Source organism: Ranitomeya imitator, chromosome 4 (assembly GCF_032444005.1).
Source record: "Ranitomeya imitator isolate aRanImi1 chromosome 4, aRanImi1.pri, whole genome shotgun sequence".
NCBI classification, from domain to species: domain Eukaryota; kingdom Metazoa; phylum Chordata; class Amphibia; order Anura; family Dendrobatidae; genus Ranitomeya; species Ranitomeya imitator.
In genome coordinates, this window is record NC_091285.1 from 682,457,613 (window position 1) to 682,730,143 (window position 272,531).

The following is a 272,531-nucleotide window of genomic DNA, read 5'->3' on the forward strand; positions in this document are numbered from 1 at the left end:
CTGGCTATTTTCCTACTACCTGACACTGCCTCTTATTAACCTGTTGTTTGCCACCACCTGACCCACGCCACTCTTGCTGTAAGTTGCATGCAATGTATACGGAATTTGTACTTCACTTGCGGCAGGTGCGGCACATGTGGTTTCTGCTGTTTTCGCCACAAAATCTCCACTTACCAGTGTTTTTGTTGTGGCTGCATTTAATGCAATTGCCGAAGCCGCGTTTGCTGCATTTACTGCAAGTTAACTCCAAGCTTCATCTACATTGCATGGCACTTGCTGAAAGTGTGTTGTAGGTCAGTTCTTTGGTGCCAAGTGTGGAAGTTGTATTGTTTTTATCATTACTTCTGCAAATATCAGAAACATGCAGATGTGAAAGAGGTCTGAGTATTAAGAAATAGGAATCAGTTAGTTAGGACCCATCAGTTCAAAGGCTACCGTGATGTGGTTGATGGGCATGCTTATATTAGCCCATCGGTGTACTATGAACGTTGATTTCTTAAATTTTACACTTCTGTAAAAATAAACACAAAAAATTTGGGTACACAAAAAGGCTTTTATTTCTGTTGTACCTATTAGAATTATTTAAAATGAAGGCTTAGCTAAGCCCAAGAGATGATTAAAAACGTTTCATACCAACCCATCAGATGTAAAATTACTGTGAAAATACCTGATGGGCACACAAGTATGCGCCAGTATGGGTACTAAGAGCCTTTCCACATAATAATGAAATATTTTAAAATGTCATAGAACATACCAATATACATAGTTATTGATACATATTATTTATTATTTACATTATTGTTCTTAAGCAAAGAACCGTTGTTGTGGCATTTGCCACAACCCGCAAAGTTGTCGTCTGATGTCTTTCATCCCTCCCCTCATAAGCATGTTCATGGATCCTGTGTAACTGTACCTTAAATAACAAGAATTGTCAAGAGCTGGTGAGTGCAGCCATTTTTTGTTCTTTCTTACTATTATTTATTAATTGTATTATTCTTACATTTGAATAAATAAAGTATATATGGATTCTAGACTCCCGATTCTTTAGAATCGGGCTGCCATCTAGTCTAATAATAAACTCTCTTTTCTTACAAATTCAAAGATGGCAATGGCATGAACAAAGTGTTAGCTGTTCCCGGCAAGGATTATTTTTTTTATGTTTTGAACTCAATTCCCAAATGACATTTTTCATCACAGTATTGTTGATAAGATGTTAATCTACATAACTTAAATAAAACACATTTTTAAACACTTTGCCTACAGGTGGCAACAAAGTCGAATTTTTCTATTGTCAGTTGAATTACTCAGTTTCCGTTTTCAATCTTAACACAAGCATCGATGAAGTTATGAAAAGATGAAAGAGCTTCTCGACCCTGATGTGATATCAACACGCAGCGTTCTTTAATGGAGTCAGAGGCGCTACCATTGTGCACAAGGTCAGTTGAAAAGCATGTTTGCTCCAATACTTCACATGAAAAGTGCATGAGATAATATATGGACCCCATCTGGAAATTTGCTACTTTTAATCACAGTTTAGAAAAGACATAAACAGGGCTGAATTAAAATCATCACATTCGGATTCATTGATTTCCAGTTTAAAATTAAATATCTAGTAATAAGCCCTCTTCTCTAAGAAATTCAAAGAAGACAATGGCATGAACAAAGTATTGGCTGTTCCCGGCATGGATTTTTTTATGTTTTGATCTCAATTCCCAAATGATATTTCTCATCAAAGTATTGTTGATAAGATATTAATCTATATCATTTAAATAAAACACTTTTGAAACACTGCGCTGACACATGACAACAACGTTGAGCTATTCTATTGTCAGTAGGATTACGCTGTTTCCGTTTCAATCTTTACCCAAGCATCGATTAAGTTATGAAAAGATGATAGAGTTACTTGACCCCGACGTGATTTGAACACGCAACCTTCTGATCTGGAGTCAGACGCGCTTCCGTTGCACCACAAGGTCAGTTGAAAAGCATGTATGCTGCAATACTTCTCATGAAAGTGCATGAGATAATATGTGGAAGCCATCAGGAAACTTGCAACTTTTACTCCCATTTTGGAAAAGATATAAACAAGGATGAATTAAGATCATGACATTCTGATTCAGGGATTTCCAGTTTAAAATTTAAAATCTAATAATAAACTCTCTTTTCTTACAAATTCAAAGATGACAATGGCATGAACAAAGTGTTAGCTGTTCCCGGAAAGGATTATTTTTTTATGTTTTGAACTCAATTCCCAAATGATATTTTTCATCACAGTATTGTTGATAAGATGTTAATCTACATAACTTAAATACAACACATTTTTAAACACTTTGCCTACAGGTGGCAACAAAGTCGAATTTTCCTATTGTCAGGAGAATTACGCAGTTTCCTTTTTCAATCTTAGCACAAGCATCGATTAAGTTATGAAAAGATGATAGAGTTACTTGACCCCGACGTGATTTGAACACGCAATCTTCTGATCCGGAGTCAGACGCGCTACCGTTGTGCCACGAGGTCAGTTGAAAAGCATGTACGCCCAATACTTCTCATGAAAAGTGCACGAGATAATATGTAGAAGCCATCAGGAAACTTGCAACTTTTAATCACAGTTTAGAAAAGACATAAACAGGGCTGAATTAAAATCATCACATTCGGATTCATTGATTTCCACTTTAAAATGAAATATCTAGTAATAAGCCCTCTTCTCTAAGAAATTCAAAGAAGACAATGGCATGAACAAAGTATTGGCTGTTCCCGGCATCAATTTTTTTATGTTTTGAACTCAATTCCTAAATGATATTTCTCATCAAAGTATTGCTGATAAGATATTAATCTATATCATTTAAATAAAACACTTTTCAAACACTGCGCTGACACATGACAACAACATTGAGCTATTCTATTGTTAGTAGGATTATGCAGTTTCCGTTTCAATCTTTACCCAAGCATCAATTAAGTTATGAAAAGATGATAGAGTTACTTGACCCCGACGTGATTTGAACATGCAACCTTCTGATCTGGAGTCAGACGCGCTACCGTTGCGCCACGAGGTCAGTTGAAAAGCAAGTGTGCCCAATACTTCTCATGAAAAGTGCACGAGATAACATCTGGAAGCCATCAGGAAACTTGCAACATTTACTCCCATTTTGGAAAAGATATAAACAAGGATGATTTAAGATCATGACATTCTGATTCAGGGATTTCCAGTTTAAAATTTAAAATCTAATAATAAACTCTCTTTTCCTACAAATTCAAAGATGACAATGGCATGAACAAAGTGTTAGCTGTTCCCGGCAAGGATTATTTTTTTTATGTTTTGAACTCAATTCCCAAATGATATTTTTCATCACAGTATTGTTGATAAGTAGGGTTGAGCGAAACGGGTTGTTCATTTTCAAAAGTCGCCGACTTTTGGCAAAGTCGGGTTTCATGAAACCCGATCCGACCCCTGTGTGGGGTCGGCCATGCTGTACGCGACATTCGCGCCAAAGTCGCGTTTCAATGACGCTAAAAGCGCCATTTCTCAGCCAATGAAGGTGAACGCAGAGTGTGGGCAGCGTGATGACATAGGTCCTGGTCCCCACCATCTTAGAGAAGGGCATTGCAGTGATTGGCTTGCTGTCTGCAGCGTCACAGGGGCTATAAAGAGGCGTTCCCGCCGACCGCCATCTTACTGCTGCTGATCTGAGCTTAGGGAGAGGTTGCTGCCGCTTCGTCAGAAGCAGGGATAGCGTTAGGCAGGGTCCATTAACCACCAAACCGCTTGTGCTGTAGCGATTTCCACTGTCCAACACCACCTTCGGTTTGCAGGGACAGTGGAGGCTACATTTTTTTTTTCTCAGCACTGTAGCTCATTGGGCTGCCCTAGAAGGCTCCCTGATAGCTGCATTGCTGTGTGTACGCCGCTGTGCAAACCAACTGTTTTTTTCAAAGCACAAATCCTCTTGTTCCTTCCTTTCTGCACAGCTATCTTTTTTGTTTGTCCACACTTTTTATTTCATTTGTGCATCAGTCCACTCCTTATTGCTGCCTGCCATACCTGGCTGAGATTACTGCAGGGAAATAGTAATTGTAGGACAGTCCCAGTTTTTTTTTTGTGAGAGATTAAGATAGGCATTTCTGGTAGAGTGCCATCCCTGTGTGTGCCATCTCTCACATAGTGGGCCATAGAAAGCCTATTTTTTTTTGTTGATTTGGTTTCTAAATTCTACCTGTAAAAATCAATAAACCAATCAGTGGGAGATAAATATTGGCCTCTGGGCTTGTGTGCCACTCCTGACTCCTGTGTGTGCCATCTCTCTTTCAGTGGGCCATAGAAAGCCTATTTATTTTTTTGGTTGATTTGGTTTCTAAATTCTACCTGTAAAAATCAATAAATCAATCAGTGGGAGATAAATATTGGCCTCTGGGCTTGTGTGCCACTCTGTTATGTTTGCTAATGACAGGTGTTATGAAGGCAATCCAGAAACACAGTGTGCTTAGCGATCAGAGCGCACACAGTGATCTGACAAATACCCAAAAATACAAGAACGAGCTCTGAGACGTGGAAACTCTGTAGACTGCACACCTGATCCTATCCTAAACACAACTAAAAGCGGCTGTGGATTGCGCCTAACAACTACCTAGGCAACTCGGCACAGCCTAAGAAACTAGCTAGCCTGAAGATAGAAAAATAGGCCTGACTTGCCCCAGAGAAATTCCCCAAAGGAAAAGGCAGCCCCCCACATATAATGACTGTGAGTAAGATGAAAAGACAAAACGTAGGGATGAAATAGATTCAGCAAAGTGGGGCCCGATATTCTAGGACAGAGCGAGGACAGTAAAGCGAACTTTGCAGTCTACCAAAAACCCTAAAGCAAAACCACGCAAAGGGGGCAAAAAAAAACCCACCGTGCCGAACTAACGGCACGGCGGTACACCCTTTGCGTCTCAGAGCTTCCAGCAAAACAAAAGACAAGCTGGACAGAAAAAAAGCAACAAAAAAGCAAAAAGCACTTAGCTATACAGAGCAGCAGGTCACAGGAACACTCAGGAGAAGCTCAGATCCAACACTGAAACATTGACAAGGAGCAAGGATAGCAGCATCAGGCTGAGTTAAGTAATGAAGCAGTTAACGAGCTCACCAGAACACCTGAGGGAGGAAGCTCAGAAGCTGCAGTACCACTTGTGACCACAGGAGTGAATTCAGCCACAGAATTCACAACAGTACCCCCCCCTTGAGGAGGGGTCACCGAACCCTCACCAGAGCCCCCAGGCCGACCAGGATGAGCCGCATGAAAGGCACGAACAAGATCGGAAGCATGAACATCAGAGGCAAAAACCCAGGAATTATCTTCCTGAGCATAACCCTTCCATTTAACCAGATACTGGAGTTTCCGTCTAGAAACACGAGAATCCAAAATCTTCTCCACAATATACTCCAATTCCCCCTCCACCAAAACCGGGGCAGGAGGCTCAACAGATGGAACCATAGGTGCCACGTATCTCCGCAACAACGACCTATGGAATACATTATGTATGGAAAAGGAGTCTGGGAGGGTCAAACGAAAAGACACAGGATTGAGAACCTCAGAAATCCTATACGGACCAATAAAACGAGGTTTAAATTTAGGAGAGGAAACCTTCATAGGAATATGACGAGAAGATAACCAAACCAGATCCCCAACACGAAGTCGGGGACCCACACGGCGTCTGCGATTAGCGAAAAGTTGAGCTTTCTCCTGGGACAAGATCAAATTGTCCACTACCTGAGTCCAGATCTGCTGCAACCTATCCACCACAGAATCCACACCAGGACAGTCCGAAGACTCAACCTGTCCTGAAGAGAAACGAGGATGGAACCCAGAATTGCAAAAAAAAGGAGAAACCAAGGTAGCCAAGCTGGCCCGATTATTAAGGGCAAACTCAGCCAACGGCAAAAAGGACACCCAATCATCCTGGTCTGCAGAAACAAAACATCTCAGATATGTTTCCAAGGTCTGATTGGTTCGTTCGGTCTGGCCATTAGTCTGAGGATGGAAAGCCGAGGAAAAGGATAGGTCAATGCCCATCCTACCACAAAAGGCTCGCCAGAACCTTGAAACAAACTGGGAACCTCTGTCAGAAACAATATTCTCAGGAATGCCATGCAACCGAACCACATGCTGAAAGAACAAAGGTACCAAATCAGAGGAGGAAGGCAATTTAGCAAAGGGCACCAGATGGACCATTTTAGAAAAGCGATCACAGACCACCCAAATGACTGACATCTTTTGAGAAACGGGAAGGTCAGAAATGAAATCCATCGAAATATGTGTCCAAGGCCTCTTTGGGACCGGCAAGGGCAAAAGCAACCCACTGGCACGAGAACAGCAGGGCTTAGCCCTAGCACAAATCCCACAGGACTGCACAAAAGTACGTACATCCCGTGACAGAGATGGCCACCAGAAGGATCTAGCCACTAACTCTCTGGTACCAAAGATTCCAGGATGACCAGCCAACACCGAACAATGAAGTTCAGAGATAAGTTTATTAGTCCACCTATCAGGGACGAACAGTTTCTCTGCTGGACAACGATCATGTTTATTCGCCTGAAATTTTTGCAGCACCCGCCGCAAATCAGGGGAGATGGCAGACACAATGACTCCTTCCTTGAGGATACCCGCTGGCTCAGATAAACCCGGAGAGTCGGGCACAAAACTCCTAGACAGAGCATCCGCCTTCACATTTTTAGAGCCCGGAAGGTACGAAATCACAAAGTCGAAGCGGGCAAAAATAACGACCAACGGGCCTGTCTAGGATTCAAGCGCTTGGCAGACTCGAGATAAGTCAAGTTCTTATGATCAGTCAATACCACCACGCGATGCTTAGCTCCTTCAAGCCAATGACGCCACTCCTCGAATGCCCACTTCATGGCCAGCAACTCTCGATTGCCCACATCATAATTACGCTCAGCGGGCGAAAACTTCCTGGAAAAGAAAGCACATGGTTTCATCACTGAGCAATCAGAACCTCTCTGTGACAAAACCGCCCCTGCTCCAATCTCAGAAGCATCAACCTCGACCTGGAACGGAAGAGAAACATCTGGCTGACACAACACAGGGGCATAACAAAAACGACGCTTCAACTCCTGAAAAGCTTCCACAGCAGCAGAAGACCAATTAACCAAATCAGCACCCTTCTTGGTCAAATCGGTCAATGGTTTGGCAATGCTAGAAAAATTACAGATGAAGCGACGATAAAAATTAGCAAAGCCCAGGAACTTTTGCAGACTTTTCAGAGATGTCGGCTGAATCCAATCCTGGATGGCTTGGACCTTAACTGGATCCATCTCGATAGTAGAAGGGGTAAAGATGAACCCCAAAAATGAAACTTTCTGCACACCGAAGAGACACTTTGATCCCTTCACAAACAAAGAGTTAGCACGCAGGACCTGAAAAACCATTCTGACCTGCTTCACATGAGACTCCCAATCATCTGAGAAGATCAAAATGTCATCCAAGTAAACAATCAGGAATTTATCCAGATACTCACGGAAGATGTCATGCATAAAAGACTGAAACACAGATGGAGCATTGGCAAGTCCGAACGGCATCACTAGATACTCAAAATGACCCTCGGGCGTATTGAATGCAGTTTTCCATTCATCTCCTTGCCTGATTCTCACCAGATTATACGCACCACGAAGATCTATCTTAGTGAACCAACTAGCCCCCTTAATCCGAGCAAACAAGTCAGATAACAATGGCAAGGGATACTGAAATTTAACAGTGATCTTATTAAGAAGGCGGTAATCAATACACGGTCTCAGCGAACCATCCTTCTTGGCTACAAAGAAGAACCCTGCTCCCAGTGGTGATGACGATGGGCGAATATGTCCCTTCTCCAGGGATTCCTTCACATAACTGCGCATAGCGGCGTGTTCGGGCACGGATAAATTAAATAATCGACCTTTAGGGAATTTACTACCAGGAATCAAATTGATAGCACAATCACAATCCCTATGCGGAGGTAGAGCATCGGACTTGGGCTCTTCAAATACATCCTGATAATCAGACAAGAACTCTGGGACCTCAGAAGGGGTGGATGACGAAATCGACAAAAATGGAACATCACCATGTACCCCCTGACAACCCCAGCTGGATACCGACATGGAATTCCAATCCAATACTGGATTATGGGTTTGTAGCCATGGCAACCCCAACACGACCACATCATGCAGATTATGCAACACCAGAAAGCGAATAACTTCCTGATGTGCAGGAGCCATGCACATGGTCAGCTGGGCCCAGTATTGAGGTTTATTCTTGGCCAAAGGTGTAGCATCAATTCCTCTCAATGGAATAGGACACCGCAAAGGCTCCAAGAAAAACTCACAACGTTTAGCATAATCCAAATCCATCAGATTCAGGGCAGCGCCCGAATCCACAAACGCCATGACAGAAAACGACGACAAAGAGCATATCAAGGTAATGGACAGAAGGAATTTGGACTGTACAGTACCAATGACGGCAGACCTAGCGGACCGCTTAGTGTGCTTAGGACAATCAGAAATAGCATGAGTGGAATCACCACAGTAGAAACACAGACCATTCAGACGTCTGTATTCCTGCCGTTCAACTCTAGTCATAGTCCTATCGCACTGCATAGGCTCAGGTTTAACCTCAGGCAGTACCGCCAAATGGTGCACAGATTTACGCTCGCGCAAGCGTCGACCGATCTGAATGGCCAAAGACAAAGACTCATTCAAACCAGCAGGCATAGGAAATCCCACCATGACATCCTTAAGAGCCTCAGAGAGACCCTTTCTGAACAAAGCTGCCAGCGCAGATTCATTCCACTGAGTGAGTACTGACCATTTCCTAAATTTCTGACAATATACTTCTATATCATCCTGACCCTGGCACAAAGCCAGCAAATTTTTCTCAGCCTGATCCACTGAATTAGGCTCATTGTACAGCAATCCGAGCGCCAGGAAAAACGCATCGACACTACTCAATGCAGGGTCTCCTGGCGCAAGAGAAAATGCCCAGTCTTGAGGGTCGCCGCGCAAAAAAGAAATAATAATCAAAACCTGTTGAATAGGATTACCAGAAGAATGAGGTTTCAAGGCCAGAAATAGCTTACAATTATTTTTGAAACTTAGAAACTTAGTTCTATCTCCAAAAAACAAATCAGGAATAAGAATTCTTGGTTCTAACATAGATTTCTGATCAATAGTATCTTGAATTTTTTGTACATTTATAACGAGATTATCCATTGAAGAGCACAGACCCTGAATATCCATGTCCACACCTGTGTCCAGAATCACCCAAATGTCTAGGGGAAAAAAAAAAAGTGAACACAGAGCAGAAAAAAAAAAAAAAAAAAAATGATGTCAGAACTTTTTCTTTCCCTCTATTGAGAATCATTAGTTTGGCTCCTTGTACTGTTATGTTTGCTAATGACAGGTGTTATGAAGGCAATCCAGAAACACAGTGTGCTTAGCGATCAGAGCGCACACAGTGATCTGACAAATACCCAAAAATACAAGAACGAGCTCTGAGACGTGGAAACTCTGTAGACTGCACACCTGATCCTATCCTAAACACAACTAAAAGCGGCTGTGGATTGCGCCTAACAACTACCTAGGCAACTCGGCACAGCCTAAGAAACTAGCTAGCCTGAAGATAGAAAAATAGGCCTGACTTGCCCCAGAGAAATTCCCCAAAGGAAATGGCAGCCCCCACATATAATGACTGTGAGTAAGATGAAAAGACAAAACGTAGGGATGAAATAGATTCAGCAAAGTGGGGCCCGATATTCTAGGACAGAGCGAGGACAGTAAAGCGAACTTTGCAGTCTACCAAAAACCCTAAAGCAAAACCACACAAAGGGGGCAAATAAAAACCCACCGTGCCGAACTAACGGCACGGCGGTACACCCTTTGCGTCTCAGAGCTTCCAGCAAAACAAAAGACAAGCTGGACAGAAAAAAAGCAACAAAAAAGCAAAAAGCACTTAGCTATACAGAGCAGCAGGTCACAGGAACAATCAGGAGAAGCTCAGATCCAACACTGAAACATTGACAAGGAGCAAGGATAGCAGCATCAGGCGGAGTTAAGTAATGAAGCAGTTAACGAGCTCACCAGAACACCTGAGGGAGGAAGCTCAGAAGCTGCAGTACCACTTGTGACCACAGGAGTGAATTCAGCCACAGAATTCACAACACCACTCCTGACTCCTGTGTGTGCCATCTCTCTTTCAGTGGGCCATAGAAAGCCTATTTATTTTTTTGGTTTCTAAATTCTACCTGAAAAAATTAAAAAATCAATCAGTGGGAGATAAATATTGGCCTCTGGGCTTGTGTGCCACTCCTGACCCCTGTGTGTGCCATCTCTCACACAGTGGGCCATAGAAAGCCTATTTTTTTTTTGTTGATTTGATTTCTAAATTCTACCTGTAAAAATCAATAAATCAATCAGTGGGAGATAAATATTGGCCTCTGGGCTTGTGTGCCACTCCTGACTCCTGTGTGTGCCATCTCTCACTCAGTGGGCCATAGAAAGCCTATTTATTTTTTTGGTTTCTAAATTCTACCTGAAAAAATCAAAAAATCAATCAGTGGGAGATAAATATTGGCCTCTGGGCTTGTGTGCCACTCCTGACTCCTGTGTGTGCCATCTCTCACTCAGTGGGCCATAGAAAGCCTATTTATTTTTTTTTTGTTGATTTGGTTTCTAAATTCTACCTGAAAAAATCAAAAAATCAATCAGTGGGAGATAAATTTTGGCCTCTGGGCTTGTGTGCCACTCCTGACTCCTGTGTGTGCCATCTCTCACTCAGTGGGCCATAGAAAGCCTATTTATTTTTTTGTTGATTTGGTTTCTAAATTCTACCTGTAAAAATCAATAAATCAATCAGTGGGAGATAAATATTTGCCTCTGGGCTTGTGTGCCACTCCTGACTCCTGTGTGTGCCATCTCTCACTCAGTGGGCCATAGAAAGCCTATTTATTTTTTTTGGTTGATTTGGTTTCTAAATTCTACCTGTAAAAATCAATAAGTCAATCAGTGGGAGATAAATATTGGCCTCTGGGCTTGTGTGCCACTCCTGACTCCTGTGTGTGCCATCTCTCACTCTGTGGGCCATAGAAAGCCTATTTATTTTTTTGGTTGATTTGGTTTCTAAATTCTACCTGAAAAAATCAATAAATCAATCAGTGGGAGATAAATATTGGCCTCTGGGCTTGTGTACCACTCCTAACTCCTGTGTGTGCCATCTCTCACTCAGTGGGCCATAGAAAGCCTATTTATTTTTTTGGTTGATTTGGTTTCTAAATTCTACCTGAAAAAATCAATAAATCAATCAGTGGGAGATAAATATTGGCCTTTGGGCTTGTGTACCACTCCTGACTCCTGTGTGTGCCATCTCTCACTCAGTGGGCCATAGAAAGCCTATTTATTTTTTTGGTTGATTTGGTTTCTAAATTCTACCTGAAAAAATCAATAAATCAATCAGTGGGAGATAAATATTGGCCTCTGGGCTTGTGTGCCACCCCTGACTCCTGTGTGTGCCATCTCTCACTCAGTGGGCCATAGAAAGCCTATTTATTTTTTTGGTTGATTTGGTTTCTAAATTCTACCTGTAAAAATCAATAAATCAATCAGTGGGAGATAAATATTGGCCTCTGGGCTTGTGTGCCACTCCTGACTCCTGTGTGTGCCATCTCTCACTCAGTGGGCCATAGAAAGCCTATTTATTTTTTTGGTTGATTTGGTTTCTAAATTCTACCTGAAAAAATCAATAAATCAATCAGTGGGAGATAAATATTGGCCTCTGGGCTTGTGTGCCACTCCTGACTCCTGTGTGTGCCATCTCTCACTCAGTGGGCCATAGAAAGCCTATTTATTTTTTTGGTTGATTTGGTTTCTAAATTCTACCTGTAAAAATCAATAAATCAATCAGTGGGAGATAAATATTGGCCTCTGGGCTTGTGTGCCACTCCTGACTCCTGTGTGTGCTATCTCTCACTCAGTGGGCCATAGAACGCCTATTTATTTTTTTGGTTGATTTGGTTTCTAAATTCTACCTGAAAAAATTAATAAATCAATCAGTGGGAGATAAATATTGGCCTCTGGGCTTGTGTGCCACTCCTGACTCCTGTGTGTGCCATCTCTCACTCAGTGGGCCATAGAAAGCCTATTTATTTTTTTTGGTTTCTAAATTCTACCTGGAAAAATCATTTTATTTTACTTGGTTTCCCAATTCTTCCTGAAAAAATCATTTTATTTTATTTTGTTTCTAAAGTCTCCCTGAAAAAAAAAATCAGTGGGAGATTAATATTGCCCTTTCTGCTTGTGTGCCAGTCTTGACTCCTGGGTGTGCAATCTCTCTCTCTCAAATAGTGGGCAATGGGCCATAGAAAGGTTATTTTTTTTTATTTGGTTTATAAATTCTCCCGGAAAAAATAATTTTATTTTATTTGGTTTCTAAATTCTTCCTGAAAAAATCATTTTATTTTATTTTGTTTCTAAAGTCTCCCTGAAAAAAAAAATCATTGGGAGATTAATATTGCCCTTTCTGCTTGTGTGCCAGTCTTGACTCCTGGGTGTGCCATCTCTCTCTCTCAAATAGTGGGCACTGGGCCATAGAAAGGGTATTTTTTTTTATTTGGTTTCTAAATTCTCCCGGAAAAAATCATTTTATTTTATTTGGTTTCTAAATTCTTCCTGAAAAAATCATTTTATTTTATTTTGTTTCTAAAGTCTCCCTGAAAAAAAAATCAGTGGGAGATTAATATTGCCCTTTCTGCTTGTGTGCCAGTCTTGACTCCTGGGTGTGCCATCTCTCTCTCTCAAATAGTGGGCACTGGGCCATAGAAAGGGTATTTTTTTTATTTGGTTTCTAAATTCTCCCGGAAAAAATCATTTTATTTTATTTGGTTTCTAAATTCTTCCTGAAAAAATCATTTTATTTTATTTTGTTTCTAAAGTCTCCCTGAAAAAAAAAAAATCAGTGGGAGATTAATATTGCCCTTTCTGCTTGTGTGCCAGTCTTGACTCCTGGGTGTGCCATCTCTCTCTCTCAAATAGTGGGCACTGGGCCATAGAAAGGGTATTTTTTTTATTTGGTTTCTAAATTCTCCCGGAAAAAATCATTTTATTTTATTTGGTTTCTAAATTCTTCCTGAAAAAATCATTTTATTTTATTTTGTTTCTAAAGTCTCCCTGAAAAAAAAAATCAGTGGGAGATTAATATTGCCCTTTCTGCTTGTGTGACAGTCTTGACTCCTGGGTGTGCCATCTCTCTCTCTCAAATAGTGGGCCATAGAAAGCCTATTTTTTTTTGTTGATTTGCTTTCTAAATTCTACCTGAAAAAATCAAAAAATCAATCAGTGGCAGATAAATATTGGCCTTTGGGCTTGCGTGCCACTCCTAACTCCTGTGTGTGCCATCTCTCACTCAGTGGGCCATAGAAAACCTTTTTTTTTTGGGGTGATTTGGTTTCTAAATTCTACCTGAAAAAATCAAAAAATCAATTAGTGGGAAATAAATATTGGCCTTTGGGCTTGTGTGCCACTCCTGACTCCTGTGTGTGCGCCATCTCTCACTCAGTGGGCCATAGAAAGGCATTTTTTTTTTATTTGGTTTCTAAATTCTCCCAGAAAAAATCATTTTATTTTATTTGTTTTCTAAATTCTTCCTGAAAAAATCATTTTATTTTATTTTGTTTCTAAATTCTCCCTGAAAAAAAAATACTGTGGGAGATTAATATTGACATTTGTGTTTGAGTGACAGTCCTGCGTGTGTGGCATCTCTCTGATTTGGTGCCACAGAAAACAGAGTGTGTAACATTGTGCCTGATTTTCCTTGCGGTCTCACCAACCTGTAAAGGGATATCGAAATCATACTGAAGTTATAGCTCACCGTGTAAGTTGTTTGACAGCAACAAATAAAGTTACTTTGGTTAAGTTTTTAAAACAATGAGGAAGTCTGGTGGAAGAGGTCGTGGCCGTGGGCGTTCATTGTCAGCTGGTAATGATGGTGGTGGTAGTGGAGCATCAGGTGGTCGTGGGAAAAAAATATTCTACCTAAGTCTGGAGCTGTGGAGCCAGGTTCGTCATCTGGCTACACAAGACCTCGAACGCTCTCTTTTCTGGGAGTAGGAAAACCGCTTTTAAAGCCGGAGCAGCAACAGCACGTTTTGGCTTACCTTGCTGACTCAGCCTCTAGCTCTTTTGCCTCCTCTTCTGAAACTGGTAAATGTAAAAGCAGCGCGTCTTTTGTGGATGTTCACAGTCAGGGACAAGTCGCTTCCTTGTCCTCTTCAGCAAAAACAACAACAAGAGAGAAGGATACAGCAGGCGACACAACGGGTTACTCCATGGAGCTCTTTACACATACCGTCCCTGGCTTAGAAAGTGAAACAGTTAACAGGCCATGCCCATTACAAGTAGATTCTGACATGGAGTGCACTGATGCACAGCCACAGCCAGACTACTATGCTGGTCCTTTGACTCAGACCACAACATTGCCCTCTCAGGGTACTGATCCACAATAAGACCCTGATGAGACTATGTTGCCCCGTCACGAACGCTATACCACCGACCTACACGGTTACACAGACGAAGTTGCACACGAGCTAGAAGAGGAGGTTATAGATGACCCAGTTGTTGACCCCGATTGGCAGCCATTGGGGGAACAGGGTGCAGGCGGCTGTAGTTCTGAAGCGGAGGTGGAGGAGGGGCCGCAGCAGGCATCAACATCGTAACAGGTTCCATCTGCCGGGCCCGTATCTGGCCCAAAACGCGTGGCAATGCCAAAAACTGTTGGAGGACAGCGTGGCCATCCGGTTAAAGCTCAGTCTGCAATTCCTGAAAAGGGATCCGATGCTAGGAAGAGTGCAGTCTGGCATTTTTTTAAACAACATCCAATTGATCAGCGCAAAGTCATCTGTCAAAAATGTTCAACTAGCTTAAGCAGAGTTCAGAATCTGAAAAGTCTCAATACAAGTTGCATGCATAGACATTTAACCACCATGCATTTGCAAGCCTGGACTAACTACCAAACGTCCCTTAAGGTTGTAGCACCCTCGGCCAATGAAGCTAGTCAGCAACGCAACATCCCTTCCGTCACTGTAAGGCCACCATTTTCCGCACCACCGGCAGTATCTGTGCAGGTTTCTTTGCCAGCCCAAAGCAGTCAGGGTCAGGGAATCACCAGTTTTGTAGGAGTAAATACTGCATCTAGGGCACCGGCGGAAACAACACCGTCTCCAACCGTCTCTCAGTCTGCCATGTCCACCGGCACACCCGCTAGTTCCACAATCTCAAGCTCTCCAGTCCAGCTCACCCTACATGAGACTCTGGTCAGAAAAAGGAAGTACTTATCCTCGCATCCGCGTACACAGGGTTTTAACGCCCACATAGCTAGACTAATCTCGTTAGAGATGATGCCCTACCGGTTAGTTGAAAGCAAAGCTTTCAAAGCCCTGATGGAGTACGCTGAACCACACTACGAGCTACCCAGTTGACACTTTTTTTCGAGAAAAGCCATCCCAGCCCTGCACCAGCATGTTAAACAGTGCATCGTCCATGCACTCAGGCAATCTGTGAGTACAAAGGTGCACCTGATTACAGATGCATGGAGCAGTAGGCATGGCCAGGGACGTTACGTGTCCATCACGGCACACTGGGTGAATGTGGTGGATGCAGGGTCCACAGGGGACATCAATTTCGGGACAGTTGTGCCTAGCCCACGGTCTAGGAAACAGTTGGCTGTAGGCGTTCGCACCCCCTCCTCCTCCTCGTCCTCCTGCAGAAGCGAGAGCTCTTCCACAGACCGCAGTCGCCAAACCACTCCATCGGCAGCTGTCACTGTTGCACACCAGTTGTCCCATTATGGCCCAGCTACTGGCAAGCGTCAGCAGGCTGTATTGGCTATGAAGTGTTTGGGCGACAACAGACACACCGCGGAAGTTCTGTCTGAGTTCTTGCAGCAAGAAACGCAGTCGTGGCTGGGCACAGTAGATCTTGAGGCAGGCAAGGTAGTGAGTGATAACGGAAGGAATTTCATGGCTGCCATCTCCCTTTCCCAACTGAAACACATTCCTTGCCTGGCTCACACCTTAAACCTGGTGGTGCAGTGCTTATTGAAAACTTATCCTGGGTTATCCGACCTGCTCCTCAAAGTGCGTGGACTTTGCTCACATATCCGCCGATCGCCTGTACACTCCAGCCGTATGCAGACCTATCAGCGGTCTTTGAACCTTCCCCAGCATCGCCTAATCATAGACGTTGCAACAAGGTGGAACTCAACACTGCACATGCTTCAGAGACTGTGTGAACAGAGGCGGGCTGTTATGTTTTTGTGGGAGGATACACATACACGGGCAGGCAGTAGGATGGCAGACATGGAGTTGTCAGGTGTGCAGTGGTCGAAGATACAAGACATGTGTCAAGTCCTTCAGTGTTTTGAGGAATGCACATGGCTGGTTAGTGCAGACAACACCATAATATGCATGAGCATCCCCCTAATGTGTCTGCTGATGCAAAGTTTGATGCACATAAAGGATCAGGCGTCTGCACCAGAGGAAGAGGAAAGCCTTGATGACAGTCAGCCATTGTCTGGTCAGGGCAGTGTACAGGACGAGGTAGCGGGCGAAGAGGAGGTGGAGGACGAGGAGGATAATGGGGATGAGTATATTTTTAATGAGGAAGCTTTCCCGGGGGCACTGGAAATTGGTGGCGTGGCAAGGCCGGGTTCTGGTTTTTTGAGGGACACAAGTGACGTAGATTTGCCTGAAACTGCCCCTCAACCAATCACAAACGCAGATTTGACAACTGGAACGTTGGCCCACATGGCTGATTATGCCTTACGTATCCTCAAAAGGGACACACGCATTACAAAAATGATGAACGATGACGATTACTGGTTGGCCTGCCTCCTTGATCCTCGCTATAAAGGCAAATTGCAAAATATTATGCCACATGAGAACTTGGAACTAATATTAGCAACCAAGCAATCAACTCTTGTTGACCGTTTGCTTCAGGCATTCCCAGCACACAGCGCCCGTGATCGTTCTCACACGAGCTCCAGGGGGCAGCAGACCAGGAGTGTTAGGGGTGCACACATCAGAAGTGGTGTTGGACAGAGGGGTTTTCTGACCAGGTTGTGGAGTGATTTTGCTATGACCGCAGACAGGACAGGTACTGCTGCATCAATTGAAAGTGACAGGAGACAACATTTGTCCAGTATGGTTACAAACTATTTTTCATCCCTTATCGATGTTCTCCCTCAACCATCATTCCCATTTGATTACTGGGCATCCAAATTAGACATCTGGCCAGAATTGGCAGAATATGCATTGCAGGAGCTTGCTTGCCCGGCAGCTAGTGTCCTATCAGAAAGAGTATTCAGTGCTGCAGGTTCAATATTAACCGAAAAAAGGACTCGTCTGGCTACCCAAAATGTTGATGATCTAACAATCATTAAAATGAACCACAACTGGATTTCGAATTCTTTTGCCCCACCTTGCCCGGCCGACACCTACCTTTCCTATGAAAAGCTCTTGCCTGTGGACTACTGTGAATTACTTTTCTAATGTATTTCTTTGCTGCAGCTGATTGTCCAGCATACGACATGTTTACACCTCCCTAAATGGCCAAACTCCCCACACGGGGCCGTGGTATCGCGACTTGGCGCAAGCATCCGTGAGAGTGCTGTTTGTCTGAAGAGGTGGGTGTGCCCGCTTTTGGTCGACAGCACTGCCACTGGGTTCCTCATAGTACAATAAAGTGTCTCTGGTGGTGGTGGTGCGCACCCAACGTCAGACACACTGTTGTAACATGAGGGGCCCTGGGCCTGTACCGCCAGCCACAAGAGAGTTCACCCACCCCCAGGTCAAACATTGCTCTACCACTTCCACAGTTATCTCTCATACTTCCACCAATGTTTAGTCTATGCGTTGACATCCTTCCATTCCTGCCACTGACAATACCATTGTGTTGACATGTATGATGGTACTTAACATAGTCAGGGGTAGTGTCCTCTATTTACCAAAGTAAATACTTTGCGCCAAATTAGTAGGTCTGAAACTACGCAGAGGATCCCACCCCTGTACCTAATGATTGCACCCTTTAGTGTTTTTGTTTTGTTTTAATGCGAGACATTCACATTTATTTATTGTTTTGGACTACTAACTGGCAGACACTCATTACAATCGGCCTCCGCTGACCAGACCACTGCTGCCCGTGTACCCCTGTAAAAAATTTTAAATTGCCTACAGCTAGTCCAATTTTATTATGTTAGGCCTTCGAAGCCTGTCTGCGGTCCCTCCTTCCACTAGGCCTCCACTGACCTGTCTACTGCTGCCTGTGTACCCCTGGAACCAATTATAAAGTGCCTACAGCCAGTCCAATTTTATTATGTTAGGCCTTCGAAGCCTGTCTGCGGTCCCTCCTTCCACTAGGCCTCCACTGACCTGTCTACTGCTGCCCGTGTACCCCTGGAACCAATTTTAAATTGCCTATAGCCAGCCCAATTTTATTATGTTAGGCCTTTGAAGCCTGTCTGCGGTCCCTCCTTCCACTAGGCCTCCACCGACCTGTCTACTTCTGCCTGTGTACCCCTGGAACCAATTATAAAGTGCCTACAGCCAGTCCAATTTTATTATGTTAGGCCTTTGAAGCCTGTCTGCGGTCCCTCCTTCCACTAGGCCTCCACTGACCTGTCTACTGCTGCCCGTGTACCACTGGAACCAATTATAAAGTACCTACAGCCAGTCCAATTTTATTATGTTAGGCCTTCGAAGCCTGACTGCGGTCCCTCCTTCCACTAGGCCTCCACTGACCTGTCTACTGCTGCCCGTGTACCCCTGGAACCAATTACAAAGTGCCTACAGCCATATGTTATTATGTTAAGCCTTAGAAGCCTGTCTGCGGCCCGTTCGTTCTACTACTCCTACACTGACCAGACCACTGCTGCCCGTGTACCCCTGGAACCTATTTGAAAGTGCCTACAGTCCAATTTTATTATGTTAGGCCTTCGAAGCCTGTCTGCGGTCCCTCCTTCCACGAGGCCTCCACTGACCTGTCTACTGCTGCCCGTGTACCCCTGGAACCAATTTTAAATAGCCTACAGCCAGCCCAATTTTATTACGTTAGGCCTTCGAAGCCTGTCTGCGGTCCCTCCTTCCACTAGGCCTCCACTGACCTGTCTACTGCTGCCCGTGTACCCCTGGAACCAATTATAAAGTGCCTATAGCCATATGTTATTATGTTAGGCCTTAGAAGCCTGTCTGCGGCCCGTTCTTTCTACTACTCCTACACTGACCAGACCACTGCTGCCCGTGTACCCCTGGAACCTATTTAAAAGTGCCTACAGTCCAATTTTATTATGTTAGGCATTCGAAGCCTGTCTGCGGTCCCTCCTTCCACTAGGCCTCCACTGACCTGTCTACTGCTGCCCGTGTACCCCTGGAACCAATTTTAAATTGCCTACAGCCAGCCCAATTTTATTATGTTAGGCCTTCGAAGCCTGTTTGCGGTCCCTCCTTCCACTAGGCCTCCACTGACCTGTCTACTGCTGCCCGTGTACCCCTGGAACCAATTATAAAGTGCCTACAGCCATATGTTATTTTGTTAGGCCTTTGAAGCCTGTCTGCGGTCTCTCCTTCCACTAGGCCTCCACCGACCTGTCTACTGCTGCCCGTGTACCCCTGGAACCAATTATAAAGTGCCTACAGCCAGTTCAATTTTATTATGTTAGGCCTTCGAAGCCTGTCTGCGGTCCCTCCTTCCACTAGGCCTCCACTGACCTGTCTACTGCTGCCCGTGTACCACTGGAACCAATTATAAAGTGCCTACAGCCAGTCCAATTTTATTATGTTAGGCCTTCGAAGCCTGACTACAGTCCCTCCTTCCAATAGGCCTCCACTGACCTGTCTACTGCTGCCCGTGTACCCCTGGAACCAATTACAAAGTGCCTACAGCCATATGTTATTATGTTAAGCCTTAGAAGCCTGTCTGCGGCCCATTCTTTCTACTACTCCTACACTGACCAGACCACTGCTGCCCGTGTACCCCTGGAACCTATTTAAAAGTGCCTACAGTCCAATTTTATTATGTTAGGCCTTCGAAGCCTGTCTGCGGTCCCTCCTTCCACTAGGCCTCCACTGACCTGTCTACTGCTGCCCGTGTACCCCTGGAACCAATTTTAAATAGCCTACAGCCAGCCCAATTTTATTACGTTAGGCCTTCGAAGCCTGTCTGCGGTCCCTCCTTCCACTAGGCCTCCACTGACCTGTCTACTGCTGCCCGTGTACCCCTGGAACCAATTATAAAGTGCCTATAGCCATATGTTATTATGTTAGGCCTTAGAAGCCTGTCTGCAGCCCGTTCTTTCTACTACTCCTACACTGACCAGACCACTGCTGCCCGTGTACCCCTGGAACCTATTTAAAAGTGCCTACAGTCCAATTTTATTATGTTAGGCCTTCGAAGCCTGTCTGCGGTCCCTCCTTCCACTAGGCCTCCACTGACCTGTCTACTGCTGCCCGTGTACCCCTGGAACCAATTATAAAGTGCCTACAGCCATATGTTATTTTGTTAGGCCTTCGAAGCCTGTCTGTGGCCCGTTCTTTCTACTACTCCTACACTGACCAGACCACTGCTGCCCGTGTACCCCTGGAACCTATTTAAAAGTGCCTTCAGTCCAATTTTATTATGTTAGGCCTTCGAAGCCTGTCTGCGGTCTCTCCTTCCACTAGGCCTACACTGACCAGACCACTGCTGCCCGTGTACCCCTGGAACCAATTTTAAATTGCCTACAGTCCAATTTTTTTATGTTAGGCCTTCGAAGCCTGTCTGCGGTCCCTCCTTCCACTAGGCCTCCACTGACCAGACCACTGCTGCCCGTGTACCCCTGGAACCAATTATAAAGTGTCTACAGCCATATGTTATTATGTTAGGCCTTGGAAGCCTGTCTGCGACCCGTTCTTTCTACTACTCCTACACTGACCAGACCACTGCTGCCCGTGTACCCCTGGAACCTATTTAAAAGTGCCTACAGCCAAATTTTATTATGTTAGGCCTTAGAAGCCTGTCTGCGGCCCGTTCTTTCTACTACTCCTACACTGACCAGATCACTGCTGCCCGTGTACCCCTGGAACCTATTTAAAAGTGCCTACAGTCCAATTTTATTATGTTAGGCCTTCAAAGCCGGTCTGCGGTCCCTCCTTCCACTAGGCCTCCACTGGCCTGTCTTCTGCTGCCCGTGTACCCCTGGAACCAATTATAAAGTGCCTACAGCCAGTCCAATTTTATTATGTTAGGCCTTCGAAGCCTGTCTGCGGTCCCTCCTTCCACTAGGCCTCCACTGACCTGTCTACTGCTGCCCGTGTACCCCTGGAACCAATCATAAAGTGCCTACAGCCAGTCCAATTTTATTATGTTAGGCCTTTGAAGCCTGTCTGTGGTCCCTCCTTCCACTAGGCCTCCACTGACCTGTCTACTGCTGCCCGTGTACCCCTGGAACCAATTATAAAGTGCCTACAGCCATATGTTATTATGTTAGGCCTTAGAAGCCTGTCTGCGGCCCGTTCTTTCTACTACTCCTACACTGACCAGACCACTGCTGCCCGTGTACCCCTGGAACCTATTTAAAAGTGCCTACAGTCCAATTTTATTATGCTAGGCCTTCGAAGCCTGTCTGCGGTCCCTCCTTCCACTAGGCCTCCACTGACCTGTCTACTGCTGCCCGTGTACCCCTGGAACCAATTTTAAATAGCCTACAGCCAGCACAATTTTATTATGTTAGGCCTTCGAAGTCTGTCTGCGGTCCCTCCTTCCACTAGGCCTCCACTGACCTGTCTACTGCTGCCCGTGTACCCCTGGAACCAATTATAAAGTGCCTACAGCCAGTCCAATTCTTTTATGTTAGGCCTTCGAAGCCGGTCTGCGGTCCCTCCTTCCACTAGGCCTCCACTGGCCTGTCTTCTGCTGCCCGTGTACCCCTGGAACCAATTATAAAGTGCCTACAGCCAGTCCAATTTTATTATGTTAGGCCTTCGAAGCCTGTCTGCGGTCCCTCCTTCCACTAGGCCTCCACTGACCTGTCTACTGCTGCCCGTGTACCCCTGCAACCTATTTAAAAGTGCCTACAGTCCAATTTTATTATGCTAGGCCTTCGCAGCCTGTCTGCGGTCCCTCCTTCCACTAGGCCTCCACTGACCTGTCTACTGCTGCCCGTGTACCCCTGGAACCAATTATAAAGTGCCTACAGCCAGTCCAATTCTTTTATGTTAGGCCTTCGAAGCCTGTCTGCGGTCCCTCCTTCCACTAGGCCTCCACTGACCTGTCTACTGCTACCCGTGTACCCCTGGAACCAATTATAAACTGCCTACAGCCATATGTTATTATGTTAGGCCTTAGAAGCCTGTCTGCGGCCCGTTCTTTCTACTACTCCTACACTGACCAGACCACTGCTGCCCGTGTACCCCTGGAACCTATTTAAAAGTGCCTACAGTCCAATTTTATTATGTTAGGCCTTCGAAGCCTGTCTGCGGTCCCTCCTTCCACTAGGCCTCCACTGACCTGTCTACTGCTGCCCGTGTACCCCTGGAACCAATTTTAAATTGCCTACAGCCAGCCCAATTTTATTATGTTAGGCCTTCGAAGCCTGTCTGCGGTCCCTCCTTCCACTAGGCCTCCACTGACCTGTCTACTGCTGCCCGTGTACCCCTGGAACCAATTATAAAGTGCCTACAGCCATATGTTATTTTGTTAGGCCTTCGAAGCCTGTCTGCGGCCCGTTCTTTCTACTACTCCTACACTGACCAGACCACTGCTGCCCGTGTACCCCTGGAACCTATTTAAAAGTGCCTTCAGTCCAATTTTATTATGTTAGGCCTTCGAAGCCTGTCTGCGGTCCCTCCTTCCACTAGGCCTACACTGACCAGACCACTGCTGCCCGTGTACCCCTGGAACCAATTTTAAATTGCCTACAGTCCAATTTTATTATGTTAGGCCTTCGAAGCCTGTCTGCGGTCCCTCCTTCCACTAGGCCTCCACTGACCAGACCACTGCTGCCCGTGTACCCCTGGAACCAATTATAAAGTGCCTACAGCCATATGTTATTATGTTAGGCCTTCGAAGCCTGTCTGCGACCCGTTCTTTGTACTACTCCTACACTGACCAGACCACTGCTGCCCGTGTACCCCTGGAACCTATTTAAAAGTGCCTACAGCCCAATTTTATTATGTTAGGCCTTAGAAGCCTGTCTGCGGCCCGTTCTTTCTACTACTCCTACACTGACCAGACCACTGCTGCCCGTGTACCCCTGGAACCTATTTAAAAGTGCCTACAGTCCAATTTTATTATGTTAGGCCTTCGAAGCCGGTCTGCGGTCCCTCCTTCCACTAGGCCTCCGCTGACCTGTCTTCTGCTGCCCGTGTACCCCTGGAACCAATTATAAAGTGCCTACAGCCAGTCCAATTTTATTATGTTAGGCCTTCGAAGCCTGTCTGCGGTCCCTCCTTCCACTAGGCCTCCACTGACCTGTCTACTGCTGCCCGTGTACCCCTGGAACCAATCATAAAGTGCCTACAGCCAGTCCAATTTTATTATGTTAGGCCTTCGAAGCCTGTCTGTGGTCCCTCCTTCCACTAGGCCTCCACTGACCTGTCTACTGCTGCCCGTGTACCCCTGGAACCAATTATAAAGTGCCTACAGCCATATGTTATTATGTTAGGCCTTAGAAGCCTGTCTGCGGCCCGTTCTTTCTACTACTCCAACACTGACCAGACCACTGCTGCCTGTGTACCCCTGGAACCTATTTAAAAGTGCCTACAGTCCAATTTTATTATGTTAGGCCTTCGAAGCCTGTCTGCGGTCCCTCCTTCCACTAGGCCTCCACTGACCTGTCTACTGCTGCCCGTGTACCCCTGGAACCAATTTTAAATAGCCTACAGCCAGCCCAATTTTATTATGTTAGGCCTTCGAAGCCTGTCTGCGGTCCCTCCTTCCACTAGGCCTCCACTGACCTGTCTACTGCTGCCCGTGTACCCCTTGAACCAATTATAAAGTGCCTACAGCCATATGTTATTATGTTAGGCCTTAGAAGCCTGTCTGCGGCCCGTTCTTTCTACTACTCCTACACTGACCAGACCACTGCTGCCCGTGTACCCCTGCAACCTATTTAAAAGTGCCTACAGTCCAATTTTATTATGTTAGGCCTTCGCAGCCTGTCTGCGGTCCCTCCTTCCACTAGGCCTCCACTGACCTGTCTACTGCTGCCCGTGTACCCCTGGAACCAATTATAAAGTGCCTACAGCCAGTCCAATTCTATTATGTTAGGCCTTCGAAGCCTGTCTGCGGTCCCTCCTTCCACTAGGCCTCCACTGACCAGTCCACTGCTGCCCGTGTACCCCTGGAACCTATTTTTAATTGCATAGAGCATCCTTTTTTTAATAGTAGGCGTACAAAGTCTGCCTGCGGTCCACTATTGAAAAATAAAAATAAAGATTATTATTGTCCTCCACTGCCCAGAGCAATGCTGCCTGTGTACCCCTGTAACCTTTTTTAAACTGCAATGAGCCACATTTTTGGTTTAAGGCCTACTACCTGTGTCTGTCTGCGCCACTCAATACAGCTGTCTTCCTTTGAAAAAAGCAGAGCGTCAATAGTCTTGTTTTCAGCCTCTAGGAATTTGAAAACTGCATTGGGGCTACAACTTTGGTAGGTCCTACTAACAGTGTCTGCCGCCCCAAGGTGTTCCCCATGTTTCGTCCACATTGCTTCGATCTTCCTACTCTCGTTTAGTAGTTGGTGAAAACTACACTGCATTAGGCCTACAAATTTAGTATGGGGTGTAGAGAGACGGTGTGTTACACTCCAAGGTGTTCCCCATGTTTCGTCCACATTGCTTCGATCTTCCTACTCTCGTTTAGTAGTTGGTGAAAACTACACTGCATTAGGCCTACAAATTGGGTATGGGGTGTAGAGACGGTGTCTTCCGCTCCAAGGTGTTCTCCAGGTTGCCTTTCCTAAGCTTCTATCTTCAGGCTCTTGTTAAATAGTGCTTAAATGGAACAACTGCATTTGGTGTACTAGTTGGTTTGGGGCCTACTAACAGTGTCTGCCGCTCCTTGCTGTTCTCCTGGTTTCCTGTCCTGAAATTCCATTTTCAGGCTCTCGTTAAGTAGTTGTTAATGTTAGACTGCATTTGGCCTACTAGTTGGGTTGGGGCCTACTATCGGTGTCTGCCACTCCTTGCTGTTCTCCTCCACTGAACAAAGCTGTGCCGCCTGTTTACTGCTCTTGCCAATTTTGAACTGCATTTAGACTACTTACAGATTTGGGCCTACTCTCTGTGTCAGCCTCTCATTCCAGTTGTCTTCCACTGAACAAAACAATGCCCCCTGGTTAGTCCTGTTAACAATTTTGAACTGCATTTAGCCCACTTTATTCTTTGGGCCCATATCTGTTTCCCCCTCATCCTGCCCATTGCCCAGCCAGTGATAGATAAGTCTGCTGGTACATTGACCCATAATGCAACATTCCCCGTGTACGCTACACTGCAAGATTGTGACCCTGCTGAAAGTCAGGTCCCCCTTCCCGCATACCATGCCAACTTACACGGGGACAAAGAGGAAGGTGCAGATGAAGGTGCAGGTTCCTTCATCAGGTGGGGGGAGGAATACTCATTGGCGACGTCACTGGCACAGGGCCTCTCATAGTACGCAAAAGTGTTGCTGCAGGTGGGAGGCGCCCCCGCCGTGCAAACACACTGCTGTACTTTGAGGGGCCCTGTGCCAGTGCCAATGCCAACGAGTGGGCCCCCCCTGCTTGCTCAAGATCACAGCACTTGCAAAGTTGAAATACTTACCTCTCCCTGCTCCACTGCCGTGACGTGGTCCAGATTTACTGGGCCCACTAATTACTTGAACCAGCCCTACCCCCCACAACTTTAGCCAAATGACCCCCAATTTCAAATGCCTTCCAATTATTATAAGCTAAATTACGATTGACAAGCTTCTGTAACAAGAATGGATGTTTTTGCCTTTAAAATGGGCAGTGTAGGTGTTTTCCTGGCCTCCACTCACTGCCGACTATGCTCCCCCATTGACTTGCATTGGGTTTCGTGTTTCGGTCGATACCCGACTTTTCGCGATAATCGGCCGATTCCACTCGACTCGACTTTTAAGATAGTCGGGTTTTGCGACACACGGCTCGACTCCAAAAAGGTCAAGGTCGCTCAACCCTATTGATCAGATGTTAATCTACATAACTTAAATAAAACACATTTTTAAACACTTTGCCTACAGGTGGCAACAAAGTTGAATTTTTCTATTGTCAGTGGAATTACTCAGTTTCCGTTTTCAATCTTAACACAAGCATCGATGAAGTTATGAAAAAGCTTCTTAACCCTGATGTGATATCAACACGTAGCCTTCTTTACTGGAGTCAGAAGCGCTACTATTGTGCACAAGGTCAGTTGAAAAGCATGTTTGCTCCAATACAGTGAAACAGTTATTTGACCGCGACGTGATTTGAACACGCAACCTTCTGATCTGGAGTCAGACGCGCTACCGTTGCGCCACGAGGTCAGTTGAAAGCATATACGCCCAATACTTCTCATGAAAAGTGCACGAGATAATATCTGGAAGCCATCAGGAAACTTGCAACTTTTACTCCCATTTTGGAAAAGATATAAACAAGGATGAATTAAGATCATGACATTCTGATTCAGGGATTTCCAGTTTAAAATTTAAAATCTAATAATAAACTCTCTTTTCTTACAAATTCAAAGATGACAATGGCATGAACAAAGTGTTAGCTGTTCCCGGCAAGGATTATTTTTTTTATGTTTTGGACTCAATTCTCAAATGATATTTTTCATCACAGTATTGTTGATAAGATGTTAATCTACATAACTTAAATAAAACACATTTTTAAACACTTTGCCTACAGGTGGCAACAAAGTTGAATTTTTCTATTGTCAGTGGAATTACTCAGTTTCCGTTTTAAATTTTAACACAAGCATCGATGAAGTTATGAAAATATGAAAGAGCTTCTTGACCCTGATGTGATATCAACACGCAGCTTTCTTTACTGGAGTCAGAAGCGCTACCATTGTGCACAAGGTCAGTTGAAAAGCATGTTTGCTCCAATACTTCACATGAAAAGTGCATGAGATAATATATGGACCCCATCTGGAAATTTGTTACTTTTAATCACAGTTTATAAAAGACATAAACAGGGCTGAATTAAAATCATCACATTCGGATTCATTGATTTCCAGTTTAAAATTAAATATCTAGTAATAAGCCCTCTTCTCTTAGAAATTCAAAGAAGACAATGGCATGAAAAAAGTATTGGCTGTTCCCGGCATGGATTTTTTTATGTTTTGAACTCAATTTCCAAATTATATTTCTCAACAAAGTATTGTTGATAAGATATTAATCTATATCATTTAAATAAAACACTTATCAAACACTGCGCTGACACATGACAACAACGTTGAGCTATTCTATTGTCAGTTGGATTACGCAGTTTCTGTTTCAATCTTTACCCAAGCATCGATTAAGTTATGAAAAGTTGATAGAGTTACTTGACCTCGACGTGATTTGAACATGCAACCTTCTGATCCGGAGTCAGACGCGCTACCGTTGCGCCACGAGGTCAGTTGATAAGCATGTACGCCCAATACTTCTCATGAAAAGTGCTCGAGATAATATCTGGCAGCCATCAGGAAACTTGCAACTTTTAATCCCATTTTGGAAAAGATATAAACAAGGATGAATTAAGATCATGACATTCTGATTCAGGGATTTCCAGTTTAAAATTTAAAATCTAATAATAAACTCTCTATTCTGACAAATTCAAAGATGACAATGGCATGAACAAAGTGTTAGCTGTTCCCGGCAAGGATTATTTTTTTTATGTTTTGAGCTCAATTCCCAAATGATATTTTGCATCAAAGTATTGTTGATAAGATATTAATCTACATAACTTAAATAAAACACATTTTTAAACACTTTGCCTACAGGTGGCAACAAAGTCGAATTTTTCTTTTGTCAGTGGAATTTCTCAGTTTCCGTTTTCAATCTTAACACAAGCATCGATGAAGTTATGAAAAGATGAAAGAGCTTCTCGACCCTGATGTGATATCAACACGCAGCCTTCTTTAATGGAGTCAGAAGCACTACCATTGTGCACAAGGTCAGTTGAAAAGCATGTTTGCTCCAATACTTCACATGAAAAGTGCATGAGATAATATATGGACCCCATCTGGAAATTTGCTACTTTTAATCACAGTTTAGAAAAGACATAAACAGGGCTGAATTAAAATCATCACATTCGGATTCATTGATTTCAAGTTTAAAATTAAATATCTAGTAATAAGCCCTCTTCTCTAAGAAATTCAAAGAAGACAATGGCATGAACAAAGTATTGGCTGTTCCCGGCATGGATTTTTTTATGTTTTGAACTCAATTCCCAAATGATATTTCTCATCAAAGTATTGTTGATAAGATATTAATCTATATCATTTAAATAAAACACTTTTCAAACACTGCGCTGACACATGACAACAAAGTTGAGCTATTCTATTGTCAGTAGGATTATGCAGTTTCCGTCTCAATCTTTACCAAGCATCGATTTAAGTTATGAAAAGATGATAGAGTTACTTGACCTGACGTGATTTGAACACGCAACCTTCTGATCTGGAGTCAGACGCACTACCGTTGCGCCACGAGGTCAGTTGAAAAGCTTGTACTCCCAATACTTCTAATGAAAAGTGCACGAGATAATATCTGGAAGCCATCAGGAAACTTGCAACTTTTACTCCCATTTTGGAAAAGATATAAACAAGGATGAATTAAGATCATGACATTCTGAATCAGGGATTTCCAGTTTAAAATTTAAAATCTAATAATAAACTCTCTTTTCTTACAAATTCAAAGATGACAATGGCATGAACAAAGTGTTAGCTGTTCCCGGCAAGGATTATTTTTTATGTTTTGAACTCAATTCCAAAATGATATTTTTCATCACAGTATTGTTGATAAGATATTAATCTACATAACTTAAATAAAACACATTTTTAAACACTTTGCCTACAGGTGGCAACAAAGTCGAATTTTTCTATTATCAGTGGAATTACTCAGTTTCCGTTTTCAATCTTAACACAAGCATCGATGAAGTTATGAAAAGATGAAAGAGCTTCTCGACCCTGATGTGATATCAACACGCAGCCTTCTTTAATGGAGTCAGAAGCGCTACCATTGTGCACAAGGTCAGTTGAAAAGCATGTTTGCTCCAATACTTCACATGAAAAGTGCATGAGATAATATATGGACCCCATCTGGAAATTTGCTTCTTTTAATCACAGTTTAGAAAAGACATAAACAAGGCTGAATTAAAATCATCACATTCGGATTCATTGATTTCCAGTTTAAAATTAAATATCTAGTAATAAGCCCTCTTCTCTAAGAAATTCAAAGAAGACAATGGCATGAACAAAGTATTGGCTGTTCCCGGCATGGATTTTTTTATGTTTTTAACTCAATTCCCAAATGATATTTCTCATCAAAGTATTGTTGATAAGATATTAATCTATATCATTTATATAAAACAGTTTTCAAACACTGCACTGCCACATGACAACAACGTTGAGCTATTCTATTGTCAGTAGGATTACGCAGTTTCCGTTTCAATCTTTACCCAAGCATCAATTAAGTTATGAAAATATGATAGAGTTACTTGAGACCGACGTGATTTGAACACGCAACCTTCTGATATGGAGTCAGATGCGCTACCAATGGGCCATGAGGTCAATACAAAAGCATGTACGCCCAATACTTCCCATGAAAAGTGCACGAGATAATATCTGGAAGCCATCAGGAAACTTGCAACTTTTACTCCCATTTTGGAAAAGATATAAACAAGGATGAATTAAGATCATGACATTCTGAATCAGGGATTTCCAGTTTAAAATTTAAAATCTAATAATAAACTCTCTTTTCTTACAAATTCAAAGATGACAATGGCATGAACAAAGTGTTAGCTGTTCCCGGCAAGGATTATTTTTTTTATGTTTTGAACTTAATTCCCAAATGATATTTTTCATCACAGTATTGTTGATAAGATGTTAATCTACATAACTTAAATAAAACACATTTTTAAACACTTTGCCTACAGGTGGCAACAAAGTCGAATTTTTCTATTGTCAGTTGAATTACTCAGTTTCCGTTTTCAATCTTAACACAAGCATCGATGAAGTTATGAAAAGATGAAAGAGCTTCTCGACCCTGATGTGATATCAACACGCAGCCTTCTTTAATGGAGTCAGAAGCGCTACCATTGTGCACAAGGTCAGTTGAAAAGCATGTTTGCTCCAATACTTCACATGAAAAGTGCATGAGATAATATATGGACCCCATCTGGAAATTTGCTACTTTTAATCACAGTTTAGAAAAGACATAAACAGGGCTGAATTAAAATCATCACATTCGGATTCATTGATTTCCAGTTTAAAATTAAATATCTAGTAATAAGCCCTCTTCTCTAAGAAATTCAAAGAAGACAATGGCATGAACAAAGTATTGGCTGTTCCCGGCATGGATTTTTTTATGTTTTGAACTAAATTCCCAAATGATATTTCTCATCAAAGTATTGTTGATAAGATATTAATCTATATCATTTAAATAAAACACTTTTCAAACACCGCGCTGACACATGACAACAATGTTGAGCTATTCTATTGTCAGTTGGATTACGCAGTTTCCGTCTCAATCTTTACCCAAGCATCGATTAAGTTATGAAAAGATGATAGAGTTACTTGACCTGACATGATTTGAACACGCAACCTTCTGATCTGGAGTCAGACGCGATACCAATGCACCACGAGGTCAGTTGAAAAGCATGTACGCCTAATACTTCTCATGAAAAGTGCACGAGATAATATGTGGAAGCCATAAGGAAACTTGCAACTTTTACTCCCATTTTGGAAAAGATATAAACAAAGATAAATTAGGATCATGACATTCTGATTCAGGGATTTCCAGTTTAAAATTTAAAATCTAACAATAAACTCACTTTTCTTACAAATTCAAAGATGACAATGGCATGAACAAAGTGTTAGCTGTTCCCGGCAAGGATTATTTTTTTATGTTTTGAACTCAATTCCCAAATGATATTTTTCATCAAAGTATTGTTGATAAGATGTTACTCTACATAACTTAAATAAAACACATTTTTAAACACTTTGCCTACAGGTGGCAACAAAGTCGAATTTTTCTATTGTCAGTTGAATTACTCAGTTTCCGTTTTCAATCTTAACACAAGCATCGATGAAGTTATGAAAAGATGAAAGAGCTTCTCGACCCTGATGTGATATCAACACGCAGCCTTCTTTAATGGAGTCAGAAGCACTACCATTGTGCACAAGGTCAGTTGAAAAGCATGTTTGCTCCAATACTTCACATGAAAAGTGCATGAGATAATATATGGACCCCATCTGGAAATTTGCTACTGTTAATCACAGTTTAGAAAAGACATAAACAGGGCTGAATTAAAATCATCACATTCGGATTCATTGATTTCCAGTTTAAAATTAAATATCTAGTAATAAGCCCTCTTCTCTAAGAAATTCAAAGAAGACAATGGCATGAACAAAGTATTGGCTGTTCCCGGCATGGATTTTTTTATGTTTTGAACTCAATTCCCAAATGATATTTCTCATCAAAGTATTGTTGATAAGATATTAATCTATATCATTTAATTAAAACACTTTTCAAGCACTGCGCTGACACATGACAACAACGTTGAGCTATTCTATTGTCAGTAGGATTACGCAGTTTCCGTTTCAATCTTTACCCAAGCATCGATTAAGTTATGAAAAGATGATAGAGTTACTTGACCCCGACGTGATTTGAACACGCAACCTTCTGATCTGGAGTCAGACGCGCTACCGTTGCACCACGAGGTCAGTTGAAAAGCATGTACGCCCAATACTTTTCATGAAAAGTGCACGAGATAATATCTGGAAGCCATCAGGAAACTTGCAACTTTTACTCCCATTTTGGAAAAGATATAAACAAGGATGAATTAAGATCATGACATTCTGATTCAGGGATTTCCAGTTTAAAATTTAAAATCTAATAATAAACTCTCTTTTCTTACAAATTCAAAGATGACAATGACATGAACAAAGTGTTAGCTGTTCCCGGCAAGGATTATTTTTTTTATGTTTTGAATTCAATTCCCACATGATATTTTTCATCACAGTATTGTTGATAAGATGTTAATCTACATAACTTAAATAAAACACATTTTTAAACACTTTGCCTACAGGTGGCACAAAGTCGAATTTTTCTATTGTCAGTTGAATTACTCAGTTTCCGTTTTCAATCTTAACACAAGCATCGATGAAGTTATGAAAAGATGAAAGAGCTTCTTGACCCTGATGTGATATCAACACGCAGCTTTCTTTAATGGAGTCAGAAGCGCTACCATTGTGCACAAGGTCAGTTGAAAAGCATGTTTGCTCCAATACTTCACATGAAAAGTGCATGAGATAATATATGGACCCCATCTGGAAATTTGCTACTTTTAATCACAGTTTAGAAAAGACATAAACAGGGCTGAATTAAAATCATCACATTCGGATTCATTGATTTCCAGTTTAAAATTAAATATCTAGTAATAAGCCCTCTTCTCTAAGAAATTCAAAGAAGACAATGGCATGAACAAAGTATTGGCTGTTCCCGGCATGGATTTTTTTATGTTTTGAACTCAATTCCCAAATGATATTTCTCATCAAAGTATTGTTGATAAGATATTAATCTATATCATTTAAATAAAACACTTTTCAAACACTCCGCTGACACATGACAACAACGTTGAGCTATTCTATTGTCAGTAGGATTACGCAGTTTCCGTTTCAATCTTTACCCAAGCATCGATTAAGTTATGAAAAGATGATAGAGTTACTTGATCCCGACGTGATTTGAACACGCAACCTTCTGATCTGGAGTCAGACGCGCTACCGTTGCGCCACGAGGTCACTTGAAAAGCATGTACGCCCAATACTTCTCATGAAAAGTGCACAAGATAATATCTGGAAGCCATCAGGAAACTTGCAACTTTTATTCCCATTTTGGAAAAGATATAAACAAGGATGAATTAAGATCATGACATTCTGAATCAGGGATTTCCAGTTTAAAATTTAAAATCTAATAATAAACTCTCTTTTCTTACAAATTCAAAGATGACAATGACATGAACAAAGTGTTAGCTGTTCCCGGCAAGGATTATTTTTTTTATGTTTTGAACTCAATTCCCAAATGATATTTTTCATCACGGTATTGTTGATAAGATGTTAATCTACATAACTTAAATAAAACACATTTTTAAACACTTTGCCTACAGGTGGCGACAAAGTCGAATTTTTCTATTGTCATTTGAATTACTCAGTTTCCGTTTTCAATCTTAACACAAGCATCAATGAAGTTATGAAAAGATGAAAGAGCTTCTCGACCCTGATGTGATATCAACACGCAGCCTTCTTTAATGGAGTCAGAAGCGCTACCATTGTGCACAAGGTCAGTTGAAAAGCATGTTTGCTCCAATACTTCACATGAAAAGTGCATGAGATAATATATGGACCCCATCTGGAAATTTGCTACTTTTAATCACAGTTTAGAAAAGACATAAACAGGGCTGAATTAAAATCATAACATTTGGATTCATTGATTTCCAGTTTAAAATTAAATATCTAGTAATAAGCCCTCTTCTCTAAGAAATTCAAAGAAGACAATGGCATGAACAAAGTATTGGCTGTTCCCGGCATGGATTGTTTTATGTTTTGAACTCAATTCCCAAATGATATTTCTCATCAAAGTATTGTTGATAAGATATTTACATCTACATAAGATAAGATATTTCATTTACATAAAACACTGCACTGCCACATGACAACAACGTTGAGCTATTCTATTGTCAGTAGGATTACGCAGTTTCCGTTTCAATCTTTACCCAAGCATCGATTACGTTATGAAAAGATGATAGAGTTACTTGTCCCCAACGTGATTTGAACACGCAACCTTCTGATCTGGAGTCAGACGCGCTACCGTTGCGCCACGAGGTCAGTTGAAAAGCATGTAGGCCCAATACTTCTCATGAAAAGTGCACAAGACAATATCTGGAAGCCATCAGGAAACTTGCAACTTTTACTCCCATTTTGGAAAAGATATAAACAAGGATGAATTAAGATCATGACATTCTGATTCAGGGATTTCCAGTTTAAAATTTAAAATCTAATAATAAACTCTCTTTTCTTACAAATTCAAAGATGACAAAGGCATGAACAAAGTGTTAGCTGTTCCCGGCAAGAATTATTTTTTTATGTTTTGAACTTAATTCCCAAATGATATTTTTCATCACAGTATTGTTGATAAGATGTTAATCTACATAACTTAAATAAAACACATTTTTAAACACTTTGCCTACAGGTGGCAACAAAGTTGAATTTTTCTATTGTCAGTGGAATTACTCAGTTTCCGTTTTCAATCATAACACAAGCATCGATGAAGTTATGAAAAGATGAAAGAGCTTCTCGACCCTGATGTGATATCAACACGCAGCCTTCTTTAATGGAGTCAGAAGCGCTACCATTGTGCACAAGGTCAGTTGAAAAGCATGTTTGCTCCAATACTTCACATGAAAAGTGCATGAGATAATATATGGACCCCATCTGGAAATTTGCTACTTTTAATCACAGTTTAGAAAAGACATAAACAGGGCTGAATTAAAATCATCACATTCGGATTCATTGATTTCCAGTTTAAAATTAAATATCTAGTAATAAGCTCTCTTCTCTAAGAAATTCAAAGAAGACAATGGCATGAACAAAGTATTGGCTGTTCCCGGCATGGATTTTTTTATGTTTTGAACTCAATTCCTAAATGATATTTCTCATCAAAGTATTGTTGATAAGATATTTACATCTACATAAGATAAGATATTTCATTTACATAAAACACTGCACTGCCACATGACAACAACGTTGAGCTATTCTATTGTCAGTAGGATTACGCAGTTTCCGTTTCAATCTTTACCAAAGCATCGATTAAGTTATGAAAAGATGATAGAGTTACTTGACCCCGACGTGATTTGAACACACAACCTTCTGATCTGGAGTCAGACGCGCTACCGTTGCGCCACAAGGTCATTTGAAAAGCATGTACGTCCAATACTTCTCATGAAAAGTGCACGAGATAATATCTGGAAGCCATCAGGAAACTTGCAACTTTTACTCCCATTTTGGAAAAGATATAAACAAGGATGAATTAAGATCATGACATTCTGATTCAGGGATTTCCAGTTTAAAATTTAAAATCTAATAATAAACTCTCTTTTCTTACAAATTCAAAGATGACAATGGCATGAACAAAGTGTTAGCTGTTCTCGGCAAGGATTATTTTTATTATGTTTTGAACTCAATTCCCAAATGATATTTTTCATCACAGTATTGTTGATAAGATGTTAATCTACATAACTTAAATAAAACACATTTTTAAACACTTTGCCTACAGGTGGCAACAAAGTCGAATTTTTCTATTGTCAGTGGAATTACTCAGTTTCCGTTTTCAATCATAACACAAGCATCGATGAAGTTATGAAAAGATGAAAGAGCTTCTCGACCCTGATGTGATATCAACACGCAGCCTTCTTTAATGGAGTCAGAAGCGCTACCATTGTGCACAAGGTCAGTTGAAAAGCATGTTTGCTCCAATACTTCACATGAAAAGTGCATGAGATAATATATGGACCCCATCTGGAAATTTGCTTCTTTTAATCACAGTTTAGAAAAGACATAAACAGGGCTGAATTAAAATCATCACATTCGGATTCATTGATTTCCAGTTTAAAATTAAATATCTAGTAATAAGCCCTCTTCTCTAAGAAATTCAAAGAAGACAATGGCATGAACAAAGTATTGGCTGTTCCCGGCATGGATTTTCTTATGTTTTGAACTCAATTCCTAAATGATATTTCTCATCAAAGTATTGTTGATAAGATATTAATCTATATCATTTAAATAAAACACTTTTCAAACACTGTGCTGACACATGACAACAACGTTGAGCTATTCTATTGTCAGTAGGATTACGCAGTTTCCGTGTCAATCTTTACCCAAGCATCGATTAAGTAATGAAAAGATGATAGAGTTACTTGACCCCGACGTGATTTGAACACGCAACCTTCGGATCTGGAGTCAGACGCGCTACCTGTTATGATTTGGTAATTCAGTACCACAATGGACATAGAAGTCAGAGCACATACAGTGACCTGACTATAACCCAAAAACATAGAACGAGCTCTGAGACGTGGAAACTCTGCTGACCGCAATCCCTAATCCTCTCCAACACACTAGAGGTAGCCGTGGATTGCACCTAATGCTCCCTATGCAACTCGGCACAGCCTGAGAAACTAGCTAGCCTGAATATAGAAAATAAGCCTACCTTGCCTCAGAGAAATACCCCCAAAGGAAAAGGCAGCCCCCACATATAATGACTGTGAGTAAGATGAAAAGACAAACGTAGAGATTAAATAGATTTAGCAAAGTGAGGCCCGACTTTCTAAACAGAGCGAGGATAGGAAAGGTAACTTTGCGGTCAACACAAAACCCTACAAACAACCACGCAAAGGGGGCAAAAAGACCCTCCGTACCGAACTAACGGCACAGAGGTACACCCTCTGCGTCCCAGAGCTTCCAGCAAGCAAGAAAAAACAAATAAGCAAGCTGGACAGAAAAAAGCAGCAAACAAAATAACAAAAGCGGAACTTAGCTATGCAGAGCAGCAGGCCACAGGAACGATCCAGGAGGAAACAGGTCCAATACTAGAACATTGACTGGAGGCCAGGCACTAGGTGGAGTTAAATAGAGCAGCACCTAACGACTTCACCACATCACCTGAGGAAGGAAACTCAGAAGCCGCAGTACCACTCTCCTCCACCAACGGAAGCTCATAGAGAGAATCAGCCGAAGTACCACTTGTGACCACAGGAGGGAGCTCTGCCACAGAATTCACAACAGTACCCCCCCTTTGAGGAGGGGTCACCGAACCCTCACCAGAGCCCCCAGGACGACCAGGATGAGCCATATGAAAGGCACGAACAAGATCGGGAGCATGGACATCAGAGGCCAAGACCCAGGAATTATCTTCCTGAGCATAACCCTTCCACTTAACCAGATACTGGAATTTCCGTCTTGAAACACAAGAATCCAAAATCTTCTCCACAATATACTCCAACTCCCCCTCCACCAAAATCGGGGCAGGAGGATCAACAGATGGATCCATAGGTGCCACGTATCTCCGCAACAATGACCTATGGAATACGTTATGAATGGAAAAAGAATCTGGAAGGGTCAGACGAAAAGACACAGGATTAAGAACCTCAGAAATCCTATACGGACCAATGAAACGAGGTTTAAACTTAGGAGAGGAAACCTTCATAGGAATATGACGAGAAGACAACCAAACCAAATCCCCAACACGAAGTCGGGGACCCACACAGCGTCTGCGATTAGTGAAACGTTGAGCCTTCTCCAGGGACAAGGTCAAATTGTCCACTACATGAGTCCAAATCTGCTGCAACCTGTCCACCACAGTATCCACACCAGGACAGTCCGAAGACTCAACCTGCCCTGAAGAGAAACGAGGATGGAACCCAGAGTTGCAGAAAAACGGCGAAACCAAGGTAGCCGAGCTGGCCCGATTATTAAGGGCGAACTCAGCCAAAGGCAAAAAGGACACCCAGTCATCCTGATCAGCAGAAACAAAGCATCTCAGATATGTTTCCAAGGTCTGATTGGTTCGTTCGGTCTGGCCATTAGTCTGAGGATGGAAAGCCGAGGAAAAAGACAAGTCAATGCCCATCCTAGCACAAAAGGCTCGCCAAAACCTCGAAACAAACTGGGAACCTCTGTCAGAAACGATATTCTCTGGAATGCCATGTAAACGAACCACATGCTGGAAGAACAATGGCACCAAATCAGAGGAGGAAGGTAATTTAGACAAGGGTACCAAATGGACCATCTTAGAGAAGCGATCACAAACCACCCAAATGACTGATATTTTTTGAGAGACGGGAAGATCTGAAATAAAATCCATAGAGATATGTGTCCAAGGCCTCTTCGGGACCGGCAAGGGCAAAAGCAACCCACTGGCACGAGAACGGCAGGGCTTAGCCCGAGCACAAATCCCACAGGACTGCACAAAAGAACGCACATCCCGCGACAGAGATGGCAGCCAAAAGGATCTAGCCACTAACTCTCTGGTACTAAAGATTCCAGGATGACCAGCCAACACCGAACAATGAACCTCAGAGATAACCTTATTCGTCCACCTATCAGGGACAAACAGTCTCTCCGCTGGGCAACGATCAGGTTTATTAGCCTGAAATTTTTGCAGCACCCGCCGCAAATCAGGGGAGATGGCAGACACAATTACTCCCTCTTTGAGAATACCCACCGGCTCAGATAAACCCGGAGAGTCGGGCACAAAACTCCTAGACATGGCATCCGCCTTCACATTTTTAGAGCCCGGAAGGTACGAAATCACAAAGTCAAAACGGGCAAAAACAGCGACCAACGAGCCTGTCTAGGATTCAACCGCTTGGCAGACTCGAAATAAGTCAAGTTCTTATGATCAGTCAAGACCACCACGCGATGCTTAGCTCCTTCAAGCCAATGACGCCACTCCTCGAATGCCCACTTCATGGCCAGCAACTCTCGATTGCCAACATCATAATTTCACTCAGCAGGCGAAAACTTCCTGGAAAAGAAGGCGCATGGTTTCATCACCGAGCAATCAGAACTTCTCTGCGACAAAACAGCCCCTGCTCCAATCTCAGAAGCATCAACCTCGACCTGGAATGGAAGCGAAACATCTGGTTGACACAACACAGGAGCAGAAGAAAAATGACGCTTCAACTCTTGAAAAGCTTCTACAGCAGCAGAAGACCAATTGACCACATCAGCACCCTTCTTGGTCAAATCGGTCAATGGTTTAGCAATACTAGAAAAATTGCAGATGAAGCGACGATAAAAATTAGCAAAGCCCAGGAACTTTTGCAGACTTTTCAGAGATGTCGGCTGAGTCCAATCATGGATGGCTTGGACCTTAACAGGGTCCATCTCGATAGTAGAAGGGGAAAAAATGAACCCCAAAAATGAAACCTTCTGAACACCAAAGAGACACTTTGATCCCTTCTGTTGTGATAGGCAATTCAGTAACACAATGTACATAGCGATCAGAGCACATACAGTGATCTGACAATACCCCAAAATAATAGAACGAGCTCTGAGACGTGGGAACTCTGTAGACCGCAATTCCTGATCCTCTCCAAACACAACTAGAGGCAGCTGTGGATTGCGCCTAACGCTCCCTATGCAACTCGGCACAGCCTGAGAAACTAACTAGCCTGAAGATAGAAAAATAAGCCTACCTTGCCTCAGAGAAATACCCCAAAGGAAAAGGCAGCCCCCCACATATAATGACTGTGAGTAAGATGAAAAGACAAACGTAGGGATGAAATAGATTCAGCAAAGTGAGGCCCGATATTCTAGACAGAACGAGGATAGGAAAGATAACTTTGCGGTCTACACAAAACCCTAAAGAAAACCACGCAAAGGGGGCAAAAAGACCCTCCGTACCGAATTAACGGCACGGAGGTACACCCCTTGCGTCCCAGAGCTTCCAGCAAAACAAATAGACAAGCTGGACAGAAAAAATAGCAACAAATAGCAAAGAAGCACTTAGCTATGCAGAGCAGCAGGCCACAGGAATGATCCAGAGATACACAAGTAAAACACTGGAACATTGACAGGAAGCATGGATCAAAGCATTAGGTGGAGTTAAGTAGAGAAGCAGCTAACGAGCTCACCAGATCACCTGAGGGAGGAAACTCAGAAGCTGCAGTACCACTTTCCTCCACAAACGGAAGCTCCCAGAGAGAATCAGCCGAAGTACCACTTGTGACCACAGGAGTGAACTCTGCCACAGAATTCACAACAGTACCCCCCCCTTGAGGAGGTGTCAGCGAACCCTCACCAGAGCCCCCAGGCCGACCAGGATGAGCCACATGAAAGGCACGAACAAGATCGGGAGCATGGACATCAGAAGCAAAAACCCAGGAATTATCTTCCTGAGCATAACCCTTCCATTTAACCAGATACTGGAGTTTCCGTCTTGAAACACGAGAATCCAAAATCTTCTCCACAATATACTCCAATTCCCCCTCCACCAAAACCGGGGCAGGAGGCTCAACAGATGGAACCATAGGTGCCACGTATCTCCGCAACAATGACCTATGGAATACGTTATGTATGGAAAAAGAATCTGGGAGGGTCAGACGAAAAGACACAGGATTAAGAACCTCAGAAATCCTATACAGACCAATAAAACGAGGTTTAAACTTAGGAGAGGAAACCTTCATAGTAATATGATGAGAAGATAACCAAACCAGATCCCCAACACGAAGTCGGGGACCCACACGGCGTCTGCGATTAGCGAAAAGTTGAGCCTTCTCCTGGGACAAGGTCAAATTGTCCACTACCTGAGTCCAAATCTGCTGCAACCTGTCCACCACAGTATCCACACCAGGACAGTCCGAAGACTCAACCTGTCCTGAAGAGAAACGAGGATGGAACCCAGAATTGCAGAAAAACGGCGAAACCAAGGTAGCCGAGCTGGCCCGATTATTAAGGGCGAACTCAGCCAAAGGCAAAAAGGACACCCAGTCATCCTGATCAGCAGAAACAAAGCATCTCAGATATGTTTCCAAGGTCTGATTGGTTCGTTCAGTCTGGCCATTAGTCTGAGGATGGAAAGCCGAGGAAAAAGACAAGTCAATGCCCATCCTACCACAAAAGGCTCGCCAAAACCTTGAAACAAACTGGGAACCTCTGTCAGAAACAATATTCTCTGGAATGCCATGCAAACGAACCACATGCTGGAAGAACAAAGGCACCAAATCAGAGGAGGAAGGCAATTTAGACAAGGGTACCAGATGGACCATCTTAGAGAAGCGATCACAGACCACCCAAATGACTGACATCTTTTGAGAAACGGGAAGGTCAGAAATAAAATCCATAGAGATATGTGTCCAAGGCCTCTTCGGGACCGGCAAGGGCAAAAGCAACCCACTGGCACGAGAACAGCAGGGCTTAGCCCGAGCACAAATCCCACAGGACTGCACAAAAGTACACACATCCCGCGACAGAGACGGCCACCAAAAGGATCTAGCCACTAACTCTCTGGTACCAAAGATTCCAGGATGACCAGCCAACACCGAACAATGAAGTTCAGAGATAACTCTATTCGTCCACCTATCAGGGACAAACAGTTTCTCCGCTGGGCAACGATCAGGTTTATTAGCCTGAAATTTTTGCAGCACCCGCCGCAAATCAGGGGAGATGGCAGACACAATTACTCCTTCCTTGAGGATACCCGCCGGCTCAGATAAACCCGGAGAGTCGGGCACAAAACTCCTAGACAGAGCATCCGCCTTCACATTTTTAAAGCCCGGAAGGTACGAAATCACAAAGTCAAAACGGGCAATAAACAAAGACCAACGAGCTTGTCTAGGATTCAAGCGCTTGGCAGACTCGAGATAAGTCAAGTTCTTATGATCAGTCAATACCACCACGCGATGCTTAGCTCCTTCAAGCCAATGACACCACTCCTCGAATGCCCACTTCATGGCCAGCAACTCTCGGTTGCCCACATCATAATTTCGCTCAGCAGGTGAAAACTTCCTGGAAAAGAAAGCGCATGGTTTCATCACTGAGCAACCAGGACCTCTCTGTGACAAAACAGCCCCTGCTCCAATCTCAGAAGCATCAACCTCGACCTGGAATGGAAGAGAAACATCTGGTTGACACAACACAGGGGCAGAAGAAAAACGATGCTTCAACTCTTGAAAAGCCTCCACCGCAGCAGAAGACCAATTGACCACATCAGCACCCTTCTTGGTCAAATCGGTCAATGGTTTGGCAACACTAGAAAAATTGCAGATGAAGTGACGATAAAAATTAGCAAAGCCCAGGAACTTTTGCAGACTTTTCAGAGATGTCGGCTGAGTCCAATCATGGATGGCTTGGACCTTAACCGGATCCATCTCGATAGTAGAAGGGGAAAAGATGAACCCCAAAAATGAAACCTTCTGCACACCAAAGAGACACTTTGATCCCTTCACAAACAAAGAATTAGCACGCAGGACCTGAAAAACCGTTCTGACCTGCTTCACATGAGACTCCCAATCATCCGAGAAGATTAAAATGTCATCCAAGTACACAATCAGGAATTTATCCAGGTACTCACGGAAGATGTCATGCATAAAGGATTGAAACACTGATGGAGCATTGGCAAGTCCGAACGGCATCACTAGATACTCAAAATGACCCTCGGGCGTATTAAATGCAGTTTTCCATTCATCACCTTGCCTGATTCTCACCAGATTATACGCACCACGAAGATCTATCCTAGTGAACCAACTAGCCCCCTTAATCCGAGCAAACAAATCAGATAACAATGGCAAGGGGTACTGAAATTTAACAGTGATCTTATTAAGAAGGCGATAATCTATACACGGTCTCAGCGAACCATCCTTCTTGGCTACAAAAAAGAACCCTGCTCCTAATGGCGACAATGACGGGCGAATATGCCCCTTCTCCAGGGATTCCTTCACATAACTGCGCATAGCGGTGTGCTCAGGCACGGATAAATTAAACAGTCGACCTTTTGGGAATTTACTACCAGGAATCAAATTGATAGCACAATCACAATCCCTATGCGGAGGTAGGGCATCGGACTTGGGCTCATCAAATACATGCCGTTAATCATACAAGAACTCTGGAACCTCAGAAGGGGTGGATGACGAAATTGACAGAAATGGAACATCACCATGTACCCCCTGACAACCCCAGCTGGACACCAACATGGAATTCCAATCCAATACAGGATTATGGGCTTGTAGCCATGGCAACCCCAACACGACCACATCATGCAGATTATGCAACACCAGAAAGCGAATAACCTCCTGATGTGCAGGAGCCATGCACATGGTCAGCTGGGTCCAGTAGTGAGGCTTATTCTTGGCCAAAGGCATAGCATCAATTCCTCTCAATGGAATAGGACACTGCAAGGGCTCCAAGAAAAACCCACAACGCCTAGCATACTCCAAGTCCATCAAATTCAGGGCAGCGCCTGAATCCACAAATGCCATGACAGAATAAGATGACAAAGAGCAGATCAAGGTAATGGACAAAAGAAATTTTGACTGTACCGTACCAATGGTGCCAGACCTAGCTAACGACTTAGTGCGCTTAGGACAATCAGAGATAGCATGAGTGGAATCACCACAGTAGAAACACAGCCCATTCTGACGTTTGTGTTCTTGCCGTTCAACTCTGGTCAAAGTCCTATCGCACTGCATAGGCTCAGGTTTATGCTCAGATAATACCGCCAAATGGTGCACAGATTTACACTCACGCAAGCGTCGACCGATCTGAATGGCCAAAGACATAGACTCATTCAGACCAGCAGGCATAGGAAATCCCACCATGACATCCTTAAGGGCTTCAGAGAGACCCTTTCTGAAAATAGCTGCGAGCGCACCTTCATTCCACTGAGTGAGTACGGACCACTTTCTAAATTTCTGACAATATACCTCTATCTCATCCTGAGCCTGACGCAGAGCCAGCAAATTTCTCTCTGCCTGATCCACTGAATTAGGTTCATCGTACAGCAATCCGAGCGCCAGGAAAAACGCATCGATATTACTTAATGCAGGATCTCTGTTGTGAGTTCTGTTTTTGGGCTCTCTCTGGTGGTTACTGATGGTACTGGGTGACTTGTGTTCTCTGCAGTCTCTGGTGTCCACCTGTTCCATCAGGTTATGGGTGTTTCCTATTTAACCTGGCTTTTTTGTCATTTCCTCGCCGGCTATCAATGTAATCAGCGTGTCTGTTTACCTCTGCTCCCTGCGTCTGTGATCTTCTGGACAAGCTAAGTTTTGATTTTCCGGTTCTATGTTTTGTTTTCATTTTGTCTTAGTCCAGCTTGCAGTTATGTGATTCTTTTCTGCTGGTTGCTCTAGTGGGCTGAAATTACTCCTCATGTTCCATGAGTTGGCACATGAGTCCAAGTAATTTCAGGATGGTTTTTTGAAGGGTTTTTCGCTGACCGCGCAGTTCACTTTTGTATCCTCTGCTATCTAGCTTTAGCGGGCCTCATTTTTGCTGATTCTGTTTTCATCTCTACGTTTGTGATTTCCTCTCATTTCACCGTTATTACATGTGGGGGGCTGCTATTTCTGTGGGGTGCATCTCTGGAGGCAAGTGAGGTCTGTGTTTCTTCTTATAGGGGAAGTTAGTCCTTCGGCTGGAGCGAGACGTCTAGGATCATCGTAGGCACGTTCCCCGGCTACTGTTAGTTGTGTGGTTAAGTTCAGGAGCGCGGTCAGCTCAGTTTCCATCACCCTAGAGCTTGTTTTGTTTTTGAGCTTGTCCTTTTGTGATCCCCTGCCATTGGGATCATGACAGTATAGCCGGCCAAAAAAATATAAATTGGTCTTCGTTTTGGCTGAAGTAGGAGGAAAAGTAGTCTGAGGATATTTATTTATTTATTTATTTATTTTTTTCCTCCTTCTTTTAATCTTTGAATGGCTCTGACTTCAGCTGTTTATCATGGACGTCCAGAGTTTGGCTTCTAGCCTGAATAATCTTGCTGCTAAGGTTCAAAATATACAAGATTTTGTTGTACATACGCCTATCTCTGAACCTAGAATTCCTGTCCCAGAGTTTTTTTCTGGAGATAGATCTAGTTTTTTGAATTTTAGGAATAATTGCAAGTTGTTTCTTTCCTTGAAATCTCGCTCTTCTGAAGACCCTGCTCAGCAGGTCAAGATTGTTATATCTTTCCTGCGGGGGGATCCTCAGAATTGGGCATTTGCATTGGCACCAGTGGATCCTGCGTTGCTCAATGTGGATGCGTTTTTTCTGGCATTGGGTTTGCTCTATGAGGAACCTAACCTTGAGATTCAGGCTGAAAAAGCTTTATTAGCTCTCTCTCAGGGGCAAGATGAAGCAGAAATATATTGTCAGAAATTTCGGAAATGGTCGGTGCTTACTCAGTGGAATGAGTGCGCTCTGGCTGCAAAATTCAGAGATGGTCTTTCTGAAGCCATTAAAGATGTTATGGTGGGGTTCCCGGCGCCTACAGGTCTGAATGAGTCCATGACTATGGCTATTCAGATTGATCGGCGTTTACGGGAGCGCAAACCTGTGCACCATTTGGCGGTGTCTTTTGAACAGGCACCTGAGATAATGCAATGTGATAGAATTCAGTCCAGAAGTGAACGGCAAAATTATAGGCGGAAAAATGGATTGTGTTTTTATTGTGGTGATTCAGCTCATGTTATATCAGCATGCTCTAAACGCACAAAAAAGGTTGATAAGTCTGTTGCCATTGGTACTTTACAGTCTAAGTTCATTCTGTCTGTGACGCTGATTTGTTCATTATCATCCATTTCCGTCGATGCCTATGTGGATTCAGGCGCTGCCCTGAGTCTTATGGATTGGTCATTCGCCAAACGCTGTGGGTTTAGTCTAGAACCTCTGGAAGTTCCTATTCCTTTGAAAGGAATTGATTCTACACCTTTGGCTATGAATAAACCTCAGTACTGGACACAAGTGACCATGCGTATGACTCCCGCTCATCAGGAGGTGATTCGCTTTCTGGTACTGTATAATTTACATGATGTCTTAGTGCTTGGTCTGCCATGGTTACAAACTCATAACCCAGTCCTGGACTGGAAAACAATGTCTGTGTTAAGCTGGGGATGTCAGGGGGTTCATGATGATGCATCTCCGATTTCTATCGCTTCATCTACTCCTTCTGAGGTTCCGGTATTTTTGTCTGATTATCGGGAGCTTTTTGAGGAGCCTAAGCTCAGTTCGCTTCCTCCTCACAGGGATTGCGATTGTGCTATAGATTTGATTCCTGGCAGTAAGTTCCCTAAAGGTCATTTGTTCAATCTGTCAGTGCCAGAGCATGCTGCTATGCGGAATTATATTAAGGAGTCCTTGGAAAAGGGGCATATCCATCCATTTTCATCCCCTTTGGGAGCAGGTTTCTTTTTTGTGGCTAAGAAAGATGGTTCCTTGAGGCCTTGCATAGATTATCGTCTTTTAAATAAGATTACAGTCAAATATCAGTATCCTTTGCCATTGTTGACTGATTTGTTTGCTCGCATTAAGGGGGCTAAATGGTTCACTAAGATTGATCTTAGGGGTGCGTATAATCTTGTGCGGATAAGGCAGGGTGATGAGTGGAAAACCGCATTTAATACGCCTGAGGGCCATTTCGAGTATTTGGTGATGCCTTTTGGACTTTCTAATGCTCCTTCTGTCTTCCAGTCTTTTATGCATGATATTTTCCGTGAATATCTGGATAAATTTATTATCGTGTATTTGGATGATGTTTTGTTTTTTTCTGATGACTGGGAGACTCATGTTCAGCAGGTCAGGAAGGTGTTTCAGGTCCTGCGGGCCAATTCTTTGTTTGTAAAGGGTTCTAAATGTATCTTTGGAGTCCAGAAGATTTCTTTTTTGGGGTATATTTTTTCCCCCTCCACTATTGAGATGGATCCCGTCAAGGTTCAGGCTATTTGTGACTGGACGCAGCCTAAATCTCTTAAGAGTCTGCAGAAGTTCTTGGGCTTTGCTAATTTTTATCGTCGCTTCATAACTAATTTTTCTAGTGTGGTTAAGCCTTTGACGGATTTGACTAAAAAGGGTGCTGATGTTACTGATTGGTCTCCTATGGCTGTGGAGGCCTTTCAGGAACTTAAGCGCCGGTTTTCTTCTGCTCCTGTGTTGCGTCAGCCAGATACGTCGCTTCCTTTTAAGGTTGAGGTTGATGCTTCCGAGATCGGAGCGGGGGCGGTTTTGTCGCAGAGAAGTCCCGATGGCTCAGTGATGAAGCCATGTGCGTTCTTTTCTAGAAAATTTTCGCCCGCTGAACGAAATTATGATGTTGGTAATCGGGAGCTTTTGGCCATGAAATGGGCATTTGAGGAGTGGCGTCATTGGCTTGAGGGTGCTAGACATCGTGTGGTGGTCTTGACTGATCACAAAAATCTGATGTACCTTGAGTACGCCAAGAGTCTGAATCCTAGACAGGCTCGTTGGTCACTGTTTTTCTCTCGTTTCAATTTTGTGGTTTCATACCTGCCAGGTTCAAAGAATGTGAAGGCGGATGCTTTGTCTAGGAGTTTTGTGCCTGACTCCCCTGGAAATTCTGAGCCTACTGGTATCCTTAGGGATGGAGTGATTTTGTCGGCGGTCTCCCCAGACTTGTGACGTGCTTTGCAGGAGTTTCAGGCGGATAAACCTGATCGTTGTCCGCCGGAAAGACTGTTTGTTCCGGATAATTGGACCAGTAGAGTCATCTCCGAGGTCCATTCTTCTGTGTTGGCAGGTCATCCTGGAATATTTGGTACTAGAGACTTGGTGGCCAGGTCTTTTTGGTGGCCTTCCTTGTCGAGGGATGTGCGTTCTTTCGTGCAGTCTTGTGGAGTTTGCGCTCGGGCTAAGCCTTGCTGTTCTCGGGCCAGTGGATTGTTGTCTCCTTTGCCTATTCCAAAGATTCCTTGGACGCACATTTCCATGGACTTTATTTCGGATCTCCCTGTCTCTCAAAAAATGTCCGTCATTTGGGTTGTGTGTGACCGTTTCTCTAAGATGGTTCATCTGGTACCCTTGCCTAAGTTACCTTCCTCCTCTGAGTTGGTCCCTCTGTTTTTTCAAAACGTGGTTCGTTTGCATGGCATTCCGGAGAACATCGTTTCTGACAGGGGATCCCAGTTTGTGTCTAGATTTTGGCGTACGTTTTGTGCTAAGATGGGCATTGATTTGTCCTTTTCGTCTGCATTTCATCCCCAGACGAATGGCCAGACGGAACGAACTAATCAGACTTTAGAAACTTATTTATGGTGTTTTGTTTCTGCTGATCAGGATGACTGGGTTTCCTTTTTGCCGCTTGCTGAGTTTGCCCTTAATAATCGGGCTAGTTCTGCTACCTTGGTATCTCCTTTCTTTTGTAATTCGGGGTTTCATCCTCGTTTTTCCTCTGGTCAGGTTGAGCCTTCTGATTGTCCTGGAGTGGACATGGTGGTGGATAGGTTGCATCAGATTTGGAGTCATGTGGTGGACAATTTGAAGTTGTCCCAGGAGAAGGCTCAGCAGTTTGCTAATCGCCGTCGCCGCGTGGGTCCTTGACTTCTTGTTGGGGACTTGGTGTGGTTGTCTTCTCGTTTTGTTGCTATGAAGGTCTCTTCTCCTAAGTTCAAGCCTCGGTTCATCGGTCCCTATAAGATCTTGGAAATTCTTAACCCTGTGTTGTTTCGTTTGGATCTCCCAGCATCGTTTGCTATTTATAATGTGTCCCATCGGTCGTTGTTGCGGAAGTATGAGGTACCTGTCGTTCCTTCTCTTGAGCCTCCTGATCCGGTGCTGGTGGAGGGTGAATTGGAGTATGTTGTGGAGAAGATCTTGGATTCTCGTGTTTCCAGACGGAAACTCCAGTATTTGGTCAAGTGGAAGGGTTATGGTCAGGAGGATAATTCTTGGGTGATTGCCTCTGATGTTCATGCTGCCGATTTGGTCCGTGCTTTTCATAGGACTCATCCTGGTCGCCCTGGTGGTTCTCGTGAGGGTTCGGTGACCCCTCCTCAAGGGGGGGGTACTGTTGTGAGTTCTGTTTTTGGGCTCCCTCTGGTGGTTACTGATGGTACTGGGTGACTTGTGTTCTCTGCAGTCTCTGGTGTCCACCTGTTCCATCAGGTTATGGGTGTTTCCTATTTACCTGGCTTTTTTGTCATTTCCTCGCCGGCTATCAATGTAATCAGCGTGTCTGTTTACCTCTGCTCCCTGCGTCTGTGATCTTCTGGACAAGCTAAGTTTTGATTTTCTGGTTCTATGTTTTGTTTTCATTTTGTCTTAGTCCAGCTTGCAGTTATGTGATTCTTTTCTGCTGGTTGCTCTAGTGGGCTGAAATTACTCCTCATGTTCCATGAGTTGGCACATGAGTTCAAGTAATTTCAGGATGGTTTTTTGAAGGGTTTTTCGCTGACCGCGCAGTTCACTTTTGTATCCTCTGCTATCTAGCTTTAGCGGGCCTCATTTTTGATGATTCTGTTTTCATCTCTACGTTTGTGATTTCCTCTCATTTCACCGTTATTACATGTGGGGGGCTGCTATTTCTGTGGGGTGCATCTCTGGAGGCAAGTGAGGTCTGTGTTTCTTCTTATAGGGGAAGTTAGTCCTTCGGCTGGAGCGAGACGTCTAGGATCATCGTAGGCACGTTCCCCGGCTACTGTTAGTTGTGTGGTTAAGTTCAGGAGCGCGGTCAGCTCAGTTTCCATCACCATAGAGCTTGTTTTGTTTTTGAGCTTGTCCTTTTGTGATCCCCTGCCATTGGGATCATGACAGATCTCCTGGCACAAGAGAAAATGCCCAGTCCTGAGGGTCGCCACGTAAAAAAGAAATAATGATCCTAACTTGTTGAAATGGGTCACCAGAGGAGCGAGGTTTCAAAGCCAGAAATAGTTTACAAATATTTTTGAAACTCAGAAATTTAGTTCTATCTCCAAAAAACAAATCAGGAATAGGAATTCTTGGTCCTAACATAGAATTCTGAACCACAAAGTCTTGAATATTTTGTACTCCTGTCGTGAGCTGATCCACACATGAAGACAGACCTTTAATGTCCATCGCTACACCTGTGTCCTGAACCACCCAAATGTCTAGGGAAAAACAAGGCAAAGCACAGTGCAGAGAAAAAAAAATGGTCTCAGAACTTCTTTTTTCCCTCTATTGAGAATCATTAGTACTTTTGGCCTCCAGTACTGTTCTGATTTGGTAATTCAGTACCACAATGGACATAGAAGTCAGAGCACATACAGTGACCTGACAATAACCCAAAAACATAGAACGAGCTCTGAGACGTGGGAACTCTGCTGACCGCAATCCCTAATCCTCTCCAACACACTAGAGGTAGCCGTGGATTGCGCCTAACGCTCCCTATGCAACTCGGCACAGCCTGAGAAACTAGCTAGCCTGAAGATAGAAAATAAGCCTACCTTGCCTCAGAGAAATACCCCCAAAGGAACAGGCAGCCCCCACATATAATGACTGTGTGTAAGATGAAAAGACAAACGTAGAGATTAAATAGATTTAGCAAAGTGAGGCCCGACTTTCTAAACAGAGCGAGGATAGGAAAGGTAACTTTGCGGTCAACACAAAACCCTACAAACAAGCACGCAAAGGGGGCAAAAAGACCCTCTGTACCGAACTAACGGCACGGAGGTACACCCTCTGCGTCCCAGAGCTTCCAGCAAGCAAGAAAAAACAAATAAGCAAGCTGGACAGAAAAAAGCAGCAAACAAAATAACAAAAGCGGAACTTAGCTATGCAGAGCAGCAGGCCACAGGAACGATCCAGGAGGAAACAGGTCCAATACTAGAACATTGACTGGAGGCCAGGATCAAAGCACTAGGTGGAGTTAAATAGAGCAGCACCTAACGACTTCACCACATCACCTGAGGAAGGAAACTCAGAAGCCGCAGTACCACTCTCCTCCACCAACGGAAGCTCATAGAGAGAATCAGCCGAAGTACCACTTGTGACCACAGGAGGGAGCTCTGCCACAGAATTCACAACAGCTACCGTTGCGCCACAAGGTCAGTTGAAAAGCATGTTCGCCCAATACTTCTCACGAAAAGTGCACGAGATAATATCTGGAAGCCATCAGGAAACTTGCAACTTTTACTCCCATTTTGGAAAAGATATAAACAAGGATGAATTAAGATCATGACATTCTGATTCAGGGATTTCCAGTTTAAAATTTAAAATCTAATAATAAACTCTCTTTTCTTACAAATTCAACAAAGTCGAATTTTTCTATTGTCAGTGGAATTACTCAGTTTCCGTTTTCAATCTTAACACAAGCATCGATGAAGTTATGAAAAGATGAAAGAGCTTCTCGACCCTGATGTGATATCAACACGCAGCCTTCTTTACTGGAGTCAGAAGCGCTACCATTGTGCACAAGGTCAGTTGAAAAGCATGTTTGCTCCAATACTTCACATGAAAAGTGCATGAGATAATATATGGACCCCATCTGGAAATTTGCTACTCTTAATCACAGTTTAGAAAATACATAAACAGGGCTGAATTAAAATCATCACATTCGGATTCATTGATTTCCAGTTTAAAATTAAATATCTAGTAATAAGCCCTCTTCTCTAAGAAATTCAAAGAAGACAATGGCATGAACAAAGTATTGGCTGTTCCCGGCATGGATTTTTTTATGTTTTGAACTCAATTCTCAAATGATATTTCTCATCAAAGTATTGTTGATAAGATATTAATCTATATCATTTAAATAAAACACTTTTCAAACACTGCGCTGACACATGACAACAACGTTGAGCTATTCTATTGTCAGTAGGATTACGCAGTTTCCGTTTCAATCTTTACCCAAGCATCGATTAAGTTATGAAAAGATGATAGAGTTACTTGACCCCGACGTGATTTGAACACGCAACCTTCTCATCAGGAGTCAGACGCGCTACCATTGCGCCACGAGGTCAGTTGAAAAGCATGTACGCCCAATACTTCTCATGAAAAGTGCACGAGACAATATCTGGAAGCCATCAGGAAACTTGCAACTTTTACTCCCATTTTGGAAAAGATATAAACAAGGATGAATTAAGATCATGACATTCTGATTCAGGGATTTCCAGTTTAAAATTTAAAATCTAATAATAAACTCTCTTTTCTTACAAATTCAAAGATGACAATGGCATGAACAAAGTGTTAGCTGTTCCCGGCAAGGGTTATTTTTTTTATGTTTTGAACTCAATTCCCAAATGATACTTTTCATCAAAGTATTGTTGATAAGATATTAATCTACTTAACCTAAATAAAACACATTTTTAAACACTTTGCTTACAGGTGGCAACAAAGTCGAATTTTTCTATTGTCAGGAGAATTACGCAGTTTCCTTTTTCAATCTTAACACAAGCATCGATTAAGTTATGAAAAGATTAAACAGTTACTTGACCCCGACGTGATTTGAACACGCAACCTTCTGATCTGGAGTCAGACATGCTACCGTTGCACCACAAGTAGTGTTGATGATACCTTCCGATATCGGAAAGTATCGGTATCGGATATGATCGGCCGATATTCAAAAAATATCGGATATCGCCGATACCGATACCCGTTCCCAATGCAAGTCAATGGGACCAAAATATCGGAATTAAAATAAACCCTTTATTGCCTTGTAGGTTCATTCTACATGAAGGAAAACAACTAAGAATAATGCCGGATGTATTTGGGGAGGTGGCGGAGACATTAAAGTCATAGAGGTTTATCCCAATCAAATAGAATAGCATGTTTTTTGTTTTTTTTTAAGACGTTCGGAGTGACAAAGATATTGACTATGTAAATTTTTTTTTTTATTTTGTCAGATATTGATGTTTCACTATTCCACGCCCTTCCCCTTCTTTTTTTTCTTTTTTTTTTTTACTTTTCCCACACTTTCATCTTCATCATCATCAGTATCTTTGACATCAACTTCTTCTTCACCTTATTCATCTTCTTCTTCATCCTTTACCTTTTTTTTTTTTATTACATTCTTCATATTCATTTTATTCAACTATTATTATTATTCCTATTCTACATATTCTTTTTATTCCACTGTTATTATTCTTCCTATTCTACTTCTTCATCATATTCTCATTTGTGACAGGCATTCCCGTAGTTGTTATCTATAAAAGTTTGAAGATTACACCTTCCGTTCTGCCAGTCACAAAAGTTACATTTGTCCGCGTTCAGTTTGGCCTGCAGCATCAGGCTTTATCCAGGGGCACCACGAGGAAGAACGGACTCACCCCCATACACTGCTTAGTCTTCTTCTGCATATAATTTAGATAATATCTTTTGCTCTGATATTAAGTCTTATGCTTAATGTTCTTCTGCTCTTTGTTCTGCAGCCTCTTGTTCTTCTGCTTCTCGGTCTTCCATGTCGTCGTCTCCAGGGTCGTCGTCTCCAGTGTCGTCATCTCCGCCGTCGTCGTCTCAGCCGTCGTCGTCTCCGCCGTCGTCGTCTCCGCCGTCGTCGTCTCCGCCGTCGTCGTCGTCGTCGTCATCGGGGTGGTCTTCTGGGTCGTCGTCGTCGTCAACGGGGTGGTCTTCCGGGTCGTCGACTTTAGGGTCTTCAACTTGGAAATGTAGCAGAAGGTACAAGAAGGCTGAGAAAATGCCAAGAACCAGCTGATGGAACTGGAACTCGGATGGCTACCCGAAGGTTCAAGAGCCTATGGAACTACCGAGGACCAGCTGACGTTACTGGAACCCGGTTACTAAGCAGGAGGTACCCGTGTTAAAAAGCACTACCAAGGACCGCCTGACGTTGGCGGAACTCGGATACCCAGAAGGAGGCACCTAAGCCAAAGGCTCTGCCCGAACCAGCTGACGGTACTGGAACCAGGATGGGGAGCAGAAGGTACAAGAGCAAAAGACACTGCCGAGAACCAGCTGACGGTACTGGAACCCGGATGGGTAGCCGAAGGTCCAAGAGCCAATGGAACTACCGAGGACCAGCTGACGTTACTGGAACCTGGTTACTAAGCAGGAGGTACCCGTGCCTGAAAGCACTACCAAGGACCACCTGACGCTGGTGGAACTTGGATACCCAGAAGGAGGCACCTAAGCCAAAGGCTCTGCCCGGAACCAGCTGACGGTACTGGAACCAGGATGGGGAGCAGAAGGTACAAGAGCAAAAGACACTGCCGAGAACCAGCTGACGGTGCTGGAACCAGGTGGTGGACCTGAAGGCCCACAGGAGAGGAGAGAACAGCTAGGCCGCGAGGCAGCCGCAGTTACCGAACCCCAACAGTCCTACAGGGGGAGCTGGGCCTACTGGCACTACAGAACCAGCCTTGACTACCAGTTCACGCAGCCCACATAGGAAGCTCCTAAACTGGAGGCACCCTGGAGTTGGCTAACCCGACCGCACCACGACGGGGCAAGCATAGGCGTCTCAGTGAGTTTGACACAACCCGGAAACAGCTGACAGTGCTGAAACCAGGCTTGGCACGAGGGAGTACCTGTGTCAAAAACATTGCCGAGAACCAGCTGGCGTTGCTGGAACCCAGATGCGTTGCCCCAGTGTGCAAGAGCCAATGGCACGACCGAAGACCAGCTGACGGTGCTGGAACCCGGTTACTAAGCTGTAGGTGCCCGCGCTTAAAAGCACTACCAAGGACCGCCTGGCGTTGTTGGAACTCGGATACCCAGGAGGAGGCACCTAAGCCAAAGGCTCGGCCCAGAACCAGCTGACGGTGCTGGAACCAGGTGGTGGACCCGAAGGTCCACAGGAGAGGAGAGAACAGCTAGGCCGCGAGGCAGCCGCAGTTACCGAACCCCAACAGTCCTACAGGGGGAGCTGGGCCTACTGGCACTACTGAACCAGCCTTGACTACCAGTTCACGGAGCCCACATAGGAAGCTCCTAAACTGGAGGCACCCTGGAGTTGGCTAACCCGACCGCACCACGACGGGGCAAGCATAGGCGTCTCAGTGAACTTGACACAACCCGGAAACAGCTGACGGTGCTGAAACCAGGCTTGGCACGAGGGAGTACCTGTGACAAGAACACTGCCGAGAACCAGCTGGCGGTGCTGAAACCCGGATACGTTGCCCCAGTGTGCAAGAGCCAATGGCACCGAGGACCAGCTGACGGTGCTGGAACCCGGTTACTAAGCTGTAGGTGCCCGCGCTTAAAAGCACTACCAAGGACCGCCTGGCGTTGGCGGAACTCGGATACCCAGGAGGAGGCACCTAAGCCAAAGGCTCGGCCCGGAACCAGCTGACGGTGCTGGAACCAGGTGGTGGACCCGAAGGTCCACAGGAGAGGAGAGAACAGCTAGGCCACGAGGCAGCCGCAGTTACCGAACCCCAACATTCCTACAGGGGGAGCTGGGCCTACTGGCACTACAGAACCAGCTTTGACTACCAGTTCACGCAGCCCACATAGGAAGCTCCTAAACTGCAGGCACCCTGGAGTTGGCTAACCCGACCGCACCACGACGGGGCAAGCATAGGCGTCTCAGTGAACTTGACACAACCCGGAAACAGCTGACGGTGCTGAAACCAGGCTTGGCACGAGGGAGTACCTGTGTCAAAAACACTGCCGAGAACCAGCTGGCGTTGCTGGAACCCAGATGCGTTGCCCCAGTGTGCAAGAGCCAATGGCACGACCGAGGACCAGCTGACGGTGCTGGAACCCGGTTACTAAGCTGTAGGTGCCCGCGCTTAAAAGCACTACCAAGGACCGCCTGGCGTTGGTGGAACTCGGATACCCAGGAGGAGGCACCTAAGCCAAAGGCTCGGCCCGGAACCAGCTGACGGTGCTGGAACCAGGTGGTGGACCCGAAGGTCCACAGGAGAGGAGAGAACAGCTAGGCCGCGAGGCAGCCGCAGTTACCGAACCCCAACAGTCCTACAGGGGGAGCTGGGCCTACTGGCACTACAGAACCAGCCTTGACTACCAGTTCACGCAGCCCACATAGGAAGCTCCTAAACTGGAGGCACCCTGGAGTTGGCTAACCCGACCGCACCACGACGGGGCAAGCATAGGCGTCTCAGTGAACTTGACACAACCCGGAAACAGCTGACGGTGCTGAAACCAGGCTTGGCACGAGGGAGTACCTGTGACAAGAACACTGCCGAGAACCAGCTGGCGGTGCTGAAACCCGGATGCGTTGCCCCAGTGTGCAAGAGCCAATGGCACCGAGGACCAGCTGACGGTGCTGGAATCCCGTTACTAAGCTGTAGGTGCCTGCGCTTAAAAGAACTACCAAGGACCGCCTGGCGTTGGCGGAACTGGGATACCCAGGAGGAGGCACCTAAGCCAAAGGCTCGGCCCGGAACCAGCTGACGGTGCTGGAACCAGGTGGTGGACCCGAAGGTCCACAGGAGAGGAGAGAACAGCTAGGCCGCGAGGCAGCCGCAGTTACCGAACCCCAACAGTCCTACAGGGGGAGCTGGGCCTACTGGCACTACAGAACCAGCCTTGACTACCAGTTCACGCAGCCCACATAGGAAGCTCCTAAACTGGAGGCACCCTGGAGTTGGCTAACCCGACCGCACCACGACGGGGCAAGCATAGGCGTCTCAGTGAACTTGACACAACCCGGAAACAGCTGACGGTGCTGAAACCAGGCTTGGCACGAGGGAGTACCTGTGACAAGAACACTGCCGAGAACCAGCTGGCGGTGCTGAAACCCGGATGCGTTGCCCCAGTGTGCAAGAGCCAATGGCACCAAGGACCAGCTGACGGTGCTGGAACCCCGTTACTAAGCTGTAGGTGCCCGCGCTTAAAAGAACTACCAAGGACCGCCTGGCGTTGGCGGAACTGGGATACCCAGGAGGAGGCACCTAAGCCAAAGGCTCGGCCCGGAACCAGCTGACGGTGCTGGAACCAGGTGGTGGACCCGAAGGTCCACAGGAGAGGAGAGAACAGCTAGGCCGCGAGGCAGCCGCAGTTACCGAACCCCAACAGTCCTACAGGGGGAGCTGGGCCTACTGGCACTACAGAACCAGCCTTGACTACCAGTTCACGCAGCCCACATAGGAAGCTCCTAAACTGGAGGCACCCTGGAGTTGGCTAACCCGACCGCACCACGACGGGGCAAGCATAGGCGTCTCAGTGAACTTGACACAACCCGGAAACAGCTGAAGGTGCTGAAACCAGGCTTGGCACGAGGGAGTACCTGTGACAAGAACACTGCCGAGAACCAGCTGGCGGTGCTGGAACCCGGATGCGTTGCCCCAGTGTGCAAGAGCCAATGGCACGACCGAGGACCAGCTGACGGTGCTGGAACCCGGTTACTAAGCTGTAGGTGCCCGCGCTTAAAAGCACTACCAAGGACCGCCTGGCGTTGTTGGAACTCGGATACCCAGGAGGAGGGACCTAAGCCAAAGGCTCGGCCCAGAACCAGCTGACGGTGCTGGAACCAGGTGGTGGACCCGAAGGTCCACAGGAGAGGAGAGAACAGCTAGGCCGCGAGGCAGCCGCAGTTACCGAACCCCAACAGTCCTACAGGGGGAGCTGGGCCTACTGGCACTACTGAACCAGCCTTGACTACCAGTTCATGCAGCCCACATAGGAAGCTCCTAAACTGGAGGCACCCTGGAGTTGGCTAACCCGACCGCACCACGACGGGGCAAGCATAGGCGTCTCAGTGAACTTGACACAACCCGGAAACAGCTGACGGTGCTGAAACCAGGCTTGGCACGAGGGAGTACCTGTGACAAGAACACTGCCGAGAACCAGCTGGCGGTGCTGAAACCCGGATACGTTGCCCCAGTGTGCAAGAGCCAATGGCACCGAGGACCAGCTGACGGTGCTGGAACCCGGTTACTAAGCTGTAGGTGCCCGCGCTTAAAAGCACTACCAAGGACCGCCTGGCGTTGGCGGAACTCGGATACCCAGGAGGAGGCACCTAAGCCAAAGGCTCGGCCCGGAACCAGCTGACGGTGCTGGAACCAGGTGGTGGACCCGAAGGTCCACAGGAGAGGAGAGAACAGCTAGGCCGCGAGGCAGCCGCAGTTACCGAACCCCAACAGTCCTACAGGGGGAGCTGGGCCTACTGGCACTACAGAACCAGCCTTGACTACCAGTTCACGCAGCCCACATAGGAAGCTCCTAAACTGCAGGCACCCTGGAGTTGGCTAACCCGACCGCACCACGACGGGGCAAGCATAGGCGTCTCAGTAGTGTTGAGCGATACCGTCCGATACTTGAAAGTATCGGTATCGGATAGTATCGGCCGATACCCGAAAAATATCGGATATCGCCGATACCGATATCCGATACCAATACAAGTCAATGGGACATCAAGTATCGGAATGTATCCTCATGGATCCCAGGGTCTGAAGGAGAGGAAACTCTCCTTCAGGCCCTGGGATCCATATTAAAGTGTAAAATAAAGAATTAAAATAAAAAATATTGTTATATTCACCTCTCCGGCGGCCCCTGGACATCAGCGGGAGGATCCGGCGTCCGGCACGGCTTCTTTCTTCAAAATGCGCGCCTTCAGGACCTGTGGAATGACGTCCCGGCTTCTGATTGGTCGCGTGCCGGCCATGTGACCGCCACGCGACCAATCAGAAGCCGCGACGTCATTCCTCAGGTCCTAGAAGGCGCTCATTCTAAGACTTTAGCTGAGGAATGACGTCGCGGCTTCTGATTGGTCGCGTGGCGGTCACATGGGCGGCACGCGACCAATCAGAAGCCGGGACGTCATTCCACAGGTCCTGAAGGCGCGCATTTTGAAGAAAGAAGCCGTGCCGGACGCCGGATCCTCCCGCTGATGTCCAGGGGCCGCCGGAGAGGTGAATATAACAATATTTTTTATTTTAATTCTTTATTTTACACTTCCGATACCGATACCCGATATCACAAAAATATCGGATCTCGGTATCGGAATTCCGATACCGCAAGTATCGGCCGATACCCGATACTTGCGGTATCGGAATGCTCAACACTACGTCTCAGTGAACTTGACACAACCCGGAAACAGCTGACGCTGCTGAAACCAGGCTTGGCACGAGGGAGTACCTGTGTCAAAAACACTGCCGAGAACCAGCTGGCGTTGCTGGAACCCAGATGCGTTGCCCCAGTGTGCAAGAGCCAATGGCACGACCGAGGACCAGCTGACGGTGCTGGAACCCGGTTACTAAGCTGTAGGTGCCCGCGCTTAAAAGCACTACCAAGGACCGCCTGGCGTTGGTGGAACTCGGATACCCAGGAGGAGGCACCTAAGCCAAAGGCTCGGCCCGGAACCAGCTGACGGTGCTGGAACCAGGTGGTGGACCCGAAGGTCCACAGGAGAGGAGAGAACAGCTAGGCCGCGAGGCAGCCGCAGTTACCGAACCCCAACAGTCCTACAGGGGGAGCTGGGCCTACTGGCACTACAGAACCAGCCTTGACTACCAGTTCACGCAGCCCACATAGGAAGCTCCTAAACTGGAGGCACCCTGGAGTTGGCTAACCCGACCGCACCACGACGGGGCAAGCATAGGCGTCTCAGTGAACTTGACACAACCCGGAAACAGCTGACGGTGCTGAAATTAGGCTTGGCACGAGGGAGTACCTGTGAAAAGAACACTGCCGAGAACCAGCTGGCGGTGCTGAAACCCGGATGCGTTGCCCCAGTGTGCAAGAGCCAATGGCACCGAGGACCAGCTGACGGTGCTGGAACCCGGTTACTAAGCTGTAGGTGCCCACGCTTAAAAGCACTACCAAGGACCGCCTGGCGTTGGCGGAACTCGGATACCCAGGAGGAGGCACCTAAGCCAAAGGCTCGGCCCGGAACCAGCTGACGGTGCTGGAACCAGGTGGTGGACCCGAAGGTCCACAGGAGAGGAGAGAACAGCTAGGCCGCGAGGCAGCCGCAGTTACCGAACCCCAACAGTCCTACAGGGGGAGCTGGGCCTACTGGCACTACAGAACCAGCCTTGACTACCAGTTCACGCAGCCCACATAGGAAGCTCCTAAACTGGAGGCACCCTGGAGTTGGCTAACCCGACCGCACCATGACGGGGCAAGCATAGGCGTTTCAGTGAACTTGACACAACCCGGAAACAGCTGACGGTGCTGAAACCAGGCTTGGCACGAGGGAGTACCTGTGTCAAAAACACTGCCGAGAACCAGCTGGCGTTGCTGGAACCCAGATGCGTTGCCCCAGTGTGCAAGAGCCGATGGCACGACCGAGGACCAGCTGACGGTGCTGGAACCCGGTTACTAAGCTGTAGGTGCCCGCGCTTAAAAGCACTACCAAGGACCGCCTGGCGTTGGTGGAACTCGGATGCCCAGGAGGAGGCACCTAAGCCAAAGGCTCGGCCCGGAACCAGCTGACGGTGCTGGAACCAGGTGGTGGACCCGAAGGTCCACAGGAGAGGAGAGAACAGCTAGGCCGCGAGGCAGCCGCAGTTACCGAACCCCAACAGTCCTACAGGGGGAGCTGGGCCTACTGGCACTACAGAACCAGCCTTGACTACCAGTTCACGCAGCCCACATAGGAAGCTCCTAAACTGGAGGCACCCTGGAGTTGGCTAACCCGACCGCACCACGACGGGGCAAGCATAGGCGTCTCAGTGAACTTAACACAACCCGGAAACAGCTGACGGTGCTGAAACCAGGCTTGGCACGAGGGAGTACCTGTGACAAGAACACTGCCGAGGACCAGCTGGCGGTGCTGAAACCCGGATGCGTTGCCCCAGTGTGCAAGAGCCAATGGCACCGAGGACCAGCTGACGGTGCTGGAACCCCGTTACTAAGCTGTAGGTGCCCGCGCTTAAAAGAACTACCAAGGACCGCCTGGCGTTGGCGGAACTGGGATACCCAGGAGGAGGCACCTAAGCCAAAGGCTCGGCCCGGAACCAGCTGACGGTGCTGGAACCAGGTGGTGGACCCGAAGGTCCACAGGAGAGGAGAGAACAGCTAGGCCGCGAGGCAGCCGCAGTTACCGAACCCCAACAGTCCTACAGGGGGAGCTGGGCCTACTGGCACTACAGAACCAGCCTTGACTACCAGTTCACGCAGCCCACATAGGAAGCTCCTAAACTGGAGGCACCCTGGAGTTGGCTAACCCGACCGCACCACGACGGGGCAAGCATAGGCGTCTCAGTGAACTTGACACAACCCGGAAACAGCTGACGGTGCTGAAACCAGGCTTGGCACGAGGGAGTACCTGTGACAAGAACACTGCCGAGAACCAGCTGGCGGTGCTGGAACCCGGATGCGTTGCCCCAGTGTGCAAGAGCCAATGGCACGACCGAGGACCAGCTGACGGTGCTGGAACCCGGTTACTAAGCTGTAGGTGCCCACGCTTAAAAGCACTACCAAGGACCGCCTGGCGTTGGCGGAACTCGGATACCCAGGAGGAGGCACCTAAGCCAAAGGCTCGGCCCGGAACCAGCTGACGGTGCTGGAACCAGGTGGTGGACCCGAAGGTCCACAGGAGAGGAGAGAACAGCTAGGCCGCGAGGCAGCCGCAGTTACCGAACCCCAACAGTCCTACAGGGGGAGCTGGGCCTACTGGCACTACAGAACCAGCCTTGACTACCAGTTCACGCAGCCCACATAGGAAGCTCCTAAACTGGAGGCACCCTGGAGTTGGCTAACCCGACCGCACCACGACGGGGCAAGCATAGGCGTCTCAGTGAACTTGACACAACCCGGAAACAGCTGACGGTGCTGAAACCAGGCTTGGCACGAGGGAGTACCTGTGTCAAAAACACTGCCGAGAACCAGCTGGCGTTGCTGGAACCCAGATGCGTTGCCCCAGTGTGCAAGAGCCAATGGCACGACCGAGGACCAGCTGACGGTGCTGGAACCCGGTTACTAAGCTGTAGGTGCCCGCGCTTAAAAGCACTACCAAGGACCGCCTGGCGTTGGTGGAACTCGGATACCCAGGAGGAGGCACCTAAGCCAAAGGCTCGGCCCGGAACCAGCTGACGGTGCTGGAACCAGGTGGTGGACCCGAAGGTCCACAGGAGAGGAGAGAACAGCTAGGCAGCGAGGCAGCCGCAGTTACCGAACCCCAACAGTCCTACAGGGGGAGCTGGGCCTACTGGCACTACAGAACCAGCCTTGACTACCAGTTCACGCAGCCCACATAGGAAGCTCCTAAACTGGAGGCACCCTGGAGTTGGCTAACCCGACCGCACCACGACGGGGCAAGCATAGGCGTCTCAGTGAACTTGACACAACCCGGAAACAGCTGACGGTGCTGAAACCAGGCTTGGCACGAGGGAGTACCTGTGACAAGAACACTGCCGAGAACCAGCTGGCGGTGCTGAAACCCGGATGCGTTGCCCCAGTGTGCAAGAGCCAATGGCACCGAGGACCAGCTGACGGTGCTGGAACCCCGTTACTAAGCTGTAGGTGCCCGCGCTTAAAAGAACTACCAAGGACCGCCTGGCGTTGGCGGAACTGGGATACCCAGGAGGAGGCACCTAAGCCAAAGGCTCGGCCCGGAACCAGCTGACGGTGCTGGAACCAGGTGGTGGACCCGAAGGTCCACAGGAGAGGAGAGAACAGCTAGGCCGCGAGGCAGCCGCAGTTACCGAACCCCAACAGTCCTACAGGGGGAGCTGGGCCTACTGGCACTACAGAACCAGCCTTGACTACCAGTTCACGCAGCCCACATAGGAAGCTCCTAAACTGGAGGCACCCTGGAGTTGGCTAACCCGACCGCACCACGACGGGGCAAGCATAGGCGTCTCAGTGAACTTGACACAACCCGGAAACAGCTGACGGTGCTGAAACCAGGCTTGGCACGAGGGAGTACCTGTGACAAGAACACTGCCGAGAACCAGCTGGCGGTGCTGGAACCCGGATGCGTTGCCCCAGTGTGCAAGAGCCAATGGCACGACCGAGGACCAGCTGACGGTGCTGGAACCCGGTTACTAAGCTGTAGGTGCCCACGCTTAAAAGCACTACCAAGGACCGCCTGGCGTTGGCGGAACTCGGATACCCAGGAGGAGGCACCTAAGCCAAAGGCTCGGCCCGGAACCAGCTGACGGTGCTGGAACCAGGTGGTGGACCCGAAGGTCCACAGGAGAGGAGAGAACAGCTAGGCCGCGAGGCAGCCGCAGTTACCGAACCCCAACAGTCCTACAGGGGGAGCTGGGCCTACTGGCACTACAGAACCAGCCTTGACTACCAGTTCACGCAGCCCACATAGGAAGCTCCTAAACTGGAGGCACCCTGGAGTTGGCTAACCCGACCGCACCACGACGGGGCAAGCATAGGCGTCTCAGTGAACTTGACACAACCCGGAAACAGCTGACGGTGCTGAAACCAGGCTTGACACGAGGGAGTACCTGTGACAAGAACACTGCCGAGAAGCAGCTGGCGGTGCTGGAACACGGATGCGTTGCCCCAGTGTGCAAGAGCCAATGGCACCGAGGACCAGCTGACGATGCTGGAACCCGGTTACTAAGCTGTAGGTGCCCACGCTTAAAAGCACTACCAAGGACCGCCTGGCATTGGCGGAACTCAGATACCCAGGAGGAGGCACCTAAGCCAAAGGCTCGGCCAGGAACCAGCTGACGGTGCTGGAACCAGGTGGTGGACCCGAAGGTCCACAGGAGAGGAGAGAACAGCTAGGCCGCGAGGCAGCTGCAGTTACTGAACCCCAACAGTCCTACAGGGGGAGCTGGGCCTACTGGCACTACAGAACCAGCCTTGACTACCAGTTCACGCAGCCCACATAGGAAGCTCCTAAACTGGAGGCACCCTGGAGTTGGCTAACCCGACCGCACCACGACGGGGCAAGCATAGGCGTCTCAGTTAGCTTGACACAACCCGGAAACAGCTGATGGTGCTGAAACCAGGCTTGGCACGAGGGAGTACCCGTGACAAAAACACTGCCGAGAACCAGCTGGCGGAACTGGAACCCAGATGCGTTGCCTATCAAAGATTGGCTTCCTACAGCCCCAACTAGCGATGTTGGAGCAAAGGGTAAGCCGGGGGAGCAGAGTGTAGGCCGAAGCCTGCACTGGAGTCAGCTTTGTGTCTGCATTGCGTTTGCAGGACACTTTGCCGGCTACACAGTGGGGGAACAGCAGGCGGTGCTGAACCCCACTAACACATTGGCTGGTGTTTTTCTCTGTGCAGCTAGCACTTCCGGGCAAAAACTAGCGTTGTTAGAGCCCAGGGTCAGCAGGAGGAGGAGAGGAGCAGAGTGTAGGCCGAAGCCTAGTTGAACCAATTTCAAAGGTAACCTTTAACCCCCCTCAGGTGTTGCAAGGTACAAGAGCCACACCTCGTGCAGCATTAATGCTGCACAAGTAAAAGGTTGCTCTATTTAATTTGCTCCTTGCACACGCTGAATGCAACACGTACACAATTTAGCCCATTCTACAGTCAAACTGTAGTTGAGGCGTGACTTGTATTTTTAAGGAGACGCAGCACAGGTGTCCCAAATAACGCCATGGTGCTTGGCGCAGCTTCCTGAGCGTTGTTTTTTGCTGTACAGGAGTCTGCGCTCTTGTGTTATCCCTTGGCAATGCCCTGTTAGCGCTGCCCGTCTTATGACCTCATTTTATGTTGGCCGCTGCGGTTAACGATGGCCATAAATCCCAGACCCACAGTGCCTTTTCATAAAGTCACACTGCGGTGCTGGGATTCGTGGCCTTGAGCAGTAAATATTTTCGCCGCTCACACACGTCCTTACACCTGCTTCAGACTGGGCGGCCTCATCTGATCCCTTTTCGCATGCCGCGGCCATGAGGCCGCACAGTCTGAAGAAGGCGGAAGGAGATGAGTGACGACAGGCGAACATATGCACTGCTCGTGCCCATAAACCACACCCTCGCTGACAAAATAAATATGACAACGAGGGGCGTTGTTTCTAGCAGGGTGGATGCACAGGCGCAGCCAGCTAACCATGATGTCAAAAGACGGGAAACGCTACCAAGGGGGGTGCTGCGTATCATTAGAAAGGAAAGTCACACCTCAGGGACAGTGGAATGGTCTCAATGAGACACATTTTGTACGTGTTGAGTTCCACGTGGGCAAGTAGAAAAAGTCAGCCACCTTGTACAAATGCAGCAGTACTGCTGTACAAGGTGGCTGTTATACATAGAAACACCTGGGGGTGGGGGGCAGGCTCCCTTCAATTTCAGTTCATGTGCCTGCGTGGCGTTTGCAGGTCACGTTGCAAGCTACACAGCAGGGGAACAGCTGGCGTTGCTGAACCCCACTGACACATTGACTGGTGTTTTTCTCTGTGCAGCTCGCATTTCCGAGCAAAAACTAGCGGTGTTTGAGCCCAGGGGCAGCAGGAGGAGGAGAGGAGCAGAGTGTAGGCCGAAGCCTGCACTGGTGGCAGCTTTTGGTCGGTTGTGCCAGCGTGGCTTGTGCTGGACACGATGCAAGCTACACAGCAGGGGAACAGCTGGCGTTGCTGAACCACACTGACACATTGACTGGTGTTTTTCTCTGTGCAGCTCGCATTTCCGGGCAAAAACTAGCGGTGTTTGAGCCCAGGGGCAGCAGGAGGAGGAGAGGAGCAGAGTGTAGGCCGAAGCCTGCACTGGTGGTAGCTTTTGGTCGGTTGTGCCAGCGTGGCTTGTGCTGGACACGATGCAAGCTACACAGCAGGGGAACAGCTGGCGTTGCTGAACCCCACTGACACATTGACTGGTGTTTTTCTCTGTGCAGCTCGCATTTCCGGGCAAAAACTGGCGGTGTTTGAGCCCAGGGTCAGCAGAAGGAGGAGAGGAGCAGAGTGTAGGCCGAAGCCTAGTTGAACCAATTTCAAAGGTTACCTTTAACCCCCCCTCAGGTGTTGCAAGGTACAAGAGCCACACCTTGTGCAGCATTAATGCTGCACAAGTAAAAGGTTGCTCTATTTAATTTGCTCCTTGCACACGCTGAATAAAACACGTACACTATTTAGCCCATTATACTGTCAAACAGTAGTGGAGGCTTGATGACTTGTCTTTTTAAGGAGATGCAGCACAGGTGTCAAAATTTACACCTAGGTGCTGGGCGCAGCTTCCTGAGCGTTGTTATTTGCTGTACAGGAGTCTGCGCTCTTGTTATCCCTTGTCCATGCGCTGTGAGCGCTTCCTGTCTTCTGACCTCATTTCATGTTGGCCGTTGCGGTTAGCGGTGGACATGAATCCCAGACCCACAGTGTGTTTTGAAAAAATCACACTGCGGTGCTTGGATTCGTGCCCTTGTGCAGTTAATATGTTTGCCGCTCACACATGTCCTTACACCTGCTTCAGACTGGCCGGCCTCATCTGATCCCTTATCGCATGCCGCGGCCATGAGGCCGCACAGTCTGAAGAAGGCGGAAGGAGATGACTTAAAACAGGCGAACATATGCACTGCACATGCCCATCAATAACACCCTCGCAGCCAAAATATATGAGACAACGAGGGGTGTTGTGTCGGGCAGGGCGGACGCACAGGCACAGGCAGCCAACCAATGATGTCAGAAGACGGGCAGAGCTAACAATGGGGGTGCTGCGTGTCATTAAAAAGGAAAGTCACACCTCCGGGACATTGTAATGGTCTCTAATGAGACACATTTTTTACGTGTTGAGTTCCACGTGGGCAAGGAGAAAAAGTCAGCCACCTTGTACAAATGCAGCAGTACTGCTGTACAAGGTGGCTGTTATACATAGAAACACCTGGGGGTGGGGGGCAGGCTCCCTTCAATTTCAGTTCATGTGCCTGCGTGGCGTTTGCAGGTCACGTTGCAAGCTACACAGCAGGGGAACAGCTGGCGTTGCTGAACCCCACTGACACATTGACTGGTGTTTTTCTCTGTGCAGCTCGCATTTCCGGGCAAAAACTAGCGGTGTTTGAGCCCAGGGGCAGCAGGAGGAGGAGAGGAGCAGAGTGTAGGCCGAAGCCTGCACTGGTGGCAGCTTTTGGTCGGTTGTGCCAGCGTGGCTTGTGCTGGACACGATGCAAGCTACACAGCAGGGGAACAGCTGGCATTGCTGAACCCCACTGACACATTGACTGGTGTTTTTCTCTGTGCAGCTCGCATGTCCAGGCAAAAACTGGCGGTGTTAGAGCCCAGGGTCAGCAGGAGGAGGAGAGGAGCAGAGTGTAGGCCGAAGCCTAGTTGAACCAATTTCAAAGGTTACCTTTAACCCCCCCTCAGGTGTTGCAAGGTACAAGAGCCACACCTTGTGCAGCATTAATGCTGCACAAGTAAAAGGTTGCTCTATTTAATTTGCTCCTTGCACACGCTGAATAAAACACGTACACTATTTAGCCCATTATACTGTCAGACAGTAGTGGAGGCGTGACTTGTCTTTTTAAGGAGATGCAGCACAGGTGTCAAAATTTACACCTAGGTGCTGGGCGCAGCTTCCTGAGCGTTGTTATTTGCTGTACAGGAGTCTGCGCTCTTGTTATCCCTTGGCCATGCGCTGTGAGCGCTTCCTGTCTTCTGACCTCATTTCATGTTGGCCGTTGCGGTTAGCGGTGGACATGAATCCCAGACCCACAGTGTGTTTTGAAAAAATCACACTGCGGTGCTTGGATTCGTGCCCTTGTGCAGTTAATATGTTTGCCACTCACACATGTCCTTACACCTGCTTCAGACTGGCCGGCCTCATCTGATCCCTTATCGCATGCCGCGGCCATGAGGCCGCACAGTCTGAAGAAGGCGGAAGGAGATGACTTAAAACAGGCGAACATATGCATTGCACATGCCCATCAATAACACCCTCGCAGCCAAAATATATGAGACAACGAGGGGTGTTGTGTCGGGCAGGGCGGACGCACAGGCACAGGCAGCCAACCAATGATGTCAGAAGACGGGCAGAGCTAACAATGGGGGTGCTGCGTGTCATTAAAAAGGAAAGTCACACCTCCGGGACATTGTAATGGTCTCTAATGAGACACATTTTTTACGTGTTGAGTTCCACGTGGGCAAGGAGAAAAAGTCAGCCACCTTGTACAAATGCAGCAGTACTGCTGTACAAGGTGGCTGTTATACATAGAAACACCTGGGGGTGGGGGGCAGGCTCCCTTCAATTTCAGTTCATGTGCCTGCGTGGCGTTTGCAGGTCACGTTGCAAGCTACACAGCAGGGGAACAGCTGGCGTTGCTGAACCCCACTGACACATTGACTGGTGTTTTTCTCTGTGCAGCTCGCATTTCCGGGCAAAAACTAGCGGTGTTTGAGCCCAGGGGCAGCAGGAGGAGGAGAGGAGCAGAGTGTAGGCCGAAGCCTGCACTGGTGGCAGCTTTTGGTCGGTTGTGCCAGCGTGGCTTGTGCTGGACACGATGCAAGCTACACAGCAGGGGAACAGCTGGCATTGCTGAACCCCACTGACACATTGACTGGTGTTTTTCTCTGTGCAGCTCGCATGTCCGGGCAAAAACTGGCGGTGTTAGAGCCCAGGGTCAGCAGGAGGAGGAGAGGAGCAGAGTGTAGGCCGAAGCCTAGTTGAACCAATTTCAAAGGTTACCTTTAACCCCCCCTCAGGTGTTGCAAGGTACAAGAGCCACACCTTGTGCAGCATTAATGCTGCACAAGTAAAAGGTTGCTCTATTTAATTTGCTCCTTGCACACGCTGAATAAAACACGTACACTATTTAGCCCATTATACTGTCAGACAGTAGTGGAGGCGTGACTTGTCTTTTTAAGGAGATGCAGCACAGGTGTCAAAATTTACACCTAGGTGCTGGGCTCAGATTCCTGAGCGTTGTTATTTGCTGTACAGGAGTCTGCGCTATTGTGATCCCTTGGCCATGCGCTGTGAGCGCTTCCTGTCTTCTGACCTCATTTCATGTCGGCCGTTGCGGTTAGCGATGGACATGAATCCCAGACCCACAGTGTGTTTTCAAAAAATCACACTGCGTGGCTGGGATTCGTGGCCTTGTGCAGTAAATATGTTTGACGCTCACACATGTCCTTACACCTGCTTCAGACTGGGCGGCCTCATCTGATCCCTTATCGCCTGCCGCGGCCATGAGGACACCCAGTCTGAAGAAGGCGGAAGGAGATGAGTGAACACAGGCAAACATATGCACTGCACATGCCCATCAATCACACCCTCGCTGTCCAAAAAAATAAGACACTGAGGGGCGTTGTTTCGAGCAGGGCAGACGCACAGGCGCAGCCAGCTAACCAATGATGTCAAAAGACGGGCAGCGCTAACAAGGGTGGTACTGCGTATCATTAGAAAGGAAAGTCACACCTCAGGGACAGTGGAATGGTCTCAATGAGACACATTTAGTATGTGTTTAATTAAACGTGGGCAAGGAGAAAAAGTCAGCCACCTTGTACAAATGCAGCAGTACTGATGTACAAGGTGGCTATTATACATAGAAACACCTGGGGGTGGGGGGCAGGCTCCCTTCAATTTCAGTTCATGTGCCTGCGTGGCGTTTGCAGGTCACGTTGCAAGCTACACAGCAGGGGAACAGCTGGCGTTGCTGAACCCCACTGACACATTGACTGGTGTTTTTCTCTGTGCAGTTCGCATGTCCGGGCAAAAACTGGCGGTGTTAGAGCCCAGGGTCAGCAGGAGGAGGAGAGGAGCAAAGTGTAGGCCGAAGCCTGCACTGGTGGCAGCTTTTGGTCGGTTGTGCCAGCGTGGCTTGTGCTGGACACGATGCAAGCTACACAGCAGGGGAACAGCTGGCATTGCTGAACCCCACTGACACATTGACTGGTGTTTTTCTCTGTGCAGCTCGCATGTCCGGGCAAAAACTGGCGGTGTTAGAGCCCAGGGTCAGCAGGAGGAGGAGAGGAGCAGAGTGTAGGCCGAAGCCTAGTTGAACCAATTTCAAAGGTTACCTTTAACCCCCCCCTCAGGTGTTGCAAGGTACAAGAGCCACACCTTGTGCAGCATTAATGCTGCACAAGTAAAAGGTTGCTCTATTTAGTTTGCTCCTTGCACACGCTGAATAAAACACGTACACTATTTAGCCCATTATACTGTCAAACAGTTGTGGAGGCGTGACTTGTCTTTTTAAGGAGACGCAGCACAGGTGTCAAAATTTGCACCTAGGTACTGGCCGCAGATTCATGAGCGTTGTTATTAGCTGTACAGGAGTCTGCGCTATTGTGATCCCTTGGCCATGCGCTGTGAGCGCTGCCTGTCTTCTCACCTCATTTCATGTTGGCCGTTGCGGTTAGGAATGAATATGAATCCCAGGCCCGCAGTGTGTTTTCCAAAAAACACACTGCGTGGCTGGGATTCGTGGCCTTTTGCAGTAAATAGGTTTGCCGCTCACACATGTCCTTACACCTGCTTCAGACTGGGCGGCCTCAGCTGATCCCTTATCGCCTACCACGGCCAGGAGGCCGCACAGTCTGAAGAAGGCGGAAGGAGATGAGTTAAGACAGGCGAACATATGCACTGCTCGTGCCCATAAACCACACCCTCGCTGACAAAATAAATATGACAACGAGGGGCGTTGTTTCTAGCAGGGCGGATGCACAGGCGCAGCCAGCTAACCATGATGTCAAAAGACGGGAAACGCTACCAAGGGGGGTGCTGCGTATCATTAGAAAGGAAAGTCACACCTCAGGGACAGTGGAATGGTCTCAATGAGACACATTTTGTACGTGTTGAGTTCCACGTGGGCAAGGATAAAAAGTCAGCCACCTTGTACAAATGCAGCAGTACTGCTGTACTAGGTGGCTGTTATACATAGAAACACCTGGGGGGGTGGGGCCAGGTTCCCTTTAATTTCAGTTCATGTGCCTGCGTGGCGTTTGCAGGTCACGTTGCCGGCTACACAGCAGGGGAACAGCTGGCGTTGCTGAACCCCACTAACACATTGGCTGGTGTTTTTCTCTGTGCAGCTAGCACTTCCGGGCAAAAACTAGCGGTGTTTGAGCCCAGGGTCAGCAGGAGGAGGAGAGGAGCAGAGTGTAGGCCGAAGCCTGCACTGGTGGCAGCTTTTGTTCTGTTGTGCCAGCGTGGCTTGTGCTGGACACGTTGCCGACTACACAGCAGGGGAACAGCTGGCGGTGCTGAACCCCACTGACACATCACCTAGTGTTTTTTCTGTGTAGACAACACTTCCATGTGGCAACTGACAGTGTTGAAACCCAGGGAATCAAAGAGGAGCAGAGTGTAGGCCGAAGCCTGCAGTGGAGCAAGTTGAAAGGGAACCTTTAACCCCCCCCCCCCAGGCATTTGTTGCTGAAAGAGCCATCTTGTACAGCAGTAATACTGCACATGGAAAATGGTGGCTCCGAAAATTATGCTCCTTGCAAACGCTGAAGTACACACTCATATAATGTGTCCCCTCACACCGTCAAACCATCCCGGAAGTGGGACTTTCCTTTGTAATGTGACACAGCACAGCCGTCATTCCAACCCCCTTGGTGCCGGGAGCCACCTCCTCAACGTTGTTTGGTTCTGTCATGGAGCCCGCGCTGTAATGTTATCCCTTGGCCATGCACAGTTAGCGGTGCCCGTCTTCTGACATCATGTAGGTGTCAGGCTGGCAGTGCCTGTGCTTCCAAGCTGCCCGAGATCCAACCTTGCAGTGTAATCTAATGTAGTCCCACTGCGGGCCAGGGATCCATGGGCATGCGCAGTGCATATCATCGCCTCTCACTCACCTCCTTCCTGCTTCTTCAGACTGTGCGGCGTCACGGCCGTGGCATGCTATTAGGGATCAGCTGACGCCGCCTAGTCTGAAGAAGCGTGAAGAAGGGGAGTGAGAGGCTAGTATATGCACTGCGCATGGCCATGGATACCAGGCCCACTGTGGGATCACATTAGACGACACTGCGAGGTGTGATTTCGGGCAGCGTGGACGCACAGGCGCAGCCAGGACGACAACAAATGATGTCAGAGGACGGGCAGCGCAAACTGTGCATGGCCAAGGGATAACATAACAGCGCAGGGTCCATGACGGAATCAAACAACGCTAAGGAGGCAGCGCACGGTGCCAAGGGGGTAGCAATGACGGCTGTGCTGCGTCACATTACAAAGGAAAGTCCCACCTCCGGGACGGTTGGACGGTGTGAGGGGACACATTACATGAGTGTGTAGTTCAGCATTTGCAAGGAGCATAATTTCAAGAGCGACCTTTCCCTTGTGCAGTATTAGTGCTGCACATGGTGGCTCTTTCAGTAACAAACGCCTAGGGGGGGGGACAGGTCCCCTTACATTTTAGTTGTGCCAGCGTGGCGGTCGCATGACACGTTGCCGGATACACAGCTGGGGATCAGCTGACGTTACTGAACCCCAATAACAGAGGAGCGACTGTTGACTGTGCACACAGCACTTCCAGGCACCAACTGGCGGTGTTAGAGCCCAGGGACAGCAGGAGGAGCAGATTGGAGGTATTGCCGCACACACAGCTGGGGATCAGCTGACGTTACTGAACCCCAATAACAGAGGAGCGACTGTTGACTGTGCACACAGCACTTCCAGGCACCAACTGGCGGTGTTAGAGCCCAGGGACAGCAGGAGGAGCAGATTGGAGGTATTGCCGCACACACAGCTGGGGATCAGCTGACGTTACTGAACCCCAATAACAGAGGAGCGACTGTTGACTGTGCACACAGCACTTCCAGGCACCAACTGGCGGTGTTAGAGCCCAGGGACAGCAGGAGGAGCAGAGGAACAGAGTGTAGGCCGAAGCCTGATTGGAGCAAGTTGAAAGGGAACCTTTAACCCCCCCCCCAAGACGATTGTAGCTGAAAGAGCCATCTTGTGCAGCACTAAGGATGCAAAACGAAAAGGTTGCTCTTTTAATTATGCTCCTTGCAAACACCGAAGTAAACACTAAAAATGTGTCCCCTTATACCGTTAAACCGTCCCGGAGGTGCGAATTTCCTTCGTAATGGGACACAGCACAGCTGTCATTCCTATCCCCTTGGTGCCGTGCGCTGCCTCCTCAGCGTTGTTTTAAGCTGTCACGGAGCCTGCACTGTTCTGTTAGCCATTGGCCATGCCCAATTAGCGCTGCCTGTCTTCTGACATAATTTGGTGTCAGGCTGTCAGTGCCTGTGCGTCCACGCTGCTCCAGATCCCACCTCGCAGTCTCGTCTAACGTAATTCCACTGCGGGCCTTGGAACCATGGGCATGCACAGTGCATATCCTCGACTCTCACTCCCCTCCTTCCCTCTTCTTCAGACTGTGCGGTGTCACGGCCGTGGCATGCTATTAGGGATCAGCTGACGGCGCACAGTCTAAAGAAGGCGGAGGGAAATGAGCGAGAGCCCGAGGGGAAGATATGCACTGCGCATGCCCATGGATCCCAGGCCTGCAGTGTGACTCAATCAGAAGAGACTGCGAGGCGGGATCTCGGGCAGCGAGGCCGCACAGGCGCAGCCAGCCTGACACCAAATTATGTCAGAAGACAGGCAGCGCAAATAGGGCATGCCCAAGGGATAACAGAACAGCGCAGGCTCCGTGACAGCTTAAAACAACGCTGAGGAGACAGCGCATGGCACCAAGGAATGACGGCTGTGCTATGTCACATTACGAAGGAAAGTCCCAGCTCCGGGACAGTATAACGGTATCAGTGAACACATTTTATAAGTGTTAAGTTCTGCGTGTGCAAGGAGCTAAAAAAAAGAGCTACCTTTTCCTTGTGCAGCATTACTGCTGCACAAGATGGCTCTTTCAGTAACAAACGACGGGGGGGGGGGCAGGTTCCCTTACATTTAGGTTGTTGTGCCAGCGTGGCGGTCGCAGGACACATTGCCGGCTACACAGCTGGGGATCAGCTGACGTTACTGAAACCCAATAACACTGGGTCGTATGTTTTTACTGTGCAGCCTGCACTTCTGAGCCGCAACTGGCGGTGTTGGAGCCCAGGAATAGCAGTTCAGGTGGTAGAAAGATGAACACAGCAGGAGACCTGGATGACACCCAATTACTTAATCAGGCAGAGGAGTGGCAAATTCCTGCGAGATCCAGGCCTGGTTCATTTTCAGGAAAGTAAGCCGGTCAACGTTATCGGAGGATAGTCGCATGCGACGGTCTGTTAGTACACCACCTGCGGCACTAAAGACACGTTCCGATAAGACACTAGCCGCAGGGCAAGCCAGCACCTCCAATGCATACTGGCTTAGCTCTGGCCATGTATCCAGCTTAGAGACCCAAAACTTGAACGGGGAAGAGCCGTCTGGGAGTACAGTAAGAGGGCAAGCCATGTAGTCTGTCACCATCTGACGGAACCGTTGCCTCCTGCTGACTGGAGCCGCCGGTGATGGTGTAGACATTTGGGGCAGGCACACAAAAGTGTGCCAGAGTTGTGCCATACTGGGCTTGCCTTGGGCAGAGGCACTGCTTCTGCTCCCTCTTTGGGCAGAGCCTCCCCCACTGCCTCGACGCACTGAGCTGCTTTGTAAAGCACTAGCAGCACTCCTCTCAGTTGGACAGGAGAAGATGATGGAATTCACCAGTGTGTCGTGGTACTCCCGCAATTTACGCTCCCGGGTCAACGCAGGGATGAGGTTTTGGACGTTGTCCCGGTAGCGAGGATCGAGGAGGGTGAACACCCAATAATCAGGCATGTTGAGAATGTGGTCGATGCGGTGGTCGTTTCTCAGGCACTGCAGCATGAAATCCACCATGTGCTGCAGAGTGCCAACTGGCCCAGAAACGCTGTCCCCTGCTTGAGACATGATCTCTGCCCGCTCGTCATCACCCCACCCTCGCTGTACACACTGACCACTGGACAATTGTGTCGCTCCCTCCTCTGGACGGAGCTCTTCCTCCTCCATTGACTCCTCCTCATCCTCCTCACAAATTGGCCCCTTCGTACCCCTTTGTGAGGAACCACGTGGCGCTGACTCTCCAGAAGCTGATGGAAAAGGTGACTCCTCATCCTCCACCTCTTCCACAACATCATCCCTTAACCCTTGCAAAGTTTGCTGAAGCAGGCAGATAAGGGGGACAGTCATGCTGACTAGTGCATCATCTGCACTTGCCATCCGCGTGGAATAATCAAAAGGACGCAAAACCTGGCAGACGTCCTTCATAGTGGCCCACTCTGTGGTTGTGAAGTCTGATCGGCGCTGACTGCGACTTCTTTGCGCCTGATGCAGCTGGTACTCCATAACTGCTTGCTGCTGCTCACACAACCGCTCCAACATATGTAACGTGGAATTCCACCGGGTAGGTAGGTCACATATGATGCGGTGTTCCGGAAGGCGGAATCGGCGCTGCAGAGCAGCAATGCGGGATCTGGCCAAGCTGGAACGCCGCAAGTGAGCACACTCTAGGCGGACCTTGTGCAGCAGGGCATCAAGATCCGGATAGTCCCTCAGAAAACTCTGCACAACCAAATTGAGCACATGTGCCAGACATGGGATGTGAGTGAGGTTGCCAAGGGCCAAAGCTGCCACCAGATTTCGGCCATTGTCACACACTACCATGCCTGGCTGGAGATTCGCTGGCAGTAACCACACATTGCTCTCCTGCTTGATGACATTCCAGAGCTCCTGCGCTGTGTGGCTTCGATGCCCCAATGAAACTAGTTTCAAGACAGCCTGCTGACGTTTGGCCACGGCTGTGCTCATGTCGGTCATAGGTAAACGTTCACGGGTCCATGTGGAGGTGGACTGTGACGGATCCTGCAGAGAGGAATCTGAGGAACTGGTGTAAGAGGAGGAGTCGATGCGTACAGACTGGATTCCTGCAATCCTTGGAGTGGGCAGGACACGTCCTGCGCCACTCGCACGATCTGTACCTGGCTCAACAACATTAACCCAATGGGCAGTGAGGGAAACATATCGCCCCTGTCCATGCTGACTGGTCCACGCATCGGTGGTGAGGTGGACCTTGCTACTGACGGCGTTCAGTAGCGCATGTTTTATGTTTGCCTCAACATGCCTGTGCAGGGCAGGGACAGCCTGCCTGCTGAAGTAAAAGCGGCTGGGCACCTTGTACTGTGGGACTGCAAATGCCATCAAGTCACGGAAGCTGTCAGTCTCCACCAGCCTGAACGAGAGCATTTCCAGGGACAACAGTTTGGCAATGCCTGCATTCAGAGCCTGTGCTCGGGGGTGGTTGGCCGAGAATGCCCGCCTTTTCTCCCATGCCTGTACTACCGATGGCTGTAGAGTAGACTGGGAGTGTGAGGATGACTGGGAAGGTGGTGCTGTGGGTGGAATTACACAAGGTCTCTGGACAACAGTGCCAGAGGTTCTTCCATGGCGATCCTGGGAGGAAGCCAAACCAGCTGTGCGTGAGCTGGAGGAAGAGGCAACACGAGCTGAAGAGGTGGTAGCTGCCGCTGTTGGTTGGCCTACATCTTCAGTCTGTTTCTGTAACTCCACCGCGTGCCTGGTCCGCACATGTTTCCACATATTTGTGGTATTGAGGTTGCTGACATTTTTCCCTCTTTTTACTTTCTGATGACACAGCTTGCATTTGACAAAACAAATGTCATCTGCAACTGTGTCAAAAAAGGACCAGGCACTGCAAGTCTTGGGAGCGCCCTTTTTGACTTTGGAAAGAGACAGGCTCCTAACGGGTGCCAAAGTGGAGGCTACAGGCTCCGCAGTCTTCCCCCTCCCTCTCCCTCTTTGGACCGTAAGGGGAAGCTCTTCCTCAGAGCTGCTCCCACCACTTTCCTGTTCCTCACGCCACGATGGGTCAAGGACCTCATCATCTCCACTACCCTCTGCCACCAACTGCTCCTCCTGTGTAGTCTCGGCAGCACAGTACGCACCAGAAAGCGGCACCTGAGTTTCATCATCAGATGCGTACTGCGCTGTGGTCACCGGAGGCACTGGCCCACCTGCCTCTTCAGAGTCAGAGAGAAAAAGCTGTTGGGCATCACTGCACACTGCCTCTTCTTCCATTTCTCCAATGCTGCTTGGCTGGCCCCCTGTTTCCAAGCCAAGAGATTCAGAGAACAGAAGTAGAGACGGCTCCTGTCCTGGGCTCTCTGACTGCCTGGCCAATTTGGCAGGTGGTGAAGAGACAGATGGCTGCTCTCCAGTGCTCTGTGCCTGAGATGATGTGGCACTAACTGAAGTCGATGCCGAGGCGTTAGCTGCCATCCACCCGACAACGGCTTCAATTTGGTCTTCACGCAGCAGCGGTGCACGGCGCTCTCCGACAAAGCTGCGCATGAAGGACTGTTCCCTGCTGAAACTGAGTGACGACGAGTCACCGGCGCCCGCAGCAGGCACAGAATCACCACGTCCTCTCCCTGCTCCTCTCCCTGCTCCGCGCCCACGCCCATGTGCCTTACTCCCTGCCCTCTTCATCTTGGTTGACAGATAAAGATAAGCAGAAAAGTACTAAGGCCTTAGTGTGCTTATTCCTGAAATGTTCCTCCTAACAGGTGTAAGAAACACTAATGTTGTAAAGTGTGGACTAAACTTTATTATTTTTCAAATGTGGCCTACACAAGTGTTAAGTTGTGTTTGGTGAACTTTACTTTTTTTTTTGTGCAGATCGGGCTACAGTGCTAGTTTAAATCACACGGAGACTGTGCAGACAGCCGTAAACGGCGCTGCAAGGCCAAAAAACCCTCCTCTAGGTTATCCTATGTAGTGTTTTTCCACTATTTAGCTGGAGACGGGTGGAAAGACACTAATAGGAATTTTTTTTTTAAATTTTAAACAGGCTGCACTATTTGAAAAAAAGGAAAATTTTTCTCAAGGTATGAGCCAGTAACGAACCCTGAGCTGAATCCAACCGGCTATGGCTGCACACAGACTACAGGGCGAGCTGGGCTCACATGGAGACCGTGCAGACAGCCGTAAACGGCGCTGCAAGGCCCAAAAACCCCCCTCTAGGTTATCCTATGTAGTGTTTTTCCACAATTTAGCTGGAGACGGGTGGAAAAACACTAATAGGGAATTTTTTTTAAAATTTTTAAACAGGCTGCACTATTTGAAAAAAAGGAAAATTTTTTTCAAGGTATGAGGCAGTAACGAACCCTGAGCTGAATCCAACCGGCTATGGCTGCACACAGACTACAGGGCGAGCTGGGCTCACACGGAGACCGTGCAGACAGCCGTAAACGGCGCTGCAAGGTCCAAAAACCCCCTCTAGGTTATCCTATGTAGTGTTTTTCCACAATTTAGCTGGAGACGAGTGGAAAAACACTAATAGGGATTTTTTTTTAAAATTTTTAAACAGGCTGCACTATTTGAAAAAAAGGGAAATTTTTCTCAAGGTATGAGCCAGTAACGAACCCTGAGCTGAATCCAACCGGCTATGGCTGCACACAGACTACAGGGCGAGCTGGGCTCACACGGAGACCGTGCCGACAGCCGTAAACGGCGCTGCAAGGCCCAAGAAAACCCCTCTAGGTTATCCTATGTAGTGTTTTTCCACAATTTAGCTGGAGACGGGTGAAAAAACACTAATAGGGAATTGTTTTAAAATTTTTAAACAGGCTGCACTATTTGAAAAAAAGGGACATTTTTCTCAAGGTATGAGCCAGTAACGAACCCTGAGCTGAATCCAACCGGCTATGGCTGCACACAGACTACAGGGCGAGCTGGGCTCACACGGAGACCGTTCAGACAGCTGTAAACGGCGCTGCAAGGCCCAAAAACCCCCCTCTAGGTTATCCTATGTAGTGTTTTTCCACAATTTAGCTGGAGACGGGTGGAAAAACACTAATAGGGAATTTGAGAAAAAATGTGTAGCAGGCTGCACTATGAGCAAAAAAGGACAACTGTGTGAGGCAGTGTGAACCCCCCCTGAGCTGAATACAACCGGGTATATGGCTGCACACAGACTACAGAGTGAGCTGCACACACACACACAGAGACCTTGCAGAACGCTGTTAAAACAGCGCTGCAAGGCAAGAGCAAGGTGAACAGTGAAGAACACACAGCATTTTGCTAAATTAGCCTTTGGAAAGGAAAATAAAGCAATTAGCTAGCTCAACTGGCCCTCAGTTAGAACACAGCGTCCTGTCCCTAACTGAAATCACAGCAGAGTGAGCGCAAAATGGCGGCAGCGTTTTTTATAGTGCAGAGTGACATCATTTCAGCAGCCAATCACAGCCTTGCCAGTACTTACATGCCCACCATGCTAAACAGGATGTGCCCACACTTCCAATCATTCCTCATTGGCTGCTGCGTTCAGTTTGAATTCTGGGAACTTCCGATTCCGGTATCCGATAAGCGGGAAGTATCGGAATTCGGTATCGGAACTCCGATACCGCAAATATCGGCCGATACCCGATACTTGCGGTATCGGAATGCTCAACACTAGCCACGAGGTCATTTGAAAAGCATGTACGCCCAATACTTCTCATGAAAAGTGCATGAGATAATATTTTATTCCCATTTTGGAAAAGATATAAACAAGGATGAATTAAGATCATGACATTCTGATTCAGGGATTTCCAGTGTAAAATTTAAAATCTAATAATAAACTCTCTTTTCTTACAAATTCAAAGATGACAATGGCATGAACAAAGTGTTAGCTGTTCCCGGCAAGGATTATTTTTTTTATGTTTTGAACTCAATTCCCAAATGATATTTTTCATCACAGTATTGTTGATAAGATGTTAATCTACATAACTTAAATAAAACACATTTTTAACTAGGGTTGAGCGAAACGGGTCGAACATTTTCAAAAGTCGCCGACTTTTGACAAAGTCGGGTTTCATGAAACCCGATCCGACCCCTGTGCGGTGTCGGCCATGCGGTACGCGACTTTCGCGCCAAAGTCGCGTTTCAATGACGCGAAAAGCGCCATTTCTCAGCCAATGAAGGTAAACGCAGAGTGTGGGCAGCGTGATGACATAGGTCCTGGTCCCCACCATTTTAGAGAAGGGCATTGCAGTGATTGGCTTGCTGTCCACGGCGTCACAGGGGCTATAAAGGGGCGTTCCCGCCGACCGCCATGTTACTGCTGCTGATCTGAGCTTAGGGAGAGGTTGCTGCCGCTTCGTCAGAAGCAGGGATAGCGTTAGGCAGGGTCCATTAACCACCAAACCGCTTGTGCTGTAGCGATTTGCACTGTCCAACACCACCTTCGGTGTGCAGGGACAGTGGAAGCTACATTTTTTTTTCCCTCAGCGCTGTAGCTCATTGGGCTGCCCTAGAAGGCTCCCTGATAGCTGCATTGCTGTGTGTACGCCGCTGTGCAAACCAACTGCTTTTTTCAAAGCACAAATCCTCTTGTTCCTTCCTTTCTGCACAGCTATCTTGTTTGTTTGTCCACACTTTTTATTTAATTTGTGCATCAGTCCACTCCTTATTGCTGCCTGCCATACCTGGCTGAGATTACTGCAGGGAGATAGCAATTGAAGGACAGTTCCTTTTTTTTTTTTTTTTTTTGTGGGAGATTAAGATTGGCATTTCTGCTAGAGTGCCATCCCTGTCTGTGTCATCTCTCACTCAGTGGGCCATAGAAAGCCTATTTATTTTTTTGCTTGATTTGGGTTCCAAAATCTACCTGAAAAAATCAATAAATCAATCAGTGGGAGAAAAATATTGGCCTTTGGGCTTGTGTGCCAGTCCTAAGCGTGCCATCTCTCTCTCTCAGATAGTGGGCCCTAGAAAGCCTATTTATTATTTTTTTTATTGGGTTTATAAATTTTCCCTGGAACCAAAAAAAAAAAAGTGGGAGATTAATATTGGCCTCTGGGCTTGTGTGCCAGTCCTGAGCGTGCCATCTCTCTCACAAATAGTGGGCCATAGAAAGCCTATTTATTTTTTTGCTTGATTTGGGTTCCAAAATCTACCTGAAAAAATCAATAAATCAATCAGTGGGAGAAAAATATTGGCCTTTGGGCTTGTGTGCCAGTCCTAAGCGTGCCATCTCTCTCTCTCAGATAGTGGGCCATAGAAAGCCTATTTATTATTTTTTTTATTGGGTTTATAAATTTTCCCTGGAAAAAAAAAAAAAGTGGGAGATTAATATTGGCCTCTGGGCTTGTGTGCCAGTCCTGAGCGTGCCATCTCTCTCACAAATAGTGGGCCATAGAAAGCCTATTTATTTTTTTGGTTGATTTGGGTTCTAAATTCTACCTGAAAAAATCACTTAATCAATCAGTGGGAGATAAGTATTGGCCTCTGGGCTTGTGTGCCACTCCTGACTCCTGTGTGCGTCCTCTCTCACTCAGTGGGCCCTAGAAAGCCTTTTTTTTTTTTTCTAAATTCTCCCTGAAAAAACCATTTTATTTTATTTGGTTTCTAAATTATTCCTGAAAAAATCATTTTTTTTTTTCTAAAGTCTCCCTGAAAAAAAAAAAAAAAAATCAGTGGGAGATTAATATTGCCCTTTCTGCTTGTGTGCCAGTCTTGACTCCTGGGTGTGCCATCTCTCTCTCTCCAATTGTGGGCCATAGAAAGCCTATTCATTTTTTTGCTTGATTTGGGTTCCAAAATCTACCTGAAAAAAATCACTTAATCAATCAGTGGGAGATAAATATTGGCCTCTGGGCTTGTGTGCCACTCCTGACTCCTGTGTGCGTCCTCTCTCACTCAGTGGGCCCTAGAAAGCCTATTTTTTGTTTTCTTTGTTTTCTAAATTCTCCCTGAAAAAATCATTTTATTTTATTTGGTTTCTAAATTATTCCTGAAAAAAATCATTTTTTTTTGTATTTTTTTTTTCTAAAGTCTCCCTGAAAAAAAAAAAAAAACAAATCAGTGGGAGATTAATATTGCCCTTTCTGCTTGTGTGCCAGTCTTGACTCCTGGGTGTGCCATCTCTCTCTCTCCAATTGTGGGCCATAGAAAGCCTATTAATTTTTTTGCTTGATTTGGGTTCCAAAATCTACCTGAAAAAATCACTTAATCAATCAGTGGGAGATAAATATTGGCCTCTGGGCTTGTGTGCCACTCCTGACTCCTGTGTGCGTCCTCTCTCACTCAGTGGGCCCTAGAAAGCCTATTTTTTGTTTTCTTTGTTTTCTAAATTCTCCCTGAAAAAATCATTTTATTTTATTTGGTTTCTAAATTATTCCTGAAAAAAATCATTTTTTTTGTATTTTTTTTTTCTAAAGTCTCCCTGAAAAAAAAAAAAAAAAAAAATCAGTGGGAGATTAATATTGCCCTTTCTGCTTGTGTGCCAGTCTTGACTCCTGGGTGTGCCATCTCTCTCTCTCCAATTGTGGGCCATAGAAAGCCTATTAATTTTTTTGCTTGATTTGGGTTCCAAAATCTACCTGAAAATATCACTTAATCAATCAGTGGGAGATAAATATTGGCCTCTGGGCTTGTGTGCCACTCCTGACTCCTGTGTGCATCCTCTCTCACTCAGTGGGCCCTAGAAAGCCTATTTTTTGTTTTCTTTGTTTTCTAAATTCTCCCTGAAAAAATCATTTTATTTTATTTGGTTTCTAAATTATTCCTGAAAAAAATCATTTTTTTTTGTATTTTTTTTTTCTAAAGTCTCCCTGAAAAAAAAAAAAAAAAAAATCAGTGGGAGATTAATATTGCCCTTTTTGCTTGTGTGCCAGTCTTGACTCCTGGGTGTGCCATCTCTCTCTCTCCAATTGTGGGCCATAGAAAGCCTATTCATTTTTTTGCTTGATTTGGGTTCCAAAATCTACCTGAAAAAATCACTTAATCAATCAGTGGGAGATAAATATTGGCCTCTGGGCTTGTGTGCCACTCCTGACTCCTGTGTGCATCCTCTCTCACTCAGTGGGCCCTAGAAAGCCTATTTTTTGTTTTCTTTGTTTTCTAAATTCTCCCTGAAAAAATCATTTTATTTTATTTGGTTTCTAAATTATTCCTGAAAAAAATCATTTTTTTTTAATTTTTTTTTTCTAAAGTCTCCCTGAAAAAAAAAACAAAAACAAATCAGTGGGAGATTAATATTGGCCTTTCTGCTTGTGTGCCAGTCTTGACTCCTGGGTGTGCCATCTCTCTCTCTCCAATTGTGGGCCATAGAAAGCCTATTAATTTTTTTGCTTGATTTGGGTTCCAAAATCTACCTGAAAAAATCACTTAATCAATCAGTGGGAGATAAATATTGGCCTCTGGGCTTGTGTGCCACTCCTGACTCCTGTGTGCGTCCTCTCTCACTCAGTGGGCCCTAGAAAGCCTATTTTTTGTTTTCTTTGTTTTCTTTGTTTTCTAAATTCTCCCTGAAAAAATCATTTTATTTTATTTGGTTTCTAAATTATTCCTGAAAAAAATCATTTTTTTTTTTTCTAAAGTCTCCTTTTTAAAAAAAAAAAAAATCAGTGGGAGATTAATATTAACATTTGCGCTTCAGTGACAGTCCTGCGTGTGTGGCATCTCTCTCATTTGTTGCCACCAACAACAGAGTGTGTAACATTGTGCCTGATTTTCGTTGTGGTCTCACCCACCTGTAAAGGGGTAGCTAAATCATACTGAAGTTATAGCTCACCGTGTAAGTTGTGTGACAGCAACAAATACCGTTAGTTTGGTAACGTTTTTAAAACAATGAGGAAGTCTGGTGGAAGAGGTCGTGGCCGGGGGCGTTCATTGTCAGCTGGTAATGAGTGTAGTGGTAGTGGTGGAGCATCAGGTGGTCGTGGGAAAAAAAATATTGCACCTAAGTCTGGAGCTGTGGAGCCAGGTTCGTCGTCTGGCTACACAAGGCCTCGAACGCTCCCTTTTCTGGGAGTAGGAAAACCGCTTTTAAAGCCGGAGCAGCAAGAGCAAGTTTTGGCTTATCTTGCTGACTCAGCCTCTAGCTCTTTTGCCTCCTCTCGTGAAACTGGTAAAAGTAAAAGCAGCGCGTCGTTACTGGATGTTCACGGTCAGGGACAAGTCGCTTCCTTGTCCTCTTCAGCAAAAACGACAACAGAGAAGAATGCAGCAGGCGACACAACGGGTTACTCCATGGAGCTCTTTACACATACCGTCCCTGGCTTAGAAAGTGAAGCAGTTAACAGTCCATGCCCATTACAAGTTGAATCTGACATGGAGTGCACTGATGCACAGCCACAGCCAGACTACTATGCTGGTCCTTTGACTCAGACCACAACATTGCCCTCGCAGGGTGCTGATCAAGAATCAGACCCTGATGAGACTATGTTGCCCCATCACGAACGCTATACCACCGACCGACAAGGTGACACAGACGAAGTTGCACACGAGCTACAAGAAGAGGTAATAGATGACCCAGTTCTTGACCCCGATTGGCAGCCATTGGGGGAACAGGGTGCAGGCGGCAGCAGTTCTGAAGCGGAGGAGGAGGGGTCGCAGCAGGCATCAACATCGCAACAGGTTCCATCTGCCAGGCCCGTATCTTGCCCAAAACGCGTAGCAAAGTCAAAACCTGTTGGAGGACAGCGTGGCCATCCGGTTAAAGCTCAGTCTGCAATGCCTGAAAAGGTATCCGATGCTAGAAAGAGTGCAGTCTGGCATTTTTTTAAACAACATCCATTTGATCAGCGCAAAGTCATCTGTCTAAAATGTTCAACTACCTTAAGCAGAGGGCAGAATCTGAAAAGTCTCAATACAAGTTGCATGCATAGACATTTAACCACCATGCATTTGCAAGCTTGGACTAACTACCAAACGTCCCTTAAGGTTGTAGCACCCTCGGCCAATGAAGCTAGTCATCAACGCAACATCCCTTCCGGCAGTGTAGGGCCAACATTTTCTGCACCACCTGCAGTATCTGTGCAGGTTTCTTTGCCAGGCCAAAGCAGTCAGGGTCAGGGAATCACCAGTTTCGTAGTAGGAAACACTGCATCTAGGGCACCGGCGGCAACAATACCATCTCCCACCGTCTCTCAGTCTGCCATGTCCACCGGCACCCCCGCTAGTTCCACGATCTCCAGCTCTCTAGTCCAGCTCACCCTACATGAGACTATGGTTAGAAAAAGGAAGTACTTAGCCTCGCATCCGCGTACACAGGGTTTGAATGCCCACATAGCTAGACTAATCTCGTTAGAGATGATGCCCTACCGGTTAGTTGAAAGCGAAGCTTTCAAAGCCCTGATGGACTACGCTGTACCACGCTACGAGCTACCCAGTCGACACTTTTTTTCCAGAAAAGCCATCCCAGCCCTCCACCAGCATGTTAAAGAGCGCATCGTCCATGCACTCAGGCAATCTGTGAGCACAAAGGTGCACCTGACAACAGATGCATGGACCAGTAGGCATGGCCAGGGACGTTACGTGTCCATCACGGCACACTGGGTAAATGTGGTGGATGCAGGGTCCACAGGGGACAGCAAGTTTGGGACAGTTCTGACTAGCCCACGGTCTAGGAAACAGTTGGCTGTAGCCGTTCGCACCCCCTCCTCCTCCTCCTCGTCCTCCTGCAGAAGCGAGAGCTCATCCACAGACCGCAGTCGCACAACCACTCCATCCGCAGCTGCCACTGTTGCACACCAGGTCTCCCATTATGGGGCAGCTACTGGCAAACATCAGCAGGCTGTATTGGCTATGAAGTGTTTGGGCGACAACAGACACACCGCTGAAGTTCTGTCCGAGTTCTTGCAGAAAGAAACGCAGTCGTGGCTGGGCACTGTAGATCTTGAGGCAGGCAAGGTAGTGAGTGATAACGGAAGGAATTTCATGGCTGCCATCTCCATTTCCCAACTGAAACACATTCCTTGCCTCGCTCACACCTTAAACCTGGTGGTGCAGTGCTTCCTGAAAAGTTATCCGGGGTTATCCGACCTGCTCCTCAAAGTGCGTGGACTTTGCTCACATATCCGCCGTTCGCCCGTACACTCCAGCCGTATGCAGACCTATCAGCGTTCTTTGAACCTTCCCCAGCATCGCCTAATCATAGACGTTGCAACAAGGTGGAACTCAACACTGCACATGCTTCAGAGACTGTGTGAACAGAGGCGGGCTGTTATGTTTTTGTGGGAGGATACACATACACGGGCAGGCAGTAGGATGGCAGACATGGAGTTGTCAGGTGTGCAGTGGTCGAAGATTCAAGACATGTGTCAAGTCCTTCAGTGTTTTGAGGAATGCACACGGCTGGTTAGTGCAGACAACGCCATAATAAGCATGAGCATCCCCCTAATGCGTCTGCTGATGCAAAGTTTGATGCAAATAAAGGATCAGGCGTCTGCAGCTGAGGAAGAGGAAAGCCTTGATGACAGTCAGCCATTGTCTGGCCAGGGCAGTGTACAGGACGAGGTAGCGGGCGAAGAGGAGGAGGAGGACGAGGAGGATGATGGGGATGATTATATTTTTAATGAGGAAGCTTTTCCGGGGCCACTGGAAATTGGTGGCGCGGCAAGGCCGGGTTCTGGTTTTTTGAGGGACACAAGTGACGTGGATTTGCCTGAAACTGCCCCTCAACCAAGCACAACCGCAGATTTGAGAACTGGAACTTTGGCCCACATGGCGGATTATGCCTTACGTATCCTCAAAAGGGACACACGCATAACTAAAATGATGAATGATGACGATTACTGGTTGGCCTGCCTCCTTGATCCTCGCTATAAAGGCAAATTGCAAAATATAATGCCACATGAGAACTTGGAACTAATATTAGCAACCAAACAATCAACTCTTGTTGACCGTTTGCTTCTGGCATTCCCTGCACACAGCGCCCGTGATCGTTCTCACACGAGCTGCAGGGGCCAGCAGACCAGAGGAGTTAGAGGGGCAGAAATCAGAAGTGGCGTTGGCCAGAGGGGTTTTCTGACCAGGTTGTGGAGTGATTTTGCTATGACCGCAGACAGGACAGGTACTGCAGCATCAATTCAAAGTGACAGGAGACAACATTTGTCCAGTATGGTTACAAACTATTTTTCATCCCTTATCGATGTTCTCCCTCAACCGTCATTCCCATTTGATTACTGGGCATCAAAATTAGACACCTGGCCAGAATTGGCAGAATATGCATTGCAGGAGCTTGCTTGCCCGGCAGCTAGTGTCCTATCAGAAAGAGTATTCAGTGCTGCAGGTTCAATACTAACAGAAAAAAGGACTCGTCTGGCTACCCAAAATGTAGATGATCTAACCTTCATTAAAATGAACCACAACTGGATTTCGAAATCTTTTGCCCCACCTTGCCCGGCTGACACCTAGCTTTCCTATGAAAAGGTCTTGCCTGTGGACTATTTTGAATGCCTTTTCCAATCTCGTAATTTTCTGCACCTGATTGTCCAGCATACGACATGTTTACACCTCACTAAATGGCCAAACTCCCCACAAGGGGCCGTGGTATCGACACTTGGCGGCAGCACCCGTGAGAGTGCACTTTGTCTGAAGAGGTGGGTGAGCCCGCTTTTGGTCGACGGCACTGCCACTGGGTCCCTCCTAGTACAATAAAGTGTCTCTGGCGGTGGTGGTGCGCACCCAACGTCAGACACACCGTTGTAATATGAGGGGCCCTGGGCCTGTACCGCCGGCCACAAGACAGTTCCCCCCCCCTCAGCTCAAACAGTGCTCTACCACTTGCAAAATTATCTCACAGCTCCACCAATGTTTAGTCTATGCGCTGACATCCTTCAATGCCTGCCACTGACAATACCATTGTATTGACATTTTTGTTATGTTAGGCCTTCGATGCCTGTCTGCGGTCACTCCTTCCACTAGGCCTCCACTGACCACACCACTGCTGCCCGTGTACCCCTGGAACCAATTTAAAATTGCCTACAGCCATGTGTTATTATTTTAGGCCTTCGATGCCTGTCTGCGGTCACTCCTTCCACTAGGCCTCCACTGACCACACCACTGCTGCCCGTGTACCCCTGGAACCAATTTAAAATTGCCTACAGCCATGTGTTATTATTTTAGGCCTTCGATGCCTGTCTGCGGTCACTCCTTCCACTAGGCCTCCACTGACCACACCACTGCTGCCCGTGTACCCCTGGAACCAATTTAAAATTGCCTACAGCCATGTGTTATTATTTTAGGCCTTCGATGCCTGTCTGCGGTCACTCCTTCCACTAGGCCTCCACTGACCACACCACTGCTGCCCGTGTACCCCTGGAACCAACATCAGAAAATATAAAAATAAGTATTTTGCTTATAAAAAAGAAAATACTGGAGAGATATCAAATGCAGACATTTTAACATTAAAAACAAACACATACAACAAAAATCTGGTACAGTACTAAAAATGGCCACCAGCTACAATAACTTTCTCCTGCAAGTAGTTAACTGAAAGGTTTTTTCAATTTTAAACACAGATATGGCATCCACCGACTGTTGTCCTGTCGCGTCTTCTTTATATTATTGCCAAGAAGATGCAAAACAATGAAAATAATAAAATCATTATTTACCAAAAAAATAGAGTAAGTCAAAACCACATTGCAAATAAACATTCATTACAAATAAAGAAGCAGGGCGCGTCCGAGGGTGAGTATATACCTAATAAGAATATAATCACCCTCGGACGCGCCCTGCTTCTTTCCGACAGCCTTCCTTCCTAAGAATCAGCCCTTCCGTGGTGTAGAGAGAGGGTTTGTTACACTCCAAGGTGTTCCCCAGGTTGCCTTTCCTGAGCTTCGATCTTCCGGCTCTCGTTTAGTAGTTGTTGGAAACTACGCTGCATTAGGCCTACAAATTGGGTATGGGGTGTAGAGAGATGGTGTGTTCCACTCCAAGGTGTTCCCCAGGTTTCCTCGCCAATGCTTCGATCATCATGCTCTCGTTTAGTAGTTGTTGGAAACTCCGCTGCATTGGGCCTACAAATTGGGTATGGGGTGTAGAGAGATGGTGTGTTCCACTCCAAGGTGTCCTCCAGGTTGCCTTTCCTGAGCTTCGATCTTCCGGCTCTCGATTAGTAGTTGTTGGAAACTACGCTGCATTAGGCCTACAAATTGGGTATGGGGTGTAGAGAGATGGTGTGTTCCACTCCAAGGTGTTCTCCAGGTTGCCTTTCCTGAGCTTCGATCTTCCGGCTCTCGTTTAGTAGTTGTTGGAAACTACGCTGCATTAGGCCTACAAATTGGGTATGGGGTGTAGAGAGATGGTGTGTTCCACTCCAAGGTGTTCCCCAGGTTTCCTCGCCAATGCTTCGATCATCATGCTCTCGTTTAGTAGTTGTTGGAAACTACGCTGCATTGGGCCTACAAATTGGGTATGGGGTGTAGAGAGATGGTGTGTTCCACTCCAAGGTGTTCTCCAGGTTGCCTTTCCTGAGCTTCGATCTTCCGGCTCTCGTTTAGTAGTTGTTGGAAACTACGCTGCATTAGGCCTACAAATTGGGTATGGGGTGTAGAGAGATGGTGTGTTCCACTCCAAGGTGTTCTCCAGGTTGCCTTTCCTGAGCTTCGATCTTCCGGCTCTCGTTTAGTAGTTGTTGGAAACTACGCTGCATTAGGCCTACAAATTGGGTATGGGGTGTAGAGAGATGGTGTGTTCCACTCCAAGGTGTTCCCCAGGTTTCCTCGCCAATGCTTCGATCATCATGCTCTCGTTTAGTAGTTGTTGGAAACTCCGCTGCATTGGGCCTACAAATTGGGTATGGGGTGTAGAGAGATGGTGTGTTCCACTCCAAGGTGTTCTCCAGGTTGCCTTTCCTGAGCTTCGATCTTCAGGCTCTCGTTTAGTAGTTGTTGGAAACTACGCTGCATTAGGCCTACAAATTGGGTATGGGATGTAGAGAGATGGTGTGTTCCACTGTAGAGAGATGGTGTGTTCCACTCCAAGGTGTTCCCCAGGTTTCCTCGCCAATGCTTCGATCATCATGCTCTCGTTTAGTAGTTGTTGGAAACTAATCTGCATTAGGCCTACAAATTGGGTATGGGGTGTAGAGAGATGGTGTGTTCCACTCCAAGGTGTTCCCCAGGTTTCCTCGCCAATGCTTCGATCATCATGCTCTCGTTTAGTAGTTGTTGGAAACTACGCTGCATTGGGCCTACAAATTGGGTATGGGGTGTAGAGAGATGGTGTGTTCCACTCCAAGGTGTTCTCCAGGTTGCCTTTCCTGAGCTTCGATCTTCCGGCTCTCGTTTAGTAGTTGTTGGAAACTACGCTGCATTAGGCCTACAAATTGGGTATGGGGTGTAGAGAGATGGTGTGTTCCACTCCAAGGTGTTCCCCAGGTTTCCTCGCCAATGCTTCGATCATCATGCTCTCGTTTAGTAGTTGTTGGAAACTACGCTGCATTGGGCCTACAAATTGGGTATGGGGTGTAGAGAGATGGTGTGTTCCACTCCAAGGTGTTCTCCAGGTTGCCTTTCCTGAGCTTCGATCTTCCGGCTCTCGTTTAGTAGTTGTTGGAAACTACGCTGCATTAGGCCTACAAATTGGGTATGGGATGTAGAGAGATGGTGTGTTCCACTGTAGAGAGATGGTGTGTTCCACTCCAAGGTGTTCCCCAGGTTTCCTCGCCAATGCTTCGATCATCATGCTCTCGTTTAGTAGTTGTTGGAAACTACGCTGCATTAGGCCTACAAATTGGGTATGGGGTGTAGAGAGATGGTGTGTTCCACTCCAAGGTGTTCCCCAGGTTTCCTCGCCAATGCTTCGATCATCATGCTCTCGTTTAGTAGTTGTTGGAAACTACGCTGCATTGGGCCTACAAATTGGGTATGGGGTGTAGAGAGATGGTGTGTTCCACTCCAAGGTGTTCTCCAGGTTGCCTTTCCTGAGCTTCGATCTTCCGGCTCTCGTTTAGTAGTTGTTGGAAACTACGCTGCATTAGGCCTACAAATTGGGTATGGGGTGTAGAGAGATGGTGTGTTCCACTCCAAGGTGTTCCCCAGGTTTCCTCGCCAATGCTTCGATCATCATGCTCTCGTTTAGTAGTTGTTGGAAACTCCGCTGCATTGGGCCTACAAATTGGGTATGGGGTGTAGAGAGATGGTGTGTTCCACTCCAAGGTGTCCTCCAGGTTGCCTTTCCTGAGCTTCGATCTTCCGGCTCTCGTTTAGTAGTTGTTGGAAACTACGCTGCATTAGGCCTACAAATTGGGTATGGGGTGTAGAGAGATGGTGTGTTCCACTCCAAGGTGTTCTCCAGGTTGCCTTTCCTGAGCTTCGATCTTCCGGCTCTCGTTTAGTAGTTGTTGGAAACTACGCTGCATTAGGCCTACAAATTGGGTATGGGGTGTAGAGAGATGGTGTGTTCCACTCCAAGGTGTTCCCCAGGTTTCCTCGCCAATGCTTCGATCATCATGCTCTCGTTTAGTAGTTGTTGGAAACTACGCTGCATTGGGCCTACAAATTGGGTATGGGGTGTAGAGAGATGGTGTGTTCCACTCCAAGGTGTTCTCCAGGTTGCCTTTCCTGAGCTTCGATCTTCCGGCTCTTGTTTAGTAGTTGTTGGAAACTACGCTGCATTAGGCCTACAAATTGGGTATGGGATGTAGAGAGATGGTGTGTTCCACTGTAGAGAGATGGTGTGTTCCACTCCAAGGTGTTCCCCAGGTTTCCTCGCCAATGCTTCGATCATCATGCTCTCGTTTAGTAGTTGTTGGAAACTACGCTGCATTAGGCCTACAAATTGGGTATGGGGTGTAGAGAGATGGTGTGTTCCACTCCAAGGTGTTCCCCAGGTTTCCTCGCCAATGCTTCGATCATCATGCTCTCGTTTAGTAGTTGTTGGAAACTACGCTGCATTGGGCCTACAAATTGGGTATGGGGTGTAGAGAGATGGTGTGTTCCACTCCAAGGTGTTCTCCAGGTTGCCTTTCCTGAGCTTCGATCTTCCGGCTCTCGTTTAGTAGTTGTTGGAAACTACGCTGCATTAGGCCTACAAATTGGGTATGGGATGTAGAGAGATGGTGTGTTCCACTGTAGAGAGATGGTGTGTTCCACTCCAAGGTGTTCCCCAGGTTTCCTCGCCAATGCTTCGATCATCATGCTCTCGTTTAGTAGTTGTTGGAAACTACGCTGCATTAGGCCTACAAATTGGGTATGGGGTGTAGAGAGATGGTGTGTTCCACTCCAAGGTGTTCCCCAGGTTTCCTCGCCAATGCTTCGATCATCATGCTCTCGTTTAGTAGTTGTTGGAAACTACGCTGCATTGGGCCTACAAATTGGGTATGGGGTGTAGAGAGATGGTGTGTTCCACTCCAAGGTGTTCCCCAGGTTGCCTTTCCTGAGCTTCGATCTTCCGGCTCTCGTTTAGTAGTTGTTGGAAACTACGCTGCATTAGGCCTACAAATTGGGTATGGGGTGTAGAGAGATGGTGTGTTCCACTCCAAGGTGTTCCCCAGGTTTCCTCGCCAATGCTTCGATCATCATGCTCTCGTTTAGTAGTTGTTGGAAACTACGCTGCATTGGGCCTACAAATTGGGTATGGGGTGTAGAGAGATGGTGTGTTCCACTCCAAGGTGTTCTCCAGGTTGCCTTTCCTGAGCTTCGATCTTCCGGCTCTCGTTTAGTAGTTGTTGGAAACTACGCTGCATTAGGCCTACAAATTGGGTATGGGATGTAGAGAGATGGTGTGTTCCACTGTAGAGAGATGGTGTGTTCCACTCCAAGGTGTTCCCCAGGTTTCCTCGCCAATGCTTCGATCATCATGCTCTCGTTTAGTAGTTGTTGGAAACTACGCTGCATTAGGCCTACAAATTGGGTATGGGGTGTAGAGAGATGGTGTGTTCCACTCCAAGGTGTTCCCCAGGTTTCCTCGCCAATGCTTCGATCATCATGCTCTCGTTTAGTAGTTGTTGGAAACTACGCTGCATTGGGCCTACAAATTGGGTATGGGGTGTAGAGAGATGGTGTGTTCCACTCCAAGGTGTTCTCCAGGTTGCCTTTCCTGAGCTTCGATCTTCCGGCTCTCGTTTAGTAGTTGTTGGAAACTACGCTGCATTAGGCCTACAAATTGGGTATGGGGTGTAGAGAGATGGTGTGTTCCACTCCAAGGTGTTCCCCAGGTTTCCTCGCCAATGCTTCGATCATCATGCTCTCGTTTAGTAGTTGTTGGAAACTCCGCTGCATTGGGCCTACAAATTGGGTATGGGGTGTAGAGAGATGGTGTGTTCCACTCCAAGGTGTCCTCCAGGTTGCCTTTCCTGAGCTTCGATCTTCCGGCTCTCGTTTAGTAGTTGTTGGAAACTACGCTGCATTAGGCCTACAAATTGGGTATGGGGTGTAGAGAGATGGTGTGTTCCACTCCAAGGTGTTCTCCAGGTTGCCTTTCCTGAGCTTCGATCTTCCGGCTCTCGTTTAGTAGTTGTTGGAAACTACGCTGCATTAGGCCTACAAATTGGGTATGGGGTGTAGAGAGATGGTGTGTTCCACTCCAAGGTGTTCCCCAGGTTTCCTCGCCAATGCTTCGATCATCATGCTCTCGTTTAGTAGTTGTTGGAAACTACGCTGCATTGGGCCTACAAATTGGGTATGGGGTGTAGAGAGATGGTGTGTTCCACTCCAAGGTGTTCTCCAGGTTGCCTTTCCTGAGCTTCGATCTTCCGGCTCTTGTTTAGTAGTTGTTGGAAACTACGCTGCATTAGGCCTACAAATTGGGTATGGGATGTAGAGATGGTGTGTTCCACTGTAGAGAGATGGTGTGTTCCACTCCAAGGTGTTCCCCAGGTTTCCTCGCCAATGCTTCGATCATCATGCTCTCGTTTAGTAGTTGTTGGAAACTACGCTGCATTAGGCCTACAAATTGGGTATGGGGTGTAGAGAGATGGTGTGTTCCACTCCAAGGTGTTCCCCAGGTTTCCTCGCCAATGCTTCGATCATCATGCTCTCGTTTAGTAGTTGTTGGAAACTACGCTGCATTGGGCCTACAAATTGGGTATGGGGTGTAGAGAGATGGTGTGTTCCACTCCAAGGTGTTCTCCAGGTTGCCTTTCCTGAGCTTCGATCTTCCGGCTCTCGTTTAGTAGTTGTTGGAAACTACGCTGCATTAGGCCTACAAATTGGGTATGGGATGTAGAGAGATGGTGTGTTCCACTGTAGAGAGATGGTGTGTTCCACTCCAAGGTGTTCCCCAGGTTTCCTCGCCAATGCTTCGATCATCATGCTCTCGTTTAGTAGTTGTTGGAAACTACGCTGCATTAGGCCTACAAATTGGGTATGGGGTGTAGAGAGATGGTGTGTTCCACTCCAAGGTGTTCCCCAGGTTTCCTCGCCAATGCTTCGATCATCATGCTCTCGTTTAGTAGTTGTTGGAAACTACGCTGCATTGGGCCTACAAATTGGGTATGGGGTGTAGAGAGATGGTGTGTTCCACTCCAAGGTGTTCTCCAGGTTGCCTTTCCTGAGCTTCGATCTTCCGGCTCTCGTTTAGTAGTTGTTGGAAACTACGCTGCATTAGGCCTACAAATTGGGTATGGGGTGTAGAGAGATGGTGTGTTCCACTCCAAGGTGTTCCCCAGGTTTCCTCGCCAATGCTTCGATCATCATGCTCTCGTTTAGTAGTTGTTGGAAACTCCGCTGCATTGGGCCTACAAATTGGGTATGGGGTGTAGAGAGATGGTGTGTTCCACTCCAAGGTGTCCTCCAGGTTGCCTTTCCTGAGCTTCGATCTTCCGGCTCTCGTTTAGTAGTTGTTGGAAACTACGCTGCATTAGGCCTACAAATTGGGTATGGGGTGTAGAGAGATGGTGTGTTCCACTCCAAGGTGTTCCCCAGGTTTCCTCGCCAATGCTTCGATCATCATGCTCTCGTTTAGTAGTTGTTGGAAACTCCGCTGCATTGGGCCTACAAATTGGGTATGGGGTGTAGAGAGATGGTGTGTTCCACTCCAAGGTGTCCTCCAGGTTGCCTTTCCTGAGCTTCGATCTTCCGGCTCTCGTTTAGTAGTTGTTGGAAACTACGCTGCATTAGGCCTACAAATTGGGTATGGGGTGTAGAGAGATGGTGTGTTCCACTCCAAGGTGTTCTCCAGGTTGCCTTTCCTGAGCTTCGATCTTCCGGCTCTCGTTTAGTAGTTGTTGGAAACTACGCTGCATTAGGCCTACAAATTGGGTATGGGGTGTAGAGAGATGGTGTGTTCCACTCCAAGGTGTTCCCCAGGTTTCCTCGCCAATGCTTCGATCATCATGCTCTCGTTTAGTAGTTGTTGGAAACTACGCTGCATTGGGCCTACAAATTGGGTATGGGGTGTAGAGAGATGGTGTGTTCCACTCCAAGGTGTTCTCCAGGTTGCCTTTCCTGAGCTTCGATCTTCCGGCTCTTGTTTAGTAGTTGTTGGAAACTACGCTGCATTAGGCCTACAAATTGGGTATGGGATGTAGAGAGATGGTGTGTTCCACTGTAGAGAGATGGTGTGTTCCACTCCAAGGTGTTCCCCAGGTTTCCTCGCCAATGCTTCGATCATCATGCTCTCGTTTAGTAGTTGTTGGAAACTACGCTGCATTAGGCCTACAAATTGGGTATGGGGTGTAGAGAGATGGTGTGTTCCACTCCAAGGTGTTCCCCAGGTTTCCTCGCCAATGCTTCGATCATCATGCTCTCGTTTAGTAGTTGTTGGAAACTACGCTGCATTGGGCCTACAAATTGGGTATGGGGTGTAGAGAGATGGTGTGTTCCACTCCAAGGTGTTCTCCAGGTTGCCTTTCCTGAGCTTCGATCTTCCGGCTCTCGTTTAGTAGTTGTTGGAAACTACGCTGCATTAGGCCTACAAATTGGGTATGGGATGTAGAGAGATGGTGTGTTCCACTGTAGAGAGATGGTGTGTTCCACTCCAAGGTGTTCCCCAGGTTTCCTCGCCAATGCTTCGATCATCATGCTCTCGTTTAGTAGTTGTTGGAAACTACGCTGCATTAGGCCTACAAATTGGGTATGGGGTGTAGAGAGATGGTGTGTTCCACTCCAAGGTGTTCCCCAGGTTTCCTCGCCAATGCTTCGATCATCATGCTCTCGTTTAGTAGTTGTTGGAAACTACGCTGCATTGGGCCTACAAATTGGGTATGGGGTGTAGAGAGATGGTGTGTTCCACTCCAAGGTGTTCTCCAGGTTGCCTTTCCTGAGCTTCGATCTTCCGGCTCTCGTTTAGTAGTTGTTGGAAACTACGCTGCATTAGGCCTACAAATTGGGTATGGGGTGTAGAGAGATGGTGTGTTCCACTCCAAGGTGTTCCCCAGGTTTCCTCGCCAATGCTTCGATCATCATGCTCTCGTTTAGTAGTTGTTGGAAACTCCGCTGCATTGGGCCTACAAATTGGGTATGGGGTGTAGAGAGATGGTGTGTTCCACTCCAAGGTGTCCTCCAGGTTGCCTTTCCTGAGCTTCGATCTTCCGGCTCTCGTTTAGTAGTTGTTGGAAACTACGCTGCATTAGGCCTACAAATTGGGTATGGGGTGTAGAGAGATGGTGTGTTCCACTCCAAGGTGTTCTCCAGGTTGCCTTTCCTGAGCTTCGATCTTCCGGCTCTCGTTTAGTAGTTGTTGGAAACTATGCTGCATTAGGCCTACAAATTGGGTATGGGGTGTAGAGAGATGGTGTGTTCCACTCCAAGGTGTTCCCCAGGTTTCCTCGCCAATGCTTCGATCATCATGCTCTCGTTTAGTAGTTGTTGGAAACTACGCTGCATTGGGCCTACAAATTGGGTATGGGGTGTAGAGAGATGGTGTGTTCCACTCCAAGGTGTTCTCCAGGTTGCCTTTCCTGAGCTTCGATCTTCCGGCTCTTGTTTAGTAGTTGTTGGAAACTACGCTGCATTAGGCCTACAAATTGGGTATGGGATGTAGAGAGATGGTGTGTTCCACTGTAGAGAGATGGTGTGTTCCACTCCAAGGTGTTCCCCAGGTTTCCTCGCCAATGCTTCGATCATCATGCTCTCGTTTAGTAGTTGTTGGAAACTACGCTGCATTAGGCCTACAAATTGGGTATGGGGTGTAGAGAGATGGTGTGTTCCACTCCAAGGTGTTCCCCAGGTTTCCTCGCCAATGCTTCGATCATCATGCTCTCGTTTAGTAGTTGTTGGAAACTACGCTGCATTGGGCCTACAAATTGGGTATGGGGTGTAGAGAGATGGTGTGTTCCACTCCAAGGTGTTCTCCAGGTTGCCTTTCCTGAGCTTCGATCTTCCGGCTCTCGTTTAGTAGTTGTTGGAAACTACGCTGCATTAGGCCTACAAATTGGGTATGGGATGTAGAGAGATGGTGTGTTCCACTGTAGAGAGATGGTGTGTTCCACTCCAAGGTGTTCCCCAGGTTTCCTCGCCAATGCTTCGATCATCATGCTCTCGTTTAGTAGTTGTTGGAAACTACGCTGCATTAGGCCTACAAATTGGGTATGGGGTGTAGAGAGATGGTGTGTTCCACTCCAAGGTGTTCCCCAGGTTTCCTCGCCAATGCTTCGATCATCATGCTCTCGTTTAGTAGTTGTTGGAAACTACGCTGCATTGGGCCTACAAATTGGGTATGGGGTGTAGAGAGATGGTGTGTTCCACTCCAAGGTGTTCTCCAGGTTGCCTTTCCTGAGCTTCGATCTTCCGGCTCTCGTTTAGTAGTTGTTGGAAACTACGCTGCATTAGGCCTACAAATTGGGTATGGGGTGTAGAGAGATGGTGTGTTCCACTCCAAGGTGTTCCCCAGGTTTCCTCGCCAATGCTTCGATCATCATGCTCTCGTTTAGTAGTTGTTGGAAACTCCGCTGCATTGGGCCTACAAATTGGGTATGGGATGTAGAGAGATGGTGTGTTCCACTGTAGAGAGATGGTGTGTTCCACTCCAAGGTGTTCCCCAGGTTTCCTCGCCAATGCTTCGATCATCATGCTCTCGTTTAGTAGTTGTTGGAAACTACGCTGCATTAGGCCTACAAATTGGGTATGGGGTGTAGAGAGATGGTGTGTTCCACTCCAAGGTGTTCCCCAGGTTTCCTCGCCAATGCTTCGATCATCATGCTCTCGTTTAGTAGTTGTTGGAAACTACGCTGCATTGGGCCTACAAATTGGGTATGGGGTGTAGAGAGATGGTGTGTTCCACTCCAAGGTGTTCTCCAGGTTGCCTTTCCTGAGCTTCGATCTTCCGGCTCTCGTTTAGTAGTTGTTGGAAACTACGCTGCATTAGGCCTACAAATTGGGTATGGGGTGTAGAGAGATGGTGTGTTCCACTCCAAGGTGTTCCCCAGGTTTCCTCGCCAATGCTTCGATCATCATGCTCTCGTTTAGTAGTTGTTGGAAACTCCGCTGCATTGGGCCTACAAATTGGGTATGGGGTGTAGAGAGATGGTGTGTTCCACTCCAAGGTGTCCTCCAGGTTGCCTTTCCTGAGCTTCGATCTTCCGGCTCTCGTTTAGTAGTTGTTGGAAACTACGCTGCATTAGGCCTACAAATTGGGTATGGGGTGTAGAGAGATGGTGTGTTCCACTCCAAGGTGTTCTCCAGGTTGCCTTTCCTGAGCTTCGATCTTCCGGCTCTCGTTTAGTAGTTGTTGGAAACTATGCTGCATTAGGCCTACAAATTGGGTATGGGGTGTAGAGAGATGGTGTGTTCCACTCCAAGGTGTTCCCCAGGTTTCCTCGCCAATGCTTCGATCATCATGCTCTCGTTTAGTAGTTGTTGGAAACTACGCTGCATTGGGCCTACAAATTGGGTATGGGGTGTAGAGAGATGGTGTGTTCCACTCCAAGGTGTTCTCCAGGTTGCCTTTCCTGAGCTTCGATCTTCCGGCTCTTGTTTAGTAGTTGTTGGAAACTACGCTGCATTAGGCCTACAAATTGGGTATGGGATGTAGAGAGATGGTGTGTTCCACTGTAGAGAGATGGTGTGTTCCACTCCAAGGTGTTCCCCAGGTTTCCTCGCCAATGCTTCGATCATCATGCTCTCGTTTAGTAGTTGTTGGAAACTACGCTGCATTAGGCCTACAAATTGGGTATGGGGTGTAGAGAGATGGTGTGTTCCACTCCAAGGTGTTCCCCAGGTTTCCTCGCCAATGCTTCGATCATCATGCTCTCGTTTAGTAGTTGTTGGAAACTACGCTGCATTGGGCCTACAAATTGGGTATGGGGTGTAGAGAGATGGTGTGTTCCACTCCAAGGTGTTCTCCAGGTTGCCTTTCCTGAGCTTCGATCTTCCGGCTCTCGTTTAGTAGTTGTTGGAAACTACGCTGCATTAGGCCTACAAATTGGGTATGGGATGTAGAGAGATGGTGTGTTCCACTGTAGAGAGATGGTGTGTTCCACTCCAAGGTGTTCCCCAGGTTTCCTCGCCAATGCTTCGATCATCATGCTCTCGTTTAGTAGTTGTTGGAAACTACGCTGCATTAGGCCTACAAATTGGGTATGGGGTGTAGAGAGATGGTGTGTTCCACTCCAAGGTGTTCCCCAGGTTTCCTCGCCAATGCTTCGATCATCATGCTCTCGTTTAGTAGTTGTTGGAAACTACGCTGCATTGGGCCTACAAATTGGGTATGGGGTGTAGAGAGATGGTGTGTTCCACTCCAAGGTGTTCTCCAGGTTGCCTTTCCTGAGCTTCGATCTTCCGGCTCTCGTTTAGTAGTTGTTGGAAACTACGCTGCATTAGGCCTACAAATTGGGTATGGGGTGTAGAGAGATGGTGTGTTCCACTCCAAGGTGTTCCCCAGGTTTCCTCGCCAATGCTTCGATCATCATGCTCTCGTTTAGTAGTTGTTGGAAACTCCGCTGCATTGGGCCTACAAATTGGGTATGGGGTGTAGAGAGATGGTGTGTTCCACTCCAAGGTGTCCTCCAGGTTGCCTTTCCTGAGCTTCGATCTTCCGGCTCTCGTTTAGTAGTTGTTGGAAACTACGCTGCATTAGGCCTACAAATTGGGTATGGGGTGTAGAGAGATGGTGTGTTCCACTCCAAGGTGTTCCCCAGGTTTCCTCGCCAATGCTTCGATCATCATGCTCTCGTTTAGTAGTTGTTGGAAACTCCGCTGCATTGGGCCTACAAATTGGGTATGGGGTGTAGAGAGATGGTGTGTTCCACTCCAAGGTGTCCTCCAGGTTGCCTTTCCTGAGCTTCGATCTTCCGGCTCTCGTTTAGTAGTTGTTGGAAACTACGCTGCATTAGGCCTACAAATTGGGTATGGGGTGTAGAGAGATGGTGTGTTCCACTCCAAGGTGTTCTCCAGGTTGCCTTTCCTGAGCTTCGATCTTCCGGCTCTCGTTTAGTAGTTGTTGGAAACTACGCTGCATTAGGCCTACAAATTGGGTATGGGGTGTAGAGAGATGGTGTGTTCCACTCCAAGGTGTTCCCCAGGTTTCCTCGCCAATGCTTCGATCATCATGCTCTCGTTTAGTAGTTGTTGGAAACTACGCTGCATTGGGCCTACAAATTGGGTATGGGGTGTAGAGAGATGGTGTGTTCCACTCCAAGGTGTTCTCCAGGTTGCCTTTCCTGAGCTTCGATCTTCCGGCTCTTGTTTTGTAGTTGTTGGAAACTACGCTGCATTAGGCCTACAAATTGGGTATGGGATGTAGAGAGATGGTGTGTTCCACTGTAGAGAGATGGTGTGTTCCACTCCAAGGTGTTCCCCAGGTTTCCTCGCCAATGCTTCGATCATCATGCTCTCGTTTAGTAGTTGTTGGAAACTACGCTGCATTAGGCCTACAAATTGGGTATGGGGTGTAGAGAGATGGTGTGTTCCACTCCAAGGTGTTCCCCAGGTTTCCTCGCCAATGCTTCGATCATCATGCTCTCGTTTAGTAGTTGTTGGAAACTACGCTGCATTGGGCCTACAAATTGGGTATGGGGTGTAGAGAGATGGTGTGTTCCACTCCAAGGTGTTCTCCAGGTTGCCTTTCCTGAGCTTCGATCTTCCGGCTCTCGTTTAGTAGTTGTTGGAAACTACGCTGCATTAGGCCTACAAATTGGGTATGGGATGTAGAGAGATGGTGTGTTCCACTGTAGAGAGATGGTGTGTTCCACTCCAAGGTGTTCCCCAGGTTTCCTCGCCAATGCTTCGATCATCATGCTCTCGTTTAGTAGTTGTTGGAAACTACGCTGCATTAGGCCTACAAATTGGGTATGGGGTGTAGAGAGATGGTGTGTTCCACTCCAAGGTGTTCCCCAGGTTTCCTCGCCAATGCTTCGATCATCATGCTCTCGTTTAGTAGTTGTTGGAAACTACGCTGCATTGGGCCTACAAATTGGGTATGGGGTGTAGAGAGATGGTGTGTTCCACTCCAAGGTGTTCTCCAGGTTGCCTTTCCTGAGCTTCGATCTTCCGGCTCTCGTTTAGTAGTTGTTGGAAACTACGCTGCATTAGGCCTACAAATTGGGTATGGGGTGTAGAGAGATGGTGTGTTCCACTCCAAGGTGTTCCCCAGGTTTCCTCGCCAATGCTTCGATCATCATGCTCTCGTTTAGTAGTTGTTGGAAACTCCGCTGCATTGGGCCTACAAATTGGGTATGGGGTGTAGAGAGATGGTGTGTTCCACTCCAAGGTGTCCTCCAGGTTGCCTTTCCTGAGCTTCGATCTTCCGGCTCTCGTTTAGTAGTTGTTGGAAACTACGCTGCATTAGGCCTACAAATTGGGTATGGGGTGTAGAGAGATGGTGTGTTCCACTCCAAGGTGTTCTCCAGGTTGCCTTTCCTGAGCTTCGATCTTCCGGCTCTCGTTTAGTAGTTGTTGGAAACTACGCTGCATTAGGCCTACAAATTGGGTATGGGGTGTAGAGAGATGGTGTGTTCCACTCCAAGGTGTTCCCCAGGTTTCCTCGCCAATGCTTCGATCATCATGCTCTCGTTTAGTAGTTGTTGGAAACTACGCTGCATTGGGCCTACAAATTGGGTATGGGGTGTAGAGAGATGGTGTGTTCCACTCCAAGGTGTTCTCCAGGTTGCCTTTCCTGAGCTTCGATCTTCCGGCTCTCGTTTAGTAGTTGTTGGAAACTACGCTGCATTAGGCCTACAAATTGGGTATGGGGTGTAGAGAGATGGTGTGTTCCACTCCAAGGTGTTCCCCAGGTTTCCTCGCCAATGCTTCGATCATCATGCTCTCGTTTAGTAGTTGTTGGAAACTCCGCTGCATTGGGCCTACAAATTGGGTATGGGGTGTAGAGAGATGGTGTGTTCCACTCCAAGGTGTTCTCCAGGTTGCCTTTCCTGAGCTTCGATCTTCCGGCTCTCGTTTAGTAGTTGTTGGAAACTACGCTGCATTAGGCCTACAAATTGGGTATGGGATGTAGAGAGATGGTGTGTTCCACTGTAGAGAGATGGTGTGTTCCACTCCAAGGTGTTCCCCAGGTTTCCTCGCCAATGCTTCGATCATCATGCTCTCGTTTAGTAGTTGTTGGAAACTAATCTGCATTAGGCCTACAAATTGGGTTTGGGGTGTAGAGAGATGGTGTGTTCCACTCCAAGGTGTTCCCCAGGTTTCCTCGCCAATGCTTCGATCATCATGCTCTCGTTTAGTAGTTGTTGGAAACTACGCTGCATTGGGCCTACAAATTGGGTATGGGGTGTAGAGAGATGGTGTGTTCCACTCCAAGGTGTTCTCCAGGTTGCCTTTCCTGAGCTTCGATCTTCCGGCTCTCGTTTAGTAGTTGTTGGAAACTACGCTGCATTAGGCCTACAAATTGAGTATGGGGTGTAGAGAGATGGTGTGTTCCACTCCAAGGTGTTCCCCAGGTTTCCTCGCCAATGCTTCGATCATCATGCTCTCGTTTAGTAGTTGTTGGAAACTACGCTGCATTGGGCCTACAAATTGGGTATGGGGTGTAGAGAGATGGTGTGTTCCACTCCAAGGTGTTCTCCAGGTTGCCTTTCCTGAGCTTCGATCTTCCGGCTCTCGTTTAGTAGTTGTTGGAAACTACGCTGCATTAGGCCTACAAATTGGGTATGGGATGTAGAGAGATGGTGTGTTCCACTGTAGAGAGATGGTGTGTTCCACTCCAAGGTGTTCCTCGGGTTTCCTCGCCAATGCTTCGATCATCATGCTCTCGTTTAGTAGTTGTTGGAAACTACGCTGCATTAGGCCTACAAATTGGGTATGGGGTGTAGAGAGATGGTGTGTTCCACTCCAAGGTGTTCCCCAGGTTTCCTCGCCAATGCTTCGATCATCATGCTCTCGTTTAGTAGTTGTTGGAAACTACGCTGCATTAGGCCTACAAATTGGGTATGGGGTGTAGAGAGATGGTGTGTTCCACTCCAAGGTGTTCCCCAGGTTTCCTCGCCAATGCTTCGATCATCATGCTCTCGTTTAGTAGTTGTTGGAAACTACGCTGCATTGGGCCTACAAATTGGGTATGGGGTGTAGAGAGATGGTGTGTTCCACTCCAAGGTGTTCTCCAGGTTGCCTTTCCTGAGCTTCGATCTTCCGGCTCTCGTTTAGTAGTTGTTGGAAACTACGCTGCATTAGGCCTACAAATTGGGTATGGGATGTAGAGAGATGGTGTGTTCCACTGTAGAGAGATGGTGTGTTCCACTCCAAGGTGTTCCCCAGGTTTCCTCGCCAATGCTTCGATCATCATGCTCTCGTTTAGTAGTTGTTGGAAACTACGCTGCATTAGGCCTACAAATTGGGTATGGGGTGTAGAGAGATGGTGTGTTCCACTCCAAGGTGTTCCCCAGGTTTCCTCGCCAATGCTTCGATCATCATGCTCTCGTTTAGTAGTTGTTGGAAACTACGCTGCATTGGGCCTACAAATTGGGTATGGGGTGTAGAGAGATGGTGTGTTCCACTCCAAGGTGTTCTCCAGGTTGCCTTTCCTGAGCTTCGATCTTCCGGCTCTCGTTTAGTAGTTGTTGGAAACTACGCTGCATTAGGCCTACAAATTGGGTATGGGGTGTAGAGAGATGGTGTGTTCCACTCCAAGGTGTTCCCCAGGTTTCCTCGCCAATGCTTCGATCATCATGCTCTCGTTTAGTAGTTGTTGGAAACTCCGCTGCATTGGGCCTACAAATTGGGTATGGGGTGTAGAGAGATGGTGTGTTCCACTCCAAGGTGTCCTCCAGGTTGCCTTTCCTGAGCTTCGATCTTCCGGCTCTCGTTTAGTAGTTGTTGGAAACTACGCTGCATTAGGCCTACAAATTGGGTATGGGGTGTAGAGAGATGGTGTGTTCCACTCCAAGGTGTTCTCCAGGTTGCCTTTCCTGAGCTTCGATCTTCCGGCTCTCGTTTAGTAGTTGTTGGAAACTACGCTGCATTAGGCCTACAAATTGGGTATGGGGTGTAGAGAGATGGTGTGTTCCACTCCAAGGTGTTCCCCAGGTTTCCTCGCCAATGCTTCGATCATCATGCTCTCGTTTAGTAGTTGTTGGAAACTACGCTGCATTGGGCCTACAAATTGGGTATGGGGTGTAGAGAGATGGTGTGTTCCACTCCAAGGTGTTCTCCAGGTTGCCTTTCCTGAGCTTCGATCTTCCGGCTCTCGTTTAGTAGTTGTTGGAAACTACGCTGCATTAGGCCTACAAATTGGGTATGGGGTGTAGAGAGATGGTGTGTTCCACTCCAAGGTGTTCCCCAGGTTTCCTCGCCAATGCTTCGATCATCATGCTCTCGTTTAGTAGTTGTTGGAAACTCCGCTGCATTGGGCCTACAAATTGGGTATGGGGTGTAGAGAGATGGTGTGTTCCACTCCAAGGTGTTCTCCAGGTTGCCTTTCCTGAGCTTCGATCTTCCGGCTCTCGTTTAGTAGTTGTTGGAAACTACGCTGCATTAGGCCTACAAATTGGGTATGGGATGTAGAGAGATGGTGTGTTCCACTGTAGAGAGATGGTGTGTTCCACTCCAAGGTGTTCCCCAGGTTTCCTCGCCAATGCTTCGATCATCATGCTCTCGTTTAGTAGTTGTTGGAAACTAATCTGCATTAGGCCTACAAATTGGGTATGGGGTGTAGAGAGATGGTGTGTTCCACTCCAAGGTGTTCCCCAGGTTTCCTCGCCAATGCTTCGATCATCATGCTCTCGTTTAGTAGTTGTTGGAAACTACGCTGCATTGGGCCTACAAATTGGGTATGGGGTGTAGAGAGATGGTGTGTTCCACTCCAAGGTGTTCTCCAGGTTGCCTTTCCTGAGCTTCGATCTTCCGGCTCTCGTTTAGTAGTTGTTGGAAACTACGCTGCATTAGGCCTACAAATTGGGTATGGGGTGTAGAGAGATGGTGTGTTCCACTCCAAGGTGTTCCCCAGGTTTCCTCGCCAATGCTTCGATCATCATGCTCTCGTTTAGTAGTTGTTGGAAACTCCGCTGCATTGGGCCTACAAATTGGGTATGGGGTGTAGAGAGATGGTGTGTTCCACTCCAAGGTGTCCTCCAGGTTGCCTTTCCTGAGCTTCGATCTTCCGGCTCTCGTTTAGTAGTTGTTGGAAACTACGCTGCATTAGGCCTACAAATTGGGTATGGGGTGTAGAGAGATGGTGTGTTCCACTCCAAGGTGTTCTCCAGGTTGCCTTTCCTGAGCTTCGATCTTCCGGCTCTCGTTTAGTAGTTGTTGGAAACTACGCTGCATTAGGCCTACAAATTGGGTATGGGGTGTAGAGAGATGGTGTGTTCCACTCCAAGGTGTTCCCCAGGTTTCCTCGCCAATGCTTCGATCATCATGCTCTCGTTTAGTAGTTGTTGGAAACTACGCTGCATTGGGCCTACAAATTGGGTATGGGGTGTAGAGAGATGGTGTGTTCCACTCCAAGGTGTTCTCCAGGTTGCCTTTCCTGAGCTTCGATCTTCCGGCTCTCGTTTAGTAGTTGTTGGAAACTACGCTGCATTAGGCCTACAAATTGGGTATGGGGTGTAGAGAGATGGTGTGTTCCACTCCAAGGTGTTCCCCAGGTTTCCTCGCCAATGCTTCGATCATCATGCTCTCGTTTAGTAGTTGTTGGAAACTCCGCTGCATTGGGCCTACAAATTGGGTATGGGGTGTAGAGAGATGGTGTGTTCCACTCCAAGGTGTTCTCCAGGTTGCCTTTCCTGAGCTTCGATCTTCCGGCTCTCGTTTAGTAGTTGTTGGAAACTACGCTGCATTAGGCCTACAAATTGGGTATGGGATGTAGAGAGATGGTGTGTTCCACTGTAGAGAGATGGTGTGTTCCACTCCAAGGTGTTCCCCAGGTTTCCTCGCCAATGCTTCGATCATCATGCTCTCGTTTAGTAGTTGTTGGAAACTAATCTGCATTAGGCCTACAAATTGGGTATGGGGTGTAGAGAGATGGTGTGTTCCACTCCAAGGTGTTCCCCAGGTTTCCTCGCCAATGCTTCGATCATCATGCTCTCGTTTAGTAGTTGTTGGAAACTACGCTGCATTGGGCCTACAAATTGGGTATGGGGTGTAGAGAGATGGTGTGTTCCACTCCAAGGTGTTCTCCAGGTTGCCTTTCCTGAGCTTCGATCTTCCGGCTCTCGTTTAGTAGTTGTTGGAAACTACGCTGCATTAGGCCTACAAATTGGGTATGGGGTGTAGAGAGATGGTGTGTTCCACTCCAAGGTGTTCCCCAGGTTTCCTCGCCAATGCTTCGATCATCATGCTCTCGTTTAGTAGTTGTTGGAAACTACGCTGCATTGGGCCTACAAATTGGGTATGGGGTGTAGAGAGATGGTGTGTTCCACTCCAAGGTGTTCTCCAGGTTGCCTTTCCTGAGCTTCGATCTTCCGGCTCTCGTTTAGTAGTTGTTGGAAACTACGCTGCATTAGGCCTACAAATTGGGTATGGGATGTAGAGAGATGGTGTGTTCCACTGTAGAGAGATGGTGTGTTCCACTCCAAGGTGTTCCTCGGGTTTCCTCGCCAATGCTTCGATCATCATGCTCTCGTTTAGTAGTTGTTGGAAACTACGCTGCATTAGGCCTACAAATTGGGTATGGGGTGTAGAGAGATGGTGTGTTCCACTCCAAGGTGTTCCCCAGGTTTCCTCGCCAATGCTTCGATCATCATGCTCTCGTTTAGTAGTTGTTGGAAACTACGCTGCATTGGGCCTACAAATTGGGTATGGGGTGTAGAGAGATGGTGTGTTCCACTCCAAGGTGTTCTCCAGGTTGCCTTTCCTGAGCTTCGATCTTCCGGCTCTCGTTTAGTAGTTGTTGGAAACTACGCTGCATTAGGCCTACAAATTGGGTATGGGGTGTAGAGAGATGGTGTGTTCCACTCCAAGGTGTTCCCCAGGTTTCCTCGCCAATGCTTCGATCATCATGCTCTCGTTTAGTAGTTGTTGGAAACTCCGCTGCATTGGGCCTACAAATTGGGTATGGGGTGTAGGGAGATGGTGTGTTCCACTCCAAGGTGTCCTCCAGGTTGCCTTTCCTGAGCTTCCATCTTCCGGCTCTCGTTTAGTAGTTGTTGGAAACTACGCTGCATTAGGCCTACAAATTGGGTATGGGGTGTAGAGAGATGGTGTGTTCCACTCCAAGGTGTTCTCCAGGTTGCCTTTCCTGAGCTTCGATCTTCCGGCTCTCGTTTAGTAGTTGTTGGAAACTACGCTGCATTAGGCCTACAAATTGGGTATGGGGTGTAGAGAGATGGTGTGTTCCACTCCAAGGTGTTCCCCAGGTTTCCTCGCCAATGCTTCGATCATCATGCTCTCGTTTAGTAGTTGTTGGAAACTACGCTGCATTGGGCCTACAAATTGGGTATGGGGTGTAGAGAGATGGTGTGTTCCACTCCAAGGTGTTCTCCAGGTTGCCTTTCCTGAGCTTCGATCTTCCGGCTCTCGTTTAGTAGTTGTTGGAAACTACGCTGCATTAGGCCTACAAATTGGGTATGGGGTGTAGAGAGATGGTGTGTTCCACTCCAAGGTGTTCTCCAGGTTGCCTTTCCTGAGCTTCGATCTTCCGGCTCTCGTTTTGTAGTTGTTGGAAACTACGCTGCATTAGGCCTACAAATTGGGTATGGGGTGTAGAGAGATGGTGTGTTCCACTCCAAGGTGTTCCCCAGGTTTCCTCGCCAATGCTTCGATCATCATGCTCTCGTTTAGTAGTTGTTGGAAACTCCGCTGCATTGGGCCTACAAATTGGGTATGGGGTGTAGAGAGATGGTGTGTTCCACTCCAAGGTGTTCTCCAGGTTGCCTTTCCTGAGCTTCGATCTTCCGGCTCTCGTTTAGTAGTTGTTGGAAACTACGCTGCATTAGGCCTACAAATTGGGTATGGGATGTAGAGAGATGGTGTGTTCCACTGTAGAGAGATGGTGTGTTCCACTCCAAGGTGTTCCCCAGGTTTCCTCGCCAATGCTTCGATCATCATGCTCTCGTTTAGTAGTTGTTGGAAACTAATCTGCATTAGGCCTACAAATTGGGTATGGGGTGTAGAGAGATGGTGTGTTCCACTCCAAGGTGTTCCCCAGGTTTCCTCGCCAATGCTTCGATCATCATGCTCTCGTTTAGTAGTTGTTGGAAACTACGCTGCATTGGGCCTACAAATTGGGTATGGGGTGTAGAGAGATGGTGTGTTCCACTCCAAGGTGTTCTCCAGGTTGCCTTTCCTGAGCTTCGATCTTCCGGCTCTCGTTTAGTAGTTGTTGGAAACTACGCTGCATTAGGCCTACAAATTGGGTATGGGGTGTAGAGAGATGGTGTGTTCCACTCCAAGGTGTTCCCCAGGTTTCCTCGCCAATGCTTCGATCATCATGCTCTCGTTTAGTAGTTGTTGGAAACTCCGTTGCATTGGGCCTACAAATTGGGTATGGGGTGTAGAGAGATGGTGTGTTCCACTCCAAGGTGTTCTCCAGGTTGCCTTTCCTGAGCTTCGATCTTCCGGCTCTCGTTTAGAAGTTGTTGGAAACTACGCTGCATTAGGCCTACAAATTGGGTATGGGGTGTAGAGAGATGGTGTGTTCCACTCCAAGGTGTTCTCCAGGTTGCCTTTCCTGAGCTTCGATCTTCCGGCTCTCGTTTAGTAGTTGTTGGAACTACGCTGCATTAGGCCTCCAAATTGAGTATGGGGTGTAGAGAGATGGTGTGTTCCACTCCAAGGTGTTCCCCAGGTTTCCTCGCCAATGCTTCGATCATCATGCTCTCGTTTAGTAGTTGTTGGAAACTACGCTGCATTGGGCCTACAAATTGGGTATGGGGTGTAGAGAGATGGTGTGTTCCACTCCAAGGTGTTCTCCAGGTTGCCTTTCCTGAGCTTCGATCTTCCGGCTCTCGTTTAGTAGTTGTTGGAAACTACGCTGCATTAGGCCTACAAATTGGGTATGGGGTGTAGAGAGATGGTGTGTTCCACTCCAAGGTGTTCTCCAGGTTGCCTTTCCTGAGCTTCGATCTTCCGGCTCTCGTTTAGTAGTTGTTGGAAACTACGCTGCATTAGGCCTACAAATTGGGTATGGGGTGTAGAGAGATGGTGTGTTCCACTCCAAGGTGTTCTCCAGGTTGCCTTTCCTGAGCTTCGATCTTCCGGCTCTCGTTTAGTAGTTGTTGGAAACTACGCTGCATTAGGCCTACAAATTGGGTATGGGGTGTAGAGAGATGGTGTGTTCCACTCCAAGGTGTTCTCCAGGTTGCCTTTCCTGAGCTTCGATCTTCCGGCTCTCGTTTAGTAGTTGTTGGAAACTCCGCTGCATTGGGCCTACAAATTGGGTATGGGGTGTAGAGAGATGGTGTGTTCCACTCCAAGGTGTTCTCCAGGTTGCCTTTCCTGAGCTTCGATCTTCCGGCTCTTGTTTAGTAGTTGTTGGAAACTACGCTGCATTAGGCCTACAAATTGGGTATGGGATGTAGAGAGATGGTGTGTTCCACTGTAGAGAGATGGTGTGTTCCACTCCAAGGTGTTCCCCAGGTTTCCTCGCCAATGCTTCGATCATCATGCTCTCGTTTAGTAGTTGTTGGAAACTACGCTGCATTAGGCCTACAAATTGGGTATGGGGTGTAGAGAGATGGTGTGTTCCACTCCAAGGTGTTCCCCAGGTTTCCTCGCCAATGCTTCGATCATCATGCTCTCGTTTAGTAGTTGTTGGAAACTACGCTGCATTGGGCCTACAAATTGGGTATGGGGTGTAGAGAGATGGTGTGTTCCACTCCAAGGTGTTCTCCAGGTTGCCTTTCCTGAGCTTCGATCTTCCGGCTCTCGTTTAGTAGTTGTTGGAAACTATGCTGCATTAGGCCTACAAATTGGGTATGGGGTGTAGAGAGATGGTGTGTTCCACTCCAAGGTGTTCCCCAGGTTTCCTCGCCAATGCTTCGATCATCATGCTCTCGTTTAGTAGTTGTTGGAAACTCCGCTGCATTGGGCCTACAAATTGGGTATGGGGTGTAGAGAGATGGTGTGTTCCACTCCAAGGTGTTCTCCAGGTTGCCTTTCCTGAGCTTCGATCTTCCGGCTCTCGTTTAGTAGTTGTTGGAAACTACGCTGCATTAGGCCTACAAATTGGGTATGGGATGTAGAGAGATGGTGTGTTCCACTGTAGAGAGATGGTGTGTTCCACTCCAAGGTGTTCCCCAGGTTTCCTCGCCAATGCTTCGATCATCATGCTCTCGTTTAGTAGTTGTTGGAAACTACGCTGCATTAGGCCTACAAATTGGGTATGGGGTGTAGAGAGATGGTGTGTTCCACTCCAAGGTGTTCCCCAGGTTTCCTCGCCAATGCTTCGATCATCATGCTCTCGTTTAGTAGTTGTTGAAAACTACGCTGCATTAGACCTACAAATTGGGTATGGGGTGTAGAGAGATGGTGTGTTCCACTCCAAGGTGTTCTCCAGGTTGCCTTTCCTGAGCTTCGATCTTCCGGCTCTCGTTTAGTAGTTGTTGGAAACTACGCTGCATTAGGCCTACAAATTGGGTATGGGATGTAGAGAGATGGTGTGTTCCACTGTAGAGAGATGGTGTGTTCCACTCCAAGGTGTTCCCCAGGTTTCCTCGCCAATGCTTCGATCATCATGCTCTCGTTTAGTAGTTGTTGGAAACTAATCTGCATTAGGCCTACAAATTGGGTATGGGGTGTAGAGAGATGGTGTGTTCCACTCCAAGGTGTTCCCCAGGTTTCCTCGCCAATGCTTCGATCATCATGCTCTCGTTTAGTAGTTGTTGGAAACTACGCTGCATTGGGCCTACAAATTGGGTATGGGGTGTAGAGAGATGGTGTGTTCCACTCCAAGGTGTTCTCCAGGTTGCCTTTCCTGAGCTTCGATCTTCCGGCTCTCGTTTAGTAGTTGTTGGAAACTACGCTGCATTAGGCCTACAAATTGGGTATGGGGTGTAGAGAGATGGTGTGTTCCACTCCAAGGTGTTCCCCAGGTTTCCTCGCCACTGCTTCGATCATCATGCTCTCGTTTAGTAGTTGTTGGAAACTCCGCTGCATTGGGCCTACAAATTGGGTATGGGGTGTAGAGAGATGGTGTGTTCCACTCCAAGGTGTTCTCCAGGTTGCCTTTCCTGAGCTTCGATCTTCCGGCTCTCGTTTAGAAGTTGTTGGAAACTACGCTGCATTAGGCCTACAAATTGGGTATGGGGTGTAGAGAGATGGTGTGTTCCACTCCAAGGTGTTCTCCAGGTTGCCTTTCCTGAGCTTCGATCTTCCGGCTCTCATTTAGTAGTTGTTGGAACTACGCTGCATTAGGCCTCCAAATTGAGTATGGGGTGTAGAGAGATGGTGTGTTCCACTCAAAGGTGTTCCCCAGGTTTCCTCGCCAATGCTTCGATCATCATGCTCTCGTTTAGTAGTTGTTGGAAACTACGCTGCATTGGGCCTACAAATTGGGTATGGGGTGTAGAGAGATGGTGTGTTCCACTCCAAGGTGTTCTCCAGGTTGCCTTTCCTGAGCTTCGATCTTCCGGCTCTCGTTTAGTAGTTGTTGGAAACTACGCTGCATTAGGCCTACAAATTGGGTATGGGGTGTAGAGAGATGGTGTGTTCCACTCCAAGGTGTTCTCCAGGTTGCCTTTCCTGAGCTTCGATCTTCCGGCTCTCGTTTAGTAGTTGTTGGAAACTACGCTGCATTAGGCCTACAAATTGGGTATGGGGTGTAGAGAGATGGTGTGTTCCACTCCAAGGTGTTCCCCAGGTTTCCTCGCCAATGCTTCGATCATCATGCTCTCGTTTAGTAGTTGTTGGAAACTCCGCTGCATTGGGCCTACAAATTGGGTATGGGGTGTAGAGAGATGGTGTGTTCCACTCCAAGGTGTTCTCCAGGTTGCCTTTCCTGAGCTTCGATCTTCCGGCTCTTGTTTAGTAGTTGTTGGAAACTACGCTGCATTAGGCCTACAAATTGGGTATGGGATGTAGAGAGATGGTGTGTTCCACTGTAGAGAGATGGTGTGTTCCACTACAAGGTGTTCCCCAGGTTTCCTCGCCAATGCTTCGATCATCATGCTCTCGTTTAGTAGTTGTTGGAAACTACGCTGCATTAGGCCTACAAATTGGGTATGGGGTGGAGAGAGATGGTGTGTTCCACTCCAAGGTGTTCCCCAGGTTTCCTCGCCAATGCTTCGATCATCATGCTCTCGTTTAGTAGTTGTTGGAAACTACGCTGCATTGGGCCTACAAATTGGGTATGGGGTGTAGAGAGATGGTGTGTTCCACTCCAAGGTGTTCTCCAGGTTGCCTTTCCTGAGCTTCGATCTTCCGGCTCTCGTTTAGTAGTTGTTGGAAACTACGCTGCATTAGGCCTACAAATTGGGTATGGGGTGTAGAGAGATGGTGTGTTCCACTCCAAGGTGTTCCCCAGGTTTCCTCGCCAATGCTTCGATCATCATGCTCTCGTTTAGTAGTTGTTGGAAACTCCGCTGCATTGGGCCTACAAATTGGGTATGGGGTGTAGAGAGATGGTGTGTTCCACTCCAAGGTGTTCTCCAGGTTGCCTTTCCTGAGCTTCGATCTTCCGGCTCTCGTTTAGTAGTTGTTGGAAACTACGCTGCATTAGGCCTACAAATTGGGTATGGGATGTAGAGAGATGGTGTGTTCCACTGTAGAGAGATGGTGTGTTCCACTCCAAGGTGTTCCCCAGGTTTCCTCGCCAATAATTCGATCATCATGCTCTCGTTTAGTAGTTGTTGGAAACTACGCTGCATTAGGCCTACAAATTGGGTATGGGGTGTAGAGAGATGCTGTGTTCCACTCCAAGGTGTTCCCCAGGTTTCCTCGCCAATGCTTCGATCATCATGCTCTCGTTTAGTAGTTGTTGGAAACTACGCTGCATTAGACCTACAAATTGGGTATGGGGTGTAGAGAGATGGTGTGTTCCACTCCAAGGTGTTCTCCAGGTTGCCTTTCCTGAGCTTCGATCTTCCGGCTCTCGTTTAGTAGTTGTTGGAAACTACGCTGCATTAGGCCTACAAATTGGGTATGGGATGTAGAGAGATGGTGTGTTCCACTGTAGAGAGATGGTGTGTTCCACTCCAAGGTGTTCCCCAGGTTTCCTCGCCAATGCTTCGATCATCATGCTCTCGTTTAGTAGTTGATGGAAACTACGCTGCATTAGGCCTACAAATTGGGTATGGGGTGTAGAGAGATGGTGTGTTCCACTCCAAGGTGTTCCCCAGGTTTCCTCGCCAATGCTTCGATCATCATGCTCTCGTTTAGTAGTTGTTGGAAACTACGCTGCATTGGGCCTACAAATTGGGTATGGGGTGTAGAGAGATGGTGTGTTCCACTCCAAGGTGTTCTCCAGGTTGCCTTTCCTGAACTTCTATCTTCAGGCTCTCATTAAATTGTGGTTAAACGGAACAACTGCATTTGGCGTACTAGTTCGTTTGGGCCTACTATCGGTGTCTGCCGCTCCTTGCTGTTCTCCTGGTTTCCTGTCCTGAAATTCCGTTTTCAGGCGCTCGTTAAGTAGTTGTTAATGTTAGACTGCATTTGGCCTACTAGTTGGGTTGGGGCCTACTATCGGTGTCAGCCACTCCTTGCTGTTCTCCTCCACTGAACAAAGCTGTGCCGCCTGTTTACTACTGTTGCCAATTTTGAACTGCATTTCGACTACTTACTGATTTGGACCTACTCTCTGTGTCAGCCTCTCATTCCAGTTGTCCTCCACTGCAATGCCCCCTGGTTATTCCTGTGTTACCAATTTTGAACTGCATTTAGCCCACTTTATTCTTTGGGCCTATATCTGTGTTTCCTCCTCATCCTGCCCATTGCCCAGCCAGTGATAGATGAGTCTGCTGGTACATTGACCCATAACGCAACATTCCCCGTGCACGCTACACAACAACATTGTGACCCTGCTGAAAGTCAGGTTGCTCTTCCCGCATACCATACCACCTTACACGGGGACAAAGAGGAAGGTGCAGATGAAAGTGCAGGTTCCTTCATCAGGTGGGGGGAGGAATACTAGTTGGCGACGTCACTGGCACAGGGCCTCTCATAGTATGCAAAAGTGTTGCTGCTGGTGGGAGGCGCCCCCGCCGTGCAAACACACCGCTGTACTTTGAGGGGCCCTGTGCCAGTGCCAATGCCAACGAGTGGGCCCCCCTGCTTGCTCAGGATCACAGCACTTGCAAAGTTGAAATACTTACCTCTCCCTGCTCCACTGCCGTGACGTGGTCCAGATTTCCTGGGCCCACTAATTACTTGAACCAGCCCTACCCACCACAACTTTAGCCAAATGACCCCCAATTTCAAATGCCTTCCAATTATTATAAGGTAAATTACGCTTGACAAGCTTCATTAAGAAGAATGGATGGTTTTGACATTAAAATGGGCACTCTAGGTGTTTTCCTGGCCCCCACTCACTGCCGACTATGCTGCCCCATTGACTTGCATTGGGTTTCGTGTTTCGGTCGATCCCGACTTTACGTCATAATCGGCCGATTTCACTCGACCCGACTTTTGAGATAGTCGGGTTTCGCGAAACCCGGCTCGACTCTAAAAAGGTCAAGGTCGCTCAACTCTATTTTTAACCACTTTGCCTACAGGTGGCAACAAAGTCGAATTTTTCTATTGTCAGTGGAATTACTCAGTTTCCGTTTTCAGTCTTAACACAAGCATCGATGAAGTTATGAAAAGATGAAAGAGCTTCTCGACCCTGATGTGATATCAACACGCAGCCTTCTTTAATGGAGTCAGAAGCGCTACCATTGGGCACAAGGTCAGTTGAAAAGCATGTTTGCTCCAATACTTCACATGAAAAGTGCATGAGATAATATATGGACCCCATCTGGAAATTTGCTACTTTTAATCACAGTTTAGAAAAGACATAAACAGGGCTGAATTAAAATCATCACATTCGGATTCATTGATTTCCAGTTTAAAATTAAATATCTAGTAATAAGCCTTTTTCTCTAAGAAATTCAAAGAAGAAAATGGCATGAACAAAGTATTGGCTGTTCCCGGCATGGATTTTTTTATGTTTTGAACTCAATTCCCAAATGATATTTCTCATCAAAGTATTGTTGATAAGATATTAATCTATATCATTTAAATAAAACACTATTCAACCACTGCGCTGACACATGACAACAACTTTGAGCTATTCTATTGTCAGTAGGATTACGCAGTTTCCGTTTCAATCTTTACCCAAGCATCGATTAAGTTATGAAAAGATGATAGAGTTACTTGACCCCGACGTGATTTGAACATGCAACCTTCTGATCTGGAGTCAGACGCGCTACCGTTGCACCACGAGGTCGGTTGAAACGCATGTACGCCCAATACTTCTCATGAAAAGTGCACGAGATAATATCTGGAAGCCATCAGGAAACTTGCAACTTTTACTCCCATTTTGGAAAAGATATAAACAAGGATGAATTAAGATCATGACATTCTGGTTCAGGCATTTCCAGTTTAAAATTTAAAATCTAATAATAAACTCTCTTTTCTTACAAATTCAAAGATGACAATGGCATGAACAAAGTGTTAGCTGTTCCCGGCAAGGATTATTTTTTTATGTTTTGAACTCAATTCCCAAATGATATTTTTCATCACAGTATTGTTGATAAGATGTTAATCTACATAACTTAAATAAAACACATTTTTAAACACTTTGCCTACAGGTGGCAACAAAGTTGAATTTTTCTATTGTCAGTGGAATTACTCAGTTTCCGTTTTCAATCTTAACACAAGCATCGATGAAGTTATGAAAAGATGAAAGAGCTTCTCGACCCTGATGTGATATCAGCACGCAGCCTTCTTTACTGGAGTCAGAAGCGCTACCATTGTGCACAAGGTAAGTTGAAAAGCATGTTTGCTCCAATACTTCACATGAAAAGTGCATGAGATAATATATGGACCCCATCTGGAAATTTGCTACTTTTAATCACAGTTTAGAAAAGACATAAACAGGGCTGAATTAAAATCATCACATTCGGATTCATTGATTTGCAGTTTAAAATAAAATATCTAGTAATAATCCCTCTTCTCTTAGAAATTCCAAGAAGACAATGGCATGAACAAAGTATTTGCTTTTCCCGGCATGGATTTTTTTATGTTTTGAACTCAATTCCCAAATGATATTTCTCATCAAAGTATTGCTGGTAAGATATTAATTTATATCATTTAAATAAAACACTTTACAAACATTGCGCTGACACATGACAACAAAGTTAAGCTATTCTATTGTCAGTAGGATTACGCAGTTTCCGTTTCAATCTTTACCCAAGCATCAATTAAGTTATGAAAAGACTATAGAGTTACTTGACCCCGACGTGATTTGGACACGCAACCTTCAGATCTTGGGTCAGACGCGCTACCGTTGCGCCACGAGGTCAGTTGAAAAGCATATACACCCAATACTTCTCATGAAAAGTGCACAAGAGAATATCTGGAAGCCATAAGGAAACTTTCAACTTTTACTCCCATTTTGGAAAAGATATAAACAAGGATGAATTAAGATCATGACATTCTGATTCAGGGATTTCCAGTTTAAAATTTAAAATCTAATAATAAACTCTCTTTTCTTACAAATTCAAAGAAGACAATGGCATGAACAAAGTGTTAGCTGTTCCCGGCAAGGATTATTTTTTTTATGTTTTGAACTCAATTCCCAAATGATATTTTTCATCACAGTATTCTTGATAAGATGTTAATCTACATAACTTAAATAAAACACATTTTTAAACACTTTGCCTACAGGTGGCAACAAAGTCGAATTTTTCTATTGTCAGTGGAATTACTCAGTTTCCGTTTTCCATCTTAACACAAGCATCGATGAAGTTATGAAAAGATGAAAGAGCTTCTCGACCCTGATGTGATATCAACACGCAGCCTTCTTTAATGGAGTCAGAAGCGCTACCATTGTGCACAAGGTCAGTTGAAAAGCATGTTTGCTCCAATAATTCACATGAAAAGTGCATGAGATAATATATGGACCCCATCTGGAAATTTGCTACTTTTAATCACAGTTTAGAAAAGACATAAACAGGGCTGAATTAAAATCATCACATTCGGATTCATTGATTTCCATTTTAAAATTAAATATCTAGTAATAAGCCCTCTTCTCTAAGAAATTCAAAGAAGACAATGGCATGAACAAAGTATTGGCTGTTCCCGGCATGGATTTTTTTATGTTTTGAACTCAATTCCCAAATGATATTTCTCATCAAAGTATTGTTGATAAGATATTAATCTATATCATTTAAATAAAACACTATTCAACCACTGCGCTGACACATGACAACAACGTTGAGCTATTCTATTGTCAGTAGGATTACGCAGTTTCCGTTTCAATCTTTACCCAAGCATCGATTAAGTTATGAAAAGATGATAGAGTTACTTGACCCCGACGTGATTTGAACATGCAACCTTCTGATCTGGAGTCAGACGCGCTACCGTTGCGCCACGAGGTCAGTTGAAACGCCTGTACGCCCAATACTTCTCATGAAAAGTGCACGAGATAATATCTGGAAGCCATCAGGAAACTTGCAACTTCTACTCCCATTTTGGAAAAGATATAAACAAGGATGAATTAAGATCATGACATTCTGGTTCAGGGATTTCCAGTTTAAAATTTAAAATCTAATAATAAACTCTCTTTTCTTACAAATTCAAAGATGACAATGGCATGAACAAAGTGTTAGCTGTTCCCGGCAAGGATTATTTTTTTTATGTTTTGAACTCAATTCCCAAATGATATTTTTCATCACAGTATTGTTGATAAGATGTTAATCTACATAACTTAAATAAAACACATTTTTAAACACTTTGCCTACAGGTGGCAACAATGTTGAATTTTTCTATTGTCAGTGGAATTACTCAGTTTCCGTTTTCAATCTTAACACAAGCATCGATGAAGTTATGAAAAGATGAAAGAGCTTCTCGACCCTGATGTGATATCAGCACGCAGCCTTCTTTACTGGAGTCAGAAGCGCTACCATTGTGCACAAGGTCAGTTGAAAAGCATGTTTGCTCCAATACTTCACATGAAAAGTGCATGAGATAATATATGGACCCCATCTGGAAATTTGCTACTTTTAATCACAGTTTAGAAAAGACATAAACAGGGCTGAATTAAAATCATCACATTCGGATTCATTGATTTGCAGTTTAAAATAAAATATCTAGTAATAAGCCCTCTTCTCTAAGAAATTCAAAGAAGACAATGGCATGAACAAAGTATTGGCTGTTCCCGGCATGGATTTTTTTATGTTTTGAACTCAATTCCCAAATGATATTTCTCATCAAAGTATTGCTGATAAGATATTAATTTATATCATTTAAATAAAGCACTTTACAAACATTGCGCTGACACATGACAACAACGTTAAACTATTCTATTGTCAGTAGGATTACGCGGTTTCCGTTTCAATGTTTACCCAAGCATCGATTAAGTTATGACAAGATGATAGAGTTACGTGACCACAACGTGATTTGAACACGCAACCTTCTGATCTGGAGTCAGACGCGCTACCGTTGCACCACGAGGTCAGTTGAAAAGCATGTACGCCCAATACTTCTCATGAAAAGTGCACAAGATAATATCTGGAAGCCATCAGGAAACTTGCAACTTTTACTCCCATTTTAGAAAAGATATAAACAAGGATGAATTAAGATCATGACATTCTGATTCAGGGATTTCCAGTTTAAAATTTAAAATCTAATAATAAACTCACTTTTCTTACAAATTCAAAGAAGACAATGGCATGAACAAAGTGTTAGCTGTTCCCGGCAAGGATTATTTTTTTATGTTTTGAACTCAATTCCCAAATGATATTTTTCATCACAGTATTGTTGATAAGATGTTAATCTACATAACTTAAATAAAACACATTTTTAAACACTTTGCCTACAGGTGGCAACAAAGTCGAATTTTTCTATTGTCAGTGGAATTACTCAGTTTCCGTTTTCAATCTTAACACAAGCATCGATGAAGTTATGAAAAGATGAAAGAGCTTCTCGACCCTGATGTGATATCAAAACGCAGCCTTCTTTAATGGAGTCAGAAGCGCTACCATTGTGCACAAGGTCAGTTGAAAAGCATGTTTGCTCCAATACTTCACATGAAAAGTGCATGAGATAATATATGGACCCCATCTGGAAATTTGCTACTTTTAATCACAGTTTAGAAAAGACATAAACAGGGCTTAATTAAAATCATCACATTCGGATTCATTGATTTCCAGTTTAAAATTAAATATCTAGTATTAAGCCCTCTTCTCTAAGAAATTCAAAGAAGACAATGGCATGAACAAAGTATTGGCTGTTCCCGGTATGGATTTTTTTATGTTTTGAACTCAATTCCCAAATGATATTTCTCATCAAAGTATTGTTGATAAGAAATTAATCTATATCATTTAAATAAAACACTTTTCAAACACTGCGCTGACACATGACAACAACGTTGAGCTATTCTATTGTCAGTAGGATTACGCAGTTTCCGTTTCAATCTTTACCCAAGCATCAATTAAGTTATGAAAAGACTATAGAGTTACTTGACCCCGACGTGATTTGGACACGCAACCTTCTGATCTTGGGTCAGACGCGCTACCGTTGCGCCACGAGGTCAGTTGAAAAGCATGTACACCCAATACTTCTCATGAAAAGTGCAAGAGAGAATATCTGGAAGCCATAAGGAAACTTTCAACTTTTACTCCCATTTTGGAAAAGATATAAACAAGGATGAATTAAGATCATGACATTCTGATTCAGGGATTTCCAGTTTAAAATTTAAAATCTAATAATAACCTCTCTTTTCTTACAAATTCAAAGAAGACAATGGCATGAACAAAGTGTTAGCTGTTCCCGGCAAGGATTATTTTTTTTATGTTTTGAACTCAATTCCCAAATGATATTTTTCATCACAGTATTGTTGATAAGATGTTAATCTACATAACTTAAATAAAACACATTTTTAAACACTTTGCCTACAGGTGGCAACAAAGTTGAATTTTTCTATTGTCAGTGGAATTACTCAGTTTCCGTTTTCAATCTTAACACAAGCATCGATGAAGTTATGAAAAGATGAAAGAGCTTCTCGACCCTGATGTGATATCAGCACGCAGCCTTCTTTACTGGAGTCAGAAGCGCTACCATTGTGCACAAGGTCAGTTGAAAAGCATGTTTGCTCCAATACTTCACATGAAAAGTGCATGAGATAATATATGGACCCCATCTGGAAATTTGCTACTTTTAATCACAGTTTAGAAAAGACATAAACAGGGCTGAATTAAAATCATCACATTCGGATTCATTGATTTGCAGTTTAAAATAAAATATCTAGTAATAATCCCTCTTCTCTTAGAAATTCCAAGAAGACAATGGCATGAACAAAGTATTTGCTTTTCCCGGCATGGATTTTTTTATGTTTTGAACTCAATTCCCAAATGATATTTCTCATCAAAGTATTGCTGATAAGATATTAATTTATATCATTTAAATAAAATACTTTACAAACATTGCGCTGACACATGACAACAAAGTTAAGCTATTCTATTGTCAGTAGGATTACGCAGTTTCCGTTTCAATCTTTACCCAAGCATCAATTAAGTTATGAAAAGACTATAGAGTTACTTGACCCCGACGTGATTTGGACACGCAACCTTCAGATCTTGGGTCAGACGCGCTACCGTTGCGCCACGAGGTCAGTTGAAAAGCATATACACCCAATACTTCTCATGAAAAGTGCACAAGAGAATATCTGGAAGCCATAAGGAAACTTTCAACTTTTACTCCCATTTTGGAAAAGATATAAACAAGGATGAATTAAGATCATGACATTCTGATTCAGGGATTTCCAGTTTAAAAATTAAAATCTAATAATAAACTCTCTTTTCTTACAAATTCAAAGAAGACAATGGCATGAACAAAGTGTTAGCTGTTCCCGGCAAGGATTATTTTTTTTATGTTTTGAACTCAATTCCCAAATGATATTTTTCATCACAGTATTGTTGATAAGATGTTAATCTACATAACTTAAATAAAACACATTTTTAAACACTTTGCCTACAGGTGGCAACAAAGTCGAATTTTTCTATTGTCAGTGGAATTACTCAGTTTCCGTTTTCCATCTTAACACAAGCATCGATGAAGTTATGAAAAGATGAAAGAGCTTCTCGACCCTGATGTGATATCAACACGCAGCCTTCTTTAATGGAGTCAGAAGCGCTACCATTGTGCACAAGGTCAGTTGAAAAGCATGTTTGCTCCAATAATTCACATGAAAAGTGCATGAGATAATATATGGACCCCATCTGGAAATTTGCTACTTTTAATCACAGTTTAGAAAAGACATAAACAGGGCTGAATTAAAATCATCACATTCGGATTCATTGATTTCCATTTTAAAATTAAATATCTAGTAATAAGCCCTCTTCTCTAAGAAATTCAAAGAAGACAATGGCATGAACAAAGTATTGGCTGTTCCCGGCATGGATTTTTTTATGTTTTGAACTCAATTCCCAAATGATATTTCTCATCAAAGTATTGTTGATAAGATATTAATCTATATCATTTAAATAAAACACTCTTCAACCACTGCGCTGACACATGACAACAACGTTGAGCTATTCTATTGTCAGTAGGATTACGCAGTTTCCGTTTCAATCTTTACCCAAGCATCGATTAAGTTATGAAAAGATGATAGAGTTACTTGACCCCGACGTGATTTGAACATGCAACCTTCTGATCTGGAGTCAGACACGCTACCGTTGCGCCACGAGGTCAGTTGAAAAGCATGTACGCCCAATACTTCTCATGAAAAGTGCACAAGATAATATCTGGAAGCCATCAGGAAACTTGCAACTTTTACTCCCATTTTAGAAAAGATATAAACAAGGATGAATTAAGATCATGACATTATGATTCAGGGATTTCCAGTTTAAAATTTAAAATCTAATAATAAACTCACTTTTCTTACAAATTCAAAGAAGACAATGGCATGAACAAAGTGTTAGCTGTTCCCGGCAAGGATTATTTTTTTATGTTTTGAACTCAATTCCCAAATGATATTTTTCATCACAGTATTGTTGATAAGATGTTAATCTACATAACTTAAATAAAACACATTTTTAAACACTTTGCCTACAGGTGGCAACAAAGTCGAATTTTTCTATTGTCAGTGGAATTACTCAGTTTCCGTTTTCAATCTTAACACAAGCATCGATGAAGTTATGAAAAGATGAAAGAGCTTCTCGACCCTGATGTGATATCAAAACGCAGCCTTCTTTAATGGAGTCAGAAGCGCTACCATTGTGCACAAGGTCAGTTGAAAAGCATGTTTGCTCCAATACTTCACATGAAAAGTGCATGAGATAATATATGGACCCCATCTGGAAATTTGCTACTTTTAATCACAGTTTAGAAAAGACATAAACAGGGCTTAATTAAAATCATCACATTCGGATTCATTGATTTCCAGTTTAAAATTAAATATCTGGTATTAAGCCCTCTTCTCTAAGAAATTCAAAGAAGACAATGGCATGAACAAAGTATTGGCTGTTCCCGGTATGGATTTTTTTATGTTTTGAACTCAATTCCCAAATGATATTTCTCATCAAAGTATTGTTGATAAGAAATTAATCTATATCATTTAAATAAAACACTTTTCAAACACTGCGCTGACACATGACAACAACGTTGAGCTATTCTATTGTCAGTAGGATTACGCAGTTTCCGTTTCAATCTTTACCCAAGCATCAATTAAGTTATGAAAAGACTATAGAGTTACTTGACCCCGACGTGATTTGGACACGCAACCTTCTGATCTTGGGTCAGACGCGCTACCGTTGTGCCACGAGGTCAGTTGAAAAGCATGTACACCCAATTCTTCTCATGAAAAGTGCAAGAGAGAATATCTGGAAGCCATAAGGAAACTTTCAACTTTTACTCCCATTTTGGAAAAGATATAAACAAGGATGAATTAAGATCATGACATTCTGATTCAGGGATTTCCAGTTTAAAATTTAAAATCTAATAATAACCTCTCTTTTCTTACAAATTCAAAGAAGACAATGGCATGAACAAAGTGTTAGCTGTTCCCAGCAAGGATTATTTTTTTTATGTTTTGAACTCAATTCCCAAATGATATTTTTCATCACAGTATTGTTGATAAGATGTTAATCTACATAACTTAAATAAAACACATTTTTAAACACTTTGCCTACAGGTGGCAACAAAGTCGAATTTTTCTATTGTCAGTGGAATTACTCAGTTTCCGTTTTCCATCTTAACACAAGCATCGATGAAGTTATGAAAAGATGAAAGAGCTTCTCGACCCTGATGTGATATCAGCACGCAGCCTTCTTTACTGGAGTCAGAAGCGCTACCATTGTGCACAAGGTCAGTTGAAAAGCATGTTTGCTCCAATACTTCACATGAAAAGTGCATGAGATAATATATGGACCCCATCTGGAAATTTGCTACTTTTAATCACAGTTTAGAAAAGACATAAACAGGGCTGAATTAAAATCATCACATTCGGATTCATTGATTTGCAGTTTCAAATAAAATATCTAGTAATAAGCCCTCTTCTCTAAGAAAATCAAAGAAGACAATGGCATGAACAAAGTATTGGCTGTTCCCGGCATGGATTTTTTTATGTTTTGAACTCAATTCCCAAATGATATTTCTCATCAAAGTATTGCTGATAAGATATTAATTTATATCATTTAAATAAAACACTTTACAAACACTGCGCTGACACATGACAACAACGTTAAACTATTCTATTGTCAGTAGGATTACGCAGTTTCCGTTTCAATGTTTACCCAAGCATCGATTAAGTTATGACAAGATGATAGAGTTACTTGACCAAAACGTGATTTGAACACGCAACCTTCTGATCTGGAGTCAGACGCGCTACCGTTGCACCACGAGGTCAGTTGAAAAGCATGTACGCCCAATACTTCTCATGAAAAGTGCACAAGATAATATCTGGAAGCCATCAGGAAACTTGCAACTTTTACTCCCATTTTAGAAAAGATATAAACAAGGATGAATTAAGATCATGACATTCTGATTCAGGGATTTCCAGTTTAAAATTTAAAATCTAATAATAAACTCTCTTTTCTTACAAATTCAAAGAAGACAATGGCATGAACAAAGTGTTAGCTGTTCCCGGCAAGGATTATTTTTTTTATGTTTTGAACTCAATTCCCAAATGATATTTTTCATCACAGTATTGTTGATAAGATGTTAATCTACATAACTTAAATAAAACACATTTTTAAACACTTTGCCTACAGGTGGCAACAAAGTCGAATTTTTCTATTGTCAGTGGAATTACTCAGTTTCCGTTTTCCATCTTAACACAAGCATCGATGAAGTTATGAAAAGATGAAAGAGCTTCTCGACCCTGATGTGATATCAACACGCAGCCTTCTTTAATGGAGTCAGAAGCGCTACCATTGTGCACAAGGTCAGTTGAAAAGCATGTTTGCTCCAATAATTCACATGAAAAGTGCATGAGATAATATATGGACCCCATCTGGAAATTTGCTACTTTTAATCACAGTTTAGAAAAGACATAAACAGGGCTGAATTAAAATCATCACATTCGGATTCATTGATTTCCATTTTAAAATTAAATATCTAGTAATAAGCCCTCTTCTCTAAGAAATTCAAAGAAGACAATGGCATGAACAAAGTATTGGCTGTTCCCGGCATGGATTTTTTTATGTTTTGAACTCAATTCCCAAATGATATTTCTCATCAAAGTATTGTTGATAAGATATTAATCTATATCATTTAAATAAAACACTATTCAACCACTGCGCAGACAAATGACAACAACGTTGAGCTATTCTATTGTCAGTAGGATTACGCAGTTTCCGTTTCAATCTTTACCCAAGCATCGATTAAGTTATGAAAAGATGATAGAGTTACTTGACCCCGACGTGATTTGAACATGCAACCTTCTGATCTGGAGTCAGACGCGCTACCGTTGCGCCACGAGGTCAGTTGAAACGCCTGTACGCCCAATACTTCTCATGAAAAGTGCACGAGATAATATCTGGAAGCCATCAGGAAACTTGCAACTTCTACTCCCATTTTGGAAAAGATATAAACAAGGATGAATTAAGATCATGACATTCTGGTTCAGGGATTTCCAGTTTAAAATTTAAAATCTAATAATAAACTCTCTTTTCTTACAAATTCAAAGATGACAATGGCATGAACAAAGTGTTAGCTGTTCCCGGCAAGTATTATTTTTTTTATGTTTTGAACTCAATTCCCAAATGATATTTTTCATCACAGTATTGTTGATAAGATGTTAATCTACATAACTTAAATAAAACACATTTTTAAACACTTTGCCTACAGGTGGCAACAAAGTTGAATTTTTCTATTGTCAGTGGAATTACTCAGTTTCCGTTTTCAATCTTAACACAAGCATCGATGAAGTTATGAAAAGATGAAAGAGCTTCTCGACCCTGATGTGATATCAGCACGCAGCCTTCTTTACTGGAGTCAGAAGCGCTACCATTGTGCACAAGGTCAGTTGAAAAGCATGTTTGCTCCAATACTTCACATGAAAAGTGCATGAGATAATATATGGACCCCATCTGGAAATTTGCTACTTTTAATCACAGTTTAGAAAAGACATAAACAGGGCTGAATTAAAATCATCACATTCGGATTCATTGATTTGCAGTTTAAAATAAAATATCTAGTAATAAGCCCTCTTCTCTAAGAAATTCAAAGAAGACAATGGCATGAACAAAGTATTGGCTGTTCCCGGCATGGATTTTTTTATGTTTTGAACTCAATTCCCAAATGATATTTCTCATCAAAGTATTGCTGATAAGATATTAATTTATATCATTTAAATAAAACACTTTACAAACATTGCGCTGACACATGACAACAACGTTAAACTATTCTATTGTCAGTAGGATTTCGCGGTTTCCGTTTCAATGTTTACCCAAGCATCGATTAAGTTATGACAAGATGATAGAGTTACGTGACCACAACGTGATTTGAACACGCAACCTTCTGATCTGGAGTCAGACGCGCTACCGTTGCACCACGAGGTCAGTTGAAAAGCATGTACGCCCAATACTTCTCATGAAAAGTGCACAAGATAATATCTGGAAGCCATCAGGAAACTTGCAACTTTTACTCCCATTTTAGAAAAGATATAAACAAGGATGAATTAAGATCATGACATTCTGATTCAGGGATTTCCAGTTTAAAATTTAAAATCTAATAATAAACTCACTTTTCTTACAAATTCAAAGAAGACAATGGCATGAACAAAGTGTTAGCTGTTCCCGGCAAGGATTATTTTTTTATGTTTTGAACTCAATTCCCAAATGATATTTTTCATCACAGTATTGTTGATAAGATGTTAATCTACATAACTTAAATAAAACACATTTTTAAACACTTTGCCTACAGGTGGCAACAAAGTCGAATTTTTCTATTGTCAGTGGAATTACTCAGTTTCCGTTTTCAATCTTAACACAAGCATCGATGAAGTTATGAAAAGATGAAAGAGCTTCTCGACCCTGATGCGATATCAAAACACAGCTTTCGGGGGGCGTGGCTTGCCGGGGATCAGGAGCAGACCTGTGACACAGGAGCTCCTACAGAATCCCTTATTATCAGCGACAAACTGCATACTATTTGGGAAGAAAATACGTCTAATCCTGTTTAAAGTGACCAAGAACAGGACGGAAGTTGGAAAATCAGCTTTAATGGCAAAAGCATCAAGATATACAAACTCCTGCATTGGCCTCATTGCGGGCCTGCACACTCAAGAGGACAGATTTCATGCAGCAAAAACATCAGTTCTCAGCCCAGATCCGGTTATGAGGGGGACTAAGGACAGGCTCACATCCACAGCGGCTCCCGCATGGAATTCCCTGAGACCTTCCACGGTTTCTGCACAGACCGGAGCTACCTACGTGAGTAGGCCCAAAGCCGCGGTCTCACTTAGGCCAGCGAGACCGGGGGACAGAGAGGGAGCTGAGGCCACGCCCTCAGCTCCGCCCACAACTCGCGGCGGCTCCGCTCCTAAGAACAATGGCCCGACTGCGGGGAGGGCCGTGGGTGGACTCAGGCCGCGGGCGATCCCCGCTCTGGGGTCCCCGGGGCCCTCCGCTACACCATCGCAGACCGGCGCGACCTCCGAGAGTGACTGCGGAGCCGCAGCCTTGCACATACCGAAAGGACGGAGAAGCAGGAGAGACGCCGGAGCCCCGCCCACAACCCCGCCCTCGACTCCGCCCACAGAGAATCGCGGCCCCGCTTTCAGGGAGAAGATCCCGGACCCGGCTGCAAGGAAGAGGCCAGGTAAGCGTATACCTCAAGCGGCCCCCACTCTGAAGCCCACAGGACCCCCTGTACAAGCCGGCACGATCACCGGCACCAAAAGCAAGACCGCAGCCCTGTTTGTAATGGCGGGGAAGGAGAGACGGAGAGTAGATGAGACCCCGCCCAAAACTCCGCCCACGACGCAAGGCAGCCCCATCCCCAAGTGGAGGAACCAGGACCCAGCTGTGGGAGAAAAACCGGGGGAACCTCTACCACAAGCGGCTCCCATTCTAAAGTCCCAGGGACCCTCTGCTGCTCCTCTGCAATCCGGAGCTGCTACCAGGAATGAACCTAAAGCCACGGCTGTGCATGGACAGGCTAAGCCGGGAAGCAGAAGCAACGCTGGAGCTCCGCCCACTGTTCCGCCCACAGCTCGCAGCAGCATCGCTGCAAGAAGTAGAGACTCCGGCTTGGCTGCGAGAGAAACACCAGGTGAGCCTCTTACACGGGCGGCTCCTGCTCTGCAATCCCTGGGTCTACCTGCTCTAGCCCCCCAGAACGGCGCAACACCTAAAGTCGGCGCTGCAGCTCTGTATTCACCGATGGGGACAGGGAGCAGAAGGGAGGATGAAACCCCGCCCACATTCAGCAGCGGCACCGCAGCTAGGGAAACAATGAGACATGCTGCTAGCCGCACATTGAAATATGATGCCCCTGCTTTCGTGCCCCAGCCCAGACACCAGATAACAGAGAGGCACATGGCTGAGACTGTTAAAAATATATCGGACGACACTCCACTAATAAACCGTCACTCACAAGTGGCACCACTGAGCAAACCCAGTGTCTGTCCCAGTCAGGGGGAGGAGAACTCCTCCATAGAAACAACACGCTCCTTCTCCAATACAGAGGAGATGAAAGCTACAGAAACAATTCTCACTGGGTTTATAGACAAATTGATGACAGATTTCTGCGTCCGTATCAACAAAACAATGAAGGAACAATTTCTATTACAAGATAAAATCTTACTCTCTTTCAATCCGCCAAGCACTGGGTCACCTTGTGCGGAGACAGCGGCATCAGAGTCATATATAAAGGAAGCGTTGTCATCCATTGCGGAAAGCCTGGAATCCTCCTCATCCCTATCTTCCTCTAGATCTTCCCTCTGCGATCACTCTTCACCAACACATGATTCATGCGAGTCTTCTGTGCACTCTTCTTCAGACAGTAATATGGAGGACTTTTCCTCTGGGGGCTGTGACTCTCCCCAATCGGATCTTCTACCAACCCCTTCTGTGACCTCAGCCCTACTAGAAAACCTGCAAAAAGACATAGACTCACTCAAAAGTAACTTGGCGACTCTCGAGGATCATAGACGTAGATGCAACGTAAAGATTAGGGGCGTCCCGGAATCCGTTAAACCCCCTCACCTGAAAAATTACGTTCACAAAATGATCTCTAAATTCTTTCCTGACCTCAAAGATCCCAATATTACAGAAAGAGTCTATAGAATTAAAAGACCCGTGTACCTCCCATCAGATGTGCCAAGAGACATTATTGTCTCCTTTTTTCCAGCCTGGGTCAGGGGTAAACTGTTTGACCTCTCCTCTGAAAAAAGTTTTCTGCTCTCCCCATATGGCCACCTAACATTCTTCAGAGACTTATCTAAGGATACCTTGAAAAAGCGACGTGATTTTTCATTCATCACACGGGAGCTCCGGAGGTCCCATTTTGCGTATTCTTGGTCGCCCTCCTCCACTATTTTGGTGAAATTTCTGTCTGGAACTGAACATATTGCAACTCCGGAGGAGGGTATGATCTTTCTGCAGCGACATGGTCTGAATCCTCCTAGAGTCCCCTCTTGTCCCACTTGACTTGGAGTCCTGTCCCATATATAAAATCATTTATCATTACTACGCTTATAAGTCACATTTATTTTTCTTCCCAACAATTAGCCTTGATATTGAGCCAGACTTTCTGCCCACACTGCCACGGGATCATCAGGAGGTGATCCTACACACGATAAGCTACTATCTACGTCATATTAAGCTTAGAGTCCAGGACGGGCACTGACATTCATATTCTACTAATTACCGGTATCTAACTGCTTACTCAGTGAATCTACATAAAGTATTTTGTATGTCATTTTTATAGCCTACCCTCAAACACTTAGTTTAGTATACGAACCCGCACATAGCATTACTCATATCAGTTTTATGGTTTAATGTATCATTCATGACTGACATTCATATTTATATTCTAAGTGTCTACATAGCGACTCTATACAAAGCTCTATATATGTCACCTTTATAGCATACCTACAAACGTTTAGTCAGCGAATTTGTACATAGCACTAATCTGTTTATTTAGCGACCTCCTAAAAACTTTTCTTATTGTTCACTACGTTACGCTACTTAGCTTTAACCTATTATGCTACACTAACCAACTACTTGATTGATTGCCTGTCTCCCCTATTGCTATAGGGGTTTATTTTTTCCCTACCCTCATATCCCACCCTTCCTTTCCTTCCCTTCCTAATTTATCCCTCCTTGTTAAAAGTTAAAATTTCCAATAAAAATTATTTGGAAAAAAAAAAAAAAAAAAAAAAAAAAAAACACAGCTTTCTTTAATGGAGTCAGAAGCGCTACCATTGTGCACAAGGTCAGTTGAAAAGCATGTTTGCTCCAATACTTCACATGAAAAGTGCATGAGATAATATATGGACCCCATCTGGAAATTTGCTACTTTTAATCACAGTTTAGAAAAGACATAAACAGGGCTTAATTAAAATCATCACATTCGGATTCATTGATTTCCAGTTTAAAATTAAATATCTAGTATTAAGCCCTCTTCTCTAAGAAATTCAAAGAAGACAATGGCATGAACAAAGTATTGGCTGTTCCCGGTATGGATTTTTTTATGTTTTGAACTCAATTCCCAAATGATATTTCTCATCAAAGTATTGTTGATAAGAAATTAATCTATATCATTTAAATAAAACACTTTTCAAACACTGCGCTGACACATGACAACAACGTTGAGCTATTCTATTGTCAGTAGGATTACGCAGTTTCCGTTTCAATCTTTACCCAAGCATCAATTAAGTTATGAAAAGACTATAGAGTTACTTGACCCCGACGTGATTTGGACACGTAACCTTCTGATCTTGGGTCAGACGCGCTACCGTTGCGCCACGAGGTCAGTTGAAAAGCATGTACACCCAATACTTCTCATGAAAAGTGCAAGAGAGAATATCTGGAAGCCATAAGGAAACTTTCAACTTTTACTCCCATTTTGGAAAAGATATAAACAAGGATGAATTAAGATCATGACATTCTGATTCAGGGATTTTCAGTTTAAAATTTAAAATCTAATAATAACCTCTCTTTTCTTACAAATTCAAAGAAGACAATGGCATGAACAAAGTGTTAGCTGTTCCCGGCAAGGATTATTTTTTTTATGTTTTGAACTCAATTCCCAAATGATATTTTTCATCACAGTATTGTTGATAAGATGTTAATCTACATAACTTAAATAAAACACATTTTTAAACACTTTGCCTACAGGTGGCAACAAAGTTGAATTTTTCTATTATCAGTGGAATTACTCAGTTTCCGTTTTCAATCTTAACACAAGCATCGATGAAGTTATGAAAAGATGAAAGAGCTTCTCGACCCTGATGTGATATCAGCACGCAGCCTTCTTTACTGGAGTCAGAAGCGCTACCATTGTGCACAAGGTCAGTTGAAAAGCATGTTTGCTCCAATACTTCACATGAAAAGTGCATGAGATAATATATGGACCCCATCTGGAAATTTGCTACTTTTAATCACAGTTTAGAAAAGACATAAACAGGGCTGAATTAAAATCATCACATTCGGATTCATTGATTTGCAGTTTAAAATAAAATATCTAGTAATAATCCCTCTTCTCTTAGAAATTCCAAGAAGACAATGGCATGAACAAAGTATTTGCTTTTCCCGGCATGGATTTTTTTATGTTTTGAACTCAATTCCCAAATGATATTTCTCATCAAAGTATTGCTGATAAGATATTAATTTATATCATTTAAATAAAACACTTTACAAACATTGCGCTGACACATGACAACAAAGTTAAGCTATTCTATTGTCAGTAGGATTACGCAGTTTCCGTTTCAATCTTTACCCAAGCATCAATTAAGTTATGAAAAGACTAAAGAGTTACTTGACCCCGACGTGATTTGGACACGCAACCTTCAGATCTTGGGTCAGACGCGCTACCGTTGCGCCACGAGGTCAGTTGAAAAGCATATACACCCAATACTTCTCATGAAAAGTGCACAAGAGAATATCTGGAAGCCATAAGGAAACTTTCAACTTTTACTCCCATTTTGGAAAAGATATAAACAAGGATGAATTAAGATCATGACATTCTGATTCAGGGATTTCCAGTTTAAAAATTAAAATCTAATAATAAACTCTCTTTTCTTACAAATTCAAAGAAGACAATGGCATGAACAAAGTGTTAGCTGTTCCCGGCAAGGATTATTTTTTTTATGTTTTGAACTCAATTCCCAAATGATATTTTTCATCACAGTATTGTTGATAAGATGTTAATCTACATAACTTAAATAAAACACATTTTTAAACACTTTGCCTACAGGTGGCAACAAAGTCGAATTTTTCTATTGTCAGTGGAATTACTCAGTTTCCGTTTTCCATCTTAACACAAGCATCGATGAAGTTATGAAAAGATGAAAGAGCTTCTCGACCCTGATGTGATATCAGCACGCAGCCTTCTTTACTGGAGTCAGAAGCGCTACCATTGTGCACAAGGTCAGTTGAAAAGCATGTTTGCTCCAATACTTCACATGAAAAGTGCATGAGATAATATATGGACCCCATCTGGAAATTTGCTACTTTTAATCACAGTTTAGAAAAGACATAAACAGGGCTGAATTAAAATCATCACATTCGGATTCATTGATTTGCAGTTTCAAATAAAATATCTAGTAATAAGCCCTCTTCTCTAAGAAATTCAAAGAAGACAATGGCATGAACAAAGTATTGGCTGTTCCCGGCATGGATTTTTTTATGTTTTGAACTCAATTCCCAAATGATATTTCTCATCAAAGTATTGCTGATAAGATATTAATTTATATCATTTAAATAAAACACTTTACAAACATTGCGCTGACACATGACAACAACGTTAAACTATTCTATTGTCAGTAGGATTACGCAGTTTCCGTTTCAATGTTTACCCAAGCATCGATTAAGTTATGACAAGATGATAGAGTTACTTGACCACAACGTGATTTGAACACGCAACCTTCTGATCTGGAGTCAGACACGCTACCGTTGCACCACGAGGTCAGTTGAAAAGCATGTACGCCCAATACTTCTCATGAAAAGTGCACGAGATAATATCTGGAAGCCATCAGGAAACTTGCAACTTTTACTCCCATTTTGGAAAAGATATAAACAAGGATGAATTAAGATCATGACATTCTGATTCAGGGATTTCCAGTTTAAAATTTAAAATCTAATAATAAACTCTCTTTTCTTACAAATTCAAAGAAGACAATGGCATGAACAAAGTGTTAGCTGTTCCCGGCAAGGATTATTTTTTTTATGTTTTGAACTCAATTCCCAAATGATATTTTTCATCACAGTATTGTTGATAAGATGTTAATCTACATAACTTAAATAAAACACATTTTTAAACACTTTGCCTACAGGTGGCAACAAAGTCGAATTTTTCTATTGTCAGTGGAATTACTCAGTTTCCGTTTTCCATCTTAACACAAGCATCGATGAAGTTATGAAAAGATGAAAGAGCTTCTCGACCCTGATGTGATATCAACACGCAGCCTTCTTTAATGGAGTCAGAAGCGCTACCATTGTGCACAAGGTCAGTTGAAAAGCATGTTTGCTCCAATAATTCACATGAAAAGTGCATGAGATAATATATGGACCCCATCTGGAAATTTGCTACTTTTAATCACAGTTTAGAAAAGACATAAACAGGGCTGAATTAAAATCATCACATTCGGATTCATTGATTTCCATTGTAAAATTAAATATCTAGTATTATGCCCTCTTCTCTAAGAAATTCAAAGAAGACAATGGCATGAACAAAGTATTGGCTGTTCCCGGCATGGATTTTTTTATGTTTTGAACTCAATTCCCAAATGATATTTCTCATCAAAGTATTGTTGATTAGAAATTAATCTATATCATTTAAATAAAACACTTTTCAAACACTGCGCTGACACATGACAACAACGTTGAGCTATTCTATTGTCAGTAGGATTACGCAGTTTCCGTTTCAATCTTTACCCAAGCATCAATTAAGTTATGAAAAGATGATAGAGTTACTTGACCCCGACGTGATTTGGACACGCAACCTTCTGATCTGGGGTCAGACGCGCTACCGTTGCGCCACGAGGTCAGTTGAAAAGCATATACACCCAATACTTCTCATGAAAAGTGCACAAGAGAATATCTGGAAGCCATCAGGAAACTTTCAACTTTTACTCCCATTTTGGAAAAGATATAAACAAGGATGAATTAAGATCATGACATTCTGATTCAGGGATTTCCAGTTTAAAATTTAAAATCTAATAATAAACTCTCTTTTCTTACAAATTCAAAGAAGACAATGGCATGAACAAAGTGTTAGCTGTTCCCGGCAAGGATTATTTTTTTTATGTTTTGAACTCAATTCCCAAATGATATTTTTCATCACAGTATTGTTGATAAGATATTAATCTACATAACTTAAATAAAACACATTTTTAAACACTTTGCCTACAGGTGGCAACAAAGTCGAATTTATCTATTTTCAGTGGAATTACTCAGTTTCCGTTTTCAATCTTAACACAAGCATCAATGAAGTTATGAAAAGATGAAAGAGCTTCTCGACCCTGATGTGATATCAACACGCAGCCTTCTTTAATGGAGTCAGAAGCGCTACCATTGTGCACAAGGTCAGTTGAAAAGCATGTTTGCTCCAATACTTCACATGAAAAGTGCATGAGATAATATATGGACCCCATCTGGAAATTTGCTACTTTTAATCACAGTTTAGAAAAGACATAAACAGGGCTGAATTAAAATCATCACATTCGGATTCATTGATTTCCAGTTTAAAATTAAATATCTAGTAATAAGCCCTCTTCTCTAAGAAATTCAAAGAAGACAATGGCATGAACAAAGTATTAACTGTTCCGGGCATGGATTTTTTTATGTTTTGAACTCAATTCCTAAATGATATTTCTCATCAAAGTATTGTTGATAAGATATTAATCTATATCATTTATATAAAACAGTTTTCAAACACTGCGCTGACACATGACAACAAGGTTGAGCTATTCTATTATCAGTAGGCTTCCGCAGTTTCTGTTTCAATCTTTACCCAAGCATCGATTAAGTTATGAAAAGATTATAGAGTTACTTGACCGCGACGTGATTTGAACACGCAACCTTCTGATCTTGAGTCAGACGCGTTACCGTTGCGCCACGAGGTCAGTTGAAAAGCATGTACGCCCAATACTTCTCATGAAAAGTGCACAAGATAATATCTGGAAGCCATCAGGCAACTTGCAACTTTTACTCCCATTTTGGAAAAGATATAAACAAGGATGAATTAAGATCATGACATTCTGAATCAGGGATTTCCAGTTTAAAATTTAAAATCTAATAATAAACTCTCTTTTCTTACAAATTCAAAGATGACAATGGCATGAACAAAGTGTTAGCTGTTCCCGGCAAGGATTATTTTTTTTATGTTTTGAACTCAATTCCCAAATGATATTTTTCGTCACAGTATTGTTGATAAGATGTTAATCTACATAACTTAAATAAAACACATTTTTAAACACTTTGCCTACAGGTGGCAACAAAGTCGAATTTTTCTATTGTCAGTTGAATTACTCAGTTTACATTTTCAATCTTAACACAAGCATCGATGAAGTTATGAAAAGATGAAAGAGCTTCTCGACCCTGATGTGATATCAACACGCAGCCTTCTTTAATGGAGTCAGAAGCGCTACCATTGTGCACAAGGTCAGTTGAAAAGCATGTTTGCTCCAATACTTCACATGAAAAGTGCATGAGATAATATATGGACCCCATCTGGAAATTTGCTACTTTTAATCACAGTTTAGAAAAGACATAAACAGGGCTGAATTAAAATCATCACATTCGGATTAATTGATTTCCAGTTTAAAATTAAATATCTAGTAGCAAGCCCTCTTCTCTAAGAAATTCAAAGAAGACAATGGCATGAACAAAGTATTGGCTGTTCCCGGCATGGATTTTTTTATGTTTTGAACTCAATTCCCAAATGATATTTCTCATCAAAGTATTGTTGATAAGATATTAATCTATATCATTTAAATAAAACACTTTTCAAACACCGCGCTGACACATGACAACAACGTTGAGCTATTCTATTGTCAGTAGGATTACGCAGTTTCCGTTTCAATCTTTACCCAAGCATCGATTAAGTTATGAAAAGATGATAGAGTTACTTGACCCCGACGTGATTTGAACACGCAACCTTCTGATCTGGAGTCAGACGCGCTACCGTTGCGCCACGAGGTCAGTTGAAAAGCATGTACGCCCAATACTTCTCATGAAAAGTGCACAAGATAATATCTGGAAGCCATCAGGAAACTTGCAACTTTTACTCCCATTTTGGAAAAGATATAAACAAGGATGAATTAAGATCATGACATTCTGAATCAGGGATTTCCAGTTTAAAATTTAAAATCTAATAATAAACTCTCTTTTCTTACAAATTCAAAGATGACAATGGCATGAACAAAGTGTTAGCTGTTCCCGGCAAGGATTATTTTTTTTATGTTTTGAACTCAATTCCCAAATGATATTTTTCATCACAGTATTGTTGATAAGATGTTAATCTACATAACTTAAATAAAACACATTTTTAAACACTTTGCCTAAAGGTGGCAACAAAGTCGAATTTTTCTATTGTCAGTGGAATTACTCAGTTTCCGTTTTCAATCTTAACACAAGCATCGATGAAGTTATGAAAAGATGAAAGAGCTTCTCGACCCTGATGTGATATCAACACGCAGCCTTCTTTAATGGAGTCAGAAGCGCTACCATTGTGCACAAGGTCAGTTGAAAAGCATGTTTGCTCCAATACTTCACATGAAAAGTGCATGAGATAATATATGGACCCCATCTGGAAATTTGCTACTTTTAATCACAGTTTAGAAAAGACATAAACAGGGCTGAATTAAAATCATCACATTCGGATTCATTGATTTCCAGTTTAAAATTAAATATCTAGTAATAAGCCCTCTTCTCTAAGAAATTCAAAGAAGACAATGGCATGAACAAAGTATTGGCTGTTCCCGGCATGGATTTTTTTATGTTTTGAACTCAATTCCCAAATGATATTTCTCATCAAAGTATTGTTGATAAGATATTAATCTATATCATTTAAATAAAACACTGCGCTGACACATGACAACAACGTTGAGCTATTCTATTGTCAGTAGGATTACGCAGTTTCCGTTTCAATCTTTACCCAAGCATCGATTAAGTTATGAAAAGATGATAGAGTTACTTGACCCCGACGTGATTTGAACACGCAACCTTCTGATCTGGAGTCAGATGCGCTACCGTTGCGCCACGAGGTCAGTTGAAAAGCATTTACGCCTAATACTTCTCATGAAAAGTGCACAAGATAATATCTGGAAGCCATCAGGAAACTTGCAACTTTTACTCCCATTTTGGAAAAGATATAAACAAGGATGAATTAAGATCATGACATTCTGAATCAGGGATTTCCAGTTTAAAATTTAAAATCTAATAATAAACTCTCTTTTCTTACAAATTCAAAGATGACAATGGCATGAACAAAGTGTTAGCTGTTCCCGGCAAGGATTATTTTTTTTATGTTTTGAACTCAATTCCCAAATGATATTTTTCATCACAGTATTGTTGATAAGATGTTAATCTACATAACTTAAATAAAACACATTTTTAAACACTTTGCCTACAGGTGGCAACAAAGTCGAATTTTTCTATTGTCAGTGGAATTACTCAGTTTCCGTTTTCAATCTTAACACAAGCATCGATGAAGTTATGAAAAGATGAAGAGCTTCTCGACCCTGATGTGATATCAAAATGCAGCCTTCTTTAATGGAGTCAGAAGCGCTACCATTGTGCACAAGGTCAGTTGAAAAGCATGTTTGCTCCAATACTTCACATGAAAAGTGCATGAGATAATATAAGGACCCCATCTGGAAATTTGCTACTTTTAATCACAGTTTAGAAAAGACATAAACAGGGCTTAATTAATATCATCACATTCGGATTCATTGATTTCCAGTTTAAAATTAAATATCTAGTATTAAACCCTCTTCTCTAAGAAATTCAAAGAAGACAATGGCATGAACAAAGTATTGGCTGTTCCCGGCATGGATTTTTTTATGTTTTGAACTCAATTCCCAAATGATATTTCTCATCAAAGGATTGTTGATAAGAAATTAATCTATATCATTTAAATAAAACACTTTTCAAACACTGCGCTGACACATGACAACAACGTTGAGCTATTCTATTGTCAGTAGGATTACGCAGTTTCCGTTTCAATCTTTACCCAAGCATCAATTAAGTTATGAAAAGACTATAGAGTTACTTGACCCCGACGTGATTTGGACACGCAACCTTCAGATCTTGGGTCAGACGCGCTACCGTTGCGCCACGAGGTCAGTTGAAAAGCATGTACACCCAATACTTCTCATGAAAAGTGCACAAGAGAATATGTGGAAGCCATAAGGAAACTTTCAACTTTTACTCCCATTTTGGAAAAGATATAAACAAGGATGAATTAAGATCATGACATTCTGATTCAGGGATTTCCAGTTTAAAATTTAAAATCTAATAATAAACTCTCTTTTCTTACAAATTCAAAGAAGACAATGGCATGAACAAAGTGTTAGCTGTTCCCGGCAAGGATTATTTTTTTTATGTTTTGAACTCAATTCCCAAATGATATTTTTCATCACAGTATTGTTGATAAGATGTTAATCTACATAACTTAAATAAAACACATTTTTAAACACTTTGCCTACAGGTGGCAACAAAGTCGAATTTTTCTATTGTCAGTGGAATTACTCAGTTTCCGTTTTCCATCTTAACACAAGCATCGATGAAGTTATGAAAAGATGAAAGAGCTTCTCGACCCTGATGTGATATCAACACGCAGCCTTCTTTAATGGAGTCAGAAGCGCTACCATTGTGCACAAGGTCAGTTGAAAAGCATGTTTGCTCCAATAATTCACATGAAAAGTGCATGAGATAATATATGGACCCCATCTGGAAATTTGCTACTTTTAATCACAGTTTAGAAAAGACATAAACAGGGCTGAATTAAAATCATCACATTCGGATTCATTGATTTCCATTTTAAAATTAAATATCTAGTATTATGCCCTCTTCTCTAAGAAATTCAAAGAAGACAATGGCATGAACAAAGTATTGGCTGTTCCCGGCATGGATTTTTTTATGTTTTGAACTCAATTCCCAAATGATATTTCTCATCAAAGTATTGTTGATTAGAAATTAATCTATATCATTTAAATAAAACACTTTTCAAACACTGCGCTGACACATGACAACAACGTTGAGCCATTCTATTGTCAGTAGGATTACGCAGTTTCCGTTTCAATCTTTACCCAAGCATCAATTAAGTTATGAAAAGATGATAGAGTTACTTGACCCCGACGTGATTTGGACACGCAACCTTCTGATCTGGGGTCAGACGCGCTACCGTTGCGCCACGAGGTCAGTTGAAAAGCATATACACCCAATACTTCTCATGAAAAGTGCACAAGAGAATATCTGGAAGCCATCAGGAAACTTTCAACTTTTACTCCCATTTTGGAAAAGATATAAACAAGGATGAATTAAGATCATGACATTCTGATTCAGGGATTTCCAGTTTAAAATTTAAAATCTAATAATAAACTCTCTTTTCTTACAAATTCAAAGAAGACAATGGCATGAACAAAGTGTTAGCTGTTCCCGGCAAGGATTATTTTTTTTATGTTTTGAACTCAATTCCCAAATGATATTTTTCATCACAGTATTGTTGATAAGATATTAATCTACATAACTTAAATAAAACACATTTTTAAACACTTTGCCTACAGGTGGCAACAAAGTCGAATTTATCTATTGTCAGTGGAATTACTCAGTTTCCGTTTTCAATCTTAACACAAGCATCAATGAAGTTATGAAAAGATGAAAGAGCTTCTCGACCCTGATGTGATATCAACACGCAGCCTTCTTTAATGGAGTCAGAAGCGCTACCATTGTGCACAAGGTCAGTTGAAAAGCATGTTTGCTCCAATACTTCACATGAAAAGTGCATGAGATAATATATGGACCCCATCTGGAAATTTGCTACTTTTAATCACAGTTTAGAAAAGACATAAACAGGGCTGAATTAAAATCATCACATTCGGATTAATTGATTTCCAGTTTAAAATTAAATATCTAGTAGCAAGCCCTCTTCTCTAAGAAATTCAAAGAAGACAATGGCATGAACAAAGTATTGGCTGTTCCCGGCATGGATTTTTTTATGTTTTGAACTCAATTCCCAAATGATATTTCTCATCAAAGTATTGTTGATAAGATATTAATCTATATCATTTAAATAAAACACTTTTCAAACACCGCGCTGACACATGACAACAACGTTGAGCTATTCTATTGTCAGTAGGATTACGCAGTTTCCGTTTCAATCTTTACCCAAGCATCGATTAAGTTATGAAAAGATGATAGAGTTACTTGACCCCGACGTGATTTGGACACGCAACCTTCTGATCTTGGGTCAGACGCGCTACCGTTGCGCCACGAGGTCAGTTGAAAAGCATATACACCCAATACTTCTCATGAAAAGTGCACAAGAGAATATCTGGAAGCCATCAGGAAACTTTCAACTTTTACTCCCATTTTGGAAAAGATATAAACAAGGATGAATTAAGATCATGACATTCTGATTCAAGGATTTCCAGTTTAAAATTTAAAATCTAATAATAAACTCTCTTTTCTTACAAATTCAAAGAAGACAATGGCATGAACAAAGTGTTAGCTGTTCCCGGCAAGGATTATTTTTTTTATGTTTTGAACTCAATTCCCAAATGATATTTTTCATCACAGTATTGTTGATAAGATATTAATCTACATAACTTAAATAAAACACATTTTTAAACACTTTGCCTACAGGTGGCAACAAAGTCGAATTTATCTATTGTCAGTGGAATTACTCAGTTTCCGTTTTCAATCTTAACACAAGCATCAATGAAGTTATGAAAAGATGAAAGAGCTTCTCGACCCTGATGTGATATCAACACGCAGCCTTCTTTAATGGAGTCAGAAGCGCTACCATTGTGCACAAGGTCAGTTGAAAAGCATGTTTGCTCCAATACTTCACATGAAAAGTGCATGAGATAATATATGGACCCCATCTGGAAATTTGCTTCTTTTAATCACAGTTTAGAAAAGACATAAACAGGGCTGAATTAAAATCATCACATTCGGATTCATTGATTTCCAGTTTAAAATTAAATATCTAGTAATAAGCCCTCTTCTCTAAGAAATTCAAAGAAGACAATGGCATGAACAAAGTATTGGCTGTTCCGGGCATGGATTTTTTTATGTTTTGAACTCAATTCCTAAATGATATTTCTCATCAAAGTATTGTTGATAAGATATTAATCTATATCATTTATATAAAACAGTTTTCAAACACTGCGCTGACACATGACAACAAGGTTGAGCTATTCTATTATCAGTAGGATTACGCAGTTTCCGTTTCAATCTTTACCCAAGCATCGATTAAGTTATGAAAAGATGATAGAGTTACTTGACCCCGACGTGATTTGAACACGCAACCTTCTGATCTGGAGTCAGACGCGCTACCGTTGCGCCACGAGGTCAGTTGAAAAGCATGTACTCCCAATACTTCTCATGAAAAGTGCACAAGATAATATCTGGAAGCCATCAGGAAACTTGCAACTTTTACTCCCATTTTGGAAAAGATATAAACAAGGATGAATTAAGATCATGACATTCTGAATCAGGGATTTCCAGTTTAAAATTTAAAATCTAATAATAAACTCTCTTTTCTTACAAATTCAAAGATGACAATGGCATGAACAAAGTGTTAGCTGTTCCCGGCAAGGATTATTTTTTTTATGTTTTGAACTCAATTCCCAAATGATATTTTTCATCACAGTATTGTTGATAAGATGTTAATCTACATAACTTAAATAAAACACATTTTTAAACACTTTGCCTAAAGGTGGCAACAAAGTCGAATTTTTCTATTGTCAGTGGAATTACTCAGTTTCCGTTTTCAATCTTAACACAAGCATCGATGAAGTTATGAAAAGATGAAAGAGCTTCTCGACCCTGATGTGATATCAACACGCAGCCTTCTTTAATGGAGTCAGAAGCGCTACCATTGTGCACAAGGTCAGTTGAAAAGCATGTTTGCTCCAATACTTCACATGAAAAGTGCATGAGATAATATATGGACCCCATCTGGAAATTTGCTACTTTTAATCACAGTTTAGAAAAGACATAAACAGGGCTGAATTAAAATCATCACATTCGGATTCATTGATTTCCAGTTTAAAATTAAATATCTAGTAATAAGCCCTCTTCTCTAAGAAATTCAAAGAAGACAATGGCATGAACAAAGTATTGGCTGTTCCCGGCATGGATTTTTTTATGTTTTGAACTCAATTCCCAAATGATATTTCTCATCAAAGTATTGTTGATAAGATATTAATCTATATCATTTAAATAAAACACTTTTCAAACACCGCGCTGACACATGACAACAACGTTGAGCTATTCTATTGTCAGTAGGATTACGCAGTTTCCGTTTCAATCTTTACCCAAGCATCGATTAAGTTATGAAAAGATGATAGAGTTACTTGACCCCGACGTGATTTGAACATGCAATCTTCTGATCTGGAGTCAGACGCGCAACCGTTGCGCCACGAGGTCAGTTGAAAAGCATGTACGCCCAATACTTCTCATGAAAAGTGCACAAGATAATATCTGGAAGCCATCAGGAAACTTGCAACTTTTACTCCCATTTTGGAAAAGATATAAACAAGGATGAATTAAGATCATGACATTCTGATTCAGGGATTTCCAGTTTAAAATTTAAAATCTAATAATAAACTCTCTTTTCTTACAAATTCAAAGATGACAATGGCATGAACAAAGTGTTAGCTGTTCCCGGCAAGGATTATTTTTTTTATGTTTTTTGAACTCAATTCCCAAATGATATTTTTCATCACAGTATTGTTGATAAGATGTTAATCTACATAACTTAAATAAAACACATTTTTAAACACTTTGCCTACAGGTGGCAACAAAGTCGAATTTTTCTATTGTCAGTGGAATTACTCAGTTTCTGTTTTCAATCTTAACACAAGCATCGATGAAGTTATGAAAAGATGAAAGAGCTTCTCGACCCTGATGTGATATCAACACGCAGCCTTCTTTAATGGAGTCAGAAGCGCTACCATTGTGCACAAGGTCAGTTGAAAAGCATGTTTGCTCCAATACTTCACATGAAAAGTGCATGAGATAATATATGGACCCCATCTGGAAATTTGCTACTTTTAATCACAGTTTAGAAAAGACATAAACAGGGCTGAATTAAAATCATCACATTCGGATTCATTGATTTCCAGTTTAAAATTAAATATCTAGTAGCAAGCCCTCTTCTCTAAGAAATTCAAAGAAGACAATGGCATGAACAAAGTATTGGCTGTTCCCGGCATGGATTTTTTTATGTTTTGAACTCAATTCCCAAATGATATTTCTCATCAAAGTATTGTTGATAAGATATTAATCTATATCATTTAAATAAAACACTTTTCAAACACTGCGCTGACACATGACAACAACGTTGAGCTATTCTATTGTCAGTAGGATTACGCAGTTTCCGTTTCAATCTTTACCCAAGCATCGATTAAGTTATGAAAAGATGATAGAGTTACTTGACCCCGACGTGATTTGAACACGCAACCTTCTGATCTGGAGTCAGACGTGCTACCATTGCGCCACGAGGTCAGTTGAAAAGCATGTACGCCCAATACTTCTCATGAAAAGTGCACAAGATAATATCTGGAAGCCATCAGGAAACTTGCAACTTTTACTCCCATTTTGGAAAAGATATAAACAAGGATGAATTAAGATCATGACATTCTGAATCAGGGATTTCCAGTTTAAAATTTAAAATCTAATAATAAACTCTCTTTTCTTACAAATTCAAAGATGACAATGGCATGAACAAAGTGTTAGCTGTTCCCGGCAAGGATTATTTTTTTTATGTTTTGAACTCAATTCCCAAATGATATTTTTCATCACAGTATTGTTGATAAGATGTTAATCTACATAACTTAAATAAAACACATTTTTAAACACTTTGCCTAAAGGTGGCAACAAAGTCGAATTTTTCTATTGTCAGTGGAATTACTCAGTTTCCGTTTTCAATCTTAACACAAGCATCGATGAAGTTATGAAAAGATGAAAGAGCTTCTCGACCCTGATCTGATATCAACACGCAGCCTTCTTTAATGGAGTCAGAAGCGCTACCATTGTGCACAAGGTCAGTTGAAAAGCATGTTTGCTCCAATACTTCACATGAAAAGTGCATGAGATAATATATGGACCCCATCTGGAAATTTGCTACTTTTAATCACAGTTTAGAAAAGACATAAACAGGGCTGAATTAAAATCATCACATTCGGATTCATTGATTTCCAGTTTAAAATTAAATATCTAGTAATAAGCCCTCTTCTCTAAGAAATTCAAAGAAGACAATGGCATGAACAAAGTATTGGCTGTTCCCGGCATGGATTTTTTTATGTTTTGAACTCAATTCCCAAATGATATTTCTCATCAAAGTATTGTTGATAAGATATTAATCTATATCATTTAAATAAAACACTTTTCAAACACCGCGCTGACACATGACAACAACGTTGAGCTATTCTATTGTCAGTAGGATTACGCAGTTTCCGTTTCAATCTTTACCCAAGCATCGATTAAGTTATGAAAAGATGATAGAGTTACTTGACCCCGACGTGATTTGAACATGCAATCTTCTGATCTGGAGTCAGACGCGCTACCGTTGCGCCACGAGGTCAGTTGAAAAGCATGTACGCCCAATACTTCTCATGAAAAGTGCACAAGATAATATCTGGAAGCCATCAGGAAACTTGCAACTTTTACTCCCATTTTGGAAAAGATATAAACAAGGATGAATTAAGATCATGACATTCTGATTCAGGGATTTCCAGTTTAAAATTTAAAATCTAATAATAAACTCTCTTTTCTTACAAATTCAAAGATGACAATGGCATGAACAAAGTGTTAGCTGTTCCCGGCAAGGATTATTTTTTTTATGTTTTTTGAACTCAATTCCCAAATGATATTTTTCATCACAGTATTGTTGATAAGATGTTAATCTACATAACTTAAATAAAACACATTTTTAAACACTTTGCCTACAGGTGGCAACAAAGTCGAATTTTTCTATTGTCAGTGGAATTACTCAGTTTCTGTTTTCAATCTTAACACAAGCATCGATGAAGTTATGAAAAGATGAAAGAGCTTCTCGACCCTGATGTGATATCAACACGCAGCCTTCTTTAATGGAGTCAGAAGCGCTACCATTGTGCACAAGGTCAGTTGAAAAGCATGTTTGCTCCAATACTTCACATGAAAAGTGCATGAGATAATATATGGACCCCATCTGGAAATTTGCTACTTTTAATCACAGTTTAGAAAAGACATAAACAGGGCTGAATTAAAATCATCACATTCGGATTCATTGATTTCCAGTTTAAAATTAAATATCTAGTAGCAAGCCCTCTTCTCTAAGAAATTCAAAGAAGACAATGGCATGAACAAAGTATTGGCTGTTCCCGGCATGGATTTTTTTATGTTTTGAACTCAATTCCCAAATGATATTTCTCATCAAAGTATTGTTGATAAGATATTAATATATATCATTTAAGTAAAACACTTTTCAAACACTGCGCTGACACATGACAACAACGTTGAGCTATTCTATTGTCAGTAGGATTACGCAGTTTCCGTTTCAATCTTTACCCAAGCATCGATTAAGTTATGAAAAGATGATAGAGTTACTTGACCCCGACGTGATTTGAACACGCAACCTTCTGATCTGGAGTCAGACGTGCTACCATTGCGCCACGAGGTCAGTTGAAAAGCATGTACGCCCAATACTTCTCATGAAAAGTGCACAAGATAATATCTGGAAGCCATCAGGAAACTTGCAACTTTTACTCCCATTTTGGAAAAGATATAAACAAGGATGAATTAAGATCATGACTAGTGTTGAGCATTCCGATACCGCAAGTATCGGGTATCGGCCGATACTTGCGGTATCGGAATTCCGATACCGAGATCCGATATTTTTGTGATATCGGGTATCGGTATCGGAAGTGTAAAATAAAGAATTAAAATAAAAAATATTGTTATATTCACCTCTCCGGCGGCCCCTGGACATCAGCGGGAGGATCCGGCGTCCGGCACGGCTTCTTTCTTCAAAATGCGCGCCTTCAGGACCTGTGGAATGACGTCCCGGCTTCTGATTGGTCGCGTGCCGCCCATGTGACCGCCACGCGACCAATCAGAAGCCGCGACGTCATTCCTCAGCTAAAGTCCTAGAATGAGCGCCTTCTAGGACCTGAGGAATGACGTCGCGGCTTCTGATTGGTCGTGTGGCGGTCACATGGGCGGCACGCGACCAATCAGAAGCCGGGACGTCATTCCACAGGTCCTGAAGGCGCGCATTTTGAAGAAAGAAGCCGTGCCGGACGCCGGATCCTCCCGCTGATGTCCAGGGGCCGCCGGAGAGGTGAATATAACAATATTTTTTATTTTAATTCTTTATTTTACACTTTAATATGGATCCCAGGGCCTGAAGGAGAGTTTCCTCTCCTTCAGACCCTGGGATCCATGAGGATACCTTCCGATACTTGATGTCCCATTGACTTGTATTGGTATCGGATATCGGTATCGGCGATATCCGATATTTTTCGGGTATCGGCCGATACTATCCGATACCGATACTTTCAAGTATCGGACGGTATCGCTCAACACTAATCATGACATTCTGAATCAGGGATTTCCAGTTTAAAATTTAAAATCTAATAATAAACTCTCTTTTCTTACAAATTCAAAGATGACAATGGCATGAACAAAGTGTTAGCTGTTCCCGGCAAGGATTATTTTTTTTATGTTTTGAACTCAATTCCCAAATGATATTTTTCATCACAGTATTGTTGATAAGATGTTAATCTACATAACTTAAATAAAACACATTTTTAAACACTTTGCCTAAAGGTGGCAACAAAGTCGAATTTTTCTATTGTCAGTGGAATTACTCAGTTTCCGTTTTCAATCTTAACACAAGCATCGATGAAGTTATGAAAAGATGAAAGAGCTTCTCGACCCTGATGTGATATCAACACGCAGCCTTCTTTAATGGAGTCAGAAGCGCTACCATTGTGCACAAGGTCAGTTGAAAAGCATGTTTGCTCCAATACTTCACATGAAAAGTGCATGAGATAATATATGGACCCCATCTGGAAATTTGCTACTTTTAATCACAGTTTAGAAAACACATAAACAGGGCTGAATTAAAATCATCACATTCGGATTCATTGATTTCCAGTTTAAAATTAAATATCTAGTAATAAGCCCTCTTCTCTAAGAAATTCAAAGAAGACAATGGCATGAACAAAGTATTGGCTGTTCCCGGCATGGATTTTTTTATGTTTTGAACTCAATTCCCAAATGATATTTCTCATCAAAGTATTGTTGATAAGATATTAATCTATATCATTTAAATAAAACACTTTTCAAACACCGCGCTGACACATGACAACAACGTTGAGCTATTCTATTGTCAGTAGGATTACGCAGTTTCCGTTTCAATCTTTACCCAAGCATCGATTAAGTTATGAAAAGATGATAGAGTTACTTGACCCCGACGTGATTTGAACACGCAACCTTCTGATCTGGAGTCAGACGCGCTACCGTTGCGCCACGAGGTCAGTTGAAAAGCAAGTACGCCCAATACTTCTCATGAAAAGTGCACAAGATAATATCTGGAAGCCATCAGGAAACTTGCAACTTTTACTCCCATTTTGGAAAAGATATAAACAAGGATGAATTAAGATCATGACATTCTGATTCAGGGATTTCCAGTTTAAAATTTAAAATCTAATAATAAACTCTCTTTTCTTACAAATTCAAAGATGACAATGGCATGAACAAAGTGTTAGCTGTTCCCGGCAAGGATTATTTTTTTTATGTTTTTTGAACTCAATTCCCAAATGATATTTTTCATCACAGTATTGTTGATAAGATGTTAATCTACATAACTTAAATAAAACACATTTTTAAACACTTTGCCTAAAGGTGGCAACAAAGTCGAATTTTTCTATTGTCAGTGGAATTACTCAGTTTCCGTTTTCAATCTTAACACAAGCATCGATGAAGTTATTAAAAGATGAAAGAGCTTCTCGACCCTGATGTGATATCAACACGCAGCCTTCTTTAATGGAGTCAGAAGCGCTACCATTGTGCACAAGGTCAGTTGAAAAGCATGTTTGCTCCAATACTTCACATGAAAAGTGCATGAGATAATATATGGACCCCATCTGGAAATTTGCTACTTTTAATCACAGTTTAGAAAAGACATAAACAGGGCTGAATTAAAATCATCACATTCGGATTCATTGATTTCCAGTTTAAAATTAAATATCTAGTAATAAGCCCTCTTCTCTAAGAAATTCAAAGAAGACAATGGCATGAACAAAGTATTGGCTGTTCCCGGCATGGATTTTTTTATGTTTTGAACTCAATTCCCAAATGATATTTCTCATCAAAGTATTGTTGATAAGATATCAATCTATATCATTTAAATAAAACACTTTTCAAACACTGCGCTGACACATGACAACAACGTTGAGCTATTCTATTGTCAGTAGGATTACGCAGTTTCCGTTTCAATCTTTACCCAAGCATCGATTAAGTTATGAAAAGATGATAGAGTTACTTGTCCCCGACATTATTTGAACACGCAACCTTCTGATCTGGAGTCAGACGCGCTACCAATGCACCACGAGGTCAGTTGAAAAGCATGTACGCCCAATACTTCTCATGAAAAGTGCACAAGATAATATCTGGAAGCCATCAGGAAACTTGCAACTTTTACTCCCATTTTGGAAAAGATATAAACAAGGATGAATTAAGATCATGACATTCTGATTCAGGGATTTCCAGTTTAAAATTTAAAATCTAATAATAAACTCTCTTTTCTTACAAATTCAAAGATGACAATGGCATCAACAAAGTGTTAGCTGTTCCCGGCAAGGATTATTTTTTTTATGTTTTTTGAACTCAATTCCCAAATGATATTTTTCATCACAGTATTGTTGATAAGATGTTAATCTACATAACTTAAATAAAACACATTTTTAAACACTTTGCCTAAAGGTGGCAACAAAGTCGAATTTTTCTATTGTCAGTGGAATTACTCAGTTTCCGTTTTCAATCTTAACACAAGCATCGATGAAGTTATGAAAAGATGAAAGAGCTTCTCGACCCTGATGTGATATCAACACGCAGCCTTCTTTAATGGAGTCAGAAGCGCTACCATTGTGCACAAGGTCAGTTGAAAAGCATGTTTGCTCCAATACTTCACATGAAAAGTGCATGAGATAATATATGGACCCCATCTGGAAATTTGCTACTTTTAATCACAGTTTAGAAAAGACATAAACAGGGCTGAATTAAAATCATCACATTCGGATTCATTGATTTCCAGTTTAAAATTAAATATCTAGTAATAAGCCCTCTTCTCTAAGAAATTCAAAGAAGACAATGGCATGAACAAAGTATTGGCTGTTCCCGGCATGGATTTTTTTATGTTTTGAACTCAATTCCCAAATGATATTTCTCATCAAAGTATTGTTGATAAGATATTAATCTATATCATTTAAATAAAACACTTTTCAAACACTGCGCTGACACATGACAACAACTTTGAGCTACTCTATTGTCAGTAGGATTACGCAGTTTCCGTTTCAATCTTTACCCAAGCATCGATTAAGTTATGAAAAGATGATAGAGTTACTTGACCCCGACGTGATTTGAACACGCTACCTTCTGATCTGGAGTCAGACGCGCTACCGTTGCGCCACGAGGTCAGTTGAAAAGCATGTACGCCCAATACTTCTCATGAAAAGTGCACAAGATAATATCTGGAAGCCATCAGGAAACTTGCAACTTTTACTCCCATTTTGGAAAAGATATAAACAAGGATGAATTAAGATCATGACATTCTGGTTCAGGGATTTCCAGTTTAAAATTTAAAATCTAATAATAAACTCTCTTTTCTTACAAATTCAAAGATGACAATGGCATGAACAAAGTGTTAGCTGTTCCCGGCAAGGATTATTTTTTTTATGTTTTTTGAACTCAATTCCCAAATGATATTTTTCATCACAGTATTGTTGATAAGATGTTAATCTACGTAACTTAAATAAAACACATTTTTAAACACTTTGCCTAAAGGTGGCAACAAAGTCGAATTTTTCTATTGTCAGTGGAATTACTCAGTTTCCGTTTTCAATCTTAACACAAGCATCGATGAAGTTATGAAAAGATGAAAGAGCTTCTCGACCCTGATGTGATATCAACACGCAGCCTTCTTTAATGGAGTCAGAAGCGCTACCATTGTGCACAAGGTCAGTTGAAAAGCATGTTTGCTCCAATACTTCACATGAAAAGTGCATGAGATAATATATGGACCCCATCTGGAAATTTGCTACTTTTAATCACAGTTTAGAAAAGACATAAACAGGGCTGAATTAAAATCATCACTTTCGGATTCATTGATTTCCAGTTTAAAATTAAATATCTAGTAATAAGCCCTCTTCTCTAAGAAATTCAAAGAAGACAATGGCATGAACAAAGTATTGGCTGTTCCCGGCATGGATTTTTTTATGTTTTGAACTCAATTCCCAAATGATATTTTTCGTCACAGTATTGTTGATAAGATGTTAATCTACATAACTTAAATAAAACACATTTTTAAACACTTTGCCTACAGGTGGCAACAAAGTCGAATTTTTCTATTGTCAGTTGAATTACTCAGTTTCCGTTTTCAATCTTAACACAAGCATCGATGAAGTTATGAAAAGATGAAAGAGCTTCTCGACCCTGATGTGATATCAACACGCAGCCTTCTTTAATGGAGTCAGAAGCGCTACCATTGTGCACAAGGTCAGTTGAAAAGCATGTTTGCTCCAATACTTCACATGAAAAGTGCATGAGATAATATATGGACCCCATCTGGAAATTTGCTACTTTTAATCACAGTTTAGAAAAGACATAAACAGGGCTGAATTAAAATCATCACATTCGGATTAATTGATTTCCAGTTTAAAATTAAATATCTAGTAATAAGCCCTCTTCTCTAAGAAATTCAAAGAAGACAATGGCATGAACAAAGTATTGGCTGTTCCCGGCATGGATTTTTTTATGTTTTGAACTCAATTCCCAAATAATATTTCTCATCAAAGTATTGTTGATAAGATATTAATCTATATCATTTAAATAAAACACTTTTCAAACACCGCGCTGACACATGACAACAACGTTGAGCTATTCTATTGTCAGTAGGATTACGCAGTTTCCGTTTCAATCTTTACCCAAGCATCGATTAAGTTATTAAAAGATGATAGAGTTACTTGACCCTGACGTGATTTGAACACGCAACCTTCTGATCTGGAGTCAGACGCGCTACCGTTGCGCCACGAGGTCAGTTGAAAAGCATGTACGCCCAATACTTCTCATGAAAAGTGCACAAGATAATATCTGGAAGCCATCAGGAAACTTGCAACTTTTACTCCCATTTTGGAAAAGATATAAACAAGGATGAATTAAGATCATGACATTCTGATTCAGGGATTTCCAGTTTAAAATTTAAAATCTAATAATAAACTCTCTTTTCTTACAAATTCAAAGATGACAATGGCATGAACAAAGTGTTAGCTGTTCCCGGCAAGGATTATTTTTTTTATGTTTTTTGAACTCAATTCCCAAATGATATTTTTCATCACAGTATTGTTGATAAGATGTTAATCTACATAACTTAAATAAAACACATTTTTAAACACTTTGCCTAAAGGTGGCAACAAAGTCGAATTTTTCTATTGTCAGTGGAATTACTCAGTTTCCGTTTTCAATCTTAACACAAGCATCGATGAAGTTATGAAAAGATGAAAGAGCTTCTCGACCCTGATGTGATATCAACACGCAGCCTTCTTTAATGGAGTCAGAAGCGCTACCATTGTGCACAAGGTCAGTTGAAAAGCATGTTTGCTCCAATACTTCACATGAAAAGTGCATGAGATAATATATGGACCCCATCTGGAAATTTGCTACTTTTCATCACAGTTTAGAAAAGACATAAACAGGGCTGAATTAAAATCATCACATTCGGATTCATTGATTTCCAGTTTAAAATTAAATATCTAGTAATAAGCCCTCTTCTCTAAGAAATTCAAAGAAGACAATGGCATGAACAAAGTATTGGCTGTTCCCGGCATGGATTTTTTTATGTTTTGAACTCAATTCCCAAATGATATTTCTCATCAAAGTATTGTTGATAAGATATCAATCTATATCATTTAAATAAAACACTTTTCAAACACTGCGCTGACACATGACAACAACGTTGAGCTATTCTATTGTCAGTAGGATTACGCAGTTTCCGTTTCAATCTTTACCCTAGCATCGATTAAGTTATGAAAAGATGATAGAGTTACTTGTCCCCGACATTATTTGAACACGCAACCTTCTGATCTGAAGTCAGACGCGCTACCAATGCACCACGAGGTCAGTTGAAAAGCATGTACGCCCAATACTTCTCATGAAAAGTGCACAAGATAATATCTGGAAGCCATCAGGAAACTTGCAACTTTTACTCCCATTTTGGAAAAGATATAAACAAGGATGAATTAAGATCATGACATTCTGATTCAGGGATTTCCAGTTTAAAATTTAAAATCTAATAATAAACTCCTTTTCTTACAAATTCAAAGATGACAATGGCATGAACAAAGTGTTAGCTGTTGCGCCACGAGGTCAGTTGACAATGATTCATTTATTTCCAGTTTAAAATTAAATATCTAGTAATAAGCCCTCTTCTCTAAGAAATTCAAAGAAGACAATGGCATGAACAAAGTATTGGCTGTTCCCGGCATGGATTTTTTTATGTTTTGAACTCAATTCCCAAATGATATTTCTCATCAAAGTATTGTTGATAAGATATCAATCTATATCATTTAAATAAAACACTTTTCAAACACTGCGCTGACACATGACAACAACGTTGAGCTATTCTATTGTCAGTAGGATTACGCAGTTTCCGTTTCAATCTTTACCCAAGCATCGATTAAGTTATTAAAAGATGATAGAGTTACTTGACCCTGACGTGATATGAACACGCAACCTTCTGATCTGGAGTCAGACGCGCTACCGTTGCGCCACGAGGTCAGTTGAAAAGCATGTACGCCCAATACTTCTCATGAAAAGTGCACAAGATAATATCTGGAAGCCATCAGGAAACTTGCAACTTTTACTCCCATTTTGGAAAAGATATAAACAAGGATGAATTAAGATCATGACATTCTGAATCAGGGATTTCCAGTTTAAAATTTAAAATCTAATAATAAACTCCTTTTCTTACAAATTCAAAGATGACAATGGCATGAACAAAGTGTTAGCTGTTCCCGGCAAGGATTATTTTTTTAAGTTTTGAACTCAATTCCCAAATGATATTTTTCATCAAAGTATTGTTGATGAGATATTAATCTACATAACTTAAATAAAACAAATTTTTAAACACTTTGCCTACAGGTGGCAACAAAGTCGAATTTTTCTATTGTCAGGAGAATTACTCAGTTTCCGTTTTCAATCTCAACACAAGCATCGATGAAGTTATGAAAATATGAGCTTCTCGACCCTGATGTGATATCAACACGCAGCCTTCTTTAATGGAGTCAGAAGCGCTACCATTGTGCACAAGGTCAGTTGAAAAGCATGTTTGCTCCAATACTTCACATGAAAAGTGCATGAGATAATATATGGACCCAATCTGGAAATTTGCTACTTTTAATCACAGTTTAGAAAAGACATAAACAGGGCTGAATTAAAATCATCACATTCGGATTCATTGATTTCCAGTTTAAAATTAAATATCTAGTAATAAGCCCTCTTCTCTAAGAAATTCAAAGAAGACAATGGCATGAACAAAGTATTGGCTGTTCCCGGCATGGATTTTTTTATGTTTTGAACTCAATTCCCAAATGATATTTCTCATCAAAGTATTGTTGATAAGATATTAATCTATATCATTTAAATAAAACACTTTTCAAACACTGCGCTGACACATGACAACAACGTTGAGCTATTCTATTGTCAGTAGGATTACGCAGTTTCCGTTTCAATCTTTACCCAAGCATCGATTAAGTTATGAAAAGATGATAGAGTTACTTGACCGCGACATGATTTGAACACGCAACCTTCTGATCTGGAGTCAGACGCGTTACCGTTTCGCCACGAGGTCAGTTGAAAAGCATGCACGCCCAATGCTTCTCATGAAAAGTGCACGAGATAATATCTGGAAGCCATCAGGAAACTTGCAACTTTTACTCCCATTTTGGAAAAGATATAAACAAGGATGAATTAAGATCATGACATTCTGAATCAGGGATTTCCAGTTTAAAATTTAAAGTCTAATAATAAACTCTCTTTTCTTACAAATTCAAAGATGACAATGGCATGAACAAAGTGTTAGCTGTTCCCGGCAAGGATTATTTTTTTTATGTTTTGAACTCAATTCCCAAATGATATTTTTCATCACAGTATTGTTGATAAGATGTTAATCTACATAACTTAAATAAAACACATTTTTAAACACTTTGCCTACAGGTGGCAACAAAGTCGAATTTTTCTATTGTCAGTTGAATTACTCAGTTTCCGTTTTCAATCTTAACACAAGCATCGATGAAGTTATGAAAAGATGAAAGAGCTTCTCGACCCTGATGTGATATCAACACGCAGCCTTCTTTAATGGAGTCAGAAGCGCTACCATTGTGCACAAGGTCAGTTGAAAAGCATGTTTGCTCCAATACTTCACATGAAAAGTGCATGAGATAATATATGGACCCCATCTGGAAATTTGCTACTTTTAATCACAGTTTAGAAAAGACATAAACAGGGCTGAATTAAAATCATCACATTCGGATTCATTGATTTCCAGTTTAAAATTAAATATCTAGTAACAAGCCCTCTTCTCTAAGAAATTCAAAGAAGACAATGGCATGAACAAAGTATTGGCTGTTCCCGGCATGGATTTTTTTATGTTTTGAACTCAATTCCCAAATGATATTTCTCATCAAAGTATTGTTGATAAGATATTAATCTATATCATTTAAATAAAACACTTTTCAAACACCGCGCTGACACATGACAACAACGTTGAGCTATTCTATTGTCAGTAGGATTACGCAGTTTCCGTTTCAATCTTTACCCAAGCATCGATTAAGTTATGAAAAGATGATAGAGTTACTTGACCCCGACGTGATTTGAACACGCAACCTTCTGATCTGGAGTCAGACGCGCAACCGTTGCGCCACGAGGTCAGTTGAAAAGCATGTACGCCCAATACTTCTCATGAAAAGTGCACAAGATAATATCTGGAAGCCATCAGGAAACTTGCAACTTTTACTCCCATTTTGGAAAAGATATAAACAAGGATGAATTAAGATCATGACATTCTGATTCAGGGATTTCCAGTTTAAAATTTAAAATCTAATAATAAACTCTCTTTTCTTACAAATTCAAAGATGACAATGGCATGAACAAAGTGTTAGCTGTTCCCGGCAAGGATTATTTTTTTTATGTTTTTTGAACTCAATTCCCAAATGATATGTTTCATCACAGTATTGTTGATAAGATGTTAATCTACATAACTTAAATAAAACACATTTTTAAACACTTTGCCTAAAGGTGGCAACAAAGTCGAATTTTTCTATTGTCAGTGGAATTACTCAGTTTCCGTTTTCAATCTTAACACAAGCATCGATGAAGTTATGAAAAGATGAAAGAGCTTCTCGACCCTGATGTGATATCAACACGCAGCCTTCTTTAATGGAGTCAGAAGCGCTACCATTGTGCACAAGGTCAGTTGAAAAGCATGTTTGCTCCAATACTTCACATGAAAAGTGCATGAGATAATATATGGACCCCATCTGGAAATTTGCTACTTTTAATCACAGTTTAGAAAAGACATAAACAGGGCTGAATTAAAATCATCACATTCGGATTCATTGATTTCCAGTTTAAAATTAAATATCTAGTAACAAGCCCTCTTCTCTAAGAAATTCAAAGAAGACAATGGCATGAACAAAGTATTGGCTGTTCCCGGCATGGATTTTTTTATGTTTTGAACTCAATTCCCAAATGATATTTCTCATCAAAGTATTGTTGATAAGATATTAATCTATATCATTTAAATAAAACACTTTTCAAACACTGCGCTGACACATGACAACAACTTTGAGCTATTCTATTGTCAGTAGGATTACGCAGTTTCCGTTTCAATCTTTACCCAAGCATCGATTAAGTTATGAAAAGATGATAGAGTTACTTGACCCCGACGTGATTTGAACACGCAACCTTCTGATCTGGAGTCAGACGCTCAACCGTTGCACCACGAGGTCAGTTGAAAAGCATGTATGCCCAATACTTCTCATGAAAAGTGCACAAGATAATATCTGGAAGCCATCAGGAAACTTGCAACTTTTACTCCCATTTTGGAAAAGATATAAACAAGGATGAATTAAGATCATGACATTCTGATTCAGGCATTTCCAGTTTAAAATTTAAAATCTAATAATAAACTCTCTTTTCTTACAAATTCAAAGATGACAATGGCATGAACAAAGTGTTAGCTGTTCCCGGCAAGGATTATTTTTTTTATGTTTTTTGAACTCAATTCCCAAATGATATGTTTCATCACAGTATTGTTGATAAGATGTTAATCTACATAACTTAAATAAAACACATTTTTAAACACTTTGCCTAAAGGTGGCAACAAAGTCGAATTTTTCTATTGTCAGTGGAATTACTCAGTTTCCGTTTTCAATCTTAACACAAGCATCGATGAAGTTATGAAAAGATGAAAGAGCTTCTCGACCCTGATGTGATATCAACACGCAGCCTTCTTTAATGGAGTCAGAAGCGCTACCATTGTGCACAAGGTCAGTTGAAAAGCATGTTTGCTCCAATACTTCACATGAAAAGTGCATGAGATAATATATGGACCCCATCTGGAAATTTGCTACTTTTAATCACAGTTTAGAAAAGACATAAACAGGGCTGAATTAAAATCATCACATTCGGATTAATTGATTTCCAGTTTAAAATTAAATATCTAGTAACAAGCCCTCTTCTCTAAGAAATTCAAAGAAGACAATGGCATGAACAAAGTATTGGCTGTTCCCGGCATGGATTTTTTTATGTTTTGAACTCAATTCCCAAATGATATTTCTCATCAAAGTATTGTTGATAAGATATTAATCTATATCATTTAAATAAAACACTTTTCAAACACAGCGCTGACACATGACAACAACGTTGAGCTATTCTATTGTCAGTAAGATTACGCAGTTTCCGTTTCAATCTTTACCCAAGCATCGATTAAGTTATGAAAAGATGATAGAGTTACTTGACCCCGACGTGATTTGAACACGCAACCTTCTGATCTGGAGTCAGACGCGCTACCGTTGCGCCACGAGGTCAGTTGAAAAGCATGTACGCCCAATACTTCTCATGAAAAGTGCACAAGATAATATCTGGAAGCCATCAGGAAACTTGCAACTTTTACTCCCATTTTGGAAAAGATATAAACAAGGATGAATTAAGATCATGACATTCTGAATCAGGGATTTCCAGTTTAAAATTTAAAATCTAATAATAAACTCTCTTTTCTTACAAATTCAAAGATGACAATGGCATGAACAAAGTGTTAGCTGTTCCCGGCAAGGATTATTTTTTTTATGTTTTGAACTCAATTCCCAAATGATATTTTTCATCACAGTATTGTTGATAAGATGTTAATCTACATAACTTAAATAAAACACATTTTTAAACACTTTGCCTACAGGTGGCAACAAAGTTGAATTTTTCTATTGTCAGTTGAATTACTCAGTTTCCGTTTTCAATCTTAACACAAGCATCAATGAAGTTATGAAAAGATGAAAGAGCTTCTCGACCCTGATGTGATATCAACACGCAGCCTTCTTTAATGGAGTCAGAAGCGCTACCATTGTGCCCAAGGTCAGTTGAAAAGCATGTTTGCTCCAATACTTCACATGAAAAGTGCATGAGATAATATATGGACCCCATCTGGAAATTTGCTTCTTTTAATCACAGTTTAGAAAAGACATAAACAGGGCTGAATTAAAATCATCACATTCGGATTAATTGATTTCCAGTTTAAAATTAAATATCTAGTAACAAGCCCTCTTCTCTAAGAAATTCAAAGAAGACAATGGCATGAACAAAGTATTGGCTGTTCCCGGCATGGATTTTTTTATGTTTTGAACTCAATTCCCAAATGATATTTCTCATCAAAGTATTGTTGATAAGATATTAATCTATATCATTTAAATAAAACACTTTTCAAACACCGCGCTGACACATGACAACAACGTTGAGCTATTCTATTGTCAGTAGGATTACGCAGTTTCCATTTCAATCTTTACCCAAGCATCGATTAAGTTATGAAAAGATGATAGAGTTACGACATGATTTGAACACGCAACTTTCTGATCTGGAGTCAGACGCGCTACCGTTGCGCCACGAGGTCAGTTGAAAAGCATGTATGCCCAATACTTCTCATGAAAAGTGCACGAGATAATATCTGGAAGCCATCAGGAAACTTGCAACTTTTACTCCCATTTTGGAAAAGATATAAACAAGGATGAATTAAGATCATGACATTCTGATTCAGGGATTTCCAGTTTAAAATTTAAAATCTAATAATAAACTCTCTTTTCTTACAAATTCAAAGATGACAATGGCATGAACAAAGTGTTAGCTGTTCCCGGCAAGGATTATTTTTTTTATGTTTTGAACTCAATTCCCAAATGATATTTTTCATCACAGTATTGTTGATAAGATGTTAATCTACATAACTTAAATAAAACACATTTTTAAACACTTTGCCTAAAGGTGGCAACAAAGTTGAATTTTTCTATTGTCAGTGGAATTACTCAGTTTCCATTTTCAATCTTAACACAAGCATCGATGAAGTTATGAAAACATGAAAGAGCTTCTCGACCCTGATGTAATATCAACACGCAGCCTTCTTTAATGGAGTCAGAAGCGCTACCATTGTGCACAAGGTCAGTTGAAAAGCATGTTTGCTCCAATACTTCACATGAAAAGTGCATGAGATAATATATGGACCCCATCTGGAAATTTGCTACTTTTAATCACAGTTTAGAAAAGACATAAACAGGGCTGAATTAAAATCATCACATTCGGATTCATTGATTTCCAGTTTAAAATTAAATATCTAGTAATAAGCCCTCTTCTCTAAGAGATTCAAAGAAGACAATGGCATGAACAAAGTATTGGCTGTTCCCGGCATGGATTTTTTTATGTTTTGAACTCAATTCCCAAATGATATTTCTCATCAAAGTATTGTTGATAAGATATTAATCTATATCATTTAAATAAAACACTTTTCAAACACTGCACTGCCACATGACAACAACGTTGAGCTATTCTATTGTCAGTAGGATTACGCAGTTTCCGTTTCAATCTTTACCCAAGCATCGATTAAGTTATGAAAAAATGGTAGAGTTACTTGAGACCGACGTGATTTGAACACGCAACATTCTAATCTGGAGTCAGATGCGCTACCAATGCGCCATGAGGTTAGTTGAAAAGCACGTATGCCCAATACTTCTCATGAAAAGTGCACGAGATAATATGTGGAAGCCATCAGGAAACTTGCAACTTTTACTCCCATTTTGGAAAAGATATAAACAAGGATGAATTAAGATCATGACATTCTGATTCAGGGATTTCCAGTTTAAAATTTAAAATCTAATAATAAACTCTCTTTTCTTACAAATTCAAAGATGACAATGGCATGAACAAAGTGTTAGCTGTTCCCGGCAAGGATTATTTTTTTTATGTTTTGAACTCAATTCCCAAATGATATTTTTCATCACAGTATTGTTGATAAGATGTTAATCTACATAACTTAAATAAAGCACATTTTTAAACACTTTGCTACAGGTGGCAACAAAGTTGAATTTTTCTATTGTCAGTGGAATTACTCAGTTTCCGTTTTCAATCTTAACACAAGCATCGATGAAGTTATGAAAAGATGAAAGAGCTTCTCGACCCTGATGTAATATCAACACGCAGCCTTCTTTAATGGAGTCAGAAGCGCTACCATTGTGCACAAGGTCAGTTGAAAAGCATGTTTGCTCCAATACTTCACATGAAAAGTGCATGAGATAATATATGGACCCCATCTGGAAATTTGCTACTTTTAATCACAGTTTAGAAAAGACATAAACAGGGCTGAATTAAAATCATCACATTCGGATTCATTGATTTCCAGTTTAAAATTAAATATCTAGTAATAAACCCTCTTCTCTAAGAAATTCAAAGAAGACAATGGCATGAACAAAGTATTGGCTGTTCCCGGCATGAATTTTTTTATATTTTGAACTCAATTCCCAAATGATATTTCTCATCAAAGTATTGTTGATAATATATTAATCTATATCATTTAAATAAAACACTTTTCAAACACTGCGCTGACACATGACAACAACGTTGAGCTATTCTATCGTCAGTAGGATTACGCAGTTTCCGTTTCAATCTTTACCCAAGCATCGATTAAGTTATGAAAAGATGATAGAGTTACGACATGATTTGAACACGCAACTTTCTGATCTGGAGTCAGACGCGCTACCGTTGCGCCACGAGGTCAGTTGAAAAGCATGTATGCCCAATACTTCTCATGAAAAGTGCACGAGATAATATGTGGAAGCCATCAGGAAACTTGCAACTTTTACTCCCATTTTGGAAAAGATATAAACAAAGATGAATTAAGATCATGACATTCTGATTCAGGGATTTCCAGTTTAAAATTTAAAATCTAATAATAAACTCTCTTTTCTTACAAATTCAAAGATGACAATGGCATGAACAAAGTGTTAGCTGTTCCCGGCAAGGATTATTTTTTTATGTTTTGAACTCAATTCCCAAATGATATTTTTCATCAAAGTATTGTTGATAAGATATTAATCTACATAACTTAAATAAAACACATTTTTAAACACTTTGCCTACAGGTGGCAACAAAGTCGAATTTTTCTATTGTCAGTGGAATTACTCAGTTTCCGTTTTCAAACTTAACACAAGCATCGATGAAGTTATGAAAAGATGAAAGAGCTTCTCGACCCTGATGTGATATCAACACGCAGCCTTCTTTAATGGAGTCAGAAGCGCTACCATTGTGCACAAGGTCAGTTGAAAAGCATGTTTGCTCCAATACTTCACATGAAAAGTGCATGAGATAATATATGGACCCCATCTGGAAATTTGCTACTTTTAATCACAGTTTAGAAAAGACATAAACAGGGCTGAATTAAAATCATCACATTCGGATTCATTGATTTCCAGTTTAAAATTAAATATCTAGTAATAAGCCCTCTTCTCTAAGAAATTCAAAGAAGACAATGGCATGAACAAAGTATTGGCTGTTCCCGGCATGAATTTTTTTATATTTTGAACTCAATTCCCAAATGATATTTCTCATCAAAGTATTGTTGATAATATATTAATCTATATCATTTAAATAAAACACTTTTCAAACACTGCGCTGACACATGACAACAACGTTGAGCTATTCTATCGTCAGTAGGATTACGCAGTTTCCGTTTCAATCTTTACCCAAGCATCGATTAAGTTATGAAAAGATGATAGAGTTACGACATGATTTGAACACGCAACTTTCTGATCTGGAGTCAGACGCGCTACCGTTGCGCCACGAGGTCAGTTGAAAAGCATGTATGCCCAATACTTCTCATGAAAAGTGCACGAGATAATATGTGGAAGCCATCAGGAAACTTGCAACTTTTACTCCCATTTTGGAAAAGATATAAACAAAGATGAATTAAGATCATGACATTCTGATTCAGGGATTTCCAGTTTAAAATTTAAAATCTAATAATAAACTCTCTTTTCTTACAAATTCAAAGATGACAATGGCATGAACAAAGTGTTAGCTGTTCCCGGCAAGGATTATTTTTTTATGTTTTGAACTCAATTCCCAAATGATATTTTTCATCAAAGTATTGTTGATAAGATATTAATCTACATAACTTAAATAAAACACATTTTTAAACACTTTGCCTACAGGTGGCAACAAAGTCGAATTTTTCTATTGTCAGTGGAATTACTCAGTTTCCGTTTTCAAACTTAACACAAGCATCGATGAAGTTATGAAAAGATGAAAGAGCTTCTCGACCCTGATGTGATATCAACACGCAGCCTTCTTTAATGGAGTCAGAAGCGCTACCATTGTGCACAAGGTCAGTTGAAAAGCATGTTTGCTCCAATACTTCACATGAAAAGTGCATGAGATAATATATGGACCCCATCTGGAAATTTGCTTCTTTTAATCACAGTTTAGAAAAGACATAAACAGGGCTGAATTAAAATCATCACATTCGGATTCATTGATTTCCAGTTTAAAATTAAATATCTAGTAATAAGCCCTCTTCTCTAAGAAATTCAAAGAAGACAATGGCATGAACAAAGTATTGGCTGTTCCCGGCATGGATTTTTTTATGTTTTGAACTCAATTCCCAAATGATATTTCTCATCAAAGTATTGTTGATAAGATATTAATCTATATCATTTAAATAAAACACTTTTCAAACACTGCACTGCCACGTGACAACAACGTTGAGCTATTCTATTGTCAGTAGGATTACGCAGTTTCGTTTCAATCTTTACCCAAGCATCGATTAAGTTATGAAAACATGATAGAATTACTTGAGACCGACGTGATTTGAACACGCAACCTTCTGATCTGGAGTCAGATGCGCTACCAATGCGCCACGAGGTCAGTTGAAAAGCATGTATGCCCAATACTTCTCATGAAAAGTGCACGAGATAATATCTGGAAGCCATCAGGAAACTTGCAACTTTTACTCCCATTTTGGAAAAGATATAAACAAGGATGAATTAAGATCATGACATTCTGATTCAGGGATTTCCAGTTTGAAATTTAAAATCTAATAATAAACTCTCTTTTCTTACAAATTCAAAGATGACAATGACATGAACAAAGTGTTAGCTGTTCCCGGCAAGGATTATTTTTTTTATGTTTTGAACTCAATTCCCAAATGATATTTTTCATCACAGTATTGTTGATAAGATGTTAATCTACATAACTTAAATAAAACACATTTTTAAACACTTTGCCTAAAGGTGGCAACAAAGTTGAATTTTTCTATTGTCAGTGGAATTACTCAGTTTCCATTTTCAATCTTAACACAAGCATCGATGAAGTTATGAAAACATGAAAGAGCTTCTCGACCCTGATGTAATATCAACACGCAGCCTTCTTTAATGGAGTCAGAAGCGCTACCATTGTGCACAAGGTCAGTTGAAAAGCATGTTTGCTCCAATACTTCACATGAAAAGTGCATGAGATAATATATGGACCCCATCTGGAAATTTGCTACTTTTAATCACAGTTTAGAAAAGACATAAACAGGGCTGAATTAAAATCATCACATTCGGATTCATTGATTTCCAGTTTAAAATTAAATATCTAGTAATCAGCCCTCTTCTCTAAGAAATTCAAAGAAGACAATGGCATGAACAAACTATTGGCTGTTCCCGGCATGGATTTTATTATGTTTTGAACTCAATTCCCAAATGATATTTCTCATCAAAGTATTGTTGATAAGATATTAATCTATATCATTTAAATAAAACACTTTTCAAACCATGCGCTGACACATGACAACAACGTTGAGCTATTCTATTGTCAGTAGGATTATGCAGTTTCCGTTTCAATCTTTACCCAAGCATCGGTTAAGTTATGAAAAGATGATAGAGTTACTTGACCCCGACGTGATTTGAACACGCAACCTTCTGATCTGGAGTCAGACGCGCTACCGTTGCGCCACGAGGTCAGTTGAAAAGCAAGTACGCCCAATACTTCTCATGAAAAGTGCACGAGATAATATGTGGAAGCCATCAGGAAACTTGCAACTTTTACTCCCATTTTGGAAAAGATATAAACAAAGATGAATTAAGATCATGACATTCTGATTCAGGGATTTCCAGTTTAAAATGTAAAATCTAATAATAAACTCTCTTTTCTTACAAATTCAAAGATGACAATGGCATGAACAAAGTGTTAGCTGTTCCAGGCAAGGATTATTTTTTTATGTTTTGAACTCAATTCCCAAATGATATTTTTCATCAAAGTATTGTTGATAAGATATTAATCTACATAACTTAAATAAAACACATTTTTAAACACTTTGCCTACAGGTGGCAACAAAGTCGAATTTTTCTATTGTCAGTGGAATTACTCAGTTTCCATTTTCAATCTTAACACAAGCATCGATGAAGTTATGAAAACATGAAAGAGCTTCTCGACCCTGATGTAATATCAACACGCAGCCTTCTTTAATGGAGTCAGAAGCGCTACCATTGTGCACAAGGTCAGTTGAAAAGCATGTTTGCTCCAATACTTCACATGAAAAGTGCATGAGATAATATATGGACCCCATCTGGAAATTTGCTACTTTTAATCACAGTTTAGAAAAGACATAAACAGGGCTGAATTAAAATCATCACATTCGGATTCATTGATTTCCAGTTTAAAATTAAATATCTAGTAATCAGCCCTCTTCTCTAAGAAATTCAAAGAAGACAATGGCATGAACAAAGTATTGGCTGTTCCCGGCATGGATTTTATTATGTTTTGAACTCAATTCCCAAATGATATTTCTCATCAAAGTATTGTTGATAAGATATTAATCTATATCATTTAAATAAAACACTTTTCAAACCATGCGCTGACACATGACAACAACGTTGAGCTATTCTATTGTCAGTAGGATTACGCAGTTTCCGTTTCAATCTTTACCCAAGCATCGATTAAGTTATGAGAAGATGATAGAGCTACTTGTCCCCGACATGATTTGAACACGCAACCTTCTGATATGGAGTCAGACGCGCTACCGTTGCGCCACGAGGTCAGTTGAAAAGCATGTACGCCCAATACTTCTCATGAAAAGTGCACAAGATAATATCTGGAAGCCATCAGGAAACTTGCAACTTTTACTCCCATTTTGGAAAAGATATAAACAAGGATGAATTAAGATCATGACATTCTGATTCAGGGATTTCCAGTTTTAAATTTAAAATCAAATAATAAACTCTCTTTTCTTACAAATTCAAATATGACAAAGGCATGAACAAAGTGTCAGACGCGCTACCATTGCGCCACGAGGTCAGTTGAAAAGCGTGTACGCCCAATACTTCTCATGAAAAGTGCACAAGATAATATCTGGAAGCCATGAGGAAACTTGCAACTTTTACTCCCATTTTGGAAAAGATATAAACAAGGATGAATTAAGATCATGACATTCTGATTCAGGGATTTCCAGTTTAAAATTTAAAATCTAATAATAAACTCTCTTTTCTTACAAATTCAAAGATGACAAAGGCATGAACAAAGTGTTAGCTCTTCCCGGCAAGGATTATTTTTTTATGTTTTGAACTTAATTCCCAAATTATATTTTTCATCACAGTATTGTTGATAAGATATTAATCTACATAACTTAAATAAAACACATTTTTAAACACTTTGTCTACAGGTGGCAACAAAGTCGAATTTTTCTATTGTCAGGAGAATTACTCAGTTTCAGTTTTCAATCTTAACACAAGCATCGATGAAGTTATGAAAAGATGAAAGAGCTTCTCGACCCTGATGTGATATCAACACGCAGCCTTCTTTAATGGAGTCAGAAGCGCTACCATTGTGCACAAGGTCAGTTGAAAAGCATGTTTGCTCCAATACTTCACATGAAAAGTGCATGAGATAATATATGGACCCAATCTGGAAATTTGCTACTTTTAATCACAGTTTAGAAAAGACATAAACAGGGCTGAATTAAAATCATCACATTCGGATTCATTGATTTCCAGTTTAAAATTAAATATCTAGTAATAAGCCCTCTTCTCTAAGAAATTCAGAGAAGACAATGGCATGAACAAAGTATTGGCTGTTCCCGGCATGGATTTTTTTATGTTTAGAACTCAATTCCCAAATGATATTTCTCATCAAAGTATTGTTGATAAGATATTAATCTATATCTTTTAAAAAAAACTCTTTTCAAACACTGTGCTGACACATGACAACAACTTTGAGCTATTCTATTGTCAGTAGGATTATGCAGTTTCCGTTTCAATCTTTACCCAAGCATCGATTAAGTTATGAAAAGATGATAGAGTTACTTGACCCCGACGTGATTTGAACAAGCAACCTTCTGATCTGGAGTCAGACGCGCTACCTCTGCGCCACGAGGTCAGTTGAAAAGCATGTACGCCCAATACTTCTCATGAAAAGTGCACGAGATAATATGTGGAAGCCATCAGGAAACTTGCAACTTTTACTCCCATTTTGGAAAAGATATAAACAAAGATGAATTAAGATCATGACATTCTGATTCAGGGATTTCCAGTTTAAAATTTAAAATCTAATAATAAACTCTCTTTTCTTACAAATTCAATGATGACAATGGCATGAACAAAGTGTTAGCTGTTCCCGGCAAGGATTATTTTTTTATGTCTTGAACTCAATTCCCAAATGATATTTTTCATCAAAGTATTGTTGATAAGATATTAATCTACATAACTTAAATAAAACACATTTTTAAACACTTTGCCTATAGGTGGCAACAAAGTCGAATTTTTCTATTGTCAGTGGAATTACTCAGTTTCCGTTTTCAATCTTAACACAAGCATCGATGAAGTTATGAAAAGATGAAAGAGCTTCTCGACCCTGATGTAATATCAACACGCAGCCTTCTTTAATGGAGTCAGAAGCGCTACCATTGTGCACAAGGTCAGTTGAAAAGCATGTTTGCTCCAATACTTCACATGAAAAGTGCATGAGATAATATATGGACCCCATCTGGAAATTTGCTACTTTTAATCACAGTTTAGAAAAGACATAAACAGGGCTGAATTAAAATCATCACATTCGGATTCATTGATTTCCAGTTTAAAATTAAATATCTAGTAATAAGCCCTCTTCTCTAAGAAATTCAAAGAAGACAATGGCATGAACAAAGTATTGGCTGTTCCCGGCATGGATTTTTTTATGTTTTGAACTCAATTCCCAAATGATATTTCTCATCAAAGTATTGTTGATAAGATATTAATCTATATCATTTAAATAAAACACTTTTCAAACACTGCGCTGACACATGACAACAACTTTGAGCTATTCTATTGTCAGTAGGATTACGCAGTTTCCGTTTCAATCTTTACCCAAGCATCGATTAAGTTATGAAAAGATGATAGAGTTACTTGACCCCGACGTGATTTGAACACGCAACCTTCTGATCTGGAGTCAGACGCGCTACCGTTGCGCCACGAGGTCAGTTGAAAACCATGTACGCCCAATACTTCTCATGAAAAGTGCACAAGATAATATGTGGAAGCCATCAGGAAACTTGCAACTTTTACTCCCATTTTGGAAAAGATATAAACAAAGATGAATTAAGATCATGACATTCTGATTCAGGGATTTCCAGTTTAAAATTTAAAATCTAATAATAAACTCTCTTTTCTTACAAATTCAAAGATGACAATGGCATGAACAAAGTGTTAGCTGTTCCCGGCAAGGATTATTTTTTTATGTTTTGAACTCAATTCCCAAATGATATTTTTCATCACAGTATTGTTGATAAGATATTAATCTACATAACTTAAATAAAACACATTTTTAAACACTTTGCCTATAGGTGGCAACAATGTCGAATTTTTCTATTGTCAGTGGAATTACTCAGTTTCCGTTTTCAATCTTAACACAAGCATCGATGAAGTTATGAAAAGATGAAAGAGCTTCTCGACCCTGATGTAATATCAACACGCAGCCTTCTTTAATGGAGTCAGAAGCGCTAGCATTGTGCACAAGGTCATTTGAAAAGCATGTTTGCTCCAATACTTCACATGAAAAGTGCATGAGATAATATATGGGCCCCATCTGGAAATTTGCTTCTTTTAATCACAGTTTAGAAAAGACATAAACAGGGCTGAATTAAAATCATCACATTCGGATTCATTGATTTCCAGTTTAAAATTAAATATCTAGTAATAAGCCCTCTTCTCTAAGAAATTCAAAGAAGACAATGGCATGAACAAAGTATTGGCTGTTCCCGGCATGGATTTTTTTATGTTTTGAACTCAATTCCCAAATGATATTTCTCATCAAAGTATTGTTGATAAGATATTAATCTATATCATTTAAATAAAACAACTTTCAAACACTGCACTGCCACATGACAACAACGTTGAGCTATTCTGTTGTCAGTAGGATTACGCAGTTTCCGTTTCAATCTTTACCCAAGCATCGATTATGTTATGAAAAGATGATAGAGTTACTTGACCCCGATGTAATTTGAACACGCAACCTTCTGATCTGGAGTCAGATGCGCTACCAATGCGCCACGAGGTCAGTTGATAAGCATGTACGCCCAATACTTCTCATGAAAAGTGCACGAGATAATATGTGGAAGCCATCAGGAAACTTGCAACTTTTACTACCATTTTGGAAAAGATATAAACAAAGATGAATTAAGATCATGACATTCTGATTCAGGGATTTCCAGTTTAAAATTTAAAATCTAATAATAAACTCTCTTTTCTTACAAATTCAAAGATGACAATGGCATGAAAAAAGTGTTAGCTGTTCCCGGCAAGGATTATTTTTTTATGTTTTGAACTCAATTCCCAAATGATATTTTTCAACAAAGTATTGTTGATAAGATATTAATCTACATAACTTAAATAAAACACATTTTTAAACACTTTGCCTACAGGTGGCAACAAAGTCGAATTTTTCTATTGTCAGTGGAATTACTCAGTTTCCGTTTTCAATCTTAACACAAGCATCGATGAAGTTATGAAGAGATGAAAGAGCTTCTTGACCCTGATGTAATATCAACACGCAGCCTTCTTTAATGGAGTCAGAAGCGCTACCATTGTGCACAAGGTCAGTTGAAAAGCATGTTTGCTCCAATATTTCACATGAAAAGTGCATGAGATAATATATGGGCCCCATCTGGAAATTTGCTTCTTTTAATCACAGTTTAGAAAAGACATAAACAGGGCTGAATTAAAATCATCACATTCGGATTCATTGATTTCCAGTTTAAAATTAAATATCTAGTAATAATCCTTCTTCTCTAAGAAATTCAAAAAAGACAATGGCATGAACAAAGTATTGGCTGTTCCCGGCATGGATTTTTTTATGTTTTGAACTCAATTCCCAAATGATATTTCTCATCAAAGTATAGTTGATAAGATATTAATCTATATCATTTAAATAAAACACTTTTCAAACACTGCGCTGACACATGACAACAACCTTGAGCTATTCTATTGTCAGTAGGATTACGCAGTTTCCGTTTCAATCTTTACCCAAGCATCGATTAAGTTATGAAAAGATGATAGAGTTACTTGACCCCGACGTGATTTGAACACGCAACCTTCTGATCTGGAGTCAGACGCGCTACCGTTGCGCCACGAGGTCAGTTGAAAAGCATATACGCCCAATACTTCTCATGAAAAGTGCACAAGATAATATGTGGAAGCCATCAGGAAACTTGCAACTTTTACTCCCATTTTGGAAAAGATATAAACAAGGATGAATTAAGATCATGACATTCTGATTCAGGGATTTCCAGTTTAATATTTAAAATCTAATAATAAACTCTCTTTTCTTACAAATTCAAAGATGACAATGGCAAGAACAAAGTGTTAGCAGTTCCCGGCAAGGATTATTTTTTTATGTTTTGAACTCAATTCCCAAATGATATTTTTCATCAAAGTATTGTTGATAAGATATTAATCTGCATAACTTAAATAAAACACATTTTTAAACACTTTGCCTACAGGTGGCAACAAAGTCGAATTTTTCTATTGTCAGTGGAATTACTCAGTTTCCGTTTTCAATCTTAACACAAGCATCGATGAAGTTATGAAAAGATGAAAGAGCTTCTCGACCCTGATGTGATATAAACACGCAGCCTTTTTTAATGGAGTCAGAAGCGCTACCATTGTGCACAAGGTCAGTTGAAAAGCATGTTTGCTCCAATACTTCACATGAAAAGTGCATGAGATAATATATGGACCCCATCTGGAAATTTGCTACTTTTAATCACAGTTTAGAAAAGACATAAACAGGGCTGAATTAAAATCATCACATTCGGATTCATTGATTTCCAGTTTAAAATTAAATATCTAGTAATAAGCCCTCTTCTCTAAGAAATTCAAAGAAGACAATGGCATGAACAAAGTATTGGCTGTTGCCGGCATGGATTTTTTTATGTTTTGAACTCAATTCCCAAATAATATTTCTCATCAAAGTATTGTTGATAAGATATTAATCTATATCATTTAAATAAAACACTTTTCAAACTGCACTGCCACATGACAACAGCGTTGAGCTATGCTGTTGTCAGTAGGACTACGCATTTAACGTTTCAATCTTTACCCAAGCATCGACTAAGTTATGATAAGATGATAGAGTTACTTGCCCTCGACGTGATTTGAACACGCAACCTTCTGATATGGAGTCAGATGCGCTACCGTTGCGCCACGAGGTCAGTTGAAAAGCAAGTACGCCCAATACTTCTCATGAAAAGTGCACAAGATAATATCTGGAAGCCATCAGGAAACTTGCAACTTTTACTCCCATTTTGGAAAAGATATAAACAAGGATGAATTAAGATCATGACATTCTGAATCAGGGATTTCCAGTTTAAAATTTAAAATCTAATAATAAACTCTCTTTTCTTACAAATTCAAAGATGACAATGGCATGAACAAAGTGTTAGCTGTTCCCGGCAAGGACTATTTTTTTTATGTTTTGAACTCAATTCCCAAATGATATTTTTCATCACAGTATTGTTGATAAGATGTTAATCTACATAACTTAAATAAAACACATTTTTAAACACTTTGCCTAAAGGTGGCAAAAAAGTCGAATTTTTCTATTGTCAGTGGAATTACTCAGTTTCCGTTTTCAATCTTAACACAAGCATCGATGAAGTTATGAAAAGATGAAAGAGCTTCTCGACCCTGATGTGATATCAACACGCAGCCTTCTTTAATGGAGTCAGAAGCGCTACCATTGTGCACAAGGTCAGTTGAAAAGCATGTTTGCTCCAATACTTCACATGAAAAGTGCATGAGATAATATATGGATCCCATCTGGAAATTTGCTACTTTTAATCACAGTTTAGAAAAGACATAAACAGGGCTGAATTAAAATCATCACATTCGGATTCATTGATTTCCAGTTTAAAATTAAATATCTAGTAATAAGCCCTCTTCTCTAAGAAATTCAAAGAAGACAATGGCATGAACAAAGTATTGGCTGTTCCCGGCATGGATTTTTTTATGTTTTGAACTCAATTCCCAAATGATATTTCTCATCAAAGTATTGTTGATAAGATATTAATCTACATCATTTAAATAAAACACTTTTCAAACACTGCGCTGACACATGACAACAACTTTGAGCTATTCTATTGTCAGTAGGATTACGCAGTTTCCGTTTCAATCTTTACCCAAGCATCGATTAAGTTATGAAAAGATAATAGAGTTACTTGACCCCGACGTGATTTGAAAACGCAACCTTCTGATCTGGAGTTAGACGCGCTACCGTTGCGCCACGAGGTCAGTTGAAAAGCATGTACGCCCAATACTTCTCATGAAAAGTGCACGAGATAATATGTGGAAGCCATCAGGAAACTTGCAACTTTTACTCCCATTTTGGAAAAGATATAAACAAAGATGAATTAAGATCATGACATTCTGATTCAGGGATTTCCAGTTTCAAATTTAAAATCTAATAATAAACTCTCTTTTCTTACAAATTCAAAGATGACAATGGCATGAACAAAGTGTTAGCTGTTCCCGGCAAGGATTATTTTTTTATGTTTTGAACTCAATTCCCAAATGATATTTTTCATCAAAGTATTGTTGATAAGATATTAATCTACATAACTTAAATAAAACTCATTTTTAAACACTTTGCCTATAGGTGGCAACAAAGTCGAATTTTTCTATTGTCAGTGGAATTACTCAGTTTCCGTTTTCAATCTTAACACAAGCATCGATGAAGTTATGAAAAGATGAAAGAGCTTCTCGACCCTGATGTGATATCAACACACAGCCTTCTTTAATGGAGTCAGAAGCGCTACCATTGTGCACAAGGTCAGTTGAAAAGCATGTTTGCTCCAATACTTCACATGAAAAGTGCATGAGATAATATATGGACCCCATCTGGAAATTTGCTACTTTTAATCACAGTTTAGAAAAGACATAAACAGGGCTGAATTAAAATCATCACATTCGGATTCATTGATTTCCAGTTTAAAATTAAATATCTAGTAATAAGCCCTCTTCTCTAAGAAATTCAAAGAAGACAATGGCATGAGCAAAGTATTGGCTGTTCCCGGCATGGATTTTTTTATGTTTTGAACTCAATTCCCAAATGATATTTCTCATCAAAGTATTGTTGATAAGATATTAATCTATATCATTTAAATAAAACAACTTTCAAACACTGCACTGCCACATGACAACAACGTTGAGCTACTCTATTTTCTGTAGGATTACGCAGTTTCCGTTTCAATCTTTACCCAAGCATCGATTAAGTTATGAAAAAATGATGGAGTTACTTGAGACCGACGTGATTTGAATACGCATCCTTCTGATCTGGAGTCAGATGCGCTACCAGTGCGCCACGAGGTCAGTTGAAAAGCATGTATGCCCATTACTTCTCATGAAAAGTGCACGAGATAATATCTGGAAGCCATCAGGAAACTTGCAACTTTTACTCCCATTTTGGAAAAGATATAAACAAGGATGAATTAAGATCATGACATTCTGATTCAGGGATTTCCAGTTTAAAATTTAAAATCTAATAATAAACTCTCTTTTCTTACAAATTCAAAGATGACAATGGCATGAACAAAGTGTTAGCTGTTCCCGGCAAGGATTATTTTTTTTATGTTTTGAACTCAATTCCCAAATGATATTTTTCATCACAGTATTGTTGATAAGATGTTAATCTACATAACTTAAATAAAACACATTTTTAAACACTTTGCCTACAGGTGGCAACAAAGTCGAATTTTTCTATTGTCAGTTGAATTACTCAGTTTCCGTTTTCAATCTTAACACAAGCATCGATGAAGTTATGAAAAGATGAAAGAGCTTCTCGACCCTGATGTGATATCAACACGCAGCCTTCTTTAATGGAGTCAGAAGCGCTACCATTGTGCACAAGGTCAGTTGAAAAGCATGTTTTCTCCAATACTTCACATGAAAAGTGCATGAGATAATATATGGACCCCATCTGGAAATTTGCTACTTTTAATCACAGTTTAGAAAAGACATAAACAGGGCTGAATTAAAATCATCACATTCGGATTCATTGATTTCCAGTTTAAAATTAAATATCTAGTAATAAGCCCTCTTCTCTAAGAAATTCAAAGAAGACAATGGCATGAACAAAGTATTGGCTGTTCCCGGCATGGATTTTTTTATGTTTTGAACTCAATTCCCAAATGATATTTCTCATCAAAGTATTGTTGATAAGATATTAATCTATATCATTTAAATAAAACACATTTCAAACATTGCGCTGACACATGACAACAACGTTGAGCTATTCTATTGTCAGTAGGATTACGCAGTTTCCATTTCAATCTTTACCCAAGCATCGATTAAGTTATGAAAAGATGATAGAGTTACTTGACCCCGACGTGATTTGAACACGCAATCTTCTGATATGGAGTCAGACGCGCTACCGTTGCGCCACGAGGTCAGTTAAAAAGCATGTACGCCCAATACTTCTCATGAAAAGTGCACAAGATAATATCTGGAAGCCATCAGGAAACTTGCAACTTTTACTCCCATTTTGGAAAAGATATAAACAAGGATGAATTAAGATCATGACATTCTGAATCAGGGATTTCCAGTTTAAAATTTAAAATCTAATAATAAACTCTCTTTTCTTACAAATTCAAAGATGACAATGGCATGAACAAAGTGTTAGCTGTTCCCGGCAAGGATTATTTTTTTTATGTTTTGAACTCAATTCCCAAATGATATTTTTCATCACAGTATTGTTGATAAGATGTTAATCTACATAACTTAAATAAAACACATTTTTAAACACTTTGCCTAAAGGTGGCAACAAAGTCGAATTTTTCTATTGTCAGTGGAATTACTCAGTTTCCGTTTTCAATCTTAACACAAGCATCGATGAAGTTATGAAAAGATGAAAGAGCTTCTCGACCCTGATGTGATATCAACACGCAGCCTTCTTTAATGGAGTCAGAAGCGCTACCATTGTGCACAAGGTCAGTTGAAAAGCATGTTTGCTCCAATACTTCACATGAAAAGTGCATGAGATAATATATGGACCCCATCTGGAAATTTGCTACTTTTAATCACAGTTTAGAAAAGACATAAACAGGGCTGAATTAAAATCATCACATTCGGATTCATTGATTTCCAGTTTAAAATTAAATATCTAGTAATAAGCCCTCTTCTCTAAGAAATTCAAAGAAGACAATGGCATGAACAAAGTATTGGCTGTTCCCGGCATGGATTTTTTTATGTTTTGAACTTAATTCCCAAATGATATTTCTCATCAAAGTATAGTTGATAAGATATTAATCTATATCATTTAAATAAAACACTTTTCAAACACTGCGCTGACACATGACAACAACGTTGAGCTATTCTATTGTCAGTAGGATTACGCAGTTTCCGTTTCAATCTTTACCCAAGCATCGATTAAGTTATGAAAGGATGATAGAGTTACTTGAGACCGACGTGATATGAACACGCAATCTTCTAATCTGGAGTCAGACGCGCTACCGTTGCGCCACGAGGTCAGTTGAAAAGCATGTACGCCCAATACTTCTCATGAAAAGTGCACAAGATAATATCTGGAAGCCTCAGGAAACTTGCAACTTTTACTCCCATTTTGGAAAAGATATAAACAAGGATGAATTAAGATCATGACATTCTGATTCAGGGATTTCCAGTTTAAAATTTAAAATCTAATAATAAACTCTCTTTTCTTACAAATTCAAAGATGACAATGGCATGAACAAAGTGTTAGCTGTTCCCGGCAAGGATTATTTTTTTTTTAATGTTTTGAACTCAATTCCCAAATGATATTTTTCATCACAGTATTGTTGATAAGATGTTAATCTACATAACTTAAATAAAACACATTTTTAAACACTTTGCCTACAGGTGGCAACAAAGTCGAATTTTTCTATTGTCAGTGGAATTACTCAGTTTCCGTTTTCAATCTTAACACAAGCATCGATGAAGTTATGAAAAGATGAAAGAGCTTCTCGACCCTGATGTGATATCAACACGCAGCCTTCTTTACTGGAGTAAGAAGCGCTACCATTGTGCACAAGGTCAGTTGAAAAGCATGTTTCCTCCAATACTTCACATGAAAAGTGCATGAGATAATATATGGACCCCATCTAGAAATTTGCTACTTTTAATCACAGTTTAGAAAAGACATAAACAGGGCTGAATTAAAATCATCACATTCGGATTCATTGATTTCCAGTTTAAAATTAAATATCTAGTAATAAGCCCTCTTCTCTAAGAAATTCAAAGAAGACAATGGCATGAACAAAGTATTGGCTGTTCTCGAAATGGATTTTTTTATGTTTTGAACTCAATTCCCAAATGATATTTCTCATCAAAGTATTGTTGATAAGATATTAATCTATATCATTTAAATAAAACACTTTTCAAACACTGCGCTGACACATGACAACAACGTTGAGCTTTTCTATTGTCAGTAGGATTCAGCAGTTTCCGTTTCAATCTTTACCCAAGCATCGATTAAGTTATGAAAAGATGATATAGTTACTTGACCACGACGTGATTTGAACACGCAATCTTCTAATCTGGAGTCAGACGCGCTACCGTTGCGCCACGAGGTCAGTTGAAAAGCATGTATGCCCAATACTTCTCATGAAAAGTGCACGAGATAATATCTGGAAGCCATCAGGAAACTTGCAACTTTTACTCCCATTTTGGAAAAGATATAAACAAGGATATATTAAGATCATGACATTCTGATTCAGGGATTTCCAGTTTAAAGTTTAAAATGTAATAATAAACTCTCTTTTCTTACAAATTCAAAGATGACAATGGCATGAACAAAGTGTTAGCTGTTCCCAGCAAGGATTATTTTTTTTATGTTTTGAACTCAATTCCCAAATGATATTTTTCATCACAGTATTGTTGATAAGATGTTAATCTACATAACTTAAATAAAACACATTTTTAAACACTTTGCCTACAGGTGGCAACAAAGTCGAATTTTTCTATTGTCAGTGGAATTACTCAGTTTCCGTTTTCAATCTTAACACAAGCATCGATGAAGTTATGAAAAGATGAAAGAGCTTCTCAACCCTGATGTGATATTAACACGCATCCTTCTTTAAAGGAGTCAGAAGCGCTACCATTGTGCACAAGGTCAGTTGAAAAGCATGTTTGCTCCAATACTTCACATGAAAAGTGCATGAGATAATATATGGACCCCATCTGGAAATTTGCTACTTTTAATCACAGTTTAGAAAAGACATAAACAGATAAACAGGGCTGAATTAAAATCATCACATTCGGATTCATTGATTTCCAGTTTAAAATTAAATTTCTAGTAATAAGCCCTCTTCTCTAAGAAATTCAAAGAAGACAATGGCATGAACAAAGTATTGGCTGTTCCCGGCATGGATTTTTTTATGTTTTGAACTCAATTCCCAGATGATATTTCTCATCAAAGTATTGTTGATAAGATATTAATCTATATCATTTAAATAAAACACTTTTCAAACACTGCGCTGACACATGACAACTTGAGCTATTCTATTGTCAGTAGGATTACGCAGTTTCCGTTTCAATCTTTACCCAAGCATCGATTAAGTTAAGAAAAGATGACAGAGTTACTTGACCCCGACGTGATTTGAACACGCAACCTTCTGATCTGGAGTCAGACGCGCTACCGGTGCGCCACGAGGTCAGTTGAAAAGCATGTACGCCCAATACTTCTCATGAAAAGTGCACGAGATAATATCTGGAAGCCATCAGGAAACTTGCAACTTTTACTCCCATTTTGGAAAAGATATAAACAAGGATGAATTAAGATCATGACATTCTGATTCAGGGATTTCCAGTTTAAAATTTAAAATCTAATAATAAACTCTCTTTTCTTACAAATTCAAAGATGACAATGGCATGAACAAAGTGTTAGCTGTTCCCGGCAAGGATTATTTTTTTTATGTTTTGAACTCAATTCCCAAATGATATTTTTCATCACAGTATTGTTGATAAGATGTTAATCTACATAACTTAAATAAAACACATTTTTAAACACTTTGCCTACAGGTGGCAACAAAGTCGAATTTTTCTATTGTCAGTGGAATTACTCAGTTTCCGTTTTCAATCTTAACACAAGCATCGATGAAGTTATGAAAAGATGAAACAGCTTCTCGACCCTGATGTGATATCAACACGCAGCCTTCTTTACTGGAGTCAGAAGCGCTACCATTGTGCACAAGGTCAGTTGAAAAGCATGTTTGCTCCAATACTTCACATGAAAAGTGCATGAGATAATATATGGACCCCATCTGGAAATTTGCTACTTTTAATCACAGTTTAGAAAAAGACATAAACAGGGCTGAATTAAAATCATCACATTCGGATTCATTGATTTCCAGTTTAAAATTAAATATCTAGTAATAAGCCCTCTTCTCTAAGAAATTCAAAGAAGACAATGGCATGAACAAAGTATTGGCTGTTCCCGGCATGGATTTTTTTATGTTTTGAATTCAATTCCCAAATGATATTTCTCATCAAAGTATTGTTGATAAGATATTAATCTATATCATTTAAATAAAGCACTTCACTGCCACTTGACAACAACGTTGAGCTATTCTATTGTCGGTAGGATTACGCAGTTTCCGATTCAATCTTTACCCAAGCATCGATTAAGTTATGAAAAGATGATAGAGTTACTTGACCACGACGTGATTTGAACACGCAACCTTCCAATCTGGAGTCAGACGCGCTACCGTTGCTCCACGAGGTCAGTTGAAAAGCATGTACGCCCAATACTTCTCATGAAAAGTGCACGAGATAATATCTAGAAGCCATCAGGAAACTTGCAACTTTTACTCCCATTTTGGAAAAGATATAAACAAGGATGAATTAAGATCATGACATTCTGATTCAGGGATTTCCAGTTTAAAATTTAAAATCTAATAATAAACTCTCTTTTCTTACAAATTCAAAGATGACAATGGCATGAACAAAGTGTTAGCTGTTCCCGGCAAGGATTTTTTTTTATGTTTTGAACTCAATTCCCAAATGATATTTTTCATCACAGTATTGTTGATAAGATGTTAATCTACATAACTTAAATAAAACACATTTTTAAACACTTTGCCTACAGGTGGCAACAAAGTCGAATTTTTCTATTGTCAGTGGAATTACTCAGTTTCCGTTTTCAATCTTAACACAAGCATCGATGAAGTTATGAAAAGATGAAACAGCTTCTCTACCCTGATGTGATATCAACACGCAGCCTTCTTTACTGGAGTCAGAAGCGCTACCATTGTGCACAAGGTCAGTTGAAAAGCATGTTTGCTCCAATACTTCACATGAAAAGTGCATGAGATAATATATGGACCCCATCTGGAAATTTGCTACTTTTAATCACAGTTTAGAAAAAGACATAAACAGGGCTGAATTAAAATCATCACATTCGGATTCATTGATTTCCAGTTTAAAATTAAATATCTAGTAATAAGCCCTCTTCTCTAAGAAATTCAAAGAAGACAATGGCATGAACAAAGTATTGGCTGTTCCCGGCATGGATTTTTTTATGTTTTGAATTCAATTCCCAAATGATATTTCTCATCAAAGTATTGTTGATAAGATATTAATCTATATCATTTAAATAACACACTTCACTGCCACTTGACAACAACGTTGAGCTATTATATTGTCAGTAGGATTACGCAGTTTCCGTTTCAATCTTTACCCAAGCATCGATTAAGTTATGAAAAGATGATAGAGTTACTTGACCACGACGTGATTTGAACACGCAACCTTCCAATCTGGAGTCAGACGCGCTACCGTTGCGCCACAAGGTCAGTTGAAAAGCATGTACGCCCAATACTTCTCATGAAAAGTGCACGAGATAATATCTAGAAGCCATCAGGAAACTTGCAACTTTTACTCCCATTTTGGAAAAGATATAAACAAGGATGAATTAAGATCATGACATTCTGATTCAGGGATTTCCAGTTTAAAATTTAAAATCTAATAATAAACTCTCTTTTCTTACAAATTCAAAGATGACAATGGCATGAACAAAGTGTTAGCTGTTCCCGGCAAGGATTATTTTTTTTATGTTTTGAACTCAATTCCCAAATGATATTTTTCATCACAGTATTGTTGATAAGATGTTAATCTACATAACTTAAATAAAACACATTTTTAAACACTTTGCCTACAAGTGGCAACAAAGTCGAATTTTTCTATTGTCAGTGGAATTACTCAGTTTCCGTTTTCAATCTTAACACAAGCATCGATGAAGTTATGAAAAGATGAAAGAGCTTCTCGACCCTGATGTGATATCAACACGCAGCCTTCTTTACTGGAGTAAGAAGCGCTACCATTGTGCACAAGGTCAGTTGAAAAGCATGTTTCCTCCAATACTTCACATGAAAAGTGCATGAGATAATATATGGACCCCATCTAGAAATTTGCTACTTTTAATCACAGTTTAGAAAAGACATAAACAGGGCTGAATTAAAATCATCACATTCGGATTCATTGATTTCCAGTTTAAAATTAAATATCTAGTAATAAGCCCTCTTCTCTAAGAAATTCAAAGAAGACAATGGCATGAACAAAGTATTGGCTGTTCTCGACATGGATTTTTTTATGTTTTGAACTCAATTCCCAAATGATATTTCTCATCAAAGTATTGTTGATAAGATATTAATCTATATCATTTAAATAAAACACTTTTCAAACACTGCGCTGACACATGACAACAACGTTGAGCTTTTCTATTGTCAGTAGGATTAAGCAGTTTCCGTTTCAATCTTTACCCAAGCATCGATTAAGTTAAGAAAAGATGATAGAGTAACTTGACCCAGACGTGATTTGAACACGCAACCTTCTGATCTGGAGTCAGACGCTCTACCGTTGCGCCACGAAGTCAGTTGAAAAGCATGTACGCCCAATACTTCTCATGAAAAGTGCACGAGATAATATCTGGAAGCCATCAGGAAACTTGCAACTTTTACTCCCATTTTGGAAAAGATATAAACAAGGATGAATTAAGATCATGACATTCTGATTCAGGGATTTCCAGTTTAAAATGTAAAATCTAATAATAAACTCTCTTTTCTTACAAATTCAAAGATGACAATGGCATGAACAAAGTGTTAGCTGTTCCCGGCAAGGATTATTTTTTTTTGTTTTGAACTCAATTCCCAAATGATATTTTTCATCACAGTATTGTTGATAAGATGTTAATCTACATAACTTAAATAAAACACATTTTTAAACACTTTGCCTACAGGTGGCAAGAAAGTACAATTTTTCTATTGTCAGTGGAATTACTCAGTTTCCGTTTTCAATCTTAACACAAGCATCGATGAAGTTATGAAAAGATGAAAGAGCTTCTCGACCCTGATGTGATATCAACACGCAGCCTTCTTTACTGGAGTCAGAAGCGCTACCATTGTGCACAAGGTCAGTTGAAAAGCATGTTTGCTCCAATACTTCACATGAAAAGTGCATGAGATAATATATGGACCCCATCTGGAAATTTGCTACTTTTAATCACAGTTTAGAAAAAGACATAAACAGGGCTGAATTAAAATCATCACATTCGGACTCATTGATTTCCAGTTTAAAATTAAATATCTAGTAATAAGCCCTCTTCTCTAAGAAATTCAAAGAAGACAATGGCATGAACAAAGTATTGGCTGTTCCCGGCATGGATTTTTTTATGTTTTGAACTCAATTCCCAAATGATATTTCTCATCAAAGTATTGTTGATAAGATATTAATCTATATCATTTAAATAGAACACTTTTCAAACACTGCGCTGACACAGCGTTGAGCTATTCTATTGTCAGTAGATTACGCAGTTTCCGTTTCAATCTTTACCCAAGCATCGATTAAGTTATGAAAAGATGATAGAGTTACTTGACCACGACGTGATTTGAACACGCAACCTTCTGATCTGGAGTCAGACGCGCTACCGTTGCGCCACGAGGTCAGTTGAAAAGCATGTACGCCTAATACTTCTCATGAAAAGTGCACGAGATAATATCTGGAAGCCATCAGGAAACTTGCAACTTTTACTCCCATTTTGGAAAAGATATAAACAAGGATGAATTAAGATCATGACATTCTGATTCAGGGATTTCCAGTTTAAAATGTAAAATCTAATAATAAACTCTCTTTTCTTACAAATTCAAAGATGACAATGGCATGAACAAAGTGTTAGCTGTTCCCGGCAAGGATTATTTTTTTTTGTTTTGAACTCAATTCCCAAATGATATTTTTCATCACAGTATTGTTGATAAGATGTTAATCTACATAACTTAAATAAAACACATTTTTAAACACTTTGCCTACAGGTGGCAAGAAAGTACAATTTTTCTATTGTCAGTGGAATTACTCAGTTTCCGTTTTCAATCTTAACACAAGCATCGATGAAGTTATGAAAAGATGAAAGAGCTTCTCGACCCTGATGTGATATCAACACGCAGCCTTCTTTACTGGAGTCAGAAGCGCTACCATTGTGCACAAGGTCAGTTGAAAAGCATGTTTGCTCCAATACTTCACATGAAAAGTGCATGAGATAATATATGGACCCCATCTGGAAATTTGCTACTTTTAATCACAGTTTAGAAAAAGACATAAACAGGGCTGAATTAAAATCATCACATTCGGACTCATTGATTTCCAGTTTAAAATTAAATATCTAGTAATAAGCCCTCTTCTCTAAGAAATTCAAAGAAGACAATGGCATGAACAAAGTATTGGCTGTTCCCGGCATGGATTTTTTTATGTTTTGAACTCAATTCCCAAATGATATTTCTCATCAAAGTATTGTTGATAAGATATTAATCTATATCATTTAAATAGAACACTTTTCAAACACTGCGCTGACACAGCGTTGAGCTATTCTATTGTCAGTAGATTACGCAGTTTCCGTTTCAATCTTTACCCAAGCATCGATTAAGTTATGAAAAGATGATAGAGTTACCTGACCCCGATGTGATTTGAACAAGCAACCTTCTGATCCGGAGTCAGACGCGCTACCGTTGCGCCACAAGGTCAGTTGAAAAGCATGTACGCCCAATACTTCTCATGAAAAGTGCACGAGATAATATGTGGAAGCCATCAGGAAACTTGCAACTTTTACTCCCATTTTGGAAAAGATATAAACAAAGATGAATTAAGATCATGACATTCTGATTCAGGGATTTCCAGTTTAAAATTTAAAATCTAATAATAAACTCTCTTTTCTTACAAATTCAAAGCTGACAATGGCATGAACAAAGTGTTAGCTGTTCCCGGCAAGGATTATTTTTTTTGTTTTGAACTCAATTCCCAAATGATATTTTTCATCAAAGTATTGTTGATAAGATATTAATCTACATAACTTAAATAAAACACATTTTTAAACACTTTGCCTATAGGTGGCAACAAAGTCGAATTTTTCTATTGTCAGTGGAATTACTCAGTTTCCTTTTTCAATCTTAACACAAGCATCGATGAAGTTATGAAAAGATGAAAGATCTTCTCGACCCTGATGTAATATCAACACGCAGCCTTCTTTAATGGAGTCAGAAGCGCTACCATTGTGCACAAGGTCAGTTGAAAAGCATGTTTGCTCCAATACTTCACATGAAAAGTGCATGAGATAATATATGGACCCCATCTGGAAATTTGCTACTTTTAATCACAGTTTAGAAAAGACATAAACAGGGCTGAATTAAAATCATCACATTCGGATTCATTGATTTCCAGTTTAAAATTAAATATCTAGTAATAAGCCCTCTTCTCTAAGAAATTCAAAGAAGACAATGGCATGAACAAAGTATTGGCTGTTCCCGGCATGGATTTTTTTATGTTTTGAACTCAATTCCCAAATGATATTTCTCATCAAAGTATTGTTGATAAGATATTAATCTACATCATTTAAATAAAACACTTTTCAAACACTGCGCTGACACATGACAACAACTTTGAGCTATTCTATTGTCGGTAGGATTACGCAGTTTCCGTTTCAATCTTTACCCAAGCATCGATTAAGTTATGAAAAGATGATAGAGTTACTTGACCCCGACGTGATTTGAAAACGCAACCTTCTGATCTGGAGTTAGACGCGCTACCGTTGCGCCACGGGGTCAGTTGAAAAGCATGTACGCCCAATACTTCTCATGAAAAGTGCACGAGATAATATGTGGAAGCCATCAGGAAACTTGCAACTTTTACTCCCATTTTGGAAAAGATATAAACAAAGATGAATTAAGATCATGACATTCTGATTCAGGGATTTCCAGTTTCAAATTTAAAATCTAATAATAAACTCTCTTTTCTTACAAATTCAAAGATGACAATGGCATGAACAAAGTGTTAGCTGTTCCCGGCAAGGATTATTTTTTTATGTTTTGAACTCAATTCCCAAATGATATTTTTCATCAAAGTATTGTTGATAAGATATTAATCTACATAACTTAAATAAAACTCATTTTTAAACACTTTGCCTATAGGTGGCAACAAAGTCGAATTTTTCTATTGTCAGTGGAATTACTCAGTTTCCGTTTTCAATCTTAACACAAGCATCAATGAAGTTATGAAAAGATGAAAGAGCTTCTCGACCCTGATGTGATATCAACACACAGCCTTGTTTAATGGAGTCAGAAGCGCTACCATTGTGCACAAGGTCAGTTGAAAAGCATGTTTGCTCCAATACTTCACATGAAAAGTGCATGAGATAATATATGGACCCCATCTGGAAATTTGCTACTTTTAATCACAGTTTAGAAAAGACATAAACAGGGCTGAATTAAAATCATCACATTCGGATTCATTGATTTCCAGTTTAAAATTAAATATCTAGTAATAAGCCCTCTTCTCTAAGAAATTCAAAGAAGACAATGGCATGAACAAAGTATTGGCTGTTCCCGGCATGGATTTTTTTATGTTTTGAACTCAATTCCCAAATGATATTTCTCATCAAAGTATTGTTGATAAGATATTAATCTATATCATTTAAATAAAACAACTTTCAAACACTGCACTGCCACATGACAACAACGTTGAGCTATTCTGTTGTCAGTAGGATTACGCAGTTTCCGTTTCAATCTTTACCCAAGCATCGATTAAGTTATGAAAAGATGATAGAGTTACTTGACCCCGATGTAATTTGAACACGCAACCTTCTGATCTGGAGTCAGATGCGCTACCAATGCGCCACGAGGTCAGTTGATAAGCATGTACGCCCAATACTTCTCATGAAAAGTGCACGAGATAATATGTGGAAGCCATCAGGAAACTTGCAACTTTTACTCCCATTTTGGAAAAGATATAAACAAAGATGAATTAAGATCATGACATTCTGATTCAGGGATTTCCAGTTTAAAATTTAAAATCTAATAATAAACTCTCTTTTCTTACAAATTCAAAGATGACAATGGCATGAACAAAGTGTTAGCTGTTCCCGGCAAGGATTATTTTTTTATGTTTTGAACTCAATTCCCAAATGACATTTTTCAACAAAGTATTGTTGATAAGATATTAATCTACATAACTTAAATAAAACACATTTTTAAACACTTTGCCTACAGGTGGCAACAAAGTCGAATTTTTCTATTGTCAGTGGAATTACTCAGTTTCCGTTTTCAATCTTAACACAAGCATCGATGAAGTTATGAAAAGATGAAAGAGCTTCTTGACCCTGATGTAATATCAACACGCAGCCTTCTTTAATGGAGTCAGAAGCGCTACCATTGTGCACAAGGTCAGTTGAAAAGCATGTTTGCTCCAATATTTCACATGAAAAGTGCATGAGATAATATATGGGCCCCATCTGGAAATTTGCTTCTTTTAATCACAGTTTAGAAAAGACATAAACAGGGCTGAATTAAAATCATCACATTCGGATTCATTGATTTCCAGTTTAAAATTAAATATCTAGTAATAAGCCCTCTTCTCTAAGAAATTCAAAAAAGACAATGGCATGAACAAAGTATTGGCTGTTCCCGGCATGGATTTTTTTATGTTTTGAACTCAATTCCCAAATGATATTTCTCATCAAAGTATTGTTGATAAGATATTAATCTACATCATTTAAATAAAACACTTTTCAAACACTGCGCTGACACATGACAACAACTTTGAGCTATTCTATTGTCAGTAGGATTACGCAGTTTCCGTTTCAATCTTTACCCAAGCATCGATTAAGTTATGAAAAGATGATAGAGTTACTTGACCCCGACGTGATTTGAAAACGCAACCTTCTGATCTGGAGTTAAACGCGCTACAGTTGCGCCACGGGGTCAGTTGAAAAGCATGTACGCCCAATACTTCTCATGAAAAGTGCACGAGATAATATGTGGAAGCCATCAGGAAACTTGCAACTTTTACTCCCATTTTGGAAAAGATATAAACAAAGATGAATTAAGATCATGACATTCTGATTCAGGGATTTCCAGTTTCAAATTTAAAATCTAATAATAAACTCTCTTTTCTTACAAATTCAAAGATGACAATGGCATGAACAAAGTGTTAGCTGTTCCCGGCAAGGATTATTTTTTTATGTTTTGAACTCAATTCCCAAATGATATTTTTCATCAAAGTATTGTTGATAAGATATTAATCTACATAACTTAAATAAAACTCATTTTTAAACACTTTGCCTATAGGTGGCAACAAAGTTGAATTTTTCTATTGTCAGTGGAATTACTCAGTTTCCGTTTTCAATCTTAACACAAGCATCGATGAAGTTATGAAAAGATGAAAGAGCTTCTCGACCCTGATGTGATATCAACACACAGCCTTCTTTAATGGAGTCAGAAGCGCTACCATTGTGCACAAGGTCAGTTGAAAAGCATGTTTGCTCCAATACTTCACATGAAAAGTGCATGAGATAATATATGGACCCCATCTGGAAATTTGCTACTTTTAATCACAGTTTAGAAAAGACATAAACAGGGCTGAATTAAAATCATCACATTCGGATTCATTGATTTCCAGTTTAAAATTAAATATCTAGTAATAAGCCCTCTTCTCTAAGAAATTCAAAGAAGACAATGGCATGAACAAAGTATTGGCTGTTCCCGGCATGGATTTTTTTATGTTTTGAACTCAATTCCCAAATGATATTTCTCATCAAAGTATTGTTGATAAGATATTAATCTATATCATTTAAATAAAACAACTTTCAAACACTGCACTGCCACATGACAACAACGTTGAGCTATTCTGTTGTCAGTAGGATTACGCAGTTTCCGTTTCAATCTTTACCCAAGCATCGATTAAGTTATGAAAAGATGATAGAGTTACTTGACCCCGATGTAATTTGAACACGCAACCTTCTGATCTGGAGTCAGATGCGCTACCAATGCGCCACGAGGTCAGTTGATAAGCATGTACGCCCAATACTTCTCATGAAAAGTGCACGAGATAATATGTGGAAGCCATCAGGAAACTTGCAACTTTTACTCCCATTTTGGAAAAGATATAAACAAAGATGAATTAAGATCATGACATTCTGATTCAGGGATTTCCAGTTTAAAATTTAAAATCTAATAATAAACTCTCTTTTCTTACAAATTCAAAGATGACAATGGCATGAACAAAGTGTTAGCTGTTCCCGGCAAGGATTATTTTTTTATGTTTTGAACTCAATTCCCAAATGATATTTTTCAACAAAGTATTGTTGATAAGATATTAATCTACATAACTTAAATAAAACACATTTTTAAACACTTTGCCTACAGGTGGCAACAAAGTCGAATTTTTCTATTGTCAGTGGAATTACTCAGTTTCCGTTTTCAATCTTAACACAAGCATCGATGAAGTTATGAAAAGATGAAAGAGCTTCTTGACCCTGATGTAATATCAACACGCAGCCTTCTTTAATGGAGTCAGAAGCGCTACCATTGTGCACAAGGTCAGTTGAAAAGCATGTTTGCTCCAATATTTCACATGAAAAGTGCATGAGATATATATGGGCCCCATCTGGAAATTTGCTTCTTTTAATCACAGTTTAGAAAAGACATAAACAGGGCTGAATTAAAATCATCACATTCGGATTCATTGATTTCCAGTTTAAAATTAAATATCTAGTAATAAGCCCTCTTCTCTAAGAAATTCAAAAAAGACAATGGCATGAACAAAGTATTGGCTGTTCCCGGCATGGATTTTTTTATGTTTTGAACTCAATTCCCAAATGATATTTCTCATCAAAGTATTGTTGATAAGATATTAATCTATATCATTTAAATAAAACACTTTTCAAGCATTGCACTGCACTGCCACATGACAACAAAGTTGAGCTACTCTATTTTCAGTAGGATTACGCAGTTTCCGTTTCAATCTTTACCCAAGCATCGATTAAGTTATGAAAAAATGATGGAGTTACTTGAGACCGACGTGATTTGAATACGCATCCTTCTGATCTGGAGTCAGATGCGCTACCAATGCGCCACGAGGTCAGTTGAAAAGCATGTATGCCCATTACTTCTCATGAAAAGTGCACAAGATAATATCTGGAAGCCATCAGGAAACTTGCAACTTTTACTCCCATTTTGGAAAAGATATAAACAAGGATGAATTAAGATCATGACATTCTGATTCAGGGATTTCCAGTTTAAAATTTAAAATCTAATAATAAACTCTCTTTTCTTACAAATTCAAAGATGACAATGGCATGAACAAAGTGTTAGCTGTTCCCGGCAAGGATTATTTTTTTTATGTTTTGAACTCAATTCCCAAATGATATTTTTCATCACAGTATTGTTGATAAGATGTTAATCTACATAACTTAAATAAAACACATTTTTAAACACTTTGCCTACAGGTGGCAACAAAGTCGAATTTTTCTATTGTCAGTTGAATTACTCAGTTTCCGTTTTCAATCTTAACACAAGCATCGATGAAGTTATGAAAAGATGAAAGAGCTTCTCGACCCTGATGTGATATCAACACGCAGCCTTCTTTAATGGAGTCAGAAGCGCTACCATTGTGCACAAGGTCAGTTGAAAAGCATGTTTTCTCCAATACTTCACATGAAAAGTGCATGAGATAATATATGGACCCCATCTGGAAATTTGCTACTTTTAATCACAGTTTAGAAAAGACATAAACAGGGCTGAATTAAAATCATCACATTCGGATTCATTGATTTCCAGTTTAAAATTAAATATCTAGTAATAAGCCCTCTTCTCTAAGAAATTCAAAGAAGACAATGGCATGAACAAAGTATTGGCTGTTCCCGGCATGGATTTTTTTATGTTTTGAACTCAATTCCCAAATGATATTTCTCATCAAAGTATTGTTGATAAGATATTAATCTATATCATTTAAATAAAACACATTTCAAACACTGCGCTGACACATGACAACAACGTTGAGCTATTCTATTGTCAGTAGGATTACGCAGTTTCCATTTCAATCTTTACCCAAGCATCGATTAAGTTATGAAAAGATGATAGAGTTACTTGACCCCGACGTGATTTGAACACGCAATCTTCTGATATGGAGTCAGACGCGCTACCGTTGCGCCACGAGGTCAGTTAAAAAGCATGTACGCCCAATACTTCTCATGAAAAGTGCACAAGATAATATCTGGAAGCCATCAGGAAACTTGCAACTTTTACTCCCATTTTGGAAAAGATATAAACAAGGATGAATTAAGATCATGACATTCTGAATCAGGGATTTCCAGTTTAAAATTTAAAATCTAATAATAAACTCTCTTTTCTTACAAATTCAAAGATGACAATGGCATGAACAAAGTGTTAGCTGTTCCCGGCAAGGTTTATTTTTTTTATGTTTTGAACTCATTTCCCAAATGATATTTTTCATCACAGTATTGTTGATAAGATGTTAATCTACATAACTTAAATAAAACACATTTTTAAACACTTTGCCTAAAGGTGGCAACAAAGTCGAATTTTTCTATTGTCAGTGGAATTACTCAGTTTCCGTTTTCAATCTTAACACAAGCATCGATGAAGTTATGAAAAGATGAAAGAGCTTCTCGACCCTGATGTGATATCAACACGCAGCCTTCTTTAATGGAGTCAGAAGCGCTACCATTGTGCACAAGGTCAGTTGAAAAGCATGTTTGCTCCAATACTTCACATGAAAAGTGCATGAGATAATATATGGACCCCATCTGGAAATTTGCTACTTTTAATCACAGTTTAGAAAAGACATAAACAGGGCTGAATTAAAATCATCACATTCGGATTCATTGATTTCCAGTTTAAAATTAAATATCTAGTAATAAGCCCTCTTCTCTAAGAAATTCAAAGAAGACAATGGCATGAACAAAGTATTGGCTGTTCCCGGCATGGATTTTTTTATGTTTTGAACTCAATTCCTAAATGATATTTCTCATCAAAGTATAGTTGATAAGATATTAATCTATATCATTTAAATAAAACACTTTTCAAACACTGCGCTGACACATGACAACAACGTTGAGCTATTCTATTGTCAGTAGGATTACGCAGTTTCCGTTTCAATCTTTACCCAAGCATCGATTAAGTTATGAAAAGATGATAGAGTTACTTGAGACCGACGTGATATGAACACGCAACCTTCTGATATGGAGTCAGATGCGCTACCAATGTGCCACGAGGTCAGTTGAAAAGCATGTACGCCCAATACTTCTCATGAAAAGTGCACAAGATAATATCTGGAAGCCTCAGGAAACTTGCAACTTTTACTCCCATTTTGGAAAAGATATAAACAAGGATGAATTAAGATCATGACATTCTGATTCAGGGATTTCCAGTTTAAAATTTAAAATCTAATAATAAACTCTCTTTTCTTACAAATTCAAAGATGACAATGGCATGAACAAAGTGTTAGCTGTTCCCGGCAAGGATTATTTTTTTTTTAATGTTTTGAACTCAATTCCCAAATGATATTTTTCATCACAGTATTGTTGATAAGATGTTAATCTACATAACTTAAATAAAACACATTTTTAAACACTTTGCCTACAGGTGGCAACAAAGTCGAATTTTTCTATTGTCAGTGGAATTACTCAGTTTCCATTTTCAATCTTAACACAAGCATCGATGAAGTTATGAAAAGATGAAAGAGCTTCTCGACCCTGATGTGATATCAACACGCAGCCTTCTTTACTGGAGTAAGAAGCGCTACCATTGTGCACAAGGTCAGTTGAAAAGCATGTTTCCTCCAATACTTCACATGAAAAGTGCATGAGATAATATATGGACCCCATCTAGAAATTTGCTACTTTTAATCACAGTTTAGAAAAGACATAAACAGGGCTGAATTAAAATCATCACATTCGGATTCATTGATTTCCAGTTTAAAATTAAATATCTAGTAATAAGCCCTCTTCTCTAAGAAATTCAAAGAAGACAATGGCATGAACAAAGTATTGGCTGTTCTCGAAATGGATTTTTTTATGTTTTGAACTCAATTCCCAAATGATATTTCTCATCAAAGTATTGTTGATAAGATATTAATCTATATCATTTAAATAAAACACTTTTCAAACACTGCGCTGACACATGACAACAACGTTGAGCTTTTCTATTGTCAGTAGGATTAAGCAGTTTCCGTTTCAATCTTTACCCAAGCAACGATTAAGTTAAGAAAAGATGATAGAGTAACTTGACCCCGACGTGATTTGAACACGCAACCTTCTGATCTGGAGTCAGACGCGCTACCGTTGCGCCACGAAGTCAGTTGAAAAGCATGTACGCCCAATACTTCTCATGAAAAGTGCACGAGATAATATCTGGAAGCCATCAGGAAACTTGCAACTTTTACTCCCATTTTGGAAAAGATATAAACAAGGATGAATTAAGATCATGACATTCTGATTCAGGGATTTCCAGTTTAAAATGTAAAATCTAATAATAAACTCTCTTTTCTTACAAATTCAAAGATGACAATGGCATGAACAAAGTGTTAGCTGTTCCCGGCAAGGATTATTTTTTTTTGTTTTGAACTCAATTCTCAAATGATATTTTTCATCACAGTATTGTTGATAAGATGTTAATCTACATAACTTAAATAAAACACTTTTTTAAACACTTTGCCTACAGGTGGCAAGAAAGTCCAATTTTTCTATTGTCAGTGGAATTACTCAGTTTCCGTTTTCAATCTTAACACAAGCATCGATGAAGTTATGAAAAGATGAAAGAGCTTCTCGACCCTGATGTGATATCAACACGCAGCCTTCTTTACTGGAGTCAGAAGCGCTACCATTGTGCACAAGGTCAGTTGAAAAGCATGTTTGCTCCAATACTTCACATGAAAAGTGCATGAGATAATATATGGACCCCATCTGGAAATTTGCTACTTTTAATCACAGTTTAGAAAAAGACATAAACAGGGCTGAATTAAAATCATCACATTCGGACTCATTGATTTCCAGTTTAAAATTAAATATCTAGTAATAAGCCCTCTTCTCTAAGAAATTCAAAGAAGACAATGGCATGAACAAAGTATTGGCTGTTCCCGGCATGGATTTTTTTATGTTTTGAACTCAATTCCCAAATGATATTTCTCATCAAAGTATTGTTGATAAGATATTAATCTATATCATTTAAATAAAACACTTTTCAAACACTGCGCTGACACAGCGTTGAGCTATTCTATTGTCAGTAGATTACGCAGTTTCCGTTTCAATCTTTACCCAAGCATCGATTAAGTTATGAAAAGGTGATAGAGTTACTTGACCACGACGTGATTTGAACACGCAACCTTCTGATCTGGAGTCAGACGCGCTACCGTTGCGCCACGAGGTCAGTTGAAAAGCATGTACGCCCAATACTTCTCATGAAAAGTGCACGAGATAATATCTGGAAGCCATCAGGAAACTTGCAACTTTTACTCCCATTTTGGAAAAGATATAAACAAGGATGAATTAAGATCATGACAATCTGATTCAGGGATTTCCAGTTTAAAATTTAAAATCTATTAATAAACTCTCTTTTCTTACAAATTCAAAGATGACAATGGCATGAACAAAGTGTTAGCTGTTCCCGGCAAGGATTATTTTTTTTATGTTTTGAACTCAATTCCCAAATGATATTTTTCATCACAGTATTGTTGATAAGATGTTAATCTACATAACTTAAATAAAACACATTTTTAAACACTTTGCCTACAGGTGGCAACAAAGTCGAATTTTTCTATTGTCAGTGGAATTACTCAGTTTCCGTTTTCAATCTTAACACAAGCATCGATGAAGTTATGAAAAGATGAAACAGCTTCTCGACCCTGATGTGATATCAACATGCAGCCTTCTTTACTGGAGTCAGAAGCACTACCATTGTGCACAAGGTCAGTTGAAAAGCATGTTTGCTCCAATACTTCACATGAAAAGTGCATGAGATAATATATGGACCCCATCTGGAAATTTGCTACTTTTATTCACAGTTTAGAAAAAGACATAAACAGGGCTGAATTAAAATCATCACATTCGGATTCATTGATTTCCAGTTTAAAATTAAATATCTAGTAATAAGCCCTCTTCTCTAAGAAATTCAAAGAAGACAATGGCATGAACAAAGTATTGGCTGTTCCCGGCATGGATTTTTTTATGTTTTGAACTCAATTCCCAAATGATATTTCTCATCAAAGCATTGTTGATAAGATATTAATCTATATCATTTAAATAAAACACTTTTCAAACACTGCGCTGACACATGACAACAACGTTGAGCTATTCTATTGTCAGTAGGATTACGCAGTTCCCGTTTCAATCTTTACCCAAGCATCGATTAAATTATGAAAAGATGATATAGTTACTTGACCACGACGTGATTTGAACACGCAATCTTCTAATCTGGAGTCAGACGCGCTACCGTTGCCCCACGAGGTCAGTTGAAAAGCATGTATGCCCAATACTTCTCATGAAAAGTGCACGAGATAATATCTGGAAGCCATCAGGAAACTTGCAACTTTTACTCCCATTTTGGAAAAGATATAAACAAGGATATATTAAGATCATGACATTCTGATTCAGGGATTTCCAGTTTAAAGTTTAAAATGTAATAATAAACTCTCTTTTCTTACAAATTCAAAGATGACAATGGCATGAACAAAGTGTTAGCTGTTCCCGGCAAGGATTATTTTTTTTATGTTTTGAACTCAATTCCCAAATGATATTTTTCATCACAGTATTGTTGATAAGATGTTAATCTACATAACTTAAATAAAACACATTTTTAAACACTTTGCCTACAGGTGGCAACAAAGTCGAATTTTTCTATTGTCAGTGGAATTACTCAGTTTCCGTTTTCAATCTTAACACAAGCATCGATGAAGTTATGAAAAGATGAAAGAGCTTCTCAACCCTGATGTGATATTAACACGCATCCTTCTTTAAAGGAGTCAGAAGCGCTACCATTGTGCACAAGGTCAGTTGAAAAGCATGTTTGCTCCAATACTTCTCATGAAAAGTGCATGAGATAATATATGGACCCCATCTGGAAATTTGCTACTTTTAATCACAGTTTAGAAAAGACATAAACAGATAAACAGGGCTGAATTAAAATCATCACATTCGGATTCATTGATTTCCAGTTTAAAATTAAATATCTAGTAATAAGCCCTCTTCTCTAAGAAATTCAAAGAAGACAATGGCATGAACAAAGTATTGGCTGTTCCCGGCATGGATTTTTTTATGTTTTGAACTCAATTGCCAGATGATATTTCTCATCAAAGTATTGTTGATAAGATATTAATCTATATCATTTAAATAAAACACTTTTCAAACACTGCGCTGACACATGACAACTTGAGCTATTCTATTGTCAGTAGGATTACGCAGTTTCCGTTTCAATCTTTACCCAAGCATCGATTAAGTTAAGAAAAGATGACAGAGTTACTTGACCCCGACGTGATTTGAACACGCAACCTTCTGATCTGGAGTCAGACGCGCTACCGTTGCGCCACGAGGTCAGTTGAAAAGCATGTACGCCCAATACTTCTCATGAAAAGTGCACGAGATAATATCTGGAAGCCATCAGGAAACTTGCAACTTTTACTCCCATTTTGGAAAAGATATAAACAAGGATGAATTAAGATCATGACATTCTGATTCAGGGATTTCCAGTTTAAAATTTAAAATCTAATAATAAACTCTCTTTTCTTACAAATTCAAAGATGACAATGGCATGAACAAAGTGTTAGCTGTTCCCGGCAAGGATTATTTTTTTTATGTTTTGAACTCAATTCCCAAATGATATTTTTCATCACAGTATTGTTGATAAGATGTTAATCTACATAACTTAAATAAAACACATTTTTAAACACTTTGCCTACAGGTGGCAACAAAGTCGAATTTTTCTATTGTCAGTGGAATTACTCAGTTTCCGTTTTCAATCTTAACACAAGCATCGATGAAGTTATGAAAAGATGAAACAGCTTCTCGACCCTGATGTGATATCAACACGCAGCCTTCTTTACTGGAGTCAGAAGCGCTACCATTGTGCACAAGGTCAGTTGAAAAGCATGTTTGCTCCAATACTTCACATGAAAAGTGCATGAGATAATATATGGACCCCATCTGGAAATTTGCTACTTTTAATCACAGTTTAGAAAAAGACATAAACAGGGCTGAATTAAAATCATCACATTCGGATTCATTGATTTCCAGTTTAAAATTAAATATCTAGTAATAAGCCCTCTTCTCTAAGAAATTCAAAGAAGACAATGGCATGAACAAAGTATTGGCTGTTCCCGGCATGGAATTTTTTATGTTTTGAATTCAATTCCCAAATGATATTTCTCATCAAAGTATTGTTGATAAGATATTAATCTATATCATTTAAATAAAACACTTCACTGCCACTTGACAACAACGTTGAGCTATTCTATTGTCAGTAGGATTACGCAGTTTCCGATTCAATCTTTACCCAAGCATCGATTAAGTTATGAAAAGATGATAGAGTTACTTGACCACGACGTGATTTGAACACGCAACCTTCCAATCTGGAGTCAGACGCGCTACCGTTGCGCCACGAGGTCAGTTGAAAAGCATGTACGCCCAATACTTCTCATGAAAAGTGCACGAGATAATATCTAGAAGCCATCAGGAAACTTGCAACTTTTACTCCCATTTTGGAAAAGATATAAACAAGGATGAATTAAGATCATGACATTCTGATTCAGGGATTTCCAGTTTAAAATTTAAAATCTAATAATAAACTCTCTTTTCTTACAAATTCAAAGATGACAATGGCATGAACAAAGTGTTAGCTGTTCCCGGCAAGGATTTTTTTTTTATGTTTTGAACTCAATTCCCAAATGATATTTTTCATCACAGTATTGTTGATAAGATGTTAATCTACATAACTTAAATAAAACACATTTTTAAACACTTTGCCTACAGGTGGCAACAAAGTCGAATTTTTCTATTGTCAGTGGAATTACTCAGTTTCCGTTTTCAATCTTAACACAAGCATCGATGAAGTTATGAAAAGATGAAACAGCTTCTCGACCCTGATGTGATATCAACACGCAGCCTTCTTTACTGGAGTCAGAAGCGCTACCATTGTGCACAAGGTCAGTTGAAAAGCATGTTTGCTCCAATACTTCACATGAAAAGTGCATGAGATAATATATGGACCCCATCTGGAAATTTGCTACTTTTAATCACAGTTTAGAAAAAGACATAAACAGGGCTGAATTAAAATCATCACATTCGGATTCATTGATTTCCAGTTTAAAATGAAATATCTAGTAATAAGCCCTCTTCTCTAAGAAATTCAAAGAAGACAATGGCATGAACAAAGTATTGGCTGTTCCCGGCATGGATTTTTTTATGTTTTGAATTCAATTCCCAAATGATATTTCTCATCAAAGTATTGTTGATAAGATATTAATCTATATCATTTAAATAACACACTTCACTGCCACTTGACAACAACGTTGAGCTATTCTATTGTCAGTAGGATTACGCAGTTTCCGTTTCAATCTTTACCCAAGCATCGATTAAGTTATGAAAAGATGATAGAGTTACTTGACCACGACGTGATTTGAACACGCAACCTTCCAATCTGGAGTCAGACGCGCTACCGTTGCGCCACAAGGTCAGTTGAAAAGCATGTACGCCCAATACTTCTCATGAAAAGTGCACGAGATAATATCTAGAAGCCATCAGGAAACTTGCAACTTTTACTCCCATTTTGGAAAAGATATAAACAAGGATGAATTAAGATAATGACATTCTGATTCAGGGATTTCCAGTTTAAAATTTAAAATCTAATAATAAACTCTCTTTTCTTACAAATTCAAAGATGACAATGGCATGAACAAAGTGTTAGCTGTTCCCGGCAAGGATTATTTTTTTTATGTTTTGAACTCAATTCCCAAATGATATTTTTCATCACAGTATTGTTGATAAGATGTTAATCTACATAACTTAAATAAAACACATTTTTAAACACTTTGCCTACAGGTGGCAACAAAGTCGAATTTTTCTATTGTCAGTGGAATTACTCAGTTTCCGTTTTCAATCTTAACACAAGCATCGATGAAGTTATGAAAAGATGAAAGAGCTTCTCGACCCTGATGTGATATCAACACGCAGCCTTCTTTACTGGAGTAAGAAGCGCTACCATTGTGCACAAGGTCAGTTGAAAAGCATGTTTCCTCCAATACTTCACATGAAAAGTGCATGAGATAATATATGGACCCCATCTAGAAATTTGCTACTTTTAATCACAGTTTAGAAAAGACATAAACAGGGCTGAATTAAAATCATCACATTCGGATTCATTGATTTCCAGTTTAAAATTAAATATCTAGTAATAAGCCCTCTTCTCTAAGAAATTCAAAGAAGACAATGGCATGAACAAAGTATTGGCTGTTCTCGACATGGATTTTTTTATGTTTTGAACTCAATTCCCAAATGATATTTCTCATCAAAGTATTGTTGATAAGATATTAATCTATATCATTTAAATAAAACACTTTTCAAACACTGCGCTGACACATGACAACAACGTTGAGCTTTTCTATTGTCAGTAGGATTAACCCCTTAGTGACCGAGCCAAATTTTTGAAATCTGACCAGTGTCACTTTATGTGGTAATAACTCTGCAACGCTTCAACAAATCCCAGTGATTTTGAGATTGTTTTTTCGTGACACATTATACTTTATGATAATGGTAAATTTAGTTCAACATTTTTTGTGTTTATTTATAAAAAATATTAAAAATTTGAGAAAAATGTTAAAAAATTAGCAATTTTCTAAATTTGAATGATTATCCCTTTAATCCAGATAGTCATACAACAGCAAACTATTAATAAATAACATTTCCCACATGTCTGCTTTACATCAGCACCATTTGTAAAATGTTATTTTATTTTGTTAGCATTTTAGGAGGTTTAAAAATGTAGCAGCAATTTTTCATTTTTTCAAAGAAATTTACCACATTTATTTTTTTAGGGACTTATGCATGTTTGAAGTGACTTTAGGGGTCCCATATATTGGGAAACCCCCAAACGTGATACCATTTTAAAAACAGCACCCCTAAACATATTGAAATCTGCTGTCAGGTAGTTTATTAACCCTTCAGGTGCTTTACAGGAATTAATACAAAGTGGTATGACAGAAATGAAAATGTGGATTTTTACCACCTAAATGTTGCTAACTTCTAAACAGATTACTACAGCAGTCAGACTCTAAGGCCGCTATTTGGTCACGAATTGCCATCGCAAACATCAGGACAACAAAATCATGATCTGAGGGCACCAATTGGGATAAAGAAGAAGCCCCCACACTCTGTTAACCATTTATAATGATGTAGTCACTATTGACAGCAGCATCTAAGGGGTTAAACATATTTAGAAGGTGCAAATACTGATCGTGGCTGATACAGCAAGTTGTCAGCTATAGTGTACAACCAACAGATGCTGGATTATCATCTGTATGGGGAGGCTATTCTCTTATATCTCAGGTCAGTTAAAAGACGTATTGGCGGTCATTAAGGGGTTAAGCAGTTTCCGTTTCAATCTTTACCCAAGCATCGATTAAGTTAAGAAAAGATGATAGAGTAACTTGACCCCGACGTGATTTGAACACGCAACCTTCTGATCTGGAGTCAGACGCGCTACCGTTGCGCCACGAAGTCAGTTGAAAAGCATGTACGCCCAATACTTCTCATGAAAAGTGCACGAGATAATATCTGGAAGCCATCAGGAAACTTGCAACTTTTACTCCCATTTTGGAAAAGATATAAACAAGGATGAATTAAGATCATGACATTCTGATTCAGGGATTTCCAGTTTAAAATGTAAAATCTAATAATAAACTCTCTTTTCTTACAAATTCAAAGATGACAATGGCATGAACAAAGTGTTAGCTGTTCCCGGCAAGGATTATTTTTTTTTGTTTTGAACTCAATTCCCAAATGATATTTTTCATCACAGTATTGTTGATAAGATGTTAATCTACATAACTTAAATAAAACACATTTTTAAACACTTTGCCTACAGGTGGCAAGAAAGTACAATTTTTCTATTGTCAGTGGAATTACTCAGTTTCCGTTTTCAATCTTAACACAAGCATCGATGAAGTTATGAAAAGATGAAAGAGCTTCTCGACCCTGATGTGATATCAACACGCAGCCTTCTTTACTGGAGTCAGAAGCGCTACCATTGTGCACAAGGTCAGTTGAAAAGCATGTTTGCTCCAATACTTCACATGAAAAGTGCATGAGATAATATATGGACCCCATCTGGAAATTTGCTACTTTTAATCACAGTTTAGAAAAAGACATAAACAGGGCTGAATTAAAATCATCACATTCGGACTCATTGATTTCCAGTTTAAAATTAAATATCTAGTAATAAGCCCTCTTCTCTAAGAAATTCAAAGAAGACAATGGCATGAACAAAGTATTGGCTGTTCCCGGCATGGATTTTTTTATGTTTTGAACTCAATTCCCAAATGATATTTCTCATCAAAGTATTGTTGATAAGATATTAATCTATATCATTTAAATAGAACACTTTTCAAACACTGCGCTGACACAGCGTTGAGCTATTCTATTGTCAGTAGATTACGCAGTTTCCGTTTCAATCTTTACCCAAGCATCGATTAAGTTATGAAAAGATGATAGAGTTACTTGACCACGACGTGATTTGAACACGCAACCTTCTGATCTGGAGTCAGACGCGCTACCGTTGCGCCACGAGGTCAGTTGAAAAGCATGTACGCCCAATACTTCTCATGAAAAGTGCACGAGATAATATCTGGAAGCCATCAGGAAACTTGCAACTTTTACTCCCATTTTGGAAAAGATATAAACAAGGATGAATTAAGATCATGACATTCTGATTCAGGGATTTCCAGTTTAAAATTTAAAATCTAATAATAAACTCTCTTTTCTTACAAATTCAAAGATGACAATGGCATGAACAAAGTGTTAGCTGTTCCCGGCAAGGATTATTTTTTTATGTTTTGAACTCAATTCCCAAATGATATTTTTCATCACAGTATTGTTGATAAGATGTTAATCTACATAACTTAAATAAAACACATTTTTAAACACTTTGCCTACAGGTGGCAACAAAGTCGAATTTTTCTATTGTCAGTGGAATTACTCAGTTTCCGTTTTCAATCTTAACACAAGCATCGATGAAGTTATGAAAAGATGAAAGAGCTTCTCGACCCTGATGTGATATCAACACGCAGCCTTCTTTACTGGAGTCAGAAGCACTACCATTGTGCACAAGGTCAGTTGAAAAGCATGTTTGCTCCAATACTTCACATGAAAAGTGCATGAGATAATATATGGACCCCATCTGGAAATTTGCTACTTTTAATCACAGTTTAGAGAAAGACATAAACAGGGCTGAATTAAAATCATCACATTCGGATTCATTGATTTCCAGTTTAAAATTAAATATCTAGTAATAAGCCCTCTTCTCTAAGAAATTCAAAGAAGACAATGGCATGAACAAAGTATTGGCTGTTCCCGGCATGGATTTTTTTATGTTTTGAACTCAATTCCCAAATGATATTTCTCATCAAAGTATTGTTGATAAGATATTAATCTATATCATTTAAATAAAACACTTTTCAAACACTGCGCTGACACATGACAACAACGTTGAGCTATTCTATTGTCAGTAGGATTACGCAGTTCCCGTTTCAATCTTTACCCAAGCATCGATTAAGTTATGAAAAGATGATATAGTTACTTGACCACGACGTGATTTGAACACGCAATCTTCAAATCTGGAGTCAGACGCGCTACCGTTGCGCCACGAGGTCAGTTGAAAAGCATGTACGCCCAATACTTCTCATGAAAAGTGCACGAGATAATATCTGGAAGCCATCAGGAAACTTGCAACTTTTACTCCCATTTTGGAAAAGATATAAACAAGGATGAATTAAGATCATGACATTCTGATTCAGGGATTTCCAGTTTAAAGTTTAAAATGTAATAATAAACTCTCTTTTCTTACAAATTCAAAGATGACAATGGCATGAACAAAGTGTTAGCTGTTCCCGGCAAGGATTATTTTTTTTATGTTTTGAACTCAATTCCCAAATGATATTTTTCATCACAGTATTGTTGATAAGATGTTAATCTACATAACTTAAATAAAACACATTTTTAAACACTTTGCCTACAGGTGGCAACAAAGTCGAATTTTTCTATTGTCAGTGGAATTACTCAGTTTCCGTTTTCAATCTTAACACAAGCATCGATGAAGTTATGAAAAGATGAAAGAGCTTCTCGACCCTGATGTGATATTAACACGCATCCTTCTTTAAAGGAGTCAGAAGCGCTACCATTGTGCACAAGGTCAGTTGTAAAGCATGTTTGCTCCAATACTTCACATGAAAAGTGCATGAGATAATATATGGACCCCATCTGGAAATTTGCTACTTTTAATCACAGTTTAGAAAAAGACATAAACAGGGCTGAATTAAAATCATCACATTCGGATTCATTGATTTCCAGTTTAAAATTAAATATCTAGTAATAAGCCCTCTTCTCTAAGAAATTCAAAGAAGACAATGGCATGAACAAAGTATTGGCTGTTCCCGGCATGGATTTTTTTATGTTTTGAACTCAATTCCCAGATGATATTTCTCATCAAAGTATTGTTGATAAGATATTAATCTATATCATTTAAATAAAACACTTTTCAAACAGTGCGCTGACACATGACAACTTGAGCTATTCTATTGTCAGTAGGATTACGCAATTTCCGTTTCAATCTTTACCCAAGCATCGATTAATTTAAGAAAAGATGATAGAGTTATTTGACCCCGACGTGATTTGAACACGCAACCTTCTGATCTGGAGTCAGACGCGCTACCGTTGCGCCACGAGGTCAGTTGAAAAGCATGTACGCCCAATACTTCTCATGAAAAGTGCACGAGATAACATCTGGAAGCCATCAGGAAACTTGCAACTTTTACTCCCATTTTGGAAAAGATATAAACAAGGATGAATTAAGATCATGACATTCTGATTCAGGGATTTCCAGTTTAAAATTTAAAATCTAATAATAAACTCTCTTTTCTTACAAATTCAAAGATGACAATGGCATGAACAAAGTGTTAGCTGTTCCCGGCAAGGATTATTTTTTTTATGTTTTGAACTCAATTCCCAAATGATATTTTTCATCACAGTATTGTTGATAAGATGTTAATCTACATAACTTAAATAAAACACATTTTTAAACACTTTGCCTACAGGTGGCAACAAAGTCGAATTTTTCTATTGTCAGTGGAATTACTCAGTTTCCGTTTTCAATCTTAACACAAGCATCGATGAAGTTATGAAAAGATGAAACAGCTTCTCGACCCTGATGTGATATCAACACGCAGCCTTCTTTACTGGAGTCAGAAGCGCTACCATTGTGCACAAGGTCAGTTAAAAAGCATGTTTGCTCCAATACTTCACATGAAAAGTGCATGAGATAATATATGGACCCCATCTGGAAATTTGCTACTTTTAATCACAGTTTAGAAAAAGACATAAACAGGGCTGAATTAAAATCATCACATTCGGATTCATTGATTTCCAGTTTAAAATTAAATATCTAGTAATAAGCCCTCTTCTCTAAGAAATTCAAAGAAGACAATGGCATGAACAAAGCATTGGCTGTTCCCGGCATGGATTTTTTTATGTTTTGAACTCAATTCCCAAATGATATTTCTCATCAAAGTATTGTTGATAAGATATTAATCTATATCATTTAAATAAAACACTTTTCAAACACTGCGCTGACACATGACAACAACGTTGAGCTATTCTATTGTCAGTAGGATTACGCAGTTTCCGTTTCAATCTTTACCCAAGCATCGATTAAGTTATGAAAAGACGATAGAGTTACTTGACCCCGACGTGATTTGAACACGCAACCTTCTGATCTGGAGTCAGACGCGCTACCGTTGCACCACGAGGTTAGTTGAAAAGCATGTACGCCCAATACTTCTCATGAAAAGTGCACAAGTTAATATCTGGAAGCCATCAGGAAACTTGCAACTTTTACTCCCATTTTGGAAAAGATATAAACAAGGATGAATTAAGATCATGACATTCTGATTCAGGGATTTCCAGTTTAAAATTTAAAATCTAATAATAAACTCTCTTTTCTTACAAATTCAAAGATGACAAAGGCATGAACAAAGTGTTAGCTGTTCCCGGCAAGGATTATTTTTTTTATGTTTTGAACTCAATTCCCAAATGATATTTTTCATCACAGTATTGTTGATAAGATGTTAATCTACATAACTTAAATAAAACACATTTTTAAACACTTTGCCTACAGGTGGCAACAAAGTCGAATTTTTCTATTGTCAGTTGAATTACTCAGTTTCCGTTTTCAATCTTAACACAAGCATCGATGAAGTTATGAAAAGATGAAAGAGCTTCTTGACCCTGATGTGATATCAACACGCAGCCTTCTTTAATGGAGTCAGAAGCGCTACCATTGTGCACAAGGTCAGTTGAAAAGCATGTTTGCTCCAATACTTCACATGAAAAGTGCATGAGATAATATATGGACCCCATCTGGAAATTTGCTACTTTTAATCACAGTTTAGAAAAGACATAAACAGGGCTGAATTAAAATCATCACATTCGGATTCATTGATTTCCAGTTTAAAATTAAATATCTAGTAATAAGCTCTCTTCTCTAAGAAATTCAAAGAAGACAATGGCATGAACAAAGTATTGGCTGTTCCCGGCATGGATTTTTTTATGTTTTGAACTCAATTCCCAAATGATATTTCTCATCAAAGTATTGTTGATAAGATATTTACATCTACATAAGATAAGATATTTCATTTACATAAAACACTGCACTGCCACATGACAACAACGTTGAGCTATTCTATTGTCAGTAGGATTACGCAGTTTCCGTTTCAATCTTTACCCAAGCATCGATTAAGTTATGAAAAGATGATAGAGTTACTTGTCCCCAACGTGATTTGAACACGCAACCTTCTGATCTGGAGTCAGACGCGCTACCGTTGCGCCACGAGGTCAGTTGAAAAGCATGTATGCCCAATACTTCTCATGAAAAGTGCACAAGACAATATCTGGAAGCCATCAGGAAACTTGCAACTTTTACTCCCATTTTGGAAAAGATATAAACAAGGATGAATTAAGATCATGACATGCTGAATCAGGGATTTCCAGTTTCAAATTTAAAATCTAATAATAAAATCTCTCTTTTCTTACAAATTCAAAGATGACAATGGCATGAACAAAGTGTTAGCTGTTCCCGGCAAGGATTTTTTTTTTTATGTTTTGAACTCAATTCCCAAATGATATTTTTCATCACAGTATTGTTGATAAGATGTTAATCTACATAACTTAAATAAAACACATTTTTAAACACTTTGCCTACAGGTGGCAACAAAGTCGAATTTTTCTATTGTCAGTTGAATTACTCAGTTTCCGTTTTCAATCTTAAAACAAGCATCGATGAAGTTATGAAAAGATGAAAGAGCTTCTTGACCCTGATGTGATATCAACACGCAGCCTTCTTTAATGGAGTCAGAAGCGCTACCATTGTGCATAAGTTCAGTTGAAAAGCATGTTTGCTCCAATACTTTACATGAAAAGTGCATGAGATAATATATTGACCCCATCTGGAAATTTGCTACTTTTAATCACAGTTTAGAAAAGACATAAACAGGGCTGAATTAAAATCATCACATTCGGATTCATTGATTTCCAGTTTAAAATTAAATATCTAGTAATAAGCCCTCTTCTCTAAGAAATTCAAAGAAGACAATGGCATGAACAAAGTATTGGCTGTTCCCGGCATGGATTTTTTTATCTTTTGAACTCAATTCCCAAATGATATTTCTCATCAAAGTATTGTTGATAAGATATTAATCTATATCATTTAAATAAAACACTCTTCAAACACTGCACTGCCACATGACAACAAGGTTGAGCTATTCTATTGTCAGTAGGATTACGCAGTTTCCGTTTCAATCTTTACCCAAGCATCGATTAAGTTATGAAAAGATGATAGAGTTACTTGACCCCGACGTGATTTGAACACGCAACCTTCTGATCTGGAGTCAGACGCGCTACCGTTGCCCCACGAGGTCAGTTTAAAAGCAAGTACGCCCAATACTTCTCATGAAAAGTGCACGAGATAATATCTGGAAGCCATCAGGAAACTTGCAACTTTTACTCCCATTTTGGAAAAGATATAAACAAGGATGAATTAAGTTCATGACATTCTGATTCAGGGACTTCCAGATTAAAATTTAAAATCTAATAATAAACTCTCTTTTCTTACAAATTCAAAGATGACAATGGCATGAACAAAGTGTTAGCTGTTCCCGGCATGGATTTTTTTATGTTTTGAACTCAATACCCTAATTATATTTCTCATCAAAGTATTGTTGATAAGATATTAATCTATATCATTTAAATAAAACACTTTTCATACACTTTGTTGACACAAGACAACAACGTTGAGCTATTCTATTGTCAGTAGGATAATGCAGTTTCCATTTCAATCTTTACCCAAGCATCGATTAAGTTATGAAAAGATGATAGAGTTACTTGACCCTGACGTGATTTGAACACGCAACCTTCTGATCTGGAGACTGACACGCTACCGTTGCACCACAAGGTCAGTTGAAAAGCATGTACGCCCAATACTTCTCATGAAAAGTGCACGAGATAATATGTGGAAGCCATCAGGAAACTTGCAACTTTTACTCCCATTTTGGAAAAGATATAAACAAGGATGAATCAAGATCATGACATTCTGATTCAGGGATTTCCAGTTTAAAATTTAAAATCTAATAATAAACTCTCTTTTCTTACAAATTCAAAGATGACAATGGCATGAACAAAGTGTTAGCTGTTCCTGGCAAGGATTATTTTTTTTATATTTTGAACTCAATTCCCAAATGATATTTTTCATCAAAGTATTGTTGATAAGATGTTAATCTACATAACTTAAATAAAACACATTTTTAAACACTTTGCCTACAGGTGGCAACAAAGTCGAATTTTTCTATTGTCAGTGGAATTACTCACTTTCCGTTTTCAATCTTAACACAAGCATCGATGAAGTTATGAAAAGATGAAAGAGCTTCTCAACCCTGATGTGATATCAACACGCAGCCTTCTTTAATGGAGTCAGAGGCGCAACCATTGTGCACAAGATAAGTTGAAAAGCATGTTTGCTCCAATACTTCACATGAAAAGTGCATGAGATAATATATGGACCCCATCTGGAAATTTGCTACTTTTAATCACAGTTTAGAAAAGACATAAACAGGGCTGAATTAAAATCATCACATTCGGATTCATTGATTTCCAGTTTAAAATTAAATATCTAGTAATAAGCCCTCTTCTCTAAGAAATTCAAAGAAGACAATGGCATGAACAAAGTATTGGCTGTTCCCGGCATGGATTTTTTTATGTTTTGAACTCAATTCCCAAATGATATTTCTCATCAAAGTATTGTTGATAAGATATTAATCTATATCATTTAAATAAAACACTTTTCAAACACTGCGCTGACACATGACAACAAGGTTGAGCTATTCTATTGTCAGTAGGATTACGCAGTTTCCATTTCAATCTTTACCCAAGCATCGATTAAGTTATGAAAAGATGATAGAGTTACTTGACCCCGACGTGATTTGAACACGCAACCTTCTGATCTGGAGTCAGACGCGCTACCGTTGCGCCACGAGGTCAGTTGAAAAGCATGTACGCCCAATACTTCTCATGAAAAGTGCACGAGATAATATCTGGAAGCCATCAGGAAACTTGCAACTTTTACTCCCATTTTGGAAAAGATATAAACAAGGATGAATTAAGTTCATGACATTCTGATTCAGGGATTTCCAGTTTAAAATTTAAAATCTAATAATAAACTCTCTTTTCTTACAAATTCAAAGATGACAATGGCATGAACAAAGTATTAGCTGTTCCCAGCATGGATTTTTTTATGTTGTGAACTCAATACCCTAATTATATTTCTCATCAAAGTATTGTTGATAAGATATTAATCTATATCATTTAAATAAAACACTTTTCATACACTTTGTTGACACAAGACAACAACGTTGAGCTATTCTATTGTCAGTAGGATAATGCAGTTTCCATTTCAATCTTTACCCAAGCATCGATTAAGTTATGAAAAGATGATAGAGTTACTTGACCCTGACGTGATTTGAACACGCAACCTTCTGATCTGGAGACTGACACGCTACCGTTGCACCACAAGGTCAGTTGAAAAGCATGTACGCCCAATACTTCTCATGAAAAGTGCACGAGATAATATGTGGAAGCCATCAGGAAACTTGCAACTTTTACTCCCATTTTGGAAAAGATATAAACAAGGATGAATCAAGATCATGACATTCTGATTCAGGGATTTCCAGTTTAAAATTTAAAATCTAATAATAAACTCTCTTTTCTTACAAATTCAAAGATGACAATGGCATGAACAAAGTGTTAGCTGTTCCTGGCAAGGATTATTTTTTTTATATTTTGAACTCAATTCCCAAATGATATTTTTCATCAAAGTATTGTTGATAAGATGTTAATCTACATAACTTAAATAAAACACATTTTTAAACACTTTGCCTACAGGTGGCAACAAAGTCGAATTTTTCTATTGTCAGTGGAATTACTCACTTTCCGTTTTCAATCTTAACACAAGCATCGATGAAGTTATGAAAAGATGAAAGAGCTTCTCAACCCTGATGTGATATCAACACGCAGCCTTCTTTAATGGAGTCAGAGGCGCAACCATTGTGCACAAGATAAGTTGAAAAGCATGTTTGCTCCAATACTTCACATGAAAAGTGCATGAGATAATATATGGACCCCATCTGGAAATTTGCTACTTTTAATCACAGTTTAGAAAAGACATAAACAGGGCTGAATTAAAATCATCACATTCGGATTCATTGATTTCCAGTTTAAAATTAAATATCTAGTAATAAGCCCTCTTCTCTAAGAAATTCAAAGAAGACAATGGCATGAACAAAGTATTGGCTGTTCCCGGCATGGATTTTTTTATGTTTTGAACTCAATTCCCAAATGATATTTCTCATCAAAGTATTGTTGATAAGATATTAATCTATATCATTTAAATAAAACACTTTTCAAACACTGCGCTGACACATGACAACAAGGTTGAGCTATTCTATTGTCAGTAGGATTACGCAGTTTCCATTTCAATCTTTACCCAAGCATCGATTAAGTTATGAAAAGATGATAGAGTTACTTGACCCCGACGTGATTTGAACACGCAACCTTCTGATCTGGAGTCAGACGCGCTACCGTTGCGCCACGAGGTCAGTTGAAAAGCATGTACGCCCAATACTTCTCATGAAAAGTGCACGAGATAATATCTGGAAGCCATCAGGAAACTTGCAACTTTTACTCCCATTTTGGAAAAGATATAAACAAGGATGAATTAAGTTCATGACATTCTGATTCAGGGATTTCCAGTTTAAAATTTAAAATCTAATAATAAACTCTCTTTTCTTACAAATTCAAAGATGACAATGGCATGAACAAAGTATTAGCTGTTCCCAGCATGGATTTTTTTATGTTGTGAACTCAATACCCTAATTATATTTCTCATCAAAGTATTGTTGATAAGATATTAATCTATATCATTTAAATAAAACACTTTTCATACACTTTGTTGACACATGACAACAACGTTGAGCTATTCTATTGTCAGTAGGATAATGCAGTTTCCATTTCAATCTTTACCCAAGCATCGAGTAAGTTATGAAAAGATGATAGAGTTACTTGACCCCGACGTGATTTGAACACGCAACCTTCTGATCTGGAGTCAGACGCGCTACAGTTGCGCCACGAGGTCAGTTCAAAAGCATGTACGCCCAATACTTCTCATGAAAAGTGCACGAGATAATATGTGGAAGCCATCAGGAAACTTGCAACTTTTACTCCCATTTTGGAAAAGATATAAACAAGGATGAATTAAGATCATGACATTCTGATTCAGGGATTTCCAGTTTAAAATTTAAAATCTAATAATAAACTCTCTTTTCTTACAAATTCAAAGATGACAATGGCATGAACAAAGTGTTAGCTGTTCCCGGCAAGGATTATTTTTTTTATGTTTTGAACTCAATTCCCAAATGATATTTTTCATCACAGTATTGTTGATAAGATGTTAATCTACATAACTTAAATAAAACACATTTTTAAACACTTTGCCTAAAGGTGGCAACAAAGTCGAATTTTTCTATTGTCAGTGGAATTACTCAGTTTCCGTTTTCAATCTTAACACAAGCATCGATGAAGTTATGAAAAGATGAAAGAGCTTCTCGACCCTGATGTGATATCAACACGCAGCCTTCTTTAATGGAGTCAGAAGCGCTACCATTGTGCACAAGGTCGGTTGAAAAGCATGTTTGCTCCAATACTTCACATGAAAAGTGCATGAGATAATATATGGACCCTATCTGGAAATTTGCTACTTTTAATCACAGTTTAGAAAAGACATAAGCAGGGCTGAATTAAAATCATCACATTTGGATTCATTGATTTCCAGTTTAAAATTAAATATCTAGTAATAAGTCCTCTTCTCTAAGAAATTCAAAGAAGACAATGGCATGAACAAAGTATTGGCTGTTCCCGGCATGGATTTTTTAATGTTTTGAACTCAATTCCCAAATGATATTTCTCATCAAAGTATTGTTGATAAGATATTAATCTATATCATTTAAATAAAACACTTTTCAAACACTGCGCTGACACATGACAACAACGTTGAGATATTCTATTGTCAGTAGGATTACGCAGTTTCCGTTTCAATCTTTACCCAAGCATCGATTAAGTTATGAAAAGATGATAGAGTTACTTGACCACGACGTGATTTGAACACGCAACCTTCTGATCTGGAGTCAGACGCGCTACCGTTGCGCCACGAGGACAGTTGAAAAGCATGTGCGCCCAATACTTCTCATGAAAAGTGCACAAGATAATATCTGGAAGCCATCAGGAAACTTGCAACTTTTACTCCCATTTTGGAAAAGATATAAACAAGGATGAATTAAGATCATGACATTCTGATTCAGGGATTTCCAGTTTAAAATTTAAAATCTAATAATAAACTCTCTTTTCTTACAAATTCAAAGATGACAATGGCATGAACAAAGTGTTAGCTGTTCCCGGCAAGGATTATTTTTTTTATGTTTTGAACTCAATTCCCAAATGATATTTTTCATCACAGTATTGTTGATAAGATGTTAATCTACATAACTTAAATAAAACACATTTTTAAACACTTTGCCTAAAGGTGGCAACAAAGTCGAATTTTTCTATTGTCAGTGGAATTACTCAGTTTCCGTTTTCAATCTTAACACAAGCATCGATGAAGTTATGAAAAGATGAAAGAGCTTCTCGACCCTGATGTGATATCAACACGCAGCCTTCTTTAATGGAGTCAGAAGCGCTACCATTGTGCACAAGGTCAGTTGAAAAGCATGTTTGCTCCAATACTTCACATGAAAAGTGCATGAGATAATATATGGACCCTATCTGGAAATTTGCTACTTTTAATCACAGTTTAGAAAAGACATAAGCAGGGCTGAATTAAAATCATCACATTTGGATTCATTGATTTCCAGTTTAAAATTAAATATCTAGTAATAAGCCCTTTTCTCTAAGAAATTCAAAGAAGACAATGGCATGAACAAAGTATTGGCTGTTCCCGGCATGGATTTTTTAATGTTTTGAACTCAATTCCCAAATGATATTTCTCATCAAAGTATTGTTGATAAGATATTAATCTATATCATTTAAATAAAACACTTTTCAAACACTGCGCTGACACATGACAACAACGTTGAGCTATTCTATTGTCAGTAGGATTACGCAGTTTCCGTTTCAATCTTTACCAAAGCATCGATTAAGTTATGAAAAGATGATAGAGTTACTTGACCCCGACGTGATTTGAACACACAACCTTCTGATCTGGAGTCAGACGCGCTACCGTTGCGCCACGAGGTCATTTGAAAAGCATGTACGCCCAATACTTCTCATGAAAAGTGCACGAGATAATATCTGGAAGCCATCAGGAAACTTGCAACTTTTACTCCCATTTTGGAAAAGATATAAACAAGGATGAATTAAGATCATGACATTCTGATTCAGGGATTTCCAGTTTAAAATTTAAAATCTAATAATAAACTCTCTTTTCTTACAAATTCAAAGATGACAATGGCATGAACAAAGTGTTAGCTGTTCCCGGCAAGGATTATTTTTTTTATGTTTTGAACTCAATTCCCAAATGATATTTTTCATCACAGTATTGTTGATAAGATGTTAATCTACATAACTTAAATAAAACACATTTTTAAACACTTTGCCTAAAGGTGGCAACAAAGTCGAATTTTTCTATTGTCAGTGGAATTACTCAGTTTCCGTTTTCAATCTTAACACAAGCATCGATGAAGTTATGAAAAGATGAAAGAGCTTCTCGACCCTGATGTGATATCAACACGCAACCTTCTTTAATGGAGTCAGAAGCGCTACCATTGTGCACAAGGTCAGTTGAAAAGCATGTTTGCTCCAATACTTCACATGAAAAGTGCATGAGATAATATATGGACCCCATCTGGAAATTTGCTTCTTTTAATCACAGTTTAGAAAAGACATAAACAGGGCTGAATTAAAATCATCACATTCGGATTCATTGATTTCCAGTTTAAAATTAAATATCTAGTAATAAGCCCTCTTCTCTAAGAAATTCAAAGAAGACAATGGCATGAACAATGTATTGGCTGTTCCCGGCATGGATTTTTTAATGTTTTGAACTCAATTCCCAAATGATATTTCTCATCAAAGTATTGTTGATAAGATATTAATCTATATCATTTAAATAAAACACTTTTCAAACACTGCGCTGACACATGACAACAACGTTGAGCTATTCTATTGTCAGTAGGATTACGCAGTTTCCGTGTCAATCTTTACCCAAGCATCGATTAACCCTGCTGCTCTGTTGGTCAAAAATGACCGACTTTGAACTTCAATATTCTTTAAAATATTCAAGATGCGGCTCTGAAACCCGTGGCCGACCGACCCATCCTCATTTAAGTCAATCAACCACAAGTTTCAGAACCGCATCTTGAACACCCCAAAAAATACCAAAGTTCAAAATAGGTCTCCCCAGACCGAACAGAACAGCAGGGTTAAGTAATGAAAAGATGATAGAGTTACTTGACCCCGACGTGATTTGAACACGCAACCTTCGGATCTGGAGTCAGACGCGCTACCTGTTATGATTTGGTAATTCAGTACCACAATGGACATAGAAGTCAGAGCACATACAGTGACCTGACTATAACCCAAAAACATAGAACGAGCTCTGAGACGTGGAAACTCTGCTGACCGCAATCCCTAATCCTCTCCAACACACTAGAGGTAGCCGTGGATTGCACCTAATGCTCCCTATGCAACTCGGCACAGCCTGAGAAACTAGCTAGCCTGAATATAGAAAATAAGCCTACCTTGCCTCAGAGAAATACCCCCAAAGGAACAGGCAGCCCCCACATATAATGACTGTGAGTAAGATGAAAAGACAAACGTAGAGATTAAATAGATTTAGCAAAGTGAGGCCCGACTTTCTAAACAGAGCGAGGATAGGAAAGGTAACTTTGCGGTCAACACAAAACCCTACAAACAACCACGCAAAGGGGGCAAAAAGACCCTCCGTACCGAACTAACGGCACAGAGGTACACCCTCTGCGTCCCAGAGCTTCCAGCAAGCAAGAAAAAACAAATAAGCAAGCTGGACAGAAAAAAGCAGCAAACAAAATAACAAAAGCGGAACTTAGCTATGCAGAGCAGCAGGCCACAGGAACGATCCAGGAGGAAACAGGTCCAATACTAGAACATTGACTGGAGGCCAGGCACTAGGTGGAGTTAAATAGAGCAGCACCTAACGACTTCACCACATCACCTGAGGAAGGAAACTCAGAAGCCGCAGTACCACTCTCCTCCACCAACGGAAGCTCATAGAGAGAATCAGCCGAAGTACCACTTGTGACCACAGGAGGGAGCTCTGCCACAGAATTCACAACAGTACCCCCCCTTTGAGGAGGGGTCACCGAACCCTCACCAGAGCCCCCAGGACGACCAGGATGAGCCATATGAAAGGCACGAACAAGATCGGGAGCATGGACATCAGAGGCCAAGACCCAGGAATTATCTTCCTGAGCATAACCCTTCCACTTAACCAGATACTGGAATTTCCGTCTTGAAACACAAGAATCCAAAATCTTCTCCACAATATACTCCAACTCCCCCTCCACCAAAATCGGGGCAGGAGGATCAACAGATGGATCCATAGGTGCCACGTATCTCCGCAACAATGACCTATGGAATACGTTATGAATGGAAAAAGAATCTGGAAGGGTCAGACGAAAAGACACAGGATTAAGAACCTCAGAAATCCTATACGGACCAATGAAACGAGGTTTAAACTTAGGAGAGGAAACCTTCATAGGAATATGACGAGAAGACAACCAAACCAAATCCCCAACACGAAGTCGGGGACCCACACAGCGTCTGCGATTAGCGAAACGTTGAGCCTTCTCCAGGGACAAGGTCAAATTGTCCACTACATGAGTCCAAATCTGCTGCAACCTGTCCACCACAGTATCCACACCAGGACAGTCCGAAGACTCAACCTGCCCTGAAGAGAAACGAGGATGGAACCCAGAGTTGCAGAAAAACGGCGAAACCAAGGTAGCCGAGCTGGCCCGATTATTAAGGGCGAACTCAGCCAAAGGCAAAAAGGACACCCAGTCATCCTGATCAGCAGAAACAAAGCATCTCAGATATGTTTCCAAGGTCTGATTGGTTCGTTCGGTCTGGCCATTAGTCTGAGGATGGAAAGCCGAGGAAAAAGACAAGTCAATGCCCATCCTACCACAAAAGGCTCGCCAAAACCTCGAAACAAACTGGGAACCTCTGTCAGAAACGATATTCTCTGGAATGCCATGTAAACGAACCACATGCTGGAAGAACAATGGCACCAAATCAGAGGAGGAAGGTAATTTAGACAAGGGTACCAAATGGACCATCTTAGAGAAGCGATCACAAACCACCCAAATGACTGATATTTTTTGAGAGACGGGAAGATCTGAAATAAAATCCATAGAGATATGTGTCCAAGGCCTCTTCGGGACCGGCAAGGGCAAAAGCAACCCACTGGCACGAGAACGGCAGGGCTTAGCCCGAGCACAAATCCCACAGGACTGCACAAAAGAACGCACATCCCGCGACAGAGATGGCCACCAAAAGGATCTAGCCACTAACTCTCTGGTACTAAAGATTCCAGGATGACCAGCCAACACCGAACAATGAACCTCAGAGATAACCTTATTCGTCCACCTATCAGGGACAAACAGTCTCTCCGCTGGGCAACGATCAGGTTTATTAGCCTGAAATTTTTGCAGCACCCGCCGCAAATCAGGGGAGATGGCAGACACAATTACTCCCTCTTTGAGAATACCCACCGGCTCAGATAAACCCGGAGAGTCGGGCACAAAACTCCTAGACAGGGCATCCGCCTTCACATTTTTAGAGCCCGGAAGGTACGAAATCACAAAGTCAAAACGGGCAAAAACAGCGACCAACGAGCCTGTCTAGGATTCAACCGCTTGGCAGACTCGAGATAAGTCAAGTTCTTATGATCAGTCAAGACCACCACGCGATGCTTAGCTCCTTCAAGCCAATGACGCCACTCCTCGAATGCCCACTTCATGGCCAGCAACTCTCGATTGCCAACATCATAATTTCACTCAGCAGGCGAAAACTTCCTGGAAAAGAAGGTGCATGGTTTCATCACCGAGCAATCAGAACTTCTATGCGACAAAACAGCCCCTGCTCCAATCTCAGAAGCATCAACCTCGACCTGGAATGGAAGCGAAACATCTGGTTGACACAACACAGGAGCAGAAGAAAAATGACGCTTCAACTCTTGAAAAGCTTCTACAGCAGCAGAAGACCAATTGACCACATCAGCACCCTTCTTGGTCAAATCGGTCAATGGTTTAGCAATACTAGAAAAATTGCAGATGAAGCGACGATAAAAATTAGCAAAGCCCAGGAACTTTTGCAGACTTTTCAGAGATGTCGGCTGAGTCCAATCATGGATGGCTTGGACCTTAACAGGGTCCATCTCGATAGTAGAAGGGGAAAAAATGAACCCCAAAAATGAAACCTTCTGAACACCAAAGAGACACTTTGATCCCTTCTGTTGTGATAGGCAATTCAGTAACACAATGTACATAGCGATCAGAGCACATACAGTGATCTGACAATAACCCAAAATAATAGAACGAGCTCTGAGACGTGGGAACTCTGTAGACCGCAATTCCTGATCCTCTCCAAACACAACTAGAGGCAGCTGTGGATTGCGCCTAACGCTCCCTATGCAACTCGGCACAGCCTGAGAAACTAACTAGCCTGAAGATAGAAAAATAAGCCTACCTTGCCTCAGAGAAATACTCCAAAGGAAAAGGCAGCCCCCCACATATAATGACTGTGAGTAAGATGAAAAGACAAACGTAGGGATGAAATAGATTCAGCAAAGTGAGGCCCGATATTCTAGACAGAACGAGGATAGGAAAGATAACTTTGCGGTCTACACAAAACCCTAAAGAAAACCACGCAAAGGGGGCAAAAAGACCCTCCGTACCGAATTAACGGCACGGAGGTACACCCCTTGCGTCCCAGAGCTTCCAGCAAAACAAATAGACAAGCTGGACAGAAAAAATAGCAACAAATAGCAAAGAAGCACTTAGCTATGCAGAGCAGCAGGCCACAGGAATGATCCAGAGATACACAAGTAAAACACTGGAACATTGACAGGAAGCATGGATCAAAGCATTAGGTGGAGTTAAGTAGAGAAGCAGCTAACGAGCTCACCAGATCACCTGAGGGAGGAAACTCAGAAGCTGCAGTACCACTTTCCTCCACAAACGGAAGCTCCCAGAGAGAATCAGCCGAAGTACCACTTGTGACCACAGGAGTGAACTCTGCCACAGAATTCACAACAGTACCCCCCCCTTGAGGAGGTGTCAGCAAACCCTCACCAGAGCCCCCAGGCCGACCAGGATGAGCCACATGAAAGGCACGAACAAGATCGGGAGCATGGACATCAGAAGCAAAAACCCAGGAATTATCTTCCTGAGCATAACCCTTCCATTTAACCAGATACTGGAGTTTCCGTCTTGAAACACGAGAATCCAAAATCTTCTCCACAATATACTCCAATTCCCCCTCCACCAAAACCGGGGCAGGAGGCTCAACAGATGGAACCATAGGTGCCACGTATCTCCGCAACAATGACCTATGGAATACGTTATGTATGGAAAAAGAATCTGGGAGGGTCAGACGAAAAGACACAGGATTAAGAACCTCAGAAATCCTATACAGACCAATAAAACGAGGTTTAAACTTAGGAGAGGAAACCTTCATAGGAATATGATGAGAAGATAACCAAACCAGATCCCCAACACGAAGTCGGGGACCCACACGGCGTCTGCGATTAGCGAAAAGTTGAGCCTTCTCCTGGGACAAGGTCAAATTGTCCACTACCTGAGTCCAAATCTGCTGCAACCTGTCCACCACAGTATCCACACCAGGACAGTCCGAAGACTCAACCTGTCCTGAAGAGAAACGAGGATGGAACCCAGAATTGCAGAAAAACGGCGAAACCAAGGTAGCCGAGCTGGCCCGATTATTAAGGGCGAACTCAGCCAAAGGCAAAAAGGACACCCAGTCATCCTGATCAGCAGAAACAAAGCATCTCAGATATGTTTCCAAGGTCTGATTGGTTCGTTCAGTCTGGCCATTAGTCTGAGGATGGAAAGCCGAGGAAAAAGACAAGTCAATGCCCATCCTACCACAAAAGGCTCGCCAAAACCTTGAAACAAACTGGGAACCTCTGTCAGAAACAATATTCTCTGGAATGCCATGCAAACGAACCACATGCTGGAAGAACAAAGGCACCAAATCAGAGGAGGAAGGCAATTTAGACAAGGGTACCAGATGGACCATCTTAGAGAAGCGATCACAGACCACCCAAATGACTGACATCTTTTGAGAAACGGGAAGGTCAGAAATAAAATCCATAGAGATATGTGTCCAAGGCCTCTTCGGGACCGGCAAGGGCAAAAGCAACCCACTGGCACGAGAACAGCAGGGCTTAGCCCGAGCACAAATCCCACAGGACTGCACAAAAGTACGCACATCCCGTGACAGAGACGGCCACCAAAAGGATCTAGCCACTAACTCTCTGGTACCAAAGATTCCAGGATGACCAGCCAACACCGAACAATGAAGTTCAGAGATAACTCTATTCGTCCACCTATCAGGGACAAACAGTTTCTCCGCTGGGCAACAATCAGGTTTATTAGCCTGAAATTTTTGCAGCACCCGCCGCAAATCAGGGGAGATGGCAGACACAATTACTCCTTCCTTGAGGATACCCGCCGGCTCAGATAAACCCGGAGAGTCGGGCACAAAACTCCTAGACAGAGGATCCGCCTTCACATTTTTAGAGCCCGGAAGGTACGAAATCACAAAGTCAAAACGGGCAATAAACAAAGACCAACGAGCTTGTCTAGGATTCAAGCGCTTGGCAGACTCGAGATAAGTCAAGTTCTTATGATCAGTCAATATCACCACGCGATGCTTAGCTCCTTCAAGCCAATGACACCACTCCTCGAATGCCCACTTCATGGCCAGCAACTCTCGGTTGCCCACATCATAATTTCGCTCAGCAGGTGAAAACTTCCTGGAAAAGAAAGCGCATGGTTTCATCACTGAGCAACCAGGACCTCTCTGTGACAAAACAGCCCCTGCTCCAATCTCAGAAGCATCAACCTCGACCTGGAACGGAAGAGAAACATCTGGTTGACACAACACAGGGGCAGAAGAAAAACGATGCTTCAACTCTTGAAAAGCCTCCACCGCAGCAGAAGACCAATTGACCAAATCAGCACCCTTCTTGGTCAAATCGGTCAATGGTTTGGCAACACTAGAAAAATTGCAGATGAAGTGACGATAAAAATTAGCAAAGCCCAGGAACTTTTGCAGACTTTTCAGAGATGTCGGCTGAGTCCAATCATGGATGGCTTGGACCTTAACCGGATCCATCTCGATAGTAGAAGGGGAAAAGATGAACCCCAAAAATGAAACCTTCTGCACACCAAAGAGACACTTTGATCCCTTCACAAACAAAGAATTAGCACGCAGGACCTGAAAAACCGTTCTGACCTGCTTCACATGAGACTCCCAATTATCCGAGAAGATCAAAATGTCATCCAAGTACACAATCAGGAATTTATCCAGGTACTCACGGAAGATGTCATGCATAAAGGATTGAAACACTGATGGAGCATTGGCAAGTCCGAACGGCATCACTAGATACTCAAAATGACCCTCGGGCGTATTAAATGCAGTTTTCCATTCATCACCTTGCCTGATTCTCACCAGATTATACGCACCACGAAGATCTATCCTAATGAACCAACTAGCCCCCTTAATCCGAGCAAACAAATCAGATAACAATGGCAAGGGGTACTGAAATTTAACAGTGATCTTATTAAGAAGGCGATAATCTATACACGGTCTCAGCGAACCATCCTTCTTGGCTACAAAAAAGAACCCTGCTCCTAATGGCGACAATGACGGGCGAATATGCCCCTTCTCCAGGGATTCCTTCACATAACTGCGCATAGCGGTGTGCTCAGGCACGGATAAATTAAACAGTCGACCTTTTGGGAATTTACTACCAGGAATCAAATTGATAGCACAATCACAATCCCTATGCGGAGGTAGGGCATCGGACTTGGGCTCATCAAATACATGCCGGTAATCATACAAGAACTCTGGAACCTCAGAAGGGGTGGATGACGAAATTGACAGAAATGGAACATCACCATGTACCCCCTGACAACCCCAGCTGGACACCAACATGGAATTCCAATCCAATACAGGATTATGGGCTTGTAGCCATGGCAACCCCAACACGACCACATCATGCAGATTATGCAACACCAGAAAGCGAATAACCTCCTGATGTGCAGGAGCCATGCACATGGTCAGCTGGGTCCAGTATTGAGGCTTATTCTTAGCCAAAGGTGTAGCATCAATTCCTCTCAATGGAATAGGACACTGCAAGGGCTCCAAGAAAAACCCACAACATTTAGCATAATCCAAGTCCATCAAATTCAGGGCAGCGCCTGAATCCACAAACGCCATGACAGAATACGACGACAAGGAGCATATCAAGGTAACGGACAGAAGAAATTTTGACTGTACAGTACCAATGGCGGCAGACCTAGCGAACCGCTTAGTGCGCTTAGGACAATCAGAGATAGCATGAGTGGAATCACCACAGTAGAAACACAGCCCATTCAGACGTCTGTGTTCTTGCCGTTCAACTCTGGTCATAGTCCTATCGCACTGCATAGGCTCAGGTTTAATCTCAGGTAATACCGCCAAATGGTGCACAGATTTACGCTCACGCAAGCGTCGACCGATCTGAATGGCCAAGGACATAGACTCATTCAAACCAGCGGGCATAGGAAATCCCACCATGACATCCTTAATGGCTTCAGAGAGACCCTTTCTGAAAATGGCTGCAAGTGCAGATTCATTCCATTGAGTGAGCACGGACCATTTTCTAAATTTCTGGCAATATAGCTCTATCTCATCCTGAGCCTGACAAAGAGCCAGCAAATTCTTTTCTGCCTGATCTACTGAATTAGGCTCATCGTACAGCAATCCAAGCGCCAGGAAAAATGCATCGATATTACTTAATGCAGGATCTCCTGACGCAAGAGAAAATGCCCAGTCCTGAGGGTCGCCACGCAAAAAAGAAATGACGATCCTAACCTGTTGAACTGGGTCACCAGAGGAACGAGGTTTCAAAGCCAGAAACAGTTTACAATTATTCTTGAAACTCAGAAATTTAGTTCTATCTCCAAAAAACAAATCTGGAATAGGAATTCTCGGTTCTAACAAAGAATTCTGAACCACAAAATTTTGAATATCTTGAACTCTTGCCGTGAGCTGATCTACACATGAAGACAGACCTTTAATGTCCATTGTAACACCTGTGTCCTGAATCACCCAAATGTCTAGGGGAAAAAAAAGACAAATCACAGTGCAAAGGAAAAAAAATGGTCTCAGAACTTCTTTTTTCCCTCTATTGAGAATCATTAGTACTTTTGGCTTCCTGTACTGTTGTGATAGGCAATTCAGTAACACAATGTACATAGCGATCAGAGCACATACAGTGATCTGACAATAACCCAAAATAATAGAACGAGCTCTGAGACGTGGGAACTCTGTAGACCGCAATTCCTGATCCTCTCCAAACACAACTAGAGGCAGCCGTGGATTGCGCCTGACGCTCCCTATGCAACTCGGCACGGCCTGAGAAACTAACTAGCCTGAAGATAGAAAAATAAGCCTACCTTGCCTCAGAGAAATACCCCAAAGGAAAAGGCAGCCCCCCACATATAATGACTGTGAGTAAGATGAAAAGACAAACGTAGGGATGAAATAGATTCAGCAAAGTGAGGCCCGATATTCTAGACAGAACGAGGATAGGAAAGATAACTTTGCGGTCTACACAAAACCCTAAAGAAAACCACGCAAAGGGGGCAAAAAGACCCTCCGTACCGAACTAACGGCACGGAGGTACACCCCTTGCGTCCCAGAGCTTCCAGCAAAACAAAAAGACAAGCTGGACAGAAAAAATAGCAACAAATAGCAAAGAAGCACTTAGCTATGCAGAGCTGCAGGCCACAGGAATGATCCAGAGATACACAAGTCCAACACTGGAACATTGACGGGAAGCATGGATCAAAGCATTAGGTGGAGTTAAGTAGAGAAGCAGCTAACGAGCTCACCAGATCACCTGAGGGAGGAAACTCAGAAGCTGCAGTGCTCCCAGAGAGAATCAGCCGAAGTACCACTTGTGACCACAGGAGTGAACTCTGCCACAGAATTCACAACACCCTTCACAAACAAAGAATTAGCACGCAGGACCTGAAACACCGTTCTGACCTGCTTCACATGAGACTCCCAATCATCCGAGAAGATCAAAATATCATCCAAGTATACAATCAGGAATTTATCCATGTACTCTCGGAAGATGTCATGCATAAAGGACTGAAACACCGATGGAGCATTGGCAAGTCCGAATGGCATTACAAGATACTCAAAATGGCCCTCGGGCGTATTAAATGCAGTTTTCCATTCATCGCCTCGCTTAATACGCACAAGATTATACGCACCACGAAGATCTATCTTGGTGAACCAACTAGCCCCCTTAATCCGAGCAAACAAATAAGATAACAATGGCAAGGGGTACTGAAATTTAACCGTGATCTTATTTAGAAGGCGGTAATCTATACAAGGTCTCAGCGAACCATCCTTCTTGGCCACAAAAAAGAACCCTGCTCCTAATGGCGACGATGACGGGCGAATATGCCCCTTCTCCAAGGACTCCTTCACGTAACTCCGCATAGCGGCGTGCTCAGGCACAGATAAATTAAACAGGTGACCTTTTGGGAATTTACTACCAGGAATCAAATCGATAGCACAATCACAATCCCTATGCGGAGGTAGGGTATCGGACTTGGGCTCATCAAATACATCCCGGTAATCAGACAAGAACTCTGGAACCTCAGAAGGGGTGGATGACGAAATAGACAGAAATGGGACATCACCATGTACCCCCTGACAACCCCAGCTGGACACAGACATGGATTTCCAATCTAATACTGGATTATGGACTTGTAGCCATGGCAACCCCAACACGACCACATCATGCAGATTATGCAACACCAGAAAGCGAATAACCTCCTGATGTGCAGGAGCCATGCACATGGTCAGCTGGGTCCAGTACTGAGGCTTATTCTTGGCCAAAGGCATAGCATCAATTCCTCTCAATGGAATAGGACACTGCAAGGGCTCCAAGAAAAACCCACAACGCCTAGCATACTCCAAGTCCATCAAATTCAGGGCAGCGCCTGAATCCACAAATGCCATGACAGAATAAGATGACAAAGAGCAGATCAAGGTAATGGACAAAAGAAATTTTGACTGTACCGTACCAATGGTGGCAGACCTAGCTAACGACTTAGTGCGCTTAGGACAATCAGAGATAGCATGAGTGGAATCACCACAGTAGAAACACAGCCCATTCTGACGTTTGTGTTCTTGCCGTTCAACTCTGGTCAAAGTCCTATCGCACTGCATAGGCTCAGGTTTATGCTCAGATAATACCGCCAAATGGTGCACAGATTTACGCTCACGCAAGCGTCGACCGATCTGAATGGCCAAAGACATAGACTCATTCAGACCAGCAGGCATAGGAAATCCCACCATGACATCCTTAAGGGCTTCAGAGAGACCCTTTCTGAAAATAGCTGCGAGCGCACCTTCATTCCACTGAGTGAGTACGGACCACTTTCTAAATTTCTGACAATATACCTCTATCTCATCCTGAGCCTGACGCAGAGCCAGCAAATTTCTCTCTGCCTGATCCACTGAATTAGGTTCATCGTACAGCAATCCGAGCGCCAGGAAAAACGCATCGATATTACTTAATGCAGGATCTCTGTTGTGAGTTCAGTTTTTGGGCTCCCTCTGGTGGTTACTGATGGTACTGGGTGACTTGTGTTCTCTGCAGTCTCTGGTGTCCACCTGTTCCATCAGGTTATGGGTGTTTCCTATTTAACCTGGCTTTTTTGTCATTTCCTCGCCGGCTATCAATGTAATCAGCGTGTCTGTTTACCTCTGCTCCCTGCGTCTGTGATCTTCTGGACAAGCTAAGTTTTGATTTTCCGGTTCTATGTTTTGTTTTCATTTTGTCTTAGTCCAGCTTGCAGTTATGTGATTCTTTTCTGCTGGTTGCTCTAGTGGGCTGAAATTACTCCTCATGTTCCATGAGTTGGCACATGAGTCCAAGTAATTTCAGGATGGTTTTTTGAAGGGTTTTTCGCTGACCGCGCAGTTCACTTTTGTATCCTCTGCTATCTAGCTTTAGCGGGCCTCATTTTTGCTGATTCTGTTTTCATCTCTACGTTTGTGATTTCCTCTCATTTCACCGTTATTACATGTGGGGGGCTGCTATTTCTGTGGGGTGCATCTCTGGAGGCAAGTGAGGTCTGTGTTTCTTCTTATAGGGGAAGTTAGTCCTTCGGCTGGAGCGAGACGTCTAGGATCATCGTAGGCACGTTCCCCGGCTACTGTTAGTTGTGTGGTTAAGTTCAGGAGCGCGGTCAGCTCAGTTTCCATCACCCTAGAGCTTGTTTTGTTTTTGAGCTTGTCCTTTTGTGATCCCCTGCCATTGAGATCATGACAGTATAGCCGGCCAAAAAAATATAAATTGGTCTTCGTTTTGGCTGAAGTAGGAGGAAAAGTAGTCTGAGGATATTTATTTATTTATTTATTTATTTATTTTTTCCTCCTTCTCTTAATCTTTGAATGGCTCTGACTTCAGCTGTTTATCATGGACGTCCAGAGTTTGGCTTCTAGCCTGAATAATCTTGCTGCTAAGGTTCAAAATATACAAGATTTTGTTGTACATACGCCTATCTCTGAACCTAGAATTCCTGTCCCAGAGTTTTTTTCTGGAGATAGATCTAGTTTTTTGAATTTTAGGAATAATTGCAAGTTGTTTCTTTCCTTGAAATCTCGCTCTTCTGAAGACCCTGCTCAGCAGGTCAAGATTGTTATATCTTTCCTGCGGGGGGATCCTCAGAATTGGGCATTTGCATTGGCACCAGGGGATCCTGCGTTGCTCAATGTGGATGCATTTTTTCTGGCATTGGGTTTGCTCTATGAGGAACCTAACCTTGAGATTCAGGCTGAAAAAGCTTTATTAGCTCTCTCTCAGGGGCAAGATGAAGCAGAAATATATTGTCAGAAATTTCGGAAATGGTCGGTGCTTACTCAGTGGAATGAGTGCGCTCTGGCTGCAAAATTCAGAGATGGTCTTTCTGAAGCCATTAAAGATGTTATGGTGGGGTTCCCGGCGCCTACAGGTCTGAATGAGTCCATGACTATGGCTATTCAGATTGATCGGCGTTTACGGGAGCGCAAACCTGTGCACCATTTGGCGGTGTCTTTTGAACAGGCACCTGAGATAATGCAATGTGATAGAATTCAGTCCAGAAGTGAACGGCAAAATTATAGGCGGAAAAATGGATTGTGTTTTTATTGTGGTGATTCAGCTCATGTTATATCAGCATGCTCTAAACGCACAAAAAAGGTTGATAAGTCTGTTGCCATTGGTACTTTACAGTCTAAGTTCATTCTGTCTGTGACGCTGATTTGTTCATTATCATCCATTTCCGTCGATGCCTATGTGGATTCAGGCGCTGCCCTGAGTCTTATGGATTGGTCATTCGCCAAACGCTGTGGGTTTAGTCTAGAACCTCTGGAAGTTCCTATTCCTTTGAAAGGAATTGATTCTACACCTTTGGCTATGAATAAACCTCAGTACTGGACACAAGTGACCATGCGTATGACTCCCGCTCATCAGGAGGTGATTCGCTTTCTGGTACTGTATAATTTACATGATGTCTTAGTGCTTGGTCTGCCATGGTTACAAACTCATAACCCAGTCCTGGACTGGAAAACAATGTCTGTGTTAAGCTGGGGATGTCAGGGGGTTCATGATGATGCATCTCCGATTTCTATCGCTTCATCTACTCCTTCTGAGGTTCCGGTATTTTTGTCTGATTATCGGGAGCTTTTTGAGGAGCCTAAGCTCAGTTCGCTTCCTCCTCACAGGGATTGCGATTGTGCTATAGATTTGATTCCTGGCAGTAAGTTCCCTAAAGGTCATTTGTTCAATCTGTCAGTGCCAGAGCATGCTGCTATGCGGAATTATATTAAGGAGTCCTTGGAAAAGGGGCATATCCGTCCATTTTCATCCCCTTTGGGAGCAGGTTTCTTTTTTGTGGCTAAGAAAGATGGTTCCTTGAGGCCTTGCATAGATTATCGTCTTTTGAATAAGATTACAGTCAAATATCAGTATCCTTTGCCATTGTTGACTGATTTATTTGCTCGCATTAAGGGGGCTAAATGGTTCACTAAGATTGATCTTAGGGGTGCGTATAATCTTGTGCAGATAAGGCAGGGTGATGAGTGGAAAACCGCATTTAATACGCCTGAGGGCCATTTCGAGTATTTGGTGATGCCTTTTGGACTTTCTAATGCTCCTTCTGTCTTCCAGTCTTTTATGCATGATATTTTCCGTGAATATCTGGATAAATTTATTATCGTGTATTTGGATGATGTTTTGGTTTTTTCTGATGACTGGGAGACTCATGTTCAGCAGGTCAGGAAGGTGTTTCAGGTCCTGCGGGCCAATTCTTTGTTTGTAAAGGGTTCTAAATGTATCTTTGGAGTCCAGAAGATTTCTTTTTTGGGGTATATTATTTCCCCCTCCACTATTGAGATGGATCCCGTCAAGGTTCAGGCTATTTGTGACTGGACGCAGCCTAAATCTCTTAAGAGTCTGCAGAAGTTCTTGGGCTTTGCTAATTTTTATCGTCGCTTCATAACTAATTTTTCTAGTGTGGTTAAGCCTTTGACGGATTTGACTAAAAAGGGTGCTGATGTTACTGATTGGTCTCCTATGGCTGTGGAGGCCTTTCAGGAACTTAAGCGCCGGTTTTCTTCTGCTCCTGTGTTGCGTCAGCCAGATACGTCGCTTCCTTTTAAGGTTGAGGTTGATGCTTCCGAGATCGGAGCGGGGGCGGTTTTGTCGCAGAGAAGTCCCGATGGCTCAGTGATGAAGCCATGTGCGTTCTTTTCTAGAAAATTTTCGCCCGCTGAACGAAATTATGATGTTGGTAATCGGGAGCTTTTGGCCATGAAATGGGCATTTGAGGAGTGGCGTCATTGGCTTGAGGGTGCTAGACATCGTGTGGTGGTCTTGACTGATCACAAAAATCTGATGTACCTTGAGTACGCCAAGAGTCTGAATCCTAGACAGGCTCGTTGGTCACTGTTTTTCTCTCGTTTCAATTTTGTGGTTTCATACCTGCCAGGTTCAAAGAATGTGAAGGCGGATGCTTTGTCTAGGAGTTTTGTGCCTGACTCCCCTGGAAATTCTGAGCCTACTGGTATCCTTAGGGATGGAGTGATTTTGTCGGCGGTCTCCCCAGACTTGTGACGTGCTTTGCAGGAGTTTCAGGCGGATAAACCTGATCGTTGTCCGCCGGAAAGACTGTTTGTTCCGGATAATTGGACCAGTAGAGTCATCTCCGAGGTCCATTCTTCTGTGTTGGCAGGTCATCCTGGAATATTTGGTACTAGAGACTTGGTGGCCAGGTCTTTTTGGTGGCCTTCCTTGTCGAGGGATGTGCGTTCTTTCGTGCAGTCTTGTGGAGTTTGCGCTCGGGCTAAGCCTTGCTGTTCTCGGGCCAGTGGATTGTTGTCTCCTTTGCCTATTCCAAAGATTCCTTGGACGCACATTTCCATGGACTTTATTTCGGATCTCCCTGTCTCTCAAAAAATGTCCGTCATTTGGGTTGTGTGTGACCGTTTCTCTAAGATGGTTCATCTGGTACCCTTGCCTAAGTTACCTTCCTCCTCTGAGTTGGTCCCTCTGTTTTTTCAAAACGTGGTTCGTTTGCATGGCATTCCGGAGAACATCGTTTCTGACAGGGGATCCCAGTTTGTGTCTAGATTTTGGCGTACGTTTTGTGCTAAGATGGGCATTGATTTGTCCTTTTCGTCTGCATTTCATCCCCAGACGAATGGCCAGACGGAACGAACTAATCAGACTTTAGAAACTTATTTAAGGTGTTTTGTTTCTGCTGATCAGGATGACTGGGTTTCCTTTTTGCCGCTTGCCGAGTTTGCCCTTAATAATCGGGCTAGTTCTGCTACCTTGGTTTCTCCTTTCTTTTGTAATTCGGGGTTTCATCCTCGTTTTTCCTCTGGTCAGGTTGAGCCTTCTGATTGTCCTGGAGTGGACATGGTGGTGGATAGGTTGCATCAGATTTGGAGTCATGTGGTGGACAATTTGAAGTTGTCCCAGGAGAAGGCTCAGCAGTTTGCTAATCGCCGTCGCCGCGTGGGTCCTTGACTTCTTGTTGGGGACTTGGTGTGGTTGTCTTCTCGTTTTGTTGCTATGAAGGTCTCTTCTCCTAAGTTCAAGCCTCGGTTCATCGGTCCCTATAAGATCTTGGAAATTCTTAACCCTGTGTTGTTTCGTTTGGATCTCCCAGCATCGTTTGCTATTTATAATGTGTTCCATCGGTCGTTGTTGCGGAAGTATGAGGTACCTGTCGTTCCTTCTCTTGAGCCTCCTGATCCGGTGCTGGTGGAGGGTGAATTGGAGTATGTTGTGGAGAAGATCTTGGATTCTCGTGTTTCCAGACGGAAACTCCAGTATTTGGTCAAGTGGAAGGGTTATGGTCAGGAGGATAATACTTGGGTGATTGCCTCTGATGTTCATGCTGCCGATTTGGTCCGTGCTTTTCATAGGGCTCATCCTGGTCGCCCTGGTGGTTCTCGTGAGGGTTCGGTGACCCCTCCTCAAGGGGGGGGTACTGTTGTGAGTTCTGTTTTTGGGCTCCCTCTGGTGGTTACTGATGGTACTGGGTGACTTGTGTTCTCTGCAGTCTCTGGTGTCCACCTGTTCCATCAGGTTATGGGTGTTTCCTATTTACCTGGCTTTTTTGTCATTTCCTCGCCGGCTATCAATGTAATCAGCGTGTCTGTTTACCTCTGCTCCCTGCGTCTGTGATCTTCTGGACAAGCTAAGTTTTGATTTTCTGGTTCTATGTTTTGTTTTCATTTTGTCTTAGTCCAGCTTGCAGTTATGTGATTCTTTTCTGCTGGTTGCTCTAGTGGGCTGAAATTACTCCTCATGTTCCATGAGTTGGCACATGAGTTCAAGTAATTTCAGGATGGTTTTTTGAAGGGTTTTTCGCTGACCGCGCAGTTCACTTTTGTATCCTCTGCTATCTAGCTTTAGCGGGCCTCATTTTTGCTGATTCTGTTTTCATCTCTACGTTTGTGATTTCCTCTCATTTCACCGTTATTACATGTGGGGGGCTGCTATTTCTGTGGGGTGCATCTCTGGAGGCAAGTGAGGTCTGTGTTTCTTCTTATAGGGGAAGTTAGTCCTTCGGCTGGAGCGAGACGTCTAGGATCATCGTAGGCACGTTCCCCGGCTACTGTTAGTTGTGTGGTTAAGTTCAGGAGCGCGGTCAGCTCAGTTTCCATCACCATAGAGCTTGTTTTGTTTTTGAGCTTGTCCTTTTGTGATCCCCTGCCATTGGGATCATGACAGATCTCCTGGCACAAGAGAAAATGCCCAGTCCTGAGGGTCGCCACGTAAAAAAGAAATAATGATCCTAACTTGTTGAACTGGGTCACCAGAGGAGCGAGGTTTCAAAGCCAGAAATAGTTTACAATTATTTTTGAAACTCAGAAATTTAGTTCTATCTCCAAAAAACAAATCAGGAATAGGAATTCTTGGTCCTAACATAGAATTCTGAACCACAAAGTCTTGAATATTTTGTACTCCTGCCGTGAGCTGATCCACACATGAAGACAGACCTTTAATGTCCATCGCTACACCTGTGTCCTGAACCACCCAAATGTCTAGGGAAAAACAAGGCAAAGCACAGTGCAGAGAAAAAAAAATGGTCTCAGAACTTCTTTTTTCCCTCTATTGAGAATCATTAGTACTTTTGGCCTCCAGTACTGTTCTGATTTGGTAATTCAGTACCACAATGGACATAGAAGTCAGAGCACATACAGTGACCTGACAATAACCCAAAAACATAGAACGAGCTCTGAGACGTGGGAACTCTGCTGACCGCAATCCCTAATCCTCTCCAACACACTAGAGGTAGCCGTGGATTGCGCCTATCGCTCCCTATGCAACTCGGCACAGCCTGAGAAACTAGCTAGCCTGAAGATAGAAAATAAGCCTACCTTGCCTCAGAGAAATACCCCCAAAGGAACAGGCAGCCCCCACATATAATGACTGTGTGTAAGATGAAAAGACAAACGTAGAGATTAAATAGATTTAGCAAAGTGAGGCCCGACTTTCTAAACAGAGTGAGGATAGGAAAGGTAACTTTGCGGTCAACACAAAACCCTACAAACAAGCACGCAAAGGGGGCAAAAAGACCCTCTGTACCGAACTAACGGCACGGAGGTACACCCTCTGCGTCCCAGAGCTTCCAGCAAGCAAGAAAAAACAAATAAGCAAGCTGGACAGAAAAAAGCAGCAAACAAAATAACAAAAGCGGAACTTAGCTATGCAGAGCAGCAGGCCACAGGAACGATCCAGGAGGAAACAGGTCCAATACTAGAACATTGACTGGAGGCCAGGATCAAAGCACTAGGTGGAGTTAAATAGAGCAGCACCTAACGACTTCACCACATCACCTGAGGAAGGAAACTCAGAAGCCGCAGTACCACTCTCCTCCACCAACGGAAGCTCATAGAGAGAATCAGCCGAAGTACCACTTGTGACAACAGGAGGGAGCTCTGCCACAGAATTCACAACAGCTACCATTGCGCCACGAGGTCAGTTGAAAAGCATGTTCGCCCAATACTTCTCACGAAAAGTGCACGAGATTATATCTGGAAGCCATCAGGAAACTTGCAACTTTTACTCCCATTTTGGAAAAGATATAAACAAGGATGAATTAAGATCATGACATTCTGATTCAGGGATTTCCAGTTTAAAATTTAAAATCTAATAATAAACTCTCTTTTCTTACAAATTCAACAAAGTCGAATTTTTCTATTGTCAGTGGAATTACTCAGTTTCCGTTTTCAATCTTAACACAAGCATCGATGAAGCTATGAAAAGATGAAAGAGCTTCTCGACCCTGATGTGATATCAACACGCAGCCTTCTTTACTGGAGTCAGAAGCGCTACCATTGTGCACAAGGTCAGTTGAAAAGCATGTTTGCTCCAATACTTCACATGAAAAGTGCATGAGATAATATATGGACCCCATCTGGAAATTTGCTACTCTTAATCACAGTTTAGAAAAGACATAAACAGGGCTGAATTAAAATCATCACATTCGGATTCATTGATTTCCAGTTTAAAATTAAATATCTAGTAATAAGCCCTCTTCTCTAAGAAATTCAAAGAAGACAATGGCATGAACAAAGTATTGGCTGTTCCCGGCATGGATTTTTTTATGTTTTGAACTCAATTCTCAAATGATATTTCTCATCAAAGTATTGTTGATAAGATATTAATCTATATCATTTAAATAAAACACTTTTCAAACACTGCGCTGACACATGACAACAACGTTGAGCTATTCTATTGTCAGTAGGATTACGCAGTTTCCGTTTCAATCTTTACCCAAGCATCGATTAAGTTATGAAAAGATGATAGAGTTACTTGACCCCGACGTGATTTGAACACGCAACCTTCTCATCAGGAGTCCGACACGCTACCATTGCGCCACGAGGTCAGTTGAAAAGCATGTACGCCCAATACTTCTCATGAAAAGTGCACGAGACAATATCTGGAAGCCATCAGGAAACTTGCAACTTTTACTCCCATTTTGGAAAAGATATAAACAAGGATGAATTAAGATCATGACATTCTGATTCAGGGATTTCCAGTTTAAAATTTAAAATCTAATAATAAGCTCTCTTTTCTTACAAATTCAAAGATGACAATGGCATGAACAAAGTGTTAGCTGTTCCCGGCAAGGGTTATTTTTTTTATGTTTTGAACTCAATTCCCAAATGATACTTTTCATCAAAGTATTGTTGATAAGATATTAATCTACTTAACCTAAATAAAACACATTTTTAAACACTTTGCTTACAGGTGGCAACAAAGTCGAATTTTTCTATTGTCAGGAGAATTACGCAGTTTCCTTTTTCAATCTTAACACAAGCATCGATTAAGTTATGAAAAGATTAAACAGTTACTTGACCCCGACGTGATTTGAACACGCAACCTTCTGATCTGGAGTCAGACATGCTACCGTTGCACCACAAGTAGTGTTGACGATACCTTCCGATATCGGAAAGTATCGGTATCGGATATGATCGGCCGATATTCAAAAAATATCGGATATCGCCGATACCCGTTCCCAATGCAAGTCAATGGGACCAAAATATCGGAATTAAAATAAACCCTTTCTTGCCTTGTAGGTTCATTCTACATGAAGGAAAACAACTAAGAATAATGCCGGATGTATTTGGGGAGGTGGCGGAGACATTAAAGTCATAGAGGTTTATCCCAATCAAATAGAATAGCATGTTTTGTTTTTTTTTAAGACGTTCGGAGTGACAAAGATATTGACTATGTAAATATTTTTTTTTATTTTGTCAGATATTGATGTTTCACTATTCCACGCCCTTCCCCTTCTTTTTTTTCTTTTTTTTTTTTACTTTTCCCACACTTTCATCTTCATCATCATCAGTATCTTTGACATCAACTTCTTCTTCACCTTATTCATCTTCTTCTTCATCCTTTACCTTTTTTTTTTTATTACATTCTTCATATTCATTTTATTCAACTATTATTATTATTCCTATTCTACATATTCTTTTTATTCCACTGTTATTATTCTTCCTATTCTACTTCTTCATCATATTCTCATTTGTGACAGGCATTCCCGTAGTTGTTATCTATAAAAGTTTGAAGATTACACCTTCCGTTCTGCCAGTCACAAAAGTTACATTTGTCCGCGTTCAGTTTGGCCTGCAGCATCAGGCTTTATCCAGGGGCACCACGAGGAAGAACGGACTCACCCCCATACACTGCTTAGTCTTCTTCTGCATATAATTTAGATAATATCTTTTGCTCTGATATTAAGTCTTATGCTTAATGTTCTTCTGCTCTTTGTTCTGCAGCCTCTTGTTCTTCTGCTTCTCGGTCTTCCATGTCGTCGTCTCCAGGGTCGTCGTCTCCAGTGTCGTCATCTCCGCCGTCGTCGTCTCAGCCGTCGTCGTCTCCGCCGTCGTCGTCTCCGCCGTCGTCGTCTCCGCCGTCGTCGTCGTCGTCGTCGTCATCGGGGTGGTCTTCTGGGTCGTCGTCGTCGTCAAAGGGGTGGTCTTCCGGGTCGTCGACTTTAGGGTCTTCAACTTGGAAATGTAGCAGAAGGTACAAGAAGGCTGAGAAAATGCCAAGAACCAGCTGATGGAACTGGAACTCGGATGGCTACCCGAAGGTTCAAGAGCCTATGGAACTACCGAGGACCAGCTGACGTTACTGGAACCCGGTTACTAAGCAGGAGGTACCCGTGCTAAAAAGCACTACCAAGGACCGCCTGACGTTGGCGGAACTCGGATACCCAGAAGGAGGCACCTAAGCCAAAGGCTCTGCCCGGAACCAGCTGACGGTACTGGAACCAGGATGGGGAGCAGAAGGTACAAGAGCAAAAGACACTGCCGAGAACCAGCTGACGGTACTGGAACCCGGATGGGTAGCCGAAGGTCCAAGAGCCAATGGAACTACCGAGGACCAGCTGACGTTACTGGAACCCAGTTACTAAGCAGGAGGTACCCGTGCCTGAAAGCACTACCAAGGACCACCTGACGCTGGTGGAACTTGGATACCCAGAAGGAGGCACCTAAGCCAAAGGCTCTGCCCGGAACCAGCTGACGGTACTGGAACCAGGATGGGGAGCAGAAGGTACAAGAGCAAAAGACACTGCCGAGAACCAGCTGACGGTGCTGGAACCAGGTGGTGGACCTGAAGGCCCACAGGAGAGGAGAGAACAGCTAGGCCGCGAGGCAGCCGCAGTTACCGAACCCCAACAGTCCTACAGGGGGAGCTGGGCCTACTGGCACTACAGAACCAGCCTTGACTACCAGTTCACGCAGCCCACATAGGAAGCTCCTAAACTGGAGGCACCCTGGAGTTGGCTAACCCGACCGCACCACGACGGGGCAAGCATAGGCGTCTCAGTGAGTTTGACACAACCCGGAAAAAGCTGACAGTGCTGAAACCAGGCTTGGCACGAGGTAGTACCTGTGTCAAAAACATTGCCGAGAACCAGCTGGCGTTGCTGGAACCCAGATGCGTTGCCCCAGTGTGCAAGAGCCAATGGCATGACCGAAGACCAGCTGACGGTGCTGGAACCCCGTGACTAAGCTGTAGGTGCCCGCGCTTAAAAGCACTACCAAGGACCGCCTGGCATTGTTGGAACTCGGATACCCAGGAGGAGGCACCTAAGCCAAAGGATCGGCCCAGAACCAGCTGACGGTGCTGGAACCAGGTGGTGGACCCGAAGGTCCACAGGAGAGGAGAGAACAGCTAGGCCGCGAGGCAGCCGCAGTTACCGAACCCCAACAGTCCTACAGGGGGAGCTGGGCCTACTGGCACTACTGAACCAGCCTTGACTACCAGTTCACGCAGCCCACATAGGAAGCTCCTAAACTGGAGGCACCCTGGAGTTGGCTAACCCGACCGCACCACGACGGGGCAAGCATAGGCGTCTCAGTGAACTTGACACAACCCGGAAACAGCTGACGGTGCTGAAACCAGGCTTGGCACGAGGGAGTACCTGTGACAAGAACACTGCCGAGAACCAGCTGGCGGTGCTGAAACCCGGATACGTTGCCCCAGTGTGCAAGAGCCAATGGCACCGAGGACCAGCTGACGGTGCTGGAACCCGGTTACTAAGCTGTAGGTGCCCGCGCTTAAAAGCACTACCAAGGACCGCCTGGCGTTGGCGGAACTCGGATACCCAGGAGGAGGCACCTAAGCCAAAGGCTCGGCCCGGAACCAGCTGACGGTGCTGGAACCAGGTGGTGGACCCGAAGGTCCAAAGGAGAGGAGAGAACAGCTAGGCCACGAGGCAGCCGCAGTTACCGAACCCCAACAGTCCTACAGGGGGAGCTGGGCCTACTGGCACTACTGAACCAGCCTTGACTACCAGTTCACGCAGCCCACATAGGAAGCTCCTAAACTGCAGGCACCCTGGAGTTGGCTAACCCGACCGCACCACGACGGGGCAAGCATAGGCGTCTCAGTGAACTTGACACAACCCGGAAACAGCTGACGGTGCTGAAACCAGGCTTGGCACGAGGGAGTACCTGTGTCAAAAACACTGCCGAGAACCAGCTGGCGTTGCTGGAACCCAGATGCGTTGCCCCAGTGTGCAAGAGCCAATGGCACGACCGAGGACCAGCTGACGGTGCTGGAACCCGGTTACTAAGCTGTAGGTGCCCGCGCTTAAAAGCACTACCAAGGACCGCCTGGCGTTGGTGGAACTCGGATACCCAGGAGGAGGCACCTAAGCCAAAGGCTCGGCCCGGAACCAGCTGACGGTGCTGGAACCAGGTGGTGGACCCGAAGGTCCACAGGAGAGGAGAGAACAGCTAGGCCGCGAGGCAGCCGCAGTTACCGAACCCCAACAGTCCTACAGGGGGAGCTGGGCCTACTGGCACTACAGAACCAGTCTTGACTACCAGTTCACGCAGCCCACATAGGAAGCTCCTAAACTGGAGGCACCCTGGAGTTGGCTAACCCGACCGCACCACGACGGGGCAAGCATAGGCGTCTCAGTGAACTTGACACAACCCGGAAACAGCTGACGGTGCTGAAACCAGGCTTGGCACGAGGGAGTACCTGTGACAAGAACACTGCCGAGAACCAGCTGGCGGTGCTGAAACCCGGATGCGTTGCCCCAGTGTGCAAGAGCCAATGGCACCGAGGACCAGCTGACGGTGCTGGAACCCGGTTACTAAGCTGTAGGTGCCCGCGCTTAAAAGCACTACCAAGGACCGCCTGGCGTTGGCGGAACTCGGATACCCAGGAGGAGGCACCTAAGCCAAAGGCTCGGCCCGGAACCAGCTGACGGTGCTGGAACCAGGTGGTGGACCCGAAGGTCCACAGGAGAGGAGAGAACAGCTAGGCCGCGAGGCAGCCGCAGTTACTGAACCCCAACAGTCCTACAGGGGGAGCTGGGCCTACTGGCACTACAGAACCAGCCTTGACTACCAGTTCACGCAGCCCACATAGGAAGCTCCTAAACTGGAGGCACCCTGGAGTTGGCTAACCCGACCGCACCATGACGGGGCAAGCATAGGCGTCTCAGTGAACTTGACACAACCCGGAAACAGCTGACGGTGCTGAAACCAGGCTTGGCACGAGGGAGTACCTGTGACAAGAACACTGCCGAGAACCAGCTGGCGGTGCTGAAACCCGGATGCGTTGCCCCAGTGTGCAAGAGCCAATGGCACCGAGGACCAGCTGACGGTGCTGGAACCCCGTTACTAAGCTGTAGGTGCCCGCGCTTAAAAGAACTACCAAGGACCGCCTGGCGTTGGCGGAACTGGGATACCCAGGAGGAGGCACCTAAGCCAAAGGCTCGGCCCGGAACCAGCTGACGGTGCTGGAACCAGGTGGTGGACCCGAAGGTCCACAGGAGAGGAGAGAACAGCTAGGCCGCGAGGCAGCCGCAGTTACCGAACCCCAACAGTCCTACAGGGGGAGCTGGGCCTACTGGCACTACAGAACCAGCCTTGACTACCAGTTCACGCAGCCCACATAGGAAGCTCCTAAACTGGAGGCACCCTGGAGTTGGCTAACCCGACCGCACCACGACGGGGCAAGCATAGGCGTCTCAGTGAACTTGACACAACCCGGAAACAGCTGACGGTGCTGAAACCAGGCTTGGCACGAGGGAGTACCTGTGACAAGAACACTGCCGAGAACCAGCTGGCGGTGCTGAAACCCGGATGCGTTGCCCCAGTGTGCAAGAGCCAATGGCACCGAGGACCAGCTGACGGTGCTGGAACCCCGTTACTAAGCTGTAGGTGCCCGCGCTTAAAAGAACTACCAAGGACCGCCTGGCGTTGGCGGAACTGGGATACCCAGGAGGAGGCACCTAAGCCAAAGGCTCGGCCCGGAACCAGCTGACGGTGCTGGAACCAGGTGGTGGACCCGAAGGTCCACAGGAGAGGAGAGAACAGCTAGGCCGCGAGGCAGCCGCAGTTACCGAACCCCAACAGTCCTACAGGGGGAGCTGGGCCTACTGGCACTACAGAACCAGCCTTGACTACTAGTTCACGCAGCCCACATAGGAAGCTCCTAAACTGGAGGCACCCTGGAGTTGGCTAACCCGACCGCACCACGACGGGGCAAGCATAGGCGTCTCAGTGAACTTGACACAACCCGGAAACAGCTGACGGTGCTGAAACCAGGCTTGGCACGAGGGAGTACCTGTGACAAGAACACTGCCGAGAACCAGCTGGCGGTGCTGGAACCCGGATGCGTTGCCCCAGTGTGCAAGAGCCAATGGCACGACCGAGGACCAGCTGACGGTGCTGGAACCCGGTTACTAAGCTGTAGGTGCCCGCGCTTAAAAGCACTACCAAGGACCGCCTGGCGTTGGCGGAACTCGGATACCCAGGAGGAGGCACCTAAGCCAAAGGCTCGGCCCGGAACCAGCTGACGGTGTTGGAACCAGGTGGTGGACCCGAAGGTCCACAGGAGAGGAGAGAACAGCTAGGCCGCGAGGCAGCCGCAGTTACCGAACCCCAACAGTCCTACAGGGGGAGCTGGGCCTACTGGCACTACTGAACCAGCCTTGACTACCAGTTCACGCAGCCCACATAGGAAGCTCCTAAACTGGAGGCACCCTGGAGTTGGCTAACCCGACCGCACCACGACGGGGCAAGCATAGGCGTCTCAGTGAGTTTGACACAACCCGGAAACAGCTGACAGTGCTGAAACCAGGCTTGGCACGAGGGAGTACCTGTGTCAAAAACATTGCCGAGAACCAGCTGGCGTTGCTGGAACCCAGATGCGTTGCCCCAGTGTGCAAGAGCCAATGGCACGACCGAAGACCAGCTGATGGTGCTGGAACCCGGTTACTAAGCTGTAGGTGCCCGCGCTTAAAAGCACTACCAAGGACCGCCTGGCGTTGTTGGAACTCGGATACCCAGGAGGAGGGACATAAGCCAAAGGCTCGGCCCAGAACCAGCTGACGGTGCTGGAACCAGGTGGTGGACCCGAAGGTCCACAGGAGAGGAGAGAACAGCTAGGCCGCGAGGCAGCCGCAGTTACCGAACCCCAACAGTCCTGCAGGGGGAGCTGGGCCTACTGGCACTACTGAACCAGCCTTGACTACCAGTTCACGCAGCCCACATAGGAAGCTCCTAAACTGGAGGCACCCTGGAGTTGGCTAACCCGACCGCACCACGACGGGACAAGCATAGGCGTCTCAGTGAACTTGACACAACCTGGAAACAGCTGACGGTGCTGAAACCAGGCTTGGCACGAGGGAGTACCTGTGACAAGAACACTGCCGAGAACCAGCTGGCGGTGCTGAAACCCGGATACGTTGCCCCAGTGTGCAAGAGCCAATGGCACCGAGGACCAGCTGACGGTGCTGGAACCCGGTTACTAAGCTGTAGGTGCCCGCGCTTAAAAGCACTACCAAGGACCGCCTGGCGTTGGCGGAACTCGGATACCCAGGAGGAGGCACCTAAGCCAAAGGCTCGGCCCGGAACCAGCTGACGGTGCTGGAACCAGGTGGTGGACCCGAAGGTCCACAGGAGAGGAGAGAACAGCTAGGCCGCGAGGCAGCCGCAGTTACCGAACCCCAACAGTCCTACAGGGGGAGCTGGGCCTACTGGCACTACAGAACCAGCCTTGACTACCAGTTCACGCAGCCCACATAGGAAGCTCCTAAACTGCAGGCACCCTGGAGTTGGCTAACCCGACCGCACCACGACGGGGCAAGCATAGGCGTCTCAGTGAACTTGACACAACCCGGAAACAGCTGACGGTGCTGAAACCAGGCTTGGCACGAGGGAGTACCTGTGTCAAAAACACTGCCGAGAACCAGCTGGCGTTGCTGGAACCCAGATGCGTTGCCCCAGTGTGCAAGACCAATGGCACGACCGAGGACCAGCTGACGGTGCTGGAACCCGGTTACTAAGCTGTAGGTGCCCGCGCTTAAAAGCACTACCAAGGACCGCCTGGCGTTGGTGGAACTCGGATACCCAGGAGGAGGCACCTAAGCCAAAGGCTCGGCCCGGAACCAGCTGACGGTGCTGGAACCAGGTGGTGGACCCGAAGGTCCACAGGAGAGGAGAGAACAGCTAGGCCGCGAGGCAGCCGCAGTTACCGAACCCCAACAGTCCTACAGGGGGAGCTGGGCCTACTGGCACTACAGAACCAGCCTTGACTACCAGTTCACGCAGCCCACATAGGAAGCTCCTAAACTGGAGGCACCCTGGAGTTGGCTAACCCGACCGCACCACGACGGGGCAAGCATAGGCGTCTCAGTGAACTTGACACAACCCGGAAACAGCTGACGGTGCTGAAACCAGGCTTGGCACGAGGGAGTACCTGTGACAAGAACACTGCCGAGAACCAGCTGGCGGTGCTGAAACCCGGATGCGTTGCCCCAGTGTGCAAGAGCCAATGGCACCGAGGACCAGCTGACGGTGCTGGAACCCGGTTACTAAGCTGTAGGTGCCCGCGCTTAAAAGCACTACCAAGGACCGCCTGGCGTTGGCGGAACTCGGATACCCAGGAGGAGGCACCTAAGCCAAAGGCTCGGCCCGGAACCAGCTGACGGTGCTGGAACCAGGTGGTGGACCCGAAGGTCCACAGGAGAGGAGAGAACAGCTAGGCCGCGAGGCAGCCGCAGTTACCGAACCCCAACAGTCCTACAGGGGGAGCTGGGCCTACTGGCACTACAGAACCAGCCTTGACTACCAGTTCACGCAGCCCACATAGGAAGCTCCTAAACTGGAGGCACCCTGGAGTTAGCTAACCCGACCGCACCACGACGGGGCAAGCATAGGCGTTTCAGTGAACTTGACACAACCCGGAAACAGCTGACGGTGCTGAAACCAGGCTTGGCACGAGGGAGTACCTGTGTCAAAAACACTGCCGAGAACCAGCTGGCGTTGCTGGAACCCAGATGCGTTGCCCCAGTGTGCAAGAGCCGATGGCACGACCGAGGACCAGCTGACGGTGCTGGAACCCGGTTACTAAGCTGTAGGTGCCCGCGCTTAAAAGCACTACCAAGGACCGCCTGGCGTTGGTGGAACTCGGATACCCAGGAGGAGGCACCTAAGCCAAAGGCTCGGCCCGGAACCAGCTGACGGTGCTGGAACCAGGTGGTGGACCCGAAGGTCCACAGAAGAGGAGAGAACAGCTAGGCCGCGAGGCAGCCGCAGTTACCGAACCCCAACAGTCCTACAGGGGGAGCTGGGCCTACTGGCACTACAGAACCAGCCTTGACTACCAGTTCACGCAGCCCACATAGGAAGCTCCTAAACTGGAGGCACCCTGGAGTTGGCAAACCCGACCGCACCACGACGGGACAAGCATAGGCGTCTCAGTGAACTTGACACAACCCGGAAACAGCTGACGGTGCTGAAACCAGGCTTGGCACGAGGGAGTACCTGTGACAAGAACACTGCCGAGAACCAGCTGGCGGTGCTGAAACCCGGATGCGTTGCCCCAGTGTGCAAGAGCCAATGGCACCGAGGACCAGCTGACGGTGCTGGAACCCCGTTACTAAGCTGTAGGTGCCCGCGCTTAAAAGAACTACCAAGGACCGCCTGGCGTTGGCGGAACTGGGATACCCAGGAGGAGGCACCTAAGCCAAAGGCTCGGCCCGGAACCAGCTGACGGTGCTGGAACCAGGTGGTGGACCCGAAGGTCCACAGGAGAGGAGAGAACAGCTAGGCCGCGAGGCAGCCGCAGTTACCGAACCCCAACAGTCCTACAGGGGGAGCTGGGCCTACTGGCACTACAGAACCAGCCTTGACTACCAGTTCACGCAGCCCACATAGGAAGCTCCTAAACTGGAGGCACCCTGGAGTTGGCTAACCCGACCGCACCACGACGGGGCAAGCATAGGCGTCTCAGTGAACTTGACACAACCCGGAAACAGCTGACGGTGCTGAAACCAGGCTTGGCACGAGGGAGTACCTGTGACAAGAACACTGCCGAGAACCAGCTGGCGGTGCTGGAACCCGGATGCGTTGCCCCAGTGTGCAAGAGCCAAAGGCACGACCGAGTACCAGCTGACGGTGCTGGAACCCGGTTACTAAGCTGTAGGTGCCCGCGCTTAAAAGCACTACCAAGGACCGCCTGGCGTTGGTGGAACTCGGATACCCAGGAGGAGGCACCTAAGCCAAAGGCTCGGCCCGGAACCAGCTGACGGTGCTGGAACCAGGTGGTGGACCCGAAGGTCCACAGGAGAGGAGAGAACAGCTAGGCCGCGAGGCAGCCGCAGTTACCGAACCCCAACAGTCCTACAGGGGGAGCTGGGCCTACTGGCACTACAGAACCAGCCTTGACTACCAGTTCACGCAGCCCACATAGGAAGCTCCTAAACTGGAGGCACCCTGGAGTTGGCTAACCCGACCGCACCACGACGGGGCAAGCATAGGCGTCTCAGTGAACTTGACACAACCCGGAAACAGCTGACGGTGCTGAAACCAGGCTTGGCACGAGGGAGTACCTGTGACAAGAACACTGCCGAGAACCAGCTGGCGGTGCTGGAACCCGGATGCGTTGCCCCAGTGTGCAAGAGCCAATGGCACGACCGAGGACCAGCTGACGGTGCTGGAACCCAGTTACTACGCTGTAGGTGCCCACGCTTAAAAGCACTACCAAGGACCGCCTGGCGTTGGCGGAACTCGGATACCCAGGAGGAGGCACCTAAGCCAAAGGCTCGGCCCGGAACCAGCTGACGGTGCTGGAACCAGGTGGTGGACCCGAAGGTCCACAGGAGAGGAGAGAACAGCTAGGCCGCGAGGCAGCCGCAGTTACCGAACCCCAACAGTCCTACAGGGGGAGCTGGGCCTACTGGCACTACAGAACCAGCCTTGACTACCAGTTCACGCAGCCCACATAGGAAGCTCCTAAACTGGAGGCACCCTGGAGTTGGCTAACCCGACCGCACCACAACGGGGCAAGCATAGGCGTCTCAGTGAACTTGACACAACCCGGAAACAGCTGACGGTGCTGAAACCAGGCTTGGCACGAGGGAGTACCTGTGACAAGAACACTGCCGAGAACCAGCTGGCGGTGCTGGAACCCGGATGCGTTGCCCCAGTGTGCAAGAGCCAATGGCACGACCGAGGACCAGCTGATGGTGCTGAAACCAGGCTTGGCACGAGGGAGTACCCGTGACAAAAACACTGCCGAGAACCAGCTGGCGGAACTGGAACCCAGATGCGTTGCCTATCAAAGATTGGCTTCCTACAGCCCCAACTAGCGATGTTGGAGCAAAGGGTAAGCCGGGGGAGCAGAGTGTAGGCCGAAGCCTGCACTGGAGTCAGCTTTGTGTCTGCATTGCGTTTGCAGGACACTTTGCCGGCTACACAGTGGGGGAACAGAAGGCGGTGCTGAACCCCACTAACACATTGGCTGGTGTTTTTCTCTGTGCAGCTAGCACTTCCGGGCAAAAACTAGCGTTGTTAGAGCCCAGGGTCAGCAGGAGGAGGAGAGGAGCAGAGTGTAGGCCGAAGCCTAGTTGAACCAATTTCAAAGGTAACCTTTAAGCCCCCTCAGGTGTTGCAAGGTACAAGAGCCACACCTCGTGCAGCATTAATTCTGCACAAGTAAAAGGTTGCTCTATTTAATTTGCTCCTTGCACATGCTGAATGCAACACGTACACAATTTAGCCCATTCTACAGTCAAACTGTAGTTGAGGCGTGACTTGTATTTTTAAGGAGACGCAGCACAGGTGTCCCAAATAACGCCATGGTGCTTGGCGCAGCTTCCTGAGCGTTGTTTTTTGCTGTACAGGAGTCTGCGCTCTTGTGTTATCCCTTGGCAATGCCCTGTTAGCGCTGCCCGTCTTATGACCTCATTTTATGTTGGCCGCTGCGGTTAACGATGGCCATAAATCCCAGACCCACAGTGCCTTTTCATAAAGTCACACTGCGGTGCTGGGATTCGTGGCCTTGAGCAGTAAATATTTTCGCCGCTCACACACGTCCTTACACCTGCTTCAGACTGGGCGGCCTCATCTGATCCCTTTTCGCATGCCGCGGCCATGAGGCCGCACAGTCTGAAGAAGGCGGAAGGAGATGAGTGACGACAGGCGAACATATGCACTGCTCGTGCCCATAAACCACACCCTCGCTGACAAAATAAATATGACAACGAGGGGCGTTGTTTCTAGCAGGGCGGATGCACAGGCGCAGCCAGCTAACCATGATGTCAAAAGACGGGAAACGCTACCAAGGGGGGTGCTGCGTATCATTAGAAAGGAAAGTCACACCTCAGGGACAGTGGAATGGTCTCAATGAGACACATTTTGTACGTGTTGAGTTCCACGTGGGCAAGTAGAAAAAGTCAGCCACCTTGTACAAATGCAGCAGTACTGCTGTACAAGGTGGCTGTTATACATAGAAACACCTGGGGGTGGGGGGCAGGCTCCCTTCAATTTCAGTTCATGTGCCTGCGTGGCGTTTGCAGGTCACGTTGCAAGCTACACAGCAGGGGAACAGCTGGCGTTGCTGAACCCCACTGACACATTGACTGGTGTTTTTCTCTGTGCAGCTCGCATTTCCGAGCAAAAACTAGCGGTGTTTGAGCCCAGGGGCAGCAGGAGGAGGAGAGGAGCAGAGTGTAGGCCGAAGCCTGCACTGGTGGCAGCTTTTGGTCGGTTGTGCCAGCGTGGCTTGTGCTGGACACGATGCAAGCTACACAGCAGGGGAACAGCTGGCGTTGCTGAACCACACTGACACATTGACTGGTGTTTTTCTCTGTGCAGCTCGCATTTCCGTGCAAAAACTAGCGGTGTTTGAGCCCAGGGGCAGCAGGAGGAGGAGAGGAGCAGAGTGTAGGCCGAAGCCTGCACTGGTGGTAGCTTTTGGTCGGTTGTGCCAGCGTGGCTTGTGCTGGACACGATGCAAGCTACACAGCAGGGGAACAGCTGGCGTTGCTGAACCCCACTGACACATTGACTGGTGTTTTTCTCTGTGCAGCTCGCATTTCCGGGCAAAAACTGGCGGTGTTTGAGCCCAGGGTCAGCAGAAGGAGGAGAGGAGCAGAGTGTAGGCCGAAGCCTAGTTGAACCAATTTCAAAGGTTACCTTTAACCCCCCCTCAGGTGTTGCAAGGTACAAGAGCCACACCTTGTGCAGCATTAATGCTGCACAAGTAAAAGGTTGCTCTATTTAATTTGCTCCTTGCACACGCTGAATAAAACACGTACACTATTTAGCCCATTATACTGTCAAACAGTAGTGGAGGCGTGATGACTTGTCTTTTTAAGGAGATGCAGCACAGGTGTCAAAATTTACACCGAGGTGCTGGGCGCAGCTTCCTGAGCATTGTTATTTGCTGTACAGGAGTCTGCGCTCTTGTTATCCCTTGGCCATGCGCTGTGAGCGCTTCCTGTCTTCTGACCTCATTTCATGTTGGCCGTTGCGGTTAGCGGTGGACATGAATCCCAGACCCACAGTGTGTTTTGAAAAAAATCACACTGCGGTGCTTGGATTCGTGCCCTTGTGCAGTTAATATGTTTGCCGCTCACACATGTCCTTACACCTGCTTCAGACTGGCCGGCCTCATCTGATCCCTTATCGCATGCCGCGGCCATGAGGCCGCACAGTCTGAAGAAGGCGGAAGGAGATGACTTAAAACAGGCGAACATATGCACTGCACATGCCCATCAATAACACCCTCGCAGCCAAAATATATGAGACAACGAGGGGTGTTGTGTCGGGCAGGGCGGACGCACAGGCACAGGCAGCCAACCAATGATGTCAGAAGACGGGCAGAGCTAACAATGGGGGTGCTGCGAGTCATTAAAAAGGAAAGTCACACCTCCGGGACATTGTAATGGTCTCTAATGAGACACATTTTTTACGTGTTGAGTTCCACGTGGGCAAGGAGAAAAAGTCAGCCACCTTGTACAAATGCAGCAGTACTGCTGTACAAGGTGGCTGTTATACATAGAAACACCTGGGGGTGGGGGGCAGGCTCCCTTCAATTTCAGTTCATGTGCCTGCGTGGCGTTTGCAGGTCACGTTGCAAGCTACACAGCAGGGGAACAGCTGGCGTTGCTGAACCCCACTGACACATTGACTGGTGTTTTTCTCTGTGCAGCTCGCATTTCCGGGCAAAAACTAGCGGTGTTTGAGCCCAGGGGCAGCAGGAGGAGGAGAGGAGCAGAGTGTAGGCCGAAGCCTGCACTGGTGGCAGCTTTTGGTCGGTTGTGCCAGCGTGGCTTGTGCTGGACACGATGCAAGCTACACAGCAGGGGAACAGCTGGCATTGCTGAACCCCACTGACACATTGACTGGTGTTTTTCTCTGTGCAGCTCGCATGTCCGGGCAAAAACTGGCGGTGTTAGAGCCCAGGGTCAGCAGGAGGAGGAGAGGAGCAGAGTGTAGGCCGAAGCCTAGTTGAACCAATTTCAAAGGTTACCTTTAACCCCCCCTCAGGTGTTGCAAGGTACAAGAGCCACACCTTGTGCAGCATTAATGCTGCACAAGTAAAAGGTTGCTCTATTTAATTTGCTCCTTGCACACGCTGAATAAAACACATACACTATTTAGCCCATTATACTGTCAGACAGTAGTGGAGGCGTGACTTGTCTTTTTAAGGAGATGCAGCACAGGTGTCAAAATTTACACCTAGGTGCTGGGCTCAGATTCCTGAGCGTTGTTATTTGCTGTACAGGAGTCTGCGCTATTGTGATCCCTTGGCCATGCGCTGTGAGCGCTTCCTGTCTTCTGACCTCATTTCATGTCGGCCGTTGCGGTTAGCGATGGACATGAATCCCAGACCCACAGTGTGTTTTCAAAAAATCACACTGCGTGGCTGGGATTCGTGGCCTTGTGCAGTAAATATGTTTGACGCTCACACATGTCCTTACACCTGCTTCAGACTGGGCGGCCTCATCTGATCCCTTATCGCCTGCCGCGGCCATGAGGACACCCAGTCTGAAGAAGGCGGAAGGAGATGAGTGAACACAGGCAAACATATGCACTGCACATGCCCATCAATCACACCCTCGCTGTCCAAAAAAATAAGACACTGAGGGGCGTTGTTTCGAGCAGGGCAGACGCACAGGTGCAGCCAGCTAACCAATGATGTCAAAAGACGGGCAGCGCTAACAAGGGTGGTACTGCGTATCATTAGAAAGGAAAGTCACACCTCAGGGACAGTGGAATGGTCTCAATGAGACACATTTAGTACGTGTTTAATTAAACGTGGGCAAGGAGAAAAAGTCAGCCACCTTGTACAAATGCAGCAGTACTGATGTACAAGGTGGCTATTATACATAGAAACACCTGGGGGTGGGGGGCAGGCTCCCTTCAATTTCAGTTCATGTGCCTGCGTGGCGTTTGCAGGTCACGTTGCAAGCTACACAGCAGGGGAACAGCTGGCGTTGCTGAACCCCACTGACACATTGACTGGTGTTTTTCTCTGTGCAGCTCGCATGTCCGGGCAAAAACTGGCGGTGTTAGAGCCCAGGGTCAGCAGGAGGAGGAGAGGAGCAGAGTGTAGGCCGAAGCCTAGTTGAACCAATTTCAAAGGTTACCTTTAACCCCCCCTCAGGTGTTGCAAGGTACAAGAGCCACACCTTGTGCAGCATTAATGCTGCACAAGTAAAAGGTTGCTCTATTTAGTTTGCTCCTTGCACACGCTGAATAAAACACGTACACTATTTAGCCCATTATACTGTCAAACAGTTGTGGAGGCGTGACTTGTCTTTTTAAGGAGACGTAGCACAGGTGTCAAAATTTGCACCTAGGTACTGGCCGCAGATTCATGAGCGTTGTTATTAGCTGTACAGGAGTCTGCGCTATTGTGATCCCTTGGCCATGCGCTGTGAGCGCTGCCTGTCTTCTCACCTCATTTCATGTTGGCCGTTGCGGTTAGGAATGAATATGAATCCCAGGCCCGCAGTGTGTTTTCCAAAAAACACACTGCGTGGCTGGGATTCGTGGCCTTTTGCAGTAAATAGGTTTGCCGCTCACACATGTCCTTACACCTGCTTCAGACTGGGCGGCCTCAGCTGATCCCTTATCGCCTACCACGGCCAGGAGGCCGCACAGTCTGAAGAAGGCAGAAGGAGATGAGTTAAGACAGGCGAACATATGCACTGCTCGTGCCCATAAACCACACCCTCGCTGACAAAATAAATATGACAACGAGGGGCGTTGTTTCTAGCAGGGCGGATGCACAGGCGCAGCCAGCTAACCATGATGTCAAAAGACGGGAAACGCTACCAAGGGGGGTGCTGCGTATCATTAGAAAGGAAAGTCACACCTCAGGGACAGTGGAATGGTCTCAATGAGACACATTTTGTACGTGTTGAGTTCCACGTGGGCAAGGATAAAAAGTCAGCCACCTTGTACAAATGCAGCAGTACTGCTGTACTAGGTGGCTGTTATACATAGAAACACCTGGGGGGTGGGGCCAGGTTCCCTTTAATTTCAGTTCATGTGCCTGCGTGGCGTTTGCAGGTCACGTTGCCGGCTACACAGCAGGGGAACAGCTGGCGTTGCTGAACCCCACTAACACATTGGCTGGTGTTTTTCTCTGTGCAGCTAGCACTTCCGGGCAAAAACTAGCGGTGTTTGAGCCCAGGGTCAGCAGGAGGAGGAGAGGAGCAGAGTGTAGGCCGAAGCCTGCACTGGTGGCAGCTTTTGTTCTGTTGTGCCAGCGTGGCTTGTGCTGGACACGTTGCCGACTACACAGCAGGGGAACAGCTGGCGGTGCTGAACCCCACTGACACATCACCTAGTGTTTTTTCTGTGTAGACAACACTTCCATGTGGCAACTGACAGTGTTGAAACCCAGGGAATCAAAGAGGAGCAGAGTGTAGGCCGAAGCCTGCAGTGGAGCAAGTTGAAAGGGAACCTTTAACCCCCCCCCCCAGGCATTTGTTGCTGAAAGAGCCATCTTGTACAGCAGTAATACTGCACATGGAAAATGGTGGCTCCGAAAATTATGCTCCTTGCAAACGCTGAAGTACACACTCATATAATGTGTCCCCTCACACCGTCAAACCATCCCGGAAGTGGGACTTTCCTTTGTAATGTGACACAGCACAGCCGTCATTCCAACCCCCTTGGTGCCGGGAGCCACCTCCTCAACGTTGTTTGGTTCTGTCATGGAGCCCGCGCTGTAATGTTATCCCTTGGCCATGCAGAGTTAGCGGTGCCCGTCTTCTGACATCATGTAGGTGTCAGGCTGGCAGTGCCTGTGCGTCCAAGCTGCCCGAGATCCAACCTTGCTGTGTAATCTAATGTAGTCCCACTGCGGGCCAGGGATCCATGGGCATGCGCAGTGCATATCATCGCCTCTCACTCACCTCCTTCCTGCTTCTTCAGACTGTGCGGCGTCACGGCCGTGGCATGCTATTAGGGATCAGCTGACGCCGCCTAGTCTGAAGAAGCGTGAAGAAGGGGAGTGAGAGGCTAGTATATGCACTGCGCATGGCCATGGATACCAGGCCCACTGTGGGATCACATTAGACGACACTGCGAGGTGTGATTTCGAGCAGCGTGGACGCACAGGCGCAGCCAGGACGACAACAAATGATGTCAGAGGACGGGCAGCGCAAACTGTGCATGGCCAAGGGATAACATAACAGCACAGGGTCCATGACGGAATCAAACAACGCTAAGGAGGCAGCGCACGGTGCCAAGGGGGTAGCAATGACGGCTGTGCTGCGTCACATTACAAAGGAAAGTCCCACCTCCGGGACGGTTGGACGGTGTGAGGGGACACATTACATGAGTGTGTAGTTCAGCGTTTGCAAGGAGCATAATTTCAAGAGCGACCTTTCCCTTGTGCAGTATTAGTGCTGCACATGGTGGCTCTTTCAGTAACAAACGCCTAGGGGGGGGGACAGGTCCCCTTACATTTTAGTTGTGCCAGCGTGGCGGTCGCATGACACGTTGCCGGATACACAGCTGGGGATCAGCTGATGTTACTGAACCCCAATAACAGAGGAGCGACTGTTGACTGTGCACACAGCACTTCCAGGCACCAACTGGCGGTGTTAGAGCCCAGGGACAGCAGGAGGAGCAGATTGGCGGTATTGCCGCACACACAGCTGGGGATCAGCTGACGTTACTGAACCCCAATAACAGAGGAGCGACTGTCGACTGTGCACACAGCACTTCCAGGCACCAACTGGCGGTGTTAGAGCCCAGGGACAGCAGGAGGAGCAGATTGGAGGTATTGCCGCACACACAGCTGGGGATCAGCTGACGTTACTGAACCCCAATAACAGAGGAGCGACTGTTGACTGTGCACACAGCACTTCCAGGCACCAACTGGCGGTGTTAGAGCCCAGGGACAGCAGGAGGAGCAGAGGAACAGAGTGTAGGCCGAAGCCTGATTGGAGCAAGTTGAAAGGGAACCTTTAACCCCCCCCCAAGACGTTTGTAGCTGAAAGAGCCATCTTGTGCAGCACTAAGGATGCAAAACGAAAAGGTTGCTCTTTTAATTATGCTCCTTGCAAACACTGAAGTAAACACTAAAAATGTGTCCCCTTATACCGTTAAACCGTCCCGGAGGTGCGAATTTCCTTCGTAATGGGACACAGCACAGCTGTCATTCCTATCCCCTTGGTGCCGTGCGCTGCCTCCTCAGCGTTGTTTTAAGCTGTCACGGAGCCTGCGCTGTTCTGTTAGCCATTGGCCATGCCCAATTAGCGCTGCCTGTCTTCTGACATAATTTGGTGTCAGGCTGTCAGTGCCTGTGCGTCCACGCTGCTCCAGATCCCACCTCGCAGTCTCGTCTAACGTAATTCCACTGCGGGCCTTGGAACCATGGGCATGCACAGTGCATATCCTCGACTCTCACTCCCCTCCTTCCCTCTTCTTCAGACTGTGCGGTGTCACGGCCGTGGCATGCTATTAGGGATCAGCTGACGGCGCACAGTCTAAAGAAGGCGGAGGGAAATGAGCGAGAGCCCGAGGGGAAGATATGCACTGCGCATGCCCATGGATCCCAGGCCCGCAGTGTGACTCAATCAGAAGAGACTGCGAGGCGGGATCTCGGGCAGCGCGGCCGCACAGGCGCAGCCAGCCTGACACCAAATTATGTCAGAAGACAGGCAGCGCAAATAGGGCATGCCCAAGGGATAACAGAACAGCGCAGGCTCTGTGACAGCTTAAAACAACGCTGAGGAGGCAGCGCATGGCACCAAGGGGGTAGGAATGATGGCTGTGCTATGTCACATTACGAAGGAAAGTCCCAGCTCCGGGACAGTATAACGGTATCAGTGAACACATTTTATAAGTGTTAAGTTCTGCGTGTGCAAGGAGCTAAAAAAAAAGAGCTACCTTTTCCTTGTGCAGCATTACTGCTGCACAAGATGGCTCTTTCAGTAACAAACGACGGGGGGGGGGGCAGGTTCCCTTACATTTAGGTTGTTGTGCCAGCGTGGCGGTCGCAGGACACATTGCCGGCTACACAGCTGGGGATCAGCTGACGTTACTGAAACCCAATAACACTGGGTCGTATGTTTTTACTGTGCAGCCTGCACTTCTGAGCTGCAACTGGCGGTGTTGGAGCCCAGGAATAGCAGTTCAGGTGGTAGAAAGATGAACACAGCAGGAGACCTGGATGACACCCAATTACTTAATCAGGCAGAGGAGTGGCAAATTCCTGCGAGATCCAGGCCTGGTTCATTTTCAGGAAAGTAAGCCGGTCAACGTTATCGGAGGATAGTCGCATGCGACGGTCTGTTAGTACACCACCTGCGGCACTAAAGACACGTTCCGATAAGACACTAGCCGCAGGGCAAGCCAGCACCTCCAATGCATACTGGCTTAGCTCTGGCCATGTATCCAGCTTAGAGACCCAAAACTTGAACGGGGAAGAGCCGTCTGGGAGTACAGTAAGAGGGCAAGCCATGTAGTCTGTCACCATCTGACGGAACCGTTGCCTCCTGCTGACTGGAGCCGCCGGTGATGGTGTAGACATTTGGGGCAGGCACACAAAAGTGTGCCAGAGTTGTGCCATACTGGGCTTGCCTTGGGCAGAGGCACTGCTTCTGCTCCCTCTTTGGGCAGAGCCTCCCCCACTGCCTCGACGCACTGAGCTGCTTTGTAAAGCACTAGCAGCACTCCTCTCAGTTGGACAGGAGAAGATGATGGAATTCACCAGTGTGTCGTGGTACTCCCGCAATTTACGCTCCCGGGTCAACGCAGGGATGAGGTTTTGGACGTTGTCCCGGTAGCGAGGATCGAGGAGGGTGAACACCCAATAATCAGGCATGTTGAGAATGTGGTCGATGCGGTGGTCGTTTCTCAGGCACTGCAGCATGAAATCCACCATGTGCTGCAGAGTGCCAACTGGCCCAGAAACGCTGTCCCCTGCTTGAGACATGATCTCTGCCCGCTCGTCATCACCCCACCCTCGCTGTACACACTGACCACTGGACAATTGTGTCGCTCCCTCCTCTGGACGGAGCTCTTCCTCCTCCATTGACTCCTCCTCATCCTCCTCACAAATTGGCCCCTTCGTACCCCTTTGTGAGGAACCACGTGGCGCTGACTCTCCAGAAGCTGATGGAAAAGGTGACTCCTCATCCTCCACCTCTTCCACAACATCATCCCTTAACCCTTGCAAAGTTTGCTGAAGCAGGCAGATAAGGGGGACAGTCATGCTGACTAGTGCATCATTTGCACTTGCCATCCGCGTGGAATAATCAAAAGGACGCAAAACCTGGCAGACGTCCTTCATAGTGGCCCACTCTGTGGTTGTGAAGTCTGATCGGCGCTGACTGCGACTTCTTTGCGCCTGATGCAGCTGGTACTCCATAACTGCTTGCTGCTGCTCACACAACCGCTCCAACATATGTAACGTGGAATTCCACCGGGTAGGTAGGTCACATATGATGCGGTGTTCCGGAAGGCGGAATCGGCGCTGCAGAGCAGCAATGCGGGATCTGGCCAAGCTGGAACGCCGCAAGTGAGCACACTCTAGGCGGACCTTGTGCAGCAGGGCATCAAGATCCGGATAGTCCCTCAGAAAACTCTGCACAACCAAATTGAGCACATGTGCCAGACATGGGATGTGAGTGAGGTTGCCAAGGGCCAAAGCTGCCACCAGATTTCGGCCATTGTCACACACTACCATGCCTGGCTGGAGATTCGCTGGCAGTAACCACACATTGCTCTCCTGCTTGATGGCATTCCAGAGCTCCTGCGCTGTGTGGCTTCGATGCCCCAATGAAACTAGTTTCAAGACAGCCTGCTGACGTTTGGCCACGGCTGTGCTCATGTCGGTCATAGGTAAACGTTCACGGGTCCATGTGGAGGTGGACTGTGACGGATCCTGCAGAGAGGAATCTGAGGAACTGGTGTAAGAGGAGGAGTCAATGTGTACAGACTGGATTCCTGCAATCCTTGGAGTGGGCAGGACACGTCCTGCGCCACTCGCACGATCTGTACCTGGCTCAACAACATTAACCCAATGGGCAGTGAGGGAAACATATCGCCCCTGTCCATGCTGACTGGTCCACGCATCGGTGGTGAGGTGGACCTTGCTACTGACGGCGTTCAGTAGCGCATGTTTTATGTTTGCCTCAACATGCCTGTGCAGGGCAGGGACAGCCTGCCTGCTGAAGTAAAAGCGGCTGGGCACCTTGTACTGTGGGACTGCAAATGCCATCAAGTCACGGAAGCTGTCAGTCTCCACCAGCCTGAACGAGAGCATTTCCAGGGACAACAGTTTGGCAATGCCTGCATTCAGAGCCTGTGCTCGGGGGTGGTTGGCCGAGAATGCCCGCCTTTTCTCCCATGCCTGTACTACCGATGGCTGTAGAGTAGACTGGGAGTGTGAGGATGACTGGGAAGGTGGTGCTGTGGGTGGAATTACACAAGGTCTCTGGACAACAGTGCCAGAGGTTCTTCCATGGCGATCCTGGGAGGAAGCCAAACCAGCTGTGCGTGAGCTGGAGGAAGAGGCAACACGAGCTGAAGAGGTGGTAGCTGCCGCTGTTGGTTGGCCTACATCTTCAGTCTGTTTCTGTAACTCCACCGCGTGCCTGGTCCGCACATGTTTCCACATATTTGTGGTATTGAGGTTGCTGACATTTTTCCCTCTTTTTACTTTCTGATGACACAGCTTGCATTTGACAAAACAAATGTCATCTGCAACTGTGTCAAAAAAGGACCAGGCACTGCAAGTCTTGGGAGCGCCCTTTTTGACTTTGGAAAGAGACAGGCTCCTAACGGGTGCCAAAGTGGAGGCTACAGGCTCCGCAGTCTTCCCCCTCCCTCTCCCTCTTTGGACCGTAAGGGGAAGCTCTTCCTCAGAGCTGCTCCCACCACTTTCCTGTTCCTCACGCCACAATGGGTCAAGGACCTCATCATCTCCACTACCCTCTGCCACCAACTGCTCCTCCTGTGTAGTCTCGGCAGCACAGTACGCACCAGAAAGCGGCACCTGAGTTTCATCATCAGATGCGTACTGCGCTGTGGTCACCGGAGGCACTGGCCCACCTGCCTCTTCAGAGTCAGAGAGAAAAAGCTGTTGGGCATCACTGCACACTGCCTCTTCTTCCATTTCTCCAATGCTGCTTGGCTGGCCCCCTGTTTCCAAGCCAAGAGATTCAGAGAACAGAAGTAGAGACGGCTCCTGTCCTGGGCTCTCTGACTGCCTGGCCAATTTGGCAGGTAGTGAAGAGACAGATGGCTGCTCTCCAGTGCTCTGTGCCTGAGAGGATGTGGCACTAACTGAAGTCGATGCCGAGGCGTTAGCTGCCATCCACCCGACAACGGCTTCAATTTGGTCTTCACGCAGCAGCGGTGCACGGCGCTCTCCGACAAAGCTGCGCATGAAGGACTGTTCCCTGCTGAAACTGAGTGACGACGAGTCACCGGCGCCCGCAGCAGGCACAGAATCACCACGTCCTCTCCCTGCTCCTCTCCCTGCTCCGCGCCCACGCCCATGTGCCTTACTCCCTGCCCTCTTCATCTTGGTTGACAGATAAAGATAAGCAGAAAAGTACTAAGGCCTTAGTGTGCTTATTCCTGAAATGCTCCTCCTAACAGGTGTAAGAAACACTAATGTTGTAAAGTGTGGACTAAACTTTATTATTTTTCAAATGTGGCCTACACAAGTGTTAAGTTGTGTTTGGTGAACTTTACTTTTTTTTTTGTGCAGATCGGGCTACAGAGCTAGTTTAAATCACACGGAGACTGTGCAGACAGCCGTAAACGGCGCTGCAAGGCCAAAAAACCCTCCTCTAGGTTATCCTATGTAGTGTTTTTCCACTATTTAGCTGGAGACGGGTGGAAAGACACTAATAGGAATATTTTTTTTAAATTTTAAACAGGCTGCACTATTTGAAAAAAAGGAAAATTTTTCTCAAGGTATGAGCCAGTAACGAACCCTGAGCTGAATCCAACCGGCTATGGCTGCACACAGACTACAGGGCGAGCTGGGCTCACATGGAGACCGTGCAGACAGCCGTAAACGGCGCTGCAAGGCCCAAAAACCCCCTCTAGGTTATCCTATGTAGTGTTTTTCCACAATTTAGCTGGAGACGGGTGGAAAAACACTAATAGGGAATTTTTTTTAAAATTTTTAAACAGGCTGCACTATTTGAAAAAAAGGAAAATTTTTCTCAAGGTATGAGCCAGTAACGAACCCTGAGCTGAATCCAACCGGCTATGGCTGCACACAGACTACATGGCGAGCTGGGCTCACACGGAGACCATGCAGACAGCCGTAAACGGCGCTGCAAGGCCCAAAAACCCCCTCTAGGTTATCCTATGTAGTGTTTTTCCACAATTTAGCTGGAGACGGGTGGAAAAACACTAATAGGGATTTTTTTTTAAAATTTTTAAACAGGCTGCACTATTTGAAAAAAAGGAAAATTTTTCTCAAGGTATGAGCCAGTAACGAACCCTGAGCTGAATCCAACCGGCTATGGCTGCACACAGACTACAGGGCGAGCTGGGCTCACACGGAGACCGTGCCGACAGCCGTAAACGGCGCTGCAAGGCCCAAAAAAACCCCTCTAGGTTATCCTATGTAGTGTTTTTCCACAATTTAGCTGGAGACGGGTGAAAAAACACTAATAGGGAATTGTTTTAAAATTTTTAAACAGGCTGCACTATTTGAAAAAAAGGGAAATTTTTCTCAAGGTATGAGCCAGTAACGAACCCTGAGCTGAATCCAACCGGCTATGGCTGCACACAGACTACAGGGCGAGCTGGGCTCACACGGAGACCGTTCAGACAGCTGTAAACGGCGCTGCAAGGCCCAAAAACCCCCCTCTAGGTTATCCTATGTAGTGTTTTTCCACAATTTAGCTGGAGACGGGTGGAAAAACACTAATAGGGAATTTGAGAAAAAATGTGCAGCAGGCTGCACTATGAGCAAAAAAGGACAACTGTGTGAGGCAGTGTGAACCCCCCCTGAGCTGAATACAACCGGGTATATGGCTGCACACAGACTACAGAGTGAGCTGCACACACACACACAGAGACCTTGCAGAACGCTGTAAAAACAGCGCTGCAAGGCAAGAGCAAGGTGAACAGTGAAGAACACACAGCATTTTGCTAAATTAGCCTTTGGAAAGGAAAATAAAGCAATTAGCTAGCTCAACTGGCCCTCAGTTAGAACACAGCGTCCTGTCCCTAACTGAAATCACAGCAGAGTGAGCGCAAAATGGCGGCAGCGTTTTTTATAGTGCAGAGTGACATCATTTCAGCAGCCAATCACAGCCTTGCCAGTACTTACATGCCCACCATGCTAAACAGGATGTGCCCACACTTCCAATCATTCCTCATTGGCTGCTGCGTTCAGTTTGAATTCTGGGAACTTCCGATTCCGGTATCCGATACGCGGGAAGTATCGGAATTCGGTATCGGAACTCCGATACCGCAAATATCGGCCGATACCCGATACTTGCGGTATCGGAATGCTCAACACTAGCCACGAGGTCATTTGAAAAGCATGTACGCCCAATACTTCTCATGAAAAGTGCATGAGATAATATGTGGAAGCCATCAGGAAACTTGCATTTTATTCCCATTTTGGAAAAGATATAAACAAGGATGAATTAAGATCATGACATTCTGATTCAGGGATTTCCAGTGTAAAATTTAAAATCTAATAATAAACTCTCTTTTCTTACAAATTCAAAGATGACAATGGCATGAACAAAGTGTTAGCTGTTCCCGGCAAGGATTATTTTTTTTATGTTTTGAACTCAATTCCCAAATGATATTTTTCATCACAGTATTGTTGATAAGATGTTAATCTACATAACTTAAGTAAAACACATTTTTAACTGGGGTTGAGCGAAACGGGTCGAACATTTTCAAAAGTCGCCGACTTTTGACAAAGTCGGGTTTCATGAAACCCGATCCGACCCCTGTGCGGTGTCGGCCATGCGGTACGCGACTTTCGCGCCAAAGTCGCGTTTCAATGACGCGAAAAGCGCCATTTCTCAGCCAATGAAGGTAAACGCAGAGTGTGGGCAGCGTGATGACATAGGTCCTGGTCCCCACCATCTTAGAGAAGGGCATTGCAGTGATTGGCTTGCTGTCCACGGCGTCACAGGGGCTATAAAGGGGCGTTCCCGCCGACCGCCATGTTACTGCTGCTGATCTGAGCTTAGGGAGAGGTTGCTGCCGCTTCGTCAGAAGCAGGGATAGCGTTAGGCAGGGTCCATTAACCACCAAACCGCTTGTGCTGTAGCGATTGGCACTGTCCAACACCACCTTCGGTGTGCAGGGACAGTGGAAGCTACATTTTTTTTTCCCTCAGCGCTGTAGCTCATTGGGCTGCCCTAGAAGGCTCCCTGATAGCTGCATTGCTGTGTGTACGCCGCTGTGCAAACCAACTGCTTTTTTCAAAGCACAAATCCTCTTGTTCCTTCCTTTCTGCACAGCTATCTTGTTTGTTTGTCCACACTTTTTATTTAATTTGTGCATCATTCCACTCCTTATTGCTGCCTGCCATACCTGGCTGAGATTACTGCAGGGAGATAGCAATTGAAGGACAGTTCCTTTTTTTTTTTTTTTTGTGGGAGATTAAGATTGGCATTTCTGCTAGAGTGCCATCAGTGGGAGAAAAATATTGGCCTTTGGGCTTGTGTGCCAGTCCTAAGCGTGCCATCTCTCTCTCTCAGATAGTGGGCCATAGAAAGCCTATTTATTATTTTTTTTATTGGGTTTATAAATTTTCCCTGGAAAAAAAAAAAAAAGTGGGAGATTAATATTGGCCTCTGGGCTTGTGTGCCAGTCCTGAGCGTGCCATCTCTCTCACAAATAGTGGGCCATAGAAAGCCTATTTATTTTTTTGCTTGATTTGGGTTCCAAAATCTACCTGAAAAAATCAATAAATCAATCAGTGGGAGAAAAATATTGGCCTTTGGGCTTGTGTGCCAGTCCTAAGCGTGCCATCTCTCTCTCAGATAGTGGGCCATAGAAAGCCTATTTATTATTTTTTTTATTGGGTTTATAAATTTTCCCTGGAAAAAAAAAAAAAAGTGGGAGATTAATATTGGCCTCTGGGCTTGTGTGCCAGTCCTGAGCGTGCCATCTCTCTCACAAATAGTGGGCCATAGAAAGCCTATTTATTTTTTTGGTTGATTTGGGTTCTAAATTCTACCTGAAAAAATCACTTAATCAATCAGTGGGAGATAAGTATTGGCCTCTGGGCTTGTGTGCCACTCCTGACTCCTGTGTGCATCCTCTCTCACTCAGTGGGCCCTAGAAAGCCTATTTTTTTTTTCTAAATTCTCCCTGAAAAAAACATTTTATTTTATTTGGTTTCTAAATTATTCCTGAAAAAATCATTTTTTTTTTTTTCTAAAGTCTCCCTGAAAAAAAAAAAAAAAAATCAGTGGGAGATTAATATTGCCCTTTCTGCTTGTGTGCCAGTCTTGACTCCTGGGTGTGCCATCTCTCTCTCTCCAATTGTGGGCCATAGAAAGCCTATTAATTTTTTTGCTTGATTTGGGTTCCAAAATCTACCTGAAAAAAATCACTTAATCAATCAGTGGGAGATAAATATTGGCCTCTGGGCTTGTGTGCCACTCCTGACTCCTGTGTGCGTCCTCTCTCACTCAGTGGGCCCTAGAAAGCCTATTTTTTGTTTTCTTTGTTTTCTAAATTCTCCCTGAAAAAATCATTTTATTTTATTTGGTTTCTAAATTATTCCTGAAAAAAATCATTTTTTTTTTGTATTTTTTTTTTCTAAAGTCTCCCTGAAAAAAAAAAAAAAAACAAATCAGTGGGAGATTAATATTGCCATTTCTGTTTGTGTGCCAGTCTTGACTCCTGGGTGTGCCATCTCTCTCTCTCCAATTGTGGGCCATAGAAAGCCTATCAATTTTTTTGCTTGATTTGGGTTCCAAAATCTACCTGAAAAAATCACTTAATCAATCAGTGGGAGATAAATATTGGCCTCTGGGCTTGTGTGCCACTCCTGACTCCTGTGTGCGTCCTCTCTCACTCATTGGGCCCTAGAAAGCCTATTTTTTGTTTTCTTTGTTTTCTAAATTCTCCCTGAAAAAATCATTTTATTTTATTTGGTTTCTAAATTATTCCTGAAAAAAATCATTTTTTTTGTATTTTTTTTTTCTAAAGTCTCCCTGAAAAAAAAAAAAAAAAAATCAGTGGGAGATTAACCCCTTTACCCCCAAGGGTGGTTTGCACGTTATGGACCGGGTCAATTTTTACAATTCTGACCACTGTCCCTTTATGAGGTTATAACTCTGGAACGCTTCAACGGATCCTGGTGATTCTGACATTGTTTTCTCGTTACATATTGTACTTCATGATAGTGGTAAAATTTCTTTGATATTACCTGCGTTTATTTGTGAAAAAAACGGAAATTTGGCGAAAATTTTGAAAATTTCGCAATTTTCCAAATTTTAATTTTTATGCAATTAAATCACAGAGATATGTCACACAAAATACTTAATAAGTAACATTTCCCACATGTCTACTTTACATCAGCACAATTTTGGAACGAAAAATTTTTTTTTGTTAGGGAGTTATAAGGGTTAAAAGTTGACCAGCAATTTCTCATTTTTACAACACCATTTTATTTTAGGGACCACATCTCATTTGAAGTCATTTTGAGGGGTCTATATGATAGAAAATACCCAAGTATGACACCATTCTAAAAACTGCACCCCTCAAGGTTCTCAAAACCACATTCAAGAAGTTTATTAACCCTTCAGGTGCTTCACAGGAATTTTTGGAATGTTTAAATAAAAATTAACATTTAACTTTTTTTCACAAAAAATTTACTTCAGCTCCAATTTGTTTTATTTTGCCAAGGGTAACAGGAGAAAATGGACCCCAAAAGTTGTTGTACAATTTGTCCTGAGTACGCTGATACCCCATATGTGGGGGTTAACCACAGTTTGTGCGCATGGCAGAGCTCGGAAGGGAAGGAGCGCCATTTGACTTTTCAATGCAAAGTTGACTGGAATTGAGATGGGACGCCATGTTGCGTTTGGAGAGCCACTGATGTGCCTAAACATTGAAACCCCCCACAAGTGACACCATTTTGGAAAGCAGACCCCCTAAGGAACTTATCTAGAGGTGTGGTGAGCACTTTGACCCACCAAGTGCTTCACAGAAGTTAATAATGCAGAACCGTAAAAATAAAAAATCATTTTTTTTCACAAACATTATCTTTTCGCCCCAAATTTTTTATTTTCCCAATGGTAAGAGAAGAAATTGGACCACAAAAGTTGTGGCACAATTTGTCCTGAGTACTCTGATACCCCATATGTGGGGGTAAACCATTGTTTGGGCGCATGGGAGAGCTCGGAAGGGAAGGAGCGCCGTTTGACCTTTCAATGCAAAATTGACAGGAATTGAGATTGGACGCCATGTTGCGTTTGGAGAGCCACTGATGTACCTAAACATTGAAACCCCCCACAAGTGACACCTTTTTGAAAAGTAGACCCCCTAAGGAACTTATCTAGATGTGTGGTGAGCACTTTGACCCAATAAGAGCTTCACAGAAGTTTATAATGCAGAGCCGTAAAAATAAAACAAAATTTTTTTCCCACAAAAATAATTTTTTAGCCCCCAGTTTTGTATTTTCCTGAGGGTAACAGGAGAAATTGGACCCCAAAAGTTGTTGTGCAATTTGTCCTGAGTGCGCTGATACCCTATATGTGGGGGAGAACCAGCGTTTGGGCGCATGGGAGGGCTCGGAAGGGAAGGAGAGCCATTTGGAATACAGACTTAGATGGAATGGTCTGCAGGCGTCACATTGTGTTTGCAGAGCCCCTAATGTACCTAAACAGTAGAAACCCCCCACAAGTGACCCCATATTGGAAACTAGACCCCCCAAGGAACTTATTTAGATGTGTTGTGAGAACTTTGAGTCCCCAAGTATTTCACTACAGTTTATAACGCAGAGCCGTGAAAATAAAATAAAAAATTTTCCCTCAAAATTATTTTTTAGCCCCCAGTTTTGTATTTTCTCGAGGGTAAAAGGAGAAATTGGACCCCAAAAGTTGTTGTCCAATTTGTCCTGAGTGCGTTGATACCCCATATGTGGGGTGAACCAGCGTTTGGGCGCATGGGAGGGCTCGGAAGGGAAGGAGCGCCATTTGGAATGCAGACTTAAATGGAATGGTCTGCAGGCGTCACATTGCGTTTGCAGAGCCCCTAATATACCTAAACAGTAGAAACCCCCACAAGTGACCCCATGTTGGAAACTAGACCCCCCCACGAACTTATCTAGATGTGTTGTGAGAACTTTGAGCCCCCAAGTGTTTCACTACAGTTTATAACGCAGAGCCGTGAAAATAAAAAATCTCTTTTTTTCCCACAAAAATTATTTTTTAGCCCCCAGTTTTGTATTTTCCCAAGGGTAACAGGAGAAATTGGACCCCAAAAGTTGTTGTCCAATTTGTCCTGAGTACGCTGATACCCCATATGTTGGGGTAAACTCCTGTTTGGGCACACGGGAGAGCTCGGAAGGGAAGGAGCACTGTTTTACTTTTTCAATGCAGAATTGGATGGAATTGAGATCGGTCGCCATGTCGCGTTTGGAGATCCCCCTGATGTGCCTAAATAGTGGAAACCCCCCAATTATAACTGAAACCCTAATCCAAACACACCCCTAACCCTAATCCCAACGGTAACCCTAACCACACCTCTAACCCAGACACACCCCTAATCCTAATCCCAATCGCAAATGTAATCCAAACCCTAACCCTAACTTTAGCCCCAACCCTAACTGTAGCCTTAACCCTAACCCTAGCCCTTACCCTAGCCCTAACCCTAGCCCCAACCCTAACCCTAACCCTAGCCCTAGCCCTAACCCTAACCCTAATCCCAACCCTAACCCTAGCCCTAACCCTAGCCCTAACCCTAGCCCTAGCCCTAACCCTAACCCTAGCCCTAACCCTAGCCCTAACCCTAGCCCTAATCCTAGCCCTAACCCTAGCCCTAGCCCTAACCCTAGCCCTAGCCCTAGCCCTAACCCTAACCCTAGCCCTAACCCTAGCCCTAGCCCTAACCCTAACCCTAGCCCTAGCCCTAACCCTAACCCTAGCCCTAACCCTAATGGGAAAATGGAAATAAATACATTTTTTTCATTTACTTTTATAGCGGGTTTTTAGCGGATTTTTATGATTGGCAGCCGTCACACACTGAAAGACGCTTTTTATTGCAAAAAATATTTTTTGCGTTACCACATTTTGAGAGCTATAATTTTTCCATATTTGAGTCCACAGAGTCATGTGAGGTCTTGTTTTTTACGGGACGAGTTGACGTTTTTATTGGTAACATTTTCGGGCACGTGACATTTTTTGATCGCTTTTTATTCCGATTTTTGTGAGGCAGAATGACCAAAAACCAGCTATTCATGAATTTCTTTTGGGGGAGGCGTTTATACCGTTCCGCGTTTGGTAAAATTGATAAAGCAGTTTTATTCTTCGGGTCAGTACGATTACAGCGATACCTCATTTATATCATTTTTTTATGGTTTGGCGCTTTTATACGATAAAAACTATTTTATAGAAAAAAATAATTATTTTTGCATCGCTTTATTCTGAGGACTATAACTTTTTTATTTTTTTGCTGTTGTCGCTGTATGGTGGCTCGTTTTTTGCGGGACAAGATGACGCTTTCAGCGGTACCATGGTTATTTATATCCGTCTTTTTGATCGCGTGTTATTCCACTTTATGTTTGGCGGTATGATAATAAAGCGTTGTTTTTTGCCTCGTTTTTTTTTTTTTTTTCTTACGGTGTTTACTGAAGGGGTTAACTAGTGGGCCAGTTTTATAGGTCGGGTCGTTACGGACGCGGAGATACTAAATATGTGTACTTTTATTGTTTTTTTTTTTTATTTAGATAAAGAAATGTATTTATGGGAATAATATATATATTTTTTTTTCATTATTTAGGATTTTTTTTTTTTTTTTTTTTTACACACTTGGAAATTTTTTTTTTTACTTTTTTACTTTGCCCCAGGGGGGGACAATACAGATCGGTGATCTGCCAGTTTGCACAGCACTCTGACAGATCACCGATCTGTCTGAGAGCAGTGCAGCGTTACCAAGTGCCTGCTCTGAGCAGGCACTTGGTAAGCCACCTCCCTCCCTGCAGGACCCGGATCCGCGGCCATTTTGGATCCGGGACTTACTGCAGGGAGGAAGGTAGGAGACCCCCGGAGCAACGCGATCACATCGCGTTGCTGCGGGGGTCTCAGGGAAGCCCCCAGGGAGCCCCCTCCCTGCGCGATGCTTCCCTGCACCGCCGGCACATCGCGATCATCTTTGATCGCGGTGTGCCGGGGGTTAATGTGCCGGGGGCGGTCCGTGACCGCTCCTGGCACATAGTGCCGGATGTCAGCTGCGATAAGCAGCTGACACCCGGCCGCGATCGGCCGCGCTCCCCCCGTGAGCGCGGCCGATCGCGCTGGACGTAATATTCCGTCCTTGGGAATTAAGGCCCACCCCACATGGACGGAATATTACGTCCAATGGCAGAAAGGGGTTAATATTGCCCTTTCTGCTTGTGTGCCAGTCTTGACTCCTGGGTGTGCCATCTCTCTCTCTCCAATTGTGGGCCATAGAAAGCCTATTAATTTTTTTGCTTGATTTGGGTTCCAAAATCTACCTGAAAAAATCACTTAATCAATCAGTGGGAGATAAATATTGGCCTCTGGGCTTGTGTGCCACTCCTGACTCCTGTGTGCGTCCTCTCTCACTCAGTGGGCCCTAGAAAGCCTATTTTTTGTTTTCTTTGTTTTCTAAATTCTCCCTGAAAAAATCATTTTATTTTATTTGGTTTCTAAATTATTCCTGAAAAAAATCATTTTTTTTTGTATTTTTTTTTTCTAAAGTCTCCCTGAAAAAAAAAAAAACAAATCAGTGGGAGATTAATATTGCCCTTTCTGCTTGTGTGCCAGTCTTGACTCCTGGGTGTGCCATCTCTCTCTCTCCAATTGTGGGCCATAGAAAGCCTATTCATTTTTTTGCTTGATTTGGGTTCCAAAATCTACCTGAAAAAATCACTTAATCAATCAGTGGGAGATAAATATTGGCCTCTGGGCTTGTGTGCCACTCCTGACTCCTGTGTGCGTCCTCTCTCACTCAGTGGGCCCTAGAAAGCCTATTTTTTGTTTTCTTTGTTTTCTTTGTTTTCTAAATTCTCCCTGAAAAAATCATTTTATTTTATTTGGTTTCTAAATTATTCCTGAAAAAAATCATTTTTTTTTTTTCTAAAGTCTCCTTTTTAAAAAAAAAAAAAATCAGTGGGAGATTAATATTAACATTTGCGCTTCAGTGACAGTCCTGTGTGTGTGGCATCTCTCTCATTTGTTGCCACCAACAACAGAGTGTGTAACATTGTGCCTGATTTTCGTTGTGGTCTCACCCACCTGTAAAGGGGTAGCTAAATCATACTGAAGTTATAGCTCACCGTGTAAGTTGTGTGACAGCAACAAATACCGTTAGTTTGGTAACGTTTTTAAAACAATGAGGAAGTCTGGTGGAAGAGGTCGTGGCCGGGGGCGTTCATTGTCAGCTGGTAATGAGGGTAGTGGTAGTGGTGGAGCATCAGGTGGTCGTGGGAAAAAAAATATTGCACCTAAGTCTGGAGCTGTGGAGCCAGGTTCGTCGTCTGGCTACACAAGGCCTCGAACGCTCCCTTTTCTGGGAGTAGGAAAACCGCTTTTAAAGCCGGAGCAGCAAGAGCAAGTTTTGGCTTATCTTGCTGACTCAGCCTCTAGCTCTTTTGCCTCCTCTCGTGAAACTGGTAAAAGTCAAAGCAGCGCGTCGTTACTGGATGTTCACGGTCAGGGACAAGTCGCTTCCTTGTCCTCCAGCAAAAACGACAACAGAGAAGAATGCAGCAGGCGACACAACGGGTTACTCCATGGAGCTCTTTACACATACCGTCCCTGGCTTAGAAAGTGAAGCAGTTAACAGTCCATGCCCATTACAAGTTGAATCTGACATGGAGTGCACTGATGCACAGCCACAGCCAGACTACTATGCTGGTCCTTTGACTCAGACCACAACATTGCCCTCGCAGGGTGCTGATCAAGAATCAGACCCTGATGAGACTATGTTGCCCCATCACGAACGCTATACCACCGACCGACAAGGTGACACAGACGAAGTTGCACACGAGCTACAAGAAGAGGTAATAGATGACCCAGTTCTTGACCCCGATTGGCAGCCATTGGGGGAACAGGGTGCAGGCGGCAGCAGTTCTGAAGCGGAGGAGGAGGGGTCGCAGCAGGCATCAACATCGCAACAGGTTCCATCTGCCAGGCCCGTATCTTGCCCAAAACGCGTAGCAAAGTCAAAACCTGTTGGAGGACAGCGTGGCCATCCGGTTAAAGCTCAGTCTGCAATGCCTGAAAAGGTATCCGATGCTAGAAAGAGTGCAGTCTGGCATTTTTTTAAACAACATCCATTTGATCAGCGCAAAGTCATCTGTCAAAAATGTTCAACTACCTTAAGCAGAGGGCAGAATCTGAAAAGTCTCAATACAAGTTGCATGCATAGACATTTAACCACCATGCATTTGCAAGCTTGGACTAACTACCAAACGTCCCTTAAGGTTGTAGCACCCTCGGCCAATGAAGCTAGTCATCAACGCAACATCCCTTCCGGCAGTGTAGGGCCAACATTTTCTGCACCACCTGCAGTATCTGTGCAGGTTTCTTTGCCAGGCCAAAGCAGTCAGGGTCAGGGAATCACCAGTTTCGTAGTAGGAAACACTGCATCTAGGGCACCGGCGGCAACAATACCATCTCCCACCGTCTCTCAGTCTGCCATGTCCACCGGCACCCCCGCTAGTTCCACGATCTCCAGCTCTCCAGTCCAGCTCACCCTACATGAGACTATGGTTAGAAAAAGGAAGTACTTAGCCTCGCATCCGCGTACACAGGGTTTGAACGCCCACATAGCTAGACTAATCTCGTTAGAGATGATGCCCTACCGGTTAGTTGAAAGCAAAGCTTTCAAAGCCCTGATGGACTACGCTGTACCACGCTACGAGCTACCCAGTCGACACTTTTTTTCCAGAAAAGCCATCCCAGCCCTCCACCAGCATGTTAAAGAGCGCATCGTCCATGCACTCAGGCAATCTGTGAGCACAAAGGTGCACCTGACAACAGATGCATGGACCAGTAGGCATGGCCAGGGACGTTACGTGTCCATCACGGCACACTGGGTAAATGTGGTGGATGCAGGGTCCACAGGGGACAGCAAGTTTGGGACAGTTCTGCCTAGCCCACGGTCTAGGAAACAGTTGGCTGTAGCCGTTCGCACCCCCTCCTCCTCCTCCTCGTCCTCCTGCAGAAGCGAGAGCTCATCCACAGACCGCAGTCGCACAACCACTCCATCCGCAGCTGCCACTGTTGCACACCAGGTCTCCCATTATGGGGCAGCTACTGGCAAACATCAGCAGGCTGTATTGGCTATGAAGTGTTTGGGTGACAACAGACACACCGCTGAAGTTCTGTCCGAGTTCTTGCAGAAAGAAACGCAGTCGTGGCTGGGCACTGTAGATCTTGAGGCAGGCAAGGTAGTGAGTGATAACGGAAGGAATTTCATGGCTGCCATCTCCATTTCCCAACTGAAACACATTCCTTGCCTCGCTCACACCTTAAACCTGGTGGTGCAGTGCTTCCTGAAAAGTTATCCGGGGTTATCCGACCTGCTCCTCAAAGTGCGTGGACTTTGTTCACATATCCGCCGTTCGCCCGTACACTCCAGCCGTATGCAGACCTATCAGCGTTCTTTGAACCTTCCCCAGCATCGCCTAATCATAGACGTTGCAACAAGGTGGAACTCAACACTGCACATGCTTCAGAGACTGTGTGAACAGAGGCGGGCTGTTATGTTTTTGTGGGAGGATACACATACACGGGCAGGCAGTAGGATGGCAGACATGGAGTTGTCAGGTGTGCAGTGGTCGAAGATTCAAGACATGTGTCAAGTCCTTCAGTGTTTTGAGGAATGCACACGGCTGGTTAGTGCAGACAACGCCATAATAAGCATGAGCATCCCCCTAATGCGTCTGCTGATGCAAAGTTTGACGCACATAAAGGATCAGGCGTCTGCAGCTGAGGAAGAGGAAAGCCTTGATGACAGTCAGCCATTGTCTGGCCAGGGCAGTGTACAGGACGAGGTAGCGGGCGAAGAGGAGGAGGAGGATGAGGAGGATGATGGGGATGATTATATTTTTAATGAGGAAGCTTTTCCGGGGCCACTGGAAATTGGTGGCGCGGCAAGGCCGGGTTCTGGTTTTTTGAGGGACACAAGTGACGTGGATTTGCCTGAAACTGCCCCTCAACCAAGCACAACCGCAGATTTGAGAACTGGAACTTTGGCCCACATGGCGGATTATGCCTTACGTATCCTCAAAAGGGACACACGCATAACTAAAATGATGAATGATGACGATTACTGGTTGGCCTGCCTCCTTGATCCTCGCTATAAAGGCAAATTGCAAAATATAATGCCACATGAGAACTTGGAACTAATATTAGCAACCAAACAATCAACTCTTGTTGAGCGTTTGCTTCTGGCATTCCCTGCACACAGCGCCCGTGATCGTTCTCACACGAGCTGCAGGGGCCAGCAGACCAGAGGAGTTAGAGGGGCAGAAATCAGAAGTGGCGTTGGCCAGAGGGGTTTTCTGACCAGGTTGTGGAGTGATTTTGCTATGACCGCAGACAGGACAGGTACTGCAGCATCAATTCAAAGTGACAGGAGACAACATTTGTCCAGTATGGTTACAAACTATTTTTCATCCCTTATCGATGTTCTCCCTCAACCGTCATTCCCATTTGATTACTGGGCATCAAAATTAGACACCTGGCCAGAATTGGCAGAATATGCATTGCAGGAGCTTGCTTGCCCGGCAGCTAGTGTCCTATCAGAAAGAGTATTCAGTGCTGCAGGTTCAATACTAACAGAAAAAAGGACTCGTCTGGCTACCCAAAATGTAGATGATCTAACCTTCATTAAAATGAACCACAACTGGATTTCGAAATCTTTTGCCCCACCTTGCCCGGCTGACACCTAGCTTTCCTATGAAAAGGTCTTGCCTGTGGACTATTTTGAATGCCTTTTCCAATCTCGTAATTTTCTGCACCTGATTGTCCAGCATACGACATGTTTACACCTCACTAAATGGCCAAACTCCCCACAAGGGGCCGTGGTATCGACACTTGGCGGCAGCACCCGTGAGAGTGCACTTTGTCTGAAGAGGTGGGTGAGCCCGCTTTTGGTCGACGGCACTGCCACTGGGTCCCTCCTAGTACAATAAAGTGTCTCTGGCGGTGGTGGTGCGCACCCAACGTCAGACACACCGTTGTAATATGAGGGGCCCTGGGCCTGTACCGCCGGCCACAAGACAGTTCCCCCCCCTCAGCTCAAACAGTGCTCTACCACTTGCAAAATTATCTCACAGCTCCACCAATGTTTAGTCTATGCGCTGACATCCTTCAATGCCTGCCACTGACAATACCATTGTATTGACATTTTTGTTATGTTAGGCCTTCGATGCCTGTCTGCGGTCACTCCTTCCACTAGGCCTCCACTGACCACACCACTGCTGCCCGTGTACCCCTGGAACCAATTTAAAATTGCCTACAGCCATGTGTTATTATTTTAGGCCTTCGATGCCTGTCTGCAGTCACTCCTTCCACTAGGCCTCCACTGACCACACCACTGCTGCCCGTGTACCCCTGGAACCAATTTAAAATTGCCTACATTCATGTGTTATTATTTTAGGCCTTCGATGCCTGTCTGCAGTCACTCCTTCCACTAGGCCTCCACTGACCACACCACTGCTGCCCGTGTACCCCTGGAACCAATTTAAAATTGCCTACAGCCATGTGTTATTATTTTAGGCCTTCGATGCCTGTCTGCGGTCACTCCTTCCACTAGGCCTCCACTGACCACACCACTGCTGCCCGTGTACCCCTGGAACCAATTTAAAATTGCCTACAGCCATGTGTTATTATTTTAGGCCTTCGATGCCTGTCTGCGGTCACTCCTTCCACTAGGCCTCCACTGACCACACCACTGCTGCCCGTGTACCCCTGGAACCAATTTAAAATTGCCTACAGCCATGTGTTATTATTTTAGGCCTTCGATGCCTGTCTGCGGTCACTCCTTCCACTAGGCCTCCACTGACCACACCACTGCTGCCCGTGTACCCCTGGAACCAACATCAGAAAATATAAAAATAAGTATTTTGCTTATAAAAAAGAAAATACTGGAGAGATATCAAATGCAGACATTTTAACATTAAAAACAAACACATACAACAAAAATCTGGTACAGTACTAAAAATGGCCACCAGCTACAATAACTTTCTCCTGCAAGTAGTTAACTGAAAGGTTTTTTCAATTTTAAACACAGATATGGCATCCACCGAGTGTTGTCCTGTCGCGTCTTCTTTATATTATTGCCAAGAAGATGCAAAACAATGAAAATAATAAAATCATTATTTACCAAAAAAATAGAGTAAGTCAAAACCACATTGCAAATAAACATTCATTACAAATAAAGAAGCAGGGCGCGTCCGAGGGTGAGTATATACCTAATAAGAATATAATCACCCTTGGACGCGCCCTGCTTCTTTCCGACAGCCTTCCTTCCTAAGAATCAGCCCTTCCGTGGTGTAGAGAGAGGGTTTGTTACACTCCAAGGTGTTCCCCAGGTTGCCTTTCCTGAGCTTCGATCTTCCGGCTCTCGTTTAGTAGTTGTTGGAAACTACGCTGCATTAGGCCTACAAATTGGGTATGGGGTGTAGAGAGATGGTGTGTTCCACTCCAAGGTGTTCCCCAGGTTACCTCGCCAATGCTTCGATCATCATGCTCTCGTTTAGTAGTTGTTGGAAACTCCGCTGCATTGGGCCTACAAATTGGGTATGGGGTGTAGAGAGATGGTGTGTTCCACTCCAAGGTGTTCTCCAGGTTGCCTTTCCTGAGCTTCGATCTTCCGGCTCTCGTTTAGTAGTTGTTGGAAACTACGCTGCATTAGGCCTACAAATTGGGTATGGGATGTAGAGAGATGGTGTGTTCCACTGTAGAGAGATGGTGTGTTCCACTCCAAGGTGTTCCCCAGGTTTCCTCGCCAATGCTTCGATCATCATGCTCTCGTTTAGTAGTTGTTGGAAACTACGCTGCATTGGGCCTACAAATTGGGTATGGGGTGTAGAGAGATGGTGTGTTCCACTCCAAGGTGTTCTCCAGGTTGCCTTTCCTGAGCTTCGATCTTCCGGCTCTCGTTTAGTAGTTGTTGGAAACTACGCTGCATTAGGCCTACAAATTGAGTATGGGATGTAGAGAGATGGTGTGTTCCACTGTAGAGAGATGGTGTGTTCCACTCCAAGGTGTTCCCCAGGTTTCCTCGCCAATGCTTCGATCATCATGCTCTCGTTTAGTAGTTGTTGGAAACTACGCTGGATTAGGCCTACAAATTGGGTATGGGGTGTAGAGAGATGGTGTGTTCCACTCCAAGGTGTTCCCCAGGTTTCCTCGCCAATGCTTCGATCATCATGCTCTCGTTTAGTAGTTGTTGGAAACTACGCTGCATTGGGCCTACAAATTGGGTATGGGGTGTAGAGAGATGGTGTGTTCCACTCCAAGGTGTTCTCCAGGTTGCCTTTCCTGAGCTTCGATCTTCCGGCTCTCGTTTAGTAGTTGTTGGAAACTACGCTGCATTAGGCCTACAAATTGGGTATGGGGTGTAGAGAGATGGTGTGTTCCACTCCAAGGTGTTCCCCAGGTTTCCTCGCCAATGCTTCGATCATCATGCTCTCGTTTAGTAGTTGTTGGAAACTCCGCTGCATTGGGCCTACAAATTGGGTATGGGGTGTAGAGAGATGGTGTGTTCCACTCCAAGGTGTCCGCCAGGTTGCCTTTCCTGAGCTTCGATCTTCCGGCTCTCGTTTAGTAGTTGTTGGAAACTACGCTGCATTAGGCCTACAAATTGGGTATGGGGTGTAGAGAGATGGTGTGTTCCACTCCAAGGTGTTCTCCAGGTTGCCTTTCCTGAGCTTCGATCTTCCGGCTCTCGTTTAGTAGTTGTTGGAAACTACGCTGCATTAGGCCTACAAATTGGGTATGGGGTGTAGAGAGATGGTGTGTTCCACTCCAAGGTGTTCCCCAGGTTTCCTCGCCAATGCTTCGATCATCATGCTCTCGTTTAGTAGTTGTTGGAAACTACGCTGCATTGGGCCTACAAATTGGGTATGGGGTGTAGAGAGATGGTGTGTTCCACTCCAAGGTGTTCTCCAGGTTGCCTTTCCTGAGCTTCGATCTTCCGGCTCTCGTTTAGTAGTTGTTGGAAACTACGCTGCATTAGGCCTACAAATTGGGTATGGGGTGTAGAGAGATGGTGTGTTCCACTCCAAGGTGTTCTCCAGGTTGCCTTTCCTGAGCTTCGATCTTCCGGCTCTCGTTTAGTAGTTGTTGGAAACTACGCTGCATTAGGCCTACAAATTGGGTATGGGGTGTAGAGAGATGGTGTGTTCCACTCCAAGGTGTTCCCCAGGTTTCCTCGCCAATGCTTCGATCATCATGCTCTCGTCTAGTAGTTGTTGGAAACTCCGCTGCATTGGGCCTACAAATTGGGTATGGGGTGTAGAGAGATGGTGTGTTCCACTCCAAGGTGTTCTCCAGGTTGCCTTTCCTGAGCTTCGATCTTCCGGCTCTCGTTTAGTAGTTGTTGGAAACTACGCTGCATTAGGCCTACAAATTGGGTATGGGATGTAGAGAGATGGTGTGTTCCACTGTAGAGAGATGGTGTGTTCCACTCCAAGGTGTTCCCCAGGTTTCCTCGCCAATGCTTCGATCATCATGCTCTCGTTTAGTAGTTGTTGGAAACTAATCTGCATTAGGCCTACAAATTGGGTATGGGGTGTAGAGAGATGGTGTGTTCCACTCCAAGGTGTTCCCCAGGTTTCCTCGCCAATGCTTCGATCATCATGCTCTCGTTTAGTAGTTGTTGGAAACTACGCTGCATTGGGCCTACAAATTGGGTATGGGGTGTAGAGAGATGGTGTGTTCCACTCCAAGGTGTTCTCCAGGTTGCCTTTCCTGAGCTTCGATCTTCCAGCTCTCGTTTAGTAGTTGTTGGAAACTACGCTGCATTAGGCCTACAAATTGGGTATGGGGTGTAGAGAGATGGTGTGTTCCACTCCAAGGTGTTCCCCAGGTTTCCTCGCCAATGCTTCGATCATCATGCTCTCGTTTAGTAGTTGTTGGAAACTCCGCTGCATTGGGCCTACAAATTGGGTATGGGGTGTAGAGAGATGGTGTGTTCCACTCCAAGGTGTTCTCCAGGTTGCCTTTCCTGAGCTTCGATCTTCCGGCTCTCGTTTAGAAGTTGTTGGAAACTACGCTGCATTAGGCCTACAAATTGGGTATGGGGTGTAGAGAGATGGTGTGTTCCACTCCAAGGTGTTCTCCAGGTTGCCTTTCCTGAGCTTCGATCTTCCGGCTCTCGTTTAGTAGTTGTTGGAACTACGCTGCATTAGGCCTCCAAATTGGGTATGGGGTGTAGAGAGATGGTGTGTTCCACTCCAAGGTGTTCCCCAGGTTTCCTCGCCAATGCTTCGATCATCATGCTCTCGTTTAGTAGTTGTTGGAAACTACACTGCATTGGGCCTACAAATTGGGTATGGGGTGTAGAGAGATCGTGTGTTCCACTCCAAGGTGTTCTCCAGGTTGCCTTTCCTGAGCTTCGATCTTCCGGCTCTCGTTTAGTAGTTGTTGGAAACTACGCTGCATTAGGCCTACAAATTGGGTATGGGGTGTAGAGAGATGGTGTGTTCCACTCCAAGGTGTTCTCCAGGTTGCCTTTCCTGAGCTTCGATCTTCCGGCTCTCGTTTAGTAGTTGTTGGAAACTACGCTGCATTAGGCCTACAAATTGGGTATGGGGTGTAGAGAGATGGTGTGTTCCACTCCAAGGTGTTCCCCAGGTTTCCTCGCCAATGCTTCGATCATCATGCTCTCGTTTAGTAGTTGTTGGAAACTCCGCTGCATTGGGCCTACAAATTGGGTATGGGGTGTAGAGAGATGGTGTGTTCCACTCCAAGGTGTTCTCCAGGTTGCCTTTCCTGAGCTTCGATCTTCCGGCTCTCGTTTAGTAGTTGTTGGAAACTACGCTGCATTAGGCCTACAAATTGGGTATGGGGTGTAGAGAGATGGTGTGTTCCACTCCAAGGTGTTCTCCAGGTTGCCTTTCCTGAGCTTCGATCTTCCGGCTCTCGTTTAGTAGTTGTTGGAAACTACGCTGCATTAGGCCTACAAATTGGGTATGGGGTGTAGAGAGATGGTGTGTTCCACTCCAAGGTGTTCCCCAGGTTTCCTCGCCAATGCTTCGATCATCATGCTCTCGTTTAGTAGTTGTTGGAAACTACGCTGCATTGGGCCTACAAATTGGGTATGGGGTGTAGAGAGATGGTGTGTTCCACTCCAAGGTGTTCTCCAGGTTGCCTTTCCTGAGCTTCGATCTTCCGGCTCTCGTTTAGTAGTTGTTGGAAACTACGCTGCATTAGGCCTACAAATTGGGTATGGGATGTAGAGAGATGGTGTGTTCCACTGTAGAGAGATGGTGTGTTCCACTCCAAGGCGTTCCCCAGGTTTCCTCGCCAATGCTTCGATCATCATGCTCTCGTTTAGTAGTTGTTGGAAACTACGCTGCATTAGGCCTACAAATTGGGTATGGGGTGTAGAGAGATGGTGTGTTCCACTCCAAGGTGTTCCCCAGGTTTCCTCGCCAATGCTTCGATCATCATGCTCTCGTTTAGTAGTTGTTGGAAACTACGCTGCATTGGGCCTACAAATTGGGTATGGGGTGTAGAGAGATGGTGTGTTCCACTCCAAGGTGTTCTCCAGGTTGCCTTTCCTGAGCTTCGATCTTCCGGCTCTCGTTTAGTAGTTGTTGGAAATTACGCTGCATTAGGCCTACAAATTGGGTATGGGGTGTAGAGAGATGGTGTGTTCCACTCCAAGGTGTTCCCCAGGTTTCCTCGCCAATGCTTCGATCATCATGCTCTCGTTTAGTAGTTGTTGGAAACTCCGCTGCATTGGGCCTACAAATTGGGTATGGGGTGTAGAGAGATGGTGTGTTCCACTCCAAGGTGTTCTCCAGGTTGCCTTTCCTGAGCTTTGATCTTCCGGCTCTCGTTTAGAAGTTGTTGGAAACTACGCTGCATTAGGCCTACAAATTGGGTATGGGGTGTAGAGAGATGGTGTGTTCCACTCCAAGGTGTTCTCCAGGTTGCCTTTCCTGAGCTTCGATCTTCCGGCTCTCGTTTAGTAGTTGTTGGAACTACGCTGCATTAGGCCTCCAAATTGGGTATGGGGTGTAGAGAGATGGTGTGTTCCACTCCAAGGTGTTCCCCAGGTTTCCTCGCCAATGCTTCGATCATCATGCTCTCGTTTAGTAGTTGTTGGAAACTACGCTGCATTGGGCCTACAAATTGGGTATGGGGTGTAGAGAGATCGTGTGTTCCACTCCAAGGTGTTCTCCAGGTTGCCTTTCCTGAGCTTCGATCTTCCGGCTCTCGTTTAGTAGTTGTTGGAAATTACGCTGCATTAGGCCTACAAATTGGGTATGGGGTGTAGAGAGATGGTGTGTTCCACTCCAAGGTGTTCCCCAGGTTTCCTCGCCAATGCTTCGATCATCATGCTCTCGTTTAGTAGTTGTTGGAAACTCCGCTGCATTGGGCCTACAAATTGGGTATGGGGTGTAGAGAGATGGTGTGTTCCACTCCAAGGTGTTCTCCAGGTTGCCTTTCCTGAGCTTCGATCTTCCGGCTCTCGTTTAGAAGTTGTTGGAAACTACGCTGCATTAGGCCTACAAATTGGGTATGGGGTGTAGAGAGATGGTGTGTTCCACTCCAAGGTGTTCTCCAGGTTGCCTTTCCTGAGCTTCGATCTTCCGGCTCT

The 272,531-nt window shown here is 43.4% G+C and overlaps 73 non-coding genes across 73 annotated transcripts; all 73 read right to left on the reverse strand.

Annotated features, from left to right (window-relative positions):
* Nucleotides 1–1,904: 1,904 nt before the first annotated feature.
* TRNAW-CCA (transfer RNA tryptophan (anticodon CCA)) lies at nucleotides 1,905–1,976 on the reverse strand. Its single transcript has one exon. It is a non-coding gene; the product is annotated as a tRNA-Trp (tRNA).
* Nucleotides 1,977–2,445: 469 nt separating this feature from the next.
* TRNAR-CCG (transfer RNA arginine (anticodon CCG)) lies at nucleotides 2,446–2,517 on the reverse strand. Its single transcript has one exon. It is a non-coding gene; the product is annotated as a tRNA-Arg (tRNA).
* Nucleotides 2,518–2,981: 464 nt separating this feature from the next.
* TRNAW-CCA (transfer RNA tryptophan (anticodon CCA)) lies at nucleotides 2,982–3,053 on the reverse strand. The gene has a single exon. It is a non-coding gene; the product is annotated as a tRNA-Trp (tRNA).
* Nucleotides 3,054–26,493: 23,440 nt separating this feature from the next.
* Nucleotides 26,494–26,565, reverse strand: TRNAW-CCA (transfer RNA tryptophan (anticodon CCA)). The gene has a single exon. It is a non-coding gene; the product is annotated as a tRNA-Trp (tRNA).
* A 1,005-nt stretch (nucleotides 26,566–27,570) lies between these two features.
* TRNAR-CCG (transfer RNA arginine (anticodon CCG)) lies at nucleotides 27,571–27,642 on the reverse strand. Its single transcript has one exon. It is a non-coding gene; the product is annotated as a tRNA-Arg (tRNA).
* Nucleotides 27,643–28,647: 1,005 nt separating this feature from the next.
* Nucleotides 28,648–28,720, reverse strand: TRNAW-CCA (transfer RNA tryptophan (anticodon CCA)). Its single transcript has one exon. It is a non-coding gene; the product is annotated as a tRNA-Trp (tRNA).
* Nucleotides 28,721–31,877: 3,157 nt separating this feature from the next.
* On the reverse strand, nucleotides 31,878–31,949 carry TRNAW-CCA (transfer RNA tryptophan (anticodon CCA)). Its single transcript has one exon. It is a non-coding gene; the product is annotated as a tRNA-Trp (tRNA).
* A 1,005-nt stretch (nucleotides 31,950–32,954) lies between these two features.
* Nucleotides 32,955–33,026, reverse strand: TRNAW-CCA (transfer RNA tryptophan (anticodon CCA)). The gene has a single exon. It is a non-coding gene; the product is annotated as a tRNA-Trp (tRNA).
* A 1,011-nt stretch (nucleotides 33,027–34,037) lies between these two features.
* Nucleotides 34,038–34,109, reverse strand: TRNAW-CCA (transfer RNA tryptophan (anticodon CCA)). Its single transcript has one exon. It is a non-coding gene; the product is annotated as a tRNA-Trp (tRNA).
* Nucleotides 34,110–35,119: 1,010 nt separating this feature from the next.
* TRNAW-CCA (transfer RNA tryptophan (anticodon CCA)) lies at nucleotides 35,120–35,191 on the reverse strand. The gene has a single exon. It is a non-coding gene; the product is annotated as a tRNA-Trp (tRNA).
* A 79,506-nt stretch (nucleotides 35,192–114,697) lies between these two features.
* On the reverse strand, nucleotides 114,698–114,769 carry TRNAW-CCA (transfer RNA tryptophan (anticodon CCA)). The gene has a single exon. It is a non-coding gene; the product is annotated as a tRNA-Trp (tRNA).
* A 1,005-nt stretch (nucleotides 114,770–115,774) lies between these two features.
* TRNAL-CAA (transfer RNA leucine (anticodon CAA)) lies at nucleotides 115,775–115,846 on the reverse strand. Its single transcript has one exon. It is a non-coding gene; the product is annotated as a tRNA-Leu (tRNA).
* A 1,006-nt stretch (nucleotides 115,847–116,852) lies between these two features.
* Nucleotides 116,853–116,924, reverse strand: TRNAW-CCA (transfer RNA tryptophan (anticodon CCA)). The gene has a single exon. It is a non-coding gene; the product is annotated as a tRNA-Trp (tRNA).
* A 1,006-nt stretch (nucleotides 116,925–117,930) lies between these two features.
* TRNAW-CCA (transfer RNA tryptophan (anticodon CCA)) lies at nucleotides 117,931–118,002 on the reverse strand. Its single transcript has one exon. It is a non-coding gene; the product is annotated as a tRNA-Trp (tRNA).
* A 1,005-nt stretch (nucleotides 118,003–119,007) lies between these two features.
* Nucleotides 119,008–119,079, reverse strand: TRNAL-CAA (transfer RNA leucine (anticodon CAA)). The gene has a single exon. It is a non-coding gene; the product is annotated as a tRNA-Leu (tRNA).
* A 1,006-nt stretch (nucleotides 119,080–120,085) lies between these two features.
* On the reverse strand, nucleotides 120,086–120,157 carry TRNAL-CAA (transfer RNA leucine (anticodon CAA)). The gene has a single exon. It is a non-coding gene; the product is annotated as a tRNA-Leu (tRNA).
* Nucleotides 120,158–121,163: 1,006 nt separating this feature from the next.
* Nucleotides 121,164–121,235, reverse strand: TRNAW-CCA (transfer RNA tryptophan (anticodon CCA)). Its single transcript has one exon. It is a non-coding gene; the product is annotated as a tRNA-Trp (tRNA).
* A 1,005-nt stretch (nucleotides 121,236–122,240) lies between these two features.
* Nucleotides 122,241–122,312, reverse strand: TRNAL-CAA (transfer RNA leucine (anticodon CAA)). The gene has a single exon. It is a non-coding gene; the product is annotated as a tRNA-Leu (tRNA).
* Nucleotides 122,313–123,318: 1,006 nt separating this feature from the next.
* On the reverse strand, nucleotides 123,319–123,390 carry TRNAW-CCA (transfer RNA tryptophan (anticodon CCA)). Its single transcript has one exon. It is a non-coding gene; the product is annotated as a tRNA-Trp (tRNA).
* A 1,006-nt stretch (nucleotides 123,391–124,396) lies between these two features.
* Nucleotides 124,397–124,468, reverse strand: TRNAW-CCA (transfer RNA tryptophan (anticodon CCA)). Its single transcript has one exon. It is a non-coding gene; the product is annotated as a tRNA-Trp (tRNA).
* A 1,006-nt stretch (nucleotides 124,469–125,474) lies between these two features.
* Nucleotides 125,475–125,546, reverse strand: TRNAW-CCA (transfer RNA tryptophan (anticodon CCA)). Its single transcript has one exon. It is a non-coding gene; the product is annotated as a tRNA-Trp (tRNA).
* Nucleotides 125,547–129,894: 4,348 nt separating this feature from the next.
* Nucleotides 129,895–129,966, reverse strand: TRNAL-CAA (transfer RNA leucine (anticodon CAA)). Its single transcript has one exon. It is a non-coding gene; the product is annotated as a tRNA-Leu (tRNA).
* Nucleotides 129,967–130,972: 1,006 nt separating this feature from the next.
* Nucleotides 130,973–131,044, reverse strand: TRNAL-CAA (transfer RNA leucine (anticodon CAA)). Its single transcript has one exon. It is a non-coding gene; the product is annotated as a tRNA-Leu (tRNA).
* A 1,006-nt stretch (nucleotides 131,045–132,050) lies between these two features.
* On the reverse strand, nucleotides 132,051–132,122 carry TRNAW-CCA (transfer RNA tryptophan (anticodon CCA)). The gene has a single exon. It is a non-coding gene; the product is annotated as a tRNA-Trp (tRNA).
* Nucleotides 132,123–133,128: 1,006 nt separating this feature from the next.
* TRNAW-CCA (transfer RNA tryptophan (anticodon CCA)) lies at nucleotides 133,129–133,200 on the reverse strand. Its single transcript has one exon. It is a non-coding gene; the product is annotated as a tRNA-Trp (tRNA).
* A 1,006-nt stretch (nucleotides 133,201–134,206) lies between these two features.
* On the reverse strand, nucleotides 134,207–134,278 carry TRNAL-CAA (transfer RNA leucine (anticodon CAA)). The gene has a single exon. It is a non-coding gene; the product is annotated as a tRNA-Leu (tRNA).
* Nucleotides 134,279–135,284: 1,006 nt separating this feature from the next.
* TRNAW-CCA (transfer RNA tryptophan (anticodon CCA)) lies at nucleotides 135,285–135,356 on the reverse strand. The gene has a single exon. It is a non-coding gene; the product is annotated as a tRNA-Trp (tRNA).
* Nucleotides 135,357–136,351: 995 nt separating this feature from the next.
* On the reverse strand, nucleotides 136,352–136,423 carry TRNAW-CCA (transfer RNA tryptophan (anticodon CCA)). Its single transcript has one exon. It is a non-coding gene; the product is annotated as a tRNA-Trp (tRNA).
* A 1,005-nt stretch (nucleotides 136,424–137,428) lies between these two features.
* TRNAL-CAA (transfer RNA leucine (anticodon CAA)) lies at nucleotides 137,429–137,500 on the reverse strand. Its single transcript has one exon. It is a non-coding gene; the product is annotated as a tRNA-Leu (tRNA).
* A 1,006-nt stretch (nucleotides 137,501–138,506) lies between these two features.
* TRNAW-CCA (transfer RNA tryptophan (anticodon CCA)) lies at nucleotides 138,507–138,578 on the reverse strand. The gene has a single exon. It is a non-coding gene; the product is annotated as a tRNA-Trp (tRNA).
* A 1,006-nt stretch (nucleotides 138,579–139,584) lies between these two features.
* TRNAL-CAA (transfer RNA leucine (anticodon CAA)) lies at nucleotides 139,585–139,656 on the reverse strand. The gene has a single exon. It is a non-coding gene; the product is annotated as a tRNA-Leu (tRNA).
* A 1,006-nt stretch (nucleotides 139,657–140,662) lies between these two features.
* Nucleotides 140,663–140,734, reverse strand: TRNAW-CCA (transfer RNA tryptophan (anticodon CCA)). Its single transcript has one exon. It is a non-coding gene; the product is annotated as a tRNA-Trp (tRNA).
* A 1,006-nt stretch (nucleotides 140,735–141,740) lies between these two features.
* On the reverse strand, nucleotides 141,741–141,812 carry TRNAW-CCA (transfer RNA tryptophan (anticodon CCA)). The gene has a single exon. It is a non-coding gene; the product is annotated as a tRNA-Trp (tRNA).
* A 1,008-nt stretch (nucleotides 141,813–142,820) lies between these two features.
* On the reverse strand, nucleotides 142,821–142,892 carry TRNAW-CCA (transfer RNA tryptophan (anticodon CCA)). The gene has a single exon. It is a non-coding gene; the product is annotated as a tRNA-Trp (tRNA).
* A 1,006-nt stretch (nucleotides 142,893–143,898) lies between these two features.
* TRNAW-CCA (transfer RNA tryptophan (anticodon CCA)) lies at nucleotides 143,899–143,970 on the reverse strand. Its single transcript has one exon. It is a non-coding gene; the product is annotated as a tRNA-Trp (tRNA).
* Nucleotides 143,971–144,978: 1,008 nt separating this feature from the next.
* On the reverse strand, nucleotides 144,979–145,050 carry TRNAW-CCA (transfer RNA tryptophan (anticodon CCA)). Its single transcript has one exon. It is a non-coding gene; the product is annotated as a tRNA-Trp (tRNA).
* A 1,789-nt stretch (nucleotides 145,051–146,839) lies between these two features.
* TRNAW-CCA (transfer RNA tryptophan (anticodon CCA)) lies at nucleotides 146,840–146,911 on the reverse strand. The gene has a single exon. It is a non-coding gene; the product is annotated as a tRNA-Trp (tRNA).
* Nucleotides 146,912–148,999: 2,088 nt separating this feature from the next.
* On the reverse strand, nucleotides 149,000–149,071 carry TRNAW-CCA (transfer RNA tryptophan (anticodon CCA)). The gene has a single exon. It is a non-coding gene; the product is annotated as a tRNA-Trp (tRNA).
* Nucleotides 149,072–150,617: 1,546 nt separating this feature from the next.
* On the reverse strand, nucleotides 150,618–150,689 carry TRNAW-CCA (transfer RNA tryptophan (anticodon CCA)). The gene has a single exon. It is a non-coding gene; the product is annotated as a tRNA-Trp (tRNA).
* A 1,665-nt stretch (nucleotides 150,690–152,354) lies between these two features.
* TRNAW-CCA (transfer RNA tryptophan (anticodon CCA)) lies at nucleotides 152,355–152,426 on the reverse strand. The gene has a single exon. It is a non-coding gene; the product is annotated as a tRNA-Trp (tRNA).
* A 1,000-nt stretch (nucleotides 152,427–153,426) lies between these two features.
* Nucleotides 153,427–153,498, reverse strand: TRNAW-CCA (transfer RNA tryptophan (anticodon CCA)). Its single transcript has one exon. It is a non-coding gene; the product is annotated as a tRNA-Trp (tRNA).
* A 1,006-nt stretch (nucleotides 153,499–154,504) lies between these two features.
* On the reverse strand, nucleotides 154,505–154,576 carry TRNAW-CCA (transfer RNA tryptophan (anticodon CCA)). Its single transcript has one exon. It is a non-coding gene; the product is annotated as a tRNA-Trp (tRNA).
* Nucleotides 154,577–156,664: 2,088 nt separating this feature from the next.
* Nucleotides 156,665–156,736, reverse strand: TRNAW-CCA (transfer RNA tryptophan (anticodon CCA)). The gene has a single exon. It is a non-coding gene; the product is annotated as a tRNA-Trp (tRNA).
* Nucleotides 156,737–163,104: 6,368 nt separating this feature from the next.
* TRNAW-CCA (transfer RNA tryptophan (anticodon CCA)) lies at nucleotides 163,105–163,176 on the reverse strand. The gene has a single exon. It is a non-coding gene; the product is annotated as a tRNA-Trp (tRNA).
* Nucleotides 163,177–165,515: 2,339 nt separating this feature from the next.
* TRNAW-CCA (transfer RNA tryptophan (anticodon CCA)) lies at nucleotides 165,516–165,587 on the reverse strand. The gene has a single exon. It is a non-coding gene; the product is annotated as a tRNA-Trp (tRNA).
* Nucleotides 165,588–166,592: 1,005 nt separating this feature from the next.
* On the reverse strand, nucleotides 166,593–166,664 carry TRNAW-CCA (transfer RNA tryptophan (anticodon CCA)). Its single transcript has one exon. It is a non-coding gene; the product is annotated as a tRNA-Trp (tRNA).
* A 2,082-nt stretch (nucleotides 166,665–168,746) lies between these two features.
* Nucleotides 168,747–168,818, reverse strand: TRNAW-CCA (transfer RNA tryptophan (anticodon CCA)). Its single transcript has one exon. It is a non-coding gene; the product is annotated as a tRNA-Trp (tRNA).
* A 1,003-nt stretch (nucleotides 168,819–169,821) lies between these two features.
* TRNAW-CCA (transfer RNA tryptophan (anticodon CCA)) lies at nucleotides 169,822–169,893 on the reverse strand. The gene has a single exon. It is a non-coding gene; the product is annotated as a tRNA-Trp (tRNA).
* A 1,006-nt stretch (nucleotides 169,894–170,899) lies between these two features.
* Nucleotides 170,900–170,971, reverse strand: TRNAW-CCA (transfer RNA tryptophan (anticodon CCA)). The gene has a single exon. It is a non-coding gene; the product is annotated as a tRNA-Trp (tRNA).
* Nucleotides 170,972–173,054: 2,083 nt separating this feature from the next.
* TRNAW-CCA (transfer RNA tryptophan (anticodon CCA)) lies at nucleotides 173,055–173,126 on the reverse strand. The gene has a single exon. It is a non-coding gene; the product is annotated as a tRNA-Trp (tRNA).
* Nucleotides 173,127–175,212: 2,086 nt separating this feature from the next.
* TRNAW-CCA (transfer RNA tryptophan (anticodon CCA)) lies at nucleotides 175,213–175,284 on the reverse strand. Its single transcript has one exon. It is a non-coding gene; the product is annotated as a tRNA-Trp (tRNA).
* A 1,010-nt stretch (nucleotides 175,285–176,294) lies between these two features.
* On the reverse strand, nucleotides 176,295–176,366 carry TRNAW-CCA (transfer RNA tryptophan (anticodon CCA)). The gene has a single exon. It is a non-coding gene; the product is annotated as a tRNA-Trp (tRNA).
* A 2,062-nt stretch (nucleotides 176,367–178,428) lies between these two features.
* On the reverse strand, nucleotides 178,429–178,500 carry TRNAW-CCA (transfer RNA tryptophan (anticodon CCA)). The gene has a single exon. It is a non-coding gene; the product is annotated as a tRNA-Trp (tRNA).
* A 2,075-nt stretch (nucleotides 178,501–180,575) lies between these two features.
* On the reverse strand, nucleotides 180,576–180,647 carry TRNAW-CCA (transfer RNA tryptophan (anticodon CCA)). The gene has a single exon. It is a non-coding gene; the product is annotated as a tRNA-Trp (tRNA).
* A 2,073-nt stretch (nucleotides 180,648–182,720) lies between these two features.
* On the reverse strand, nucleotides 182,721–182,792 carry TRNAW-CCA (transfer RNA tryptophan (anticodon CCA)). The gene has a single exon. It is a non-coding gene; the product is annotated as a tRNA-Trp (tRNA).
* A 5,318-nt stretch (nucleotides 182,793–188,110) lies between these two features.
* Nucleotides 188,111–188,182, reverse strand: TRNAW-CCA (transfer RNA tryptophan (anticodon CCA)). The gene has a single exon. It is a non-coding gene; the product is annotated as a tRNA-Trp (tRNA).
* Nucleotides 188,183–190,268: 2,086 nt separating this feature from the next.
* On the reverse strand, nucleotides 190,269–190,340 carry TRNAW-CCA (transfer RNA tryptophan (anticodon CCA)). Its single transcript has one exon. It is a non-coding gene; the product is annotated as a tRNA-Trp (tRNA).
* A 997-nt stretch (nucleotides 190,341–191,337) lies between these two features.
* On the reverse strand, nucleotides 191,338–191,409 carry TRNAW-CCA (transfer RNA tryptophan (anticodon CCA)). The gene has a single exon. It is a non-coding gene; the product is annotated as a tRNA-Trp (tRNA).
* A 2,089-nt stretch (nucleotides 191,410–193,498) lies between these two features.
* TRNAW-CCA (transfer RNA tryptophan (anticodon CCA)) lies at nucleotides 193,499–193,570 on the reverse strand. The gene has a single exon. It is a non-coding gene; the product is annotated as a tRNA-Trp (tRNA).
* A 996-nt stretch (nucleotides 193,571–194,566) lies between these two features.
* On the reverse strand, nucleotides 194,567–194,638 carry TRNAW-CCA (transfer RNA tryptophan (anticodon CCA)). Its single transcript has one exon. It is a non-coding gene; the product is annotated as a tRNA-Trp (tRNA).
* A 995-nt stretch (nucleotides 194,639–195,633) lies between these two features.
* TRNAW-CCA (transfer RNA tryptophan (anticodon CCA)) lies at nucleotides 195,634–195,705 on the reverse strand. Its single transcript has one exon. It is a non-coding gene; the product is annotated as a tRNA-Trp (tRNA).
* Nucleotides 195,706–197,675: 1,970 nt separating this feature from the next.
* On the reverse strand, nucleotides 197,676–197,747 carry TRNAW-CCA (transfer RNA tryptophan (anticodon CCA)). The gene has a single exon. It is a non-coding gene; the product is annotated as a tRNA-Trp (tRNA).
* Nucleotides 197,748–198,744: 997 nt separating this feature from the next.
* On the reverse strand, nucleotides 198,745–198,816 carry TRNAW-CCA (transfer RNA tryptophan (anticodon CCA)). The gene has a single exon. It is a non-coding gene; the product is annotated as a tRNA-Trp (tRNA).
* Nucleotides 198,817–199,822: 1,006 nt separating this feature from the next.
* On the reverse strand, nucleotides 199,823–199,894 carry TRNAW-CCA (transfer RNA tryptophan (anticodon CCA)). Its single transcript has one exon. It is a non-coding gene; the product is annotated as a tRNA-Trp (tRNA).
* A 1,003-nt stretch (nucleotides 199,895–200,897) lies between these two features.
* TRNAW-CCA (transfer RNA tryptophan (anticodon CCA)) lies at nucleotides 200,898–200,969 on the reverse strand. The gene has a single exon. It is a non-coding gene; the product is annotated as a tRNA-Trp (tRNA).
* Nucleotides 200,970–201,976: 1,007 nt separating this feature from the next.
* TRNAW-CCA (transfer RNA tryptophan (anticodon CCA)) lies at nucleotides 201,977–202,048 on the reverse strand. The gene has a single exon. It is a non-coding gene; the product is annotated as a tRNA-Trp (tRNA).
* A 1,011-nt stretch (nucleotides 202,049–203,059) lies between these two features.
* TRNAW-CCA (transfer RNA tryptophan (anticodon CCA)) lies at nucleotides 203,060–203,131 on the reverse strand. The gene has a single exon. It is a non-coding gene; the product is annotated as a tRNA-Trp (tRNA).
* A 1,008-nt stretch (nucleotides 203,132–204,139) lies between these two features.
* Nucleotides 204,140–204,211, reverse strand: TRNAW-CCA (transfer RNA tryptophan (anticodon CCA)). The gene has a single exon. It is a non-coding gene; the product is annotated as a tRNA-Trp (tRNA).
* Nucleotides 204,212–205,753: 1,542 nt separating this feature from the next.
* TRNAW-CCA (transfer RNA tryptophan (anticodon CCA)) lies at nucleotides 205,754–205,825 on the reverse strand. The gene has a single exon. It is a non-coding gene; the product is annotated as a tRNA-Trp (tRNA).
* A 1,542-nt stretch (nucleotides 205,826–207,367) lies between these two features.
* TRNAW-CCA (transfer RNA tryptophan (anticodon CCA)) lies at nucleotides 207,368–207,439 on the reverse strand. Its single transcript has one exon. It is a non-coding gene; the product is annotated as a tRNA-Trp (tRNA).
* A 464-nt stretch (nucleotides 207,440–207,903) lies between these two features.
* Nucleotides 207,904–207,975, reverse strand: TRNAW-CCA (transfer RNA tryptophan (anticodon CCA)). Its single transcript has one exon. It is a non-coding gene; the product is annotated as a tRNA-Trp (tRNA).
* A 1,006-nt stretch (nucleotides 207,976–208,981) lies between these two features.
* Nucleotides 208,982–209,053, reverse strand: TRNAW-CCA (transfer RNA tryptophan (anticodon CCA)). The gene has a single exon. It is a non-coding gene; the product is annotated as a tRNA-Trp (tRNA).
* Nucleotides 209,054–210,059: 1,006 nt separating this feature from the next.
* Nucleotides 210,060–210,131, reverse strand: TRNAW-CCA (transfer RNA tryptophan (anticodon CCA)). The gene has a single exon. It is a non-coding gene; the product is annotated as a tRNA-Trp (tRNA).
* Nucleotides 210,132–272,531: the final 62,400 nt, after the last annotated feature.